General features: G+C 39.5%; 2 protein-coding genes and 3 long non-coding RNA genes across 22 annotated transcripts in view; 3 read left to right on the top strand and 2 right to left on the bottom strand.

The window, feature by feature from the left end:
- Positions 1-16,441, top strand: part of plekha7b (pleckstrin homology domain containing, family A member 7b) — a 112,927-nt gene extending 96,486 nt beyond the window's left edge. For 11 of the 13 annotated variants that reach the window (XM_077518313.1, XM_077518324.1, XM_077518309.1 and 8 more), the window contains 13 exons: positions 208-357; positions 589-690; positions 1,634-1,745; positions 1,916-2,127; positions 4,442-4,627; positions 4,752-4,860; positions 4,938-5,029; positions 5,150-5,368; positions 8,294-8,518; positions 8,881-9,014; positions 9,564-9,712; positions 14,623-14,781; positions 15,843-16,441. In XM_077518313.1, the coding sequence (XP_077374439.1) occupies positions 208-357; positions 589-690; positions 1,634-1,745; positions 1,916-2,127; positions 4,442-4,627; positions 4,752-4,860; positions 4,938-5,029; positions 5,150-5,368; positions 8,294-8,518; positions 8,881-9,014; positions 9,564-9,712; positions 14,623-14,768 (1,836 nt within the window). In that variant the 3' untranslated portion in view covers positions 14,769-14,781; positions 15,843-16,441. The remainder of the gene's footprint in view (positions 1-207; positions 358-588; positions 691-1,633; positions 1,746-1,915; positions 2,128-4,441; positions 4,628-4,751; positions 4,861-4,937; positions 5,030-5,149; positions 5,369-8,293; positions 8,519-8,880; positions 9,015-9,563; positions 9,713-14,622; positions 14,782-15,842) is intronic. The other 2 variants (XM_077518314.1, XM_077518322.1) reach the window with 1 other exon arrangement.
- A 5,645-nt stretch (positions 16,442-22,086) lies between these two features.
- On the top strand, positions 22,087-23,457 carry LOC144017146 (uncharacterized). The gene is made up of 3 exons (XR_013283115.1): positions 22,087-22,388; positions 22,830-23,060; positions 23,333-23,457. It is a non-coding gene; the product is annotated as an uncharacterized LOC144017146 (long non-coding RNA).
- A 477-nt stretch (positions 23,458-23,934) lies between these two features.
- LOC144017362 (uncharacterized) lies at positions 23,935-25,111 on the bottom strand. The gene is made up of 3 exons (XR_013283169.1): positions 24,702-25,111; positions 24,248-24,334; positions 23,935-24,166 (listed from the first exon to the last, which is right to left on the bottom strand). It is a non-coding gene; the product is annotated as an uncharacterized LOC144017362 (long non-coding RNA).
- An 8,133-nt stretch (positions 25,112-33,244) lies between these two features.
- sox6 (SRY-box transcription factor 6) lies at positions 33,245-232,443 on the top strand. Of its 6 annotated transcripts, XM_077518307.1 has the most exons (18): positions 33,245-33,458; positions 56,448-56,519; positions 69,081-69,131; positions 70,184-70,264; positions 93,320-93,560; positions 96,527-96,737; positions 121,205-121,294; positions 140,313-140,485; positions 142,369-142,437; positions 160,629-160,752; positions 169,279-169,358; positions 184,278-184,427; positions 186,613-186,793; positions 192,412-192,599; positions 208,955-209,060; positions 224,220-224,393; positions 225,363-225,579; positions 226,953-232,443. In XM_077518307.1, the coding sequence occupies exons 5-18, from the start codon at positions 93,327-93,329 to the stop codon at positions 227,257-227,259; spliced, it is 2,304 nt and encodes a 767-aa protein (XP_077374433.1). In that variant the 5' UTR covers positions 33,245-33,458; positions 56,448-56,519; positions 69,081-69,131; positions 70,184-70,264; positions 93,320-93,326; the 3' UTR covers positions 227,260-232,443. The 6 variants fall into 6 exon arrangements, with proteins under 6 accessions (XP_077374433.1, XP_077374429.1, XP_077374431.1 ...); XM_077518303.1 differs by lacking the exon at positions 70,184-70,264; XM_077518305.1 differs by lacking the exon at positions 70,184-70,264 and having other exon boundaries at positions 160,632-160,752.
- On the bottom strand, positions 220,743-221,827 carry LOC144017062 (uncharacterized). The gene is made up of 3 exons (XR_013283083.1): positions 221,454-221,827; positions 221,001-221,087; positions 220,743-220,921 (listed from the first exon to the last, which is right to left on the bottom strand). It is a non-coding gene; the product is annotated as an uncharacterized LOC144017062 (long non-coding RNA).
- Positions 232,444-288,358: the final 55,915 nt, after the last annotated feature.

Genomic DNA, 288,358 nt, shown 5'->3' on the forward strand with positions numbered 1-288,358 from the left:
GTTCTACATAATACTGTATGCTTATTTTGTTAGCAATGAGTCCAAGCAATTTGAAATCATCAGACTTCACTTTCAGATACTGCGTCACAAGATATGGCCTCCCATTTGGAAGGGCACCAAAAAGTGGTGGCTATGTTCGGCTACCCGTCACAACTTCCCAAACAAAAAAGAATCCTTAATTCAAAGTGTGTTCATGTGTCTCTCCAGGACAAGCTGGAGTCAGTGTTGGATGTGTCCCACCAGCAGATGGAGCAGTACAGAGATCAGCCATCCCACATGGAGAAAATTGCCTACCAACAAAAATTACTGCAGGAAGATGTGGTGCACATCAGGGCGGAAATATCCCAAGTGTCCACAGTAGGTTATACGTTTGTCTCACAAGTCCAACTGAATGAAAGGAAATGATTAAAAATGGTGCAGTGAATCTTCGTCTAGACCTGGTTGCACCAAAATGTACTTTACCTCCTGCACACTAGATCAAAATGTACATTTTGTCAATTTCATACCTATTTTTTTTCTCAATGTCAGTGTCTGGTGTTAAAAAAAAGGGAGAGAGACTATAGACTTGAGACGTGTTGTGCTGTGCAGGAAATGGAGAATGCTTGGAAAGAATACATCAGGCTGGAGAAAGATGTCGACTGGCTCAAAGCGGCTTTGCAAGGACATATGACTCGTACTGATCTTTCTCAGGTATGTAGACTCTCTAGTTCGGACGCATGAGGGAGAATTAAGTCAGAAATCTTTACCGAAATCTTTAAATCTTTACGTCCGTAACTCATATTGAGTTATTTATTATTATTTATTATTTAAAAAAATAAAAAAATAAAAAAATAAAATAAAATAAAATATATATATATATATATATATATATATATATATATATATATATATATATATATATATATATATATATATCAAAGTAACATCCCAACATCCCTCACGGGTTGTCGAGATTTCCACCCGACAGCAACGATATTCTCCACAAACTGGAAACATAAATATATATATATATATATATATATATATATATATATATATATATATATATATATATATATATATATATATATATATATATATATATATATATATATATATATATATATGTTTCCAGTATATATATATATATATATATATTTATGTTTCCAGTTTGTGGAGAATATCGTTGCTGTCGGGTGGAAATCTCGACAACCCGTGAGGGATGTTGGGATGTTACTTTGACGCATTATCGACCAATCCAAAGTTTTGAATAGCTTGAATTATGAATTATGAATTATCTTTTCTTATACTGCGGGAGCCAAGTGGCATTATGTTGTCTCAAGATTCAAATTCAATGTTTTTTTGTTTTGTTTTGTTTTTCCCAGAAAAGAGAAAATAGCAAGGTTAGATGCATTTCAGTATACCTTTTTGTTTTGTTTAAAAAAAATGTTTTAATACTGTGGTGCACAAGAAATTGAAAGTTACAATTTTTTCTCGCCTATTTAACTGTTGACTCAGATTATTGTTTTATTTATTGCATCGCTCATGCCTTTTTTTATGACACTGCAACTGAGATTTATTTTATTTTTTTTATCTGGACGTGTCACCCATTTGCCAGTAAGGTGGATGTAAATGTTTGTTTGTGTGTGAGCAGCAAGAGAAAGTGCAGATGAGGAAGGAGCTTTGGAGGGTTGAGGATGTTATTGCAGGCCTCAGCAGCAGTAAAGACAACTACAAAGTCACTATCTCCTCTGTCATCAACCCAAGTGAGACACAAAAAAGGCTTTCACACGTGTACACAATATAAATATTCCGTGTCCCCACAAAGCATCTAATTTTGGTATCAGTGTAAATGCCTTAAATGCACCCAGTGGGGGAAGAAAAAACAAAAAACAAAACAAAAAAACACACTGTGATGTACCTAAATCCTCTCCAGAGAGGAAATTTGTGCCTTCCATGTCGGCGTCATCAGTGCCTTCGATGTCTGGAAGCCCGCCTGCTATGGAGATGAGATTGTCCCAGCAGCAGCAGCAGCAGCACAGCCCCCACCTCAGTCCTAGTAGCCACAATGCAACAAACCTCACTCTGTCCTCCAGTCACAGCCAACCTCCACTCCACTCCACAAGCAACACTGCTGGCCAAACATGGGTGAGTGACACAGAAAGATGTATGGAAAGCCGTTTGAGGATTCAATCGATATCCTTCATATCCAGCCTAAGGTCCATGGACTAGTATAATTTTTGTCCTCACTAGAAGAATGACTTGGTCTTCCCATTAGAAATTTTGGCAAATGTTGTGGGTGAAAAACCTATTCCCCCCCCAGCCCTACTTACAAGTTAACTACTAGGGGTGTGAATTGCCTAGTACCTGACGATTCGATTCGTATCACGATTCACAGGTCACGATTCGAGTCGATACCGATTAATCCCGATACGAATTTCTAAATCGATTGTTGAGATTTTTTTTCATTCAAATTTAGAAAATACTAATCAGTAAGCTTGTAGAGTGTAAGATTTATATGAAAATGTATTATTTATTTATCTGAAATTTCAGTCTTATAGAGGTTGTAATCTGTTTCATGTTTGAACAGCATTAAAATAAAATATTAAGGCTTAATGTTCCGTTCATATAACATTCTTCCATGCTCAAGGTGTGAATCCTAAAAAAAAAAAAAAAAAAAAAAAAAAAAATCGATTCTGCCGATTATTGAATCGATTCGAGAATCGCGCGATGTAGTATCGCGATATATCGGCGAATCGATTTTTTTTTTTAACACCCCTATTAACTACTGTGCTGCACTAGTAACTAGTGTTGTTCCTTTACCGTTTTTTGGCTCCCGATACCGATACCCAGCTTTGCAGTATCGGCCGATACCGATACCATACCGATACTTAAGTTTTTTTTTTCCTCAACATGAAAAAGCTGTCCTGCCATTGGTTCAGAGCATTCAAAGGGCCAACAGGATATCTTAAATCGGCATGCAGTGAACATGTCACATACCAGTGAATGTCGTGCACCAGCAAGACACAAGATGCTGCATCCAAAATCCTATATTCGCGTTGGAATTAATGGTATCGGCATGTTACTTGTGAGTAGTCACCGATACCGCTAACACTGTTTTAATGCAGTATCGGTATTGGAACAACACTACTAGTAACACTGCTAAGCACCAACCAGTGGGCATGTTTCACACACTAGTAGCCTCCTGGATCCTACTTGTGGCACCACACTATCATCATTATGGAGAGCTGTGTGAGCATATATTCCATATAATAGATATCCTGCTTTAGGTCGTGTACTTGTACACTCCTTCTCAAAGACAATGCAGTGCACTTGTGGAATAACTAGAGCACACAGGTGGAAGGACAGAGCTGTAATAGAAAAGTGACAACCCCCTTTAAAAGGTTTAAGTGCATAACATTAATAGATTAAACTAGGGGTGTCAGGCGATTACATTTTTTAATCCTAATTAATCGCATATGACTTCAATAGTTAACTCATGATTAATCGCAAATTTTAAATCTGTTCTAAATGTACAATAAAATGTACAATAATGTTCCTCCCTAAGTTTTCATACTCTTGCTAACATAAAAGTGGGAAACATGTTAAACTAATATAAATATGGCTCTATCTTTTAGTCTTTGATGCAGTAAGTACAGTAACATAATTAATCAAATTGAGTTAAAATTATAAAACTGTACTGTAAAAAGATGTGTGATATTGATTTGTGTTGAGATAATTTTTCTGCCACTAGAAGGAAAAATTGCATTTGTAAGATGTTGGTTGGTGGTTGGTGGTCAGTGCATTTCTCATTTCATATTAAGAACTACTGTATCTAATCTTTAACATGAAGTAACTTGTGAAATTCTGCACATTTTTCAAATTGTAAAATACAACTTGACCCTAGTCTCCACAATATATGCATTATTATTTAATGTATTACTGCTAAATTTTGACATGGACGTGTCTGCTGCGTTGCGACTGAAATTCCCCCAGTACAGGCTTTCCAACTAAGGGACGGTCATTAATCGTGCGTTTAAAAAAATAGTGGGGTTAAAGGAACTTTATTAAATTAACTCAAAATGAATGCACTAATTTTGGCACCCCTAGTTTAAACTTTAAGTATAATACAAACTATCATTCTAAAGTACTCAAAAATAATTCCACTTACATTACCTCTAAAAATAAAATTCTTATTATTTTTTTTTTTTTTTTGGGGGGAAAAAAGTGACTATGTAACTTCTACAACAACTTCTACTTCCCAACATACCTCGACACCGTGACTATTTTCCTATTAACCAAGGCTTCTGGTGCCATCTTGTGGCATCTTAGGGTTACAGAAAGATAAGACCACAAAAACACATAACTGATGATTGGGTCCACAAAATCAAATGTGCTGAAATGAATTATCAAATAGAGAATCCCGAATACAGCTTGAAGTAACCAGATGGCGTTTGTGCAGGCTGAGGAAGACGTGCCTCCCAGACCGCCTCTACCTCAAGTTTACAGTCCCGATGAGAACCCACCGGCCGTGCCCCCGCTGCCCAGGGAGACCACCGTCATCAGACACACCTCAGTGCGCGGGCTCAAACGACAGTCTGATGAACGAAAGAGGGACCGAGGGATAGGCCAAAATGGAGATGTGAAGGTATGGTTGGCTTACGTTTAGGTTTAGTAAACTTCAATCAACTGGGAGTGCTAAATAAACAGCACGCTATCCTTCCTTCTTGTAATGTAATTTACTGCATATAACGGCTCTGTGGTTGCGACAGGTGGAGCTCAGGCCTTTCCTGAGCGATCCTGAGCTTGTGGGTGTGGGAGACGGTTCTAGCGTCACATCTTCAGGATACAACGGAGGTTATCAGACTTTACCTGGCAGAGGTAGCGTCATGTAGCACGTCGCACATCTACTAAGACCCAAGCTATAATGTTTGAAAGACTTTTCTTTTTCTTGGCAGGAGTGGCCGGCTCCTCGCTCAGACTGAATCACTCCTCAAGCATCTCGTCTTACGTGACCCTACGGAGAGCGACGTCAGCTCCCGGCGTGAAGGCGAGACTCCTTAAACAACTTATGGATTATCCCAGTCACACTTATCAAAATCATTAATGACCACTTCCTCTCTCTTCCCTGCCCTACGCACATTTTGCTTTGCTTTCACTGTCATCCCAGGAGCGATCAAAAAGTGCCTTGGAGCGCCTCTATTCTGCGGAGGCGGCGCCTCAGCGCGGGAGGATGAGCGCCGACGAGCAGCTGGAGAGGATGAAGAGGCACCAGAAGGCTCTGGTGCGACAGCGCAAGCGCACCTTGAGCCACGGGGACCGCCACGCCTCCGTCTCGTCGCGCTCGTCCTCCTCGTCCTCGCGCCCTTTCTCGGACGACTTGGGATCTGTATGTTTCTAATATAGAACATCACCTGCACGTCACACTCTCACGCATGGCACCGGGCAAACGAGAGTGGCCATCGAACGTTCGTCTGGCATGGAAAACATTAGCCGTGCATGCTAAACTACGTTTTAATGCATGTTTGCAAAACACACATGTACGTTTATTTTTGCTTCACTGACTTTTAAGATCAAAAGTTGAAATCAAATTTCATACTAAAGGTAAATAATGTTTGATTTCTCATTTTGAAGTTGCCAATGATGCCAATGATTTTACATTAACTGGAATCATCCATTCATTAGATTAACACTTCCCTCCCAAAACACGGCTGTTGTCTTTCTAACTCAGCTTGTCCTTGTGTTCCGTTCCTTCATCTAACAAATTTAAAAATCTGCACAGTCAGCTGTCATAGAAAAACATTCAGCTACAGTGTAGTATGAAAATGCAGGGTGATTTGACTATTAATCCAATACCGCAAAAATGTGAAAATCTCTCATTGTCTGAAATTTTAGAATTGCGACAAAATGGTGGCACTTTTCTTTTGAAGCTCCACAACTTACACTGTCAACCAAAGCAATACAGTTACTACAAAATCTGCAAAAAATGCTGAACTGTTCACTGTACAGTACACCAGTTTTGTGTTGCAGCACTTTCTCATCTCTCTCTCTCTCTCTCTCTCTCTCTCTCTCTCTCTCTCTCTCTCTCTCTCTCTCTCTCTCTGTCTGTCTGTCTGTCTGTCTGTCTGTCTGTCTGTCTGTCTGTCTGTCTGTCTGTCTCTCTCTCTCTCTCTCTCTCTCTCTCTCTCTCTCTCTCTCTCTCTCTCTCTCTCTCTCAATCAGCCGTCCATTTTGCTGCTTTTTGCTGCCAATGTTGCCTTCTGAAAGTCATTTCTTCTTTCATCAATCACTTCTTTTGGTTGTGTTCAACCTGGCAGGAAGAAGCCCCCTCATTCTTTCTTGTTTATTTTATTTGTACTGCAATTGTGACTTTTTAGTATGGAAACATATGTTACCAAATGACTATTCTGTGTTCTGACTTAAGTACAAATTTGGTTATGTCATAGGAATGGAATTTTGTCATCAACTAAGCTCCCACTGTATGTTCCAAGACTCCCAATTGTTTAGCATTTTGAAACTATTTTACCCAAAGCAATTAAAAGTTTGGTTAATGCTCCCCAAATGGCACCGAAGCAATTTTGATTATGTTATATCTGCCTGTGCACAATAAGCTGTAGAACCAATCCATCCACCAATTCTCGATACTGCTTATCCTCACAAGGGTTGCAGGCATGCTGGGGCCTACCCAGTTGAATTTGGTTGAGTTTGCCCTTAACTGGTCACCAGCCAACCACAGCTTGAGAACCTCTTGTTTATAAAACTGTCATCTGTCAACTGCACGTTTTAATTAACAATCAGATTGGCACAAATCTTTGCTGTCAATAGAAAATACTAAACTAACATAATGTGGATGCTTTCATAGGCTATCATCTAGATGCTATGTGCGTGTCTATGTGTGTGTGAGAGAGAGACAATCTGAGCGATGCATATCTCCATGTATTTTCCACGTAACACCATCATAACAATTGTAATTGCTGATTTTTACTACAATAAATCTCATCTTTGAAAGATGACCAGTTAGCGTTTCGTAGCACAATAATAACTTCCCATCAACTACATGTGCTACATCACAACATCATGAGATCCAATACAAGAGCTGCATCCAAAATGCATGCCTTTATAAGATAATGCAGTTTTGTATTGGATCTTACAAGCCTGTGCAGGTGTACGTAATGAAGTGTCTCATGAGTGATTTTGTATAGAAAATAACTGGAAATAAAACATTGATAGCATTTTCTCAGTGTTTTCATTCAAATTCTTGGATGTTTTCAAATGAATAAACAAGTATGAACTCATACTGGCATGTTTTCTTTTTGGTTTGTAGTTTTGTTTGGTGAAAGTGTCATCTTGTGTGTGCTAATGTGTGTCTGTTGCACTTTACCTTGTGTGTTGCTTATTAGCAACATTAGCACGTAGCATGTTTACTGTGTATGTTAGCATGCATGCTTATAGTATGTTTTCTTTGTTTCGCCGCTTTCCCCCTACTTGACCTTAATAGGCTACTAATACTACATGTTACCAGTAAAGCAAAACTGCAGACATCTGTAATTTGCCAGTGCTAACGAGGAGATCAAATGTAAACGCTTAAGCTTTTTGAGCATTTGATATCCATCTTAAGGTCAATGTACTAGTATGCTCCTTATGCTCACTCGTAAGAATTCACCGCATTTGTAAAATGGTCGTCTTACTAGTGATTTTTTATTTATTTTATTTTTTTCCTGATGTATGGCACAACTGCGTACTAGTACACCCTTATCCTCACCAATACGACAACTTCACGTTACTAGTGAGGCACAACTGCGATCTACCTGACATATTTGTGCTACTAGTATAAGAAAGAATACTGAGCATTTTGCTGATATCCAGTTTAAGATCCATGAATGGGTACACACCTTGTCCTCACTAGTAGAACAACGGTCTTACTGGTAATGTGTTTTCAACTGCTGTATAAAATTATTTTTGAATACTAATAGGACATGTTAATAATGAGGCAAAACTGCACGTGGGAATTTTGGGACTAGAAGGGTCCAGGAGATTACTAGTATGTGGTGCTTGTCTACTCGTTGGGTCAAGAGTTAACTTAATACCTACTTATGACATTTTTAAAACTACTGGGTTAGAAATAATGTATTTTTTCTAATATGGGTTATTTTTATTTTTAACTAAGCAGCTTTAAAGATGAAGTGCAGACAAAAGCGTGCTAGTACATGGACCTAAAAGTACAGTAGATTATATGAAATAATTGCTCAAACGTATTTCCATAGTCTTTGACTTTCTGCCTGTCACTGATAACCTGCGTGTGTCTTTGGTGCAGTGGAGGAGAGAGCAGGAGTTTGACCTGCAGCTGCTGGAGAGGGCCGTGCAGGGCGAGGAGGCTCAGGCGGTGAGGAGCGTCCAGGGGGAGGAGAGGCCCCCCGAGCACAAAGAGAGACCCCGATCGCACTCCGACGACTGGCTGAGCTTCAGCTCGGCGGGCGGGACTCCTCAGACGCACGACGGCCTGGAAACATCGGATTATGATGCCGATTTAATCAAAGAGGTACAGCAAGTGGCCTTTTCTTCATGCAGATACAGAAAGTGTCATCCCACACAGGTATGGCTGGCTAATTACGTTAATCTATTACAATCCTCAAATGGGGGTCGGCCTCCGTGAGTGTTTGGGACACATGTGACACAAGGGAATCTTTTCATTTTCCTTTTTTTTTTTTTTTTTTTACCGTATAGCCTACTAGAATAAAGTGTAATTGCACATCCATTCTCGTAGGTGGCAGTGGCGCTTCTCGTCAGAGAGAGTGAGCTCAAATGTGGCAGGCATTTCATATTTAGATTACTATCTTCTCGTAGAATTTTGACCCTGTGTACACTTCTTCTTGAAGAAATTCCCCTGATTTCTTTACATAGCTGTCAAAGCCGCAGAAGGTGTTGATTCCAGAGCGATATGTGGATTTAGAGCCAGAGGAGCCTCTGAGTCCTCAGGAGATGGAAGACCGTCACCGGAAGGTGGAACGGATCAAGAGCATACTGGCAAAGTCCAGGTTAGTTATAGAAATACATATAGAAAAAAAATGAAAACGTTTTTCTGAATGTATGGCAAGTGGGCTCCCTCTTGTGGTATGCGAAAAAATTAATGAATTAAATGTTCAAAGTAACTGTCCATAAAACATTATAATGGCTTAAGTTTACAGTACATTTGTTAAGTGTCACAATGCGGAGCCACGCCTCAAATTAGAAAATGTTTAACTTGGAGGTGGCATCACGGTGACATTAGACAGCACATCCAATAGGAGAGAGGTTGGCTGAGTGATTTCAGAATGCAAACAGCAACAGACCAAGCATGATTTGAAAAAACAACAACAACAACAACAAAAACATTATTTACATAGAATGTTACTTTTTTTTTTTTTTTTTTTTTTTTTTACAATGCTTTCATTATTCTATATTTAAGCACAGTGTTAATATAACTATTCATAATGTTACAGCGGCTTACAATAATATTAAACATACTATATTTTTACATTTTACAAATTTTTTTTTTTAACTATACAGTTTCGGCATCATTTTAATTTCCTGTGTGCATGTTACAGTGTTCAGAAGCTGGCACCAGCATTATGTGCGGAGAAGTCTGAAGTGAGCCTTCTGGGTCTGGACTCGGTTCTACAGGAGCAGGAGAGGATCATCACTATGTCCTACATGCTGGCCTCAGAGGCCTCACTCAAGAGCAAACGGGTCACAGGTAAATCCAGTCTTGTGTAAAGTACCTGAATGCCATACTTGGCAAATTCATTAAAGTCACCTTGAAGAGTATTAGTTGATTGAAAACTTTAAAATGTCTGACATTTTCTGTAGTTAGTTATCAAAAATAATTCCCTGATATTAAAAGAACTTAAGTATCAAAAGTAAGATTAATTTAAAAAAAAAAAAAAAAAAAAGCCTTTACAATTTTTACTGTTGTAATTTATTTTGATTTTATAGTAGTTAAAGGGCGGCACGGTGGTCGAGTGGTTAGCACGTCCGCCTCCCAGTTCTGAGGACTCCAGTTCGAGTCCAGGCTCCGGCCTTCCTGGGTGGAGTTTGCATGTTCTCCCCGTGCCCGCGTGGGTCTTCTCCGGGTACTCCGGGCTCCTCCCACATTCCAAAGACATGCACGGCAAGTGAATTGGGCGCTCCGAATTGTCCCTAGGTGTGTGTGTGTGAGCGTGGATGGTTGTTCGTCTCTGTGTGCCCTGCGATTGGCTGGCAACCAGTTCAGGGTGTCCTCCGCCTACTGCCCAGAGCTAGCTGAGATAGGCGCCAGCACCCCCCGCGACCCTTGTGAGGAATAAGCGGTCAAGAAAATGGATGGATGGATAGTGGATAGATCTCGTGTGTTGGCTAATTTAGCTACAAAGCTTGCTAGCGTACATTAGCCTGACCATTACATTTATTATAGAAAACTATAGGGAGATAGTTACTTGTATGATAAAATATTGTAATCCATCCATCCATCCATTTTCTTGACCGCTTATTCCTCACAAGGGTCGCGGGGGCTGCTGGCGCCTATCTCAGCTGGCTCTGGGCAGTAGGCGGGGGACACCCTGGACTGGTTGCCAACCAATCGCAGGGCACACAGAGACGAACAACCATCCACACTCACACGCACACCTAGGGACAATTCGGAGCGCCCAATTAACCTGCCATGCATGTCTTTGGAATGTGGGAGGAGACCGGAGTACCCGGAGAAGACCCACGCGGGCACGGGGAGAACATGCAAACTCCACCCAGGAAGGTCCGAGCCTGGACTCGAACCGGAGACCTCAGAACTGGGAAGCGGACGTGCTAACCACTCGACTACCGTGCCGCCCATAAAATATTGTAAACCTGAAAATTTGTTCTTGGACTGTTAAATTAACAGTCCTAGGGCCAAGGCTAAAATTAGGCTTTTCTGCCATCTAGGGCCATAGGGCAGCCAATTGGCTGGATTAGCTTTCGCTAATATCCTAGCCCAGGTGTTAAAGGGATACTTGACACAGGGTTAGGGCTATAGTTACAATTTATAGCAGTGAAAAGTTATTTTGTCCAGAATGAATTTGATAACTTCATTTTTTTTTCATGTACAATTAATACCTTTAAAAACTTTTTTTTTCCCACTTGCTCTCGACTGAAGATGACATCACCTGTGCTGAGGAAGTAGGTAACGAGACCAATCATGGCTCACCTGTTTTCTGGGTTTGGTCAGTAAACTGAACCCTGATTGGTCGTTACCTACTTCCGACAGCAAGTGTAAAAATTACTTTTTAAAGTTATTAATTGTATATGAAAAATAATGAAGTTACAACATTAATTTCACACAAAATATTAACTTTTTACTGCTGAAAATGGCTCAATGAGTCAAGTATCCCTTTAAAGACATTTCAACACACTAGTTTGTTTTTGTTTTTTTTTTCACCAATATTTTCCGCTTTTACTGAAAATGAAAATTGGCTCCAAATAAAGGACTGTCTCAGAAAATTAGAATATTGTGATAAAGTAATGCATATAATAATGTAATGCAATTAAATAAGCAAAAATGCCATACATTCTGGATTCATTACAAATCAACTGAAATATTGCAAGTCTTTTATTATTTTAATATTGCTGATTATGGCTTACAGCTGAAACAAAACTCAAATATCCTATCTCAAAATATTAGAATATTTCCTCAGACCAAGTAAAAAAAAAAGCCATAATCAGCAATATTAAAAAAAAATAAAAGGCTTACAATATTTCAGTTGATATGTCATGAATCCAGAATGTATGGCATTTTTGCTTATTTAATTGCATTACAGAAAATAATGGACTTCATCACAATATTCTAATTTTCTGAAACAGTCCTGTAAATATAAATAAGAAGTGGAGTACAGACAAGTGAAAGTTCTACTCAAGTAAAGTGTAGATCTCTCATTTTACTGGAATATATTATGAGATGTTAAAATGCTGTATTTAATATAAGGTGTGCAAAATTAGCTTTTTTTTTTTTTTTTTAAGAAAATGGTCTCGACGGTTTGAAAATGATGAAGGCGGAGAAGAAGAGGGCGTAAGGTGTCGATTCGAGCAGGGCTCTTCATTGCTTAATAACTTGACATTATTCCGTGTCAGGAGCTCACATGGTGTCTAATTGCAGTCCGTGTGGAATGTTTGAAACGGGGGAGGACTCGCTGGATGAGGCCATTTTGTGTGCTGATCAATGACCCAGTCAAACCGCTGCATAGCATTAGCGCTTCTTTGAAGGCACGGCACCTCTCTGAAGCCGCATGAAAGACACATTTCATCTTTCTCCTGCTCTACAGCAGCCAGGCGGCGGGAGTTGCCGCTGCACATGCGCGCACACACCTGTCACACACGGCAGCACTCAAGCTGTCGAGCGGTTTGGAGGCTTCATCAGCACGCTGAGGCATAGTCAACAATTATAACATTATTTCCAGCGTGGAGCAATGTCAGAGAATATAACTGTGTGGTGGCATGTTGTCAGAGAGGGGAAAGAAACTAATAACGCCCTTTCACAGCCCTCAATTCAAATCAGTCTCATCTTCTTTTTCCATACTATTATGCATGACAGCGGTCCTCAACAGGGCTATATGCAACATAGTAACTGAAATATTAATATAGTCACATTTTATAAGGCAAAGAAACACATTTGGGAAGTCAAAATGTGGCTATATCCCGAACCATGTGATTCCTCTCAGCCAATCAGCAACATGAATACTTCCGGTGAACATGTTAATGCACAATAGAGTGGAGGAAAAGCATTTCTTTTCACTGGCATGATATTATCATAAATTATGGTCATGATTAGAACGTAAAAATCTAAAAGAAAAACTCAAGTTTTAATGATTTATTGTACAGTAGAAACAATTTTGAGTTAAGCATTAGATCATATATGGTAGACAGTCACAATTAAGCAGTACAACTAAGACAGTACAACTATTTTAATGTAATATGTCAGATTTTTTTTTGTTTGTTTCAAAATCAATTCTGATATGTATTCGTTCCTGTGTATGCACTTCGGTTTGGGCATTATCAAAACTAATTTCCTGTACCTCTGTAAGGGAACAAGAGGTCTAAAATGCACATCAGCAGACAGAAAAAAAAGTCTACACACCCCTGTTCAACTTCAAATGTCATTTCAAAACTTGTTCTATCATTAATATGACCTGTATCATGTACAATTCAAAATCTTTTAGATTTAGATAAATAAATTAACTGAAGTAATAGGGTTGCGCAAATGTGCACACCCCTGATCATCATTCCCTCCAGCTTGACTAGGCCCTAGTGAAGTTTGGTGGTGGCAGCATAATGGAACTTTTTCAGGAAAATAAATAAATAAATAAATAAATAAATAAATACATAAATAGGGCGGCACGGTGTCGAGTGGTTAGCACGTCCGCCTCCCAGTTCTGAGGACTCGGGTTCGAGTCCCGGCTCCTGCCTTCCTGGGTGGAGTTTGCATGTTCTCCCCGTACCTGCGTGGGTCTTCTCCGGGTACTCTGGTCTCCTCCCACATTCCAAAGACATGCATGGCAGCTTCTTTGGGCGCTCCGAATTGTCCCAAGGTGGGCTTTTGAGTGTGGATGGTTGTTCGTCTCTGTGTACCCTGCGATTGGCTGGCAACCGGTCCAGGGTGTCCCCCCCCTACTGCCCAGAGCCAGCTGAGATGGGCTCCAGCACCCCCCGCGACCCTTGTGAGGAATAAGCGGTAAAGAAAATGGATGGGTGGAATAAATAAATAAATAAATAAAAATAACGATGATTGAGTTGAACATGTTATAGGCCACAGTAATGGAAAAAAAGTTTTGAAATGATTTATTTTACTGTAGCTTTTATACCACAAAACCTGGCATTTTAGCAGTATAGACTTTTTTTTTTTTTTTTTTTAATTCCATTTGTACTATAATAACCCCGATTGTAAATTACATGAAAAACATAATTTCAAAATGTACACCTTTTTTAAAATGATGGTCACTTATATATATATATATATATATATATATATATATATTTCATTTATTGAACATATAAACAGATGAACAGCAGAGATAAGAAAAAAAAAACAACAATCAAAAGAGAAGAAAATCCCAATAAAATAATCATTCAATCAATCATAACTTACATGTTCAAAAGGGAGTAGGAAGAAGTTAGAAACTTATCTAGTCCTACCCCTTTTACTAAATATATTTAAACTTATTTCATTATTAATACAATTCTAATTTACTATTATAAAAATGAAATATATAAACCAAGTTATATATATACACAAGTGCACTTAAACATATTCACATTTGCCAAAAACATATACATAAATTTCCTAAACATATACCATAATACCTATCTAAATCATTTACACATACTCACATGTACAATTTTCATGTTCTGGTCTGACATAGGTAATTTTTTTTAACTTTACTTTTAAAAAAAATTTTAAACTCCAACAGTGAGTCACAACATTTCACCTGTACTCTTACATTAATAGTTTTGATCTATTTACATTGCTCTTGTTTGGTTGGTATATCATTTCTAAAAGTGGATGACACCTTGTTTTCACTACTACTGTAAATGCTGGTGTACAGTTGTATAGCCGCCCATATCATTCCTCCTTGTCTGTTTCCCTTCTATGTCTCTCGTCTTTAGTTCCATCACAGGCTAACAGCCCCGTCCCACCTCCTCCGCCTCCCCCTCCACCTCTTCCTCCTCCCCCTCCTCCTCTCCCTCCTGTATCTGTGGCGCCTTCCTCCTCCTCTCCTCTAAGCAACGGGATTCACTACACGTTTGTGTGATACAAGAAGAAAAGTAAGGCCGAACTGCATGTTTTCTTGCATGCAAACAGTGCACTGGATGTGGAAGTCTGCATGCGCTAACTGTACTGTACAGTATGTATCTGCTCCCAGGATAATCCACATTTGCAGTGATAATTGTGTGCAAATTGTGCTTTGGCTCAAACATTTGTTGAACGGCTGGCAAAAGCAGGTGTATGTAATTAACAGAAGAGTCGCTGAGCAATTTAACACCTCTCGTGTTCACTATTTGAAACAGCTGCGTTCCATTTAGCTCCTGCATTGGCGGGAAAACAATGGAATTACATACAGCATTGGTCGTGATTGACACATATGGAACAGTGCTATCTACAAGTTATTATTTCTAAATTGCAGTTCATCGTTTTCCTTCAGGCCATCGCGCCTTTTTTAAAATGGGTTTTATTCCCAATCGATTATCAGCTGCTGATTTATTCAGCCAATTTTACCTTTTTAAAATGGGTAAAAATAAGCCAATTTTTTTAATTAAACACATAAAAAATTTACAACAGAAGACACAAACAATGATACAACGGCGTATTATGGCCACGTACAAATATTTTTCTTTTTTAGGGGGCGGGGGCAATATGACGAGAAAAAAGTGGCAAATTTGCCACTTTATAAACTGGCAACTATGATATTGTTAATCTCTGCTAAAGCAATTAATATCTCCTTATTTGAAAACCCGACCGAAAAGTACATTTTAAGGAGTGCGTCCTCCGTAGACATTTTGCAAACTGTGAGTCGCATATGTCGTTTCCTTTCTGCCGACACAAACTGCCGCGTGGCGAGAAAAAAAAAGTGGAAAATTTGTCAGTTTATAAAGTAGCAAATTTGCCAGTTTATAAAGAGAAAAAAAGTGGCAAATTTGCCACGAGACAATGATGCAGAACTAACCATGTGGTAAACAGCCACACCTCTTAATGGCACACATCTGCACATGAATATGACTGGAATTTTATATAAATAAATAAATAAATAAATAAATAAATAAATAAATAAACAAACAACTTTTATCTTTCATTTCTATGGTTAATGTACTGTTTTTGTCTTTTTCAGCTCAAGCAATTTCTGGACACTGAGGTCCTCTATGACAAGGGCAACAAACTTCAGGATTCTTCAAGAGAAGAAGCTTTGAAATGATCCTGGATATATTTGCATAGATCACTAGATGGAATGTAGAACATATTTAACCTTCTCATACAGCACCAACAACCTCTGATTGGATTAGAAGTTTCAAATAGAAATCTGCGGCACTGAACTCTTGAAAAATATATTTTCTATATATGCTATTGCACTTTGAGCTGTACACTGTAAAAAGGACTGAAATATTTTGTAGTTGGCTATGAATTAACCTTTTTTGTTTACCCATGTACTATAATGTCAACATCAATAGGGACTGAATCTGTCATGATTGTAGATTTGTATCACAAAGAAATATTTTTATTTTTATTTATTTATTTATTTTTATTTTTTTTTGTGGGGGGGGGGGGGGTGATTTTCAAACAGTATCATGTACATATCTACCACATAACACTGTATTCTTCTCTTCGCTTTTATTTTTGCCTACATCCAGATGGAATAACATTTCACGTATTTTGAGTGGGACTGTGAAGGTCACACAAAAATGTGAATATTAAAGCTATTCACACAAACTTTATTACTGTATGTGTTTGCAGTTTGAATGGACAGAATGGAACATGGAATGACAAAGGTGTTCAGTCATGAGCGACTAATGTGTACAGTATGGCATGACATATATGTGTTGACATAATATCAAAGGTTAAGACCCGACTTGGAAATGAAAATTACTGACTTAGGGTTGGTGAGTGTCATCTGAGCTTCGTGATAAATTTTTTTTGAATTGTCAATGTAATTTATTATGAAACAAAACAACACTGCCTGGCAACACAGGCTATTTTTCTTATGAGATGTGATTACAATATATATATATATATATATATATATATATATATATAATATTTTCATTAATATTTAATATTATATTATATATATATATAATAATATATATAATATCTGTAAATTATTCACTACACTTGAATATACAAATAACACCTTTGCAGCTTTTTTTCCACAACAGCGCCCTCTACTGTCTCACTTGTCACATTCACAATCAAAAGTGATCTTAATTCTACAGTAATTTGAATGGAATGCTGGATTCATCATTTTGGAGGACATACTGTACTTTGTGATCCAACAGCTTCTCAGCCATTCAACATTAACACAGGCTTTGCCATTGTTTATTTATTTTATAAACACTAATTAGCATAGCTTTTGTAGCGTCTGACTGTCATCACAAGATAAATGCATGTCAATGTGGTTTGGCTTGAAAGTAAATTTAACAATTTTAGGGGAGGGTTGGAGAGGGGAAAAAACACACTTGTACTTTAAAAGCATGAACATTAATGATGGTCACTGAATACTACACTGAACAAAAATAAACGCAGCACTTTTGCTTTTGCTCCCATTTTTGGTGAGTTGGACTCAAAAATGTCAAATGTTTTTCTACATACACAGTAGGCCATTTCCCTCAGACATTATTCACAAATCTGCCCAAATCAGTTAAGGCACACCTGTGCAATAGTCATGCTTTCTCATCAGAATCTTGATAAGCCACACCTGTGAGGTGGGATGGATTAACTTGACAAAGGAGAAATGCTCACGCCCACAGATTTGTGAACAATATTTGAAGGAAACATTCTTTTGTGTTTTAGATCTTTCAGGGCTGTTCACAAAAAAAATGGGAGCAAAAACAAAAGTGCTGTGTTATATATTTTTGTTCAGTAGAAAATTATTTATTTAGCTAGTTAAATAAAACCAACCACTTCCAATTAATAGATTCTAACACTTAAATTAAATTAGCCTTTTTTGCTCATGCTTTCACTCGTCCAAAACAAACAAACAAACAAACAAACAAACAAACAAACAAAAACCATACAAAGTGTACCATCATTATGACCCCCACATATTTGCTTTCATTCTCCACATTGATAGTTCTGACCTGTTCACCTGCATGTTTTCATTTGGAGGGGGAACCAAACAACTCAAAGCCTTACTTCCATTCCTTGCATACATTTTCCATCCACACTAATATGTAGAAGTATAGAATGCACATATTTAAATCTATGTAAATTATAACTGCATATCATGATGAGTGTTTAAACAAAGTAACAGTGTACAAATATGTACAGTGGCACCTTAGCAGGGTCAGATGAGTCAAGTTGTAAATATCTGTGTAGCGCGGGCCCATCGGGAGTTTGCCTGTTTGGTGTCAGGGGCATCTTGAGATCTGGCGACGACGATGTAAAAGCACAGAAAAGTGATCATCATCATCAGGAGTGGATTTTGATTTTCTTTTCGTTTTTTTTTTTTTTTTTGCACAGAAGAATGGCATTTCCATTCATCCATCCATCCATCCATTTTCTTGACCACTTATTCCTCACAAGGGTCGCGGGGGGTGCTGCCGCCTATCTCAGCGGGCTCTGGGCAGTAGGCAGGGGACACCGTGGACTGGTTGCCAGCCAATCGCAGGGCACACAGAGACGAACAACCATCCACACTCACAAGCACACATAGGGACAATTCGGAGCGCCCAATTAACCTGCCATGAGTGTCTTTGGAATGTGGGAGGAGACCGGAGTACCCGGAGAAGACCCACGCGGGCACGGGGAGAACATGCAAACTCCACCCAGGAAGGCCGGAGCCTGGACTCGAACCGGAGTCCTCAGAACTGGGAGGCGGACGTGCTTACCACTCGACCACCGTGCCGCACATTTCCATTCATTTAAATTGTAAATGTCTTGTTACGAGCAGTATGGAATGAAGCTTGGAAGTCAAAGCACTCGGTTTTAGTTATCCTTCTATGCACGCGCGCACACAGTTCTCCGCCCTTCCCACTTTTATCTTTAATTGGCGACTCATGACATAGTGTGGTCTGCAGCGTGGTACGCTTTGAAAGCACCTGAGAGGGAGGATGCACCTCCCTCTGCTCCACAGTGGGTGCATGCTGCCACATCCTCCCTCTCTCCCTCCCTGCCTGCCCGGGTCTCTCCTGCAGGATAGAGGCCCCACAGCGCCCACCGGCCCTGGTGGCAAGAAGACCCCGAGCAGCCTCAGTTCTGCTTATTCGGCAATAAAAAAAAATAAAAAAAAGTGGGATGTTTTTCCCCTCCTTGTGCAGAAATTCATTCAAGGCCTCCCACGAGCTTTGTGGCATCTCCATGTATTGACGTTTGGCCGCTGGTTCATATAACATTTGTTATTCCGTGCTCTGGACTTCAAAGGGAATGGAAGAGGGGCCCATTATGCTAATTGGGTCATGTTCTGTTAAACACAATCAAGGCCTCCCACCGTAATGCCTGACTAAATACTTTCTGGCTTCAGAAATGCTCTCCCATGAAACTAAGACACATGACACTCCCTTTCCCTGACAAGCTCTTTCTTTTAACGCGGGACTCACGTTTTTTTTTTGTAGGAATGGAAATGAAGGTAATAAATAAATAACAAAGCATAGCAGAAGCGACTAATATGAGTGTTTATAGAGCACTTGACATTCAGCTGAAAGCTTTTTATTCTTTCCTACGGAGGCCATATTGAGGATTTTGCTCTCGCCGTGCAAATTGTTCACTGCTTTTGTATTAAAGTGGCGCTTTTCCCCACAGAGAAAAAGAAGCGTTTCTTCCCAGTGATCACTTTTCCCTCGACATAAATACTATTGTTACTTGCTGTCGATGTGTGGGGATTAAGAAACACGGTCAGTGCTTCCTTTGAACCTCATTGTAGTCCAATTGTACAAACACAAAACCAAGGAGGCCAATGCAATAGGTGCTTTGATTTCGAAACTATATTATGCTGTTTTATCATTTCCAAGCTTCACATACTGTACATTTTTTAATATGTAAGAAACAGAATAGTGATTTGCTGAATAATTGAACAGCTTGGAACCACTGAATATTCTTACTGCCTGCTATAAAAAGAATAGAGGAGAGCTGGATTGTAGTTGAGCTTTTTTTGTGAGAAATATAACAATATCATTCTTAAAACATCCTATTATAGGCATATCACCCTTGTGGAATAATACAACAATATTAAATATGAAATCAGGCACTAAAGCGGCAATCCCTCAAACATACATCATTATGCGTGTATTGAAAAGGTGCTGTGTTACATTAAACAATGAATTCATCTCACGCTCCTTTAAACGGCAGCCTTTTACAATACCTACAGTCAACAGGGCTTTTACCACATAAAAGCAATTGCTTTGTAAATGAAGCAAATGCCCCAGAGCCCCCTCTTTAATCAGCTGCGCACACACAAGCTGAGCCAAGTGAAATTTACTTCATTTAAGCGACTCCCTTGAAAAGACAATAAATGCAGCTCCGGATCTACAGCGCGGCATCAAGGCAACACATCAGGCTTTGTTACCTCAGGAAAAATATTCTGGGAAAATCCCATTAAGCTATTTGAATACATCTTAACAGCTGCACGACAATTCAGTTTGTTCTTGACTATAATAGCAGACTGAATGTTGAAACTTGATTGTAATTTTGCTCTGATTTGCAAACAATTTTTATACAGAAAATGGTTTATATCACAATAAAAGGGTAATTTTGATGATGTGTGATGGATGGATGAAGATAATTGAGAAGTGAGTCACTACATTATGGTGATGCGTTGACACTATCCAATCTTTACAATTGATTATCCGATCAACTACACCATCGAATGACTAATGACTAATGCATTTGGTCATGAGTAGTTTAGAAACAGTAGAAGTGGCCGAATCTTTTCGTGCCAAGTCTAGTTTACCGTGTTTGATCAAAAGTAGTTTAGACTACCTAAAACCAGGTCTAAATTTTGGCACAGGTGGTGTAATGGGATTTTGGTGTATTTGATCGAAGCACATGTCTTTATGTACATTAATCGTACTTCATTCATAATTATGACAACAGAGATGCATCAAACCTTCTGAAGCACTGTAGAAATCAACTAATTGGTCAAATCATTATCATCTTAAAAATTATTTTCATAGCACCGCCCTGAGCATGTGGCACAACTGGGAGGTGGTGATAGTAAACTCCAGCCAGTCCTTCCACCATGCACATCTCTGTCTGCGGTGAATTTAAATGGAATGAGCTGGGAGCTGCTTTGATTGGCCGGGTGTCAGATGCGTTCCCTCCCACAACGGCACACAATAGAGTTAATTAACTCAGTCTTCTATCGGCATTAGTCTAGCTAGCAAAACACCAAAAGAAATTAAAACTCCTCCCATTCACACAGACTGCACTTTGTGCTCTACTTCCGTTGGCACGAAAACTGGGCCTGAAATGACTGCATGGATATTAAATGGTACTTCTTTTATATAGCGCTTTTCCACCTTGGCGTACATAGTGCCAGTGAAGCATCACGACAAAAATGTTTGTGTTTTTGTGGTCAACTTATTCAACTTAGTTGACTTTTTGACCAGGCCTGGTGCCTTTCAATTTGAATTCAATGACCACACTCTTAACTCAAAACACTTCCCCATTGAAATTAATGAGTTTGTGACCTTTTATTTATTTTTTTTTTAAAGTGGAAGTTTTAAAAATTTATTGAAAATAATATATGTGACCTGACTAGTCTAAACACGACATTCTGATTAATATTACATTTTTGGAATATGAGTTATGAAGAAAAATCCAGCTGTTTTTATCCATCTCAGGTGGCGGCCATTTTGCTACCTGCTGTCGACTGAGTTTGTGACCTTTTTTTTTTTTTTTTAAGTGGAAGTTAACCTTAAAAATTAATTGAAAATAATATATGTGACCTGACTAGTCTAAACACGACATTCTGATTAATATTACATTTTTGGAATATGAGTTATGAAGAAAAATCCAGCTGTTTTTATCCATCTCAGGTGGCGGCCATTTTGCTACCTGCTGTCGACTGAGTTTGTGACCTTTTTTTTTTTAAGTGGAAGTTAACCTTAAAAATGTATTGAAAAAAATATATGTGACCTGACTAGGCAAGGCAAGGCAAGGCAAGTTTATTTGTATAGCACATTTCATACACAAGGCAACTCAATGTGCTTTACACAAGGAAAGAACACATAAGCATCAAAAAACAGTAGTTAACATTCAGAGGGAGAAAAAATAATAATAATAAAAAAAAAACAAAAAAAAAAAAACACTTAATTACAGCTGTTTAAAAGTCCCTAATCAAAGGTATAAGAAAAAAAGCAAAGTTTTTAACCTGGATTTGAAAGCATTTACACTCGGGGCTGACTTCACTTCTGTTGGTAGCCTATAGGTCGCTTGCACATGTCGTCACTTCCGCCTCGGATTTCTCGTCGTCGCCATGCTGGGTGGCCTCCATTTACGTAGCGATTCGGTCTAACACGTATCTATCACGTTTGTTTTCTGCGTTTAAAATGGTACATTGTTGCTGCATCGTTGGCTGTTCGAACAAAGCCAAGGGGGAAAATGGTCGGTCTTTTTTCCGAATTCCGAAAATAATTAGGAACCAGGGCCTGGAGACAGAGGAGTGCGGACTCCGGAGGGAAGTCGTTACTTTGGGCTCGTGTGTGCAGCGATCACTTTGTGAGCGGTAAGCTTGTTTACCTTTATTTAATGCATGAGGATTAATAACGTTTCGACCGCCCATATATGGGCAAGTTGCTTATGTTTTGGATTCATGAGCAAGCAAGTTCGGTAGTACAAGCTGGCTAGCGGACGTTAGCCGAAAGCTAACATCGAACATTTTCACCCAAGTAGTGCCAGTGCAAAGTGTTTACTGATGAAATTGGATTGATTAGTCTTGGGCTTTTAATGCCGATAACATGTTTTTTGGTGGCAAAATGTAAACTTGGAAAAAAAAAGAGACAGAAGGGGCTGATGCAAGAAAACAGACCCCCGGGGGTGATGCAAGAAAACAGACCCCCGGTAGCCTACACATCATGCTAAAGAACTTATTCACGGCCACCCTACTGCGGTAAAATAACCAGTCTTTCCATATTTTATTTGTTTATAGATTTGTTTATTTTAACAGGTCGCCCTGCGCCCGTTTTTCTGTCCAATCATCCCGACTGGGCTCCAACATTAAAGTTGGGTCCCAAGTTACAACATCTATGTCTCAGCCCAGTCGGTGCCAAGATATGAACGTGCACAGGAGAGACAAGCAAAGAAAAGACGACTCGAAGTGGCAGAGATTGTTGCAGTTATGCAGCCAGATGGCTCCAGTAACCTGTACCCTCAAGTACTGCTGACATCATTGACTCTGGTATGCCACTCAGAATTCATTACATGATATATTGTATGCATGAGTGAATGTATGTGTTTGTTTGTGTGTGTACACGCACCTTATATTTTAGAGACATTTGGAAGTGTTTATAGAAATAAGTATTTGCCTGTAGCAATGTTCATACATTAAAAAATGCAACAAAATGTGTACATTTCTTTTACACCGACAAAAAAACTATACTACTTTACTATATTAAACCTATTACTGGTACCGTATTTTTTTGTGATTTTTTTCTTTATTTTTTTCTTTAGGGATCTCATGCCACACCGACTTGATTGCCAATGACATGATGGAAACGAAGGCGAGCATCAAAGCATTGGAGGAGGACAACATGCGACTGTTTGTTTGGCGCTAATAAAGGCAGCGTTTATACAAATTCTATTGTTGGGTTTGTTTACAAAGCTATACATAATACAAATGACAGGATTTGACTCAATGTGCAATATGGTCCCTCTTAAAGTAATGGCATAAATCTCTATTATTTCTAAAAGCACAAAAAATGAAGTGAATAATGATTAGATGTAGTAATTTCAGGGTTAAAAATTGAACTGTTAATTAATGTAGTTTATTTTAGCACAGGTGCCTACCATCCTGAGATGACGGTATGATGTAATGTTGATGGGGTACGCAATGACTTTCATTATGCTATGTACAGAGGAAAAAGTTGCTCTCTTTTAAATTTGTTTAATGAAAGACAAGTACCAGTACTGTGTTACAGTTTTCCCAATAATCCTTGTTTCACACGTCACAAAACCACTGTCCTTTTGGCGTCTAGATTGGCACACTTCAAGTGATATCATTTGATTTTACAATCTGCTGCAGCACAAAAAACTACTTTATTCCGAATCTTTGAAGTACATGAGCAAGTGGTAGGTGACAGCGGCTGAGCAGGAACACTGGAAGTCCACTGCTGATCTAGTAAATGCTCTCCCGAGCAGTTCAGGTAAGGAGGGGATTTGGGGAAAAAAAACTCTGGCTTTTCCAACTGGCCAAAACGAGCGATCTGGGTGGACTCGCTCAATCACACTTTGTCCACACCACAAAGTCGCAGAAGTCCGTCCAGTTAAACTCATCTGTGCCTGAATCTGAAAATATTACAAACATTGTAATGAAAATATGAAACATAGAATTAAATAAGAAACTACAAAAAGTAAAGCCATACATACCTGGTAATACTATTGGTGTTGTCGTGACAAGTGATGGGAATTGTTGCCATCTGGCACCAGACAGAAATTGGGTGTTGTGACAGCCTCCTTAACCGTGAGATCATAAGAAAAGCTGTCAGTATGCTCAGTAGTTACCATGAACACGTTTTATTGTACTGGAAACTGAAACTAAAAATACGTCCTCTGAGAGTGGTTAACCTTAACCATTTAGAATAAGTTGATTAAGTAACATGTAACTAGTGAAAGGGTAGCATTAAATTTAATTAAGCCACGGGGAGGCTGTGCAGTTACTTTTTATTCTTATACGCTCTGCCATATTTGCCTGTTATAAAATTATTAGAAAAACCACATCAGGTAAAGCCAGCTGTGCATGTAAACACAATGGTAACAGGAAGCCTGAGAACAAATCAACATTTTTGTGTGCAGAATTACCAACACCATGTGGTTTACTTACGTGCAACAGCAACCGTTTCTTCTGATGCGATGTTAAAGTTTACACTCTGTATCCACCCGCTTACAAAATAATTGTAAGCCTCCAGGGATTTGTTGGCGTGTTATGGAGCATGTTGTCAACACGAGGTAGGGAAAGATGTCCAGAGATGTCACATTTGGCCAGCAAGCTTTCTCCGTCAAAAAAAAAATCACCCTTGGTCAGGACGTAATTAGGATCAATCCCGCCACACAGAGACACCTTCTGCCTGTATCGTTGTTTTTGATCTTCCGGTAAATCGTGAAAATACTGCGAAAATGACATCAGGTTGATAAGCTCTACCGTGTAACTCGCGAGTGTACCTTGTGAACCGGCGGACACCCAATATGGCGCCCGAAGGAAAAACTCCCATGATGCATTACGATGTGCAAGCGACCTATTCCATCTATGTGCAGCATAATAGCTAAATGCAGCTTCACCATGTTTGCTTCGAACTCTGGGTTCCACTAGTTGGCCCAAGTCTGTGGATCTCAGAGCCCTGCTGGGTTTGTACTCAATCAGCATTTCTTGGATATATTCAGGACCCAAACCATTTAGTGATTTATAGACGAGTAGCAGAACTTTAAAATCGATTCTACAGCTGACAGGGAGCCAGTGTAAATCCTTAAGTACTGGAGTAATATGTTCTGATCTTTTTGTTTTGGTCAGAACTCGAGCTGCAGCGTTCTGAATGAGCTGCAATTGTCTCATGTTCTTTTGAGAGAGTCCAGTCAGAAGACCGTTACAGTAATCTAGTCTGCTGGAGATAAAAGCATGGATAAGCTTCTCTTGGTCTGCTTGAAGCATGCAGTCCTTCAGTCTGGATATGTTTTTCAGCTGGTAAAAGGCTGTTTTAGTGATAAATTTAATATGATTACTGAAGGTCAGATCTGAGTCTATTAATACACAAAGATTTCGAACTTGGTCTTTAGTTTCTAAAGACAGTGACTCAAGCTGTTTTTTTTAACAGCAATCCTCTTTTCTTTATTGCCGAAAACAATGAGCTCCGTTTTGTTTTCGTTCAGCTGAAGGAAATTTTGGTTCATCCAGTTGTTAACTTGCTCTAGAGAATGACACAATGTGTTAATAGAATTGCTGTCATTTGGGGACATCGATAAATACAGTTGTGTGTCATCTGCATAACTATGATAGTCAACATCGGTGTTCTGAAGCATTTGACCCAAAGGTAACATATACAGACTGAACAACAGGGGTCCAAGGACTGACCCTTGAGGGACCCCACATATCATGGCCTTTCGATCAGATTCAAAATTTCCAATAGTCACAAAGTAACTCCTTTCCTCCAAATAGGACCTGAACCATTTAAGGACTGTTCCATTTAATCCCACCCAAGTTTCCAGCCTGTCTAACAGTATATTATGATCAACCGTGTCAAATGTTGCACTGAGGTCCAACAAGACGAGCACCGATACCTTCCCTGCATCAGTGCTCAATCTTATATCGTTCAGTACTTTAATCAGAGCTGTTTCTGTACTGTGATGAGGTCGGAATCCTGACTGGAATTTAACCAAAAGTCCGTTTAAGCTCAAAAAATTGCTGAGTTGATTAAAAACGACTTTTTCAACTATTTTAGTTACGAAGGGAAGGTTTGCGATTGGTCTATAATTTGCTAGCAGGGAGACATCCAGTGTTCTCTTTTTTAGAATGGGCTTGACGGCGGCTACTTTCAGACATTTAGGAAGTTCACCTGATTGAAGTGAGCAATTAATTATTTGTTGTAAATCGATCTGAACAGATTTCACAATGGTTTTGAAAAAGCCAGATGGAATTGTGTCAAGACAGCTCGTGGAAGGTTTCAATTGCTGAACCAAGTCTACTACAGTATTTTTGATCCACTGAGTCAAATTCTGTCATGGTAATTAAATTATTTCTAGGTGATTTTAAGTGCAGCATCGTTTTGTTATTTTGCTGGTTTGTAACAATGTTTGACCTGATGGCTTGTACTTTTTCACTAAAGTAGCAGGCAAATTCATTGCATTTATCTGTTGAGTGGAGTTCTGGCGCTGTTCGATTTGGGGGATTTGTAAGTTTGTCAACCACGCCAAATAGAGTGCGTGTATTGTTGAGGTTCCTACTAATAATTTCAGAAAAGTGTTGTTGTCTAGCTATTACTAACTCTTGGTTAAAATGACAAAGACATTGTCTGTACAGGTCAAAATGAACTTGGAGTTTAGTTTTTCTCCACTTTCGCTCTGCTTTTCTGCATTTAGATTTCAAAGTCATTATGTTGGTAGTACACCTCCAAGGTGTTTTAGTTCGGGATGAAATGGTCTTAGTTTTAATAGGAGCAACAGCATCCAAAACATTTGAGATTTTTTAGGTGAATTCATCCAGAAGTTCATCAACGGTCTCTGCATTTACAGTTGGCGATGCAGCCATTAATTCCTAGTCTAAACATGACATTTCTGATTAATATTACATTTTTGGAATATGAGTTATGAAGCAAAATCCAGCTGTTTTTATCTATCTCAGGTGGCGGCCATTTTGCTACTTGCCGTCGACTGAAGATAACATCACAGTTGCTCAGGGCTCAGGCAACGGCCAATCACAGCTCACCTGTTTTCTGAAGATGCGCTGTGATTGGTTGTAACCTAAGCCCTGAGCAACAGTGATGTCATCTTCAGTCGACAGCAAGTGGCAAAATGGTCGCCCGCTGAGATGGATAAAAACGGCTGGATTTTGCTGTTTAACTCATATTCCACACAATTATTAACCAGAATACTATATTACGACTAGTATGCATAGAACATATTGCCTTTTTGGGGGGATGGGGGCTGTTGACCTCCCCTTTAAGAATTGTTCATTATTTGCTTTGTTAGAATTTGCTTTCGCCAACTAGTGCTTTTAACATGACAAAAAAAAAATAAAAATATGGGCGTCATGATGGCTAGTTAGTCGACGTATACATGAAACCACAGGGAAAAGAAACGGTCCACATGCAGTCATGAGTGCCGCCGCAGATGTTGATGCTTGCTCGGGGCTGTGTAAGGACGTCCCTAAAAACTATATGCCGTAATTAGAATTGGCATGTTGCACTTCTTATTGCAACACGACTAATCAGTGCTTCTCTGTTCACTTGAAAGGAAATATTAGATTCTGACTAAACTTTGATGAAGTTCAGAGTTACAAGTGAGGGATTTGGGTCAACTAATAAGAACAGAGCGTCCCACTTTGCAAGGCGGAAGATTTGCATGTATGCAGATGCCGTCTCGGTTAATTGCATAACTTTGCATTCTCTAGTGACAAGAGTCGTCGTGTTCCAGTCACAGATGGGCTCTTCGCATCATGTCGCTGCACGTGACCCCTGCTGACGGGTCAACGTGTGAATGATGTGCTTGGTGGTGCCTGAAGAAGGTCGTAGTAAACAAACATTTACACTTTTCACCCCATAAAGAATATCAAGGACAGCACTGTGAACTGCAGAACAACGAAGCCACAGCGTGCATTTATATTCAGAAACTACAAATCTCAAAAGACGACGCATCCCTTCATTTTCACATCACTTATCCCGCTCGGTGGCTTAGTGGTAAATGTGGAGCAGAGCAGCAAAAATGTTCCCTCCCGCCTCTTTAATTCTCCTTGTCAGCCGTGCACTACTACAGCAGTCAAATGAGCGCGCCGCTGATTAAATACAGCAATATACATTAAAAATGTCTGTAAAAAGCAATCCTGACGGGAGCAATGGCTGAATAGCCACCATCATAATAATCAGCGTCCAGCTAGAAGAGACAACGCCGCTGCTGCTGCTGCTGCTTCTCGGCTGCATTGGCAAGGAAAGCTGGGCGACACAACATTGCAATGAGCCTTGCAACCTACAAAGTCAAACACAATCCACGTCGTTTTCACTTCAAACAAAAAGTGAGTTATTTGCTCAAGCTACCACCAACATATCCTTTAGAAATATTACATCAAGTTAATACTCAATTCAACTTTTTTTTTTAATACAACTGCAGCTGTAACAAAATTTTATACAGTCTAAATCTCAAACTTAAAAGACAAAACACAATGATTAAAATGTTAAAATAAGAAACAAATTTATTTTAAATTTCAGTTATAACAAGTTCTTACATTAAAAAGTGTCAGATTTGAGTGAAACTTAATGACATAAAAACATAAGTAAAAACACAGCACTTTTTTGTTTTCATCACAATTCCCAAACATAAGGTTTAAAGACTGGTACTCTCCATCTACTCAAATAAAAGTATTTGTACTCATTCTTGGCCTGAGAAAAGTGGTATTGTGTATAATGTACATAACCGATATAAACAAAGAACACGGTCATAACTGTTAAGTTAACTGATTTAGTTTTTGCTCGTTCTCCTCATACGACACTACGCCGATGTTGTGTCACGTAGCATGTTGAAGCCACGCTAACTTCCTCCTTGATTTTGTTTTTGTTTTTAGACTGTATAATAAAAACACAAAGCAAAACTATAGCCACCACTTGAAAGCACCCAACAAACATCAGCATTAAATTGCATTGCTCATACTGTACCTGAGCAATTACATATTGGCATATGTCATAATATGTCCCAGTCTTATTCTATGGTTATCATCATACTTTTCCCTTTTCTGTTCAGCCACACAAGATATACTCAAAGCCAAAGAAAATGCTCACTGAGGCGAAATTATAACAACTTTCTGAGGTTGCTCGAATTCACAACTCTTGATTTGGTTGAAAATGAATCCAGACTGTATCAATTTTGTGTTATGTGACTTTAAGCGCTCCACTGTATCTCCATGATGAGTCCATTGAAGTCAATCCAGTTATATTAAATGTGTACCAATTGACAACTGAAGTTAGCTCAAGCCACTTTAACTCTTTTCCTGCTGGTAACGTTAATTGACATTAACGGAAATCCCAACGAGTACCGCCATTAACGTTTATTGACGTCAACTAGTTTTTCTTTTTGGGGGGGGGGCACCCACTAGCTATGGCCAGCAGATGGCAGAACTGTATCTCTTTTCAATGTTATCCCGTGGCTCAAATGTCATGACAACATGGCGCATCTTCGGAAATATAATGTTTTCAAGGATATCGTGAATGATCAAAGTGTTTAGCCCATTAAATATCATTCACAGAGCGTCACTAAACAAAAAAATATTAGTATCAAAGTCTCTGTTGTGCAGAAAATTTATCTTTTCACAAAAAGCTAATTTTCTCATTTTTTTTCTTGGTGCCACTCAAACTACCTATTTTCAAATGTTGATTACTAAAGAGCGGAATAAGGTAGAATCATACTTTTTTTTTCTAATGAGAGAATGGAATCAAATCTTTCATATGGTATCTACCATGATGATTCTAGCATGAAATTGTTTGGGCACCTGTTAAGTTTTAAGATTTTGACACATGTTTATGTAGTCATAGCACGCAATATTCTGTTTGCCTTGAAAGATGAGTGAAAATCCTCAAAATTGGCTAGCTCTGGGGGTTGTCTTTTTTGGATAACTTGTGGCAGTAAAAGAGTTAAAGACGGTGCAGGTCAAGTATCGTACTCCCGTTCAAGAAAACGGCCTCGACCCCACATGAGCAGGCACTTGGAGATGAAGGCCAGGAAAAAAATTTCCAAAACGGAAAAAAACCTCCAACGGAACCCTCTGGGGTGACCATTGGTCTCGTTTGAGATTGAAAGACAATTTTTTTTTTTTTAAAATCATTGTTTAGGTGGAAACTTAACTTCATCGCAAAGGATTGGAAACCATTTTGTTGAATACTATTAATTGTGTATGAAGCAGCTATTTGAAATATTCCTTTAAAAAAAAACAAAAAAACTTGCCTGCCGGAATGAAAAGCAGGGGACTGCTGCTCATCCTTACGCTCATTGAGCATGCAGAACAGGAGACGAACACATGTTAATTTATTGTAACAAAAATGTTGATTTTCATGCGCTCTCCTCTTCAAATATTTATGGGCTAGACTTGCATTTCAACATGCATCAAAGGCTTATAAAGATATGCAAATGTGTCTGCATTGCTGCCCCAACACCCCTTCCCCCCGACATGCCGGACTCTCTTTTCTCTGCACCACGTCTACAGCTGTCAATACAACGCCATTATGGTCCAATTATCTCACGGCTCAGCTTAAAACTTTGTTACAACCTAAATGTAACAACTTTTTTCACATCAAATTTCAAATTGAGCAAAAAGCAGCTGAATAACTTTTTTTAAGTTAGCTTTGTTTGCATACACTATTGCCTTGAGCTCATCTCTACCAACTTTTTTCTCTAAGAACTCAAAAAAATACTTTAAGTACAACCAGGAAGACCAAGTGCTCATCAAAAAACGAGGGTAAACGTTATATTATTATACATTATGCATAGTCTAAATATTAACACTGTTCTTACAGTATATAGGAAACAAAAAATACATATATATATTTTTTTTAAATGTACAAAAACGATTCAGTTAAAACGTATTGCATTCTAAAAGCTATTAAAATTTGTGTTTAAATGAATGCTTGAAATCAACCAGTCCATGCACTTTACTGGATTAAAAAAAGAAAAGAAAAAAAAAAGTTGAATCCACTGCACCATTAGGCAAATCTTGAACATTTAAGTTAAGTGATTCTTTTGGTATAATTTTGAAGTAGTCTCTTGATTTCCCCCAAGCATCAAAATCTGTATCTATCATGCATTCTCTAACTATGTGAGCACTTTGTGCTACCTAAATAAAACGTACTCACCAAGGCTGCAGGACATCTCAGTGCAATTCCAACAGTAACCAAAAGGTGGCGGATGAGGCACGTCAAACATGCATCTGAAGCCTGCGAGTCACATACAGTAAAGTTAGCGCTAAATAAATTGTATGGGAATCATTAAAGCATGAACTCGATTTTATATATGCATGTGGGTTATATTGCTACTAAAATTGACACCATAACATCATTTTATAATGGGACTCTTCAAGTTCATAACTGCTAAAAAAAAAAAAAGAAAAAAAAAAAGGTTGATTTCAAGACTTTTTTCTATTTTTATTTCTTTCATCCATATTAATATAACTTTTTGAGGTTACTTGGTTTGGATGTGGGGAGCTCGAGGTCACGTGTGAGGGGTTAACAGTTAGGGGACATCTGAGTTTTGGTGCGTCAAATTAGACAAGCGAGGGATTGTGATCATGTGGTGTACTTGAGTTATACATTCAACTCTCTCTTCACCTCTTCTATCAGCTCTATGTGACTCTACAGATAAGAATCGACTTTTATTCCTCTCCTGTTGGCTCATCAATGTGTAAGTAATAATTACATATTCATTTTGAGCGTTCTCATTAAGGTAGGTCCGGAAATTTATGCGCACCCTTAAAAAAATAAAAATAAAAAATAAAAATAAATTTCTGGTACTTTATAGAATTGAAAGTTTCTGGTACTTTATAGAATTGAACGCTTTTATAAATTCTGTCATAATCTAATCTGGAAAATGAAAGGTAACCTTAATTTAAAACAAAACAAAACAACAACAACAACAAAAAAGACTCTTAATTATATTTTATACTTGCTTTAGTCAATGTCTATACAAATGTGAAAACAATAAGAATTCATTTGGATCGTGATTATTGACATGTAGTAAAAAATTTAAAAGTGGAATTTACGATTTAATGATCCAAATAACGGCCTTGCTATACAACAATAATAATAATCCTCGTAGAATATCCGAAATTATTCAGATTTTATTGCCTCGTTTAGAACATTTTTGTGGTGTGAATTTTCCCGTTTATGAGCTATTTCTAAGACATGCTCTTGATGTTACTTATGCGATTAAGGAATGCAACTGAATAATACGAATTTTTAAACTATTGACTTAAGTATTTAAAATAAAGAAAACCCACGTCGGCATGACAAATATTTGAGCCGCATTTAGAAGCTCCGGACAATCATTTATCGTTGAGATATTCCCAACGGGGGGGGGCTTGTAATTTTGACGAAGTTCTGTAGAAAAAAAAAAAAGAAGCCTTTATTGTCACCGCATATAATACACACAACAAAATTGGGGTGCAACTCCAAGTTTTTGTTAGGTTTATGCATAGTGTTTTTGTCTTTCTTTTTAAAATATATATTTTTTTTGTGATTTAACACATATATCCTTTCTTTCCTCTTCTGTCCACTGCCAGCTTCATTTTAGTAGTCTTATTAAAGCGACTTACTCGTTCTCATCTGGGAGGAGGATGGAGGATGATAATGGAGGGAGAGAAGGAGGAGTGCGTGTGGGGGGGAAGTCCTCTCTCCCGCCAGATCAATGCCCTGGCCACTCATTTTGTGATGTCTCGCGTGGGGGGAAATGCTTTGAATACTTGCGACAGGGCAGCGAGCATTGATTGTCGAGATTGACAGCACCAGAGAGAGAGAGAGAGAGAGAGAGAGAGAGAGAGAGAGAGAGAGAGAGAGAGAGAGAGAGAGAGAGAGAGAGAGAGAGAGAGAGAGAGAGAGAGAGAGAGAGAGAGAGAGAGTTTGAAAAAGAGGGAGGGTGATAAAGAAGAGAGCAACAAAAGCTATACTTGTACTTTTGGACAGCGCAACTTCGGCGAGCGCATGCGGGACCTTCTCTGATTCTGATGCTGGCGCCGCGTTGACAAACAAACAAACGAACAAAAAACAACTGCAACAAAAAGAAGAAGAAGAAGCAGAAGAAGAAAGAAGACTTTTTATCTTAAACCATTCATTCACTTGTGTTTTTGTTACGACACGGAGAGGACACACGCGCCGCATTCTCCTCGACTTACGTCGCCAAGGTAAACAAAGTCTTTTACTTGCTACCGCCACATGTTGTCCACTTGTTTGTTTCCGCCAATCCGGTTTAAAATTAAGACGAAGCGTGTTTTAAAAATAAATAAGTTCACTAAACTGTCCTTTGCAACGTGTATTTAAAACAAACAACAAACAAAACCTTGACTCGCTTGCCACAACAATCGATGCGCGCACGAGTGATGGCTCAGATGCGTTTGCGTTCACTCCAATCTCCATAAACTAACCTCCAAACTTGACTCTCCTCACTCTTAATTCACTTTTAACCCGCTTCTGTGTCACGGTTTGTCTTTGAGTTGCCGAGCGTACACATTTCCACGCGGACACCGACTTGAAACTCCCAATCTGATAACTTGTTCGCCACGCGCGACGTTAATGACAGCGGTGTTTCCCACTTGACCCTGAATGTGTCGTGCCCGTAGTTAAGTTGCTTTTTGACACGTTCAGGTGTATCACGCAACTTTTCCGGTACCGCCTAATTCGCCATTCATTTAAGTTTATCGCGCGCGTGAGCCGCCACACACGCCGCTCCGCGCGTGCCTCATCGCACACGACTCTCTTTACCCCAAACTAAATTTCTTACTATCTTTGTTCCCCTCTTCTTCTCCTTAAATGACAGACAGCATCCCCGTTTAGCCTGGGAATGAACGCGCTCTCCCTTCACTTTCCCAGAGGTCGGGGGAATTGACCTGTTAAGAATGCACAAGTCATAAATTAAACGGAACAATCGCAGGACTTGCCCATTTTCAGAAGATGCACTTGCACGCAACTATCTCCATTTAAGAGCAAAAGCCGGAAACTCGGTGATCTGACGACTGTATGCTGAACTTTGGAAAGTGCAAATAAGCTGCTAAAATAAAAAACAAAAACAACAACAACAACAAAAAAAACGTGTAAATGTTTTCTTGCACTTTTAACGACTCCTCTCAAAAATTAAATCATTACATGTCACGTGAAAATAAATGTTTCAGAATGTAGTGTGCACAAAAGTGTATTTTGGAGCAGTAGAAACACAGATATTGTTTATTAGGATAAAATATAATTGTGTATGATTAATAATAAATTAAATATGCGAAATGTAATTGCACAAAATTAATTTGAGACCTTTATTGAGAGGCCTGCTACTTTTAAAAAAAAATAGTTTCAAACACAGGAGCACGTAATTAACCTTGAATTGTTTTACATTAAAACTTATTTATTTTTTACGACATGCTCCATGCAGGGAGCAATTCAGTGGAAACCTAAATATCCCGCGGCCCCATATAGATTTTTTTTTTTTTTTTTTTTAGTTCAAAACATAATCAATTTAATTTGCGCATAAACTTTATGCAATTGCAATTTCTTTGACAACACTTGCTAGTGCGCAGCCGTGAAGTTTCCACATAAGGTAAAGTGGTCGGGCGGACACCAAATGCACACGTCTAAATGGCACATGTATAATTAGACTGCCCATTCAGCACATTGTTGTGATGGCAGCGCAGGCTCGTGAGTGCACGCAGAGTGGACTAACTTCACGCACATTTTCTTCAATACTGATGCTTCATTCTGCTTGCGTTGATAATTGTTCATTTTTTGTGTGTGTGCAGCAAATGATGTCTCAAACGTGCGTTTCATTTGCGGCAATATTCGCTCGATTTATAGAGGAACAACATACTAAAGTCACTTGCCTTTACGTCACGTTTGTAATTTCAAATTGATTGTCGAGTGTGCTTGAGAGTCCGAGCAGCACTTGAACTCAGCATGTAAAATGAAGGAGATATTTACACATTTTAGGACTGACGGGCATGAGGGGTACCTGGCTCACTTGTCTAAACATATCCCGCATTCTCAGTCCAATGTATCGCTTTCACAAGAGGAACTTTTGCCCCGTACCATCATATATTGCTATAAAAAAAACATTATTAGGCACTGATCTTTCAGTATACAGTTGTTTAGTCTAAGTGCCACAAACTACATTTGCTTGAAGATCTACAGGTTTGATTCACTTAACAGAAGCTTTTTGAAGAAAAAGTATAGACGTGAGGAGGAGGAAGAGTGCGTTTTATCATATTGCTTGTACACATTTCTCTGAATAAGTACGCACAGCTTTTGGTGCTCGCTCCTCTCTCCGAGGAGCTCAAAATAATTTGTACACTAAAACAGTTGTGTGTTGTTGAATTTCACAGCTGTTACATTTTTGTAAACCACTCTAATAAACCATTGCAATTGCCAACTTTGAACAGCCGCTATGTGTAAATAATTTTTAAATGACATTACAGCACAGTGTGAAGTTATTACTATGACAAATATTTGTGCATCATCGTCAATATTTTGGCTTCGGTGATTGAATGTGACTATTACTCTAATTAAGGATTACCGTGCGAGTGTGCATATGAGTATAAACCAAGCTTGTGATTTGAATGTGAGATTTCACAATCATTCAAAGCAACATCCAAGTGACAGGACATGTGTGGTGAAGTGTGGCCACAGCACACTGGGTTGTGTGTGTGTGTGTGTGTGTGTGTGTGTGTGTGTGTGTGCGTGTGTGTGTGTGTGTGTGTGTGTGTGTGTGTGTGTGGGTGTGTGTGTGTGCGTGTGTGTGTGTGTGCGTGTCTTCGGTTCTCCTGTTCTTTGTGGTATGAGAGAGCAGGGTAAACAAGATGGCGAGGGGTAAACAACAGCAGGCCTGGTAAAGTTGGAGCAGAAGGCTAGCAGATAATAAATGTGGCGACACATGTTGTGACATCTGTCTTAAGTGTTAACCAATTTGCAGACACAATATTTCCGCAAGGATCCAAACTGACGTCAAACATGTAATCTGTCCCTTCCGGCGAGAAGTTTCTGACAAGTTAGTAGAGTCGCGATGCTCTCATATGGGAATATGTTAGGCTGTTTGTTTCTTCACAACATTGTGCTTGTGTGCTTTAATGAGGCAGCGAGCCGCAGTTGAAAACAGCGCCTACAGTATGTGTGCAAAATAATGAAGAACAGCAACCAGGTTATGGGTCTTCTCCATCATTGCTTATTAAACTTTTGACATCAAGTACCATCTAAAAAAATACTTGTCTTGACAGTAGTGTAGAAGGCCTTAAATTGTCATAAAAAAGGGACAGAGGTTTAAAAATAAATGGTACCTGTATTTTAAGTGAAATACAACCGAACCGTACTTACGCAATGTTTCTGCCTACCAATAGAGGGAGCCTGCACAACACTAGTGCTACACGTTCCCCACTTTGGGAACATGCTGTGAGTGAATAACACGGAATTGCCGACATTAAAGGATTAAAGATGAAAAAAGAAATATCTAAAATATGTGCGTCTTCACAGGAATCGTCTAATTGCGCGAGTAACTTAAGTGGCCCATTTTGGCCCGTATCATTCATTCTCCCACCCAATGTTTTTCTAAAAAAATAATTGGCCATTTTCCTTTAGTCCATAGCATAGTTGCACATAATTAATGTTGACTTCAAAATGCAACAGTCCAGCCTCTGTTGATTTTTGTGATTTTTTTTTCCATTTTACACCACACATTAATATGTAGAGTTAATTGGACAGGCCTTGGCGGGTGTGTATTTTTGACACAGGTCTTCGCTGGTAATCGGGTGCAGGAATTAGTCCGGGGTGATTGTTTCTTCTGAATCAGACGAGCACTTGTACAGTGGCTCAGTGAGGATGCTCGCCTTGATTGCCACATCAAAGAGAAACACGCAGCAGCCGGGCAGTAATTAAAATGTGTCGGATTTTGGAGTGCCTTAACACACGCGCGCACGCTCACGCGCACACACGATTTAGAATAATTTCTCGGACACTTACCCTAAGCCAGTGTTAACCTTAAACTACTTCCTCGGCCTTAAAATGTAGCTAAATATTGACATACTGAGGATGTAATTTTGTTCCCAGAAGGGAGGTGAGTCGCCGCAATGGCTGTGTAAACACTTACGTCCCCGCAACATGAACAATACACACCACACGCACCAAGGCTGAGAACTGTCAGGTTGTGTGAAAAGCGCGCAGGTGGTTGAAAGTGAATTTGAAACAAACACTCACGTCAGTCGGTGTTCATTGTGCAGACTTTTGCTTTATGAAATCCAAAGAAAACAAGTTACTCTTCTCCCCCTCTGGCAACCATTTGAAAGTTTTTGTGTAATTTGTACCCCAGACACACTCATGTTTTCACTACTTACTGACGCTAACCTTTACGAGCAATGTATGTGAGTGTTTTGACACTTGGAAAGGGTTGAACAATTAATCAAATTCAAATCGTAATGTAGAGGAATGCACTTTTCAAATGGCTAATGCTACAATTTGGAAAGAAAACAAATATATTTTGGTCGGTTGTTTGACTATTTTTTTATATAGGCATACATTTTGTAAATATTATTTATTTATGTATGTATGTATGTATGTATGTATGTATGTATTTATTTATTTATTTATTTATTTATTTATTAATGTCTAGATAGGTTCAATGCTCAAAGAGTGCAGTTCGCATGTTTCATGAATCAGGAAAAGTTGAAGTGATGAAGCCACGGATTTGTTTGCATTATTGTTGTAATCTGATTTATGACTTGCTGACTTATGTTTACGGCACACTTGTTTAGTAGAATTTTGTGAAACTGTTGTAGCGAACGCATAAAAGACTGCAAGTCAAAGTGTTTAGGGTCTATTTAAGGAAGATAAAAATGTGTAATTGGTAGTTCATTTGGCTTTGTTTTAGTGTATGTTTACCCTATAAGGCCAACATTTACAGTATTATAACAGATATGATATTGTCTGTTCTAATACAAATTAATTTATTGCCTGTGTTGCAAAAAATAATCAGAGATCTCAAAAAAACTTTACTATCACAATCGATTATTTTTCAAAATTATTTAGTATCTCAATAATAGACTTTGAGCCCTGTGGTAAAATGGCAGGATTATGCCACAAAGAAGCAGTGATCAATACTTTCCATGTCCTGCTGGAATCGCAGAAGCTCTGCAGACCCGCTCTTGTGTCCCGTGAGGGAACAAGGCAAAAGAGATTAGTGTAATGTTGGCAGTTGCAGCTCGCACAAAAGGCGTCACGGCAACCCTCGCGATCCCTCCTATTATACTCGGATCAGGTCTTCTCACAGTCGAGGCAGTGCCTTGGAAAAAAAGTGTTGAAGGACTCGCCACTCGAGTCCTTCACGTGAACCGGCGCGGGCAGCTGTTAGACAAGATATATCCCCTTAAAGCCTTCACCTTGTGTGAGATGGACGGTGCGTGCACATAGCACAGGCAAGCTTGCTCTCACAAGAATGTAACATTTGCTATGGAAATCAAGCAGTGACATATTACACTTACAACAACTACTTGATGCCAAACAGTTTGAAATTCAATCACGTTTGTTGCAAAATGAACACATTCCAGGATATATTTGGAAATAAAATGAACATATATACGACTTTGGTATGTCAAAATAACTTTCATTTACTGCTCTACATCATCACAAAGCAAAACATTTGAGTTAATCTTTATGATCACCGAGCTTAGATTTGCTGATATTAAACATTAGAGTTTTGTGTTAGTAATACAGCTTTTTCTCATGTACGTTTACAGCTCACAATACCATATTTAGCTTTCCAATGTTTGCAAGATGCAAAAGAGAATCATTGTACCTACCCTAACACAAGTATCCCCTGTCTGTGCGCTTACAAATGATGTATTTGGTGAAAGCTGACAGACGGCCGCGTATCTGCCAGCTTGATCTGACATGAGATGTAAAATATGCTCCACGGTTGTGACTTGGCCTGCCAATCTGGCCTCTTCTCTCCCAATTACAACCATAAAGATGCTGGAAGCCATTTTTATTGGCACGTGAACGTTTTCGCATTCAGCTCGACATCACAATGTGTTGAGTGGTGGTACTGTAAGTGGTGTTCACTTGTGCATATGCACACAGAGGTTGATTGTTGTCCTGTGAGTAATTTGAAGCTTCAATTTGAAGCATTAGGGTCATTGATGGATAATAAGGATTTTACCACATCCAGCACAGTTATTTTATTATAAAAACACTATAAATATTTATTTTTTTGTTATTATTTACTACTATCTGCATTTTTACTATTATTTACAATTTAAGACATCTATAATTTAGGTCATACATGAGGATAATAATTAACCATCTAAGCAAAATAAACTAGCTAGCTACACAAGTAAAATTCTAATTTAATTTATTACTTACAACTTAATCTTGAACTATCTGCTTCGAGTGTAATAGGGATGCTGGATATTTTCTGGATGGAAACAAATACCAGTGAAAAACTTTCATTGTGAAGCAGCTAATGTGACATGTAAAACAGGCGGGGGAAGTTATGGAAAAGACAGGACATACTGGGCTAGAAATTGAATTTGTGATTGTTATTCCAATGGAACGCGCTAATGCCAAATATAAATCAACGTGACAAAGAGCGAGGAGGTGGAAAGGGTCTTGTGGCTCAACTTCTGATGACGTTAACCGCAGTGTCTCCTTTTGCTGGGTTTTTTTTAAATTCTGATTCTGAAGTGTAACAAAGATATATGATATGTGAGAAAATGTATCTTCTCTTGCTTTCATTAAATGATTGAAGGCGTTGATGATAAAATGATGGCCCAAGAAATAAAGTGACCTCAGACCCTTGTGTACAAGTTTATAAACGCATTTTTTAGTCTTACCAATACATTAACTTATGACTTAGTCATTATTTTTGGAGTGGTTAAATTGTAGCAGTCTGGACGATGCAAATACTAAATTGTATTACATATATCTGCATAACTAAAAAATAGACTCATTTAAATGATATTCTTTGTAAAAAGAAACACATGACGCCTGTTCCACTGAAACGTGTGAATCACGAGTCAAAGGGAAAATGCTGTAGCCTACAGTGAATGTACATCATGTTTGGTACTGTAGTGTAAAGTAAACAACGGCCTTACGTTCTAAATAGCAGACTTTTACTCTTTCATTATGTATGGTTGTCACCTGATTCAACAGTGATAAGATGCCGTGACTTTCCATGTTCATGTATGACGCTCAGAACTTATCTGGCGACTTCATACAGTAGTTAGTAGTCGGCTGGGAGTGAAATGTCTGAAAACGCATGAACTTTTAATTACATGTAAAAATAACGTGAGTGAACAATTATCTGCTTTAAAAGCAAGTGGAAAAAAAAACACGCCTCGCCTAACAATGAACTTAAGAAAATATTGGATTGCTGCACGTTTATAAGCAAAGTGCAGCTGTGGTAAGGAAAACCCAGAGAGCCCGAAGAATAAAGCCAAGAAAGAAAGTTCTGCTATAATCACTTTCTTGAATGGGACTAAAAAAAGAGAAATCTGCTGAAATGATAGAGAAAGCTTGTGGTTTGGCCCTTGCTGTAAATTTCCCATGAGCCTCTTTGACAATCTGAGGGGATAGCCACTCTGGCACACGACACCAACCCGCATAGAGAACACACACACACCCACGCACACCCCATCAGAGTAAGCTTGTTGGAGGGGGAAGATGATTGGCAGATAAACGGAGGGGTCTTAGATGGGAGGGGGCTGTTGGATATGAGCAGCAATGTTAAACTGGATTTTCTCAAAAATCTTACTAACCTTAGCTGAGGCCAATAGAACAACAACGTTCTTAAAAAAAAATAAAATGCACGCATAACAGATATGATACACTAATTACAAAATGTTTGCAATTATTCAAAGTGGACCTTTTTTTTTTTTTAACCGACTGTTTGACAACCCTAACTGTGTGATGTACTTGCTGTGACCGTAGTGGTTCATTCACGCAAACGCTGTGCATTGTCTATCCAGCAACGTACGCAGACTATACATGAGCAAACAATGTATCAATGCAAAAGTTTGGTTTAAAACTTAAAATGTGCAAGAAAACACAAACACTTCCCCCAGTTCTGCCCTTTAAACATATATGTTTAACAAAAAGTATTGGGTATGTCTGTTGCTCTGTCATTGGCCTGTTGTGCGTTTTTCCGCAAATGTCATTCAAATAAGGTAGTTTGTGTGTATTTCTCGCTCGTGTTTGAAGCATGGAGGAAGTTACCATCTTTGGTTGAGGTAAAGATAATGAAAGAATATCAAATGTTGTACAGAAGCCAAAGTTGACCTTGAAAATGTGGAACCGATTCCAACAGAATGTATATGAAGGCGGAGTATAAGAATCACGGTTGGACTCTTCTAACACACATGGACGGAGCTGGTTGTGGTTGTGTGTCAACAGGGAGCAACGCTTTATGTTCTTGGTTAGGGGTGGAGCAGAGGATAGACCGGGGAGGTACAATGTTCCTCCTCATCCTCAAAAAAGCTAAATTTATTGGTTACCATCTGCAGGGTGGAGGAGTTTGGGTTATGGTCAGGCCAAAGAAAGGCTTCTAATTAAACAGTCATCATTATCAACTTGTGGCCAGTGATCATCATCTCCAACACTGGTTGTCCAAGATGAACATGGGATCGTTGAGGCTTCGCTTGAGGCCAATGGAGGCCTGAATTAGAATAGAAGAAACAGCGGAGAAAAGTGCTAGCAAGAATTTTTTTTCCCCAATCTTGGCAGGATAGGCTACACGAGGCTGTGCACCAAATCAGGTTTAAACAATTACCCGACATCAGAGAAACCAGCTAAGCCTCACCGCTGGCACCGGCTTTTGCCTGCTGTACTTGAGTCCAAAGCCTGGACTTGCGTTCGATAATTTCAATTAGCCTAAGAAGGTCTGCCTTCGGTATGACTGCCGCAAGAGAAGCGCTCCTTTCGAGTTTGACAACCCCTTAATATACTATTTCATGGTCTGATGTGTGAGTGACACAGAGGCGCTCTGAGAGAATGGGGGAAAAAGCTTATTAGGACCTAATTAGAAGCCTGTGATTAAGGGGAACGTGACTGTGATTAGGTGACCCGCAGATCATGTGGCATTGATGAATATTCAGAAGACTGGGTTTATTAGTCTGGCTGGGTTTCGTCAAGTGGGAGACACTAGACTAGACTAACCTTTTTGAAACTGAGAGCTACTTCTTAGCAGAGCTAATGTTTACATGTACTGTATATCTACAGTTTTTGATCACGATAACATCTCAGATCATTTGGGTCCCTGTAGACAAAAAAAGTCTTCTAAATTTGACACACGACAGAAGAGAAATGTTAACCCTGCCAAATTTATAGTGTTTAAAAAAATGCCAACTATATAGAATGAGGCTTCAATTATCATCTTAAACTATGGTTGCTGGAATATATCCCATCTGGTGATCATGGGGGCTTCTTAGGTCACTACAATGAGGCACTCTAAAGTGACCAAACCAACACGAGGTCACAGTCCATCAGACTAAATCCACCCGCCACTCACTCTTCCGTCTTTCTCTGTGGTGTGCATGCACTCACGACGGACAATGAGGCGCTCTTAAGCCACCATGCCAGCAGACTAACCATAGGGAAAATGTATTTTTGGGGTGTAGACATAGCTAGCTAGCTAGCTGCTCAACGCAATTGCGCCATATAACCATTGAATGGGGAAGCGGCCACTCCTGCCAGATGCCAAAGGGTGTCATTCGGCGGTGTTTTTAACCATATCCAAATGGATAAATAAATAAATAAATAAATAAATCAGTCAGGAAAAATGCCGTCTTTTCATGCTTTCAACAATTATCTTCAAATAAATATAACATATTTAGAAATAAATCCCTTAATTCACTTTGCAGGGCACATCTTGTATTTTTGATATAATCCCATCTTGTGATGTGTCTGCTATTTAATAAAAAAAAAAATATGATCTGTTATTAAGCTCTAACAATGTAAAGATTATCTGTAGATTTTCTTTCTAACACAGTAAACTGTAAACTTTTTTTTGTCACAGATGTGCCATTCAAAGTCTTTTATGGTAGTATGCGGAGAGCAGAATATTGTGAAATTTGACAATTTCACAACTGACTTCCTCCTTAAAATGACACTGGCTTACCTGCCCATTACTCCTTTTGATTTCTGCAGTACATGCCTCTGCGCTTCGAGAGGTATTCATAATAAGCTTAAACTCCACTGGCTGCTTTACTAAAAGGTGCTTATCTCTTGGCTATTCAGAAAAAAAAGGGGGAACGGGGGTAATATTTTTTCCAATTTCAACATTTTACCATTTGGCCACAGTTACAGTTACCCTCCCTTAAAAAAACATTAAGTGTGATGTAGAGTGGGCACACACTCACACATACAGCATTGTGTATGTTCACATTTACTGACACAAGTTGACATACTGCCTGCCCATGGCTGGAAAAATAAAATATTATTATTCCATTTAGGAATTGAAAAGAAGCAGCTGTGGAAAAGCTTTTGTTTCTGTAGCTCAGTAGAAATACGAAATGATTTAATGCCAATTTGTTGAAGTATTTTCTTTATGTTTTGGGTCATTAGTACCTTCCAGGACACTGCACTTTTTCGTGTACATATGTGACAACTAGTTTGCGGTGAGTCACTCTGGATGGGCATGATGTCAATTTGTCATGTCGAATAATGAGAAGCATGTGTTGAACAAGTGAAATGAACTGGACTTGATCTTTCATGTGACCCACCTGTCATGCTTTCAGCACTGTTAACACCACCCTCATGTTACTGCTGTCGGGTCAGCCACTTAGAAGAACCTCCATGTCCTGCTGCTGCTGCTCTACGCCACGCTCGACTCACTCTTTTGTATTGGGGAGCTCTGCAACACAGCAACAAACAAATCCAAGTGTGTATGTCAGAATTTCAGTGCTCAGTGTTTGACTGTAATACAAGCAAAATCTTTGTCTGTATCTTAATTAAAAGTGCGCTGTGAGCTTGTACAGATTCCCTCCTGCTGTCAGTCAGTTTCTTGTCCCATGCTGTAATAGGCTCACAGGACATGATGGGGCTATAATAACGGCTGGCCAATGCTTTTATAAACGCCCTCATTCCTCTCTGAATCCAACATGTACTCTGAAATATGGCATACATGGCACACGCTGTGATGTCAGTTGTTATTGCTGGACAACGTGAAGCAGTAAATTTGGGATTATTTTCCGCAATCTGCTGGACGGAGCGCATTATGTCACAAAGGCCACATTGTGGCTCTTTGGATGTAGAGCGGTGTTGTCTGCCTCCCTCCCCTTGTTCTGTTTCAGTCCAGACTATAGATTTGCTTTATGCCCATTTCCTTTCCTTGTGCTGGAATCAATGGACAATGGGCCTATAGCCGAACTCATATAATGGGAGAAAATGTTATGCACTGGAGGGTGCAGACTAATAGGGAAGAATGATATCCAGATAGAGTGTATTTTTGGACTGTATATTTTGTTCAACGGCTGTGTTAAATTCAAAATAATGACACTGAATATATTTCCTTACTTACTGTACGATGGTTAAGCCTCAGCCGATTGTTGAGGATCAAATAGAGAGCCTCCTGTTTTCTCCCTCTAATTAAATTTCCCTTTAGCATTTGCTGGTACGAACCTCTTACCTTGTTTGACTTATTTATTGCCTGACTCTAGAGGTAATTTGACCTTTTATTTCAAAGCCTCTTTTTTTAATCCAGAAAAGGAGTGTTAAACTCAATTAAGCAAGTGATCAGTGGCTCAAACACTACATTTGTTTTCTCTGAAGGCAACAGCCGAGCCGAGTTGTGCTCTCAGCCCCCTTGTCCCTCACTCTTGGCCCTGCCACCCCGGGGGCAACAAGGGGGAGAGGTGAATTAGGAGGAAGAGACGAGGAGAAGGGGCGGAGGAGACATGAGTGAAACGAGAAAGGGAGAAAGGGGAAACCAAAGTGCCCTACAGTTCCTGCCATGTCGCTGGAGATTTGTGTCCTCCTTCTAAATCATTGCCCTCTTTAGAAGATTCCGAAAGCAGAAATATTCTCAAAGTCCCCCTGAATGCACTCATTAGCATTTTTCAAACGCTGCTATTAATTGCAGTTTATTTATTTATTTATTTTTTAGAGCTATGACCTGTGCAAGTGTAAATAAGAAGACAAGAAAATAGGTTATAATGTTATTTGTGTAAATGGCTGTAGTGGGGCAAGTGGAGCTCAAGTGGAATAATTCCATCACGTGTGCTATTGTTGCACACTTTAATTTCCTTGACTCTTGATTTTTTGTGCGTCATTCATTTCATCCAATAATAACAACAAATTCCTTAGAAAAGATGCTGCACATCAACACGCAAAAACAGCGTAAACGGCATAATTTTCAGACACCACTGCTTGGTTGTAACCTGATCATTTATGGATCAATTGTTTCCTTTCTGGTTTAATTCACCATGTGATAGATTTTCAGTGCAGTGCTGTTGGAAAATATCCATACTAAGCTGCGCCTGAAATAGGGGATCATTTGAATACAGATGCTTGTGACTTCGGCCTCATCATTTCACTGGCACACACTTTGAGTGGCGGAACAATTGCAGATTGATTTTGTTGGTTCTGATGAAAATCGGGACATATTTGTACAAGGAAGCAATATGTGTATCTTAATGTTTATTGTTTACATGTCAATAGAATAAGCAACAGTTGTACTTGTCAGCAGTTGGTCTTGAATACAGTAAATAATTTTTAAAAAGATGGAATACATTTTTTGAGTTGAAATGGATAAGTTTGACAGGAATTGGCAGTTAGTGGGTTTGCGCAAATGCAAGTATTTCCTCACATATTAGTTGGGGACATTTTATATAATGGTGTCTGAAGAGGGATGTTAAGTAGCAAGATTTGAATATAGCCTCACTAATTCACTAATCCCCCCCACTGACCAGCGTGATTTTCACATATGGGCTTTCATAATAGTTTGGAAATATGAAAGTACGTGATAAATAGTCACAAAGAACACCTGTCCAGCTTCAACAAAATAGCAGCGCTAGCAATGCTAAGCTACCATTAGCACTGTAAACAAGCCACATTAGTTTGGTTGCTACATTGTTAGCATGATTTTGGAGTGCTACAATAGCATTTAATGTTATCTGTTCGAAGTTTTATTTTGTGGCATGTACAATCAATTAAAAATGAAAAAGAGGTGAGAAATGTACCAGTCAAGCAGAGCTGTGGCTAATTCCGTGTCACTTCTGAATCCTCTCTGAGGTCTGTTCACTTGACTTCTGTTCATGAGTCTTATGTTTAATTCTTGGCAAATTAGGAATGGGCATTTTTTTTCCCCTTCTTCTTCCGGATCTGGACATTCCATGGGTGAGCAGAAAATGATTGACACCTTGCCGGTTGCAACAATTCTCTCTCTGATTTGTTTATTTTTTTTCCCCGGGAACAGTGATTTCTTAAAAATCCTATTACATATATAAGATGACCAGAGATGGCAGATTTTTTTCACAAATAATTTTACTAATATAACACTGCTAGCCTAGGTCAGACTGGCAGTTTAAAACATTTTTTGGCTTTTTTGTTGTTGTTGTCCTTTCAGAGCAGCAGCTAATCTTTAGAGGAACTATGGTCTTTACAGTTACCAACATTGTGTTCAAATTTAATTCATTTTATTTACTTCCCAAGGATCAAGTTGGGAAAACAATAACGACAAAGTACACTGTATTTGCTTTTGCTTCTATTATATTGCAGTTACAGCCTGGTATCTGACGCTACACCTCTATGCATCTACATTTATTCCCGTCGCATTTAGGTGCATTTACAGTATACTGTATGTAGGTGCATATGTGCGTCTGTGTGCAGATTGATGCCCCCGCTGATTCTGCTTGTTGAGTTCTTTGTCCAGCACCACTCTGTGTGTCTGCCTCCTCTGGAGACTGACAGCTTTCTGTAGTGCGCCTCCACAAAGACCCAGGCTCTTTTGAGGTGTTAAAAACTGCCATTATGCATCTCCCTGGACAAAAAAAAATGCCAAGCCCATTTTAGTCCAGTAGCAACACAGGCGTACATTGTGGCCACGCTTCTCCAGCATTCATTTCACAGATTCTAAAACCAGTATGTGGTGAACAGGATTTGAGGGGCTAAAGTGCCCCGCGAGGGCCAGGCGATAAGATGGGAGAAACACTGGCACACAGTAAACTAGAAGATGGGCTCAAGAAAATAAACACATTACCTGGGTGAGAGAGGGAGACGTGTTATACTCCTTCACCCCACACAGACAAACACACACACACCACAATGATAAAAGAGAGAGCGGCAAAATAAAATATCCGTTTATAACTTGGAAGTCAAAAGAAGAGGCCTCATTGGTGTGCAAGAAGACAAGCCGTTTTCTGTGTTGTCTGTCTTTGTAGGCTTTGGAGTGAAGAATATGTGAGGGAATCAAAGAGAATTAGTAGGTTGCACAGCCGCTTGTTAGGAGCACTGGGACCAAAATATTCTTATTCTCTTCTTATTTGACTCATAGAAAAAATAAAATAAATAAAAGTATATTTGCAGAGCAGCAGATGAAAGCTTTGACCAGTCCAAGTGTTGTATCTTCATCAAAATGCTCCCTTGAAACAAAATGCTCCTGGGTGGATGTTCTTTCCCTTTTGCTTTACATTTGCACTTTAGCCAGAAATGCTAATCCCAATTGTACCCTCGACAAAGATAGTTTCACCAAAGTGTCATTCCGATAGACATTCCTGACACACTGGTGCAAGACGTTTTTGTGAGTGTCTCGTCTGTGGTGGCTCAGTGTTAGGATGAGTTCATTCACAGAGACAAAGATGAAAAGGGGATAAAAGAGAGGTTAGGAAGGCACTGACAGTTAATGCTGTGCTGGTGAATGAAGCAGTTGTTTGAATGAGACTGACCTGTTTGCAACACCGAATAACTCCTACCAAAATGGGGGCAGACTGCTAGAAATACTGATAACAAGTAGACAGAAGAAGACTTTGAAAAAAATATATGTATTATTTGACAATTTTTAAACGTACCCTTCAACTGGTTGGTTGCTTATAAACCACATAACAGCTATGTAGGTAGTAGCACCCTAATTAAATAGATGACTGCATTTAGATATAACGTAGCATGTTTGGGCACAAGATGGAATGCTTGATTGGGAAGACTATAACTATCAACAAGGATATACATACATATTAATATACTGGTAATATGTTTTGATTTATTTTCATTGTGCTAACAGTCTACAACAGGGGTGTCAAACTCATGTTAACTCAGGGGCCGCATGGAGGAAAATATTTTACCAAGTGAGCCGCATCGGTAAAATAACGGTATATAACTTAAAAACGATTGCCGTCAATTATACGCCGATTTTTGCTACTTGTGTGCCAGCCCTAAATTACGGAGCTCAACTGTCATCATATTGTTCCGAGAAATAACACAAATGCGAATGGCACGTGGGAGCACTTGCGCATGTATGAGTTAAAAAAAATCGATTCAGCAATATATCGCAATACTACAGCACGCAATTCTCGAATCGATTCAATAGGCAGCCGAATCGATTTTTTTAACATCCATTTTTGATGAAAAAATATTAAACAAAACGTCTAACTTTCACACCTTAAGCATGGAAGAATGTTATATTAATGGAACATTAAACCTAAATATTTTATTTCAATGCTGTTCAAACATGAAAAATGTTACAACCTGTTTGTTAAATACAGTGGCTCACAGTTATAAGACTGAAGTTTTAGATCAATAAATGATACATTTTCATACACATCTTCCAGTGTACATGTATAAGTTTACTGAATGGTATTTCTAAATTTGAGTAAAAAAAAAATCGCAACAATCGACGTGCAAATTCATATATATATATATATATATATATATATATATATATATATATATATATATATATATATATATATATATATATATATATATATGTATGTTAGGGATGTGCCAAAAAATCGTTTCATAGTTTCATAAAAGAATCGAGATTCTCATTATCAATCGAATCGAATCGATATTAATATCCAAAAATCAATTTTATTTAAATTAGAAATGAAGAAGAAGGGGAAAAGGTAGTTGTAGCCCACATGCTGTTTTTGTGGAAAAAGGCACCTACAATACAAAATTAATTAATGTTTAAAAAAAAAAAAAGACACTTTAATGTCTCTATTTGTCATTTTGTCTTGCAACGCAGACTGGAGTAGACAATGACAATTTTTTGCATATCTGTAAATTGAAGCAGAAATCATTTGTCAATCAAAGAATTTTGAATCGAAAATCGTAAATCGATTCTAAATCGAATTATATATATATATATATATATATATATATATATATATATATATATATATATATATATATATATATATATATATATATATATATATATATATAAAATTCCCATAATGCATTGCGTGGTGCAGTTAATGACATTATAAAGGACGTTAATCCTTGTCATATCTAATTGTATTTGTGTAATTTGTGTCACATTTAACACGTTTATGTTGGTCTATGATTTAAAAAAATAAAAAATAAATAAATAATAATAATAATAATAATAATAATAATAATAATAATAATAATAATAATAATAATAATAATAATTAAACCGTAACTTTAAGTTGTGTGTAAAATAATGACATTCAGGACGATTCCCCCGTACAAGCTTCAATGCTCATCTGAGGACTGCTTGTGAATATACAAATTTATTATGTTTTTATGGGCTCTTTGCACAGCTTGACTACTTCCTGAACTGAATACCATGTTTTTGTTTCCTGTCTTTCATGAGTGGACAAACTGATTAATCCAGGTGTGTCTGGCCAATGTTGTTGTAGTTACTGTGATCAGTTACACCTGGATTAATCATCTTGTCCACTCATGAAAGACAGGAAATGAAGGAGTGGCGTTGAGTTCGGGAAGTAGTGGATTTGTGCAAAGAGCCCATTGTGGACGGCTGATTAATTAGTCCGACTTTACAATTTTATTTATTTATTTTTTTACTTTACAAAATCATCTTGCGGGCCGGATCAAACCCCTTTGTGGGCCTGATCCGGCCCGCGGGCCGTATGTTTGACACCCCTGGTCTACAACAATTTACAGTAAGTTTATTACTGTATGTCTACATATAATACTGCCCCCGGTGGATAATGTTTAATGGCCTTATTACTGCATTTTATATACAATACAGAACTGTAGAATGCTATTTAATAGCATTGCCGTTCATTTCAATTGGAAAGAAGATTTGAGATAGGCCTTCTACTGTACTGTGCTGATTTTTTCCCCTTTGTGTTAAACTCACACGGTGGCTGAAAAACACACCGGGAAATCAAGCGTAGCCCACCCCAAACACACACTAAACTGCTATCTTTCACGAAGCCCTACAAGAGGCTTCGGTTCAAACAGCAATCCCGGGAGGCTAAGCGTTTGCTTGATGTCTACTTTAAAGATACATGAACATCTTCAACATGGGAGGTGCCAGTACAAAGGAACGGCCTTTGCCTATGTTTTTGAAACTCATTCAAGATATCCATCCATTATCTAAAACACTTATCACAGGCGTCTGTGAAGAGCTGGGTGAGAGGTAAGGTGCACACTGGAAAAATCCAAGCCAGCTAAGATGTATTAAAGTTGATGTGCATTCATACATTATCAATAGCGCTTGTCTTACTCCTCAAACAACCACAATCACAGCTATGAACAATTTAGAGCCTTCAAATAAACTAACGTGCATGCTTTTGGAATGCGGCAGGAATACCTGCAGAAAACCAAGCACAGGTGAACATACAAGTGCAGATGTTAAAAGTCCGATACAGTATCTAAATATTGAGCTCATTTGAGTCAAGATCAGTACTGGAATTTAGACCCAGTGTGTATACATTTTAGGGTCATTTTGGGTTGGGTTATTTGTCTGCGTGTATGCGTGCGTGTGATAAAGATCTGACCCATGATCACTTGTAGGTGACTGAGTCCTCTGTCCCTTCTGCTTTAATGACACAGCCTTCAGCCTGCTAGAAATATAAATTAGTGTAATAGCATAATTGCTTGGCATTTCATTAACATTTATGGAAAAACATGATTTAAAAATTACAGAAATTACAAAGATTACAGATTATTATGACCTGAATGATTGAGAATCAAAACAGCTATAACGGAACCCCCCCATGCCTTCACAATTATTATTTTATAATGCTTGTGACAATGACATGTTTTCTACATATGAATGAGTGTTTCCCAATCTTTACTAAAACAAAAGCACATATTTAATTTTATATTCATAAAAAATGTCATGGCACAAAAAGGTGGGCACAGGTTAATTGCCATTTGGCGGAAGAGCATTTCTGCGTATGACTATATGCCATAGACAGATGAAAAAAGAGTCATTAATTGGACAATTAGCTTAAATGAAATTGGACAGTTTCCTACTGTCATGACTCGAGTCATGCAGGAGTAATGTTTGGGTCTTGTCTCATGTCTGGGGTCACACCTGGGTTAAGTTTGAGTAGAGTTCATGACCGTGCGCCAGAGTTCACGACCCGTTACGTGTCTGTTTTGGTATTGATGTAACAGAATCCAGTTTCAACCAGTTTTAGGCTATATGATGTCTGGACTATATGATGTCAAGGATCTTTTATGCTATATGATGCTTGTTGATGTGAGGAACTATCTGTAATTACGGTGTCAACAGCCAATCAGAGAATTCCATGTCAGTACTAGTACTCACATGTCTTGCCACAACCAATGAGATTGATTGACTGTCTATGTAAGGGTCTGAGAATTGTGCGTGTTTTGCCGGATTATTGCTCAACTGTTCCTGTGTACGGCTCTCTTAGCTTCTGCCTCTCAATGTGAATAAATAGATAAAGACTTATTTGCATCTGCGTATGGGATCCTCCCTCTCAGCACACAACAACCGCAGCCATGGGCCGTCAATTGTGGTGGTGATGGTAGTGGTTTGTTTGTAATGGGAAGACTCTGTTGGGGTCCCAAGCATATTGGGGCCCCCTGTGAACTCCCCCGGTGACACATTGAAATAAATAAATAAATAAATAAATAAATAAATAAATAAATAACAGTTTTCCCAGCTAGTAAGAATTACATACTGTAATTCACAGCAGTTTTTTTGTGATTATATGTGTCATCGGGAAAAATATCTGTCAACCTTCCTCATGACAAGTAATTACGGGGCCCAGATTTTTGTGCTACGCCCCTGTCTACAGCACACTGTTCATGAATCAGTGATATTGTTATATATATAATAACTAGCGAAACATAATCTGCTTAGCGGCTGTTGGTTAATGTGGAATATAATGTGGAACCTCCAACTAACTAATGGAAAAAAATGGATATATTATTTTATTAGGGAAAGTGTTTTGACAATTGGTTTGGAAAAATGTGGTGAAACTAATAATTTGCCCTTCACTGCAATTGTTTTTAATAAGTCCCCAGTCCTCTAATTAGGACTGCTTTAATGTTTCCTGCCTGTCGGTCTAATTCACAGCAGGAAAAGAGCGGCTACATGCTGCTACAATAGGCCAGTTGACACAGACTCTTATTACTCTGCAGGGATTGCAGCATTTCATTATAACATCTTTTGGGCATACTCATTATTTGCAATTATAAATTCCTTTGTTGTTATCCTTCAGTCAAATAATTGACATAATTCATGAATAAGAAATACATTTACCCATTTATTATTTCTTCTATTGTTCTCAATTACCATCAGACAACGAGTTCACGGTTTGGTAAACTCTGTGTAATTATGAGAGCTTTACTGAGGCAAAACAGGAATTAGGCCTACAGTCAGAATTCTGACAAGGCTGGTGTATTGAATTACCATCCATGTTGTGCGAGCTTTCTCAAGCCAGAATGAATAACTGGAACACAAGTTACTCGTGTGTGAATACAGAGGTGGGTGGTTACAGCTGAAGCGCAGCTCCAAACAGTGAATTTGGTTGCGCTTGAAAGGCCGACGTGCTATTCATGCAACAGCTTCCTATTGAGCCAGGGTCAGTCCTGGCTCAACCTCTCCTCCATTGTCACCTTGAGGCTCAAGGCTACCACGTTCAGACCTGTCTGTAACTCTTTGCCTTTATCTTCATGCTTGTGTTTATCCTCCAGCTGCCCACACACACACTGATAGCAATGAGCTGGCCACATTTATCATATCTTTTCGTTGATGACCTATGGGCTGGACATGATGGGATACCGAAGTGCCGTAGTGCAAATTAGTGACAGATCAGTTAAGCGTGACCTTAAAAAAACACTTGCCCTTGCTTAATTGGCAGTGCTGATGCTGCCTAATTGCATAAATCAGCTGGTAATGAGATGGAGGTTTATTGTGGAAAAACAAGATAATGCGAGAAAATTAGCAGGAAATAGTTACGGAAATTTTACCTGGTTAGATGGTTGATCTGACTGATTCGTTTTTCTTCTTTTGGTCATCTGTCATCAAGAACGATGCAGACCTCTAGGCCACGTATAGGGTGTGCTGTAAAAACTCCAGGATTGGTTATCACTAGAGGTGGGCGGATCGATCCAAATAGCATTAGGCGTTTTTCCACCAACAAGCCCAGGAACTTTGAGTTCTGGGTAAAGTTCAGCAGGGAGTTTGGAATTGTGTTTCCACAGCGTCTTCGAGTTCTCGGTAATTAATTCAAATGAGTTTGATTGAGTCCAGCCGATGTAAAAACAACGCCCCCAAATTTGACCAATCAGCCGTGGCCATTGCAGCCCGCCCCCTCAAAGTTCCTGCCTGGCTCAGTAAGACCCTGCTGCCGAGATAGTACTTGGATGCCCCATGGGAAATTTAATTACCCTGGTAATTGTTGTTGGTAGAAAAACGCGAGAACTGAATTTTACCAAGGAAAACTGAAAAGTTCTCCAAAAACGCCCAATATTATCGATACCAAGTCTGTATTGATATCGGATCGATACAGACACCTAAATATCGATCTAGTAGTTTAGTTTCAGTTTGGCTCTTTTATGCACTGCTGTGGTTTGGTCAAACAGATGACGGGCATGTCACAGTAGTGTTTTGATCATGTGACATCACATGACTTAGTATCTCGTCTTTGTAGTAGATTGCATGAACACATAGACTATTTTACTTGAAAAATATTTTTTTTGGTATGTTGTTTTATGTTTTATATTTGTTGTTGCATGATAATCTTTAACATTTTGTTTATTTAGGTTGAAAAAGAAGTGATGAAGGCAGCATTTTTTGTAATTTTTTTGTATTTATAGTTTCTGAACAGTATATGATAAAGTATTTTTTTTTTTACATTTCTTTTCATATGATCACTTTGTGCACTTTAAGAATGTTAAATAAATATTTTGTCAAGGTTGGAATGTTTCTATGGGGGGAACATTGAAAAAGTATTTTCTATTTATCAATTAACTTTCTACAAATTTTATTCTTTTAAAAAGGAAACAACACAAAAACACTTGTGTGAATAAGCAATTCAATGATACAGCTACCTTTATTTTATTTTTTTTAATTATATCCTTTAATTTTCAAAAAATATCGATATTGATATCGGTATCGGCGATACTGGCCCGGTATTTACTTTGTATCGGATCGATCGCACACCCACTAATACCGTATTTTTCGGATTATATATCGCAGTTTTTTTCATAGTTTGGCCGGGGGCGCTTATACTCTGGTGCGACTTATGTGTGAAATTAACACATTATTATATCATTTCACGTTATTTTCACACTAAACCGCAAGAGAGGCGCTCTAGGCCTGTGTTCAACATTGTATCGTCTGCCTTCCGAGTTGGGGGAGTTGTTTAAAAGTGACACAGCGAGGATGAAGATTTCATTGGATTTAGTGATTTGGAGTGAAACTGATAGCTTGGTGAACTTGTTAGCATGTTCTTTATGCTAGAGTTATATGAATAACTTGTAGTGATGGGAACATAATTCACCCACGGAACGTTGGGATGAAGGGAGTGTTCCGGGTGGGAAGGTTTTGTTATGTGGAAAAGGGGAGTTAGCCTGTTAGCTTCTAGCTGAGTGGGGAGTTGCTGTTAAGACCTCAGAAGCTGATGTCAATAAAACGCCAGCCTTTGGCTACGTGCTTCAACACTCCGCCTCCGACTCCCGTCATTGCTCGCTACAAACTCTTAATATTTTACGTCGTTACTGACATTACCAGGCATGTCAGTCATGTAACGTTGGTATACCGTACACTTATTCAGCCTGTTGTTCTCTCTTTTATTTTTATTTTAAATTGCCTTTCGAGATGACATGGATGTTTTTGGTGTTGGATTTTACCAAATAAATTTCCCCCAAAAATGCGACTTATACTCCAGTGTGACTTATATATGTTTTTTCCTTCTTAATTATGCATTTTTTTGGCTGGTTCGATTTATTATCCGGAGTGATGTATAATCCGAAAAATACGGTAGTCACAAAAGACATATTTCAAACCCAAGCTACATTTTTTGTTACTTTGCTTGACTAGTGCAGATAGAACAGGGTGTTTTGCACCGTTGTGCAATAGAATGCAGCCGACTCCTGCCCAATCGAAGTGGCTCTCCCCATTCCCATTAAATTGACTCACTGGCGTCCGTGCATGAGATTGCCACATGCAAATTGTGGATACTGTAATATCGCTTGTGGCGTGGCCGCCTTTCAGCTCTCGATTGTATGAATTTCTCTTGTGACACAAGTCCTGGAACTTTTCTGACACACCACAGACACCATCACGGGGAACTTTTTAAATTGTGCACATAGAATAATTTTGTTGTCATGCTCTTCAACATATCTGTGTACGTTTGAACTGAGTACTGGTTGAGTCGCTTCAATATATACTGTAACTTACAGAGTTTGGCCCCTAAAACAATTGTCAGGAGATTCAAAGTAGATTTTACAAAGAGAACCACGAGCACGCTAATGCAAAGTGACTTTGAAACGAACAGTCACCATGGCCCTGATTCTCTTTCACTTGTTCTTTCTCTGTTTGTTCTGATGTCGGTAAACACTGTTATCAAAGGGCCATGTTGTTTCAAAACCACACACTATGTTCCTGTTGCATTCTTCAATCACATACTTTTCAACACCAGTTTCGAAATGTAATACTGACTGTACTGTCCACGTTTTGTGATGCCGTTTAATATCACAATTAATGAAGCCATCTCTTTTTTTTCTTTGTGCTTACATTTCAGGTCATTTACATGAATACGAAATCAACGTGCCAGTGAGTAGCTGGGAACTGGGGAGCGAGTCTTTCAGTTTTTGTAAGTATCAATTTGCCTCTTGAGCTGTTTCTGTTCCTGACACATGTCTCATAGTCTCCTGCTGTTTGTCACCCACACTGAACACCTGCAGCAAATGAGCTGGACAATTGAATCGTTACAATGCATGCACAATTGCACACTTTTATAGAAGCAAACTTCACCATTGGATCCTACAACCTTTTCAATGTGTATACTTAACTTTTTTTTTTTTGACTTTTCCATGTTCATTCATTTTTAAAACCTACAATTAATTTCAATCGCATCAAAGTAATTTTTATTTTTATTTTTTTTAAAGTATAATCATAGTTCTAGCAATTGTTAATTATATTACAGTGGTAACACCTTACAGGAATCTGACATGTTTTGCCGGCACCACTCTGCTACGGATACTCAAAGGAGGCAAACTCAGTAAACGTAGTTATAGGTGGTAGGCTCTCTCTGAGGCACTGTAGTGTGCATGCTTCAAAATGCACACCCTTTGAACTTGGGCCATTGCATTCTATTAGTTTTTTTTTTTTAAATGTTTATTTTGAATATATCAACATTATTTTAATACATAAATAAAATGACAATAATCAAGAAGAAAAGAAAATCAAAGAAAACATATGATAGTAAAGAAAACAATCGTATATTCGAAAAGGAGTGAGAAGAAGTAAAACTTATTTACTCCCACCCCTTCTCCTTAAGTAAATGACATAACTTCCGTCCTTCTACATACACATAATACATGTAAACACACACCCATAACCTAATTTACCACATAAACAGTTCCACCTTTAAATCTACTGCTTCAACCTATTTACATAATAAAACATCCAAAAAGAAAACCATAAAACTAACCAAAACAAAGAAGGAAATAGCAAACAAACAAACAGCAAATAAACAGCAAACAAACAAGCAAACCAACAAATAGTAACCTAAATAAATAAATAAAACAATTGTTCTAACACACAATGATGATCTTCTCTGGACCTGTTTACGTGAACCCAAAGCTGATATATTTGAATGGACTGAGAAAAAAAAACCAAAAAAAACAAAACAAAACACAGATACGTAGATAAATAATAATAAATAATAATTTTTGGACTGTTTATGTGAAATTAGATAATATCCCGTGGCACACCTGGTGCACAGCGCAAAAATGTGCCACTAGTTTCTAAATCACAAACTAACTAATGGCGAAACCCCATATACAATATACTATGTTGTTTTTTTAATTTAATGAATTAAATATGAAAAATATTTGGGGGTGGGGGCAACCACAAATAATATGTGGGGGTCCACTGTATATGACTCCTATCAACTCCCTTCATGTAATATGCAACAAAGCTGAGGATTTACAGCTCCCATTCCAGGCAACCTGGCATAGACCATGGGGAGGTATCATGTTACAAATTAAATAACTGCACTGTAAAACAAATGGTTATTTATTTCTCTTTTACACTTTACATCGGCTTCTCCGCTTCAAAGCGAAACATCAACCACTTGGCAAACATGGCCTTTCAATTGTTTTTAACTTTGACAACCTGTATTACCTCAAATGATACGCGAAAGCTAATTGTGCAAGCCATCATTATCGTACGAGCATGTGAAAGCCCCACCTGAACTTCATAAATCGTCCTCAACATGCACCTGATAAATAGGCCTCTGTTTTGCATGATGTACGATCTTATGATGAAGTCATTAAAATAAAATATGCTCTCAGCGGATTAGATGCGGTGTTGTCTGGCTTCTCTTTACAGTAGTGATTAAACATGGACGATATTGAGTCGCAGCAAAAGGATCTAACCTCTAGGTTTATTGTTATTATTTAAATGAATGATAAACATGATTTATTTGATGAATAAAAATCCAATATAGATTTGGCTGCTGTCCTGTATCTCAAGGTGTGATCCCTCCAAGTGTTAGACAGAGTTCACTTTAGTAGCACTATACAGCGAAAAACACGAGCAAAGAACACGCTATTAATCTTCTTGCTACCCCAGCTGTGGAAAGTAATGCATAACTAAAAGTCCCCTTAAATGAATTAATGACTTCAACCATGAACTTTTCTCCCAAAACACCATGAATCGTCTCTGACTGATAATGCACCGCGACCCTGGAGTGTGAAGTCCCTGTTGCTTTGAGAGTAGCCACTTAATTGATTTGCAAATTATTTAAAGTTTGTGGTGCCCAGGGGAGTACTCCTATCTAATGCTGGCCCATTTTGAGAGCCGTTACAGAATCGTGGCAAGAAGATAACCAATATGAGAGCGGCGACGGCTGGATAAACAAGCGATTGAATTGTCTTAAAGACCCATAAAGTAAATTCTAGACGTTGTATTTTATATACATTAAACATCTTTGCAGATAATTGATGAAAATGTGCAGACAAAGAACTATGTGGTGGAGATTTTGCGTAAACTGTTCATCATTTTCCTCATTTTGGGTGGGTGGGGGGCGTGGGGGCGTGGCTAAAACAGGGCCCAGAGTCCCCCTGCTCCTACTATACAAGAACATGGACGGGTTTGTTTGCATTAGCTAGCTAGCTATACATATGCTTTAAAAAGAAAAAATTCCCTTCATAGGTCACTGGTATGGTGGCTTAAGAGTGCCTCGTTGTCAGCCGTGAGTGCATGCACGTCATGGAGAGAAGGCAGAAGAGCGAGCTGGGAAAGAAAGTACAACTTGACAGCCAGTGGACACGGGTTTCACATTAGCGTGGCTTGAGAATGAGTGCCTCGTTGACTTGTCGGATTTGATTGACATTTGATAGTGAAGTGGGACATAATTTTTGCGCATTCAGTGGACACGCCCGCAATGTTTGAGAGTGGAGAGAATGAATTTTCACAATTTTAAGCCTCATTTTGTTCAGTTCAGCGCTTTCCTTTTTACGGCATTATCCTTTGTTACCAAATACAATGCAAGTAAAAATCGGATACTTCAGCTGCCATCTTGTACATCTACTCAACAGTATCATAAATTGAATAGGGTTGTTGACACAAGACCAGATTGTGTAATTGGATCATTGTTGAACAGATTAATGCGTCTACGGTTTTCATTCAAATGTCGCTGCGAAGAAATCTGTGCGTTAATATCAAGGAGGCTCTAATCTGGAGCCATTAGCAACCGCTGTCATTCAGACACACAGTGTCGGCCTGATTTAAATAAAATGAAATGAAGATAGTTGTTTCCGGTCCCTCGGCTTCACTCATTGCCATAAACATATGCTCTGTGCCCCGCTTCTTTCCATCTTATTTATGACTTTAATTTGTTGTGTGGGCTGCGCAAGAAATCAAATTTAATCCAATCCTCCCAGGGACGCTGTCATATAATAACATGGTAATTTCTGTGTATCCTTTTGAAAAATGAGGAAATTAATTCCTCCTGACATGTTCTAATTATTCCAGTGTGAATGGCGGATGGGCTCCCCTATTCCCTCCGTCCCTTCCCCCCAGACCCCCCCTAAGTGTCAGTTGCTGACGGGTGGCGAGGTGCTAATGCTGACCAGCAGCGCGTTTAATTTGAAACATGGGCAGACACCTTTCAACACACCTTGCTAATGTTGGAGTGGCTCACACAAATTAATTCACTACTCATCGGGCAGTGCTGACTGAGGTGTACGTGTCTATATCAAGATTGTGTGAGTGTTTCCAGGGATATCTGTAAGCGAGGTCAATTGAAGTCGACTGACAGCAACCGAGGTGTGCATAGGTTTAGTGTATGTACGTATATGTGCATCCAGTACTTGTGAAAATGTGCTTGACAAAGCATCGTTAGTCTCATGTGACTTTGTGATGAAGACTGTTTGGACACCTTTTTCCGAACTAACAGTACCTTTTCACACATGCAAAGCCTTTATTTAATTAAACTGTCATCAAGCAGTCTTTAACTTGTCATTTCATTTCAATATAAGGACAGTTGCGGCACAAACGTGCCCAATAATGACAAATTGGTGTGTCTTTTGCGCACTTAACTTTGATGCTCCCAATTAGAACAGGAATAAAATGACACGTATATTGTCGCTGTTGGGTGGAATCCTCGCATCTTCCTGGAATGACAACTTTTCAAGAAAAAAAATAAATACAAATACATAAATACCAAACAACACATTGTTAAAGTTGGTATAAAATTGGCTACCGTAGATTGCTGTCATATACGGTTGAGCACCAACATTAACAAAACACCTCCCCATATTAATTTTCAATTGGTATTTATTAATTTGACATTAAATTAGCTCAAATAAAAAGTCAAATTTATTATGCTGTTCCTACTTGAGAAAAAGCTTTACTTAACAAAAGCTTATACATTAAATTCACAAACTGTATTACAAAAGTAATTAAAAAAAAACAAACAAACAATGAAGTGCTGCCTATACAGTGCAAGCGGGAAAGTCACATTTACTTTAAGTTTGTGGCTGATGTGCAATCTTCTGCAATGAAGCATTGCACAATGTATCGAACCCTAAATAGTTGAACAATTTTGACCTGAAAAACAGACATCCAATCTTGAGACGACACAATGCTGCCAGGCCCCACAGAATCAAGAAGATGTGCAGTTATACGACATCTCGTGTCCAAACAAGTTAATAGATATGCTTTCAAGCTATTTTCAACAGATTAAATTGGGTAACAATTTGGTGGGCAAAACAGTTGTTACATTGGCCCGTCGTTGACGGATGCCCACCTTTTGGCGAGTGCTTCCACATTTTTGGATTGACAGACGCAAACCTGCTTCAGTTGGTGCTCAGTCCGTGTATTTTGTTGAGTATTTTGATGATAAATTTTATGTAAATGATGATGTGATGCCATTTTTTAAAATTCTGTCATGACAGAAAGGTATCATTTATCTTTGTTGAATTGAGGTTACAAGATAAATGGCTTAACAGAAGTAGGCATGTGGTTAGCATATCTGCCTCACAGTTCAGAGGTATGGTGGCCAGGCGTCTTGATTTAGACAGGACAGCCCTAATTTTCAGTGATGTGTCCTGTGTCCTGCGCATCCATTAGCAGGATGCTGGTTTGTCCTCCTTTTTAAGAAAATGAGCTCCGGTTTAATTTATGTGACCCAACATCTGAGTTAAAAATCTCATATATCATTGGTTCAATAAATGTAAACAAAGCTCCACGTGTGGCTATCTGACTACGTCATATCATCGCCGTCTTCTTTGACAGCAGCAAAAAGCAGCAAAAACGCAGCGCTAGAAAAAAAAATGCAAAAACGCCGGACATCCTTTAATATTGAATTGATGAAAGAGCGCAATTTCCTGTCCAAAAGCAGTCGCGACTCGTTTCACAGTTTCTGCACGCTTTGCCGGTGTGACGTGGATGTGAGCAGTCAGGGCAAAGCAGTCATAGAAAGTCAGGCGGGGACAGAAAGGGATAAAAGCAAGAGACGAGCAGTCGGTGCATCATCATTGAAGACATTTTTTTCCTTGTTATTTTCTTTTCAAAATCAGTTATGTTTTGTGGCACGTTGCACTTTTACAAAAGCATGTCACTGCTAAGTAGTTTAAACAGATGGTACTGTAAACTAAATAAATTGTCAAAAAGAAGGTTTACCATTTAGTTACACAAATATGATCTGTAAACCATGCAAAACTTTATTGTTGATGAAAATATACCGCAAGTCTGATGTACAGAGTTCCCTCCTTTCCCGCCGGTGTTAGGTTCCAAAAACTACCCGCAATAAATGAAATCCACGAAGTAGTTAGCTTTATGCTTTGTATTTATTATAAATGTTTTAAGGCTCTAAAACCCCTCACCATACAGTTTATACACTTTTCTCATTGAGGCATTGACATTCTCTCACAGTTCTCTCGTTTAAACATCCTCAGGGGTATATTCACGAAGAATGCGCTGTGTCCGGTGTGCGAAATATTGCACCACAACTGCACCCACAGTCTGCGCCCAGTTACCCACCTATTCACTAAGGATATTGCTCTAATCATATACCGGCGCAAACACGGCCACAAAACTGACAGCTTGGAGCAAATTTGCACCTGATTTACCACACATGGCAATGGATTTGCGCCAAGAACATGGTTGTTATAGTAACAGTTGTGAGAAAAATGACATTATCAGAAAGCGAGGTTGGACCGAGAGTAAGCGTTTAGAGTGCCATTTTAAGCTGTACAGAGCAGAGAGAACGACAACGATGTCATTCATTCATAAAGTACAAATTATTGGTGCGATCGTTTTAAAAAATATATATTTTCAGAGGTTGGCGTGGGCGTACAGTATACATCTGGCACGTAAATAATGATCGTAAAATGCCTCCCCGCCATTGCCGATCAGCCCGGCTTACGTTATGTGTCCTAAACCAACATAGAAAAAATGGCCCTCCCTCCCTCTTCTCTCTCTCTCTCTCCCTCTCCCTCTCCCTCTCACTCTCTCTCTCTCTCTCTCTCTCCCTCTCCCTCTCTCTCTCTCTCTCTCTCTCTCTCTCTCTCTCTCTCTCTCTCTCTCTCTCTCTCTCTCTCTCTCTCTCTCTCTCTGCCGTGCATGTTGTGCCGCAAATGGCATGCACTGCTGTCATGATCCCGGGATCGAGCTTGCGGCAGGTTTATACATGCTTTCCATAAACGCTATTTGCGTCACGCAAACTACATGTGGCTATTTGCGCTGGCGTTAGTGAATTAGACGCTGTATATCAATGAGTCTCATTTGCATTGGGATGGGCATATCTTGCGTCAAATGTATGCAAATTACCTAATTTACATACGTGCAAATAACACTGGTTCACCGTGGCGCAATCTGGTTGGCAGCGCACTTAGTGACGGATTTCCCCACCTGCGCATTTAGTGAATTAAGCGCTCCTGGATTGCTCCATTTTTACCGGTTAGTGCCGTGCAAAGGTGGCGCAAACCTAGTGAATAAGCCCCCAGAGGTGACTTGTGGGTTAGAATCCTGGCTTCCTCCCACATTCTTAAAACACACTTCTTGGGTTAACTGAAGACTATAAATTGACCTTAGGTGTAAATGTGCATGGTTATATATCCCCTACGATTGGCTGGCAACCAGTCAATGTGTAGCTCACCTCTCACCCCAAGTCAGGTGGGATAGACTCCAGTTCACACATGAACCTGGTGTGGATAAACAGTAAATTAAATGTATGGATAGAAGTAGTCCAGAGTACTGTATACAGTACATGCACGCCTCAGTACGAAGAAATATGTTTCCACTCTAATGATGTATAGTATCTAAGCAGCTGAGACAGGAGGAGAAAAAAAAATAAACAAAACTTAGTGAGCATTGGAGTCGCCTTGAAACCACAGAGCTGTAATTGATTTGGTGTGCATGTGTGTGCGTGTTGTCTCTGGGTCACAGAACAGAGGACTCATGGTCGTGGCGTCATGGTCGAGGAGAAGAGAGCACGGCTTTGTGAGCGGTGGGTGGGTCCCCCCATGAGTCAGAGACGGGAGAGGCGTCAACCTGGCCCCCACGGCCCGCTGGGACTTATGTCCCCCCGCCTCAACCCCCTTACACCCTGTAGGGTTAATCACTGTCACTTTGGATCCATGCGGAGGGAGCAAACGGTCTCTCCATCCGAGTGGAAGGACTGAGACACAGGGCAGCAGTTACAGCGCTCCTGTTGCCACCCTGTGAGTCTTATGAAAGTTTCTTCTCCTCGCTCTTTGAGTGGAGTCCTACTTGACTAGTTTGGAGAACTTTTCCAGACTTCTTCCTCTCAGCATCCTTCAATCTGGATGGTGATATCACGGTTAGGAGTGACACCATGGCAGGATCCGAGCAGCTAATTTCTGAAGCTCACAGCGCACCGCACACTACGTGAGCCTATTAATGACTGAAGACTGAGAGCGCCGTCTCATGCCAAGACCCGCATGGCTGCTGGTGATGCATTAAATCAGCAGTCAATTTGACTGGAAGTTTGAAATCTGGCCTAGGTTAAGGGGATGTGCTGAGGCCGTGTTAATAGCGAGCTTGTTGTCCATATGGTACTGCTTTAATAGAGCACATTTGTTGCAGATGGTGGGAGACTTGGTGAGGCAGAGGGAGCTTTTGGCAGGGGCTCATTCTTCGAAAGGGCCGCCGCGCTGCTCAAACCAACCCAGGCCAACTTAGTGATGTCGATCCTCCCTGCCCTTGAATTGCGGTTCTGCCTTAATTTAAAGCCATTCTTTTTTTCTCTCTCTCTCTCTCTCTCTCTCTCTCTCTTTCGAAGAGGAGCAGATAAATTGGCACTCACTCACATTTTCCTGAATTTGGAGTTCCAAACCGCACCTTTGCTTCCATACCCTAAGTTCAGTTGTTCCTGACCACAATGGGACTGCAGACAGACGACACAGCTGAGGAAACACAAGCAGTGAGAGTGAAAGACCAACGGGTAATGGAATGAAACCCAAGATATAGATAGGCATGCCTTAATCTGTTGAAGAATTGAGGCCACACACTTTGTTATCTAACAATAAGGCCTAAAATCGAATTGTAGTTTGTGTTCAAATCACATTGGATGTAGTCATTGTTTTTGTTGCCGGTGGTAGCTTTTGCTTTTTGCACTTAGAGAAGTGAGGAGACACGCTTGATCTGCTTTGCACTGTTTGACGGGTGTTTTCTCACGTTGTCACCGGCTTGGTGTGGTGATGGTATTATGTGCGCCGGGCCCAGCTGAGTGGAAAAAATGAGCGGAGCAGGAGTGACCCTGGCTATTGCTCTCCCGCCTCCCTAGACACCTTATTGTGAGAAAAGTCTCGGCTGAGCCCTCTGGGCCTTGCGGATCCAGTGCCTCACTAAGTGCTGGCCAGACTGAAAGGCACGGTGTCCTTTGGACCGGTTCATTCTTTCCATTGTCTCATGAGCCAAGACAGCAAGCCAAAATGCCAAATTACACACATATCACTACAACTCTTATGTCTAATGTCATTAGTTCTTGTGGTATTCCTGATGAGGTGATTGAGTTATTGGGACTGAAAATTATTGACTTTCAACACACTAGATGGAATTTTAATCGGTGGCTTTTGAGTTTAGACCCTGTAAAGTGAACCCAGATATTTGCTTCTAAATATATATGTTTTAAGATAATTGCTGAAAGCTTGCCAAGACTGAGAACTACGTAATGCTCAATTTTGCAGATAGCCTTAACCTGTTTTCCCACCAATTCAATTTTCAAAATTTTGGGGTGTCTGGCATGAGTCCTCCTTCCCACCTATATAAGAACTTGAACACATTTGTCCTCATTGGTAGTCATCCGGCACAATTGCGAGTTACTCAGGACTGATACACGCAAATATTAAAAAAAAAAATACAATAAATAAAAAAGATTGTTTACCTGTTATTGGCCCCATACAAGAAAGTTAAAAAAAAAGTCAAGCATTTAACGATTTTGATCACATTGAGTGAAAATCTCGCATGATTAAACGAGATCTGAAAAAGGAGAAACACAGGAACAACTGGGAAATGCATGGCGCAATATAGCAGAGGAGGGAGGATGGTGGTTTTTGGGAATATTTTGTTTTTTTACTTAGCTAACAAAAAAGACTGGAAAAAAAGTCCTGAAGACAACATGAAAGTAACTTTATAGTCTACTGAGCTTGAGATCAAATTAAGCTAATAGCTGGTGGTGAGACTGTAGTTGACTTGCGGGGGGGTCGTGGGGGGATGGGGGCTGGGGACCGGTGGGGCGCTGTGGGGGCCCGCTGGGCCTCGTTCTGCGGCCTTGGGCTCGGGGGTGTGGGCCGGGGCTGGGGCGGGGGTGTTCCGGGTGTCTGGGTCGGCTCGCCGACCGGTGTCCGCTCGGGTGGCTTGGGGGTGGCCTTGGTGCTGCCGCGGCCTGGGGATTCCGGGGGGGGGGGGGGGGGGGGGGTGCTCGCTTTGCTGGACCGCGGTTGACGGCTTCTTTCTTTGGTGGTGGTCCTTATGCATGCCAGATCCATCGCACCAGCATCTACTGAAACTCAAACAGAAGTTGCCTCTCCCTCCCACAGCCCCTTGAATCAGTGGGTGCTGGTGTCTGTGGATCTCACTTTGCTTTATCTATCCTTCCCTCCTTCCTCTCTTTAGTTTTTCCTCTGGTCACTTGAGATCTCAATTTATTGGAAGTTTGAGGTTTCTGGGGTTGGCATAAGACTCCGGTTTTGTAACCACGCAGGAGGGGTCTTGTTGGTGCTGGACTTCACTTTGATGGATTGGATGTACTGGCTTCTATTGATCTCACTCTGCCTTATCGATCCTTCCCTCCTTCCTCTCTTTAGTTTTTCCTCTGGGCTCTTGAGATCTCGCTAAATTTGCTGGAATTTAGAGGCTTCCGGGGTTGGCGTAAGACTTTGATTTTGTAATCATGGGGAAGGCAGGAAGTGTTTGGTCGGTGCTGGATGTCACTTTGATTTACCTTTCTTTTCTCTTTATTTCTTTTTTTTTTCTGACCTTTTCTCTGGTCTCCTGACCATTTAAATCTCACGACTCTGGCAAGATTCTGAAGTACCTGGTTAAGGCGAAGGGTAATGGGATATTTATAAGGTTTTAGGTGAATGAATGAGTATAAATTTATAAGTATTTGCACGCACGCACACGCACGCACGCAAACGCACGCAAACGCACACACGCAAACGCACGCACGCACGCAAACGCACGCACGCAAACGCACGCAAACGCACGCACACATACACACACACAAAAAAAAAAAAAAAAAAAAAAAAAAAAAAAAAGAGACTGTAGTTGACTTGTAGCTTGTCATCAAATCACTAAAGGATCAGTAGTTCAATTCCTGGCTTTGACTTTCCGCTTTCAAAGTGTTCGTGGGCAAGACACTGAATCAAATTACCTCCAGGTTAGCACTGTCAATGAAAAACTGTTCTAATTGCCTTACCGGATTAAATAAAGGATATTATTTTTGGTCATAAATATTGACCACCTTTAGTATTTAAGATTCTCATTTTGAACTACTGTATATTATTGGGACAAATTTGCTCTAGTCTCAACACACCTCAGACCACAGGATAATTTTATTGGATGATTTTTTTTTAAAACATAAAATAATCTGGCGTTTGTTGCCCATGGTCGGAAATGAGCAAAATCGGAACAAAAACTGTCTTTATGTGTGTACCAGGCTTTAGTTTTTATTAGTAGGTCCTAGCCCGATAGCTCATGAGCTAACTGGTGAGCTAGATGGTGGCTAATGTGTCCTTTTGCGGTGTGGATAACCTCGCGACGATCAGGTGGGATATATTTCAGCCACCGAAGGCTTTAAGTGGCTTATATTTTCGTTGGTCCAACTTAGAGATATCTATAAGCATAAGTAGTATCTATTTTTTTTTTTTAGCGTGGCATAGTTTTATTCAGTGGACGCATTCACAGCATTTGAGACAACATTCAAACTAGTAATTTAAATACGGCAGGATTGTTAGGCAAGCCAGCTTTCTTAATAAAGCATATTTAACACACAGGGTAAATCAATATGCTTCACATAATTAAAGGTGTATTCAAGGATCTTTTGTTGCTGCGTCTTCCGGGTGGGTCATCTTAACAATTGGTTCTCGATCCTGTCAATCAATCTGCCTGAATGACATCGTGCATGCTTGTCCCTCGCTGCGCATGCTCTCTTCGAGTGTTTGTAGCATGTAGTCGCTCAGCTTTGGATTCAGCCATTCATCATTGTAGCTCCCCCAACCACAACGCATACTTTGAAATAATCACCTCCCCGTTTGGCTTCAACTTTTTGAGAATATCTTTGAATACACCTTTAAAAATACAACATTTAAAAGCATTCACAAACAAAATAATTTAAGATTTTTAAAAGCAAAGTATATAAGTAAAATTGTTTTTGTTACCAACACTCTTCTCTATAGTGTGTAAAAATTAGAAGCCATACATATTTTCACTCTCACACGTGATATTCTGTATCATACTCTTTAGACAATGATGTATAAATTAGCTGTGTGATTTGAAATGTCCAAACTGGGATTTAGTCCTGCCTTGCCACTTGAAGTGCATGGAAGTCCTTTCTAACCAAGCTTAACACAATAAAAGTGTATATTCCGTGCACCAACACCAAACTGTGCTCAAAGTCATTTTTAGCTATGCATCTTGCGTACATTGTGGATAAGGCTTCTGAATGACCCCTACAAGCGGTGACATCATGACCACATCCTACTGCCTCATTGACGCTGCATGCCTCATCTCGGGTCCCTTGTGGCCAGGCTCCCAGAAGCCGCAGCACCCTCGCCACACATGTGCTGCAGCTGGACCACCGTTCGCTGCTCTGAACAAACCAGAGTCGCGCTGGGATCTGCGGTTAGAGTGCTGGATGTTCATGTATATATCCGTACACAGTTGTGGGAAAGGGCTGTATAGTGATCAGTAGTTTATGTGATGCAAACATATCATCAGGCTCTCTGCGCAAAACCGACGTTGTATGCAAATCTACTCCCCCGATGCAACAAGGTATAATTAATGATGTCAGTACGTAAAAACGAGCGCATAGATGCATAGCCATATTTCTGATTTAATTAAAGAGGAACATGCATACTCTGTGTTTTCTTCCCTCCATTTTAATTTTGATTTTCTGTTTCTTGATTATTACCATCGTTTCTTAGTGAAAATGGTTCTCTGTGATTTCTCCTGCCAGAACCCCACACGCTGACATGGAAGGCTTTCTTCGTAGCAGCTTTTTACTGAGGTTAGTTTCATTTCCGTTGTTGCCATTGAGGATCACAGGTCGGGCGAGGGTGGATGCGGGCTACCGGTCCAGGGGTTAAATTTCTCCACACATTGTTAGCTTCAGACTTTGTCCTGTGTGTGCGTGCCCGTGTATGTGTGTATATTTGAACTATGTGGATTCTAACATACAAGCCTTGTGTGATGAGTGTCTGTGTGGTTGAAGACAGGCATGCTCACCCCGTTAGCCTCCAGTCAGACTGAAAGCACACATCAGCATAAGGGTTAGATGTAGATGGGGTGTCCCCTTTCTTTCCCCTTCACGTCTTAAGGGATCAGCAGATCAGACTTTCTGGTCTTTACACCGCATGCTTGGGGCCGACCATTCTCCCCGTCTGCCGTTCCTCCGCCTCATCAGGGCCTCTGCGCTAGGGCCTGTCATCTTTGCCATGTACTGTACTTTCCTGTGGTGTTCTCTGTACCCGACCCACCATAAAGATTTACATTTTAATGCCTGTGATTCTAATTAAAAAAGTGTGCTGTCATTAGACACAGTGGAAGTAAATAAGAGAACGTTTTTACCATTGGCTTCTTTCCTAGTCAACCACCTTCTCCAGGCTCCAGTGTTGCTCCCTAATTAGGGTTGGCTCATTAGAAGCCACAGCAGCAGCATCTGCTTTTCAAAGCCTCTGTCAGCCAAACTTTACTAAAGCTAATGAATCCTCTTTGATTTCTGTTTCAAAAGGTCACTTATTTGATTAAATTAACAGCATTTTTTCCCCCTTGCGCTGAACAGTTGGGCCCATTTAAAAGGAACGAACAATTTGATACTATTACCCTCGCTGGTTATAACATCATCAAGAAATACAACCCAAACGACTTTCATGCAGTGAAATTATCTTTTTCATCAAGCCTATGCAATCATTTTGATCACAACAAATAATATGCTGTACCTAAGACAGAACCCAAATTGGGACCAAACATTGTCTGTACATTTTTAGGACTTTTTTTTTTTTTTTTGTGGTAAATGTATTGTCATACTCTTTAAAGTACAGATCATCTTTTATTTTCCAGGCACTGCTCACACATGATGCTACATTATTGAGAGGAGGCATGACTACACCCACTTCTATTTCTTTTAAGTAATGCTGAAAAGTGAGTAGCAGTGTTTATAAATACTGTAACTAATTGTGCAGTGAGGTGGAGAGCAGAGTGCTCTTGAAGAGACAATTGTAAAATTTAATAAGAATATATTGTAAATTGTGAAAAGAGGGGGAAAAATGACCTCTGTTTCCTTTTATCCCAAAGCTGTGAGAAGACACAGTCATTATTCAAAGTAAACACATTATTCTTGCACTAATCTACATCCCTCTGTCAGAATGTGTTCTAATTAAAGGAAAGGATAGCACGCACTCTGGTGGGAGATTGGCCAACAATCAGACCACGATTAAAGACGGCTTTTGCTTTAGGGTTAGCCCATTCATTTGGATTGCACTTGAATCCTCGACTGGGTTATGTGCTTTTGGTGTGGGTGTGATCGGCGTAAAGGATAGAGGTGGAGGGATGTGGCATTTAAGACATTCCTCAAGTGAAGAATCCCAGCATCTTTTCTCGAGCGGCCGAATTAGGTCAAATGAAGCTTTGTGGGTGCCCATCACTGCTGTGTACTTCATGTGATAACTGGAGACGTTTGTAGAAAGTTTTCATTTTGACTCAAAATGAATCACTTTGTGCTAAACCGCATGTGAAGCTATTGTGAAAAAAAAAAAAAAAAAAAAAAAAATTAAGCCGAGATGTAATGAAGGAAGCCAAACTTCCTATTAAGCCAGACTGATGAATCCGCTGTCACTCAGAATACATCTCCTAGTTCTCTAAAACAAAGTGACACAAGTCACAAGACTGTGATTCACTGCTAGAATTTTCTCGTAGAACCATTTTATGTACCATAGGTGTGAAAGACTAATTACATTAGTTGAGTGAAAACGAGACTGCGAAAGAAAGGGGAAGGAAGACAAACAGAGATATGAACAGAGAGAGAGAGAGGAAGGTAAGCAAAGAGAGCAAGCGAAGGAAAGAGATGTCTTCAGTGTCTGTCTACTCCCAGTGGGCTGGACCCCCTCAAATCCCCCCCTGCATTGCTGCCATTATTTGATGTAATGAAAGGAGAAAGTGTGTAACACTGAGATTGTTAATTAATTTAGTCTAACAAGATGAAGATAAATGAAACCCACTGAAGGTTGACTAGGCTAAGGGGCCCACTTAGCATTCCTCCTGCCCTCCAGCTCCGTCTCTCTTACTGGCTCACAATTGTGCGCTTTGCTCATAGTGAAGCTCTGCGCTTGTTACAACTCTCACTCCATAGGAAGTTTACATATTAGTGCATATAAAAAGTCTACACACCCCTGTCCAAATGCCAGCTTTTTGCAACATAAAAACACACCAAGATAAGATCATTTAAACCAACAAGATAATCTTGTTGCACAAATGCGCACACCATCTAATCACTCATGTGGCTGTGTTAAGAATGAACAAATCACATTCAAATTCATGTTATAAATAGGAGTCACGACGCACCACCCACCATTTAAAGTGGCTCATATTAACTCTAAATAAGTTCAGATGTTCTAGTAGGCATTACAGACATTTCTTTGCTTTCTAGCAGGTCTGATTTGTTTTTTGTTTTTTTGTTTTTTTACACTGACTGAAATCTAGAATGATTCATAATTCCCTCATCTTGACCCCAGCTACGGCTAGAGCAAATCGCCAAAGCATGCCAGCACCATGCTTCACTTTTGGTGATGAGCAGTGATGTGTTTGTGCCAAACACATCTTTTGGGATTATGACCCAATACTTCAACTTTGGGTTCATCAGACCATAGCACATTTTACCATATGCATTTGGAATATTTATTTATTTATTTATTTATTTATTTATTTATTTATTTATTATTTTCGTAGGGAAAATGTGTCAATTTTTCTACCTTATGTCATAGCCCAGACATAGAAGGGTTGTTGTCATGTGTTCTAAAAAACCTGTGCTTACCATAAATTCCTGCAACTTCCCTTAAGCAGTATTCTTCTCATATTGTCATCAGTTTTGGAGCGATGTCCTGTTTTTGGTAATCTCACAATTCTGCCATTTTTTCTCCACTTGATGATGACTGTCTTCATTGTTTTCAATGGTATACTTTATGCCTTGAAATATCTTTTGTACAATTGGCCTAACTGATACCATTAAACAATGAGACCCCTGTGATGCTCTACAGACCATTGTGTTAGAAAATACAACTCCAAAAATGTCAGGAAAAGCCCACTAGAACATCTGAACTTTATTTGGTGTTAATCAGAGGCATTTTAAATGCTGGCATGTGTTGCTGACTTCCATTTAACATGTGTTTGAATGTGATGGACTGGTATGTGTGAACATATAAACATATAGGGTGTGCACACCTGTGCAACCACATTATCTCCACATTATCTCAGTTTTTCTACCTCCCTCTCAGAAATATTTTCTTCAATTGAGTTGCAGATATTGAATAGGTTTTGCAATGATTTATCTTCTTCTCAATTTTTATATATCATAAACCTGACATTTGACCAGGGGTGTGAAGACTTTTCATATCTACACTGTGTACAGATATATAGCCATTCATTTTTGTCTTAATTCCCAAAGGAGTTTGGCCAGATTTACAATGGCGTATAGATTAGCAATTATCTAATGGAGTCATGTTGACATGTTCAATAAAACTCAGCTGACATGCCCGATTAGTGAATTAGTCATTTGACTTCTTCAGCGTATGTGCAGAATCATTTGTCAGATGTGACAATACGTGATTTTGTCAGGCACATCTATTCATATAGACAGCACTTTTATAATCATCTGTTCAAGGATACGCCAGTATACATGTTCCCACAAAATCGGGCTTCAAATGGCCATTCTTTCAAACAATGTGCCGCTCCACACATTTGAGCGCCAAAAAAATTGAAAGGTTGTTTTTCTGTGCAGCCAGACCGTTGACATTCATGAGAATATCTAAAGTCTATCAGGGTCTTTTTTCCTCAGTGGACCCTTTGTACAGGATCTTCATGACAGCACAGGCCAATCATTATCACTCCCATTCCTCATTCTCGTTGTTCTCAAGTCCTGAACAATGGCTTGTTGATTGTATGGAAAGCATCAATCAACTATGGCTTCTGTTTTGTCTGCAGGACGTCGTTTCAATGTGAAATAGTTGATAATGACCTCATTATTGTTATTCTTGTCGTTGGCCTCAGGAGAAACAAGCAGCACATCACTATTTACTAAAAGGTCGATCAGCTCATCACAAAGATTCCAAGCCAAGAGAATCATGGCTGATTAAATGTGAGCAAGTGCTCTTATTTGTTACTTAAATTCTAACACATTTTTTTGGACAACAATGTGGGATTTAGTCCATTTCGGCTCTTTAGTGAGTGCAAGGTGTTAATCAAGATCACTGGTGGATAGAGGAGCACAAAAGTCAACATGTCAACACTAGTCAGATTCCCATTCAACCCATTTTTATTCGAATTTTCAAGAAATGCGAAAATAAAACTGAATGAAAATGCTAGAAATTTGGAAAAGGGCCCAAAAATTGTAAAAAAAGAAAAAAAAAAGAAAAAAAAAAGTTTTTACGCTTGGAGGGTGGTGGATTTGGAAGCATATCGAAAAAAGAAACATGCAAATTGTGCCCATGTAAACAGGTTTTGTGAAGAAACACCGACAATAATGGATACATGTCGCATGTTTTGACCGGATATTATTTCACACGTACGTTTGTAGTCACAACGCAATGGCAGACGATAAAGTAAGGTATGTTTGGGGGAGACGACGAAACATAAATCTTTCTGGAATTAATTAAAGAAGCAAATAATGCAATTTTAGATGGAAAACAGCAAAGAAACGCTACGATTTATCAAGAATTACAAAAGCAAACTTATACGACGTCTTTGCACGGCACTGTCTCTTCATGTTCTTCTTCTTTTAAATTATTGGTGGGAATCACATCTCTATGGTGTATTCCTCGCAGCACAGGATATGTACAGTCTTAAATCATTGTTTTCTAAAAAAAAACAAAAACACTTTTTTTCTGGTGCACTGTGTCTTAAATAAATAATTTTCAGACCAGTTAAGATAAATTTGACAATTTTCCACGGCACACGTACCTGACAATTTCTCATGGCATATTGGTTGGGAATCACTGCACTGGAATAAAACCACAAATTCAGCCCATTTATCAAAAAATACACAAAAAACAACACCTTATAACAAACCTCTTTCACTGTAGCCGTCAAAGAGAGCAGTGGTCTAAAAACATAACTACATCTCATATTAATGCAATCCACAACAACTGGCAAGAGCTACGGTGTCTTTGCATTTCCACACACTCATTTCCAAACCTTGCTCTCAGAGTGGATCACAGCAATCTCAGTATGTGCAACATTGTTGGTTCCAACTCCAAAATGGTTCTCTTACTTTTACTCACCAATTTTCAGAAGTGCTCAGAGAAACTGAGCACAAAACCGCAAAGCAGATAGTGTTTTTTTTTTTTCTTTTCTTTTTTTTTTTTTTTTTCAATGTGTCACTGCAGTTTGTGTTGGGCTTTGGCGACATCATGGGCTTCGTTTTGAACTGCTATAAATCAGACTTGAACAGTATTGGAAAAGGACCTCCTACATAAATCGCTTTTTGTTGTTGTTGCTGAGTTATTGACTCAAGATCTTTGACTCAATAACAGTGCCATGGTGACATTTTTCAACCGCCACTGTTTTAACACAATCTTTTCAAAAACTGTTGGTGCAGCATTGTACAAAGCATGGTCATAATAACGTTTTGAAATGGTCTTTGCGTGAAAACAGCTTTCGCCAGCCCTACCAAACAATGAAGAGAGCTCTTTCTCTGAACGTGAACACTCCCCAGCTATAATGATCCATGACTAGCAAGGAACAGTATCTGTTTCTCTTTGAGTTTTATGTCCCTTATTACAGCTGCAATACGTCTGCTCACATTAAGCTAATTTATGGCGGAGGCCAGCGCAACAGCAGTATAGGTTAATGAATTTGGCATTACTAATTAAATGTTATTGAAGGATGAATATGAATCCTGTGCTCGGGCGGCAATAGCAGGGGAAGGCGGTGGAGAGGAGAATGGGACAGAGGACTTTTCTGCACTTTCACTTTGCTGCAGTCAGACAATGAGCAAATCCTGAGATGTGAAATAAACGTGGAGGTGATGTGGAGGACAGTGCCCTCAAATGCTCTCCTTATTAAATGCTGAAGCATATTTTTATATGATTAGATGTGTATTTGTATTTACATGAGAGTATTTGCAATAAATATAAGCAAGAATCACTTTACAGCTGAAGCGACCCATCAAGCAGGATCTGCTCAAGCAAAAAGGGATGAGGCAATTGGGCAATTATTGAATTCTGACGCAAACTCTCCACTCAGAGTGTTGAGGAAAAAATGATGTCTGCATTTAATTATTTCCTATAACCTGTAAAAGCAAATATATAAACAACATACTAAACATTAGCATGCCTACACAAATTCCTATCAAATTGTGTCTAACTTAACAACAGGATACAATTTTATGATTCAAAGAATCGAATATGGATGATTTTTAATCTGCATGGCATCTCCTTTTCAGGGGGTTAGTGCCTATATATTTTTTTAAATCATGAATTGCTAATGGCTCATAATAAATACAGTATGCACTTCCAAGCTGACTTTTCACACTTGGTGAAATATCAGATCTTCTTTGTGAGAGCTAAAGCATTCAATTTAGATTTCAATTATCATGTTAGTTTAGTGATTAGACTTTAGTCCTCCAGGAATCAGACCTCTCAGCTCCACTCTATTCCACTTCCCCTGCAATCACATCCCCTTGATGAATTGCGCATATAATTACGGAAGTTATTGAATATGCAGATCGCTGCTGACTCTTCACATGTGCTAAGTTCATATTGCATCAACTCTAACTATATCAAACAAGACGTTGTTTTTTTTTTTAAAAGTCCCAGTAATAATGAGATGGATGTTCACATATGAGCTCATACTACGTTTAGACTTACTGCTGTGACTGTTTTTGTGTACTTACTGCTGCCATTTTTAAATCTCTATTTCAGTGTAAAGAAATTTTATTGGGAGGCTTTAATTCATTTGAATATCTTAGTCTTTTGGTAAAAGGTGAACCAAACATCGTCATTGTCATAATTTATAGACCTCCAAAACAAAAAGGCAGATTCATGGAGGAATTTGAAGAAATGCTGTCAGTAATTTGTACCGACTATGACTATCTGGTCTTAACTGGAGACTTTAACATTCATGTTGACAACAACTTGGATAAAAATACCAAAGAATTTTGTAATATACTTGATACTTTTGGTCTCTCACAACATGTAAAAGGTCCAACACACAATCAAGGTCACATTCTTGATCTCGTCATCTCTAAAGGTGTTGACATTTTATCTGTTGAGGTGAAAGATCTGGCTATTTCAGATCATTCCTGTGTGTTTTTTGAATTACAAACATTCCCAGAAGTTCAAACAACTACTGTCTCTATTAAAAAAAGGTACATAAATGAGAATACAAGCAACATGTTTATGGAATTAATGGCTGCATCACCAACTGTAAATGCAGAGACCGTTGATGAACTTCTGGATGAATTCACCTCAAAAATCTCTAATGTTTTGGATGCTGTTGCTCCTATTAAAACTAAGATCATTTCATCCCGAACTAAAACACCTTGGAGGTGTGCTACCAACATAATGACTTTGAAATCTAAATGCAGAAAAGCCGAGCGAAAGTGGAGAAAAACTAAACTCCAAGTTCATTTCGACCTGTACAGACAATGTCTTTGTCATTTTAACCAAGAGTTAGTAATAGCTAGACAACAACACTTTTCTGAAATTATTAATAGGAACCTCAACAATACACGCACTCTATTTGCCGTAGTTGACAAACTCACAAATCCCCCAAATCAAACAGCGCCAGAACTCCTCTCAACAGATAAATGCAATGAATTTGCCTGCTACTTTAGTGAAAAATTACAAGCCATCAGGTCAAACATTGTTACAAACCAGCAAAATAACAAAATGATGCAGCACTTAAAATCACCTAGGAATAATTTAATTACCATGACAGAATTTGACTCAGTGGATCAAAATACTGTAGTAGACTTGGTTCAGCAATTGAAACCTTCCATGAGCTGTCTTGACTCAATACAATCTGGCTTTTTCAAAACCATTGTGAAATCTGTTCAGATCGATTTACAACAAATAATTAATTGCTCACTTCAATCAGGTGAGCTTCCTAAATTTCTGAAAGTAGCCACCGTCAAGCCCATTCTAAAAAAGAGAACACTGGATGTCTCCCTGCTAGCAAATTATAGACCAATCGCAAACCTTCCCTTCGTAACTAAAATAGTTGAAAAAGTGGTTTTTAATCAACTCAGCAATTTCTTGAGCTTAAACGGACTTTTGGATAAATTCCAGTCAGGTTTCCGACCTCATCACAGTACAGAAACAGCTCTGATTAAAGTACTGAACGATATAAGATTGAGCACTGATGCAGGGAAGGTATCGGTGCTCGTCTTGTTGGACCTCAGTGCAACATTTGACACGGTTGATCATAATATACTGTTAGACAGGCTGGAAACTTGGGTGGGATTAAATGGAACAGTCCTTAAATGGTTCAGGTCCTATTTGGAGGAAAGGAGTTACTTTGTGACTATTGGAAATTTTGAATCTGATCGAAAGGCCATGACATGTGGGGTCCCCCAAGGGTCAGTCCTTGGACCCCTGTTGTTCAGTCTGTATATGTTACCTTTGGGTCAAATGCTTCAGAACGCCGATATTGACTATCATAGTTATACAGATGACACACAATTGTATTTATCAATGTCCCCAAATGACAACAGTTCTATTAACGTATTGTGTCATTCTCTAGAGCAAGTTAACAACTGGATGAACCAAAATTTCCTTCAGCTAAACGAAAACAAAACGGAGCTCTTTGTTTTTGGCAATAAAGAAAAGCGGATTGCTGTTAAAAAAACAGCTTGAGTCACTGTCTTTAGAAACTAAAGACCAAGTTCGAAATCTTGGGGTACTAATAGACTCAGACCTGACCTTCAGCAATCATATTAAATTCATCACTAAAACAGCCTTTTACCAGCTGAAAAACATATCCAGACTGAAGGACTGCATGCTTCAAGCAGACCAAGAGAAGCTTATCCATGCTTTTATCTCCAGCAGACTAGATTACTGTAACGGTCTTCTGACTGGACTCTCTCAAAAGAACATGAGACAATTGCAGCTCATTCAGAACGCTGCAGCTCGCGTTCTGACCAAAACAAAGAGATCAGAACATATTACTCCAGTACTTAAGGATTTACACTGGCTCCCAGTCAGCTGTAGAATCGATTTTAAAGTTCTGCTACTCGTCTATAAATCACTAAATGGTTTGGGTCCTGAATATATCCAAGAAATGCTGATTGAGTACAAACCCAGCAGGGCTCTGAGATCTACAGACTTGGGCCAACTAGTGGAACCCAGAGTTCGAAGCAAACATGGTGAAGCTGCATTTAGCTATTATGCTGCACACAGTTGGAATAGGCTACCAACAGAAGTGAAGTCAGCCCCGAGTGTAAATGCTTTTAAATCCAGGTTAAAAACTTTGCTTTTTTCTTATACCTTTGATTAGGGACTTTTAAACAGCTTTAATTAAGTGTTTTTTTTATTATTATTATTTTAAACTTCCTTATGTTAAATGTTTTGAATAATGTTTTAAGATTGTTATTGTATGTTCTTTTTATTACATTTTGTAACCTATTTTCATTTATTTTTCTTCCTCTTAATGTTAACTACTGTTTCTTGATGCTTATGTGTTGTCTTTCCTTGTGTAAAGCACATTGAGTTGCCTTGTGTATGAAATGTGCTATACAAATAAACTTGCCTTGCCTTGCCTTACTCTTGGACAAGACTCAGGTTGAAGCAGATACTTGGCACCATGCAGCCAGGTGTGCCATTACAACCAGTCTGAGTGGCCGGCCAGCCTGTGTTCAAGGTGTTTATGAATCTGTCCAACATGAGGTATTTCTTCCATGTTGCAGTGTGTCGCTGCCATGGTCTTACACCCTTCCCTGTGATGCAATTCTCAGGAGCGGCTAGAGCAGCACTTTGTAGGCAGGCACACCCACCGGAGGGGTTATGGGAAATTCTGAATCTTCTGATAATTTCATGAATGCTTGCTGAAAATCTGATTCACGGGAGAAGACAATTGTACATTTTTTTTTTTTTTTTACCATTGACAATTGAAATTAAGGACATTTATTTGCTTCCATCTCTCCTAGAGTTTCCCAGGTTAGGTTTAATACACAATTGAGAATATGGGGAAACTGAGGAAACGGGGTCATGTATGTATTGAGGAAACTAGGAGTGTATTTCTAGCCTGTACTGCAGGAATGGAGCAGCCATTTAAAGCTGATAGGATAGGTTGATACTGGGTGACGGCCCACTTGATAGTAGTGGAGAGAGTTTTTGGACAAAGTCTGCGCAATACATTCCAGAACAGTAATTCCACACACGCACAAAAAAACAAAAAAAACAAAAAAAAGTGCAATGGTTGCTTGTTGTTGTTTTTTTTTTTGGTATATAAAAGTTTTTAAAAGACACTTAATAACCAAAATTGTGCCTGTGCGTCTAATTTGTAAATTGAAGCAAAGGATGGGGCCATGGATTACTGTTCAAATATGAAAAATCGTGATTTTTATTTTTAATATCCTCCTGACTACCTGGAAAAAAAAAACATTGTCCGATCATGTTTATTTTGATATTCTCCTATCTTTGTGAAGCAACTGGAATACTGCAAAAGAATTTTTGGAAAAAAAAACAAAAAAACAAAAACTTAAATGCTAGGCTCAAATACAGTTACAATAATTCAAACAATACTTTAATGTGTTCTTAAGAGTTTATAGAAAACATACTAACAACATTTAAAGCCTAAATTTAAACTTATGGTACTTTTCCTCTTCCCTAAAAAGTGCTTGCACTGAAGGAAGCCATTTTCTTTTATGATGCAATTAAAGGTAAAGCCCCATCCCTACGCATTTGGTATCATTGGAAAGCTCTGAATGTCCTCTATAGAGCACAAAAGAGTTAATTCAATCGTATGCACTGGGTGGGAGATATTCAGGTTTAAAAAGGTCCACTACAGAGGACACATTTTAATTGCTATTAGTCAGGAGGTTATTCCAAAACTCCCTCTTTAATTAAAGTAAATACATTTCAGTTGTTTTTTTAAGCCCAAACCATTGTTTGTGGATTTGTTAGATGCTCAAGAATCTGTGAAAGATGCAGCTGTTACCTAGACTTAAGTAGAAAGCAAATACAGAGAGACGCATGGTTCAGGCTTGTGTGTGTAGAAGCGGAGCAAAAACACAGTTGAACAACTTGAATCCTATCCCCTTGTCAAATATTTGTCTGGCCTTCACTCATTATTTGCCTTCTGTTTCGTTTGTTTATCTTCAAAAAGATTGATCAGGGCCTCTTTGCTATTTTGACCATGGCATTGGTAATTTTGGACAAACGAGTTATTAAAAAAAAGTTATTAATGAAATCAGTTTTAAAATAATTATTTTCAAGTGACTAAAATAAAATGGAAATACAATACGTCTTTGTCCAATAGCGTTGATTCACTGCTTGGGATGAAGGCTTGACAATAGTCCTCTTTGTGTAAACGAGGCCGCAGTTGAAATCAAGGAATATAGTTTGACATGACCAGATTATTTCCTGGTGGGCTCGGAGAGCGGAGCAAAGTGAAGCGAGCTGCAGCTCCTGCTCCCGTGCTGTGCTGTGCTGAGGCTGAGCATAATGATTGCGGTGGCAGGGAACCACAACAGAGGCGGCCGGGGCAAGAGGCTGCCCAGGAAACACAGGCTCATAGATCGTGACCAACCACACACAAACACTGCTGCAGCACACTTGTGGCTTTTTAAGAAAGTAATTGACTTAATTGTTTCAGTTCGAAGTCTGACCTTGTGATTTATGTCTCTACTGAAAATCAAGGTATTAGTCTAGTTAGGGGCGTCTCTTGGACACCTGGCAAAAAGGATCATAGAGGCTGCCCTAATTTGAGAAATAAATGGCACAATAAACTGCAGTTATTTTATTTATTTATTTATTAATTTTTTACCCAGCACGTCAAGTTTTTTTCTCCAAAGTTTACCCTCCAGAATCAGATTCCACTAATTAGCTGTCGACAGACTGTAGTAAGGATAGCATTTTGATTGCATTTGTTTTTTTTTTAAGTCTGTAATTATTCTATTTTAGTGTTTTACGTTCATACATATATGTTTATTTATATATATATATATATATATATATATATATATATATATATATATATATATATATATATATATATATATATATATATATATATATAAGAAAACAGGTATGTTATAGCTAATAAATTTGACGTGATAGAGACAAACAGAGATCAGAAATTGACATATAAAATGAGTAACAAATGACTAACACGAATTTAAGAATCACTGACGAGTTGGCATCGCTGTTCTCATGTAACAGATTCCCACTTCTAGCTATTCCCATTTTATTTTCATCCTCTTCTTGTTTATTTTCTTTTTGCATGCACTGAGTGATGTGCTTAATTTTGTAGCTGGTGTCTGGCATGCCAATTGGGAGTCCCATTAGGGAGATTCCCAAATTTTCATGTGTTTTTGTCGTGTCTACAGTTGTGTCATTGATATGGCCCAAATCAGCCATCTCTCGGGGAGTCGTACTATGTGGGGGATTCCTGACAAGTTGCCATTGGAGTGTCTGAAGCTGAGGCGTGCCAGTGTATGGTCATTGATAATGGACAATGTTTGTTGTCCATCTAAGAATAATGCCTGCATGGATTTGATGTCTCTGGAACATGCATGGATCAAATCAAGTCAGTGATTCCCAACTACGGTGCTGTTGTAGTCTCATTTCAATTAATGTGTCTGGAAAATGTTATTTTATTACAAATATATCTATTCATCTATCTGTGACAGTGACTTATAGAGAGAAGCAGAACAATTAAATGCTCTTCCATTAGATAACAGAAGGTGCAGTACATCTTTGTATTCAACTGTTGCTTCCTGAGCATATTTCAGCTTTGTATTCAACTAAACAGGTCCATGTTTCACACTGATTCATTTGTTATTCATACTTCTGTGATGTTTTTGTTTCGTTTGCTGTTGGACGTGATGTTTTTCGAATGTAAAAATGGGTGCGTTTGTGAAACACTGGTCTAAGCAGTCAGACGCAAGGTTAGTGGCAGACTGATGAGACATTTTGTGTTTCGGTCAGCGTCTGAGCCGCTACAGCGCCCGCTTCCCTGGAGTGCTCAGAACATTTTTCTTTTCAACCATGACTGTCAGCCCGTTGATTTTTACGAGCAGTATGTTTCACGTTCATTTACTCAACTTTTCTCTGTGCTGACCCGTGAATCTCAGCATTGCTAAAAAGCACATCATTCATGTCTTATGTGAACCAAATTTTGGAGCAATTACTAGGATCAGTGGGTCGGCCTAGTTTTTTATTTTTATTTTTTATCAGCTGTCAATCACTCGAGGTAACTTTAAACCGCCTTCAAACAGAGCTCCTTCTGGTCCTTCATATTTGCTCCGCTTCTTCCTGTCCAACCTGTCAAAATGCCACACACTGTTGACCATGCTTTCTATTCAGTGTGAGCAAATTAATTGGTTTCTCTGGCTTAAATCAGCAATCAATGTCAGTTTCCAAAAAATAATAAGGCTTAATCATAAATCTTTGAGGAGTGGCTCGCCTGACCCTTCTTCCTCATGGCTTTCTGGTGGAGCAAATGAATTACCCCTGTTTTGATTTTCCAATTGACGTGTCACATAAAACTCGGCTACTCCACCCTCAGCCCCTATTTCTTCTCAGACGCAGGCTCCAAAGCGGAAAAAGAAGAGAACAGACACTTTTGGTGCACTCTAGTCATTTATTTACAAATTGGTACTCTTAGAGGCATGTTGTCCTCCTGACCCACTGATACAAATACAGTAATCCCCCCCTCCATTGCCGAGGGGTTACGTTCCAGGCCACCCCTACTATAAGTGAAATCCGTAATAAATTTTTTTTTTTTTACATTTTTTTTATGGTATTTACAGAACTTGTATTTTTTTTAAGGTGTTCAAACACACTTTAAAAATAATACAAACACATTTAAACACATATTGAGAGAGAGCAAGAGTAATTGATAACCAAAATATTCTAACATTGTACTGAACCCGCTACATGTTTGCAGTAGCAAATCCCATTTTTCTAAACAAACAAATTTATAATCTCACAAAATGCATCAATAATGACCAATTATCTACATTACAAAATTCTAAAAAAAAACAAAAAAAACAGGATTGCAGGGGATGACATTCAATAATTTTTAACTTCTGGCTTCGTTCTTCTTCTTTCAAATTAAACTCGTACAAGTACACCACCATCTAGTGGATAAAAGTGGAATTACACCCAATATAAATAAGAGTTTGACCAAAATAATGTAACTGTATGTAATAAATAAATAAATAAATAAATAAATAAATTTAGCAATGGATTGAACAGAAATGGTGGTGTCTAGATGAACAAATGTAGACTTTGACCATTGGATTTAAAAACCCAATGCTTCAAGCCCTTATCCGTCACAACTTGACTGTAATAATGGAAGCAAAGAGACTTGCTTTTCCCTTCGCCTGGCCATGCAAATTTTCCAGTTTCTTAACCAAGACTGGAAAGGACTGGGGTACTGTGTGTTCACGCTCCAGATGTCTGCTCCATTGCCATTTCTACCAATCCCACTTACTGTGCCAATGATGACCTCATGGTGGTAAGACTAAAGACCGGGGCCCACAGTTCCCCTCCCATACTGTTCTTCCTTCAAAATAACCCATTGTCATTGCACATTTGTCTGTTTTAGTCACTCAAAGGGCCCACTTTCTGTTTCCTGACTTCACTCTCCTATTGGTGTTTTTGATGAACACTACTGTGCTTCTCTTTGCTAACATGGGACGATTCACTCCCCGCTCCTCAACTCACTTCTCTGGCAACTGTATGAGGCGTTACGCTGGATTTGCATTTGCAGCAAACTTTGCAGCGCACAGAAGAAGTTATCTTTATAAATGACAGAGTGGACATGGCTTGAATGGCGCTTTGTTTACGGTTGTACAAAAAGGGGGCCCCACTCTATATTTCATCTGTCACCGTTGCTTTTCTTTGCCTCAACAATGCTTGATTGTTGCCATGAAAATTTCACGTTCCACGAACAGGAGATTTCTGTATTATTATGCTGCTGCCAAATTCCGATCTCTGTTTTCCTTCTCCTGTTCACAAAGGGCTCATAACTTACTGTCAAGTGTGGAGAGCCACAAAGCTCCACTGTTGCTTGGCAAATAGGGTTGTGTTGGTGGACGGGCTGACTCGCTGTGAGGTTTGTTTAAGAGCAGCAGCAACACAAGACCCTTTGGGAACGCCAGGTTTATTGAAAAATTGGAAGGAAGAAAGACAGAGAATAAAAAAAGACAGCAAAAGCATCAAAAGCTTTTCTTGCCTGTCTTTAGTTTTACATCTACTCCAGCAGTATCTTAAGACCACTGTACATACTTTTTGTCGACCAGAGTTTCTGCAAGTCATTAAAAAGCATTAAAAGTGATTAAATGGATTTTGCTAAAATGAAGGCCTTAAAAACATTATTTGGCTAGTGGTGTCCAAACTACGGTTCGGGGGCCATTTGCGTCCATCTATTTTTAGCGGCCCTCAGCATATACAAAAAATTACTTTTGACACAGCCTGTTTTTCTAGTTATGCAAAGAAACTATTTAAATCTAAAACCAAAATATTTCTTTTTGTAATTTAATGAATTAAAAAGTCAGTGATTGCAGTTCCAGAAGCAAAACTCTTTTCCTCCATGTTCCGCTGTCTGTGTCAAGGTCTAATTTGTGAAAACATCACATTAATGATTAACTGAGATCCTCATGTGATTTAAAATTTGTCATTTTATTACCGACTACTCTTCCTTTGATTCTGAATGTGGAGATTGGTTCAGAGATGGGGCAGAACTATTCTTGTGGGATACAGGGGTGTGGGCCACCCCAAAATCAAGAAAAATTGCAAACTGTCCTGTTTAAAAATAACTAGCTAAACTATAGTACATTATTAATCGACTTATTAGTTTTAGCGTGTTTAATAAAAACAGACAATTTCAAAATGGCCCTAGCATCCTTCGATTATACTGTATGCGGCCCTCAAAGGAAAAAGTTTGGACACCCCTGGTCTAGACTGAGGCATTAAAATTTCAAATACAATTGATGTATGCAATACAATTGCTTGGAATTTGAAAATAAAAAAATGTACTGTTTCAGCCAACATCCAACATAAAACACTAATGCCACCTAGTGGCATACATTACCTCACTACAAATATCTGACTCAATTTTTCACACTCCTTTTAACTGTTTCGTATATATTTTTTTAATTTCAATAATTTTTTTTTATGAAACACTATAAAATTAATGAATCAATGAACTGAAAGATACAACCACATTATATTTAGTAAATATATTTGTCCACTTTTATGTTAACAAGAGTATAAAAAAAAAATAAAACATTGTTTCAGTGTGGGCGGCACGGTGATTGAGTGTTAGCACGTCCGCCTCCCAGTTCTGAGGACTCCGGTTCGAGTCCAGGCTCTGGCCTTCCTGGGTGGAGTTTCCATGTTCTCCCCGTGCCCGCGTGGGTCTTCTCCGGGTACTCCGGTCTCCTCCCACATTCCAAAGACATGCAAGGCAGGTTAATTGGGCGGTCCGAATTGTCCCTAGGTGTGCTTGTGAATGTGGACGGTTGTTCGTCTCTGTGTGCCCTGCGATTGGCTGGCAACCAGTCCAGGGTGTCCCCCGCCTACTGCCCAGAGCCAGCTGAGATAGGCGCCAGCACCCCCCGCGACCCTTGAGAGGAATAAGCGGTCAAGAAAATGGATGGATGTTTCAGTGTACATTTAGAACACATGTGCGATTAATTGTGACTTAAATGTGTAAATCGTGCGCTTTATTACGAAAAATTTGTACCGTAATCGCCTGTCTGACACGAGCCGACAAAAGTCGGCAGGAAACAGGATCCCAGAAATGTTGGCACAGAAAATACAATTTGGCAAATTATTACAGAAAAACACAAGAGTAAACAGTCACAAAAGGTGCTGGCAATCAGGATAAGGAGGAAAAACAAGAGAAAATACGTACACAAGGCACGGACAAAAGTCCTAACCAAAAACGTTTACAAAAGGCAAGGAAATAACGGATTAACAAAAAACTCTTGCAAAAACACGCAAGGACCACGACTATCATATAAACACGAATCACGACTACTATATATACAAACTGAAGGCAATGCGAGAATATTACATGTGAAAAAACCCGAACACTATCAAACAAGGACAATAACTATGACTATGCGTAAAGGTGATTTATCAAGCGGGACAGAGAATAACTTGACACACAGTAACGAGCAAGGAATAATCCAACAGGTGACAATTGTTCCTGAAGTCCTTTTAAAGTCCATTAATTAAAATGTGCCACAAGTGCGGCGCTGGTGAGGACGCCCCCTCACTCGCTTACTGGAAAAACACCTGACAAAACAGACTGAGAGCAGGATCTGTTGTGTGCTGAAGGGTTGGATCCCAAATGCGCAGACACAAATAAGGTTTTAACTATTTATTCACATAACTTGACTAAATGAAAAACAACGAGAATGTATCGAGAATCACTACACGCCGAGCCACCCTTGGGCAGCGGAGAAGCACAGCGAAAGTCCGCAATAATCCGACAAAACACACACAATTCTCAGACCCTTATATACACAGTCAATCAATCTCATTGGTTGTGACTAGACATGTGAGTACCAGTACTGACATGGAAATCTCTGATTGGCTGTTAACCCAGTAATTACAGATAATCCCTGACATCAATAAATATCATATAGCATAAAAGATTCTTCAGTAATGCGATTAAAGATTCCTAACATAACATAGTTCTTACAGAGAGTTCCAAACATCATATAACATCACACAGCCTAAAACTAGTTGAAATTAGATTAGCAGGTTATGAACTCAAACCTAACCCAGGCGTGACCCCAGACATGAGACAAGACCCAAACATACCTCCTGCATGACTCGTGTCATGGCAGGATCATGACACTGTCGGCCCTAATATATAAACAGTATATACATATATGTATATTTGTGCGCCTGCGCATATCAGTTACTTTTAAGTTGCATTAAAAATGTCATTAACTCTTTGACTGCCAAACGTTATCCAAAAAACAACCAACCAACCAATGCCAGCTGATTTCGAGCATTTTAACTCAAACAAAATATTGTGCGCTACGACTATATAAACATTAAAAAAGTATGTTTCGACCTTATTCTGTTCTTTAGTAATCACCATTTGAAAATAGGTCATTTGAGTGACATAAGTGAAAATAGGAAAAAAAATAGAGAAAATTAGTTTTTTGTGAAGATGTATTTTTTTGCACAACAGTGACTTTGACAGGAATATTTTTTTGTTTAGTGACACTGTGAATTAGATTTAAAGTGACAGAGACTTTGATCATTCACGTCATTGTTGAAAACGTACATCAGATTGGTCGTGTTTCATTGGAATTTGATTAAAAAGATATACAATGCAGCCATCTGCTGGCCATAGTTAGTGGCTGTTTTGGGATTTCACAACCCCAAAGACAAGCCAGCGCTGAACAAGACGTTGCGCTGCCCATTGCAAAAAAACAAAAACAAAAAAACTCAGTAAACGTCAATTAACGTTTATGGCGGCATTCATTAGGATTTTAACATACGTCATTAAACGTATTTGGCGGTCAAAGAGTTAAAAAGCATTAAATTAGACTTGTGGATTCCTGCAGACCCTATAAACATCATATAGTGTATAAGGTGAAATTGTATGTATCCTGAGGAACTGAGAGTTATGCCATCCAACTCTGAGAGAGTTTTCCCGGGATCAAGAAAGGGGCCACGGGCGGAGGGGAGGTATCGTGGAGGAGAGGGCGTGGAGGGATTTAGTGTGTGAGTGCTCATCGACCCTTCCTGAGGAGTCAGACAGGAACACTTAAGCACTCTCACACCTGCGTGTGCCTTTGCCTGGCGCGGCGCAAGGACACCAACCACACAGTCGCGGCAGCTGCATGAGTGTTTCAAGTGAGCGATGAGGCGCTTCCTCTCGCCGCATATTATTGCAAATAATTTACTCTGCAAAGTAATTATCAATACTCTGCTCGATATGTAAAGCGCACACTTCAGGTGGCTCGCTTAATTTGCTCTTTGGGCGCCTGTCGTTTGGGTTTTAGCAATGTGGTAACGGCGGCCATGTCTAATAGAGAAGGTATCAGGAGAGAGTGTGAAGTGGGGATGAAGTACAGATGTAATTGAGTTGACTTTTTGCAGGGGAAGGTCAAGAATAATGGAGGAACAATTTTATAAAATTAATTTGGACAACTCTCTAGCCACTTCACCGCAGCAGTTGGGAAAATCTGGATCTTCCTGACCATTTATTTGATTTGAATACCATTATCTTTAATTACATTGTCAGCTGGGGTTTAAGACATTCTAACAGACTTCGCAGAAAACTACAAAACATGTTCTATTTTTTTTTTTCTCAAAACTCTACTGTTAGAATTCCACAGCGCCTCAAAATGTGTGTGCGTCTGCCATTCGGCGAGTGAGTGTGTGCAGTTTAAAGCCTTTTATTACGAGTTGATTATGTACCCAGAATGCTGGCGGCTGCACAGCATGGCACAATCACAATGGAGGGTGATAATTTAATTGTGCTAAACGGTGGATTCCGTGTCAATGCTCCTCCAGCTGGGAGCTGTCAGGTAGTAATATCTCATTATGGCAGGTGAAGAACCCAGAGGAACCCTACCACGACACCTGTTAGAACAGGAGGAACCCCTGAAGGGAAACGAGCAGATGATTTTGCTCATCTCATGCACGCACACGCACGCACATACGCACGTCGTTAAATCCCCTAAGTAATCAGTTCACAAACTGTATTCCAAATGTTTATACAATTTTGCATTGTATTTTCTTTACATGGTAATTCAAGTAATTTAAACATTAAAATAACAGACCTTGTGGGCAATTAATGGCTTGATGACTAGACTGCAGCATTACACTATCATTGACTGATTTATAGACCACCTCGGTTAATTGGAAGTCTCCTTAAAGCCAGAAGGTTCACTTGATTTACTCACTGTGTTACAAGTATATTATTTGTTTACAAGTTGACTTTCTCTGCAAAACAAATCTTGTAAGCCATTTATTAGGTACAAGAGCTCAAACAACTTACGATTTCTTGTAGTCAACTATAATGTGTTAAAAGTTGAGTCAATGGTGATTAATTGATGACAAAATTGATTTTTGTTTTTCAGCACATTAAATTGTCTCCAACCTTGTCTGCACCACGAACCAGTTTCTCGTAAAGACATATTTTGACGGACAGGCATAGTAACAAATAAAAACAAATTATTAAAAATACAACTCAACATTATGCTGAGTAATGGTCTCATCTTGTGTTTCATAGCATCATGTGTTGTAAGATTGAACATCACAGCCAGCTCTCAAAAATTATTGACAGTCTTAGTCTTGGTTGAATAAAGTTATAATTCTTAACACAGTATCGACTCCACACATTTTTGCTTTGCGATTCCTGCCTTGTTCTTCACTTACTGAATAAATATTTAAGGTTAGCTGGAACAGTCGAACCTAGCAAGACTAACTGCTAATCACATCCATCCACAACTATCTTATTTTCATATTCTCACACCAATGCAGATGTTTGAAGACTGCTTTGTTGGTTGGACATTTTACTGCCAACAACGGGGCCAGTTAAAAGTCTACTGTAAATTTCCTGATGGTGAGATGAGATGGTAAAAACATGTGATGAGCAATTAGCCAACTAAAACCATAAAACATCGATACAGAGTAGTGAAGTCAAGATTTGTATCGTTATGCAAGCACCCCACAGGAAGCCAAAAGTTGGCTCCTATTATCTATCAGAATCTTATATCCTTTTCTGACATCTAAAATTCAAGTTTTAACTAGAGTTGATCAGATTAATCACATCTTAGAATTTTGAATAATCACAATGAATCGTCCATCCATCCATCCATTTTCTGAACCGTTTGCTCCTCACAAGGGTCGCGGGGGGCGCTGGAGCCTATCTCAGTTGGCTATGGGCAGTAGGCGGGGTACACCCTGAACCAGTTGCTCACAATTAATCGCTTAATTAAAAAGGCTTTTTTTAATCAACATTTTTTGCCCGCCAAATTCAGAGTACCTGTTGTGTGTTATTTTTATTTTTTTTTACATTTAATGTTATGAGGACATCTTCCAAATTTTTTATCCACTGCACAAGCTTTTCTTTTTCTAACCACTTAATTACTTGCATAATTTAAAATGGACATGAACAAATATTCTGAATGTCATAAACAAACTTTTATTAAATGCTTTATTTTATGTAGTTATGGCTACCTTTATCGGAAGCATCCACTGTCAGCTAAGGATCATCTGCGGTCAAAATTAATAGTGTGATTAATCTGTGTTAATACAATACGATATTTCTTCGTGATTGATTAATTAATTAGTTCCTTGCTTTCTCTGGTCGCCCCAAAACCAAGAGGTACAAGACGTTCGCAGTGGGATCGACGTGTGGTTTTATGGAATCTGACGATGAGTTACTTGCCACCAGCGTCAATAAATGATTATTAATGGTATGACCGGGCGGACACAGCAGGTGAAAGTCAGTCGGCCCCTTTCACCATGAAAAGGGAGAGCGGATAGCAGAGGACAGTTTGCTCCCAAGTCAAAAGTACGCATAGATGTGTGGTGCACAGCATCTACTCTAATACTTTCCAATTAAGCAGACATTGTTTTGCTTGACGCTGAAACATTATCACAGGGAACAATACATGAGTCAAATCATTCCAGGCTATATGAGCTTGTAGCCAGGGAACACAAGTCCTTCTCCTTTAATATTGTCAGCTAGAGTCCTTCCTGCTTCGAGTCGTCTTCAAGATCACTGGGGCTTTGTCTTGGAGAAAGTGGGCAAGAAGACAACATTTCATGCACTTATTGATTAGTTTGGCTTGTTAGCTGTCCATTGTTATGGTGTAATCAAGCATGATGGATGGCAGCCTGTCAAGGATTTATGAACTTCAAGCTCGCCATGTTTTTTTTCTGTTTACCATATAAAGGCATAGTTGGAGCTTGTTTTTAGGGGAGAAATTGACTAAGGCTAAGTCACTACAAAAGTTCCAGAATACACTCGATGAACAAACACAACTGTTTTGTTTGCATTTGAGGCCAAGCCTGTAAAAAGTGTGATTTCTTTGGGAGAAGATGATTCATTTATACATACTTACACCCACACTGAAATGAATAGAACTTCTTATTTTCTCCTCATAAATTGCTTTTATTGTGTCAGCGCTGATCTGCTGCTGAGAAAAGAAAGCTTTTAGATCAACTCGCTGTGTGATCCTCGCTCCAGTATGAGAAATAAAATGCCATACTTGCCGTTAGATATTTTCAAAGAATTATTTCCCCTTTCAGTTATATGAGGAGGTATTGTATGGAGCTTGTCAGGGGAGGGGGTGGGGCCGAGTCAGTTCTCGGTACTCTTTAGCTGCCTGAGCGCAGACCCTCCTTGCTCTGCTAATAAATTATTAACTCCTGCTGACAAATACTGTTATGGAGCCTGCCGCAGATCTGTTGCATTCTTTAACAAGATCGCTGTAGACACATGTTACAGGAGGATGGAGTCTCCATCGCTCTCCCTCCATCCCCTTGTCTTGCTCACGCCTCAGCAGTTTGACTGATGGCTGGAGACTCGAATAAAAGTGCCTGAGAGACTGAATATTTTAGTGGTAAAATAATGCCACTTGATTTAGTGTGTAATACAAAAGCAGTGCTTTGTTTCACTCTCACACTCCATTGAGGACAAGGCGTTTGTTGCACTCCCGGCTCCAGCTTTTTGGGTGCATTAATAAAAAATATGTCAGTATACTTGTGCTTGAACGTCCCCTAGTGCGCACGACTTCCCCTTCTAACTTCCATTTGTCAGCCCTTGATTACAATTGCTATGCGCAGTCAAAGCATAGCTCCAATTTGGGGATTTTCAATTAACACACAAGCCAGAAAACTATTTAATGGCTGGTTAAAACTGAAGGCCGAGTCCCGGTACACAAAGAACGCAATGCATCCAAGCACATTAATTGACAAAAGCATGAAGAGACAGACAGGTAGACATGCAGGCCAACAGACACACAGGCAGGTTTCAGGCAGCTACCTGACTTAGTGGGCCTGTTTGTTCAGCTGCCGAGACACATGACATGAACTTAGGCCACCTTTGTTTCCGCCCACTCCCTGCTCTGGCTGATCTGTCACAGTGCACCAGTATGTGCATGTGAATGTGCAACACTTCAAAAGACAAGTGAATGTTTGTCAGCCACCTACATTGACCATTTGAAGTACCGGTAGTTTAAAACACACCCAAGTGACTGTTTACAAAATAGGTGCTCAAAAGAATTTCGTTTTGTGTCTTTGATCAAAATGAAGCTTAGTGGAGGGATAAAAGTTCCCTAATTATGGAAAATAAAATAGGCAGTAAAGTTGATTTTTGAATGATCCCGAATTGCTAAAAGGAACAAGAGCCAAAAAAATAATAAAATAATAATAATTAGAATCTTAAAAAAAAAAAAAAAAAAAAATGTGAACGGTTAAACTAATTGTGTGTGTGTGTTTTTTTTTTTTTTTTTCCTGACTGATCGCCCCACTGTCTGGCTGACCCACTGCCTGAGTATCTTGAGGTTTGGCCCAGGCCCCACGCAGGCACAGTTCCAGCCTGAGATCAAGCCATCCATCTGCATTAAACAAAAGATTAGGGACCCTACAACCTGCTCCAGACACGCTCAGGCAGACAGGTTGAATGTTGTAGCACAGGTGCACGATTTGTACAGTGGTTTCAAACACTCAAAAGAAACTTCTACTACTTCCTTTCAGCCTTGTGCCTTGTGCGCCATCACTCATTTTTATTTCGTTAATATTAATAAAGTGTCCTTTTGTCGCTCTACAGCAGAGTCATGTCTTCCAAGCAAACCACGTCTCCTTTTGCCACTGTGGTTGATGGAGATGATGCCATGAGCCAGGATCACTTGTCTTGGGAAAAAGAGGAGACGGCTGACGCCCATTGCACACCGCAGCTGCCGCTGCACAATCTGCTCCGTGGAAAAGCCCATCCCGATGAAATTCAGCCGCTAAGCAGTGTACCTCCAGAGGGTGACTGGGACAACTTGGTGTCTGCCCAACAGCGCATGGTGAGACACATTGCAAAACATACAATCGTGCCTGCACTGAGGTTGACTAACAACGACCACAAGAACGAGTACAAGACTTGAAAGGAAAGAAGCAAACCAAGAGAAGACTGATAACTCTCAATTCTTTAGACTTCAGTTTTAGACTCAAACACTCCAGTATTACTATGCTCCCCTTGGTGTTGCAGATCCGGTCTCAGTAGGCACTCATTGTCCCTGGCTTGTACAAAGAAGCCACTATTCTATCCATAGCTCCAGCCCCTCGGAGTAATGAAACCTCTGAGGTCTGAGCAGCTCTGCCAAATACTAAAGCATCATCTATTCTCAGAGTAAACAGAGGAACGTTTCCCTAAACATTAGCAATGACACAAATCCCAACTGCATCATGGCCAGAAGACTTGGCCTTTTCTGCTTCCCCTGAGCTTGCATTCTTGTTCCTATAAAAGAGGCATGTCTCGTCCTTGGTAGCCGCATGTTGTTAGCCGGCTTGTTGTGTCGCTACTAAATCGGCAGCCCCTCTCCAGATGCTTTACGTTCTAAGTGCATAGCTACTTTGATGTTAGCGGAGTGAAGGGCAGAGCGAGCACTTGTGAGCTAGATGCACACAAGAGGCAGGTGGTTGTCTTTGACAGATGGCACAACAGTAAAGACACCCAGAGGGCCTCTGAAGTAGCTCTGCAGTTGGTCGCTGAGACCCTCAACAACACAGGATTGCAGCACAACACATATAATGTGCACACACATACACCTAGGCTCATGAAAAGGTTCAGTATGGAAATATCTGAGTGACGTGGGTGTAAGATAATGAAGAACAACTTCCTAAACATCATCAGTGGCATGTGAGTATCTGAAACTTAATAACCTTGGGTAGTCTGGATACTTGTTTATTATTATTGTTATTATTATTATTATTATTATTATTATTATTATTATTATTATTATTATTATTATTATTATTAAGGTTATTAGCATAGTAGCTAGGCATTTTGAATGGGAGATAGGGGCGGGATTAAATAACATTTCTTCTTCCCACTACCTTTCAGACATTTTTTCTCTCTCTCTTTCTCTCTCTTTTTTTTTTCTTGTCTTTGTGAAACCTGACACCGACTGTGTACTTTGTTATTGCCTGAAACAAAAATAAAAATTAAATGAACCTTTATGTAGGGTAACCAGATTTCCAAAAATAAAATTATTGCTAGTCAATCTGGTTGTATTAGTACTTTTGGTAATGCTAAATCTACCTTGATAAGTTATATCTTGGTTGACAGTTCAACAGCTGTAAATAAGCTAACTCACTCACCATTATCCAACCTTTCTTGCTCGGTCCCGGCAGCTATTGGAAGGTGTCCGTGCTGTTGGAAATATACCCCCAGAAAAGCTCAGCTTGCGTTGGGTATGACTAGCAACTGCAACATTAGGCTAGTATTATTACATTTCCCATGATTCTTAGACACTGAAACAGGAAGTAGTTCGAGTTCTGCGATGAAAATACACACCTGCTAGCGATTTAACAGTTACATTTCTTTTTAATTGTTTTATGATATGAACCGAAACTATCCCGGTTAAATCGAAATGTCTGGTGACCCTACGTTTATGTGGCAAGACAAGATGATAAAGCATCATATTAGTCTGGTTGTTCCTAAGGTAATACGAAAAAATATGACTGTTATAAAGGTCTGAATATTAAGAAATTGTCTGATTCAAACAGATAATGTTGCTGTCAAGTTATGCCTGTTTCATGAAAACAACTGAAGATGAATTGCAGAGAAGAGTGAACAAAAACAAGGTTATGCGAGAGAAAAGTATCAAAACGACGGTGTAGCATAATACAGAGGAGAAAATAGAAAGGCATAAGGCAAGAGGAATGAGAGTGTGCTGATTACCTGACTCCACTGCTGTGCCATGCGTCTGTGTAGGCTGTGCCCTGAACCCGTGCCAGCTGATTAACCCAGCACTCCTCCACTAGCCTCAAGCACTCTCCACTGTCTCTGCCACACTGCATAATCAACCAACACAAGATTGGGAGGTGCACAGCGGGTCGGTCAGTTGTGCCACCCTGGCGCTTGGTACCAGACCACCCGACACACCGCTGCAACTCTGCTTAGGGATGAGAAATTGGCTCTTCCCAGTGCCCACAGAAATTGACATCACACGGCTGTTAATTCAATCTCACATTGTCTGTCAGATTTTAAAAGCATATCCTCTCCTTACCATGAGGGCAAATGTTTAAATCACACCTAACTGTTCCCCTGTTAAAGGCAGAGGCTCCTTGCTGTTTAGCGACCTTCTGCTCCACAAACCATAATTAACACCACCTTCTGTCAGATGTAGCGCTCAGCCGCGGCCCGTGTGCCGACTGTAACCTCACATCTGCAGCGTATCGCCCCCCTCTCTCTTCCTCTCTCCCATTCGTGCTACATCCCATTCTTCCCGTCTCCCTTCATGTGCGCTCGTGCACAGGGAGCACTCAGCCAGCCGGCTAGAGACAAGACCCAAAGTTAAATACTAAACCATGCACAGGTGGGACTGAAAAAACAACAACAGCTTGAGACAGGACACAGATTTACGACGTCTCCAGGCACTCAGCTGAGAATTGGTCTGCACTAGAAAATGAACAAATTACACAGCAGTCACCTGAACACAAATGCACACTCAAGAGCAATTTGACGAATTACAGTTGGGAGGTTTCTCTGTCTCGTCTCGGCAGCTGAAGTCAAAGCGTATTATGAATGTAGCCTATGCAAGCGTACCTAATCATTTCATCTCAATTTTCCACATCAAATCCTATTTAGCAGTGCAACGAGTTCTATTGAAGACACAGACGATGCTATATGCAATCACGAAAGCAGCCATTTCACATGTCCAGATCACCATGTATAGCACTGAAGTTGTGTCAGAACGAAGGCTTAAAGAAAGAGCCCAGAAAGCACTCATCTCTTGTCATTGTGGCCCCTTTGTTTGTCATACAGGAATCTGACAGCAATAAAGTATGTTCCCTGTACTCCTTCCGCAACAATTCCACTTCCCCGCACAAGCCTGAGGAGGGGGCCCGGGAGCGAGGCGACCTGCTGAGCGCATCAGCGTTTGGAACTCCGGAGCGCCGTAAAGGAAGCCTGGCAGACGTGGTGGACACACTCAAGCAAAAGAAGCTGGAGGAGATGACAAAGACAGAGCAAGACGGTAGGGCCCATTTTTCTGTTTGTACTGGTGGCTGAAGAAAAACGCTCCCCAAGAGTAGGGGTGCAGCAATTAACCGGTTTTACGATTAACCATGGTTTTTAAACGTCAGGATTATCTAACTGCAGCTGTTCAACAACACCAGTTATTGACATTGTTTTGTTTCCACATGGTCCAGTTAGCGGACGCACAACAACACAGGGCTCTGCTTTGCTGGGTTCCGCGGCGACGGAATCTATAAGAATAACCGTAAAACCGCATTTTCCCCCCAAACTATAATCGTACACCAAAAACTGAAACCATTGCACCCCTACCCAGGAGGTGGCTTTCTTCTGACTTTCCTCATAACGCTCCCTGTGTCAAAGCAATATTGCTTTTTACTTGTTGTATTTTCTCCAAACAAACCTGTGCATGAATATCATTTTATTGCCAATGCAAAACCACGAGATAACACTACGAGGTTTCCTGTATCCTCTAAGACATATCCCCATGTTCGTGTCTCCCTACCACAGCCTGCAGTCTTTTAAGAGTACGGTGGTGAAAGAAACAAATATTTGAACAAGCTGCAGAAACACATCCCCCTTCTTAATTAGGGCTGTAGTAATGTAACTACATCCAGTCAAATGTTGAACCCCCTTGGGCATGCATGTGTCTCATTTAGTGTCTAGGGAGCTCTTAGCTTAAGCATTTCATCAGATGAATAAATTAGACCACTGTTACCCTAAAAATAATTTTCTCTACGTCTTTTAAGTGTCCGTTTGTTGGTCTTTTTATTACACCAGGCTGGACATATTGTTTCAGGAGAAAAGAATGTTCGTATATTTACAGTAGGCTATATCAGCCTTTGGATTCAATTTTGGAGATGTCACATTTGGCTGAGAAAGAAACAAAACACTCTTCTGCAACGCTTGGACTTCAGATGATGTTTCATACCGTACGTGTCTCATCAAGTTGATTTTCACTCTGAGCACTCTGTGGCAATGCCAGGCGTTATGGTAATGAATCCCAGCTGGTGAAGCCTGTTTGGTGCAGTAAATTTAAATGGTCAAGTGCATCTTGTAATCCAGGGCCGTATGTCATTGCAGGGAGGAGATGGTGTGCTGGAGTGCCATACAGCTGTTTTAATCTCCTGTTAATAATAGAGACTTGGTCTGCCTCATGCACTGTGTATCGCTGCCACCAAAATAAAGTCCCCTGTCAGAGGAAATTAGTTTCTAAGAAGGAGAAATGGCAAATGGCAAAAGAGGCACAAAGTTCAGAATATTGTTCCCATGCTGCAGGAACTGAGAGACACTCGGTTTTGGAGAGCACTTGAGGAAGCTCCAGTGGTGATGATCAGTGATTACTGTAAAAAGGAGGGAGAAGGACTTTCGAGGCAAAAGAAAAGGGAACCTCACCGAAAACTAGCAAAATCAAATTGGTACTTCTTTGTTTATGGAAAGAGATATAGCTGAAGACTGAAAAGGGCAGGATGGGGAGAACACAAGAAGGTTAGAGAAGCCATTTGTTGTCTTAATGACACCGCTAATGTGCTGCAAGCAACAGATGAGCTAAATATACCGCTTATCTAAGCATGACAACTGTTGTGTCCAATTCCACCGCTTTGGTGTCTGTGTGATCGGGATCACCGAGGTCCTCGGAGACTATACCATCTGCTACCATTCTTCTAGGGGCTTCCTTGCCTGGTCAGAACAGTTCATTGTCCTCACAGAGTTTGGATTAAGTGTGAAGTTAACATTCTCAGTGTCAAATTGTCTTTGCGTCATTTTTGTAAAATTATTTGATACTGCTTAGCCTCACAATGATTTTTAATCACTGAGCTGGATTAAAAACAACAGCCTTGGTGCTCAGTATTGTGCATAATATCACTCGGACATTCCTCTATCTTTACATTTATACCCTTTTACCCCCCGTATCCTTCCAACCTTCTTTTCCATTGTGGGTCCTTAAAGTGCTTTAAGTGCTTGTGACTGTGCTAATGAATGAAAATGTCCTCCAAGCAGTGCGCAATGCATTTAGCTGAATAGTCACCTTTGCTGTAAAAGCCCTATTAGGCGCAGTAGCCAGCAGGGCTAACGATTGTGCCGCATGTTTACTTACTAGCTATTGTAAATGCATTATTTATGGACAAGTCTCCAGACAGCACTCGTCAAGAGTTAAAAATGTCAGGATAAAGTATAAGGGGTTGGGGCGAGTGGGGTGAAGAAAAATAGATACCATTATAAAAAGTGAAGGTGACCGGGATTTGATTCACATGCAAGTAGAACACTTTTTCTATAATGTACTAATGTAAGTCTGAATCAATAATCTGCAAGTCAACACAGAAATACTTTGTGTGGGGAATCTTGGTGGGCGCAAAGACAAGGACTGGAAATGCCACTTTTAGTTTCCCGTCTTGACTCTAAGGGATTTTCTCTCACCCTCAGTTCTACTTGTTGAATCATTTGTAGTTCTAGGCATTTTAGCACTAAAATTGTTAAGTTTCCATTGAGTCATCCTATTCTTGAGTAACATTCAGAGAGGAGTCATGTGTATTAATTTTGAAGTGTTGGCCCTAAATTATGGTTTGCCAACAAGGAAGTAGTTTTAGCCAACCTGTTTGCAATCACTGACCAATTTATTGTTAAATGTATTTTTATTTTTCGATTCATATTATTATCAGCAACCAGCCAAACTGTAACTTGTTGTAAACTTACCAAGCTTATATGCAACATTTTTAACATGAACATCATGAAAATCAACTTACGTTTTATTGGTTTAGACACATGGATATGTCATATCCACTGCAACCATTTATGGGTCTGAAGGGGTCATTTGTGACCAGTGTTCAACAAGATATTTGGACACCAAAACAAATGTTTTAATTGTACTACTGCAATATAAGTGAACTCTTTCTTCTAAAATCTTTCGAACAACCTTGCTTAAGACCAGTGCAATGTCAATGTCTTGCACTAATGCAGTGACATCACTGTGTTATCTTTCTCCTGTATTAAATTAGGGCATTTTTAGTTATTATCAAATATCCAATTGATTTTTTTTATTTATTTAATAGATCACAGATTTTTTTTTTTGTAGTTAAAACAACCTACTTTACCCTTTGACCTACACCAATATGTCTAGATAACCCAAAAGTAGTACTATTTTTTCTTTTTAGTTTTATCTGTCTTCTCATTTATTTTCTCCTGCTTAAATTTCCATCACCCACACGTAAACTGACACTAAAAAATGTACTATTATATTGTCTATATTGTATCTTAGCTGGTGATTGTTGTATATATTTGCGAAATACCTGAAGGGTATGTTCTTAAACTTTTGTTTGATGTCTTTGCACAATGAACAGACAAATGTACAACAGTATTATGAAGGCTTGATACAGCAAGCAGCACACATTTCTCAATGTGTGGCTGTGGGGGTTGACACAACTCGACCCCCTCTTTTGCCATTGTCTGTCACGCCATGGTATTATCAGACAATTAATTTGCACATTTTTATTTTTTTTAATATGCATTCTCGAAGGCAGTGATCTCAGTTGCCTGGGGAAATGTAGCTTTCGCGGATGCTCATGAAATACTTGATGTTGAAAAAAAAGAGTGTTGCACCCACACTACTGAGTACTGTAAACTAGTAACACCGCTACTGCCCAAATATGATTTGTTACCTCCATTAGATGCAGTAATATGTGTTGTGAACGTGTCCACATTGGACCCATATCTGCCTTGATTCTACACTCTGCTATTTGTAACTCAACTGTAATCCCCTCGGTGCGATTGTGTATTATCACTGTATAATGACTGTGCACTAGGCTGAGTGATCATCATTGTGCGGTCATTATGCTCTATTACGACAGGCATGTAATGAGATTCGGGGCTGTGGGAAAGCTTGGGAAGAGAATAGTTTGGGCGCTGATTAGCGCTGATCAACTCTCGACTCTGTTGTAACACTTTCTCCATCAGTGTCGCGACCCCTGCTGAGTCCACACGCAGCCTCCCAGGAAATTGACTGCAGGTGCAACGTAACACCAGCAGGTTTATTTTTAGGGTAATTTTATTAGTTTGGAATGCTAATGAATTAAATCAAGAAAAATGAAGGCTTAATATAAAACTAAATCTGATATTCCGCAAAATGCAGTGTATATTTGATATGATAAAATACTCATTCCCTTGCCCCAGACAGACTGATGCACTTTCTCCCCTCCTCTCCTCCTTCCCTCCCTTCTCCCCTCTCATCTCATCCCAGCTGCCGTGTCATCTGCTTCTGCTTTATCCCACCTAATTAATAGGAATCTTTGTTATAATGATCTGAGCATGAGCCTCTGACTCCATGCATATGCAATGAGGGTTCGAGAATCCAGTTGCCTTGGTTGCAGATTTTGAGGCCTTCTTCAGCCACGTAGCTGTTTGTGTTTCCTCTGGGTGCAGCATCCCACTGCTTAGGCCGGGACCTTCCTGGCAGGACTCGAGCGCACGCTGGCCAAATACCAGTCAAGCATTTTCCCATCCCCTTTAATAATATGCTGCTCATTTTTTTCATCTAGATCTTTCAGCCATGGATCTTGATGCAAGTAATCTGTTTGATTAAATACTTGCTGCAGGTTTATGTCTGCTACAGCAGAGCGGCCTTATGTATTTTTTTTAATTATTTTATTTATTTATTTTTTTCTGTGCATATGTGTGTGTGTTCTCTCTTGGCCCGTGGCACGGTGTGACAGCCCAGCGGAGCAGCGCTCTGGTCTGTCACTTTTGTTTGAATAGGTAATGCAGATCTGTTCAGGCTGAAGAGACATGAGCTGGAATCGCTTGTTAGGACATATGATCAAAAGCCACACTCTGCTCTCTGCCAGTCAACCCTCTTGTCACCCTGTGAAGCAGACGTTAAATAGATTTTTCGGCTGTACGGCGCGGGCAGTCTGCCAGTCTGACATTTGAACTTGGAAAAAAAAAAGCACTGTAGCAAGCCCCTTACTCTCTACTTTATCTTATCTGATCTAAGCAGTCTTCTTCTAAAATTTTGCTCCTCGACAGTAGTCCCTTGAAACCACATTTTCTGTTTTGTTTTTTTTTATTTTAAGGAAAAGCAACACTCTATAATATTAAACTTGATAAAAATGTAAAATACATACAGTAAATAAAACAGAATGAGAATAAGAGTTTATGCTGCACTTCATTTCATTGTGCTGCTCCTTCTGGTGTGCCTGGTGAGCCACCAAGAGGCAGCAGAATACACTCATGCAGACACATGAAGAAAAAGAGTACTTTTTTGACTAAGACTTTTCGTGACTTAGATGTTGTTATATTAGTCTTTTTTATTGTTATTTTATTTATCTACATTGCACCACTGCTTGAGTTAAAATAACAAAATAACAATGCTAACTGTCAACATTAGCAATTTGCATTTTACCTGACCTGACGTCACAGTTTAAGCCTTGTGTTTAGAGTGCCAGCGAATTTTACCAGCCCCGGTTTTTGTCCCACTTTTACACAGGTCACATCCCAGTCAGCAAGGCAATTTCTTGGCACATGTGTACGTCAGACACAGTCTTGTTGAAATTGATTCATATGATAAACCAATTAAAAAGGAATTTAGCTGTAAATTCGTTCCTATGTATTTACTTCCAAGTTTGCGTCATAGCAGAAGTAGAACTACTTCCTGCTTCCATGTCTAAGAATCATGGGAAATGTAGTCGGATCAAATGCAAGCAGAGTGAGCTTAAAGACACATACTTTTGTGTTTTTTTGACTTTCAGTTTCAAAAACAAAGTTTTCCCTCAAAAAAGGTGCTTGCAATCAACAATCAATAGTTGCGTTAAGACAAACGAAAGCAAGTATTGTACACACTCTTGTTCGGCAATTGACTCGAGATGTGTTCAATGATTAACCACACAGACATCTCAAATATCCATAGAAATACTCATTCAGTGCACCAAAACATCAATGACTAATATGTGAGAACAGGGAGTATGTGGAAACATTTTATAATTTATTTGATACGCCAAAATCAGAACCTCAATAAGTCAACGGAAGTTGCAGATGATACAAATTTTTCGGGGGGAACTACATTGCCTCAACACTGGGATCAAACAAAAATAAAGTTGGATAATGATGAGTGCAATGCATTGTTTAGTGCTGCAGAACTGTCAATCAATATAACACTTAGCATTTAGCTAACTTAAATAACACAACCAGTCACCAGATTGACTAGCAATTAAATTTGGTCTAAGTAGTTGCTAGTGAGAAATTATTACATGCAGCATTTTATTTTCAGCAAAATTGTAGTGTCACAGTTTTTAATTTTGAAAATCTGGTCACCCGAATTTTACATTACAGTGTTCCCTCGTTTACTGCTGGGGTTAGGTTCCAAAAAATACCCGCAATAAATGAAATGCGCAAAGTAGTTAGCTTTATGTTTTACATTTATTATAAATGTTTTAAAGTTCTAAAATCGCTCACCACACAGTTTATACACTTTTCTCATCGAGGCATTTACATTTTCTCACATTTCTCTGTTGTTAAAAAATTCTCAATGTCGAAACCTTCAACATTTTATAAAATAGATACATTACTGTTAAAAAAAAATAAAAACTAAAAAAATGCATGCAAAATTGCACTAAAAAAGTGATGCCGCGAAAAATGAACCACATTATAGCGAGGGAACACTGTATATGTTAGCATTAAGCTAGCAGGGCAACTTTTTTTTTCTTTTAATACACAACACATAATTGTCATTGTTTAATGCATAGTTTGATAGTAAACTTTAACTCGGAGTGGCATTAAACGACTTGAAGTTTCCTTTTTGAACAGTTGTGATGGCTCATGTGTGGAAATTGGTGTCACTCGCAGTTATTTATTTTTGTTCACCATCTTTGTCAACCTCACTTAATCTAACCTTTGTCCATTTTTTCATCTGCCTCGCTCTCTGCTGACAAAGTTGCTCCTGTGCCAGGCAGAGATCAGAGCCCAGGGCTAAACGGAGGGTGCATGGTCTAAACAGAGTGCCCGGTCCCTTCCTGAATTATGTATTGACTATCTGTTCCAAAGCAGATCCCTCACACAACACACACAAACGCAGTCCCCGCAGGTTTCGCTTTACACAAGCGAAGATATAGATTCTGTTGCCCCTTTCTGCCGCTGTCTTCGTCATTCACATGACAAAACAAGCAGCTGCTTCTTCACTGTGCCATTCTTTGCATTCAAGATCACCTTCCCCAGTTCTCATATTCCGATTAGTCAACAGTAGCAACTGCTGGGGAGCATTCCAGGGGCCATCTTCCCGGGTTTCAGCTGTTCAGTGCATCCCCCTTGCACCCGCGCCGCACAAAACTCCCATTGTGATCCTGGCCATTCTGGCTGCACAGGAACCCCTTGATAGGAGGAAACGAGTGTTTCGTCCAGACAAATCACAGCCAGAGTTACAGAGAGGCTTGTTTGTCCTCTCACACACAACACACGCACACACACGTTCGAGTCCTAGGTAGACCTCGTCAATTGCTTATCAAGTCTACTTAATTATATCACTGCTCGGCCAGTGGGGCCGTGCGTTTTGTTCCACGAAGAAAAATAGCAGCAGTATCACTTTGACTGTTTTATTTGACACGGCAGCATTTGGAGACGTGCAATGATGGTGAAATGCTGACACATAAGAAGGCAGAGGCCATTAATGCTGCTATATTTGTCAGTAGGCTGTGAAACCTCGCTCTCCATTGAAGAAATAATAGCTTGCTTTAGCCAGTAAAATGGGGCATGACAGGGATGAGAAACAATCAAACTTCAAATTGTTTGAAAGAACAGGAGGAGGAGGTGAAAATTCGGGAGAACAGTGTTTACGTATGTATACGGTCTGTCGTGCCAGCTCAGGATCGCCGCCCTAGCTGTGGCATTCAGCTCTCCAACATTGTTCACATACAAAGGAGCCGGTGTCATCTGACCAGGGATCAAAATAGTTGACATGTAACCCACACCCTGGGCACACACGGCCTCTGCGACTCGCTAATGATTTCAGAGCACATCGCCGGCTTGTTCTGTAAGTCGCAGGTACGTCAGCCATGCGGCGCGCAGATCTGCCTTGACACCAGCAGACATGACAACCGGTGTACTTGCGGCCTATTAACATATTTGCATTGTTTTCCTCGCGTGTCAAATGCGACGAACAAAGAGACTCTTTAATCTGTTGGGTTGAAACAAGTGTTTCCTCCCACACGGCGCTTTTCTTTTCCTTCTCCTTGTTCGATAACATTACAAGTGCCAGGAGATGAATGAGATGAGCGTGTCACACCAAATGAATAGAAATGTGTTTTATCGCACTGTAAAGCCTGAGTGGCAATGACTATAATTATCTGACAAATGTCATCTCCCTTTCGATTGGATTCTATCATTTTTGTCTGCTCCAGTCCACTGCTTAAAAAGCTTTAATGCCACATTATCAAATGCATATCATCAACTTCCAGCGATGAGTAGAAGACTTTGCAACCATGGAAAAAGTCAAAGTGATATTGCTGACACAGCACTTTTCTTAATATTCCCAACTTATCATAAAATTGGATACTGCCTACGGTTAAGGAATATTTTACTTACTGTGCCATTTTCAGCAGTGAAAAGTGAACATGTTTTATGTAATTTGATAACGTCCTGGTTTTTCATGTACATTCAATACCTTTAAAAACACATTTTGCCACTTGCTGTAGAATGAAAATGACATAACAGTCGCGCAGAGCTCAGGTAATAGCCAATCACGGCTCCGCTGTTTTCTGGCTTAGGTCGTGTGACATTTGCAAGATGAGACATTATTGGTTGTTACCTGGTGATGCCATTTTCAATTGGCAGCAAGTGGCAAAATGTGTTTTTAAAAGTATTGATTGTACATGAAAAATAAGGTTATCAAATTATTTATAGACAAAATATTAACTTTTTACTGGTCAAAATGGCCAAATAAGTAAATTATCCCTTTAGAATCTGATTTGGCCCTTCTCATGTAGCTGTAGTTTTCAGTGTGATTATTTTCATACTAAAACTCCTTATTTACATATGCAAAACTGAAAGTAACAGGAGTGACTTTTTAGCATTCAATTAGCATTTACTGTACATGACAAATAGCTACTTAGTGTTTAAGCTATTAGCAAGTTGTCACTCAGCACATAACAGAGATTCAACTAATTGTATGTTAAAAAATAAAAATAAATAATTTAGGAAACTGCAATGAGCCAAGAATTTAACACCTACCAGATGAAATATAATCAACTCAGCTTCTTGGGGCCCATATGAATTTTTTTTTAGAGGGGGTAATATATTAGAGTAGCAGGATTGTGTAAAAACCTGGGGACACAAATAGTGTCGTTTCCCCCCCATTAAAATATGAACATAAAGTATAGTATAGGATAAGTAGTAGCATAAATATGTGAAAAATAGAAAAATTCTAAAGGATTTGATTAGGGATGGGCGAGGACTGATACCGGATGTGGGCATCGGGTCGATAGCTGACCAAATCTCAAGGGTATTCGCGACGACAACTGATACCAGAATTGTCCTCTTGTGGCCATTTTACGATCAGGAACAAGACATGAGAAATTAGAAGAAAATAAAATTGCCATTCATTTCATGCAATTTTAAGGAAAATGCTCCATTAGGATATATAGGTCATTCTTCAAAATGATTTGGCATCCTTTTCTTTTGTAAATTTTAACTTTCAAAAGTACTAGTGGTATTGGTACTTGGAATCGATATCAGTGACTAATCAATGCTCATACCGGTATCGGTCTGAAAAAAAAAAGTGGTATCGAATGTCTCTGATATTAATAATTCTACTTCATGCTTCAAGTCTAATTATTGCAAGCGGTGAAAGGCACTAAGCTGTTTTTCTAGTATTGAAGTGAAGGTGTACTTTAAATGAATATTTTAAATGGCATATATTAAACATGTTTATTAAACATATAACTCAATCAATGGATCGCATAGTTTGCTTAATTTTATTGTTCATTTCTAATTTATATTTCCCGGGTGTGTCAATGACACCAATAAGGTGAAATGGCCCTTTTGCTTAAAAATAGAAAAAAAAATAAAAATACGCTTGAGATGCATGCTTTTATCACCAATATTTATGTGGTCAGTTTTCCTGAGTGAGCTCACTCCGCCACGAGAAAACAAAGCGGTCTGCCTGTCTTCGACGGTCGGCATGGCTCAATCTCCTGCTGAAAGGCAACAGACCAATTAAAGAGGAAAATGCAGCTTCTATTGATGCAGCAACTTGAACAACAGCACATTGAGACAGTAACAGCAGGGAAGTGAATGTTTAATCTTTAATGTTACTTGATACTGTAGTATCTCACCCCTAAATAAAAGAAAATCTGGTGTGGAAAAAAAAATGTTTTTATAATATTACTTCGCAGAAGGTTTTAATGCTGACACTTTGTGTTTAAAATGTTGCTTGCGGTATGATAATACAAACACAGACTTTTATGCTCCTCTTATTGAACATTAATTTAAAAAATATTGACCTTTTGGTCTTACGCTAAAGTAAACAGAAAGTGTGTATCCTGAATTCTGGCATCTCTGTAAACAAACTAAGCTTGAGATTGAATAATTACCTTTTAACTACTTTTTAAAAGTGAAAATGAACTGTGGTAGAAATTCAATACGCTTTCGCCTTGACTTGAGTTGGTTTTCTAAAGTGAATTTTCATGTACTGTTAAATGCGAGAATGTTCCCACCCACACAGACTTTTCTAGTACTACAAGTGGTAGTCACTGGCTCCATGTTGTAAAGTAATTTGTTAGTTTCTTTTAATACGTGTGTTACGGTTCAATCTCGTCGTCCGGCGTTTATGAGGAAATAAAGTTTTGGTGTCCATACAAGATACTTGGCGTGACTGCAAATTCTAATGCATTCATGTGGATCCTATTAGACTCTTTTTGTCCTTGTAGAGTCAGGCAGCCATTAATTTACTAAATCGCACTGAACGGCCATGATCACAGCGCTTGACGCTCTCCCTCACACAGCTATTAACATAGATGAATAAATGGGAATGTTTTTCCAGCATTGATTAGTTGGCGAGTGTATATTTGACAGTTAAATTGCAGGGCACCAAAATAAATAAATAAATAAATAAAACATCTCTCCATTGCATGGCACCCGGTAATTAAATTTTTGTACCAAATTATATTAATTTATTGCAGTGTGTGGACCCAAATGATTACTGACATCAAATGGAAATTATAAATTTAAATCAAGTCCATGTTATGTTCATCTTGGAAAGTGATCACTGTAAGTAAGGTCGACCACTATTGAGTAACCAAGCACACATACAAACATGCAATCACACTTTATCAGGTATGAAAAAATCCAGTTAATCCATATTAGCACTGTAGAGATTTTTTATTTATTTATTTATTTTTTTTAGCATTATGCTTTATTTAATTGTAATTATTGATACACTTGTATGGAACTGACTTAACTTTTATAATTAGACATTCTTACATGTTATTGAAAAAAATATTATTTTTCTTTTCTTCCATGATTATGCTGATTAGGGCCAAAGTGAAGATTTTTAAGGTTGAAACAGATTTGGATATTTGGCAAAATAAAAGTCTGCTAACGATTAATAAGCTGATTACTTGAAAGATATAAAATGAACAAATTAACTGTTTCGGTCCCTTAACGCGTACAATAAAGTTATGAATTATAGGCAAATTTGACTGTTTTGCAATACTATGCAATTTAGTATTTTGTAAACAACAGAGAGAAAAATTGGCAAAAATCAGATTTTTTTTGCAGATGTTTTGCAGGATTATGGGGTATGCATCCATTTCTTACCTTTGTGTTATGGTGTAATGTGTTAATGCATACAATATATATATTCCTAAAGAGCTAATATTAGGTAATTACTAATCGACCGACGGCCGGGCCATAGTGTTGACTGCTGATGCTCACCGCATCCGAATAAAGACGCGAATGGAAGAAAAGTTGATTTGGCTCTTGCAGCATTTAATGGGCCTAGTTCTTAAAAGTGACCTTGTGGGGTGGAGAGCGGAGCAGCACAGCAGCAGCTCCTTCCAGCTGCACACATGGCATCCATCGGGGGCACAATCACGCACAGTCCCAACACCTCAGGCTCGGACATATGTTGAGTTTTATTTCATTCTTCTGACATTAATCCTATTCACCAGCTGTTCTGCCAGCTGCCACTCTACGGCTTAAGGGGAGATTGCAGTTTTGGGGGCTCTGAGTACTGGTTTATCTTGGCTCCTTGTAGCCTCCTCGCAAAGTTTTGATTGCATCTTTTTTTTTCCGTGCCCCCTTGCAAATTTCATGTTCCTTGAGTTGAAAACTTCCCTTCAATCTTTTTTTTATGGATTTGTTTGCATATGTCCAGAAGGCTTCATGCTGATGTACCTTTGAATCAGTGTTCACGCCTTGCCTGCTTATGACTCATTCTATACAGTAAAAACACAGATCAGAGACAAAACAGAGATCTCTTATTAATACATTATTACATAAGAACTTCAGCGCACATCATCAGCGGTTATCTAGGGAAATTGTGACATGCAATTAGATAGCTTCTTTAGAGTGTCATTGTCAGTCTCGAGTCACACATACACGTCACATTTAAAAAGGGCAAAATAGAAAGGATGGGGGTGATTTCTAATTATTTGTATTTTTTTTTTTAAACACAATCCAACTTGACTGCTAGAGTGTGGACGGGGGCTTTCGGCTGGTGTCGCCAATTTAGAGTGGCTTGTTGTAGGGCTGTGCAATTAATCAAAATTTAATTACGGCATAACCGTAAACAAAAATAAAAGATTATTAATACTATTTTTGAGTCGTTTAAATTAATATATTTGCACCTTTTTTTAAATTTTTAAAATGTCTAGTTTAATAAATCTTGTTTGGTCCAAAAGGAACTTGCAAAATTATAGTGTTTGAAAGAAGTTTGTCTTAATATTTTGTACATGATTAAACATTTTCTTCTTTTGTACCAACAACAAACAAATGATTGTCCTTACCGTGATTGCAATGATGACCAAATTAATCATGATTTTCTTTTTTTAAAAGCCTGATATGACAGCGAGTTTGTAGTCAGTGGCTTTAGAGTGCCTCGTTGTCACAACCCATTGGGCTATAACTATATGTGTACGTGGATATATTTTCAGGGCTCAAGGTCTGTAGTTATTTGTAAACACAAGGAAGATGGAGGACGAAATAGCATCCAATTCGTAGTAGTGGTATTTGTTTGACATTTGAGCAGCGTGTGGTGTCAGACGAGTCTGCTGACACACAACTTCTGAGAGCGGAGAAAAGGGCTTGATTTTTCAGTTAAACAGTTTTAAAGCGTCCTTCTAAATCAGGGGTGTCAAACATATGATCCCCAGGCTGAATCAGGCCCGCAAAGGGTTTTAATCTGGCGCGCGAGATGATTTTGTAAAGTAAAAAAAATAAATAAATAAAAAATAAATAAAAAATTGTAATGTCAGACTAATTAATCAGCCAGCCACAATCAAAACATATACATTTGTAATTTCACAAGCAGCCCTCAGATGAGCAATGCAACTTCCTGGATGTCATTATTTTACACACAACTTAAACTACGGTTTGTTTAATTATTATTATATATATTTTTTAATCATACACCAACATAAACGTGTTAAATACAACACAAATTCAGTTACTGGTAACAAATAGACATGACAAGGATTAACACCCTTATAATGTCATTAACTCATTTGCTCCCAAAAACGTATAAATACGTTCTATTTTAAATATTACCATGCGCTCAAAGACATATTTATATGTTTTAATGGAGGTTTTTTTTTTTTTATACTAGAGCATATAAGAGGCTTTGATGCAGCCTCTGAACTGAAGAGAATGCTTCAAGCAATTACAAAAACGGCCAGCAGGTGGCAGCAGAGTATGAGATCAACCTGGGCCATGTTGCAAAAAGCTCTTTTTCCCCACTGTTTTAAATAGATTTGTGAATCATGATGAAACTTTGCTATATTCTAATGCCAATTGCTGCAAAATGGAAACAGATAGAAATATCCTTTTTTTTTTCCTGATGAAAGAAGAGACGCTAATGTTTTGTTTTGGTAGGTTCCCTGTTTTGACAGTAATAGGATACAATATTCTGTGGGCCTTGCAAAATCAGTCAAAATCCAGTAAAACAGTGAAAAATGTGCTGTGAGTGGATGAGTTAACTGTGCCACGCAATGCATTCTGGGAGCAATATATATTGCAAAACAGTCCAGAACGTATACAGGCAAAATGCCGTGTTCCATTTGCATTTGTGTTATTTTTCGAAACTGTATGATGACAGTTGAGCTCCGTAATTTAGGACTGGCCCACAAATAATTAAAATCTGTGTATAAATGATGGCAATCGTTTTTAAGTTATATACCGTTATTTTCCTGATGCGGCCCACTTGGTCATATATTTTCCTCCATGCGGCATCTGAGCTAACATGGGTTTGACACCCCTGTTCTAAATATACATCTTTAATCATTCAAATTTAGCGGACTTGTTAACAAAACTCATTTCTATGATGTGTCAAATTTAGAAGAGATTTCCATTTTCACTTTACAGGTATTTTGAGGGAAGAAAAACGAGACAACGTGCCAATGCTCAGCACTCCTCAGAATGCAGCTCATACATCTTTTGCCGTCAAACTGTGTTTCTGGCCCTGGCCTCAGCCTGTACAGTTATGATTATTGACATATTGGGTCCGACATAAGTCACATTTATGTGCATTGTCTGGAAGCACACTCAAGTGTTCTCAATGTCATTTCTGCTGAGGTACGAGCGGGCGGGCTGCGAGCAAGGGCTGCAATGAATTGATCATTGCTCACTGCTCACTTTAATAATTCAAGCCTGATTGCCAGCGAGCGCCGCAGTAAAATGGATCGGGAGAAGTCATGCTGCTCGGCGCGGGAGGTGAAGCCTCCTGGGGATGCTTAATTCATATGTGCTTGATAGACACGTGTATTTAGAGGGGTCGGGCTGCTGTGTCTGTGTATACGGCCTCTGTGAATGGCCAGGTCACCGCTCCAGAATTAATACCTTGTTCACTTGAAGGCACGGGAGAGGGGGAGGTTACACTGAATATTGTACCATCAGAGGGAAGAAACAGCTTAAGTGAGCTAAAAATAGCAGACTGCTGAGGAAAAAGTGTTTTTGGTTTTGTTTTTTGTTTTTTACTAATGTTTGGTAATCAGCCTACACTCAAGTCATGCAAATTTAGGAGGTGACTATGAAGGTGGTGCTGATCGAAATTGGGATCATTCAGCCTTGACGGTGGTTTGTCCTACTGTGTAGCATTCTGGCGGGTCATTTGCACAGGCAATTGCTTGTGCCACCAAGACTTAAACTCTAATTGATAAAGTTCTGAAAATTATTTTAGCCTTAGTTCACATGCATAAATCACAACAACATGCTTAATCTATCATGATAATTTTGAGTGCTCCCCATACATTCTGACGAAATGGACTATTCCATGTGCAGACTAATTTAGACATATGTAAGAGGGTAGCAAGACAATCTTGTTGGTGCATTCTAATAGTAACAGTAAATTTTGTAGAGCACATTTTACTCTATGTATTCATATACTGTATATTCCGGCCCAGTCTAAATAGAGTAGACTTTACACTTGGTAGAGAAAATCATCTCTCATGGGATGAGGAACGGTCCCACAACCTACAGCTTGGGAGACAGCCTCTCTACCATTTGAGTTATGCCAAGCCTGCTGCTCATTAGCAATGCTGGTGTGTCCAAAAGGAGGCCAAGAATGGTTTTGGAGGTATGAGGATTCCACCTGACATGAGTGATATACTGACATAAGGTAGGAGTGGCATGGCTCAGCAGGTAGATTGTCTTCTAAACTGAATTTTCTGCAACCGTTCTTCAACCCTTGAGTAGTTATTATTATTTTTTTTTAACTCTCTTCCAAGAATAAAGTTGACTGTTTAGAATGGAACCAAATATAGTCTTTGTAAAGTGAAAATGCACTATATAAATACAGGATTTTTACCCATGAACTCCTTCTCAATCTACACCTCTCGGCTTCTGATCATTTGTGGTGGTGATTTTTTCCTAAACCCCCACCCCCCGCAGGCTGTATTTTGCCATTTTGTGTTTGTTTTGTCACCAGTGGGACATTTCTGTGGACAGACAGTTTTTTACCCCTCCAGCCAATCGCAGAGTGGGGGGTGGAGGTGGGTGTGTTGCAGATGGGGCCGGGCGAATTTGTCGGCTGCATGACGTCACTCTCGCGACAACTTGACAGCGCGCATGGATTTTTTTTTTCCACTCACTCACTCACTCACTCACTCACTCACTCACTCACTCACTCACTCACTCACTCACTCACTCACTCACACGTAAGCTTGAATGATAGTTTTAATGTTATAAGAATTCTGCCATTTGGGTAATACTGGTATGCTATGTGAGTCCACCGTCCTGTTGGAATTATTACACATGTAAGCTTGTGTGAGTGAGTGAGTGAAAAAAATAAAATAAAAAATCTGTGCGTGCTGACAAGTTGTCGCGGAAAGAAACAAGCACTTAGCCTAAACTTACACAGACAGGATTATCAGGACGACGAGCGAAAGCAAACCAAATGATCCAACAAGAGCTGAACAGAAACCAGGAACTAAATACAAGCAAATCAACGAGACAATGAGAAACACCTGGACACGACACAAGTGGCTGAGGGATCCAATTGGTAGACATAGGGGCTAACAAACAGGTGGACACAAAACTATAATAAGAAAGACGTGAACCACAAGAAAACAAGACATAACATAACATGAAGCAAAACCAAATACAAAACTAAACAAATACGGATCATGACAAGCATCAGTGAACTTGTGTGGCCCGATGCAATCGTGTGGTGGCCCCGGGCCGATAATGTCAGACCCTGGTCAATGCGTTGAGATGATTCACTTAATAATAATCCCAAAGAAGGATTTTAAGGACTATTTAGCATAAGAAGAACATTTTCTTTGTTTCCCACTTTAGTTAAAAAAAGAATATTCAAAACCTTTGCATTGTGGCCATGAAGGCGAAATATGCCCTTTGTATGTGAAGGTGTTATAGTGTATGAACAGTGAACAAATACATTACCAAGGAAAGAGCTATGATATGCAATTTAGAATATAAAATGAAAAAAAAACAGTGAGCTAGTAGTTGACAAACAGAGCCGCAGATCAAATAAAGCCGGGAAGAAAGTGGAATAGTGGCGTAAGAGAACCTGAGATGAGGCACATCCCGTTGGATGAGCCCACCTATTCATAGCAAGTGTTTACATGAGCCAACAGGATATTCGAAAGGTGGCGAACATTCGATGTTCACAGAGCGGAATAATGATTAGGCCTCGGTTAAGGTGCAGGTGCTCCACAATAGTCTGCCATGTCTCAAGGAGGCGGACCTTTTTACTTATGCATGCCAGAACAAGTAATTACATCTTTGGAAGCGCAAATTATTTAACTGCATCGAAAAGTCGTCTTGAAACGGTAGAGGTTATTAAAAGTGTTGAAAACGTGGAAAGGTAATTGCCTGAAAATGAGCGACAACGCACTGTTGTGCTCAGAATGTTTTTTTTCTTTCCCTCTTTAGCATTTGCATTGTGCGGCATCACCCGGGTGTGTAACCTATTGCGTTCCGATTGCTCCCTTGCAATTAGCGCCCTTTTTGTCTTCGCTTCAATAACACCATGATTATGGAGCGTTCAGGAGTATTTGTGGCACTAACAGCTGTTGTCTCGGGGACTACCGGCTGAATGACAAAAACATGTTTTCTCTCTGCATATCACTTCCCTGCCTGCCTCTTGTGATTATTATGTTTTATTTGCTGTGATGATGGGGTCTTGTTTTTAGTGTGTCTGTGATTAAGACATTCAAAGGACTCCTCAGAGCGTGCCAGTCATTTTCTTCTTCTCGACTTTTGATTTGTTTCCCATGCAGTGGAGAGGGATGTCAAATGACTGTAAATGTCAGCCTATCATTGTCTGACTGCCATTCACAGAAATGTGAGCTAGGATTCAATCTGTCAGTCATGTGAAATGCGCTTTTAAAGGTACCAACATCACACCATCTTATTTTGTATGGACACATTATGGAATACTACACCGATTTTTCCTATACATGAAAATGTCATAAATTACATAGACTGTACATTTTAAAGAAGATTCATAAAATAGTATTGATTGATACTCCTTAATACAGTACTTCCTCCTGAAGACCCCCATTAATCCTTTCTCGTCTTCTTACAGCTGATTTACTGTGAACATGTGCAAGACATAATCTCTGCCATTCATTCTGCTCTGTCTTCCTAAATCCTTCTTTCTCTTCACATCCTGACTCAAGAAGCTTTTCATAGTGTTTTATGTCTGAAAAGATAAAAAAAATAAAAAAAATGCATTCTTATATTGAGAAGCAAACTTAATTGATCAGTGCTTTTGGAAAACTTTGCAGGGGGGGAGTAAAGCCGCAGAAGTAAGCCATCAGTCACATCTCTTATTATCTTAGTACTGATACCACCAGTACCGTACTTTGATACATAAGATACCACCCCAGAAAAGACAGATAATTTGAAAGAAAGACCTTTTGATTGGAAAGTAATTTGTGAAAAAAAAACAAAAAAAAAACACTCACTCGTTTGAACTGATCAATATCCATTTTTGAAAAAATGTGAAATTTCCCAATTGTGATGTATGATATACTGTAGGGGTGTGAATTGCCTAGTACCTGACGATTCGATTCATATCACGATTCACAGGTCACGATTCGATTCGATACCGATTAATCCCGATACGAATTTATAAGTCGATTGTTGCGATTTTTTTTCATTCAAATTTAGAAAATACTAATCAGTAAGCTTGTAGAGTGTAAGATTTATATGAAAATGTATTATTTATTTATCTGAAATTTCAGTCTTATAGAGGTTGTAATTTGTTTCATGTTTGAACAGCATTGAAATAAAATATTAAGGCTTAATGTTCCATTCATATAACATTCTTCCATGCTTAAGGTGTGAATCCTAAAAAAAAAAAAAAAAAAAAAAAAATCGATTTTGCCGATTATTGAATCGATTCGAGAATCGCGCGATGTAGTATCGCGATATATCGCCGAATCGATTTTTTTTAACACCCCTAATATACTGTATGATTTAGGATAGTGGGGAATGAGAATATTGCAAATCAACACAATACAATACAATACTAAAACCAGTCATTATAGTTTAAACGATTATCTAGTTTGCCTGTTTGATACTAAAAGGCAGGAGAAAACTTTTCGAACTACAAAACTGCAAAAGATGTGTTGGAAATGTTTGTTGAACTGATTTCATCTTTTTTTAATTTCTTTTGGTAGCTAGCAAAATATATAATATGCTGAGCAAGATAGAGAAGAAAGAAAGTTTAGTCTTTTTTTCCTTTTCCATTTCTTTTCTCTGTGCTTATTCACAAAAAGAGAACACATATTTTCCTCCTCATATTCCGAGTTTTAACTTCTGTCATTTGTGGTCAGTCTGTGGTGACCAAATTAAAATTAGGTGCAGTGGCCATTTGTATGAATTTCCATCTCCTCCTAAATTTGCCACCCCAGAATACATATGTACTTGCCTGAGCCCGAACACACAGTGCCCGTGCTTTTCTTTCATTTAGCTGAAGCTAGCCGCCGCCTGTATTGAATGAGAAGAGACACTTAGAGACGCTTAGCATAGAACACGAGGCTGCAAATCCTTGGGAATATCCCCCACAGACTGTTATCCTTGACTTGTGGCTAATTTCTTTCTAGATAGTCCTCTCCTCTCTGCCAGTGGCTTTTTAGCTCAGCAAACACTCAAACACGAGTATCATCTTTCTCCCAGGAGGACGGTGCACACGGAGAGGCTCGGAATGTGGCGGCAGACAGTTGAGACTATTTCATCGCTGACAACATGCTGTAATCAAACACCCATTGGTGGCGTGTTGCAACAAATCGTTTTGTCAGGCCGTTTTCAAACATGGTGTTGTGTTGCGCCCAAAAAATCGAATCACTCGACACTTTTACTGATTTGTTCGTTTTGATATAAACTGGATTTCAAATTATGTGCAAAAATCCTGATTTTTTTTTATTGATTTGCAATTTTTTCTTTTTTTCTTTGATACTATTTGTGTTTTGTCGAATAACATGTGGACAGTAAAATATTAAATAAGGATGTTCATTGCCACTTTTTTTTTCAGACCGATAACATTATGAGTACTAAAAATCTTGAGTAGTTACTGATACCAAGGATTGATACCACTAGTACTTTTGATACATAAAATTCCTATTAAACCAATGACAGGTAATTTTAAAGAAAGATTATATATCCCAATATTGTGTTTTTCCTTACAATTGCATTCAATTAATGTCAATTTTCTAATATATTTTTCCTCAGAAAATTCATATTTTTATAGAATCCCCACCCATAGTATTAAAGCAGTGAAAAAAAAAATTGCGTTAACAGAGCAACGTTGACTGGCCAAAATCAAGTCCATTTAATGAAAAAATCTTATAAAATAATGGAAACACATTTTTAGAGATTTATTATTGTGTTGGTATGTGCACAAATGTTTGGCTATTTATAACAAGACCTCAGAACTTCATTATTTTGCAAAATGTTCATGAAGACCAGGTGATTTTTATGTGGACTGCAAAGGCACTTTATAGTGATAATGACTTAGAATGACATGTTTATTTACAAAATAACTGAGGATCCTTATACTGTAAAATGTAGTGAAGAGATGCAACTGTTGAGCTGTGTATTGTCATGCATACAACCTGGAAACATTCTTTCGTCTAGCTGTGTGTAAATGTTACTTCGTTATTTTGAATGGGAAGGGGGGGAACTGTATTTTCTATCTTCTCATCTTTTCGGTGTTAGGTGTCACCCACATCAATAAGATCACATGTCTACAGGAAAATGATAGTTATGACGGAAGATAAACATTAAATTTGGCCACTTGAGTGCCACTTGGAAACGGAAAAAGTCTCAGGAAAAAAAAAAAAAAGGTTAAGGCCGTTTTTGCAGCAGTACAGCACCAGCCCCAGAGGGGACAATGCGACCCAGACAGGCTTAGCAGTCTAAAAAGCATTCCCCCTCTCAATGGGAGCACGTCTTAGACACACACTCCTGTAGTTTTGTATGTTGCTATCTGTGTTCGCTGCAGAGCCGAGGAGGTCCGTGCCAGGCGAGGGTCCACAGGGAGCGCTGGAATCGCTGGGGCTGGAGGAAGTTGGTCCGGGTCCAGTGGGGTGATGTGGGCTTGGTGACAAGCCAAGCTGTCTAGTGCAGCGATGCTGGGAAAATGTAAATAAGCGCCTGATAAGGGCTATTGTTTTCATTCCATTCTCATCCCAGCTGAATGGCCTGCTCCGAGCTACAGAGTATTTTATCGAGAGAGGGGGAGGAAAAGCAACGGGAGGGTGAGGGGTGTGAGAGAGTTAGGAGCCCCCTTAAGAAAATAAAAATAAACACATAAGACTCTTCTCTTTTCGGAATGAATTTGCCACAATGCGATATCCTTGTATTGGAAGAGAACAAGAAGCAAACCTTTCTACTCCAAAAATGTACGCAAACATTTTGTTCGTTGAGTTCTTTAGCAATCAAATAGTGTTTGGACTGTCAGAAAGCATTTGTAATGATTATAATAGGATTCAGTGTCAAGGTAATAATTATTTTTGTCAATACCAACCACCGGCATTTATAATTGCTGCCGAGAAAACAGACAAGCATTTCAGAAAGAGTAATATCATACTTTTCATTAATTGAAATTCTTCTTCAAAAAATGCGTCTTTTTTTTCTTCCCGCGCACCTGCTTTAAATACTGCATTCACTTGGCGAGGTGTTTTGTTGACAGCGTCTAAACATTGAAAGGTGTTTGGGAGTTATTTTATTGACTAATCCAGGCCCATTATTCAGTTCTTCCAGGTGGAAGGCAGGGAGGACAGCGGTGCATTCCAGCTGTAGCCTCTCCTGTCGGAACGCTTGGCAGGTCGGGTCTGGAGAAGCGAGGGAGTGGCTGTTCTCCTGGGAGGGAGGGAGGTGGAAGGGAGGGCAAGGACTGGAGTAGAATGGAAGCTGGCACCACATTATCTCCAGAAGTTGGCACATTCCTTAATGATCAAGCACTGGAGCGGCATCTGCCATGAAAGCGTATGTATGAAAATGGGGAAAACAAGAGCATATGTGTGCCTCCTGACATACTGTATGTTCACTCGCTGTGCTTGTTTAATCCCCCTTTTAAAGAAGCCCTTTTCCATGCTTCGGGCTGCAATGTCATGCGCTGATGTTTCTCTGAGGACAATGATGTGAGGGGCTTTTGTTTTTCCTTGCAAACTTGGGGAGAGGCCCAGGGAGGAAGAGCCGAGCTATGATCTTTGTGCCACATGGGAAGTTAAAATACGCACAAAAACATGTAGCCTTTTTTACACTTTCCCTCGCCGGGTCAAGGGGACACGCTGTGAGCTGGGAATTGGAAAGTCAATAAAGCAGAAATAATGTTATAATGACCCTGAGCTGAAGATGTCCTGTCGACCTCATCACATTGGAGGAAGTGGACAATCAAACAAAATGGCCACTTGATCTCGCAGAAAGTCCTCCTTAAACAAGGCAACAACAACCACTGACCCCCCATTACTCCCCAGTCCCTCTGAAGTTAGTTTGTTGCCAGGGCTAGCAAATACTCTTTGCTTGGTAAGGGCGCAGCCAAGAGATGGAAACCAAAAAATAAAAGGAGAAAATGTGGGATAAAAGGAAACAGTTATTTGGTGCAGTGCGGTCAACACTGCTTTTGAATGTGATTGATACCAAAGTTGATGCAAGTGCTGGGATAGTTCACACATTCTGATTTTTATGCCAAATTGATTTGATTGCTACTGGAATGTTCTGGTTGTTTCGGAAGCCTTGTTGCTACTGATGTAGCCTGCTGGGATGAGAAGCATATATGTGTGTGTATACAGACAGAAAGACAGAAAATTGTGTGAAAACGATGCAGAAAAATAAATGTATTCAAGTTAGCGATTAGCAATGTAAGATGGCTGCCATGCATACAAGACCAAGATTCCTTGTGAGTAGAGCATGTCTAGAACACAAATGAATGTTCTGTTCAATGGAATACATTGAACAATATACAGTTATATGACCAAATATTCCAGTTAGAAAAGGGGTAACCCAACTGTCTTATTTGGGGTTTGAAAAAACGTAAATATGAGCATACTGGTTTTTGTTTGCATATTTACATAGTATTTCAAACCCCGAATATATTACATTAGGTAACCAATGTCAGAAAAAATATGTAGATGCAACCCAAACCACGGAATCACATAAAAAAAAAAAAAAAAAAAAAAAATATATATATCTCTTCAGCAGTTTCAAAGTTGAGGAGGTGCTTTGACTTGCCCTTTCTTTAGAGGGCATCACTGTGGGGGTTTGCCTCAGAGCGAATTTTTGCTTTGGCTTCCAACTGGACTCTTGGAATGGAGCACACAAATTCCATAAGAATCATTTGAATCAATTCTTCATACGCGTTGACGCAATCAAATCCTGGAAACAGTTTGCAGACATGGAGCGTCAAGGTGGAAGATGGTTGGTGTTTGATGGGAACAAGTTGACCTCTAAGCAGTGGCGGGATTGGCTAAGGTTTGGGTCATCCGGCCCGGTGTGTTCTTTATCAGCTACCCTGGCGACAGCATGGCAGATTGCTGCCGTTCCTCCTCTGATTCATTGTCTGCTGGACAAATGTTAATTGTTTTCATCATTGGCAGCCATGTGCACACACACCTACCTAGTTTCTGTTAAGGTTCCGGTGTGACCGAAAAGTGGATCCCAGAATCACAGAACACAGAGGAGTAAGCGAGAGGTTTTATTCACCAAAACACGTGAATATGAACATAAAGCGCTGGACACAGCAAGGAAAAAGGTTAACAGAAAGTGCTTGCAAATTGCAAGGAGGGAAATTAACACAACACAAAAAGACCCGAAGGCTACAAACCGCAAACACAAGAAAGCAACAACTTACTATAGCTATGAAACACGCCACATAAAAGTGGGAACAAAAAGACGTAGCAAAACTTCCGTAGATGAAAATCGAAAATCTTGGAACTATAATAATTAGCGAAGGCGAAAAACAGTAGAAACACTAGACGATGGCTGTGAGCAGACGGAGCAACGACCCGACAGTGGCTGCAAGGAGTCCCAGTCCTTATGAAGGCCTAATAGGTGATGCACTGCAGGTGTGGTGCAGGGGACACGCCCCTCTCATTAATCAGGCACTGTGAGACAAGGAAAACACACTGAGAGCCCAGCAACATGACAGTTTCAGACCTTGCCTTCCAGTTAATGGGTGCCATTACACTATCACTACAAAGTCTGCCTACTCCCTCAGCGCTTCTCTCACTTGCTTCTTACATTAACAGAAATATGTCATATTTTAATTTGTTTGTTTGTTTGTTTGTTTGTTTGTTTGTTTTCCAGATTCATCCTGCATGGAGAAACTACTTTCTAAAGACTGGAAAGAAAAGATGGAGAGGCTCAACACAAGCGATCTTCTAGCTGATGTAAAAGGTAACATACAGCATCAAGAATGGCACAAATACCACAACAGATTCGTCATTCCTACAGTATCAGTTTCTGCATTATATCAGAAACAAGCTTTTACTTTTACTGAAGACAAAGGCCTTTGGCTGCACTCTTCATTGAGATCCCCCCTCATTTATCTTTTGTTGGAATGTCCAACTTTCTCCATTCTTAGTCTCTGAACATCATAGTGTAGTCGTCACATTCCTGAGTTCTTCGGCATGCAGAGCATTATTGCCATCCTGGTGACCGTTGAACCTGGCGTGTGCTTGATGTAAACAGAGCAGGAATAGATGACATTAAAATCGGAGAGGAGCACAATTGTCTACTCACCGAGTCTGCATCGGAGTGGTACGTCTCCACTCTGACAGCAAACAGTACAGCAAAGCACAAATCAGTACTCCCCGAAAAAGGTTGTTTATGATAGGTTGAAGGTGGGCCGCGGATGGGCAGGGCTGGTTCTTAGTTCTTAGCACCGACTGTTACTGAGTACTCTGGAGTGTTTATACAGCACAGGAAAGCACAATACCAGCTGGCTGATAACACCGGGCTGTCACCGGCTCTTCATCTCCTCCTTCGTGATTCCTTTCAGCAAAACAAAAACAAAATCATCATCACGGCGGTATTATTCCATCTGTTGCAAAATAAAGATTTTTCTACAACTTACCTGAATCATGCATTGAGAAAAAGGACTTCTACTTGTGCCTGCTCTTGCTTCCTGTGCTGTCCGATGTGTACCAGAAACGTTTCATGACTTGTGTCACAAGACATAGCTTAGGTCCAAACTACCAACTTTTTCTATTGGAAGTAATCTTCCTGGAGTTTAAAGCACTTTCTCATCCTTTTCTGCCATATCATTATGCACTCCCAGAAGGATTCTTCTGGGATTGTTCGCAAGCTCCCTGAACTTTTGTTAGAATTTTAAAACAAAGATGTCTATTGTAAAAGAACATTTAAATCAAGAGTTGACTTTTTTTTTTTTCCCCATGCCAATGTAATAAGTTTTAGTGAACGTTATATGCACATATCAGTACATGCATCCATTATCCGGAGATAAAAACAAACAAACAAAAAAACAAAAACAACAAACGGTGTCCTAGTGGTTAGCACGTCTGCCTCCCAGTTCTGAGGACTCCGGTTCGAGTCCAGGCTCCGGCCTTCCTGGGTGGAGTTTGCATGTTCTCCCCGTGCCTGCGTGGGTCTTCTCCGGGTACTCCGGTCTCCTCCCACATTCCAAAGACATGCACGGCAGGTTAATTGGGTGCTCCGAATTGTCCCTAGGTGTGATTGTGCGCGTGGATGGTTGTTCATCTCTGTGTGCCCTGCGATTGGCTGGCAACCAGTCCAGGGTGTCCCCCGCCTACTGCCCAGAGCCAGCTGAGATAGCCGCCAGCACCCCCCGCGACCCTTGTGAGGAATAAGCGGTCAAGAAAATGGATGGATGGATGGACAAAAACAACAACAACAACAAAAAAAACATATTGGTCTATCTCTAGCCACAACTCCTGCAATTGCCGAAGATTCCCTTTATAGACATGCTGGTTGATCGTCCATCTGGCACTAGTAGTTTGGGTTAGGAATATATCTTTTGTGACACCAGTTCTGGACCCTTTCTGACATACACAGTAAATTCTGGAGAGTAGATAGGATCTAGTAAGTTTGACTCTATTTAGAATGGGACTAAACAGACTTAGATGTAGACTTATAGACTTGTATGTATGTATGTATGACGTGTAGACTTAGAGTAGGCTAATTTTTATACTTGGAAGAGAGTAAAATAAAGAATTGAAAAAAAAAAGTCACTCAAGGGTTGAGGAACTCAGAACGTTCAGTTTGGGAGACTGCCACACTATCACCTGAGATATGGGAGTAAATCGGCTGTCTCCCAAGCTGAAGGTTGCGAGTTTGTTCCTCATCCCTTGAGTGACTTTTATGTTTATCAATTCTTTAGTTTACTTTCTTCCAAGTGTAAATATTACTCTAAGACTGAGTCTATTTGGTCCCACTCTAAATAGAGTCAAATTTACAGAATTTACTGTGCACCTTTATAAAGTATTTCATGTGATTTGGCCTTTTCAAAATTGTTTTGCTGAAATAGAAGCAGTGCTTGATGAATGCCGAAAAGAAGATTACTTGATGGTCTATAAACAGCTTGAAAATAAACATTACAGCATGTGTCTGTTGACGCGTTATAGAAACGGTCTATGCACCTTCGTTCCTAATAGAAACGTTTCTGCTATCACAGTGGCAGACTTAGATTTTTAATTAGCGTGCCATTTCAGATGACTGTAGACATTTCAAAGGGCTGCTTTGTGCCCCCGCTTACAAATGTCTCGCTCTCTCTCCCTCTCCGCGTTTGAAGTCGGCCTGATGTAAATACGGGCAATTAAAAAGAAGTCCAGGGTTGGAGACTCACAAGGTCCGCCTATTTAAAACACAAACAAAGGTGCCTAGTAGAAAACACCTTCTGATTAAGATCTTAAGTGTTCCGGTGAATCAGATGCGGCATTCATTGTTTGGTTAAAAATCAACACAAAAGGCAAACATGCATGTAGTTTAGAGGTGAATAAAAGTGGGTGCGTAATAAAGACTGACAGTCCGTACTGGATATGTGGCCTTGTATCATCTGTGTTAATCGCTCACCATTTACTCCTCCAATTATAATGAGCTGACAACCTTTTGTCATTGCTCTGTCGTGTGACTGTTCTACAACTAAGAGGAAACGATTTCAATTGACAATATGTGAGACACAGGTTGACCCTTGGCACATTTATTATTATTATTGTGATTATTATTATTATTATTATTATTATTATTTATTTATTTATTTATTTATTTATTTATTTATTTATCCATGAACAGACACCTCTCCCTCGGTTTATGTTGGAACCTGCCTCAAATACCTTTTCCCCTCGAGTTGATCGCGCGCGTCCAGCAAACAAATAGTATGAAGCACATCACAGCTTGCCCTGCGATTGGTTGGCAACTAGTCCAGGGTGTCCCCTGCCTACTGCCCAGAGCCAGCTGAGATAGGCGCCAGCAGCCCCTTGTGAGGAATAAGCGGTCAAGAAAATGGATGGATGGACATCACAGCTACCCTGACAGGACATTTAGTGAAGCTAATTAATGCACAGTATGTTTTAAAAGGCGGTACACAAACACGCACAACAGTGTTTTAAGGGTTCATGCGTTGAGATCGCTAATTGTTGTTTGTGCTTAGTATCAACAGCAACAGCCGGCAAAAAGCAAAAGACGAATAAAAAATACGCCTTGTATTAGTGAGGGATTTCTTTTCAGCAGTCAATTCCTCAGCTACTATTTGTTTTCATACCTGAGCTTAGCTGTCAGTCTGCAAGCACGATGAAGAGGGAGATGAAATCTCCTGAACAAAACCACAGAGCAAAAGCGAAGGTCGGCTGGAAGGACTCCAAACCGCAGAAAGTACAAGATAAGAAAGAAGAATAGAAGAGCTGGATATTCAGTGGACATGTTTACTGTAGCTCATCTGCTTATCATAATACATCTTGAAGCCGAATACATACACCAGGACAATGCGATGCACTTTACTAAGGCCAATCAGATCATAGTGGGTGGCATTCACTACAACAACTTGTTCTCACAAGAAGTTGAACAGAATGTAAAGCACTGTAATATCGTCAATGGAGTTACTTCTCGAAAAGAGGTTTCTTTTCAGTTCATCACTGCAAAGGTTTGCAAGCGGACATATATGTCCTTCTGAGACTTGAACGGCAAATTTTCTTCAATAAAAATACTCATGTAGGCTACCTAAGTACTAAACTAGTCAGAATATTAGAATAGTACATCTGTAGGTTTACAGAAACTAATCAAATACTTTTTAGGATCTTTTTAAGTCCACTTTGATGACATTTAAGACATCTCATTTTTAACTATCATCAAACTGATTTATTTATTTATTTATTTATTTATTTATTTATTTTTTTACAATAACAATTTGGGGGGCCTATTCACTAAAGATTTGCGTCGCCTTTGCATGGCGCGCCTAATCACAAAACACGCACAGATGGGGAAATCCGTCACAAAGTGCGCAGCCAACCAGATTGCGCCATGGTGCGCCGGTGTTATTTGCGCGTATGTAAATTAGGTAATTTGCATACCTTTGACGCAAAATATGCCCACCCCAATGCAAATGAGACTCATTGATATGCAGCATCTAATTCACCAACGCCGGCGCAAATAGCCACACCGAGTTTGCGTGACGCAAATAACGTTTTTGGAAAGCATGTATTGACCTGACGCAACCTCGATCCCGGGATCATGACAGCAGTGCATGGCACGGTGTACGTCGCTGGCTGTTCACGCAGAGAGAGAGAGAGAGAGAGAGAGAGAGAGAGAGAGAGAGAGAGAGAGAGAGAGAGAGAGAGAGAGAGGGAGAGAGAGAGAGGGAGGGGGAGGGGGAAATTTTTCCATGTTTGTTTTAGGACACATAACGTCACCCGGGCTGATCGGCTATGGCGGGGAGGCATTTTACGATCATTTTTGCGTGCCAGATGCATACTGTATGATCACTCCAACCTCTGAAATTATATTTTTTTAAAACAACCGCACCGATAATTTGTACTTTATGAATGAATGACGTCGTCGTCGTCCTCTCTGCTCTGTACAGCTTAATGGCGCTATAAACGCTTACTCTCAGTCCAACCTCGCTTTCTGATAATGTCATCTTTCTCGCAACTGTTACTATAACAACCATGTTCTTGGCGCAAATCCATTGCCATGTGTGGTAAATCAGGTGCCAATTTTTCTCCAAGCTGTCAGTTTTGTGGGCGTGTTTGCGCCGGTATATGATTAGAGCAATATCCTTAGTGAATAGGTGGGTAACTGGGCGCAGACTGCGGGTGCAGTTGTGGTGCAATGTTTTGCGCTACGCAGCGCATTCTTAGTGAATATGTCCCTTCGTGTATTATTTAAAATTACAAAAGTAGATAATGGTACTTTCTTTACAAGATTTTCTGAAGAGAAACATCAATGCTGTTTATTGAGTCTGTGGTGTTTTTAAGATGTTTAAAACACAGGTCTCTAATGTCATTTTTCTGGCTAGTCAAGGCCTTAATTATGGAAAATATTTCATAAGGACACCCAGAAGAAAGACCTGAGGAGTTCAAACACAGAAGCCATTTAGACATGCTTGTATAGCCTATCATGATATCTTTCAGTGTTGCATTGAAACCAAACAACTCCTATGTAAAACTCATCAAAATTAAAGGTTTTATTTAATAAACTGGTGAGTGCCATGCATATTTTACTGCAAGTAGCTTGATCTCTTTTAGAGCCCATCAGGCGTCATCACATGCTCATCAGGTCCGCAGATTCTACGTTTCAGATGTTAGTCGACAGGATCTTGAGGTTAGCAGCAACAAAGATAAACCCTTTTTGAAGGGTTAGGGTTAGCTTAAGGGGTAGTTCAGAAACTGTAGTTCTAGTACACTGGTCTGTTATCAGTTTTTGACAAAGCACAATTACCATTTCAGTGTAATTGTAGAGTTATGTAAAAAATGTTGCCTTTTCTGTGAAGAAAAATATTTTATTGGAGTAATTTTGTTTTAAAATGATGTGAAAGACCTTTTAGAAAGACTTTTTCCAATATTTGTCCCCCACTAACCTCTTAATTGCTTAATTTATATTAAATTAGAAGGCATTCAATACAAATATTAATGCAGAAATGAAAACAAAAAACTAATTTTAATAAAGTCACAAAAAAATAGAGACATCTGCCTTTGCATTTGAACTCTTCACCTCTTATTCAACAGCATAGACAACTAAAATCGTATAAAAATCCATAAATTCAAAGTTAAACTATTGTAAAATCCAGTGAGTAATGATCTTAAAAAAAAAGATAACACAAATCAGTGGGGTATTAATTAAACAGGGGGCTAAATAAGAAATAAAAATAGGCTACAACATTTACAACATACATACATTATGCATATGCATACAACCAGTTACATACCAGTTACAACCACTGTTATTTAGAGTGATTTAAAAGTAGGGCTGTCAAAGTTAAAGCGTTAATAGATTAATTAATCACAGAAAAACGTTGCATTAATCACGCATTAACGCATATTAATCGCACTATTTTTTTCGACAGCACTTGAGCCTTGAACGTAACCGCGGATGGTTACATTGAAGGCTGCGCAGGTCAGTGATTAGGTCAATGCACGGCATTTCCTACGCCTCTTGTTCCAAGCGGGGTGACTCCAGTTGGTGTGCTCGGTGGTAAATTTTGCTTTTCAAAAAACACCCAGACGGTACTTTAGATAAAACAAAAGTAATTTGCGTTTAATTAATTGCTGAATTGCACCAATTGATATGATGCTGTTACGTTTTGAGCAATACACGCATGCATGCAATTGCGTACATGCATTTAATCAATGTTTGCAATTGACATTCAGATAATAAAATGCGTTTATGTCAAAATATTATGGTATTTTGTATTTATTTTATATTACGCAAATACGCAAGTAATTTAGCTGATTAATCGTGATTAATCAAAATTAAAAAGTGTGATTAATCAGATTACAAATTTTAATCGTTTGACAGCACTATTTAAAAGCAAAGTAAAAGTATTGAAATAAAAAAGTAGCTTACTGAAATTACTAAAAGAGTGTACAGTGTAAGAATAACATTTTGGAAAACGTGATTTTTAAAAATACTTTGAAAGACCTCAATCTTAAAAATGGGGTATAGGATAGGCAATAATAAGCCTGGTGCTTCTGCCTATTCTGTTTTTGCTTATTAATTGATTTGTTGGAAATAATGTTTGTTTTCTTTTCTGCACCATGTATGGAACCAAAATAAACCATTCATTCAAGTAAGGGAAAAGAGCCAGTTATTAACCTGGATTTAAAACATTTAAACTTTATTGGTATGTTTTGAATCTTTATTCATTCATATTTTTCACTCTGATAATAAAAGATACCAGAAAATCAGGGCACCTTGCTATACACAGCAACAGAGAAATAACTGCTTTTTAAGGATTATTTTTTTGTATTTTATTATTATTTTTATTATTATTATTATTATTATTATTATTATTATTATTATTATTATTATTATTATTATTTTAAATTTTATTTTATTTTTTTATTATTATTATTATTTTTACGTTAAGAATCAATCCAAGCATAGATTGGGTCTTTATTAATTAATTAATTAATTAATTAATTTATTTATTTATTTATTTATTTATTTATTTATTCTTTAAAGGCAGAATTGTGGAAAGCGATCAAATCAGATTGTATCAAGCACAGTGGTCAGTAGTGGGCAGACACAAACACACATGCACCAACAAACAACATGCACACAGTTGCACACAAATACAGTACAGTAATATGCAGTGTTATGGCAGATAAGGTTGCTCTGTGCCACATGCGTTGCTATGTGCAAGGGCTTTGAGCCTTGCGACTCAACGGGGCTGTTTACGTTTCCCTGCTAAGTGCCAGTTTCCAGGGGGGTGGCTGGAGGCAGAAAGAGAAAAAGCAAAATGCTCATGAATGTACTCAAAGTGAAGGAAAATATCTAGTTACTAAATTGGAACACAAGCTGTATTCATTCTCTCGGAATTTGCAAAAGTGGGAGGGGGGGTAAAAAAAAGCTTAACATTGTACACTGGCGTTGAAATGTGCAGCTCGAAATCTGAAGCACGAAAATTGGGGCTCTCGCACTGTCGCAATCAATTTGGGAATGGTGTCTACATGACAGTGGCCGGGCGCACACAGGCGGCCCTGTGGCGAGCTGATAAGTGCAAGCGCTTTAGGAGGAGAACACAGGGCAGGGCGAGGAGGTGGCTGAGACTGATTTGAGGCGAGCCCAACAATACCTGTGGTGCAAGGCTGTTAACACACACAGATTTGTTCAGACACCTGGATTAACATAAATAAAATTTGAATATAACAAAACGCAATATATTCTCGTATTTTACTGCAAATCAGTAAAGGAGATGTGATGAAAAGCTCTTTCCACAGCAAAGCAGACTGCCAAAACGACTACAATAAATCAACACTTCGCATATTACATTTGCACAAACAAACAAACAGCACAAAACAGTATCTGTCCACTCGCTCGGGTCCAAAATGCTTCCGTTAGCATTTTGTGCAAAACACCTGTCAAGTGTTTGCCCTGTGCACTCAGGTGAAATATGAGCCACAGTAAATCATTATTCCTCAGGCCACAGTCACCAGATGAATGTACTAGAGTGTTGAAGTGTGTGTTTTTCTCCTCTAATGAATTGTGGAATTTAACTTGTGGCAATGCAAGTCACAGAGTAAGTGTTTATGTTTGCTGGCGTGTGTTTTGAGATTTTCATTTTTGGGGATTTTTTTTTTTTTTTTTATTGTAAATACTGACTATATGATTAAGATTGACAATGTAGCCGCGAGGGGGCACAAGCCAGTGTCTTCTTGTGCCGGTCCCAAGCCCGGATAAATACAGAGGGTTGTGTCAGGAAGGGCATCCGACGTAAAACTTTGGCCAAAACAAACATGCGAATCAAATGACTTTGATACCGGATCGGTCGGGGCCCGGGTTAACAACGACCGCCATCGGTGCTGTTGACCTACAGGGTGCCGGTGGAAATTGGACTACTGTTGGTCGAAGAAGGAGAGGAGGAAGGTGTGTTCGTAAGAAGAAAGAGAAGAGAAACACCACTAGTCTAGGACTTAGAGTAGGGACTTTGAATGTTGGGAGTATGACAGGAAAAGGTAGAGAGCTGGTTGACATGCTGCAGAGGAGGAAGGTGGACATACTGTGTGTTCAGGAGACCAGGTGGAAAGGGAGCAAAGCTAGAAGTTTAGGAGCTGGTTTCAAATTGTTTTATCATGGGTTAAATAGGAAGAGAAATGGAGTAGGAATTATCGTGAAGGAGGAGTTTGTTAAGAACATCCTGGAGGTAAAAAGAGTGTCAGATAGGGTCATGAGCCTGAAGTTAGGAATCGAAGGTGTGATGATCAACGTTGTTAGTGGGTATGCACCACAGGTAGGATGTGAGCTGGAGGAGAAGGAGAACTTTTGGTTGGAACTTGATGAAATGATGCAGAGCATCCCTAGAAGTGAGAGAGTTGTCATTGGTGCAGACTTCAATGGACATGTTGGTGCAGGAAACAGAGGAGATGAGGAGGTGATGGGCAGGTTTGGTATCCAGGAGAGGAACGCAGAAGGACAGTTGGTGGTTGATTTTGCAAAAAGGATAGAAATGGCTGTTGTGAATACTTTCTTCCAGAAGAGGCAGGAACATAGGGTGACCTACAAGAGTGGAGGTAGAACTACACAGGTAGACTACATCTTGTGTAGACGGTGTAATTTGAAGGAGATCAGCGACTGCAAAGTAGTGGTAGGTGAGAGTGTAGCCAGACAGCATAGGATGGTTGTGTGTAGGATGACTCTGGTGGTGAGGAAGACAAAGAGGCCAAGGGCAGAGCCAAGGACGAAATAGTGGAGGCTGAAAAAGGAAGAGTGTTGTATGGCTTTCAGAAAGGAGTTGAGAAAGGCTCTGGGTGGTGAGGATGTGCTCCCAGATGATTGGACAACTACAGCAAATTTGATCAGGCAGACAGGTAGGACAGTCCTTGGTGTGTCATCTGGAAGGAAAGGAGATAAGGAGACTTGGTGGTGGAATGAGGAGGTGCAGAAGTGGATACAGAGAAAGAGGTTAGCTCAGAAGAAGTGGGACACTGAGAAGACTGAAGAAAGTAGAAAGGAGTACAGGGAAATACAGCGTAAGGTGAAAGTAGAAGTGGCAAAGGCCAAACAAGAGGCTTACGATGACTTGTATGCTAGGTTGGACAGTAAGGAGGGAGAGAATGATCTATACAGGTTGGCAAGGCAAAGAGATAGAGATGGGAAGGATGTGCAGCAGGTTAGGGTAATAAAGGATAGGGATGGAAGAGTGTTGACAGATGCCAGCGGTGTGATGGGAAGATGGAAAGAGTACTTTGAAGAGTTGATGAATGAGGAAAATGAGAGAGAACGAAGAGTAGAAGGGGCGACTGTTGTGGACCAGGAAGTAGCAAAGATTAGTAAGGATGAAGTGAGAAGGGCATTGAAGAGGATGAAGAGTGGAAAGGCACTCGGTCCTGATGATATACCTGTGGAGGTATGGAAGTGTCTAGGAGAGGTAGCAGTAGAATTTCTGACTGGGTTGTTCAACAGGATCTTAGATAGTGAGAAAATGCCTGAGGAATGGACGAGAAGTGTGCTGGTGCCCATTTTTAAGAACAAGGGACACGTGGAGAATTGTGGCAACTACAGAGGAATAAAGCTGATGAGCCACACAATGAAACTATGGGAAAGAGTAGTGGAAGCTAGACTGAGGGCAGATGTGAACATTTGTGAGCAGCAGTATGGTTTCATGCCAAAAAAAAAAAAAAAAGAGTACGACAGATGCAGTTTGCTTTGAGGATGTTGATTGAAAAGTATAGAGAAGGTCAGAAGGAGCTGCATTGTGTCTTTGTTGACCTGGAGAAAGCTTATGACAGGGTGCCCAGAGAGGAACTGTGGTTTTGTATGAGAAAGTCTGGAGTGGCGGAGAAGTATGTTCAAGTGGTGCAGGACATGTATGAGGACTGTAAGACAGTGGTGAGGTGTGCTGTAGGTGTGACGGAGGAGTTCAAGGTGGAGGTGGGACTACATCTACAGACTCGGGCCAACTAGTGGAACCCAGAGTTTGAAGCAAACATGGTGAAGCTGCATTTAGCTATTATGCTGCACTAGGGGTGTTAAAAAAAAAATCGATTCGGCGATATATCGCGATACTACATCGCGCGATTCTCGAATCGATTCAATAATAGGCAAAATCGATTTTTTATTTTTTTTATTTTTTTTTTTAGGATTCACACCTTAAGCATGGAAGAATGTTATATGAACGGAACATTAAGCCTTAATATTTTATTTTAATGCTGTTTAAACATGAAACAGATTACAACCTCTATAAGACTGAAATTTCAGATAAATAAATAATACATTTTCATATAAATCTTACACTCTACAAGCTTACTGATTAGTATTTTCTAAATTTGAATGAAAAAAAATCGCAACAATCGACTTATAAATTCGTATCGGGATTAATGGGTATCGAATCGAATCGTGACCTGTGAATCGTGATACGAATCGAATCGTCAGGTACGAGGCAATTCACACCCCTATGCTGCACACAGATGGAATAGGCTACCAACAGAAGTGAAGTCAGCCCCGAGTGTAAATGCTTTCAAATCCAGGTTAAAAACTTGGCTTTTTTCTTATACCTTTGATTAGGGACTTTTAAACAGCTTTAATTAAGTGTTTTTTTTTATTTTTTATTTTTTATATTAATTATATATATTAATATATTAATATTATTTTAAACTTCCTTATGTTAAATGTTTTAAAGTTTGTTGAATAATGTTTTAAGATTGTTATTGTATGTTTGTTTTTTTTGTTTTGTTTTTTTTTAGTAAATTTTTTAACCTATTTTTATTTTTTATTTTTTATTTTTTTTTCCTCTGAATGTTAACTACTGTTTTTTGATGCTTATGTGTTGTCTTTCCTTGTGTAAAGCACATTGAGTTGCCTTGTGTATGAAATGTGCTATACAAATAAACTTGCCTTGCCTTGCCTTGCCTTACATCAGGGATCAGCTCTGAGCCCCTTCTTGTTCGCAATGGTTATGGACAGGATGACAGATGAGGTTAGACAGGAATCCCCATGGACTATGATGTTTGCAGATGACATAGTGATCGGTAGTGAGAGCAGGGAACAGGTGGAGGAGAAGCTAGAAGCGTGGAGGTTTGCCCTGGAAAGGAGGGGAATGAAGGTTAGCCGTAGCAAGACGGAGTATCTGTGCGTGAATGAGAGGGACCCAAGTGGAAGAGTGAGGTTACAGGGAGAAGAAACCAAGAAGGTGGAGGAGTTTAAGTATTTAGGGTCAACAGTCCAGAGCAATGGAGAGTGTGGAATAGAAGTGAAGAAGCGTGTGCAGGCAGGCTGGAACAGGTGGAGAAAAGTGTCAGGTGTGATGTGTGATAGAAGAGTTTCAGCTAAAATGAAAGGAAAGGTTTATAAAACTGTGGTGAGACCAGCAATGTTGTTTGGTCTGGAGACAGTGCCACTGAGAAAAAGACAGGAGGCAGAGCTGGAGGTGGCAGAGATGAAGATGCTGAGATTCTCTTTGGGAGTGACCAGGTTGGATAGGATCAGGAATGAGTACATCAGAGGGACAGCACATGTTATAAGCTTTGGAGATAAAGTTAGAGAGGCCAGACTTAGATGGTTTGGACATGTCCAGAGGAGAGATAGTGACTATATTGGAAGAAGGATGCTGAGTTTTCAAATGCCAGGCAGAAGATCGAGAGGAAGACCAAAGAGGAGGTTTATGAATGTTTTAAAGAGGACATGAAGGTAGTTGGTGTGAGAGCAGAGGATGCAGAGGACAGAGTTAGATGGAGGCAACTGATTCGCTGTGGCAACCCCTGAAGGGAAAAGCCGAAAGAAGAAGATGATTAAGATTGACATTTGGCTTTATAGTTTTGTCTCATTTTTTTCGACAATGTGAGTTTCTTTGACTCTCTTTGGAGTTTCAAAAATATTTAAAATGGTTTTACTTTAATAGTTGAAACTGACTGTCAAACTAAGCATACAACAAAGAGAATTTCATCTTGCATATTTAAAACAACCGCATAGGTTAGACTTTCAGTGGCTCAATTAATGCCAACGCTAAATTCCATCTACGTTGCAGTGCTTATAACCCCCCATTGTAAAGCGTTTGGAGCATCATATGGTGTAGAAATCATTATGTAAGTTCACTTCATTTACCATTTAAGCAACAAATTGAACACTAATGAAGCAGCAACACATGTAGACAGACAATATAGCTACTAACATTCCTAAAATAGGAAGATTAGATTAGATTAATGGCATTTCCATCAATTTAAATGAGAAAAGATGATTTGAGATGCAATTGATTTGATTTATGGGTATAGTAACAAAGAATTACATGTGTTTCTCAAGGCATCAGTGTATTTATTTTGTGGTATCACACACGGAATGAAAATTTTACCATCAGACTGAAATCTTGAATGTGAAAACATTGTATTGTTAGTCGCATCATTCTCATCCTTGATCCTTGACTAATGGATATGATCGTACTCGTAATAATTAGCAGCACAACACCGTCTGTATTATTTTTTATTGGTTTAAACTCCCATACAGCACTAACACTGACACTGTTGACACTCTTCAACAGCAATGATCTGAAAGTTTTTGAAAAAGTCTCTTTTGTGCAGTCCAAAGTAATGTGCATCCATTCGTAATGAGCGCAACCAATGAATGCCCCGTGAAAAGAATGTGTTAACATTACCTTGATCACGGCCTCATAGTCATGAGCACTTTGTTCACAGCAGACCTTGAACACTGTTTATTTATTTTATATTTTAAGGGCACAAAGGTCAAAATCTTGTGAGAATAAGCAGTACAGAAAATGGATGGATGGACAGATGAATGCAAGGGTCAAAATCATCAAAAGTAAATAGATAGGAAGTATTTTTTGTCATGTAATATTCTTAGTTCAGTTTGGATCTAATGTCACAGTCTCATCGTTGTCACATTCCCCGATCATCCTAATTAATGAATACCGCAACAGCAGACACGTTTCTCTTTCTCTTGTGTTTGAATTTCAGGGCCACTGGCATTCACGCGGATTGATAAGTTTAGGTCGAGTAGCTATCTTGACTTAGATGAAGTGTGCTACCTTGTCCAGTGTCACGGACAGATGGTGAAGTGCTGGGGCTTTCATATTAACATAATTAAACTGAAGAGTGTGGCTTTCTCTATCATCAAAATATTAGTCTCCATCAGTGTACAACTGAGCCGCGCAAAATGAAGTGGGCTGTTATTAATAAACACTTCAAGTTCCAATCTAAAGATTTGAGAGCGTCTGCAGGGTCCCCTCAAATTGTTTTAATTTAATAAAATAACCCAAAATTATGATGTATGTGGTCATACACTCTTGACGTATGAAGCATGGTGCTATGATAGCTCTCAAGTGCGTACACTTTAGGAGTGTTTGAAACTGAGAGGGTCAGACTTTCTCAAACTAAATCTCAAAGTGTTCATATGGTAAAGAAGGAGTTTTGTATGAAACGATGTTGCGTGAATTTGTCCATTTCTTATCTGTGATCTGATCAATTGATACAATTGCGAGTCAGACTGAACCTACATCGGCTATAAGATGGTTTGAGTGTGGTCGAAGCAGTCGACTGTCATATCATTTAGTCACATTTTCATTTTCATAGGCTCGGGTTGGAGCATATGCACACATCCGCAAAGCTGTCTGATGAAGAGACAAAGACATTCCAGTCTTGTTGCACAAAAAAGAAACAGTTCAGATCTGGTCATAATGGCTCAGCTGGCCTAACCAAGGGAGAGGAAGAGAATAGGGCGCCTTGTGATTTTCACCCTCGGCCTCCCTCGCTTTTCTTCTTTTTTTTTTTTGTGCCTGCATCTTTTATCTGTGTTATTCACTCGGGACTCTTCAAAGTAACAAGCCTCCTTCTTTTCCCCTGTACTGGACTTGGAACCCAAATTAGAGACTGCTTGATTAGAGCAGAGTGGAGGGAGCCAAAGAGAGAGGGAGATGTGAGTATTGGACAGAACAAATCGCACCCCTACAAAGTGCCTTTTATCCAAAGCCCCAAGGCTCAAATACCCCCATTCCTCCCAGAGCAACCGTGGCTCGGCTTGTTTTCCTCTTATCATTTATTTAGTCACCCGTTGCTGTTTTCTGCCCTACATTGTGACGTTTAAAAGAAGCAGGAGTGTCAAAAGGTCAATGATGAGGAGACTGTGACTGAACACACAGACTTCTTTTTCTGTGTGTGTGTCAGTTCAGAATGTTTGAAGCAGGAGTCTGGGACTGCAGACAGCTGACGCCTGAGCACACCTTGACCGCTCCAACCAGGGATATTCCTTCTGTATTGTCCTGCTGTGGGTCACTCATCGAGGAGGAAGTTGTCACAGCACGTCATGTGATCTTTACCGCAATGTGAGGAGACATGTTAACGGGCAGACCCCAGTTCTGACACTGTTAAAAGCCATACAATATGCAAGAAACTGCCTCTTTTGTCGGAAGCCTGGTCAGACACAGACCACAATTTTCCTCTTCTGCACCACTCAATAAAACTTTTATCTGCATTTTAAAGCTTATCCATAATTTAGAGCAGTATGAAAGAAAGTTTTAGACCAACCAGTGAACAATAACATATGCTCTTGATTTACTTCTAAGCTGTCCAGGTATGCCTCACATGTTTTCATTCTTATGTTATTTTATTTCATATATGCAAGAGAAAAAAAAACAAAACAAAATGAGTAAACAGCAATCTGTCTGGGCTTCCCACAATTCAGCTCACCCATCTCAACAATGGGCCCTCTGTTTGTATTCTCTTAAGAGTCTGGACAGGACATTGAGTGGAAAGCGCCCAGCGGATCCTTTTGTGGGTCGTTGGCACCACATTAACACAGCCGCAAAAGTAGATATATACTGTACACTTGTGATTATTTTTGGCACTTTGAGCTCTTTGTCATCATTGTGGACATTCCTAAACTACTGACTCGATAGTGGTTTTCTTTCTCCCTTCCTTGGTGGAATACGCATTATAGTTCGGTAGTTCCTTCCACCTATAGCTGTTATTTATTGTAACAATGACTGATGCATGTTGCTGGTGACCTGTGATAGCACAGACACTAGCAAAGGTTAACACAATTGGTGGCGATTGCATCAATTTTACAGATAAGCCATTCACAACAAGTCTAGTCGGGGGAATAAGAAGTCAATTCAAGCCCCACGCCGGCCGAATGAATAGCTGCTTTTAGGTGTGTGTGTGTGTGTGTGTGTGTGTGTGGTTTTTTTTTTCATATGAAGTATAAATGGAGAATTGCAGCTCTCTTCCATTGCAGCAGGCAGCGAAGGAAGAGTTAGATGAAGTGAAGTTCATATGAGCCAGCCAGTAAATTGCCCTGAATGGCTTCTGGAGGTTGACAGGCCATATTAAGACAAACGGCTTTCCTCATCGGAGAGATAAAATAAATCAGGTGTTTAGTCAAATTAAAATAGTTTGAGTGGAGAGGGCCCTTGGGAGCTCTCGCAGAAACGCAAGACAGATGTGGCCAGAGACGAGAGGAAGACCCCCAGGAAAGAATTGGCTTATGCTGGCCCCAGGCCAGCTTTCACTACACGGTTTTGTTATATCACCATGGCTTCGTACCGCTCTCCCTCCTCTGTCACTTTCCCCTGTATTCGCCACAAACAGCTTGTCACACAGGAGTGCAGTCGGAGGAGAGTGAGTTACTGTCCAGCTTCTCACTGGCAATTATGTTGGCTGTGTAAGTCAATGGTGGGATCACTTAGCATTGATTAGTCGGCTGGAGAGAGCAGTAGACCGCAGAAAGAACTGAACGTATGCATGCAAACGTTGACTGTTTGTGGCTAGACTGCATATTTACCCCGTTTGTCAGTTGGATGGCTAGATGTGAAAGTCGATCAAATAACCGGGCACACCTAGAATTGCATATTCTAAATATGTAAAATGCAGTTTATTCTGCTGTTCTAGCAGTATATGCAACTAGGGATTCTGACAATCACAAGAAGGAGTCATGCCTTTTCGTCTAGCCTTTCAACTCTGCATTTCCTTGGCGTCTGGGTTATTTCAGCATACTGCGACAAATATTGCTGCCCCAAGTTTAAAACATACTAGGCCTGTCAAAGTGTTAATAGATTAATTAATCACAGAAAAATATCGTATTAATCACGTATTAACGCAGATTAATCGCACTATTTTTTTTTTTTTTTACCGCGCTTGAGCTTTGAACGTAACCGACCGCAGATGGTTACATTGAAGGCTGCGCAGGCCAGTGATTAGGTCAATGCACGGCATTTCCTACGCCTGTTGTTCCAAAATGAGCGGGGTGACTCCAGTTGGTGTGCTCAGTGGTAATTTTCACTTTAAAAAACACCCCGACGGGACTTTAGATAAAACAAAAGTAATTTGCGTTTAATTAATTCATAATTGCTGAATTGCACCCAATTGATATGATGTTGTTACGGTTTGAGCAATACACGCATGCATGCAATTGCATACATGCATTTAATCGATGTTTGCAAATGACATTCAGATAATAAAATGTGTTAATGTCAAAATATTGCTGTATTTTGTATTTATTTTATATTATGCAAATACGCAAGTAATTTGGCTGATTAATCGTGATTAATCAAAATTAAAAAGTGTGATTAATTAGATTAAAAATTTTAATCGTTTGACAGCACTAAAATATACACACCACACTCCTCTGATTTCGACTCCCAAGCACTCATGACGCGTCACATTTAACAAAACACAGCTTTTGCACGGTTGCTGGCTTCTTCAATATTATCAGTGATAGTTTTCTTTTTCCTTAACTGAGTAACATTTGTTTGGCTCTTCTACAAACACTTCAAATCATTCATTCATTCAGTTTGCGTTGTCAGTACTTTCTATTTTGAAAACCACAAGATCTACCTAAAGAGGAAAATCCTCTTAAATATGTCGGCCACAATTTTGACATCAGTTTCCTGTTAGGGTTAATGAACAAAAAAAAAACAAAAAAAGGAAAAAAAGGCCACAATTTTGACATCAGTTTCCTGTTAGGGTTAATGAACACACAATTTTACATCTAATCTATTTGGCATCTTAGTAAATGATAACAATCTTAGTAGATCACGAGCAACTTGAACATCGCACACAATCTGTTTGCGTGAACAAGCAATTTACTGTTTGGAATTTCAGTAAATCAGGCCCTTTATGTTCCTCACAACCAGCCTGACTTTTCCTTACTGGAGCTTCCATCTTAGGCAGCTCCCTGCAGCTCTTTGTCTACGCAAGGAACAATTGCTTCTCTTTCTTCTTCTAAAGGCTATGACTAGCAGCTCCAATCAAATGGCCCATTACAGACTGTGTGACCTTAACACTGCTGCAGTCAGGTTCTCTGCATGCAGTTTTCTTTGTGCTATATATTGTGTATGACACAATAGGCCAACATAATGATCGGTATGGTCAGCAGTCCTCACTGAGCTAAGGCACTTTGAAGACTTTCTTACAAAGCATTCAGCTGGCTTGTTGACTTGTTTTGTTGCAGCTACAAGCATTATTGCTTCTATATCTGAATAATGTGTGTTTCACCCAATGGGTGTCTTATTCTTTATCGGCACATGCTTTTCCGTCTTAACCATTTTTCTGCATCTTTCTCCCATCCTCCATTCTCCAACACCAAATTCCCTCACTCCATCCATTAACCTCTTCTGTTTTCCTTTAGTCCTCCTCCACATCCTTCAACCAATATTCTCACTATCTCTCTTCTGGAAGTGTCAAAACAGTCAAAGTCTGGTCTCTCTAATCCTGTATCCAAAACATCTGAATTTGGCTGTCCCCAGAGGTACATTTTGCCATCATTCGTAAGTGACCAGACCATACATTATTTCAAGATGGACCAAACTGTAATCGTCAGTCATCATTTTTATTTTATTTTTTTTATTATTTTTTTATCGCTAAGTTACAGTTCGTCGCCACTTAAATTACAGTTTGTCACCGCTATTTTAGGAGCGACAGATATTTATAGTGACATTTATACTGATGGATGAAAAGCCACTTCCGTTAATGCTTAGTCCGTCATTTATTTTTTTTTAGGTTTCTTGTCATTCGTCATTTATCAGCAAAACAGGCATCCATCAGTGAAGGACTGACAGACCATCTCTGGCTGTCCCTCTAATGAGCTCTCTTCTAATCCTATCCGAGCTGGTCACTTCCAAAGAGAACCTGAAAATCTTTATCTCCACCAGCTTCAGTTTGTCCTGCTGTTGTCTCTTCAGCTGTCTTCAGTCTAGCTGAGACTTCTATCACATAACACACCTGACACTTTCCTCCTTCCATTTCAGCCCTGACATGTGCATCTCTCTATCTCTCCTTCCTAGGTACTCCTGAGAGCCTGGCAGAGAAGGAACACCAGCTCTCCACAATGATCAGTCAGCTGATCAGCCTACGAGAGCAGCTCCTGGCTGCCCACGACGAACAGAAGAAACTGGCCGCCTCACAAATGGAGAAACAAAGGCAGCAAATGGAGTTGGCTCGTCAACAGCAGGAGCAGGTAAGTGCTCGAGACCCCTGACATCTCAAAACCCGCCACTCGTCCTCACCTTGGAATACTGCACTCACTCTTAGATCAGCGGTTCTTAACCTTGTTGGAAGTCCTGAAACTCATCCCCATGCAGCTTAAGGAAGTGTTCCTTTAGTTTTGCGAAATAGCTAAAGATAGTTGTGCTGGGCTAGAATTGCTCAAATTGGCATTGCAATTCATTCAGTTAGGCCGTTGACTCCCACCACTTAACTAAACTCCATATTTAGAGAGCACTTTAAAACGCTGTTTTCTTAAGATGGAACCGAAGGACAGCAGATACAATGGAAACAGCAGGGGCCCCAGAATTGAACCCTGTGGAACACCATGCATTCCATTATATAGTACACGTGAATTCATACCACTTTATTTTATTGCTCGACATAGTTAGTGTGTGTCTTCACCTCCGCTGAACCCCTGAGACTGACTCACCAAACCCATGGAGTTTGATCGAACCCATGTTAAGAACCACTGTCCTAGATAATCCATATCCTTTTTTGATAACGCACACTAAATATATTAGAACTTAAGTGCCACATAAAACACGCTTTCTTATTAAATGTCATGTCTGGTGTATAAATAAAATCTTACTCTATGCAAGCAAATGGGGATAATATAAAATTCAGCGGATGCTACTTTCTTTAAAGCTTTAGATATTTTAGTCATGCTCTCCCGCACACGTTTATGCTCTACAGCAGGAAAAACATTATTATGACTTGTACTAGGAAATGCAATGGGATGTGAGAATTAAATGTTATATAAACACGGACGTCCCCTAGATCTTATAAATTGACTCCTATTAGAACGAGGCCGGCATTAGATTTGCGGCACAAATCAGGCCAATGAGCCATATTGTACAAATCAGCAAATTAGCAGAGGCCATGAAGTGTGTTAATGTCTGGGAAGAAATAAGGACACAAACTATCCACACGGGCGACACTTTTATTATCAGCAGCCAACCTAATGGCTATGAGTCAATTATCAGCAAGGAGTTCACTCAGAGTTTTCTCAGCACACTCTCAGACCTTGCTGGGCTAAATGAAGAGATTGACCATATACCTTCAAGTGATGCATTTGCTTAAAGTACACTAATAATACATTAACTGTATTGATTTCTTTTTTCAATCCATGATGTTCATTTGCAAACTACATTCAACTCTGCGAGCTTTGTGCACATTGTGGCATTAAGGATGAGTCGCAGGAGATGTTTTTTTATTTGAAATTGGAGGAATATTAATGGAGTGGGGGAGAAGAGAGAGGGTGGGGGGGCGAGGGAGCCCGCTGAGAGCTACTGTAGAATGTCATCAAGCCATCAGCATACAACGCGGTAATTAGCTGTTGACACTCGTGAGGGAGCCAGCGCAAATTAATCCTGACACATTTGCAGACGGACGATAGCTTACAGTGAACACTTTGTAATTATATTTAAAAATGAAAATTAAATGACACTTAAAACTAGGTTGTCATGCTCAATCAAGTAGGCATGTAGGGAAGGGGACTGCTGGAATGAGAAGGATTACCGTGTGGCTGATTGTCACTCAGACATTGTGGGACCTTGGCTTGTCTGTCCTTTAAATTAGTTAGGATCCTTTGCCACAACTTTAATGAAGTCATTCACAATTCAGTTCACATTTATGATTACATATCTGTATTACAGCATCTATTTTTAAAGAAATGATTTAGTAAAAGTCAAAATGATTTACTTTCTGTATTTCTCACATTCTTATTTTTAAAATGCCATACATATCTCAACACTAATATATCTACAACAAACTCATGAACACACTTAGTTGTCTTTTAATTGTTTCGTTATGCAGTATTGTTCATTTCTCATCTCATTTCCCCTTTCCAAACAGATCGCCAGACAACAGCAGCAGCTTTTGCAGCAGCAGCACAAGATCAACCTTCTGCAGCAGCAGATACAGGTCAGTACATGTGTTCCTCTCCTGCATTGATGGAGCAGTAATAAAAACGACACTTCCTATGCAGTACTTTTTACCTTCTTCAAACAAACGAGTTCAACATTGCTACCACTTGCTTGACACCGTGCATAAACATCTGGTCAAATGTAAAGGTAACATGCTTAAATTGTGTGTTTTATATTTAGGTCGGCTACTGACTGATTTTAGTTGTCTTAAAATCTGCAGAAATATGTTTAAATATTTTTGTGTGTGTGGTTTTTGCCAATTTATTTTATCTATGTTTTTAAATGAATTTACACATTACAACATAAGACAAACAAATTCCAAAAGTTAAACAAATACTTAAGGACAACGTATTGTTAAACAGTCAAACATTCTGCCTGTAATTTTCATCTAGATTGTTGTAACTGCCAAGGATATTTTTTAATTAATCGGCTGATTAATTGGTTATCGAATTTTATTCTGCCAAATATTGGACTCAGCACCGGTCTCCAAAAATCTAAATGGGTTGAGCCCTAATTACATACATCTACACTTATTCACATTAACCATTGGGTGGGCTGAAGGGATTCGGGGTGCGATGAAATACAGGGGAGAATAATTAGCACATCTTAATTAACAGAAAGAAAGTAACAGGATCTAATGAGTAGATGGAGCCGAGCCTGGAGGTGGGCGACATGAAAGGGGCTGGTAAATGCCTCTGAAAGTCAGTCAGTCTCACAAGGCCAACATGGCACACTTTGGCAGAAACCAGGATTTATCGCCATTCTGCCACATGGTTTCTTTCTTTCTATTCCTTCATCCTCACACTTATCAGTTTGCTTTTGTGATACAGCCTGAACCGCTGCAGTGAAAGACCACCCAGGCAAGGCATTGCCGGGAGCGTACCGGGCGCTTCAGGGACGACCGCTTGATGTGGTCAAGGTTGCAAGCCTCCCTGGCTAAATGAGGCTAATGCAGAGCATGCAAAATATGTGCGCTTATTTCTCCACATTCGTGTGTCCCTTCAGTCATCACTCCAAATGTTTCTGCATTGCTGAAGTGAGTTGTCTAAATACTCATAAGTGGTATCTCGAAAATTCACCAGCCTTATGACAGTTATGATGAAACGTTTAAACACAGTCAAATACAAAAGAATTCAACTTCAAAGTTAAATTCAATCAAACTGTACTTGGGCAACAATTTTTCACCTACAACTAGAGGAGGAACAAGCAAACCAGCCGAGATTCAATTGAGAGACAGACTTGCTAACCAAATGTTTTTACAACCTAAAATATTTTGCATTGCATCCCACCAAGCAGAATAGAAACCCACTAACAATCTCGGAAACACTCTCAAGTGAAGTACCATACACATTGCGAGTATTGGTGTTAGTGCAGTCATGAAGGGCCCTCCACTTGAGAGGGCACATCTTTAATTCATCTCACTGTTAGTGGCCCCTACTTACTGTAGTCTAGTCATGTAGTTAAAAGGTAAATGACACCTGAAAATTCCACTTGATGCAGTTTTGAGAGCAAGGATGCCATCCTAAATGTTCATTTGCAAGCATTTGAACTGAAAGAGCAGTTTTGAGCCACAGGTTCTTTGACCGTCTCTCTCTCTCTCTCAAACCCTACATTCATTCACGATACAATACAAAAATATGGCATTTAATATTTATTTTCTCAGGTTAAAGCAGAGTGGGCTCTTTATAACAAAGTTCATCTGAACAACTCAAATGGTGACAGAGCAGACAAAACAGGAGATAAGAGAAGCATGCTATTTATTCTGTTTTAATCATTAGCATTTTTTAATAGACATTAACATATCATGCTATAAGACACAGATAATGACATTCAAAGCCCACACACCCCCAAAAAAATGTGGCAACATTTTTTTTTTTTTTTTTTACTTATTGTTTCTCTCTGTTAAACAAACACTAAATGACAAAGTAAAGTGGGCATGCATACTTATGCAGATTTTCACGATTCGCAAGCCAGTCCGCACTTTATCTCCCACAAATATTTTAATTGCAGAACAATAAAGTATTCGCCCTCAAATTCATATATTTCTTGTTGTTAGCTAGTGTTGTTCCAATACCGGTTTTTGGCCCCCCGATACCGATCCCGATACCAAGTTTTACAGTATACGCCGATACTAATACCATACTGATACCTACGTTTTTTGTTTTTTTTTTTCAACATGAAAAAGCTGTCCTGCCATTGGTTGAGAGCATTCAAGGGCGAATAGGATATCTTAGATCGGCATGCAGTGAACATGTCACATATCAGTGAATGTCGTGCATGAGCAAGACACAAGATGCTGCATCCAAAATCCTATATCGGAGTTGAAATTAATGGTATCAGCATGTTACTTGTGAGTACTCACCGATACCGATACCACTGTTTTAATGCAGTATCGGCGCCTCTGCCGATATCAGTAACGGTATCGGAACAACACTATTGTTAGCATTAAGTGACCAAAAAATGTTGTTGTTCTTAACTAAACAGTTCTCAGTTCTTTTCTGCATGGGCCTAAAAAATAAATAAATAAATAAATAAATAAATAAATAAATAAATAAATAAATAAATAAATAAACAAACACCCGACTGATTAATTGGCCGAAATTTTCTCTTTTAAAAACACCAAAAGTTAGAGGATTGTATCCAATTGTATTTTTTTACACATTAAAACATTACATCATAAGACAAATATAATGACATTCAAACATAATCACCCAAAAATATGATAAAAAAAAAATATTCTATTTTTTGCCAGTTTTTCTCTGTTGTAAAGTTAATCAAACACTAAAGGCCATACACAATGTATCTGCATACTTGTGGGTCTTTACCCACTAATTTTTTCCCCCCCAATGCTTTAAAAAATACTTTAAAGTATTTTTATTTTTTTAAGAAAATTATGTTAGTTTGTTTTTCCCTGTGGAAAATTTGCGGAGTTTACAAAATATGTTTTTTATTTATTTATTTGTTTTAACATTGCATTTGTAATGGCCATCAATTGATGGGCTGGTCCGGGCCTTGTCCCCTGCTAATATTTAAATTGTGAAACAGTGAAATATCCCCCTAATTCATATATTTTATTATTAATTATCCTTATTTATATTGTTGTTAGCATTAAGTGACTAAAACATATTAAATGTTTTTAAATTAATCGGCCAATTAAATGGTTCTCAAATTGTATTCTTTGGAATATCGGAATTAGCATCGGCCTAAAAAAAAATCTATCGATTGGGCCCTAGTTTGAATACATGATAACCAGGTAAACACGCTTGCATGGCAAAGCGATGAGTGTTGTTGAGGGATTAAGTTACTCTGCTGTTCGCTTGGAGAACATTCAACTTTATTGAAGACGTCACTGGCCATCAAAGTCCTTCTGTTTTGGCTTGAGGGAAGTAACTTAAAATAATGCATCATGCCGGAGGCATCATATTGATGAGGCCAGCCATCACATCAGCGGGAATCGTAAACTGTCCGGACAGTAAAACCGCGGGTGCTGCAACCTGAGACTGTTGTTGACAAGCTAGATTTGCTCTTTCAAGGTTTTCTTTCTTTCTTTCTTTCTTGATTTTTTATTTATTTTTTTATTTGTTATTTTTTTGCCTCATATGTGGATCGAAAGGAATCTGACAGAAGTGAGTTGCTTTTCGGTTTAGTTGAAGAGGTTGAGAACAAGGCTGCGTGCAGTTTAATCAAGTGGCTGCTCTCTTCATCCTTACTCACTGTTCTTACAAGAGCGAGGCGAGGATTTAGTCTTTGTCCTGCGGGATTACAATGTCACTTGTTTTAAAGATAGCAGATGTTTCGATTGCAATGTTGGAGGCTTATTGAAAATGTCAGCTCACAGCTTTGTGCGTTTCCCCCCTCAGTCATTCGATCCTTGTTTTTGGCATTAATTCAATCCTACGATGAGATTAGCTCTGAGTTGATTTAGTTTAGAGTTGTTCACAGAATTAGTTTTTTGCCAAATAAACATATATATTAGCAGAGGAAGGATTTGTCACAATTTTAACTGATGTTCTGCAAATATAACAATAATGAGCAAAGAACCTATTTTGTTTTCCATCCTTTTTATTTTACAATAACACACTGTTGCATGCTCATATGCGCATTTACATAGATGACAACACACGACACCACACACTGATGCAAACATCAAGAGAATAAATAGTAGCTCAAAGGTCAAGCTGAACTTTATCTTCACAAACAGACGGGAGAACGCACATGAAACAGTGCAAGTCTTTTAATCACAACAAAAAATACACAACGTCTCTTTTTAAGTGAAAATCGTAACATGACACCGTCGGTTTGAAATTAACGCGAGGCATTCTAGTGCCAACTGTGAGAAGTTCCACAACTGGACAGATAACGACTTTCTAAGAAGAGCAAAGTCAATTCATGTTGCAATATTTTCAGCTACAGCCCCCGCCCACCTCCTCCCTATAAAAAAAAAGAAAGAAAAAAAATACCTGCTCAACAACTTTCTGTTCTTCACATGTATCCACATTTTCAGTGCCCCATTAATTCCCGGAAAGTCACAGATTGTATGTATGTCGTGTTCATTAAAAAACAGCAATGATTAGAGGGGGGGGAAAAGACGGTTGCATTGATATCCAAGGCGCACAAACCATTTTAATCATGTTCTGATAAGCATTTTCTTTTTTAGAGGTAGTAAACAAAAGGGGACATTTACTTCCATCATAGGAAAAAGGTTAGTTATTGTAGATTACAAAACACATGCATACATAATTCATTCTTTACATTCTATTTCGCACCATCTTCAAAGAATTGTCATTTTCTTTTTTTTGCCTAATCATCCTGCGATTGGCTGGTAACCAGTTCAGGGTGGACCCCGACTACTGCCCATAGCCAGCTGAGATAGGCTCCAGCACCCCCTGCGACCCTTGTGAGGGGCAAGCGGTTCAGAAAATGGATGGATGGATGCCTAATCATCTCCTCATGATGCAAATGGTTCAATTTTTTGTGTTTGCTGAAAAATCTGAAAAATGGCTTAGGCAATTATTTTTAGAATGCGTCAATTTAATTATGTTATTACTTCATGTTTATATAAATGATCATTTTATAAAGTGATATAGTAAAAACACACATTACAATTTTCTTTGTGGGAGGCTGGAACAGATTAATGGTATTTCCATTCATTTAATGTGGATAATGATTTAATATGCAAGTGTTCAATAGACACCTTGGTTCTGTATATTAACAAAGGGACTTCCACTTGTGAAATATAGTTAGAATATGTGAATTCATATTGCACATATTTGTCCCACCACTTTCTTTTTTTGCTTGACATAATAAGTATGAGGCAGCACTGTGGACGAGTGGTTAGCACGTCTGCCTCCCAGTTATGAAAACTCTGGTTCGAGTCCAGGCTCCGGCCTTCCTGGGTGGAGTTTGCATGTTCTCCCCGTGGGTCTTCTCCGGGTACTCCGGTCTCCTCCCACATTCCAAAGACATGCATGGCAGGCTAATTGGGCGCTCCGGATTGTCCCTAGGTGTGCGTGTGAGTGTGGATGGTTGTTCGTCTCTGTCTGCCCTGCGATTGCCTGGCAACCAGTTCAGGGTGTACCCCACCTACTGCCCATAGCCAGCTGAGATTGACTCCAGCACCCCCCGCAACCCTTCTGAGGAATAAGCGGTCAAGAAAATGGATGGATGGATGGATGGATGGATGGATGGATGGATGGATGGATGGATAATTAGTATGAAGGGATTCCAATTTAAAAAATAAAAATCACGCGACATACCATCGCAACAGTCACAAGTCGACTACTGAGCGCACCAAATTCCCCGCAGCGCGGATAGGCCAACCAATGTAGCCTGATCACCTGCAGCCAATGATGGCCAAGTGGGGTGTATCATCACGAATCATTTGAATCAGGTGTGTATTTTGACCTCCATTGTAGCCCTGAGTCTTAAGAACCACAGGTAATGCTACATGAGTGTCGGGTTAATGTTCTCATATGCTTTTGTTTTCTTGCCAGCACAAATATTGTCTCAGTGTGAAACTTGGATGGGGTAAAAAAAATTTTTTAAAAAGGAGACAAAAAAAAAAAGAATGTGCAACTCCCCCACTTAGTGATAAATTGGTATTTTAAGAATCATACTAGAGAATAAAAACAGAGGGATGATGATGTGTTTTCTCCTGCGAGGAGGATTATGTGGAAGGAGTGGGGGTTCGGTGGGAGGGGGGCATTAACAACCCAGTCAGACACACTTGGCCTGCACCCACGGAGGCTCAGTCCAGCCTGTTCAGCCCCCATTTAAGGAGACTGTTAGCTGATGAAGATGTGTACATGCAAGAGTGAAGATAAAAGAAAACCATGACCTGACTCATTAGCCCCTGTGATTTAATATATTGACACTTGGATACAAACAATTCCCTTTAGTGGACTCCACTGGCAGGGGAGGGCTCCATTTAATTAGTTATGAAATGTGACTTCTTGTCTGGAGGCAGAAGAAATGCTGATGTTATATAGTCGTGTGCAAATTGAACAATAAAGCCATCCTCGCGCTGTTAAAACTTAATCATGCGGGGAAAAAAAAGAGAAAAAAAAGTGGACCAGATACAATCAGCAGTGTTCGCTAAGTGAGCGTTGGCAAACATGCAGAATAGTTAACACTAATTCGTGTGTCTTCTGGGAAACAAAAAGAGGCTATGCTTCACATTTGCCAGCATGAAATGTGAAAGTCGATAAATATGCATGATAAGGTGTGGCAATGAACACAAGCCATTGAACTCTCAACATAACTCAGCGCCGTGCTCCGCCTTCGCCCGTGTGTCAAGACGATAATTTGTTGGGAATTACACAATAAAAGGTTTGCTTTGTTGTGCGTTCAGGCACCTCAGCAGTTTTAGCAGCGGTCATTAAGAGGCTCCATCCCACAGGTGCTCCATGAATGTGTGTAGGTAATGTGCCAGATCACACTTGGCAGTCTATTTAACGTAGACTCAACTGAGGGGTTCTAAAGAAAAACTGGATACTGGATTGTCATTTGCCATAGCGGCAAATCACCTCTATCGAAAGCTACATGTTATCTTTTAAGGTCTCAGTCTAAACTTCCAAATTGCAGTCACTGTTTAGAAAAAAAAAAAAAAAAAAAAAATGAACGACTAAACAAATCACAAAATATAAAAAATGTCGCTAAAAATTATTGAAAAATCATCCTGTTGTCTCCGCTCTCAAACCCTAGCTGAGTCCACTTCATGTCTGGAAACCACTGAAAAGCATATGCTACAGTTTTTTTTTTTATCTAGGAACTTTCTCATGCCTACACATCCCTACATACTTGAGCCATGAAAATATATCTGTTGAAAACCGCTAGTGGCTGGAATGTAGCTAACTGAGTAGTGACAGGCTCTAGCCGCCAGCTACAACTCAAGCTAGCTTCCAGGCTCATCCATGGGGTCACCTCCTTGCTTTGGAATTTATAAAACGACACAGAGCTGTTTTGCAAATTGTGGCATTCAAGGAAGATGCATTTGTTGGTATGTAGCTATAGCTACCTAGCTAAGTCCACCGCTGTAGTGGTGAAATAGTATGACTAAGTAACTCACAAGAAGCCAAAAAAACAAAAAACTGAAACAGTGAAAAAACATTTAATGCTATATCACCACAATTCAGTAATTCACAGTATTTCCATATATTTACAGACAAAATCTATCTTTCATTTCAGAGAGTCTTAGTCTTGGTATTACAATGAGGCACCTGTTTTCTTAGACCTTGCATGCAGGAGTGGAGTGGCTTCAGTTGAGTGAGAACACATCTCGCAGTGTGATGCTGATCTGGCTTCTCTTACCATATGCATAAATAGTGTTTTTTCTACTAATGTTGTGCAAACTGTTTTGTCTTTGCCTTGGCTTTACATGCCCATCGTCTTTAGCGGTGGCCACACTCACAGCATTTCAGAAAGCATTGCATTAATAGGTTCCACTATGTGTGTGTGTGTGTGTGTGTGTGTGGGGGGGGGGGGGGGGGGGGGGGGGGGCTGCCGACAGCGTGAAGGGTGTGTGTGTTTTCTTAGGGCTGGGGGTGGCAAAGCAAAGCATTCAGCCCATCGCCAACGTAAGAAAGGAGCTTCTTGTTTTGGGGTGGAGGCGAGTCCAAGCATTCCCCGACGGAGAACACAGTGAATGAGCTGTTTTCTTGCAAAGTCGTCCATAGGAAAAGAATGGTGTGGATTAAGTTTGTTGGTCTTTATTACTAAATCAGTTGGGAATGACGCATAAACTAAATATTTTTTACTCTGGCACTACTGTTGTAGTCAAGACCACACCAACCGAGACCAATCATTATCGAGACTAGAATGTATCAAGAGTCAGACCAAGACAAGACCAACACTTTTGGAGGTTGAGACCGACACAGTAAATACACAACAACTGTGTTCAGTTATTCAATTATTAAGCACAAATAAACCACCTTAACATGAGGTTTAACTATATTATTAGCCAGCATACTATCCTAACTAAAACTCTAGCACAACACACCACCTATACAATAGTATGAGCTAGCCGAATAGCCTAAGTAACATGCTATCACAACACACTAGCTTCACAATAGTATTTTCTAACATAGTAGCCTAACCAGTGCTGCAAGTTGTACGATAATTACCATAGTTGTACGATAATTTGACCCTCTTTACGATGTACGATCAATAATCCTGAAAAATGGCAAATGTACAATATTTTGACCATTTCGTATTATTGCCGGGAAAACTGAAACTGCCAGAGTTTTTTTTTGCGATCCCTGAAGGTATCTGTTCTCATGTGACATAATACAAGCCAATCGCGCTTTTCTGAGCATGAGAAACGAGTGATGTCCATGCATTGATTAGCTGAATGTATGCATTGATTGGCTGAATGGTTTTTAGCTATAGTATTTATTATGTATGTTTTATTTTATGTATTGGTTTAATGCCTGATTTTTTTTTAACTTGCTCGTATGCCATTGACTTACCCTTCGGGGACAAATAAAGTGTTTTTGAATTGAATTGAATGGTAAGTGCCCGCCCCCAGGAGACGCTCTCCCAAACAGGAAATCACCCAAGACTCAAACCGCCTATCCAGTAATATAAACAGATCAGTGACGTTAACCCGCAACGAAGCCCTGAGTGCCTGTGAGCGCTTTTAAACACAAAAAGGACTATATTTGACTCTCGCCAATCAGTGTGTTTTGGTTATGACGGTTGTATGATAATTTTCATCAAATAAAAATCATTTTGAGTCTATGGTATGATAATCCTATATTTCCCACCTGGCAACGCTGAGCCTAACTAACACACTAGCACAAATGACAGCTCACTCGCACTTTACAAATAGCTATGAGTAATATAACTCACCTTTTACAATAAACATACAATAATTCACAGGTGTCCTGTGAAAAACACTTAGGCTATATCCATTTTTATTTATTTTTTAAATATTTTTTTAATGTTTTTGGTATGAAACTGGGTCCAAGCTTTTGTACTCGTTTCCACCAGGCAGTATGGTTGATATCAGCCAATTTTTTTGCCTTTCTATTGTAATTGATCTCAAAACAGCCTTTTGTTGTTAGCAATTATGTAGACTCTACTATAAGCTGACAAGTGAATAATCCATGACAAATGATTTCAAGAGCCTCCTGCAGCCTGACAATGATGGTCCATGCCATTTCACTCATTCCCGTCTTCACACAGTGCGGATGATGTATGTGTGATATAATGATTGCAAGCCTCAGACCCATTCGTGGGTTTGTTTGTCTGCTCGTTCGTTCTCGTCATTAGAAATGCTGTTTGAGGGAGTCCCTGTGGATATGTGTGTTCTGTGCAAACCTTTATTTTGTGGCGAGACCTTGAAGAGGTATTAATTCAGAGGATGGCAGATCCAAGATGCAAAAATAATATTTACTTTTAATGTTGCAATAGTATTTTAAGGTTGTAATGCTGGAAATGTGCGTGGGGAAAATGTGATTGTGTTTGGATGATGAAATGCGTTCGCTTCACAACATAAAAGACCTAAATTCAGACATAAATAATATTTTTTGGGGAAAAAAGTGAGTGCAGATATATGCAAAGTTATACAGAGAATTGTGATGAAGTAAGGTGGTATGATGTGGAAGAGTGGAAGGATTTAGGCTAGGGTGTGTAAGGCGGGTCAGTGGGTTGGTCTAGCCTGGTTTCAAGCTTCTGCCGAAGTAATGCAGACTTATTGAAATGGCTCTTTTCCAAGAAGGCTTGTTTGACTGTGTAAGGAATTAGTGGAACAAGAAGTCATCTATTGGTTGTTCCCTCTTGATGGCCTGACCTCATGACACTCAAATTCGCTTCTCTTTATCCTTAGCAGCACATATGCATATTGAACACAGCACTAACAGATGTGCAACATCACACTAAAACCTTGGAAAATACTGTTCAGTAAAAATGTTAGGGGGCTTTTTGAGCGCAGTTACAGCAGTGCCTTAAGTGCCCTAAGTTATCCTATGGGGTGGTACTACATCACTTTAATATATAGTTGAACAATTGGTGAGCCATCAACACATGTAGACAAACAATATAACAATAACCACAAGTATATCATCTTTATCCTATTACTGCATCTTATAGTTGTTGAGTGACACGTTTATTCTTCTTTTGTCTGCATGACCGTATGATACTGCCGCCAGTGCCCATGTCGTTTACACCAGAAGGAATTAATCATGAGGCACAACCAGTTTTATTCTGTACATTCAATGTAATGATGACCATATATTTTTATAAGGGATGTCAGGTGATTACTTTTTTAAAATTGTAATTAATCGCACGACTTCAATCGCAAATGTTATATCCATTCTAAATGTACAAAAAAAATGTACACTAAATTTTCATACTTTTGTTAATATAAAAGTGGAAAAAAAAATGTTAAATAGAAATATGGCTGTATCTTTTAGTTATATACCGGTAGTTATATAGTAATTTAATAATAAATAATAAAATTTTGTTAAAATTAAAAATATGTATTCAAGTGTGATATTGATTTGTGTTGAGGTCATTTTTCTGCCACTAGATGGCATAATTACAATTTTAAGACATGACAGCTCAATGCATTTTTCTTTTCATATTAAGAGCTATCTAATTTTTAACATGAATTAAGTAACTTGTGAAATTCAGCACATTTTTAAAATTGTAAAATACAACTTGACACCAGTCTCCACAAATATATGCATTACTATTAAATGCATTACTGCTAAATTTTGACGTGGACTTGTCTGCTGTATTGTGACTGACTGGAATGCCGCCATTACAGGCTTTCAAGTAAGAGGCGGTCATTAATTAAAATTAGTGGCATGAAAAGGAATTTTAAATTAGCTCATTTACATATATATATATATATATATATATATATATATATATATATGTGTTAGGGCTGTCAAAGTTAAAGCGTTAATAGATTAATTAATCACAGAAAAATGTCGCATTAATCACGTATTAACGCATATTAATCGCACTTTTTTTTTGGGACCGCACTTGAGCCTTGAACGTAACCGCGGATGGTTACATTGAAAACTGCGCAGGTCAGTGATTAGGTCAATGCACGGCATTTCCTACGCCTGTTGTTCCAAATTGAGCGGGGTGACTCCACTTGGTGTTATGGTAGTGATTCATTGCATGCGCTAACCTTGAGCGCCCTCTTGTGACTTGGGGAAGCAACTGTGAAGAGTGAAAATAAATGGCCGCGAGCACATTGCCACAGAGCCGTCTCAGTCGTGTTTATTAACATAGCCCGCACATACAGCTACCAACACAGTTGGTGTGCTCGCTTTAAAAAACACCCCTTAGGGACTGTAGATAAAACAAAAGTAATTTGCGTTTAATTAATTAATAATTGCTTAATTGCACCCAATTGATATGATGCTTTTACGTTTTGAGCAATACAAGCATGCATGCAATTGTATACATGCATTTAATCAATGTTTGCAAATGACATTCAGATAATAAAATGCGTTAATGTCAAAATATTGTGGTATTTTGTATTTATTTTATATTACGCAAATACGCAAGTAATTTAGCTGATTAATCGTGATTAATCAAAATTAAAAAGTGTCATTAATCAGATAAAAAAAATTAATCGTTTGACAGCACTAATATATATATATATATATATATATATATATATATATATATATATATATATATATATATATATATATATATATATATATATATATATATATATATAAAATTAGAGAGTGTGGTTTTCATTAAGAAAAAAACCCATACACATTACAAGGTTTTTCTTGCTTTCTTGGGGGTGGGTGGGTGAACCTCAAATGGGTTAAATGCATTTCCATTCATTTCAGTGGGGAAATCTGATTTGAGTTTGTGATCATGGTATGAATTAAAGTGTATCTCCTTATATGAATTTCCATTTCTTTCCTAGAAAATGGTCATAGACTTGTTTCTGCAGACCACTGTTGAATGTGACTGCCATGTGATGTCAGTGGATGATCAATTTTCAGCTGTCTACAGTCAACAACTGTACTTGATGAAGCTGTCCATTGTTTCAATTATGCTGTACGTTGTAGAGACGATTCCACCTCGCAGGCACAAGTGATTTTCAGCTTATTTTACTCCTGATTAGAGTCCACCAGAGGACTGCGTACACCGGCGGTGAGTGTTAAACTTCCAACTGTCCACTTTCTGCTGCTGCTGGGGTGAAAGCCAGACAGCTTCCCCGCGATCGCGCTCCATTTAAGTGGATCACCAAAAGGTGATTTCTTCTCACCCACGGTGTTCCATGTACAGCTCCCTGCCAAGCAGGGGGGAAGAAGTGTGATTCTTACAGCAACAGCTGGGTAAAATTACAGAAAATCCCTCCTGGAGAATATGTGAAGAAGAAAGTGAGAGCTGGGGATATGACTATATGGCTAATAAATTGTTGATGTATGTATTAAAATGAGAACTCAACGAAACATAACAACTCTCCTTCAAGATCTTTTTTGTTTGTGATCTTTTTTTAAAATGTTTCATATCTACATTTTGCCTGCAAGCCTCTCTCTCATTCATAACACACCTGCTTGTCTTTATTCTTAAGCCAGCATTTTTACCAAATCCTTGTAACATGCTACTTTCTAAAAAGTCTGCTAGAGGCAGATTAATTGTGAGCATCTGGGTGAGAGGTGTGCTTCAGGGTGTCAAGTAGCAATGAATCAGGATATTAGACGCAGAAAGTCCTTTCAAGCCAATAACCATGAAACACGGCGGTTAAAGAGGCAGGAGTTTTTCTTAGCGCTTCTTTATCTTGTCGACGCTCAATGATAGTGACAGTAAAAGCAAGAGCCTCTCCCTGTTCTCCCTGTTCTCATCATTTGCCGGTGCGTACGGAAGCAAACCTGAGCGCGGATCAGTGCGTGGATGTTCAAGGATGAAGGTATGGGGGGGGTCCTAAAGCTCTGTGGGTGTTTTGAAGAGGCTTTCTCAGCTGACAGTGAAGAACACAGGTGCTGACAGGAGGCCCAGGCCAGTGCTGTAATGCCAAATACATCTCCATTTGTATTCTGTGTGGAAGATGTATGCTTGGTTGTTGTGGTTCACTGTTGCTAAATATAGTGGTACCTAACTGACCTTATAGTGTAAGTTCAGTTACAGTGCTGATCACATTTTTTTCAACTCAAGTCTGTATCCCAGTCACTTTGGGCTCTTATAGCTTTAGACAGCGCATGTGTGCTTGAGCATAAAAACTGGTGCATCTTAGTTTTTAACGTGTTTGGAAGTTTGGCAGACTGCTCTGTGCCATGCTGGGCATTCCGAGGTTGTTTCCTTTGATACGTCCCCGGCGCATTTGGCAATTTGGTGGCGAGTAGACTAAACTTTACGCATGGTGGAACCACGTCTAAGAATTGCCGCAGGTAGTATGATGTGATTTTGGTTAATTTGATCTAAGTGCAGGCAGACAGATTCTGAGCTCCACGGATATGGGTGGCGGATATCATCATATTTCATTCATAAAGATGACAAATATGTGCACTAATGTAGCGTTTCGATTAAGCATGGGTTGATTGGTCATGCCTGTTCTGTGATGCAAAAGGGTGAGGGTGTGTTCCCAGGACGAACTCAATACCCATGTTAAAATAATGATATACTCTTACATTTTACCGTAGATTATTTTATGTCACAGTGGGACTATCCTTGTATACAGTGATGACACCGATATATGAGTGGAATTTTAGCTTTATGTTGTGAACAAAAATTTTAATTACAAGAAATGTTCAGATACACCGCCACTCGAGTGAGGTGCAAAAAAAAAAAAATCAGTTTCCAATGCACTTTTAGCTGTTTATTAAATGGGACAGACAGTCAAACATAAAATGAAAACTCGCACAAGGAGCATGGAGACCTTCACAGTGAGCTGGAGTCAGAACTCATGGCGTCACTCATGAGGCCACGCCCCATTCAAGACAGATACTCCAGTGTGTTATGTGGGGGTGTGCATGTGTGTATGATTTTCAACTTAATTACAATTAAGAATAAATTCACATCATTTCGTTACAATCCATGTTACTGTATTAGGGGGCGTTGTAGCATTTCAATTTATTTTAATCTGGAAAATTGACTTGATTGACAAAAAGGAAAGGAGGAAAGAAAAATAGTGAATGGACTGATGAGAAAGATGATCAATCATCTTGTATTCTTAACAACCTGGCTAACAACTGCAGAAGGTTTCAATATGTTTTTCGTTGCCGTACAACTGCAAGTGGGCTCTATTTATCAAACACTCAGTAGACTCTCCGCTCAAAGCCAAACAGCTTGCGTGCTGGTCTGTTACAGACTTCATCGGGTCATCTGAATTGATGATCTATGTTGCGAGGAGGCGAAAACCTCCGCTGGAGGGAGCAGGGCCTCAGCCAAGTCTGTCTGACTGATCACTACAGATGCTCCTCTTCAAGTATTCCGAGTCAGATCCTTAGTGCCGGGTCTTGAGGGACAAACAATAGCACCTGTTCCTCATAAGATTGCCCACTCATGGTTCTTTAATGAAGCCTGAGGGCAGATGGTGTGAAATTACATTATCCAGTTGTTAGCGGCGCTGTGACAAAGAAGCGATGGCGGCACAGTGACGCGTAGTATCTACAGTATGTACATGGAAAAGTGAACAATGACATCCAAGTGGTGTGTAATACAGGTTTTGTTTACAAACAAAAAAAGATTGTTTTTCTGAATAATTTTTATCTGTCATGAAAAAAAAAATCAGAAAAACAGAAAAAAAAAATACTCCGATAAACAGGGGGAAAGAATTATTCAGAAATCAGGGGGAAAAACACTATTCAAAAAACAGAAAAAAAAATGATTCCAAAAAACAGAAAAAAATAAATAAATAAAATAACAGAAGTCAGTGCTCTGTTTTTCGGAGTAATTATTTTTTTTTGGACCTCTGAACTCCAAGTGACTTGTTTCAGACCACTGACCTGTATATATGATTGTATAGCCGATAGCCCATACATGCTAGTGCAAGCCGTTGAAGTCACAGGGCGGCCATCTTGTTACTCCCACCTGGCAAGCAGACTACTGTATAAACTATACGGTATACGTAAAAATGAGACATATACAGAAAAAAAAAATTACTAAAAAAAAAAGCTCCCCAAAAAAATTAGTCAGAAAAAACACGAGTTTTTTTTTTTTTTTTTTTTTTTCAAGTGAATGCAATACGCTTCCGTAGGAAGTGCATCTTGAAATGATAAATGCATGTTAAGTTACAATTGTAATGTTGAGCCCTATTCTACATAGACAAACTCTTGATTTTTTTGCTGGCCGTGCTGTACTTCTTACTTGTTGCCGACTTTAAAAACACTCGGAATTATGCTAGAAACAGCCCTGCAACTTGCCGGCTCTTAATTGACAGCCCAACAAAGCTTCACTATTTGTTCCCACCTTGATTCGCCTCGCTCTGACGTTAGTTGCTGCTTGTTAAACTTTAATGCTTGAAGCTCATTACTGCAAATCACGTCCATTCAAACTCGATGCGTTTATTTTTCTCAACTAGTGCATATTTATACTCTCGGTTTTAGCTGGATAAATCCAGGATATTTTTCCACCATATTTTTAAATGTTAAAGGTAATAAAAGCTGATCTCTAGAAACAAATTATGTCATTTATAGTATTTACAGAAATGTAAAACTTTAAAGAATAATATTTCTTGTTTTTTTTGTCATTTTTTTTTTATTTAAGCTTTGGTACAAACAGAAATATAATAATGATGAATAACATTAAAAAGAAATAAATCCATCTTTTTTTTTCTTTTTTTTTCCCAAACACAGTAGCACGTAGTCACACTCATCTGAAGCCTGGAGTTTTCAGAAGCGGTTTTACTGTCCAAATAGCCAGACACAGAAAAGCTGTGTCCCCTTTGCTTGAGTCATGTTATGTTTTGACATTAATTATTGTGTTTTTCCATATGTTCCACACAAGTGAGGCCAAGATCCATTGCTCAACCTTTCAGTTTGGAAACACAGAGCAGCAAATCCCTATAAAGCAATTATTTGTCACCGTCTCCTTGATCATTTGTTTTTACTCGTGAGAAGCACAATGCAGAATTGCTATTACATGCAGTACATTTCTATAATTCTGGAATGGACCTTCTGGACTTTTCCCCCTTTTTGTTTTAGTTTTCAGTGTAGCTTGGCACCTCTAGTTGAATCAATGCTTATTTATTTATTTATTTATTTATTTATTTATTTTTATGTGTGTTCCAAATGTAAACAAAAGTATGATCATTACTCTTAATATGAAAAAGCTTGGCTCGTACCAGGCTTGATTTCATGCCCCAAGGCAGGAACAGTAATTGCACCCAGTCATTTTTTTTTTTTTTTTTTTTTTTATATTTTGGCTTGATTTTAAAGATGGTGGAATGGTGAAACATTCTGTAAAGTGGTTAATTTAGCGGATAACCTTTATTAACCCATTTCCCAGGCAGGTTCCCCCGAGGTGGCCTAGCCCGATGTTAGCTTAACCCTCTCGGGCCCATGCTCGTTGGGCTGCTCCCCGTCAAAGATCCTCATGAAGCGGGGAGTGACAGTAATATTGGACCTTGCCGCATGTGTGCAACCCTCCGCACAGCACTTTGGAGACATAAGCTGCTCACCCACTCTTGACACAAGTGGGAAGTTTGTGTTGATATTCCCTTAAGGGAAGGGAAGTCAGCAAATAACTGGCTGGTGAAGGTTTAATGGAAGACTGCGAGAAAAAGCCACAAAGTGACAGTCTCGTGTTGTTGCAAAAAAATGACTGTATCTTGAGATAAGAGTGGCTTGAATTCACTTACTCGACTCACTTCACAACAAAGCATTTGGGTAAGAGAATTTAACATTATATTTAAAACAACCACGTCTTAGCTATAATGCCAGCACGAAATAGAATAGAAACTAACTAACTTTGAAATAAAAAAAAAAACAACAAAAGCAAAACATTTTTCTGTTTCATATTGTTTTTTGTTACATTCCTATTACTCAAAGTCTTATATTCTTTATCCTCTGCGAAGAATGACTAATACTTGTGCCGTACTGATGAGTTGAAGGAGTTGAGACATCACAAAAAACAGTCATTTCTCAGAAAGAGCAGCACACAATGGCCATTCGATTGATACATGTGAGAAAAAGTTAGTTTTTTAAAAATTGTATTTAATTATATGATTACTCTGTGTTTTTATAAAAAAAAATTAATTATTAATTAATACACTTTTTTTTTTTCTTTTTAAAAATGTGAGTGTTTTAAGTTACGAGCTTGGTCACAGAACGAGTCAAATCCATGTCTCGTCCCACCCACAGAGACGACTTCATATGTGAGGTGTGTAGTGCACTGACCAATCCTCCTACCGACGAAAATCTGTTGTAACAGTCAGGGAACTTCGTACAACATTCGCAGTACTTCTCTGCAGAAGTCATAAAGAGACTCACAGTTATCCTGTGACTTCCACTCGCTGGCGCTGGAACAATAAGTGCCGTCTTTGATGTCTTCGAGCGAAACAGTGGTTTGGAGCCCGAGCGGGTGTAGATCTGCCAGGTTTTGTGTGAGGACACGAGGGTTCCCCATTGCCATAGAGCCCCCTGTCAGCACGCGTTAGGGAGACCTGTGATCTGGATTTCCCCCTCCCCACTCTGAGCGTAATCTGCGTTTCTGTGTACCGTGCTTTCGCTTAGGCCTCTCTCTGATCTCCGCTCTCTATCTGTTCAGCAGGTTCAGGGTCACATGCCTCCGCTCATGATCCCCATTTTTCCACACGACCAACGCACTCTGGCAGCAGCCGCCGCCGCCCAGCAAGGCTTTCTCTTCCCTCCGGGAATGTCTTATAAGCCAGGTATGCTTTGCAACTTAAGTCATTCATCCCCTCCTGTGATTTCTCCACACATGTGCAGTATCACCTTCATCTTCTGACATCTTCATTTTCTAACAATGCCTTTGAATGAGTAACAAAGAAATTTAGGTTGTATATTCAGTTAGGGATTTTCTGTACCATTTTTATTAGGGATGTAACGATATCCAAACATCATATTATAACGATATGACGCTCACAATACGATCATTATCACGATATTGTGGGGAGGTTGGCGATATTAAAAAAGGTCACAATATTGTAAAAAAAAAAAAGAGCTGATACTAAACACCATGTACATAACATCAATGTTATGTTATTATTATTATGTTTTATTATTATGTTATGTTGTTAATGCACGCACACATTGAGTTCCTCCATATATTGACTTGCTTCACAGGCATATTATGTTCCCCTTCATCTGACAAATAGTGTAGATTTTAAACATAGAGGGGCCAAAACATCCCTAATGAAAATTAAATTGCACTAAAAACCTAGCCACAAGAGGGTGCTAGAACTGCACAAATGGGAATCAACCTGACTTTTTTAACAGATGTCTTGCATTTAAATATCGTAAATATGACGACCGTGATGATATTGTGGAAGTTTTAATATCACGATATTACACTTATCATTCCATCCCTATTTTTTTATTAGACTGATACTAGTATGAGTATTCAACTCTTGAGTACTAACTCATACTGATACCAAGTACTGATACTACTACTACTACTTTTAACAACGACACCTATACATCCCTGTTGAACATTTTTCCTTTAAATTGTATGACATTAATAATAATTTTCTATTCTTATAATTTCTAGTGCCTGATCATAAAATGGCCACAAGCGGTATCGGCCGCTGTCGCAAGTACCGATACCTTAAAATACGGCTGGTATCAGCACCAATACCGGTATTATTATTATTATTATTATTATTATTATTATTAATAATAATAATAATAATAATCATATATATATATATATATATATATATATATATATGTATATATATGTATATATATATATATATATATATATATATTAGGGGTGTGAATTGCCTAGTACCTGACGATTCGATTCGTATCACGATTCACAGGTCACGATTCGATTCGATACCGATTAATCCCGATACGAATGGTCACGATTCGATACCGATTAATCCCGATACGAATTTATAAGTCGATTGTTGCGATTTTTTTCCATTCAAATTTAGAAAATACTATCAGTAAATTTGTACATGTACACTGTAAGATTTGTATGAATATATTTATCTAAAACTTGAGGCTTATAACCGTGAGCCACTGTACACAAACAGTTTGCAATCTGTTTCACATTTGAACAGCATTAAAATAAAAATATTAAGGCTTAATGTGCCGTTCATATAACATTCTTCCATGCTCAAGGTGGGAATCCTAAAAAAAAAAAAAAAAGAAAAAAAAAAATCGATTCTGCCCTTTTTGAATCGATTCGAGAATCGCGCGATGTAGTATCGCGATATATCGCCGAATCGATTTTTTTTAACACCCCTAATATATATATATATATATATATATATATATATGTATATGTATATATATGTATATATTAAGGGTGTCACGATTTCGATTTTTTATCGAAATCGATCGAAATTACGTCACGATTTCGAGCATCGAAATAGAAGAGAGGACACACGATTCGATGCCCCACCCCCCCGCGCCCGCCGCCACCGCCGCCACCGCCACCTCCCAGGAAAGCAAATGAGACGCAGCCATTCAGCTACTAGCTAACGGCACTTGTTAGCTGACTTCTCCTGCAGTCATGATGGCAAGCGCGGACAGACACAGCAATGGTGCTTCAAGCCGCTCCCGCTTCTCTCGTCACCAGTTTGGAAACATTTTGCGTTCCCGGTGAGTTATGTCGACAACGTTCACGTTGTCGATAAAAAGACCACAGTTGCAAGATATGCTATGTGCGCGTACTGTACTCGGCCACGGTGTTACGCCCGGCTCGTCAAGGGGAAGGGAAGTAACACAATAACAGAAAATATAGAGTAGATAAACACGGGTCGACTTTAACATCTGAGTAGTTTTAATTGAAATTTCAGGCAGGGGTTTGACAAGGGAGTGAAAGTGGAAGGTGAACAAATAATAACCGCATTTGACAGAACTGACAGAACGGAGGAGAAACAACAATAACCGTCGCGCTGGCACAGTCGTCCAATCGGAGTGTCGCGCTGGCACAGTCGTCCAATCGGAGTGTCGCGCTGGCACAGTCGTCCAATCGGAGTGTCGCGCTGGCACAGTCGTCCAATCGGAGTGTCGCGCTGGCACAGTCGTCCAATCGGAGTGTCGCGCTGGCACAGTCCTCCAATCAGAGTGTCGCGCTGGCGCATTCAAACTGAAGTACCATTATACGGGCACCAGCCGACACAAACACACACATACATACTAGGGGAGCGGAGCCGGCGGCGGGCCCGAGCCGCCAGCCGTAACAACGGGAAACACGACAAACATGACGGGACATTTACGCAGGCATCACAAAGATTTAGATTTATCAAATTCAACTAGAAGTGGGAAAACAACGGTCCAACCAACTATTTCATCCTCATTTACAGTGAAACTTCCACACACTTCAGCTCGCGCGAAACGCCAGATCCATAGGTCTATTTATAGCAGCAGACCTGCAGCCTTGGAAAACGCTGGATTCAAACATTTAATTAGTGTACTTGAACCACGCTACAGTATGCCCAGCAACTGTAAATGTTGGGATATAGTTTGTTCAGGCTGTATTTGTTCCATGACTTTGGATACAATATATTTTTTGTTGTTGTTGCACATTGCACATTATTTTAAGAGGAACGCACAGCACACTGTTGTAACCAAAAACAGTCAATAGATGGCAGGCACCCACTGTGACTTTTTGTTTTTGTTTTTTTATTTTTTATTTTACACTTCAGTAAGAACAAGACGGTTAACTTTATATTGTAAATAAATTCTTTGAATTTGATCATTCCTGCCTAATGTCAATTATCATATATTACATAAATTTACACAAAAATAATATGGAAATTGCATCACCTATATGTAGCCGATCTTTTGAAATAAGATTTACTGTACAATGAATAGAACCAATGATCATAGACTAGCCTTAGCCTACAGAAGCATATGCCTCTGTGTTATAAAGTGGGGGAGCGAAAAAAAAAAAAAAAAAAATCGAAAAAAAAATCGAATCGTGACCCCAAAATCGAAATTTAAATCGAATCGTGGAGTTGGCGAATCGTGACACCCCTAATATATATATATATATATATATGTATATGTATATATATATATATATATATATATATATATATATATATATATATATATATATATATATATATATATATATATATATATATATGTATATATATATATATATATATGTATATTAGTTGTCTCCATAAAAAAACAAAACAAAACAAAACAGGTATGGTCACTGGGAACGAGCCGGCCAACTGTGCCTGATGGCTTTTCCAATGAAACAAAAATAAGAACCATTTTACTGTTGCATGCGACTCCTGTATTTCTGTAATAAAAATTTATATGACAAGTATACATCAATATGATGTAAGAAACAGGTTTGAGAAATATGGCCATTAAAAAGGTCCATTGCCGTCAGAAGGTCAAAAGGGAAAAATAACAACCAAAATTGCATAACTTGGGGAAAATCAAATAAGCATGATCGTCATAAATGAATTTTTTTCTTACCCCCTGAGTCCATTTCATATAAAATTAGTCTGTGTATAAATGTTACCTGAACAATACAGTAGTTATTCTAAATAAAAGCCAGCGTAGCCTTGATAAAAATGTGATAGCCAGAACAAAGCGAGCCCTTGTGTATTGTAAAAGTGAAGCAGAACATGAAAGATGACCGAAATCAGCAAAGGGAAACCCAAGGAAGTCAGCAGGTTTGCAGCAGCAGTACATTAAAAAGGTGTGGAAGTGCAGTTAATGAATTAACTATAAAACCACAGGATGAAATGTCAGCTATTTTGGAACTATGGAGCCATGACAGCCTAAACAAAGTGCCTGAGGGGGGGAGTCTTTCGCAATAGGTTTGACATCGAATATGTTTTAGTTCAAAAAACAGAAGCTAATAGGGAATCATGGTCAGAGGTCGCCGTGTATACGCTTGCTACATAATGCATGAGTTGATGAAGAAAAAAGCTGGGGGGTCTGGAAATGACTGTTACAGGAGAGGTATTTCAAAACATCCATTATATCTCCACGACAAATACAATACACACAATGCAGCTGGAGAGGACAATGTTATCACCCCCACCTGCAGCGCTTGCAGGATGCTGCCGCACTCTTTTTCGTCCACGGAAGTGGCCGGGCATTTACTTCCAAGACGAAAGCACACTAATCTGATGTTATCATTATGAGACAGCTCCCAGGGACCACCGATTATGACCCCAACCCTGTTATGGTCACAAAGTCACTCAGGCACCGTGGTGGTAAGTCATCACCCCATCCACCGGCTGTGCTCAATGGCCTGCTATTGTACGCTAGACAAGCACAGCCTTTCAAGCAGCAGCTCATCTTTTAAACAATTAGGACTTTCCACCCCATCTACACTGTTTACCAAGATATCAAAGCATTCAGGCCTGTATACTGCTCTCATGTTACTGCATGATGGCACCGCTGTTTCCTTTTTCCTCTCACAGAACGTGGGCCAAGAAATAAAACAATCGTTTCTCAGATCAGGAAAAAAAAAAAAAAGATAAATAATAGGCTACTTTGTCTTCATTCATTTTGTAAAATGTTTTCCCCCATAAAAACAAAACAAAACAAAAACAAAATCAAAATGTCTAATATAGCCATTTAGGATGAGGTGTCTTCATTTATTTTGTAAAATGCTTTCCCCCATTAAATAAAAAAAAAAAAAAAAAATCAATTCAAAATGTCTAAAATAGCCGTTTAAGATTTAGGAACACAACTTTAAGTGTAATATGAGGCCGAAGCATTCTCATTTTGTACATGGTTCATCATGTGCAAAACAACAAGGTACTAAGGGCTTAAACTTCCTACAATCTAAACAGCTATGATTGACAATTTGAGTTAAAATGTTTTTCTTTTTTGATGGGCAAAAGTGTTTTTATAAAATAAATGGACTCAAAGTTCTATTTATCTTTTTTTTTTTTTTTTTTTTTTTTTAAATAATGAAAAGACCTCAAAGTGTAATTTAAGGTACATTCCCTGATCCTTTAATCATGGAGAGTGAATTGCAAAGTAGCCTTGTTCTAAAATATTGAAAACGAATTCAAGTAAGCCAGTTACCACTTACCAACTGTTAAACTCATTTACAGCTACCAGCCAAGCACCCGTGGGAATGCTAACAGCTAGCTGCATGCTAGTCAGCAGCCACTTACGTCGGAGACGTCTGCCGGGTCATGCAATGACGGCGTAATTAATTAGCGGTTAAATTAGCGATTGAATATGAGTTTGGGATAGAGTTGGTCGCAACTTAATGTCAATCAAAATACGAATGTCTCAAAGGGTAGTCAAGCTCACCATCATGCCACAGCGTGGGTCACTTTCAAAGTAAAATTCTACTAAGGCTATTTGCATTGCCATCAATGTAAATAAACTTTATTTTGAAGTTAGCTTGAGCGTCAGCAGTGCGTTACGTTGAGTATGTTTCAGCTTCCTTGACATGTCTCAATAGTGCCCACTGTGAATGTGCACTTTGTCCCTCCACCCCACAAACACAACACCCCACACCACCCTCCAACCCCACGGGTCAATGCTGATCTGTTGCACCACTATTATTTACTAGTCAAAAATACTGTTGCAGAGATATCAATATGGGGTTACAGATATCTACAGTGCAGTGATTTATGTAAGTCACCAGTGGAAATATTGATAATATCTGCAATTCTGTAAGAAAAAAAATCCCGTACACGTGAATGGTAAATGCAGGGACGGGCAAGGGCCGATACAGATATCGGTATCGAGCCGATATGGGCTTTAGTTCATTGGCTACTTGGTGTCAGTTTCGGTGACTACTCAAGAGTTGAGTACCTGTTGTAGGAATCAGTCTGAAAGAAAAAAACGATATTGAACATCCCAAAGTAAACGTGGTGTCATTTGTCCTTAGGTGAAAGGATGTTGCAGATATCTGTAGTTCAGTTGAGCCCAGATTCGAACACCTGACCTCAGACATGTGTTAACCACTAGTCCAGCGTGCCACTCAGTGGCTTTTCCATTCATAAGATTTATATGTTGCAGTGACCAGGTCAACGAGGGACAAGTCATGGTTAAAACCGGTTTAAAACATAATACCCATTTCACCAATGACACTGAGCTGGCACAACGCCCGTTCTGCTGAAGCCAAGTGCCTATATGCTGAATACAGCCAAGACCCACATCACCCCTCCCCAACGCTCATTTAGGACACGACTCTCCCTAGGTTTCACATGACATCTAAAGACACCCAGCCATTTATTATTCCCAAATATCCACGTCACAGGCAGCACAGAGAGAAAAGAGGGAAAGCGATACCGAAATGAAGGAGGTGTAGAAATAACCACAGCGCAATGCCGCTCGTCCAAGCCAGCACTATTTGAAACCACTACTGCCGTGTGATTTTATTTGCTCCTAAATGGGGATTGAATTTCCATGTCCCGTATCACATTGTGCTGTGCTGTACAAGATTGCAAAGTGAGGCAAGCGGGCGAGGGCAAAGTGAAAGAGAAGGTACACACATTTACCTTGTCTGTGGCCTAATGGCTCCATATGTTTGTGAGGAGAAGTGACAAGAAGAAGTGAGGTCTGAGGGGAGGCCGACTCTCCCGACTCCCCCTCCCAACTCGTGCTTCAAAGCAGCTGCCTGGCTACAAAAACTGTGCTGCTCCATCTCGAAAGGTTGTTCAGACCAAGTCAACAATTCGTTATAGCGCATAACAGCTAGACTGGATATGTGTTGGAGATAAAATATCAGAATATGTAATGCCTAATCATTAGGGCTGTCAGTATTGAGTATTTTTTTTAGAATTGATTATTCTATCGATTATTCCAAACAAACAAAATTCAATTTGCATTAAAGTTTATACAAAACCTTACTTTCCCTGATTACTGTTTATTAACCATTTTTGTTGTGTTTTTGGTATTGTTTAGTGATTTTAAAAAATGTGAAAATTGTGCAATTTCAGTTTCTGGTTTGGTTGTTGTTTTCCAAAGTAAAACCAGATGTTTGCAAATGTCTTGTTTTGATTCAACACAAAATATCTTAAAGGACTACAAAAATCGGAGAATGATTTCTATTGAAAGGCCAAAATCAGAGTATCTGAAGATAAGCAGTGGCTCTAAACAATTAATTGATTATTAAAATAGTCATTGATTAATTTGATAATTGATTAATTTTCAATTAATCAATTAATTCTTACGCAATTATTAGTTATAGAGAACATTTCAGATATCCAATATTAAATTCTTCTTCCTAGCCACTATTGTCATTTAATAATCAGTATGACATCACTTTTGTAGTCCAAGATGTCTTTTAATTCCCCTCAATTGAAGAGATAGACAAGAGACAGACTATTTAGAAATCCGTTTTAACTATATGAAATGATGTTGTAACAACAGAATTTACGATTACAGATAATCATATATCTGCAATTGAATTGTAGATACTGTGTAAATGAGGAATCCCATATACACAAATAGCAAAAGTTAAATGATGTTGCAGACATCTGGAATTCAGTTTTGACTACATCTGATGGGCTAAAATAACCCAATATAGGTTAAAAATCAACATTTTAAATAAGGATGTAAGTTAAATCCTGATTACAGATAATCATGTTGTTTTGACTAGTCACACTTAGGAGACTATTCACACAGTTATTCAAAATTTTATTAAGATGAGTCAAAAGTATGTTAAAAATCAATCAATACAGTGTTAAGACTGGAGTGTCATGTTTAGCCTTTAAAAGTGAAATCCATGAACTCATACAGCGGCCTGTTAAAGACTGACATTGAGCAGCTGATCACACTGATGTGTGGAATACAAATGTGCAGCTTTGTTTTAATCTTGTTATTTGGCTGACATTCTTGTTCGAACCAGTTCACACCTACACACAAAAATATTTTCACTCTGCTCCCTGTCAGAAACAATATTGTGCTGAACAATAGCCTGCCAAGCCTAAATCCGTCTGAACTGCCTCAGAGGATCCGCCGGGCCTATTGCATAAATGCTAATTGAATATCCGAGGAGCTCCTTAATTGTACTTCTGAACCCAGCAAGCGCGCACAAGCCTCGAAGAGTTCCTCAGTAGCGGACGGATGGCGTGTGACGTTTCCAAGTAATCCTGCTCCAATCAAACCAGTTGAACCTTTTGTTAATGGAGATGTTTGGGCTTGATTGTTGCAGTGCGCCACATCGTCACGTTCATGCACTGCAGGACGCGGGATCCGTGTTGGCGCTTGCCTGCGCGCTGTGGGCCAGCTCATTGTCTCAACCTGTATACATTGTTGTCTCTCCCTGACAGGTGATAACTACCCCGTGCAGTTCATTCCCTCCACAATGGCAGCTGCGGCGGCATCGGGACTCAGCCCCCTCCAGCTGCAGGTATGTACACTTCCACGACAAAGAATGATAGGGACACCCGCCAAGCCTTGGGCAGAAAGGATGGCTAAGCAGCTGTGTGCTAAGTAATGAGCTGCACACTAATAATCCTGGAGACCCCCCTGCCCCCCTCCCCCACTTACACACATGCTCATCATATTACATATGTAATTCATCACGTTTTATAGAGGCTTTATCCTGTCTGGCCTTCCCACACAGAGGAGGTATGAAGATAATAGTTATCAGAGGGAATGAGAATCACTTTGCCTGCTTTAATGGCCCACCAGCAAATGTATCAGCGGGCAATTGACAGTGTGATCAAGGAATCTTTCTTATGGCTTTTCATCTTGAAAACCCACTGACATAGTTCTTTTATCAGTTTCTCTTATCTGAGTAGGAGAAACAAAAGAAGATAGAAACAAAAATGTAAGCAGTCATATCAGGTTTTGTGTGCAAAAACAATGTTGGTAAAGGCTCCACGCCCTATAGACTGTTCCAGAATGTTTGTCACACAGTATTAAAAAAAAAAAGAGAGATGAACCTAGGTCAGGGCCTAACCTGAGGCCGTAATGTTTATGTCCCGTTATTGTTTTGCCCTGTTATTATGCAGGTCCAATCCCGGTGTCCCATTTTTGCCATCATGTATGTCAATCAGAGTTGTCATAGCGATTCAAACGAAATACCCATTAAAAGGGAATTTAAATGTTAAATCCCTTCCTATTTACCGTATTTTCCGCACTATAAGGTGCACCTAAGAGCCTTCAATTTTTTCAGAAGCTGACCATGCGCCTTATAATCCGGTGTGCCTTATATATGGAGCAATATTGAGCCACAACAGGTCTCGCTGTCAAGACGCTATCGGTGACCCTGCACAATCGGTGACGCACATGTGCAGAAGATCCCGCCATCTTGGATTGCTAGCTAATACTAATACTTTAACTCAGAGAAAATAATAAAACAGCTGTTTATTCATTTTGGGAGTAAATAGAGTTGTCAGAAAGCTGGTTTATAATCTATTAATAAAGTTTGACTGACCTATCTGACTGTTTTGTTGACATTCCCTTTAGTGCAGCTCTATCTAATGGATGCATAATGTAACCCCAGCCTCTACGAAAGCGCCTTATACAGTGGTACCTCTACTTACGAAATTAATTGGTTCCGGAAGAAAGTTCTTAAGTAGAAAATTTTGTAAGTAGAGACGCATTTTCCATGTAAATGCCCTAATCCGTTCCGAGCCTCCCAAAATTCAGACATAAATGTTTTATAAAGCATAAAAATGCATCAAAACATGTAACAAATACATGTTACAATTAGATTATTGCACAATAAATGAGAGTTCTGCGTAATGTAAAAAACAAAGAATAGAGTAAAGAATAAAAATGATGGTCATTTACCTTTTTAACTGCTGTCCTCATCGTTTTTTGCCCTCTTTGGTTCATGTTCTCTCTCAGAAGTGTTTTTTCTGCCTGGTGTTTTGCAAAGAACTGATCCAAGGATGTTTGTTTTTTGTTTGTTTTTTTTTGTTTTTTTTGTTTTTTTTTGTTTTTAAACAATGCTTCGTAAATGTCCAAGGCAAACATAATCTTAGTGAGCAAACACCCGACTGGTGAACACTTTTTCTGGCCGATTCTTTTAAACAAATTCTGAAACGTCATGGAAACATGCGGTATGGCGAGGCATCTTTCCCCCCCCCCCCCCCAAAAAAAAAGGCTCGTCTCGTCGTAATTAAAAACTTACTGTGCCTTCATCAATCACCAATTGTTTGAATTTTTGCACAAATTCGTTGGCCGTTAGTTCATACATTTACGAAAAACTATCGGAACACTTCATGGGCCGCGGGATGAATGATGAGGACGCTGTATAGACACCGATCTAGTATCTAGGCTCATAGATACCTATGGTAAAGGTTCCTCTTAGCCAATGGGATGCCAGAAACATGCACAAACACCGATCTAGTATACGCTCATACCTATGGTAGAGGTTCCTCTTAGCCAATGGGATGCCAGAACGATGCACAAACACCGATCTAGTATTTACGCTCATAGGTACCTATGGTAGGAAATAGCCATAGCCAAAAGTATTTTGCGTTCGGTAATGTATTTTTACCTTCGTATCTAGAAATTTCTTTCGTAACAAGAGGCAATATTTTCCCGTTGAGGCGTTTCGTAACTCGAAAATTTCGTATGAAGAGACGTTCGTAAGTAGAGGTTCCGCTGTATATGGAAAAAGTTTTAAAATATGTCATTCATTGAAGGTGCGCCTTATAATGTGGTGCGCCTTATATATGGAAAAAGTTTTAAAATATGTCATTCATTGAAGGTGCGCCTTATAATGCGATGCGTCTTATATATGGAAAAAGTTTTCAAATATGAAATTCGTTGAAGGTGCGCCTTATAGTGCGTAAAATATGGTACTTGCAAATTTGCGTTTATTTGCACCCCCGTCTAACCGTTAGCGGCACAGATTTACACATGTAAGTCAATCCATAGCAGGCAATGACAGGAATTAGAACTACTTCCTGCTTTCACAGCTAATAATCATGGGAAATGTGGTCTTACTATCCACTTTGGTCCCCAGTCGTCTGTCATCGCCAGCTGAGCTTTCTAGAGGTATATTTCCAATGTTACGATTCATGACAGGCACGAGATACATTCCAATAGATGTCGGGACAGAGCAAAAAAAGTTTGGTTGATTTGTTTAGCGCTGTTCAACATTCAACCAAGATAGCATTTACTATGAGCGATTGCCCCTTTCTCCCGTGCATGTCGGCCATCTTTCAGAATGCCCCCCGCCCCGTTGTTGAAGAATGAGTATCGATGACATTTAATTAAATAGTTCCCCAAGTTTTCATTTTGAAATTAATTGGCCTATGCTAATGCTAAAACACAATGGGAAATGCCATTGGCAGAGTAGCATTTGGCGGCGGAGCAACACATGTAGACAGACAATATAACATTACACACAGTCATGCATTATTTATCCTCTACTAAGAACAATTAATATTATAACTGAAGAGTTGTGATGATGCTGTTTCTCCGTTCACATATTTAGGTAGCATCTGTATTATACTGTCAATCTCGTGCCAATACTTGATGTTGTTGATGGTGTTTAAGTAGACAGTGTAAGGTCCAGCCACAGCAGTAAAAAGTTTTGAAAAGCTGTTTTGCGTGAGCTCAATGGTGTGTAAGAACTTAGAAGCATGTCAAGATTAAACAATAGACCCGAAGACAGTGGAGGATAGGAGGAGGAATGGGGGATTGGGGGGGGGGGTGTCTTTTACACATTGATATATGTGGCATTTGTCCTTCGGAGGCAACCACTGTCAGTGTTAACGAGCCTTGGCAAGTTCTAACAGTGCTTGCTTGCAGCTGGCTCTGAAGAGTCCTGTGTCATTACGCACCCATGAGAAGCGCCATCAGAGGCATGTAAGGTGTTCACCGCTGCTTTGCTTGTGTTTGAAGGCCCCAAGTGGATATGCGTCCTGGATATGCGGTAATGCTTTGGTTTTAAACGTGTATCGCAGGCCCGTTTGAGAGGATGGGTGGTTCAAACAGGCGTGCTCTTGTCTATTTATAGTATTGTGTGCATATCTGAAGGTTAGGTTGAAGAGGGGAGACAAGTCTCGAGTCATTAATTGTGACTATGTATCTAACCCTGGGAATGGGCGAAAGCATCGTCTCCACGACCGTGACTTAGCTGACCTTTCGCGGACATAGTAAACAAAAAAGAGGTGCATTTGAAGCCTGTCATATAGTCGACATGCTATTTACCCTGTACTGAGACTCCCCTTAAAACAGCAAGGCAAATAAAACATGCACTTTTTGACACGCCTGGGACCAACAGACCATGTGACTGCTAGGACTTCTTCTAGGAAAGCATAACAAGATAACTAGGATGAAAATGTAACCAGCAAACTATTATTCTTCAGAATGTACAGAGGTAAATTAAAATGTATTTACAATATTGAGATGAGTACTGAGTACCCGACTTACATAGTTCGGCCAATTTTTGCTTTAACTTAAGAGCAAAAAAAAAAAAAAAAGATACAAGTGCTGTATGGTGGGTGGCAAGAGTCAAGCTATTTATTGCTACTTCCATTGGTGTAGCTATGAAAGTAAACATGAAAGAGAATTACACATTTTTAAAACATATATAATCCATCCATTTTCTGAACCTGACACGACGAGGAGAGGTAGGACTCAGACGCAGGATAAAGGTAGGCCACAAAGGCAATAGGTTTATTTCCGGCCAACAGCTGTCTACTCTCAACTTGAGAGGAGAAAGGGGAATCAAAAAGTGGAGAACTAAAAACGCTCCACTGGGGAGGAAAAAACAGGCAAAAGGTACAGGGGACAACAAAAGGCGCTCCGCTAGGGAGGAAACAAGGCTCAAGGCACAAGGGGTAACTAAGGGCGCTCCGCTGTGGAAGATAAGGCACAAAAACAAGGCAAAACAACAAGGCAACGGGAACAAGGACTCGAGGACTGTGGGACACTTCCATGCACTGACTGTGACACTTCGGCAACGGAGGGGAGAATGCAGGTGGCTTTTATTGCTGTAGGTGATTGGTGGCAGGTGGTGATAATCAAGGGCGGGGACCGGTAATTATGGAGCGGCAGGAAGGGCAAGTGACCTGGGGTGAGATGAAAGTTAGGGTTTTCAAAGTAAAACAGGAAACATGGATAACAAAAACAAAAGCATGGGCCGTCACGCCGGTGGCGGCGTGACAGTACCCCCCCCCCCCCCCCCCCCCCCCCCCCCCCCCTCAATGGCCGGCTCATGACGGCCTTCCACATAAAAAGTCCAAACAAAACAAGGGCGGGCGGAAGGGGGCACGGAGGTGGGAACACGGCCCACCTATCCGTCCCAGGCAAGAGGCAGTTCAGGAGGGCGTCCCCGACGCAAGACGAGAGTCCCGTCGGGGCCGTTCAGGATGTTCCAGATAACAGACTTTATTTTAACGAAAGATCAGGTTCGGAAGGTACCTCGGGAATCTCGTGGACCGGTTTGACTTGGTAGACTTGGCAGACTTGGCGAGGCGTGGCAAACGTGGCAGACTTGGCGTGGCAGGCTTGGCAAACTTGACGAGGCGTGGCAGGCTTGGCAGGCGTGGCAGACTTGGCGTGGCAGGCTTGGCAGACTTGGCGAGGCGTGGCAGACTTGGCGTGGCAGGCTTGGCGGACTTGGCGAGTCGTGGCAGGCTTGGCGAGGCGTGGCAGGCTTGGCCGATCTGGCGTGGTGTGGTAGACTTTGGCGTGGACGGCTTAGGCGAGGACGGCTTCGGCGTGGACGGCTTTGGCGTGGACGGCTTTGGTTTTGACGGCGTGATGCAGTGACTTGGTGTCACGTGATGCAGAGACTTGGCGTGACGCGATGCAGAGACTTGGCGTGGCTTCGGGTCTCCGAGCTGCGTCCGGCGAGGTTCGGGGGCTTTCGGTGCCCGGCGAGGCTCAGGGGGAAGAAGCTGCAACACGCAAGGTTCAGGAGCGAGAGGCTCAAGGGTCACCAGGTTGACTGCGGCTGAGGATGCACTGGTCGCTGATTGGTCCAAGACGTGTTCCATACAGTCTTTTCCCCATTCCAGTACGTTCCCGGAGTTCCAGTCGATTCGGGGGTTGTGTTGACGTAGCCAAGGATGTCCCAGAACCAAAGTGGGAGACGAAGCTTGGATTACGTGGAAACGGAGATTTTCGATATGTTGTCCAATTCGTACTTCCAGGGGTTCGGTGATGTGGGTGAAGCTGAAGAGCTCCTTGCCATTCAGGGCTCTGGCCTGGATGATCCGGGGAAGGGGTTCGATGGTGGCTCGTACTTGCTTAACGAGGCCCCAGTCCATGAGGCTCTCGTCGGAACCGGAGTCGATGAGTGCTGGCATGTCAATGGTCATAGCATGGTGGCGTATCTGGGCTTGCGTGATTCTTTGTGTCTTAGCAGGTCGGGGTGACGGGAAACTCACCGGTGAACCTCTTTTCACGGTGCAAGTTCCCACCAGATGACCAAGTTCACCACAGTAGAAGCAGCGGCCTTCTTGGCGGCGACGCTGTCGCTCCTCGGTGGTTAACTGGGCCCGACCAAGCTGCATGGGTTCCTCCTCGACGTTACGCACTTCCCTTGGCGCTGGTCGGGGAGGCAAGATGAGCTGTGGCATTTCGATTTCCATTGGCGATGACAAGGGGGTTGGTTCCACCCTTCTATGGTGCCCGCTGGACTTGGTCAACTCCCGTCGGCGATGATCAGCACGAATCGCTAGGGAGATCAGAGCATCCAAGTCGGTTGGAAGGTCCACGGGAATCAGGAGTTCTTGTATGGCGGGTGAGAGTCCTTTCAGAAAGTGGTCCTGTAATGCTGTGGAGTTCCAGCCACTGTTTGTGGCCAAGGTGCGAAAGCGGATTGCGTAATCGCTGACGGGTTCTTTGCCTTGTTGGAGCCGGCTCAATGCTCGTGCCTTCTCTCGGTCATTGTTGTCGGGATCAAAGACCTGGCGCAAGGCGGCTTGAAAATCCTGTACATTTTGGCAGACCGAGGAGCCCCTGGCCCATTCCGCGGTTGCCCAGGTCTTGGCTCGTCCAGTCAGGTGGGACACCATGAAGGCTACCCGGGACCGAGCTGTGGAAAATGCCTGTGGTGAGTGTTCAAAATGGATGTCACACTCCGTGAGAAAAGTCTGACATTGTCCAGGTTCACCGGAGTATCGTTCTGGGGAGGCCAGTCTCAATCCTACCCCGGTGAATGACGTGGTCGGGACGGAGAGTTCGTGGACCTGGCTCGACAGCTCCTCCAGCTGCGAAATCACGGCTTGCTGAACCTTTTCCTGGTTGGCAAGCCGGACCTCAAGGCCCTGCAGCGCAGCCTCGACCTTTCCTGCTGGGTCCATGCTGGCCGAAGTGTACTGACACGACGAGGAGAGGTAGGACTCAGACGCAGGATAAAGGTAGGCCACAAAGGCAATAGGTTTATTTCCGGCCAACAGCTGTCTACTCTCAACTTGAGAGGAGAAAGGGGAATCAAAAAGTGGAGAACTAAAAACGCTCCACTGGGGAGGAAAAAACAGGCAAAAGGTACAGGGGACAACAAAAGGCGCTCCGCTAGGGAGGAAACAAGGCTCAAGGCACAAGGGGTAACTAAGGGCACTCCGCTGTGGAGGATAAGGCACAAAAACAAGGCAAAACAACAAGGCAACGGGAACAAGGACTCGAGGACTGTGGGACGCTTCCATGCACTGACTGTGACACTTCGGCAACGGAGGGGAGAATGCAGGTGGCTTTTATTGCTGTAGGTGATTGGTGGCAGGTGGTGATAATCAAGGGCGGGGACCGGTAATTATGGAGCGGCAGGAAGGGCAAGTGACCTGGGGTGAGATGAAAGTTAGGGTTTTCAAAGTAAAACAGGAAACATGGATAACAAAAACAAAAGCATGGGCCGTCACGCCGGTGGCGGCGTGACAGAACCGCTTGTTCCTCACAAGGGTCGCGGGGGTACTGAAGCCTATCCCAGCTGGCTATGGGCAGCAGGCGGGGTACACCCTGAACTGGTTGCCAGCCAATTGCAGGGCACACAGAGACGAACAACCATCCACACGCACAAGCACACCTAGGGACAATTCGGAGCGCCCAATTAACCTGCCTTGCATGTCTTTGGAATGTGGGAGGAAACCGGAGTACCCGGAGAAGACCCATGCAGGTACGGGGAGAATATGCAAACTTCACCCAGGAAGGCCGGAGCCTGAACCCGCGTCCTCAGTACTGGGAGGCGGACGTGCTAACCAATCAACCACCGTGCCACCCTTAAAACATGTAAATATATGTAATATATATGTAATATATGTAAATACATGTAAACGCCATAGACAAGCTCACGAGTAGCATCATGATGCAATGTTATACCACAGAGGGCATTTGCTATCTGCTACATACTGTATGTAGACAGACAATAAAGCAGTGTTAACAAGCATATATTCTCTATCCTCTTTGAAGAACAACTATTATTGCAGCTTACTGAGTCACTTCAATGTTTTCCAACTAGACAAGATCATTTGAGATACAAATGTTTTGATTCACTAATGTGGCCACGGAACAAATTAAACAGATCTCAAGGCATCACGGTATCATAGTGAAAAAAAATTTGCTATTTCATGAATCAGTTTGGCTGTGTTTTAAATATCTCTTTGGTTACTACAAGCTGTTTCTTTATAAGAAAAAAAATGCATAGAGCTAGCTAATGATAATGCCTCAGCATAAAAATCTTCCTCATTTGCATTTAGTGGATGAAAATTCCACTAGCCCCCAATCAAACATTCATGTCATCTGCATAGCAAGGTGTTATGTTCACCAATTTACTCCGGTTAGATTATTCAATATATGAACGGTTAAAAAAAAAAGAAAAGAAAAAAGAAAACAATCTTATTGGAATAATTAATCCCCACAATGCTGCCAAGGTAATGGGATCCAGTCAGGGAGGCAGGCCGCTCCGTCAGTCATAATGTTGCACATGCAAGCCCTTCACATTCTCCTCTGTCATAACATTGTGGAATTCAGCCCTCATCCAGAAAAACCCCAACAAGGTAACAAAGCCTTGCAGCTGATGGATGTAAATGAATCTTGCCGGATGTGTTTGACTGCCGGAGACTGTAATTTGCTTGTCAATACAGGGTGGTAGCGTCACTGCGCTGGCTGGCAGTCTGCAAGTGGCTTGTCAGCACACACGGCTGTACCACAGGGCAATTTCACTCAATGTGTTCCTGACAGATTGGCTCGCGTCCTCAACTCACAGGAGAGAAGGCGGGTAAACTATCCCAGCGCGACGTGCCCCTCTTCATTAGTGCCCAAACAGTGCGGCGATGAGGCCGGGATCAGCAGGAAACAATGGCTGCGCCTCCGCCTGTCCTTGCCTGATTGCAAGCGACACCTTTCACCTAACCCAGGAAATTGTGCTTAGATTGCGCCACAATGTGTCCCGACATCCTCTATATTCAGTTGAGTGAAGAAACCAGAAGAGAATTTTCCTAATTCTGCAAAAGACATATCTATTTGGGACATGAATTAATATGTGGCTTATACAAGGAATGGGTATACAAAGAGAATAATCACTCAATGCAAGCTTCCTCTATTTTGAAAGTGTGACATAATCACTATAATTAGTAGGGATGTCTCAATCACATTTTATTTTTTTAATTATTTTTTTAATTTTTATTTTGAGCATCTGCTGATACAGTCCCAATCTGATTCCTCTGCACGGGTTAAAAAAAAAAAAATATATATATATATATATATATATATATATATATATATATATATATATATATATATATATATATATATATATATATATAATATATATATAATATGAATTCATGGTTTATTTGCTTTACAACAAATCTGAATTTGTTTATAGTAGTAGTGATTAAAACAGTAATGTAAAAATAATAAATAAATGGGAAGAGTACCTTCAAAAAATAATCACGTATTAAATTGCTGTCACAATACTGAAGGAAAAAAAACGTTATTAGATTCTTTTTCAAAATTGTTCAGCCCCAGTTCAGACCCATTATTATGCAATCAGATTTGAACAACTAACAATTAGATTGATAGAACATAAAAACATCACACAGTAAAATCTTGACTCATTTATTCATTAGTCAGCTTCTTCCAGACAATGTGTTCCTTACACTAATGTCAAATTTGCTGGTTAACATTCACATTCACCTTACACATGGGCTCCAACTGCAAGAGATGAAAAGCAGCCTACATGCTCGGCCGCAAGCGGACCTGATCTCACACAGACAGATACAGTACATCTGAAGGATTCCTCATTGCTTTTCGATGACTCGTGTGATAAGGAACAACGCACGACGGTCTGGGGACAAACAGGAAGGAAGTAGGAGTAAAGAAAAGCGCACATTATCTTTTGTTTGGATGTAAATGCCTGTGTAGTGCAGATGTGAAGAAACAGATTCCATCATTAACAAGTGAGGCACTTTTGACTTTGAAAGAGGGTTGGGGAGAGAGGAGGGCAGGACACAGAGAAGCGACATACTGTAGCGAGCAGCTGTTTCCCTGTTTATGAGCAGAGGAGGCCAGTCTTTGAAGGTAACCCCGAGCAGTGCAGCAATGCTAGCTGGCTAATAGGGTGGCTAGGTGAGCAGCTGGATGGAGGGCTGTGGTGAACAGAGGGACAGATGGACAGATAGAGTGGATAATGCTGTGAGCAGCGCAGAATGGGAAAGCTGGCTCCGGGGCCTTGGGCTCTGGAGAGCCCACCACACACCCCATTTCAAGAGATGAGTTGTGGTTGTGTGCTTATTCAGAAAGAAAAACAACTCCAAATATACAGTGGTGCCTTGAGATACAAGTGAACGACCCTATGGCTTTTTCAAGATGTGAGCTGTAGTTTGGCTGATTTTCTGCTTTGGCATGCGAAGGCAAACTTTATTGCCACTTTCAGTTGACATTTACTATCAAACTAAAGTTAAATGAGAGAATATTACACGTGTATTTAAAAGAACCAAAGTTTCCTCAAAAAGGGCCCACTAGCTTCATTCGAATGTATATGGAAAATGCATTTGCCATGCTCACAGTTAGCATTGATAGTCACAATTTTAGAATCATTTAAAGCTCATTCACTGCCATTGCAGAGTATACTATATATTTTTCAATGGGGTGTGGTGGGAGTGGATTCTTGGGTATCCACTCTATTCTTTGTTTTAGTAGATTTGGTCTATATTAGTGCTGTCAAAGTTAAAGCATTAACTAATTAATAAAAAAATATATATATATTCCATTAATCATGTATTAATGCAGTTTAACCACACTATTATTTTTGATCCTTTAGCTGACTGCGGATGGTTACGTTAAAGGTAGCACAGGTTGTGTTTGAGCAATAAACATAACGACATGCATTGAAGTCAAGAATTTCATAAATATTTGCGTATGACATTTAGAATATTTGTTCATGTCAAACTATTGGGGTCATTTTTTTATTTTTATTTTAAATTCTGCAAGTAAGACCTCTTTAAAAAAATCTGTTGATTAAAAAAAGCATTTTTAATTCACTAATTAATTGTGATTAATCAAAATTCCAAGATGTGATTAATCTGAATAAAAATTTCCTGTGGATTTTGAAAAAATCAATCAATGTGCTCTAATGGCTGGTAGTGAATGAGTTTTTAAGGAACACATATATTAACACAAGCAGTTGTACATAATCTAACAATACTCACAGGCATATATTGTGTAACCTGTATGTATTTATAATACTATAAAATCGTTCTAAGTTACCGTGGTTGTGGAACGACTGTGTTTTTCTTCATTCGTACTATATTATACTGCCTCTGGTGGACAAGTTGGGCACAATGGAAGGAGCAAGCCAAGTCAAGTCAAGGCATCTATATTTATATAGCACTTTCAAACAGCCTTAGAGTGCAAGAAATTCAATTGCAACATAAAATACTGATGAAAAACTGCTTTTTAACAGTATTCAATTGTGTTATTCTAGATTTTTATCAAGTAAAATATTATTAACAGCAAAAACACACGATTTTGGCTTTCTCTTAAGGGCATTTGATCACCGAACAACTAAAATTCTTCTCTCAAGGCACCCGTGTATATTGTAGCTGGAAGAACAACTAGAACTGTCTAACGCAAGCAAGATGAGGGGGTTGGAGAGGAGCAGGTTGGGTGCCAGCAGATGAGACAGATGTTGGGCCATACTGGAAAGCATCGGCACAGTGCACCAGGACGCCTTCTTCCACTCTTGACATCTGGGTCTAGCCTGGGTCAGCCTGCCTGCTTGCCCTGGGCAATGAGCCTGTACAAGCCTTGTGGCAAACAGGGCTGGCGCTGTTCTGCCTTTTAAATGGTGAGGTGCACTGAAGCACAGTTAATGCCCTCATATCCAGCCCAGTGCTCAACGTCCAGGCCAGGCAGAGGTGAATGAGACACTCACACACACACTAACATACACAAGGCAGCAGTGTGTAATTATCATATGATGGTGAGCACTGGGTAATGCTCACGGCGTATCAAATGCTGTGGACGTTAATTGCCATGAGCAATTGTTATGGTTTCAAGGCAATGTGTTTGTGTTTTCTTTTCACGGTGTAACAGGACGCAGTGGTAAATGCGAAACGTAGAATCATCGTTGGCAGCGGCAAGTCTGACAAATATCTGCCACTGTGTTTTCCAGCACACGTTATTGCCACACTGAGCCACTGCCTTTCTTGAAGTAAAAACAACTGGCTCATTTGTGTTTCCACAGAAACTTTCTCTCTCTCTCTCTCTTTCATGGCATATGTCTACACAGGAAGCTATAATACAGTAGCAGTGGGGGGGAATTCAGACCTTTGTACGAAGTGAGTGGTTAATCATTTTGATATCTGAGCAAATCAACAAGACTACATGTTTTAATTACCATCATCTATTGAACATTAGTTTTGTCCAACATCACCAGCAAAGAGTGTAATTTAAGTTTAATGTCGTAGGCAGCAAAGAAAGGTGCACATCCTATTTAACCTCTGCTGCAACTGGAGGGCTTGTTTTTAATTAGAACAGGCTAACAGGCTGACCTTGTGCATGCCACACTCACTTTAAATCCATGCTCGCTTAGATCGGTTCCAGTCGATTGGGAGAGGGAATAGGAAGATTGGAAGGGGGACCTTAGATTGAATTTATGAGTTTCCTTGTGAGGAACAACTGAGGAGGTACCAAAGAAGACTGTCGACAAAACCCTAGCAGTATTTTGTCAGGCTGTACTAATGCTTGTTATTAATTCTGTAATGTAATAAAGTAGAGAAAAGACAATTGCAAGGTTCAGAGATTCACTCAAAAGTTCACCTTGTCCAAATATGATCCGAGTGTGATGGCTCAATAGTTTTAGCTTGACCCTCACTATCATGATTTTTTTTTTTACCCCCAACTGGCATGATCGTATGAAGAAAGAGCTACTACATGTAAATGGGGGGAAAAGGGTGGGGGTGTACAGCAGGCAGATGTCTTTTGCTTAGGGAGAACAGCCTTGGCAAGAAGAGATCAGCCATGTCCTTAACGGCCTTCAATAACAATGGTCATACATTAAACGCGAATGCTAACAAAAACCTCTACAGTGCTACATTTCTGTCATTGAGCAGTGAATGGCAGGCCAACACACCTTGCTTCGGTCTTGATTCTATTTATTGTTCTCTGGTACTTGGGAGGTGGCCTGTTCCTAGTTAAGAGGGTAAGCACTGCTTAATGGCACTGACCCGCTAATCAGCGCTGACGACGTCCATCACGGCAGCGTCTAATTTCAGTCAGGGTCTAATTATGCTCTTTTTCTGGGACAATAAAGTTCTTCCCACTCAAGGTCAGTGGCATGCCTGTGGACAGGTCTCTTCACAAACATCTGTCCAACAGATTTCACTCTTGCGTCTTTTATGTAGACTGAAGGGAGTGGATGGTCACTCCAACGTTGATAGCAATCATCTTTTAAGGGAACACCTTTACCATAAAACCAGTCCAAAGAGAAGAACCAGAGTTCAGGAAGACATAAGACTGATTGTAAAAGGAGAGAGGGGGGTCACTGCTATCATTTAGGGAACATAATCACTTTGTCATTTCCGCCTGCCATGTGCTGTTGCGTTGCCTGGAAGACTTGACCACTTGCACTGATGCCCATGTGCCACAGATAACAGTTGTTACAGGAGCATACATGTGCTTTAATAGCTGTAGATATGTAGATGGACATAAAACACTTGGTCCAGCTTTGGTCGCTATCTCTTGTACTTTATCTATGAGGTTGAACGTGAGGCTAGTGAGATCATATTGCTTCTTTTTTGCAGTCACACAAATGCAGTCTGTACATGACGAGAGGAATCAGGAAATGACACATAGGTTGCTGATTGGCCAGAGGAAGAGAAATTGGATTCCCCCCAGACAGCACCATCAGGCTAACAAAACATAAGACTTCCCTTGTCTCTGGATGGCAGACGTGTAGGAATTAAAGGCTGCATTGTGTCTCAAGAAGTAAAGTGGAAGGTTACATCAAGCGACACTGCTTCTTATTAATTCTATTTGCCAGACCTTTCACGATTTACCGCAGTACACAAAAGTGAACTTCAACACGTAATGGATTGTAAGTAGACGGATTTCTGGGCTATTTATGCTTCAAAACACAAGCACAAGCAAAATACTGTATCAAAAAATACATAATGACACAACTTAATGTTAAGAATTAAACTCATTATCCCCAAAAATATTTAAACCTCAGACCAGTCTAATCCGGTGTGGAAATATAAAATGATGCTTTAGACTCCAAAACAGGCTGAAGGGTTGTTAAGTCTTTGGCCGGTCACTTGAACCGCCCTCTTGTGTGGTAATGTCACTAACACTTGCATGTCGAACTGACGGAAAACGAACGGAAAAGGAAAATAACATCAGTGTTTTTCATGCATCTTTCTAAGCCTTCATAATGCTTGTGTTTAACTTAATCGTACGATAGCTATCCCACTGAGGCTTTGGGTTTCTCGTATTGTTTAATGGGACTCTCTCACATGCGTGGGGTTAAATATCATGCCAGAAATTTAAATTTGAGGCTGTATATATAACTGATTTAGAGCTATGAGAGATCTTTGCTAGCACACTTGCATCACACTGCAAACTTTTCTGTGTGATAAGTGGAAAATCGGGGCTCCAAGTATTCTGAAAGCCAGCCATCTCTATGCGGTTTTCAAGACTGCTGTCTCTCTCTGGGCTCCGCCTTTGAAACACAGTTAAGACCTTTGATGGAGGTTCTCTGCCAGCCTCATGGAAAGAGAGGAAAGACGCTAAAGAGAGAGAGAGGAGATGAAGGCAGAAACAGAAGCTCGGGAGAGGAAAAGACAGAATATAAAACTTTGAATGTTGGCTGTATCTGGATGTTAACATCTTGTGGCTTTCCCCGCCTCCTCGACAGCAACTGTACGCCGCCCAGCTTGCCAGCATGCAGGTCTCTCCTGGAGCCAAGATGCCTCCGCTCCCGCAGCCCCTCAATGCCAGTGGGCCCATTTCTCCTTCCTCTCTGAAAAATGACAAGAGTTCCTCCAGTCCAATCACTCAAGTCAAGGTACAACCCTCAACTCTTTCAGCCCAGGCCTTGAGTAGTACTTGACCCAACTTTTTGTTGTGCTAATAAACTGATAACTGTACTGAGACCTCTAACTGCTCATCAATCTGTGGGTCTTTAATAAGTCGTGCGTTTGTTTAACTCCACCCACTCTGTGGTACCTCAGATGCCACAATGGGATTACAACATAGTGGAACAGATGTTTTTTTTGTTTTTTTGTTTTTTTGCCCTGTGAACAATCAAAATCCGACTGTATTTTTTGCTGCTGTATGGCACGGTTCCACTAGACCTCCGTGGAGAGAAAAGGCCATATTCAGTACATCGTCCCCATTCACCACACTAATCAGAAACACACGGCCACTTGGAATGACTCAACTGAATAATATCACAATGGAGAAAGACCATAAATCATGTCTCGGAATAGCAGGACAGCGCTCGACGTTTGACTCATGTGCACGTAGCAACTGACTTTTGATCACGTATGCTGCATCATAAACATAAAATCAGACATGCTCCACTTATTGGAGAATGTAATAAGACAAAAATGGCAGGCATAACAATTAAAAATAATTGTATAAATGGAAATCAAATATATAGTGGCAACTGTCCATCTGTAGCCACAGTGGAAAAAATTGCCTTTCGTTTTGTTTGTGTACTTTCAGCTTCAGTGCATGACAAACTGTTATTGGCACAGCAATAACAAGGCCTTGGGGCAGCCTATGTGTGAGCCATATGTTTGGACAAGGAGGCACTTGGGCTTTAAATAAGGCTGCCAACAGCAGCGCCTCTTCATACACTAAAATATCGCTTATTGATACATACAGCCGTTTACTATAGATCATAGCCAGCACATGTTCAACATCATACTGTATTTACTGCAGTCTTGCAAATCTACTGTACTTTTTTTTCTAATGTGCATTCTAGTAATTACTTTGGTATTCTTAAATATCTTTAACTTCTTTTTACTCTTAACACATAGGTTTATATCAATAAATCAGTGACATTTTTCATACATGAAAATGCAACTCAAAGTGATGCGTAATTAAAATATCCATAGTACAATATGAAAATAAAACCCTCATCACCCTTCCCCCAACTTCCTGATAAGTACACCTAGACTCTATCACACACATACACACACACACCCCACCTGAGAAGTACATTATGTAAAAAAAACATGGCAGGGCACAGAGAAACAATGTGAGGAAAAGCACAAGGACTTTATCATGAAATGAGTTACACATTAAAAGACAGATTAATAGATTAAAAGCGTTATGGAGATCACTTAAAGGCCAAACTAAAAAGGTGTGTCTTGAGCATCCTCTTACAAATACAGTCTCCACGGAACTGATGCCCTCTGGCAGGCTATTCCATAGGTGAGGACCACAGTGGCTGAATGTAGACTGACAATGTGTTTTGGTTCTAGGGCCTCACCCTAGATATAGTGCCAGAGGACCTCGGGATCAGCGAGGGCAGATACAATAAAAGCAGGTCAGATAAATAAGGTGGCCCAAGACTGTTAAGGCATTTAAAAACTAATAAAAGCTCATTAAAAATGAAAGTATTGTACAATATACAACTTTAATTTGATGTAAATGGTGAGCTGTAAAATGTCAGAGAGCATACAGGTATATAAGATTGACATATTGCAGATGACTGCTGCTTATCTCCCATCACCCTCAGTTCAAGCACGTACAACACCAAAATCATTTACTCCTCCTCCGACATGATTTGACATTCGCTAAATGACATTCTATATTTTTGGCGTGAACATATCAAAGTATATAATAGCAAGTATTCCACGAAATGAGAAAACAAGCTAATTAAGCAGATAATGCGAGCTGACGTGGTGAATGGAACAGCTGTCTTTGATCACTGGCAGCGGCGTTATCTCGTCATTATTTATTCTTGCAACCAGACTGCACAGCCAGAGAGGAGGGAGAACAGATGAAGATGTACAGACAGACAGAATCTGCTTTAATTAGTGTGAACAAAGGCTCGGAGCAACTGTGACGAAGATCACAGTGGCATCACTTGGCAAAAGGGAGGATGATGAGGACGAATCGCATTACAGTACAATGCTGTGCTTGCTTTCGAACAAGGAGAAAAGTCCAAATTGGAGGTTGGGAGGGGGCCTGCTCACATGTGTTCTCGCTCATGCTTATTTGTATCTCCGCTACTGTAGGAAGAAGGAACACAGCCTCTCAACCTTTCGGCACGCCCGAAGACAACAGACATGGTTAAGTTACCGACTTCCCCGACGCAAAACCTGTTCCCCAGCTGCAAAAGCAACCCAAACAGTTTCGCTAACAAGGGCGGAATCCCAAGCCCGCTTGGAGGAGGCCTGGGTCGAGGATCCTCGTTAGGTAAGACCTAAAAAAAAAATATAAAAAAAAATAAAAAGGACCGTCATCATTTATGTGACTTTCTGAACGACTCTCAGTTTGGTGTTCAGATTCTCTGACAGAAACGAGGCCATCAGTGTTTTGAGTTTTTGTAAGCACAACATTACGTATATAGTAGGGATGTAACGATATCCAAACGTCACGATACGATAATGATCACAATACTGTGGGGAGGTTGGCGATATTAAAAAAGGTCACGATATTTAAAAAAAAATTAAATTAAATTAAAAAAAGGCTCATATTGTGCTTTTGTACATAACAGCAATGTTACGTTATTATTATGTTTTATTATTATTATGTTATGTTTGTAATACACGCACACATGGAGGTCCTGTATGGAGAGAAATTTGTGTCTTTATTTTCAATCAAACAAAAAAGGAATTTGCAATCAAAAAAAAAATTCAATCAAACAAAAAGGGGATTTGCAATCAAAAAAAAATTTCAATCAAACAAAAAGGGGATTTGCAACTTCAAATAAATTTTAATCAAACAAAAAAGGGTTTTCATATAAAATTAAAATTTGCAAACAAAAAAAAACATTTCAAACATGGATTATTTGTATTTTAATAAAATCTTTTGCAAACATTTTTTTCGTTTTGTTTGTGAATCTGTTTTTTGGTTGCGAATCTGTTTTTTGATTGAAACCTGTTTTTTGGTTGCGAATCTTTTTCTGTGTTGTGTGGGCGGGGTCCTCCGTTCAACCGATGATAGAAGCCTTGTCATTGGTCAGCTTGGAAGCCGCTGCGACAACTTTCATTGGTCAGATAGGAATGGGGGTGTGACAATGTTCGTCTGACTATTTCCTGGTTCATTTTGTCCAGTCGCCGCCAGCATCGAGGTAAATATACCCCCCCCCCCCCCCTCACTTCTAGTTTTCCGTTTTGTTTATCTGACATTTATCTAAAAGCAACCCTTGATCTATCGTTTATCCGGTGATTTGTTCTAATCATTACAATTAACGTAATCACTCACTCAGCATTGCTTAGCCATGTTAGCTAGCTAGGCAACTGATGGTCCGATACATGATACATACATACATACATTTGTTTCACATACAGGCAGGGCTGGGAATCGAATTTATTTACACTAGCTGCTTCCCCTAAATCTTGGATGTTTGAAGTAGAGATTAAATTCGTGATAATTCTGTGATTATTATTTATTGGTCCTGGTTGTTTACTGTACGAGTCAGGTTGAAAAAGAGGGGGAACTCATGCACCGTCAAAGCGGTGACATTGCTACTACTAGGATCCAGGCCACGTAAACGTTTGATTTTGGTTAGTCTAGTCATGAATCGTGATGTTTTGTTGGTACGAGAAACGGCCCAAATAAACGGCCTGCTGAGATAGCTGTTATTATGCTTATTCCTGATTATTTTATTACATTACATCATTACATTAATAAAATGCTAATTATTAATCACTTATGAGAAGTTCTGGTCATTGAAATAAGTAGCCTCTGCTACATTTATTATGTCTTGGGTGTTTGAAATACAGAGGAAGTGACAGATTACGTAATATAAATACATTTAGTTCCTGTGATTGTTTCATTGTAGTTTTCCTGTTTCAATAATGTTCAAAACATGTGTCAAACATAACTTTGTCAGATTTTTTTTTTTTACATGTTTGGTACTTAATTCAAGCACACTTTTCTTTACTTTTTAGATGCAGAAGATGAAGTTGGTGGTTGGTCACCTCTCTTCATGAGGTGATGCTGTGGATAACTGAGCAGGGCCACAAGCACCTGCTTATGTCAGACAGAGTGTGGGATCTGATTTTTGGTGCTGTCTCTTGAACTATTGACCTATTCTAGGCCAAATGCTCAAGTGAAATCCTTTTCATGCTAAACAACTTTATGATTGCTACTTGTGTTTAAATAGCTTAAGGAAATTAAATGCCAGTGTGTATCCTGACTTGTCACAAAGGGAATCATGTATTTGTTACCAATTAATCATTTATGTTACTAATGATTTTACTTAATTTTGTAACTCTAAGGTGCCAGCTGAAAATACCAGAAATCACATGTTCACTGTGGTCAACTGTTGAAAAACTGCACCTTCACGCTTAAGGGCTAACGAACAAGTGATATCCTGAAAAGTTCACAACCATGACGGAAAAAAGGTCAGAGCAAGAATCTTAATTACTTTATGACTGTCAGTTGACAGTCATAGAGGAAGCTCAGAACAAGGATCTCATTATTTTACAAGCTGTCAGATGACAGCCTGGTGCTTAGGACAAAGGCCTCATTACTTTGGTGTCTGCAAAAGGTTAGTTTTAGCAAAATTATTAGATCATACAATGTAAATGATAGGTCGCCTTATTTTTTATGTACGAATAAGTTCTTTTGATACCAGTAAAAACCTGTTACTACTTCTGGTCTCAAGAATGGGGGGGGAGACGTATAATCTGCGGGCCACTTTATAACAATTGGACACCAGTAGAAGTCACAAAACTAAGCTTGCACTACCCCCTAGTGGTCAAAAGCAGATACTATTAGCATTCAGTAAACTGCATCTCATAATAAGTGGGTTTGGCCGAGGCTTTCCCTTGCCATTAAGATCTAAGCGTGAAGTGGGCAGGCCGGTTTTATAGCCAATCAGGAAAAGAGGTTGTACCATGGATGAAGCTTTATAAACTGTTGCATTTCCTGAAATTGTCGGATTTCTTCCATTTGCGCAAATTGAATGGTCTCAGTGTGCTTTTGCCAATAAAGCCGCTTTTTGTTCAGCTTGACTTTGGATTCCCGCCTATTCTTTGTTCTGACTCGCATTTTCTTCCAACTCACAACGCAAAAGGGGACCTGGTGCACCAGCCTGCCAACAGGTGTTGGAACAGGTGACGCTGCGGCCAGCGTTCCGGCTCCGGCCTGACCCGAGAGCCGACAAGAGAGCAATTTAAAATATCAATAAACTTTGACCACAATTGTGAGGTACAAATGCCAGGTCACACATTATGTTACCCCCTGCACAAACACCATTACATTTCCAACTGCTCATATGAGTGATTACCATTCCTTTAAATCACATCTACTGACTGCTATCACCTTTGATGCCAGATTTGACACAGTGTAATTGAAAGGGCAAAAAAATAAAATAATAATCACATCCATTTCATTTTTTTGAGTAATTACAGGCTGTTCCTACCAAAATGTTTGTTTTAAGTTTAACAGTTCATTTTCTGAGCTTTCTTGATTTCTTGTTGGCAGGCCAATCATTTCTTGAGAAAAATGTCTGTATAAAATCTATAAAATGCTGAATAATTGACTGGTTGTTAGTTCATATGCATGCTTTTTTTTATGAAATAAAAGTCAAACTGTTTTACACAGGAATTTATTTTCATTTTTTACATAAATTTAAATGACCCTTTGGGCCGCGAGACACTAGCACTAGAAGCAACATTGAGAGTCTGCAAATAAATGACGCGACCAAAACTCAAGGACTCCTTGTTTGGATTGATTTGCCGTAAAGCAACAAGTCTTTCCTCAGGTAAACGACAGTGGATGTCAGGTATAACGATCCCGTGTTCACCGTGATGGTCCAAGGGTAGTGTCTCTTCAGCCTGCTGGATCTGTAATATCAAATACATTTATGAAAGCTACAGTAACTCCAAGAACTTTTACTCATATAAAGTTTTTTCCTCTGGTTATGTACGCTTTTACCAGCAATAAAACTGCCTTGGCCTGCTCCTCTTACAGTAAACATGCATCTCGCTATGTCTACATTTTCTACCCCTTGGTCTGCTCGCACTCTAAAATAAAAAATCTAGTCAGTGTAATTGCAAAAGTACACCTACAACTCAGATTCCCCTTCTGTTTCAATCTGACTCATACAGTAAACAACCAGGACCAATAAATAATATTCCTCTGTATTTCAAACACCCAAGACATAATAAATGTAGCAGAGGCTACTTATTTCAATGACCAGAACTTCTCATAAGTGATTAATAATTAGCATTTTATTAATGTAATGATGTAATGTAATAAAATAATCAGGAATAAGCATAATAACAGCTATCTCAGCAGGCCGTTTATTTGGGCCGTTTCTCGTACCAACAAAACATCACGATTCATGACTAGACTAGCCAAAATCAAACGTTTACGTGGCCTGGATCCTAGTAGTAGCAATGTCACCGCTTTGACGGTGCATGAGTTCCCCCTCTTTTTCAACCTGACTCGTACAGTAAACAACCAGGACCAATAAATAATAATCACAGAATTATCACGAATTTAATCTCTACTTCAAACATCCAAGATTTAGGGGAAGCAGCTAGTGTAAATAAATTCGATTCACAGCCCTGCCTGTATGTGAAACAAATGTATGTATGTATGTATCATGTATCGGACCATCAGTTACCTAGCTAGCTAACATGGCTAAGCAATGCTGAGTGAGTGATTACGTTAATTGTAATGATTAGAACAAATCACCGGATAAACGATAGATCAAGGGTTGCTTTTAGATAAATGTCAGATAAACAAAACGGAAAACTAGAAGTGAGGGGGGTATATTTACCTCGATGCTGGCGGCGACTGGACAAAATGAACCAGGAAATAGTCAGACGAACATTGTCACACCCCCATTCCTATCTGACCAATGAAAGTTGTCGCAGCGGCTTCCAAGCTGACCAATGACAAGGCTTCTATCATCGGTTGAACGGAGGACCCCGCCCACACAACACAGAAAAAGATTCGCAACCAAAAAACAGGTTTCAATCAAAAAACAGATTCGCAACCAAAAAACAGATTCGCAACCAAAAAACAGATTCGCAAACAAAACGAAAAAAATGTTTGCAAAAGATTTTATTAAAATACAAATCCATGTTTGAAATGTTTTTTTTTTGTTTGCAAATTTTTATTTTATATGAAAACCCTTTTTTGTTTGATTAACATTTATTTGAGGTTGCAAATCCCCTTTTTGTTTGATTGACATTTTTTTTTGATTGCAAATCCCCTTTTTGTTTGATTGAAATTTTTTTTTGATTGCAAATTCCTTTTTTGTTTGATTGAAAATAAAGACACAAATTTCTCTCCATAGTCCTCCACATATTGACTTGCTTCACAGGCATATTACATTCTCCTTCACCTGACAATTAGTATAGATTTTAAACACAGAAGGGCCAAAACATCCCTAATGAAAATTAAATTGCACTAAAAAACTAGCCACCAGAGGGTGCTAGAACTGCACAACTGCAAATCAACCTGAGTTTTTTTAACAGATGTGTTACATTTAATTATTGTGAACGTGACAACGACGATATTGTGGCAATTTTAATATCACGATATTGCGCTTATCGTTACATCCCTAGCATATAGCCCATTGCTATTCCAAATGTCATTGGAGCAGTTTTGCCAAATTGCCACTCGGCTACAATTTTTCTTGTCACCAATTTTACCAGTTTGAGAATCTTTATCGTCATCCAACTACTACAAGTTTCTCAAAATCAGAAATATTCTTGACAAACCACGCAGAAGAAGGCCTGCTACTACAAAGACTAATGAAAGCATTGAACTCCTAGAGCAGGCCTTTGCGCAAAGCCAGGAAAACTTGAACTTCGGACATCGCTGACTTAATGTGTTTGTATGCGCAGACATCCTGTCGAGCCTCAACTCGACGGCGCTGTTCGGGGACCAGGATACGGTGATGAAGGCCATCCAGGAGGCTCGTAAAATGAGGGAGCAGATCCAGAGGGAACAGCTGCAACATCACCAGCAGGGCATGGAGGCAAAGCTGTCTGCCCTCACCTCAGTCGGACTCAACAACTGCAGGGTTGACAAGGTAAGACACACCATTTAAAAGAGCTGATTGGCGAATGCATCTGAATATCAATGCTAGTCGTGCTATTTTTTGTGACTATAAGTATGTCACAAAAAAATTGTGTTGCTTTTTTTTTGGGGGGGGGTGATTAACAGAATTCAAATGTATTTCAATGGGGAATAGTAATTCTATCTTGAGTTAGGAACTTAGTCATGGAAGAAATTAAACTCCCAAGTCAAGGTCCTACTGTGTTTCCAATTAAGACCCGACTTAAAAAAACAACAACTGGTGTCCTATTTTAATCGCCAATTCTGTCACCGTCTGCACTTAGGGTGCTATTTCTGCTGTGTCTGTCACCCTCGCAACTTACATAGTGCAAACTCTGAAGTGGCCCTCAGCACAAACAATGTGTTGGTGCCAAAAACAAACACGACCGACATTTAACATAGATTTGACACGTCATAAAACAATTATTTATTTATTCCTTGTTGCTGCACAATATGTTTGTGCTGGCAGGCGAGACAAGGGTATAACATGTGCAGAGTGCACGAGAACAACACACCTGTTGAGAGTTTTTTGTGTCTGAGTGCTGTTATCAGGCTGTTCACAGGCGTCCCCAGGCCTGGGGACACAAGACTAAACTAAATAGCATATTCATGTGGTTATTCAGCAGTTTCATATTGCCCAATGATTTATAGTGGTCTCTTTAGATACGAGTAGTCTAATGTGTTTTTTTTTAACTTTGTTTTTTTTTTTTTTCCCTTTCGCTGACAGCTTGATATTTGAGTGCTGCATGGTGCCAGTGAAAAAGTAAAATCAATTCACAATAAGCAGCAGCAATGTGGCAGATAGTTAATGATTCTTCCAAAAAGCGGCTTAGTGCCACTTACAGTTGAAATTTACATGAAACACAGAGAATGACATGTTGTGTGTTCAAATAAATCAAACAAAATTGCCTTAAGAATGACGTGCAAGTTGATGTTAATGTATAGGCTAATGGAAAAGGGCAATGAAATGTTAAAGTTTAAATAATCAGAGCCATTTAAGCAATGGATATTAATATAAAAGGTGGAGCAGTGCAGAGAGACTGATAATGTAAAATTGTTTACCATCTATTAAAAATGGGTAATGTTATGCCATTTTACTGATCCACTTACAATAGCAGTAGAAGAAGTACTGTTTTTGTTTGTTTGTGTCTGCATGACTATCTTATATTGCCAATTAAGGCGGGCACACCAGCAGAAGTGCAGGACAATGACTTAATTGCAGCATTAAGTCATGGTACACAATTATTATTATTATTATTATTATTATTATTATTATTATTATTATTATTATTATTATTATTATTATTTTTACATTTTGTTTATGATTTTACTTTATATTATCGAACACTATTTTTTTCTGGAATATTTGTATAATATGAGGCAACCTTATTGAAGATGTATCCCAATTTTTCAAGATTTTTTGGGGGTTACATTTTTTTTTTTTCTTTTTTCCCCCCTCAATGAATTTATAATGAACATCTTATAGACACAGATTTTCTCGATTGTAATGGGCCTGATTTGAGAAAAGAGTTTTGAGTTACAAGTCTTGGTCATGGAAGGAATGAAGCTTGTATCTCAAGGAACTGCTGTATTGCTTTATTCAGGTCACTCGTACCTTGATACTGCTTTTTTCTTCAAGTACATGAAAGTAGTGTTGGAAATCAACTAGGATACTGTAGTGCCTTTAATAAGAGAGTAATCTTCAGAATAAATGAGACTTTCATCCATGTCCAAGGTGTGGGACTTGATGCTGTTTGGTGGTGTACACATGCGCATGTTGAGAGTGTTTGCTGATGTTGGTGTGAAGGCCGTGACAGGCCACGCCAGTGCCCGGTGTGGCCTAACACCACTCTGAAGTCTTTGCCCACTTTAAGCATACACGCAGCCCTCTGCGTCCCTCGACACATGCTGGGGCTGCTTTGTAGAGGGAGCGCACACTCCCTGGGATTCCCTTTAAAAATATCTTCAATCGATGAGTCAATCACGGAGGCGGTGGAGGGGGTGTGGGGCTTGTCCTGCTCTCTTTAGCTTGATGCCATGGTGCCAGTTGGCTGTGAGGAGAAGGCAGGAACTGGGAGCGAGGCTTATTAATATTTCACCAACTAACACTTTTAACCAACAGCCTCAACTAGGTCAATGTATATGTAAAAAAAAATAAAAAATAAAAAATAATTGGCAATGAATATCTATTTTGATTTCCCTCTCATTTGCTGTTTGGAGTGGATCGCTGTCTATTCAGGTGGCAGAAAGTGTGATTTTACAAAAAAAAAGTGTGCAACACCACCGAAAGGGGACAACAGAGGTGGTGAATACTCCAACTATAGACAAGCACATGTACTTATGGAATAAAAAGTCTTGGCTAAAAGTAGAAGTACCTGATTCAACTCTTTTAAAAAGTACTGACTGATATGTTTGTAAGTTTCAAAGACAACATGACAGGAACAAATACGAAGCTGAGATTTTAATTATTTCTAATAATTTTGATGTGACTGAAATGACTGAAAGCTAATCTAATAAAGGCACACTACTACTACTAAGTTCAAAATTAAAAATGACTTTTTACTTTTTTTTTAATTTAGAATAAAATAGAATGGAATTGGGCGGCAAGGTAGTCGAGTGGTTAGCACGTCCGCTTCCCAGTTCTGAGGTCTCCGGTTCGAGTCCAGGCTCGGACCTTCCTGGGTGGAGTTTGCATGTTCTCCCCGTGCCCGCGTGGGTCTTCTCCGGGTACTCCGGTCTCCTCCCACATTCCAAAGACATGCATGGCAGGTTAATTGAGTGCTCTGAATTGTCCCGAGGTGTGCTTGTGAGTGTGGATGGTTGTTCGTCTCTGTGTGCCCTGCGATTGGTTGCCAACCAGTCCAGGGTGTCCCCCGCCTACTGCCCAGAGCCAGCTGAGATAGGCGCCAGCAGCCCCCGTGACCCTTGTGAGGAATAAGCGGTCAAGAAAATGGATGGATGGATAGAATGGAATTCCCGCGACCCTTGTGAGGATTAAGCGGTCAAGAAAATGGATGGATGGATGGATAGAATGGAATTCAACAGGAACTATGAAAATCAGTAATTAATATCCAATTTATCCAATTATTATTTTCAGTTTTAATAAATGAACACAATGAAGACAATAATGTTGTTTTCTTTTTCAAACCCAGAGCTTGGCTCTGGCCTTTATGATATCAAAACCAGCTCTGTTAATGATGTGAAGTGATAAATCGGTAAATTGATAAAACTTGAAAAACTTGTAAATTGATTTTAAAAAAAAAAACATATGGGGGAGTAAAATGTAAATTGATTTGACAATTTTATTTATCAGCAATGTATCATCAGCAAGTTTTGTCAAGAAAGGAGTTATATGTACTGTATATCCTTGAATTCCATCTGCTTTCTTTAGGTCACATTATTTATCAGGAAGGACAAATGGCTTAAGGACAAACGGCTATATATATGAAGAATAGTCCAGGGCCTTTCTGATTGAAAGACACAATTCATGTTGTACAGATGGACATTTGACAAAAAATGTTAATACTTAGTATGTTTCAATGCCAGGGTTGTATTCGCAGAACAATGCAGTCACATCATGTGTAACAGCAAACTTAAGTTGAACAAACAGCATTTCTGCTGGTTGCGATCCACTGTCGCCGTTGCGAAAACATGACAAAACATCTTGTTGTGTTTAAAAGGGAGCAGATTAATATCATTTCCATTTATTTAAATGTTGAAAGATGATTTTATATATGACTGTTTTGAGCTACGGGACAAATTCAACTCAGCACCAATCGTCACCGTATTAAACGTTTGGTTAAAACGTATTTTCCTTGAAACAGTGTTCCACGGTTCTTTCAAAGAAAAAAAAAACATATTACATAAGTGAGCAATTTATTTCTGTTCATTACATCACTCTTGTGTCTCTCAATGACACCTAACACCAGACTGTTTTGTGTTTGGTCAGACAAATTGTGCTGGAAATAATGTCACCCCGTATTTTTAGTGACGCCGGCCCATTTAGAAAGCGTTGATGTGAGAGTGGCACTTATCAAGACTGCTCACAGATTGGGGCCATCGCTGTCAACCTTTTGCTGTTGTAAAGAACGCTGATTCAGCATTTTGCTGACATAACCAACAGAATGGCAAAGTTTGAACTTTCCCAAGTTGCGCAATATTTGTATTTCAAGGAAGAGCCTCACCTGGCTTACTGTAAATATGATGTTCTCTGTCACAGTCTCTTGTTTGTGTTTGTCTGTGTTTGTGAAAAAAAAATACAGATTTTTTTTTCTCCAATTAATATCACTAGGGGCCAGTTATGTGGATTTTTGGTATTCGGGAGCCAGCCCAGCCACCCTCCCCTACAAATAGTGGCGGTCCATTTAATCCACATAATCGATTAGAATTGAACAAATAGCGGGGATCCACTTTATAATCTAAACAACAAAAACACAGATCATGACAGAGAGTTTACAAGAAGATTGCGGAACGGTAACATAAATGGGATTAAGGAGAGGTTAAGATCATCCAGTGCAGCTGTTAGAGTGGCATATTAAATATTGATTTATCCCACTGTAATGGCCGAGCTGAAGGGTGGACTAAGTGCTGCTTACAGATGGATCAATTCATATTTTCATACAAAGTGTGTCCAATCAGGACAATGCCTTCCTCCCTAACCTTTATGTGTACAACTCGGTCGTTCCTGGCCACCGACCTAGAAGAACACCGCAGATCTGACTGTATGCACGCCCTTAACCGGAAGCCATGTAAAATATTCATACTCGACGGGAGGCTTGTCTTTTTATTTGTCTGTTTTTACTATATCCCCTCAGTACAATAAAACCTTTTACAACCCTCCCGCAATTTATCTTTTTGAAATATTAATCCAAAGGTATTATTGTCTGCTGAGGGCAATTACTTTGTTCCATTATTTACTCTTCTTTACTCTTCTTCACCCAGAGGAAGCTTTTACCTCGAATGCGCACCACTACGCCTAGAGTCAAATACGCTGGATCTCAAACCATTTGTAACCATTTGAATTGTTTCCCTCTATTATGCGCTGCAGCTATAAACAGACATGCTGTATTTGCGCGTCATGGGTGAATGACAAAACAAGCATGTATGGTTTTACTCTTATAGTGACATACAGGCTCAGTTTTACATCATGATGTCAATATGATAAATATAACTGGCCTAAGCCTTTTCAATGCACTTTTCTTAGTTTAACAGAAAATACATTGTGCAAAAACAAAAGCTGTACCGGTAAAATACTGATTTTTTGGGGTCTGATTACCTAAACAATACTAATTGTGTTATTTGTTTCATTTCTATTGCTTCTTAGTGCATTATACATGTGAATATAATTTATCAAAAGGTGAAAAGACTGATTTGTGCGGCAAACACAGTGTTTTTCACCATTTCAGTTTTTCTGATTTTTTGGGGGGGATTCACTAAAACATCACATTTTGGCGTCCCGCACAAGCCCCCACCAACCTCACTACAGTCATAACTTGAACTGCCCAATCATGCAGTTAGCTTGAGAGCTAACTGGTGGTGCTCCCTAAACCTAAAAATGCAACTTTTCTTTGGATACTCCTTTGGTTTGGCTGCTTTCGAGTGCCTTGTTGTCAGTTATGAGTGTGTGAACACCGCAGAGAGAAAGACAAACGAGCAAGGAAAGGAAAAGAAAGTCAGATGTGACAGCCAGTGTGAGGATCGAGACTTTGGATGCGCTTTAGAGTGCACCGTTGTTGCTGTGTGAAAAAGCCCCGCAAGGACCCAGTGAGATATATTCCTGCCACTGGAGGCTTTATTAAGAGGATACATATTTTTGGGCATAAGGAAGTTACTCCCCACAGTAGCATCCATTTTGTCACGGACACGCCCACAAGTTAGACAATGGAGGCAACAAATTTAGGGGCATATTCACTAAAGGTTTGCGTCGCCTTTGCACGGCGCTAACCGATAATAATGGAGCAATGCAGGAGCGTCTAATTCACTAAACGCGCAGATGTGAAAATCCGTCAATAAGTGCGCTGTCAACCAGATTGTGCCACGGTGTGCTGGTGTTATTTGCGCGTATGTAAATTAGGTGATTTGCATACATTTGACGCAAAATATACTCACCCCAATGCAAATGAGACTCATTGATATACAATGTCCAATTCACTACCGCCAGCGCAAATAGCCACATGTAGTTTGCGTGATGCAAATAACGTTTTTGGAAAGCATGTATTAACCTGCTGCAACCTCGATCCCAGGATCATGACAGCAGTGCATGCCATTGGCGGCACAACATGCACGGCTGATCACGCAGAGAGAGAGAGAGAGAGAGAGAGAGAGAGAGAGAGAGAGAGAGAGAGAGAGAGAGAGAGAGAGAGAGAGAGAGGGGATTCTGTGTTGGTTTAAGACACAACGTAACCTGGGCTGATCGGCAATGGCGGGGAGGCATTTTGCGATGATTTTTACGTGCCAGATGCATACTGTACGCGCACGCCAACCTAGATATTAGAAAGATATTAGAGCACTATCCTTTGTGAATCGGTGGGTAACTGGGCGCAGACTGCAGGTGCAGTTTTGGTGCAATATTTTGCGCTATTACCGGACGCAGCACATTATTTGTGAATATACCTCTTATTGTTTTAGGATTTTGAAGCCTCGTTTTATAAACTTTACTTTTTTTCATAATTCAATTTTGGTATGGTTGTTAACACTACTTTTCTCTGGGGTGTGCCAAATTTAGAAGATATTTGTTTTCACTTTACGGTGACTTTAACACTTTTCATTTTAAACAGCTGTGTGGCAAAGTAGAATAGACGCTGAGTCATTTTTATAACATGAAAGGTGTTCAGTAGAAGAACACTTAACAAACTAACAGTATAAACGTTAACATTTGTTAGCATTTGCGTTTGTGATGACCCAGGAGTTCTTGTGCGATAAAATGTATTCCTGTGCTGACATGTTCTTCGCTGGAATCAAAAGGTGAAAGGGCAGTATTAACCTATTGAAGTGGCCTTTCTGCCCTCGAGCACCTCCTCTCCTCGGTATTGATGACTACAATTGTCCATTTCCCCTATCTAAATCTCAACCTGTAAATATTCAGATGGAGCTTACACTTCTCTTAACCTATTGGTTGTAATGGTTACACAGGTCCCGTCTGGCTGCACGCGTGTGCGTGCACGTGCGCTCGCGATGCCAGGGCTCTATTGAGGCAAAGCCCTCACAAAGACTTTGAATATAATCTTGTCTGGTCGGCCGCCCTGGAAGCAATTTTCTACTCCTTTTCGACCGCTGTCTTGGAAATTGCAAAGCAAAGCGTTTTAGCTGCAGTGTAAATCCTTGGCATACAAGGCTTTGCCCATCCAAATTCGATTACCCCCGGCTCCCTGACTATGACTACGGCCAGCAAGTGCCATTGTGACAGTTCCTTACATTAACGCGTTGTCCAATTGTTTCCCAAAAGAATACAAATAAATGTGATTGTGCCAGCAGGCGTCGAGTATTTAGCTTCTTCTCATCTGGTACCAACAAATCATGAAGGCCACATCTTGGTTGGGTAATTTGGCAGGACCGGCACCACAATTTTTTCAACTGTTATTTTACATGGTGAATTATGACCGGCTGTTTGACCAAGACAAAGAATGTTAAATTGTGCTGACAAAAGATTTGGCCACAAACCATTATTTATAGTCTATGGTTGTTGGTTGCAGTTTGAATTCAATTGCAGTTTGAATACAATGGCTTAATTGTCCAATCATGTTTTATTCAGTGGTGAAAAGACTTTTTAGGTATGCTCAACAAAATGCTCCAAGACTATGACAATGATATTTTATGATGAACACAGACGACATTGTCGCATTCTCAAATAGTGGCCTTGTATTTATTTCTTTTGACTCACTTTGTCTCTTTTTCTTCTTCATCTACTTTATCGGATGTATGTATTCTTTTTAAATAGTGCCAACTAGTGTACAGACTGAGACAGCACATAACTGAAATGCCTTGTGCATCAGGCTGATTGTAGGAAAAATGTGTGGCAGGATCGTTAGAAAAGTGCATTGTTTTTTAAAATGTCAAGTTGTTTTATGTTTTCAGTCAAGGGACGGAATGTAAATTAGCTGTATGCAAACATTTCCAAATTTACTACGCAGGTATTGTGCATTGTCCCTTTCAGAAGAACAATAAAATGAAATAAAAAAAAATACTACTCTAAAAAGAATGATACACAAATTAAAAATACATACAAATATGACATAAAATAAAAAATAACTAAAAATAATAATACAATAATAACAAATATATAATAAATAAATTATATTAATTAAAACACATTTTCAGTACAATTGCAAGACATAATGGCCCTGTCAGGTAAAGGTACTTAGTATCGGCAAGTACTCAAATGTGAGCTGAAACAAAGTAGTATCAGTGCAAATCACAATTTTGCTCTAATGAGCATTATTGCCTTGACTAAAGAGTGGTAAGTTTATCATATCCTGATAAATTTATTATGGAGTAATTTTCAAAATGCAATCTCAACAATAAATAAATAGCATAAAAATCATTACATTTGCATTCAGGACCCTTTCGTGGCATTATTTTTTTTCAGACTAAAAGTTTGACTTTTCTTTCACACAATTAGCAAAATAATTCATCCTGAAAAATGGTTCTATATTCTTTTATTAAAAGCAAACAATAAATGCCAAATTGGCAGCAAGCCCAGAAAAGGTTTAGTTCCCCTTCTCTTACACATTTTAGGCCCCTTAATTTAATCCAAAAGCCTTTCTGCTTTCAACAAATGATGTGATGCCCTCGCAGTGTAAATGCAAGACGAATATTCTGCCATGTCTCCTCTATGTGATGTTGAAAATGACTAGCATGGAACCAGATGCTAAGCTATTGTGGCTGCTACTGTTGATTCTGCTGCTGCCTGCATTAGCCCTAACAAAGGCAGAGCTGCGGGTTAAAAAAAGAGAGCAACAGTCGGCATGAAAGGAACTGCGGGTTTTCTGCATGGCTGGATATGCTTAATGTTGAAATGGCTCAAAACTCACAAAAACTACTGGAAAGCTGCAGGATTATAAATAACATGGCAACTGGTTGGGATAAAAATACAAACCAGATGAGCGCTGAGAAGCCTTTGTCTCCATCCGACTGTTGAGACGTCTTTTGAGGGCAGCAGACCACACTGATGACTGAAACGTGATCCACCCGACTCCATATTGTGGTCACCAAGTCTTCAACTTGCCTCACACCAGGTGTGCCGCACTACCAGAGCCACTTCAGCACATTATCAAACTTAAGTGGCTGTTTCGGGTTCTGCAGCTGTTAAAGGTCACATATATGTAAATGTGATTGTGTTATTTTCCCATGAAAGAAAACATTGCTAAAGTTGTAGCCATATTTTCCAAATTATGGATAATCCAGCTGTCTGAGTTCACATTAAATTCATTGTGTAAACTCTACCTTCTTATATGACCAAAAGTAACAGAAACCGAGTGCATCTGAGCAGTTTGGTTGAGAAAGCAAATTGCAAAACCAGCTTCATATAATTAACTTCATTTTTGTTTTGTCCAGCACTTGCACAAACTTAACAGTACACGTTTCAAGTGCCCAATCAAAGTTAGTTGACTACTAGATACACTGTCCTGACTTGCCAATGTATTTCTTCTAGGCCAACCTGCAGTTAGGTGTGTTTGATTTTTCAAGAGATGGATTAGCTTGGTTTCTCTTACACAGTTTAAGCCCCCTTTTTTTTTGTAAATGCAGATGAGTATAACGTTTTCATCGCTGCACATATAGAAAGACTAAAATAGTGTGAGAAAAGGACACTTGCGATTAGCTGTTTGAATGAACAATTAAGAGAAAATAAGGGAGAATAGTGTTTGCTGGCATCTTCACAAAATAACCGATAAAAACAGATTTTGAAACGCCTCGGTAAGTGATTCTCAAAAATTGCTACCCAAAGAATAACTGAACTAAATGTTCAACCTGTGCATTACATGACAGCAATTTTATTCTTTTTTTTCTTATTTTAATTCAGTCCAAAAGATATTAACCACAGTATAAATGTTCAAAACTGTAGATATATTTAACAGTGGTTTAAACTTGTTTTTAATTCAGCTGCAATTCAGTATTTAACTTTTTAGAACAATACATATTTATTTAATATTTTAGAAAAAAAAATCTAATTTATTTTTAATTTTATTGTATTTATTTTTGGCCAATCTCTAAATCTATTTACAATACAATACATTTTAATTGACTTTTTATCAGAGTTGAGTAGATTAGCCAAAAATTGCACTGTTGATCAAGAATAATGGGACTCAAGTAAAAGTAAAAAATAGTCCTCCAGATAATTACTTGAGTAAGAGTAATAAATGCGTTTTGAAGAAACTGGTGAGTAACTTGACTCAAATAAATAAAATATATTAGATAATATTATGTGCAAATTGTTGTGTACAATTCTTCCCTAAATGAATGAATAAATGTAGAGCATTAGTACTTAGCTCTGCTCATTATTTATGTAGGTCTTTTTCCACCTACATTTAAGCGGTAATGTTCAGACTGTGCATAATGTTACAGTAATTTATGATAATATTATTAAATATATGCATTTTAAGGAATAAAAGCCTACTTTGTTGATGAACACTTGGGCTTCTGTATTTCATTGTTGGTCATTATGGTGATACCTTGAGAGCAAAGTATTTAGAGGTGAGAGTTGTGAAAAGTTTTAGAAACATTAATCAATATGCATTGAGATTATGAACGAACGAACCCCTTGCTGATCTACACCATAGTGTAGCCTACTCGTGTTTGTTTTCCTTTTATCTGTAGTTGAACAATCTCGAGCCATATGGCTCTGCCTATAGCCTGGAGCTATTTACAAAGGGTCTGAAGGAGTGTCAGTATTGGCAGCGCGTTGCTTAAATATAGGGCAGGAGTACGCACAATGCACAGGGCCGTCCGCCACCCGCCTTTGCCCAGAATACACCCTGTGGGCAGAGCAGCACATGTTGTGCGGTCTGCCAGATGAAAGCTCTCGTTACAGCACTGACAAGCGCTCCTTATGGCATCCTTGCGCCCGACAACTTCTATCCCTCTTCATCTCGATTCCTCTGTGACGCACGTCTTGTGCTCTGCAACCAACCAATATTTTCAAAACAAGCAGATGATAATGTGCTATTGTGCAGCAATGTTGCGCAGCGGCTGTAAACGGAGTTGCGCCGGGGTGGAGCCTGACACGCTGAAGTCATTTAAGGGAGAAACTGGTGGCGTGCCAGCGGTCGTGGTCTATATTGTGAGAGCGCGATGAAAGCGTTCGCTTTTAGCTTTTGTTTCCCTTCTTTTTAACGTCAGCTCCTCTCATCATTTGCGCCTTCGCTTGAGTTGATCTACCTTTTTGTTGTTGTTATTTTTAACCCAAAAATCACACATCCGAGATGTCTTTTGCATCAGCAAAATACTGCCGTGCTGTTCTCCTTCTTCTCCCTGGCAAGACAGACTGCTGTGCTTCCCTCAATACTGCGTGTCCTTTGCTACTCCTCTGTATCAGAGTGATCAGTAAAAATTTAATGACACTATAAAATAATAAAAGTGCCATTAATTTATCACAGCACTTGATGCGTGGGCAATAAAGAAGCATTAGTTCAGTGAATATTTTCAAGGTTTAAAACAAAACCCTGATGCTGTGCAGACATAAATTACCACACGTATAACCAATAATTATATTATGCACAGTATATAAAATTTTATGGAAATTTGTGCTTCCATATTGCACTGGCAGCATGATGATAAATCGCATATCAAGCACGGGAAGAGTAGGAAAGTTACGCTGGCTAGACCTTCACATGAAGTATAAAAATGTTGGCTGCCATAAAGCATGTTTTGTGTCGGCTGCGTGAGACAAAAAAAGTGCTGATGTATAATCTAATCATGGGACTCAGCTGGTTGTTAAAGTCCCTGTAAAGTGAAAATACTGTAAATGTCTTTTAAATTTAACAAACAAACAAAAAAAAAAAGTGTTGTTAACAAAAAAAATTCAAGTACACATTAAATTCTGTAAGGAGTAAATTTGACTCTATTTAGAGAAGGACCAAATAGACTGAGGGGCATATTCACTAAGAATGCGCTGCGTCCAGTAATAGCATGAAATATTGTACCACAACTGCACCCGCAGTCTGCGCCCAGTTACCCACCTATTCACTAAGGGTATTGCTCTAATCATATACCGGCGCAAACACGCCCACAAAACTGACAGCTTGGAGCAAATTTGCACCTGATTTACCACACATGGCAATGGATTTGCGCCAAGAACATGGTTGTTATAGTAACAGTTGCGAGAAAGATGACATTATCAGAAAGCGAGGTTGGACCGAGAGTAAGCGTTTAGAGCGCCATTAAGCAGAGAGGATGACAACGACGTCATTCATTCATAAAGTACAAATTATTGGTGCGATCGTGTTTCAGAAATATATTTTCAGAGGTTGGCGTGGCCGTACAGTATGCATCTGGCACGTAAAAATGATCGTAAAATGCCTCCCCGCTATTGCCGATCAGCCCGGGTTACGCGATGTGTCTTAAACTAACACGGAAATATTTCCCCCTCGCTCTCTTTTTCTCTCTCTCTCTTTCTCTCCTCTCTGCGTGATCAGCCGCGCATGTTGTGCAGCAAATGGCATGCACTGCCGGAGATCGAGGTGCGTCAGGTTATTACATGCTTTCCAAAAACGTTATTTGCGTCACACAAACGAGGTGTTGCTATTTGCGCTGGCGTGAGTGAATTAGACGCTGCATATCAATGAGTCTCATTTGCATTGGGGTGGGCATATTTTGCGTCAAATGTATGCAAATTACCTCATTTACATACGCGCAAATAACACTGACGCAATCTATTCGGCAGAGCACTTAGTGACGGATTTCCCCATCTGTGCGTGTTTAGTGAATTAGGCGCTCCCTAAATGCTCCATTTTTGCCGGTTAGCGCGGTGCAAAGGCAACGCAAACCTTTAGTGAATAGGCCCCTCAGTTTTAGAGTAGGCTAAGATTTACACTTAGGAAGAGAGTAAAATAAAACATTGAAAAAACAAAACAATAAAAGTCACTCAAGGGTTGAGGAACGAATTCACGACCTTAAGCTTGGGAGACTGCTACACTACCACCTGAGATATGCCCCTCCTACTCTTTGCTTTTCTCCAAGAGATCAAAGACATGGTTTTTGGTCTCTTGGAGTTCAGAAGATTCCATGGAATCATGGAATTGGCTGCATCTGACACGAGCAATATACTAACCAAAATTTGGAGCTGCGTGCCTCAGGGAGTACGTCCGCTGTCTCCCAAGCTGAAGTTCGTAAGTTTGTTGCTACACCATTGGGTCACTTTTATTTTCATTTTTTTCCTATTCTTTATTTTACTCTCTTCCCAGTGTAAATATTACTCTAAAACTGAGTCCCACTCTAAACAGAGTCAAATTTACTCAACAGAATTTACTGTGTATATAAAATGAGGGTTGAAAATTAGTGTTGTTCCGATACCGATACTGGTATCGGCAGAGGCGCTACTACTGCATTAAAACAGTGGTATCGGTATCGGTGAGTACTCACAAGTAACATGCCGATACCATTAATTCCAACTCTAATATAGGATTTTGGATGAAGCATCTTGTGTCTTGCTCGTGCACAACATTCACTGACATGTGACATGCTCACTGCATGCCGATCCAAGATAACCTATTGGCCCTTGAATGCTCTGAACCAATGGCAGGACAGCTTTTTCATGTTGAGAAAAAAACCTTAGGTATCGGTACGGTATCGGCCGATACTGCAAATCTGGGTATCGGGATCGGGATACCTCAATAATTAAATACTACATAGTTTTCTGTCTTTGCATGTTTATCTTCAAACATGTATAATGTATTTAGAAACAAATCTCTCAATTTGCCGTCTGTGGTCTTTAATGAAACTTCCTGATGGACGGTCCCTGTTCTCACTGAGCTCCCCCGGTCCAACGCGATGCTTAATGATCATGAGTTTATAAAAGGATTTGATTGATGGGAAGGGACCAACCAAGCACACGGGAGGAACGACATGATGACTTTATTACAGAGACACAGCACCCGTGAACGCCGACTGTCCAAGTCACATTTGAAGCAGACCATTGCCCGCCCAGCTAATCAAACATCAGTCACTTTGTCAGTGGGCCGCTCGCTTCTTTCATTAAAGAGTAATCATATAGCCGGCTGATGAATACGATTGGATTCTGCATGCATGTGCTGCTGTAAACAGGGTAACATACTTAATCTTTTCATTACAAAGTGTTCATATGTTATCATTTAAAAACACTTTTGTAAGCAAAGAGCCACAAGTGCACAATCACTCAGGATGCCGCAAATGTTGGTAAATAGATAAAAGATAAATCATGGATTAAAATCTTCTATAGTGGTGCATTGAGATACCGATTTAATTTCATCTCAAATTATCTTTCCTCATTGATGTGAATGGAAATGCAGTTAATCCTTTCCAGCATCCCCAAAAAAAAAAACGTTTTGTTTTTTTTTGGTAAATGTTTTTAATAGGAAAAAACAGCTCTTATACATTATTTGCTTCAATTCAGTAGACACTGTGCTGTTCCTTTTTCTGTGAACACCTCGTCCACCTGTCAGTAGAGTACAAATACATGGAGAGTCTCATCACTAAGCTGTAGTTATATTACTTTAGTTGTTGTCAGTCAGGACAAAGAATATATGTCTGTACTGCGTGCTGTTATTGGGACCCAACCGATTAATCGGACTGTTGATTTAATTGACTATTAGCTTTTAAAAGGTGGATTTTTGCCATTCAAATGACAAAAATTGGCCGATTTTTGGACATTTTTCTCTTACGTACAAAGAGTGCATCATGTATATAGTAAAGTATCTAATTAAACAGACGATTAATCAGTTATCAGAGTTTTATTTCGATAAATATCGGAATCGGCATCAGCCACAAAAAAATCCATATAAGTTGGGCCCTAATTGGTTTATAATTGTTGTTTCAACTTTTGCGTTCAAATATTGTTGCTTAAGGGGTTATAGAACCGCAACACTGATGCTGTGTGCTCGTTTTGCAATTTGTGTCAGCATTAAGCTAGCAGAAGTCAAAATTGTGTGATAGTTTTAAATACACATATGATTCTCTTTTATGTTGACCTTGACAGTGAAATTCAACTGGGAGTAACAAACGGTTTGAAGCCTCTTTTTTTTTTTTTTATGTTTCACTCTGCCAAATTGTAGTTTGTTGTTCATTGCCACCATACAGGCATGACTGAATGAGCAAGCAAAATGGTGTAATGCGTTACAGAGAAGGAGTTTAAAGACTCATGTGTGCGTGAGTGTCCAGCAGGGGAGGTGTAAACATTGTCGGGACTCTACCTGAATATCAGTTGTGACACAAGGTGCAGAGGTCACCGTGACAACACATTGTTGGCAGACGCAGTAAAACAATGCCGTTATTTGGACTGGCGGCGACATGCCTGCCTTTCAGTGTGATCCAAACTAAAGCTGGATGGAAGGGAAGACGAGAGGATTCTTTGTATCATGCGGAGTCAAACTGTCCATCTTCTAGTTAAGTCTTTGGAGAACGAGACAGTCTCTTGCTAAAACCCTGTCTATTCACTGAGGAAGTAGGTCATTCAACAATGGAGCCGGCGGCAGTCGGCACTCTCCCCCTTGCATAATACATTAAGTGTTATGTGCATCAACTATTCAAAGGCTGTTATTTTATTCTGGAAATGCACATGGACATGACATTTAATATTGTCACGGCGTGTTGAATGACGGGGTTTCATTGTGCGTCAAGTACAACACCGTGCTAAGTTTAATCGGAACTCAAGAGGCGACACGGCAAAGGGGAAAATGCTGAATTAATGATGGCGGCGGAGCTCTGTGTGCTGTCGAGCAGGAGACGGCTTGTAAGGAGACGATGACGGGAGAAAATCTCAGCGCTGCAAAGGGCGCCACGACTCCGTGGGTGCTCAGATCACGAAATAAATCTATTTCCAATAACCCCTGGCCTTTTGTGCCTCACTGCCCAACCGATGACACACCACAAGCTCTGGTTAAAGGGGAAGTCAACAACCTGTCCCAACACCCTCTGAGCCATGAGCAACTGTCATCTTCAGTTGACAGCAAGTGACAAAATGGCCACCCCTTAAAATGGATTAATGGATGGATATTCCACAAATGTAATATTAATCATAATGTCATGTTTAGACTAGTGAGCTCGCATATAACATTATTGTTAAGAAATGTTGAAGGTTGACTTCCACTTTAAGAGTCTTTGCACTTGTGTGATTCCTGAATATATGTTCTTCATTTGCAGGAACGGGCCCATTTTGAAGGACTCGGGCACCACCTCAGCAAGCTGGGTGAGGACGGGAAGATTGGTCACAGAGTCATTGACCTCACCAGGCCTGAGGATCTTGATGGTAAGAACATATTTTTATTTTTGGTATGACCTAACACAATAGTTTGTTTGAACCCAACCAAACGTGTCAAATGATGTAGAAATGAGTGCTTGGTAGACATGTGTGGGGGGGCTGGGCTGACTGCAGCTCCAAAGGAGTGCAGGTTTTCACAGGTAGGTGAACTGGAGGACAAGAGCACCTTGGGACAAAGCTGGCTTTTCTCCAAGCTTGGACTCCCGCTGCTGTTGTGCTTGTTCTTGGTCATAGGAGAGTAAATTTTGCTTGCACCATAGTGACAAAGCGTCACCTCTCTTTGTGGCTCAGGCTTCTTCACAGGAGCAAGCGGTACGCACACAGCGCCAGTGTTTGTCCAGCATAAATATTTGTGGCTGTTTCCATGGCACTTGAGAGCTAGTGCAAAGAAGAAAATGGTTGTGACTCATCTTTGATACTTCAGCGTGTCTCAGGAAAGGAGGAGCGATATTTCTCAGGACAATGTAATTCAACATCTTCAAGAGGCATCACACACCGCATCGGATAATTACATCAGCAGCTACAAGATAGTTCATGAAAATGAAATTTAGTGGGACTATTGAGTATTTTTTTTTTTTTTTTTTTTTTAGAATCCAGCATTAATTGGTAAAAATGTATATCCAGTCTGCGTGTTGACTGCGAGAGAGTAAATTGTGTCTGCATGACTACTGTAGTGTATGAATGTTATTACGTGTTTAGTTTGTTACCGTTGGTGTCACGTGAGGTGTGGAATTAGGACCCAAATGTGGATGAGACATCGGAGATAGATTCAGAACACATGGAAAACAGCTTGCATTTAAGAGTCGGGATGGGAAACTTTGACGTGCTGACTGGAACTTCAGCTAAGGAACCTCGATGTACTGACAAAATGGCCATTCAGTAACAATCGCTAGGGAAATACACAATTCTAGATGACAGAATAAATGCCTATATGACAAAATTGTGACTAGACAAAACTAGGAGTGACTAATATAGCCACATAGCAACTGCATATCAACTGACCGCATTGTCACATTAGCATCATAAGGCACATAGTAACTGCATAATTAACTGCAACATGTAACACTTGCTAGGGCAATGCACAATTCTATATGACAGAATAAAGGCCTATATGATAAAATAAGGGTGACTAGAATGACTAATATAGGCACATAGCAACTGATCACGTTATCTCATTATCATCATAGAGCACATAAAGTTGTGCACTAAAGAGATTGAAAGGAATTGTGATATGTTCGAACAAGTAGCTATTTTGTGTGGAGTGATCCAAACTTTGGACATTTTCTGTCTTTTCCGCATTTAGACTTTTGTTCCAACTAAAATTTGAGAGGTGTCGGTTAATTTATGTTGTACGTGTGAGACACAGAGGGAAATCATCCTCACAAAAGTACGGCTCGCGCTTCTCGTGCTCATTCTCCCAGTGGGAGTCTTCCCTCTGGAGCGATACTGGAGTCAGGCAGGGCTGAAAAGGAGCACACACCAGGACACTTGTGCCCTTTTAATTCCTTTACGGGGCCAAGGGAAAGGCTCAGGAGCCAGACGCCTCCCGTCAGCGTTCCCACTGGGCTATGGATTATAGGAGCAGGCCGGGGTCAAAGGAGAGGAGAGGTCCCGTTCCCAGAGGGAGAAGGCTGGGAGCCGGGCTAGAAGGCATGACTCAAAATACACCATCAACACTGTGAATACGGTGGAAGCGCAAAACACACATTGTTGATTGATGGGGATCATGATTTTATGATGTGAACCACAAAGTGTTAACTCTACTCACAACATTTTTACTCCTAAAACCCCGTCTTGTAAAGATCTTGAACCGATCGTTCCCTGGCTTGATATATACAAGCAACAGCTAAATGCAGTTGCATGTGCTCTTTAATTATTGACAAAGCTATGATTAAGTTATTTTCTGGTCAAAAGTCATCCAGATGTGAGGGGAGAAGAGGGTGACAGTTTTTAGCTGTTGTTTCAACAGATCACGGACAGAAGAGGGGATTTATGGAGAGCACACTCGTTCCTCAGTAGTAGACTTTCATGAGCAGGAAAATTACACGGGTTACCTCCCAGTCGTTGCATCGGGTGTGAAAGCCCCTTAGTGTGATGCGGGACCCCTCCAGAAGCGAGAGGCCGCACTGAGCGGGCTCTGTGTGCAAGCGCGGCTCTGTCATCACAACGCTCAACAGAAGGCTTTAAGTTGCTTAAGCTAATATTTGCACAGCGCGGAGCAACGGCACAGACTGGAAAGTCATGGCCGAGGCATGGAAAAGGGATAGGATTCCCTTCGTTTTACAAAGCCACGAGTCATGCGCGTGATCTCACCACTCGTTTATTTGCTCTAATGAAAACTTTTGGGGCATCGATGACTTGCTGAACCCGTGCGTGTGTCATCATTTAGTTGAAGGCGCTAAACTGAAGGAACGTAAAAGTCTAGTACAATGATGTGAACATGCCTCGCAAAAAGGTCCTTAATCATAGCTTTATCATGGGATAGGAAGAAAAGAAGACACGATTGCGTTATTGTTGCCGATGATTGGTGTTGTCTGTGTACAGCTTGGAGCCTTTCCAAATGTAATTATTTGAAGACGATTTGTTGTTGTTTTTCTTTCACTCAGTGAGGCCGTGGGATTTGAGCTCCGGTTTTTATTGCACAGAAAGGCTTAGTCGGCATGAGCATACTAATCATTCATCACAGCGCAAATTGCCCAGTTCGTCCATAGAACTAACAGGCAGAATTGATTGGTGGTTAATTGTGTCTGAAAGCAATTGAGACATAAGCTATAAATAAAATTAGGGCCCTAGGGATGTGTGGATTTTTAGAGGCCCATGCCAAATCTGATATTTGGCAGAATACAATTCTGATGACGGATTAATTAGCTGATTAATTAAATAAAATATATAATGAATAAAGTAACTAATTTTCTTGTATCTTAAATTGACAGTGTGTATTGTTTAGCGCCAACTTGTGGTAAGCTAATAGATCATTCATTTAAAGCCCCACTATTATATTATACTATACTATACTATACTATACTATACTATACTATACTATACTATACTATACTATAATTGGTAGTAATTTAGAAAGAAAGAAAGAAAGAAAGAAAGAAAGAAAGAAAGAAAGAAAGAAAGAAAGAAAGAAAGAAAGAAAGAAAGAAAGAAAGAAAGAAAATCAGTTAAATCTTTTGCCTATTTGTGTTGATTTGTGTTACATTGGCTGGCCGATTAATCGGTTGGGCCATAAATAAAGTGTCAATAGCGAACAATGACTTGATCATTGCGTTTCTCTTAACAGTGCTACCTTTACTTACAATCTTCATTCATTCCATGAATAAGCTCGTAACTCATTTAATTTGTATAATATAGAAATTGTTTCCATTTAAATGAATTAAATTCTAATAAGTTCATATAAGACCCCAAAACACGATTTGTATTGTAAAATGTATTGTACACTGCAAAAAAACTAACAGAATTTGACTGTTTTTTTACTCTGTAATTGAAAAATACCATTTAATTTACAAAAAAAAACTCTGATTTTACATGTCAAATGTAAAGTAACATGTAATCACTGTAACTCTAAAAACACACAATATTATCTGTTGTTTTACAAAAACCTCCATTAGAAATACATACCGTATATTGATTGTTAAAATACGTTCACAAATGTATTGTAATTTCACACATATTTTTCTGTTATTTAATGGAATGAAATGTAAAATTCAACTTTAAAACCCTAAAAAAAGAAAAAAAACCATATATATTTATTGAGAAATTAACAGTAAAAAAAAAAAAACAACCAAAAAAAACCAACACAATTTTACCATGATTTCTTTGTGAATTGCCATTTATTTAGAAGTGAAAATAACTACAATTTCTGTCATGTAATAGATGGTGGCATTTATTGTATTAACATTTATTTTGGAAGGACATGAAAGGAAATGAGATACAGTGGTACCTCTACTTACGAATGTCTCTTCATACGAAATTTTCGAGTTACGAAACGCCTCAACGGGAAAATATTGTCTCTTTTTACGAAAAAAATTTCAAGATACGAAAGGTAAAAATACAGTACCGAACGCAACATACTTTCAGCTATGACTATTACCTACCATAGGTATCTATGAGCCTAGATAATAGATCGGTGTCTATACAGCGTCCTCATCATTCATCCCTCGGGCCATGAGGTGTTCCGATAGTTTTTCGGAAATGTACAAACTAACGGCCGACGAATTTGTGCAAAAATTCAAACAATTGGTGATTGATGAAGGCACAGTAAGTTTTTAATTGCGAACGGGACGGGCCTTTTTTGGAAAAAGGTGCCTCGCCATACCTGAAGTTTCATTTTCGACATTTTCGAAGGATTGTTTAAGAAAAAAAAAAAAGAAAAAAAGCAAACATCCTTGGATCAGTTCTTTACAAAACACCAGGCAAAAAAAACATTTCTGAGAGAGAACATGAACCAAATAAGGCAAAAAACGATGAGGACAGCAGTTAAAAAGGTAAATGACCATCATTTTTATTCTTTACTCTATTCTTTGTTTTTTACATTACGCACAACTCTCATTTATTGTGCAATAATCTAATTGTAACGTATATGTTACATGTTTTGATGCATTTTTATGCGTTATAAAACATTTATGTCTGAATCTTGGGAGGCTTGGAACGGATTAGGGCATTTACATGGAAAATGAACTTTCTTCCAGAATCAATTAATTTCGTAAGTAGAGGTACCACTGTATATAAATATAAACTCGTGATCAAATGTAACAGTTTTTTTTAATGGTTTTAAATTGGTTTTTAAAGTTGAATCAAGCCAAAAGTCTCAAACGTTTTTGCGACACAAAGCAAAAAAAATAAATAAAAAAATGACCGAGTGATTACTCGTAATTAAAACAAACTCTAAAAGTTGGTGCACTCGAAAGTCAAAGTACTACTGTGGTTACGCAAGACGTTTCATCAAACATCCATAACCAAGTAATTGTGTGTGTGTGTGTGTGTGTGGGGGGGGTTGTCAGTCAGCATGCTTTCGTGCAAAGCTGGATGTTATGAAAGAAAAGACGGCAATACAATAGACAGAACAAAAGCACAAGTGACATGTTGATGCATGTTGGCTGTGCGTTTGCACGTGTTATTGAAGTAAGTGAGGGCACACACACACACAGGCACACCCCTTTTTAATGAAGAAAAAAAGGGGGGATTGACATGTTAAATGGGGTTTAGCTCTCTTGTAATTTGTGTCACTTTAATTAGCATGCTTTGAGCTCTGGCTCCAGCAGCCTGCACCCCGATTGTCATGTCCTGTTTGCCCATACACATTAATCCAACATGATCCCGCTCCGAGGGAGAGGCTTCATTGTCGCCGCTAAACGCCCGCAGTCAGAGGTGTTAGCAGCCATCCCAACAGGTTTGCCCGATCGCGCCGTCATTCTCCCGAGCCAATTCTATTAGTCGGGCCTCGCTGTCAGCCACGACGTCGATTGTTGGCGTAACGTCTTTCCACGTCACTTGAGAAGAAGTTCTCTTTTGACTTCTCCATGCACAGCAAATGAAGGAGAAGGCTGCCTGCCTTTTTTTCCCCCCACACGGCGAGCGTGCGCGCCCGAAGGCAGCCCGAGGAGCAGACGTGCGAAGAGGTGGGGACGACTGGAGCAATGCTACCCTCTGGCTGGGTGCGTGGTCAAGTCTGAGCCTGCAGTCCGTGGGCTCTATTTCTTTCACTTTTCATTTTTATTCTCCTCCTTCCCCTCGTAAACATAAAGCCATTTTCCCTCACTGTAATTCATGCCGTTCTTCTGCAAGGTTTACAGGAGAGACAAATTAAAAAGGGACTGTAATATCCCTCTGTCGCACGTGAGCCACGGGCCTCATGAATCACAATAAATTCTATTAAGCAGCACTCCCGCTTTGTTATCCCCCACACCACAACATCACTAAAGTATCACCCCGCCTCTGTCACCGCTAGCTAAACATCTGTGTTTATTTACACAATCACGCATCCACCTAACTGCTCCAAAGACAAAGTGAGCTTTAACGCAATCGGCAAAATGTCAGAGCTGTGTCGTGACCTTCAAGCGGAAAGATTGCAACAATATTGCAGAAAATTGCTTGTTGAGGATGGAAAGGATTTGATGAGACAGGACGCTAATGCGCAGGTTGTGTCTGATACACTCACATATCACCTGACAATGCACTCGTGTTTGAATAGCCGTTCCACTATCTGCTGTTGGAAGTCATTTTCTCTGAAATTAGAAACATGAGCATTTCCTATTGTGTGTAAATGTCAAAAGGCTACTATGCTACAGTAGCTAATGCTATTGATGAGCCTTATGTCAAGATCGCCTGTTAATGTGAAACTACTGAATACCGTCATTTATGTGACACGATTTTCTACATGCTAGAACCAAGTGTTGATGTTTTATGAGCCTCTCTGTTTTAAACACATTCCCCACATATGGGAGATTTTCTCATGATCCAATGTTTGCTGACACCACCCTGGAAGTTGGAGGAAAATATGAACAGTTCAAAATAGCAGACAATGTAAGCACAATACATTCAGGATTTTGCTAGAATGTGAAAACATGTCAGGAAAAGCCAACAAGAACAGCTGAACTTTATTTGGATTAATGAGAGGCACTTTAAGTATTTTTATTATTTAAATATTTTAGTTTTTAATGTGAAGACTATTCCATCCATCCATCCATCCATCCATCCATCCATCCACTCGGGCAAAAGAAAACAGGAAAAACCTTATGAAACAGAACTTGAACTGGGGATAACTCCAGGCACTTTTAAATGGTGGCAATTGTGCTGAGCCACATTTAACATGAGTTGGGATGTGATTGGGTATTTCTGAACATAGCAAAATCCCAATTATCAGCAGTTGTGCACACTTACGCAACCTCCAAATTTCACTTGTTCATTTCTTTTATTGTATTTGGAGACATTTAATACATTTTTAATTTTTTTGTCTAATAACAGTGCAGCACGGTGGACGAGTGATTAGCACGTCCGCCTCCCAGTTCTGAGGTCTCAGGTTCGAGTCCAGGCTCTGGCCTTCCTGGGTGGAGTTTGCATGTTCTCCCCGTGCCCGCGTGGGTTTTCTCCGGGTACTCCGGTCTCATCCCACATTCCAAAGACATGCATGGCAGGTTAATTGGGCGCTCTGAATTGTCCCTAGGTGTGCTTGCGAGTGTGGCTGGTTGTTCGTCTCTGTGTGCCCTGCGATTGGCTGGCAACCAGTCCAGGGTGTCCCCCGCCTACTGCCCAGAGCCAGCTGAGATAGATTATTATTATTATTATTTCCTGAACCGCTTACTCCTCACAAGGGTCGCGAGGGATGCTGAAGCCTATCTCAGCCGGGCAGTAGGCGGGGTACACCCTGAAATGGTCGCCAGACAATTATTATTATTATTATTATTATTATTATTATTATTATTATTATTATTATTATTATTATTATTATTATTATTTATTAATTAATTACTTAATTAATTAATTGATTAATTTATTAATTTATTAATTAATTTATTATTATTTAATTTATTATTATTTAATTTATACCATATTTGTTTAATTTATTTCTATTATTAGATTTTTATTAAATTAATATAATATAATTTTGTTATACATCCATCCATCCATTTTCTTGACCGCTTATTCCTCACAAGGGCCGCAGGGGGTGCTGGAGCCTATCTCAGCTGGATCTGGGCAGTAGGCAGGGTACATCCAGGACTGGTTGCCAGCCAATCGCAGGGCAAATTTTGTTATACATATACGGTATATAAATTAATAGTGGAAAATGTTTTTAAATGATTAATCGCTCCCAAAAAACTTTAATTTGAACAGCGGTGTGTAGACTTTTTATATCAATTGTATATAGCGAAGAAGGTGTAATTTGGAACACAGCATAGTTCAATCCAGTCAATTTCAGTAACAAATGAGAATCCAGGAATGGACTGTGACCAACTTAGCGAGTTAGGCCGTCGGTGTAAAAGTATGTCTTTATTTGACTGCATTTGCATGACAGCGATAAGAGGTGTGCGGAAAAAAAGAGGAAATAAAACGCCCGATGTGACTTCCCTCCAGTGGAGCAAGTCACGTGGCCGCTTTGCCGGTTAACTGCGGATGTGGCACGAGCTGATGGAAGGCGGTTGTTTTGTCCCTCCCCATAAGCGTCTCACCTCTGCCCATATGCATGCACACCAGTATATAAATTGCTGAATCAGTGTCAGTGATAGAGTAATGGGCCGGGAGGCATCGTAAATTACGGCGAGCGCTCCCTGGGTGCAGACACTGGCTGTCTTGTCTGAGTGAGCGGCGCGCTCCTGAGCTAATGAATACCTTCATCTGGCCCCGGCAGTCAGCAGATTGCCCCGAGTTGATGGATACTGTCAGCCCTCCGCCACTCCACATTTCATTGCACAATAAACATGCTTGTCAAAAGCAAACAAAGTGAAATCAATTCATCCTGTACAGTGAGCGCATGCTAAATGAAATTAACCAACTGTGGGCTGCCGCTGACAACCGCGCTAGTGTATTATTTCCGCCTGCAGCCTTCTGGAGGCTAAAGACGGATGAAACGCAACACTTCCATGTTGTGCTTTGCTATTTTTGGACGTGCTGCTATGTGTGTTATAGGGCACCAAAGTATCGTCAGGAATGGTTAACAACAACAAAAAAACGTAAAATACCACCATTAGGTCTGAATATATTCCGTACAATTATGGGTCTTATCAGTTCATCGGTGCCGTTTACATGTTTTATGTTTTTTGTCTTTTTTCTAAATCTGACACGACATAAAATATTGATGCCAGAAGTCATTGTGAAAATATGAAATATACAACAAATAAATGAGCGAACTTTTGGCCTTCCCATGACCTGCAGACGATATGAATGATGCAATTTCTTGTGGACTACGCGACTTGCGGAATATTCTGAATTTTTCAGAGAGTTAGCAGGACTGAATGAAAACCCAGTAACATGAGCACGGATGGGCGAGTATTAACACACAGCCATATTTCAAATTATCAGTAGTCATGATGGTGGTCGATACCAGTGTTTTGCTGTTTTGCAATCAGAACGTAGAAATTAGAAGAATATAAAATTGCCATTAATATTATGCAATTTTAAGCAAAAATATTTAAATATTTAATATTTAAATTTTATTTATTAAATATTTGCATCATGCATTTAGGACAACTTGCTAATTTTTATTTTATTTTTTTTATCATACATTTCTGCATTTTTTTCCCCCCTGAGGTCCTGTTTGTGCTTCTAAAAACAGAATTATGACTCACAGTTAAATGTAAATGTCTGTGCAGTGTCACTATATATATGTATATATATATATATATATATATATGTATATATATGTATATGTATGTATATATATATATATATATATATATATATATATATATATATATATATATATATATATATATATATATATATATATATGTATGTATATATATATATATGTATGTATATATATAGGGTTGTCAAAATTTCAAAATTAGTGCGTTAATCTTGAGTTAATTGAAAGTTCCTTTAATCAAACTAATTTTTAAACGCACGATTAATGACCGCCCATTACTTGGAAAGCCTGTACTGGGGGAATTACAGTTCAAAAAAATTTAGTAGTAATACATTTTAATAATAATGCATATATTTGTGGAGATTGGGATGAGTTTGTATTTTGCAATTTTAAATATGTGCAGAATTTCATAAGATTAGATAGCTCTTATGAAAAGAAAAATGCACTGAGCTGTCACCAGCTTACAAAAGCAATTATGGCATCTATAGGTCGCTTGCACGTGTCGTCACTTCCGCCTCGGATTTCTCGTAGTCGCCATGCTGGGTGGCCTCCATTTACGTAGCGATTCGGTCTAACACGTATCTATCACGTTTGTTGTCTGCGTTTAAAATGGTACATTGTTGCTGCATCGTTGGCTGTTCGAACAAAGCCCAGGGGGAAAATGGTCGGCCTTTCTGCCGAATTCCGAAAATAATTAGGAACCAGGGCCTGGAGACAGAGGAGTGCGGACTCCGGAGGGAAGTCGTTACTTTGGGCTCGTGTGTGCAGCGATCACTTTGTGAGCGGTAAGATTATTTACCTTTATTTAATGTAATGCATGAGGATTAATAACGTTTCGACCGCGCATATATGGGCAAGTTGCTTATGTTTTGGATTCATGAGCAAGTAAGTTCGGTAATACAAGCTGGCTAGCGGACGTTAGCCGAAAGCTAACATCGAACATTTTCACCCAAGTAGTGCCAGTGCAAAGTGTTTACTGCTGAAATTGGATTGATTAGTCTTGGGCTCTTAATGCCGATAACATGTTTTTTGGTGGCAAAATGTAAACTTGGAAAAAAGAGACAGAAGGGGGTGATGCAAGTAAACAGACCCCCGGTAGCCTACACATCATGCTAAAGAACTTATTCACGGCCACCCTACTGCGGCAAAATAACCAGTCTTTCCATATTTTATTTGTTTATATATTTGTTTATTTTAACAGGTCGCCCTGCGCCCGTTTTTCTGTCCAATCATCCCGACTGAGCTCCAACATTAAAGTTGGGTCCCAAGTTACAACATCTATGTCTCAGCCCAGTCGGTGCCAAGATATGAACGTGCACAGGAGAGACAAGCAAAGAAAAGGCGACTTGAAGTGGCAGAGATTGTTGCAGTTATGCAGCCAGATGGCTCCAGTAACCTGTACCCTCAAGTACTGCTGACATCATTGACTCTGGTATGCCACTCAGAATTCATTACATGATATATTGTATGCATGAGTGAATGTATGTGTTTGTTTGTGTGTGTACATGCACCTTATATTTTAGAGACATTTGGAAGTGTTTATAGAAATAAGTATTTGCCTGTAGCAATGTTCATACATTAAAAAATGCAACAAAATGTGTACATTTCTTTTACACTGACAAAAAAACTATACTACTGTACTATATTAAACCTATTACTGGTACCGTATTTTTTTGTGATCTTTTTTTTATTATTATTTCTTTAGGGATCTCATGCCACACCGACTTGATTGCCAATGACATGATGGAAACGAAGGCGAGCATCAAAGCATTGGAGGAGGACAACATGCGACTGTTTGTTTGGCGCTAATAAAGGCAGCGTTTATACAAATTCTATTGTTGGGTTTGTTTACAAAGCTATACATAATACAAATGACAGGATTTGACTCAATGTGCAATATGGTCCCTCTTAAAGTAATGGCATAAATCTCTATTATTTCTAAAAGCACAAAAAATGAAGTGAATAATGATTAGATGTAGTAATTTCAGGGATAAAATTGAACTGTTAATTAATGTATTTATTTTAGCACAGGTGCCTACCATCCTGATGACGGTATGATGTAATGTTGATGGGGTACGCAATGACTTTCATTATACTATGTACAGAGGAAAAAGTTGCTCTCTTTTAAATTTGTTTAATGTAAGACAAGTACCAGTACTGTGTTTCAGTTTTCCCAATAATCCTTGTTTCACACTTGTCACAAAACCACTGTCCTTTTGGCAGTCTAGATTGGCACACTTCAAGTGATATCATTTGATTTTACAATCTGCTGCAGCACAAAAAACTACTTTATTCCGCATCTTTGAAGTACATGAGCAAGTGGTAGGTGACAGCGGCTGAGCAGAAACACTGGAAGTCCACTGCTGATCTAGTAAATGCTCTCCCGAGCAGTTCAGGTAAGGAGGGGATTTTGGAAAAAACAAACAAACTGGCTTTTCCAGCTGGCCAAAACGAGCGATCTGGGTGGACTCGCTCAATCACACTTTGTCCACACCACAAAGCCGCAGAAGTCCCGTCCAGTTAAACTCATCTGTGCCTGAATCTGAAAATATTACAAACATTGTAATGAAAATATGAAACCTAGCATTAAATAAACTACAAAAAAGTAAAGCCATACATACCTGGTAATAATATTGGTGTTGTCGTGACAAGTGATGGGAATTGTTGCCATCCGGCACCAGACAGAAATTGGGTGTTGTGACAGCCTCCTTAACCGTGAGATCATAAGAAAAGCTGTCAGTATGCTCAGTAGTTACCATGAACACGTTTTATTGTACTGGAAACTGAAACTAAAAATACGTCCTCTGAGAGTGGTTAACCTTAACCATTTAGAATAAGTTGATTAAGTAACATGTAACTAGTGAAAGGGTAGCATTAAATTTAATTAAGCCACGGGGAGGCTGTGCATAGTTACTTTTTATTCTTATACGCTCTGCCATATTTGCCTGTTATAAAATTATTAGAAAAACCACATCAGGTAAACCCAGCTGTGCATGTAAACACAATAACAGGAAGCCTGAGAACAAATCAACATTTTTGTGTGCAGAATTACCAACACCATGTGGTTTACTTACGTGCAACAGCAACAGTTTCTTCTGATGCGATGTTAAAGTTTACACTCTGTATCCACCCGCTTACAAAATAATTGTAAGCCTCCAGGGATTTGTTGGCGTGTTATGGAGCATGTTGTCAACACGAGGTAGTGAAAGATGTCCAGAGATGTCACATTTGGCCAGCAAGCTTTCTCCATCAAAAAAAAAATCACCCTTGGTCAGGACGTAATTAGGATCAATCCCGCCACACAGAGACACCTTCTGCCTGTATCGTTGTTTTTGATCTTCCGGTAAATCGTGAAAATACTGCGAAAATGACATCAGGTTGATAAGCTCTACCGTGTAACTCGCGAGTGTACCTTGTGAACCGGCGGACACCCAATATGGCGCCCGAAGAAAAAATTCCCATGATGCATTACGATGTGCAAGCGACCTATTGGCAGAAAATTAACCTCAACAAAAATCAAAATAACACTTACAGTAAAGTACGTGTTTTTAATTTTTACATAATTTTAAGAATTATGAAATATGCTGCATCAATGACTAAAAGATGCAGGAATATTTCTTTTCGTTTAACATTTTTTCCCACTTTTATGTTAACAAAAGTATGAAAACCTATGACACAGTGTACATTTTATTGTACATTTAGAACAGATATAAAATGTGTGATTAATCGTGAGTTAACTCTTAAAGTCGTGCGATTAATTACGATTAAAAATTTTAATCGCCTGACACCCCTAATATATATATATATATATATATATATATATATACGTATGTGTATATATATATATATATATATGTATGTGTATATATATATATATATATGTATGTGTGTATATATATATATATATATATATATGTATGTGTGTATATATATATATATATTTATTTATATATATATATATATATATATATATATATATATATATATATATATATATATATATATATATATATATATATATGTGTGTATGTATATATATATATATATATATATATATATATATATATATATATATGTATGTATGTATGTATGTATGTATGTATGTATGCATGCAGCAGAAAGTTTCTCACACGCATTTAAGAGCATGGAGCCGGTCAGGGTTGAAATAGAACAGGGCGGCGTCTTGAGTGATTAGAGAAGAGCGAGCGCGAACGAACGTCTCCGCACAGCCTCCATTACTCATTAAGAATGTGATTTTGTTTATCATTTGAAATCATAATAGAAATCAAAGGCCAGGTAATGCGTGCTAGGCTGCTGGTGCGATGGTCTAATGAGAAGGCTTCACATGTGGATGATGAAATATGCATGAGTCATCCCAAGCTTTCTTTTGCAGACTTGAGATCATTAAAGATGTATCGTAGCATATGGAAGGCTTTTTTTGTCTTTTTTTTTCCAGCCTTGTTTATCAACATGTTTTTGTTTGTTGAAATATTCATCGTGCTTTTATTTAATTCTTTCACATCTTACTTATAAGAGGAAGCAAATGTGCATGCAAACAGAAATCATTATCAGTTTGATGTACAGTTTAATACGGAGAGAAACTCTGCTCTGCTGAGAGTCGATGCCCTTATTGAGAAAGCAATCATCTCATCTCATCACCGATGTGTGAAGAACACTTTTCTTTTCCAAAACTTCTGCGCTTTGCTCCCCTTTTCCCAAACTGCCTCAAGCCCTCTGTTGTGTATTTGTTTTGGCGCGCATGCACATTTTATGAATGCCAAGCTGAAATGTAAGCAACTGACGAGAGAAGTGAACCCCTGCGCACAAAACGTGCAAATATCACTTGCAATCATTATAGTAATATGTCCAGATGCACGTTTGTTTTTATATTTACTTTGTATTATGACCCAAACTTGCCAAAATGCAGTAAAACATGTATTGCCCTGAAATCAGCATTTAAAGAGGGAGTTTATCATTTGTTATATTTGTTAAAATAGTCATGACTTGACAGTAGTAAATGATAAATACATATGATCTGTGTGAGAAAAAAAAGTCATCACTAGACCATTTGTCCCTCAAATTTGATAAACAAGAAACCAGAGTGTCCGATAAAATACCAACGAAAAAAAAACAGGTGTATGAAATAATCAAATAAATCTGAAAACTATTTTGGGTCCTGATCCGATACATGATCAAGATTTTTCAACTAATTAGCGATCAGCGAGTTTAAAAAAAAAAAAAAAAAAAGATAACCAATCACAGATTCAATCAGTATATATATATATATATATTTATATATATATATATATATATATATATATATATATATATATATATATATATATATATATATATATATATATATATATATATATACACACACACACACACACACACACATTTAAATAACTCGTATTTACTCTACAGTGGACCGCCACCATTCGCAGTTCGCACGTTTTCATCTATCGGGCAAATTAAGACATTACAGGCGATCACTGATATTGCATAAAATGCAAACTATTGGGTGATCCCAATGCAGCCGATCAGATCGGTGTCAAGTTTACTGTACAGCCTGAGGTTTGAATTCACAGTGTATCATTGCAAGTAAAATATATAGTCGAAAAATGTTAGCAACAAAAAAGTACTCTCATCACTATGTTGGCATTCCTATTTGTAAGTAACAATTCCAAATAGGATTGTTTCATATCATTTCTCTGGTGTAGCCTTCTTTTAGCTAATAAAAACATCTTGCCTCTCTCGTTCTTCTTGTCCCAATTCCGACAACTAGTTTCATCAAGGCACTGCTAATAAACCACGACTATATTATCTTTGTCCAACAGGAGGCGCTGGGTCAGCCGAGGCAAGAGTCTTCAGGGAGTCGAGAGGGAGGAACAGCAACGAGCCGCACATTAAGAGGCCGATGAATGCGTTTATGGTGTGGGCCAAAGATGAGCGGCGCAAGATCCTCCAGGCCTTCCCGGACATGCATAACTCCAATATAAGCAAGATTCTAGGTACGTGCTTACAAGTTACTGCACCCAAAACAATAAGACACCAAAGAAGCAACTACACAAGTTCAGAAGCAATACGTTGTCTAGCATGAGTGTTTGTCACACAAAAAAAGACAAAGGCTTAATGTGTGTGGTCCCCTCAATAGTGTAGTCCATCCATCCTAGTTGTGAAAATTGCTATAGTGGAGGCCTTCACACAGATCAAATATTCTCTGAACACTGGCTTGTTGTTCCTTACTGTCTGACACCAGAGAATGTCTCTTGTCTCACTCAAGTGTTAAAGCCACTCAGACAGTGTGGAATGGAAAACACTTTCTTGCGCTTTCAAACTGCAAATAAAGGCGGTGGGAATACAGTAAGCTGGAACGTCTGAGGTGAAACAATACATTCCACTGGTCAACCTGAAATTTGGAATCATGCGTCCATGACGTAAATTGGGGTCAGCACATGTAACAGCCAATCAAAGATGTGCATGCATTTTCGCAATAAAAAAAAAAAAGAAAAGTTACATTGGGGAAATGCACAGGTGCAGGTGTTTTTTTGTTTTTGTTTTGGTTTAATAATAAAAAATAAAAAAGTACAGTACACTACATTGTACGCGGCGTCTCAAAACCCAATACAGGAATAGAAAACAAATTATTTTATGCAATGGGTGTCAAATTCAATTTCATAGGCAGCCAAAACTTGAAGTGCACTTTAGGTGGTAGGCCAAACAGGATAAACATTTCATGAACAGACTAAAACTAAAAATTAATATGAATCGAAGCAGACAGATTACATTATTATTTCAAAATAAATCAACTTGGACTTGAAATAATTTAAAATATGTTGTTCTGCATGAAAATATCTTCTGTCAGTTTCCAAATAGTGTGAAATATATGATATATTCAATGTGATCCTTGTCAATCAAGTAAGTGAATCTTAAAATACTTTCCTGTATTGTATAATGTAACGTCATTTTTTTCTATGCAGGCTCCCGTTGGAAGTCCATGTCCAACCAGGACAAGCAGCCATACTATGAAGAACAAGCCCGCCTGAGTAAGCTCCACTTAGAGAAGTACCCCAACTACAAGTACAAGCCCCGGCCGAAGAGGACTTGCATCATCGACGGCAAGAAGCTGCGCATTGGCGAATACAAGCAGATGATGCGCTCACGGCGACAAGAGATGAGGCAGTTCTTCACTGTTGGGTAAGGATAACAACGGTTTAAAAAAAAAAATGTTTTGAAGAAAACAGGTCATAAATCAACGTGTTGTCTAAATCCTGTAAAAAACACTTATGTCCATTATTTATTTATTTATTTATTTATTTTTTTTATATCATCATTCAGTTTCATTCCATAAACATAAAGATATTTAAAAATAAAAAAATAAAAAAGACAAAAATGGACTTGCTTCTAAGTGTTTTTCACAGGACAGCGACAAAAAATTATTTTAGTCCACGGATAACCAACTCTTTACAGATATTCAGGCGCCTGAAAAAAATTCTAGCATATTGCTGAATAAACCATTAACAATTAAATAAAGAGGGTTATATTTTTCTTGAATATTAATTTAAATTAGTAATAATCTAATTACAGTAACAGGGTTGCAAATCAGTGCTCAACAAGACTTTGCTAAAGAGTACATGCTAGCTGATTTAGCGGCTATGCTAACTGGTCAAGAACAAATTCAACTATGTAAAGAAAAAAAAAAAAAATTAATTTATTTTCCTGATCATAATAACAGTACTGTGTTGTTTTGAGCGACACACTCCCATTACGGCTGAAAAATATTAAAAATAGAAGAAATTACTTACCTTATTTCTAGCTAACCCAAGAAGCAATTAGCTTGATATCATTTATGCTGAGTCATGTAACTCACTTTTGTGTTGAGAGACACAACTTCAGAGCATATTTTCTGCTATAAAACACTCTTATAAAACAAAATGTGTTTTCCGAAAATGTCCTCAATTTCTAGAATGACTCATATAACAATAAATGCTGTTTATGATGTAGCACTATCTCCCACAAGCGCGTGTTGACTTAACCTTACTGCATACGTGCGTTTAAATCAATAGCAGTGGTTTAATCATTTTCGACAATAGCAGCCTGCAAATGGGGCATGAAGTGCAGAGCTTATTACAGGATTTGAAGTTGTAAGTATAGACTTCCAGAAGCCTGCAGGCGGGCAGCACTTGAATGTAGTGAGTGTGGCGTGCACCGACACTCTTCTCCAGGTGTTCCCATGTCAGTCATGCTCTTAAGCGGCCTGGCCGTCAGTCATTCTGGGGAATAGGAGACGAGTCAATATCACCATTAGGCGCCTCTGGGACTTCTCCGTTTCCATATACTTTTGTTAACATAAAAATGGGAAAAAATGTTAAACTAATAGAAATATGGCTGCATCTTTTGGTCATTGATTGGTGGTTTTCTGCCACTAGATGGCATAATTGCATCCGTAAGACTTTGATGACAGCGCAGTGCTTTCTAATCTTTAGCATGGCGTAACTTGTGAAATTCTGCACATTTTTTAAGTTGTAAAAAATATATATAAATACATACTGTCCCCATTCATTATCCAGGCAACCACCACAGATTCCCATCACCACAAGCGCCAGTATGGTCTACCCTGGGGCCATCGCCATGGCAACGACGACGCCCTCGCCACAAATGACCTCGGAGTGCTCGAGCGCGTCGGCGAGTCCCGAGCCGACCATCCCCGTCATTCAGAGCACCTTCAACATGAAGCTGGAGGCCAACAACATAGCCAACAACAGCGAGCCGGTCAACGGCGAGGACGACATGGACATGTACGAAGACTTCGAGGACGAGCCCAAATCAGACTACAGTAGCGAAAATGACACGCAAGAGCCGGTCAGCGCCAACTAATGGATGCCCAGCGGCAAGTGTTAAGGCAGCGCCACCGAGGTTTGAAAATGTTGACAAGGAGGACGAAAACATGATGCAAGCCAGCATGCACATGTGGCTTTGGTAAATCAAAAAAAAAAAAAGCTATTTGGTCTCAAGCGTTTCTTCATGAGTGTGTGTAGCTATACTTTTTTTTTTAAAACGTCTTTTTCTCATGTCATTGTGATCATGGACATGGAAAACAAAATGGCTGTTACATATAGAACTTGAAATCAAACATTTGCTCACTCTTACGGTTATTGACCTTTTTTCTGAACCATTTCTGGACATGACAGACATGTCTCACTCAGGTATTGTTTGCCAGCCAACAGCTTGTGAATGTGTCTGATCATCATGGCGACGTCACCAGTACGAAAGGTCACATGATTCCAAAATCTACCAGTGTCGGTACATTAAATGCTATTAAACTCCCGATGTAGTGCATCGGTGCCATACAAGTCATTTCTAAGGTTAAATCGGTGACGTGTCAGGAATCGGAGACCAGTTTCCTCTAATCATGAACCGAACCTTAGCCCAATCGACTCAAAGCAGTACCGCATCTCTGCTCGCTCTTCCCCAGTTCTACGCGCCATTCCCAGTCAGCAATTTGTTAATCTGAGTGATTGTAATCAGGCCAGAATGCTCCAGGGCCAACAGCCCACCAATCCGCCGGATTGGAAGAGCAGCGGAAGGCAGCTTTGGAGGCATTACAATCTCAAATTGTGTAACCACACAACATTCTCTTAAACCTTTTAGCCCCATTTGGACGGCAAGTTTAAAGTCTTAGCTCTTCAACTTTTTTTTTTAAAATTCTTTTTCGACATTGTAAATCTTAAAATGGACACTAAGAAGTCTTAAAGCGGAGCACAGTAATTGGGTCGATGCAATGACTTGATTACTGGCGCAGTCTTAAGACGTGAGGACATTTGTACAATAGACAACCAAAAACATTGGTTAAGTGCACTTATTCTCATTGTGTCCCCTTGTACACCACATCTCAACAGGGACCTTCCTTTGTCAATGCTAGGGGTGTCCAAACTTTTATTTGTTTTTTTCCCCAAGGGCTTCATACAGAACACACTTTGACATTCTTAACTGTTAAACACACTGTGTTTATGTGCTAACACTGAGAACTTTGTAATCCTCCATTTCAGAGCAATAGCGTAAAACTAATTTCTACCATTTCATTTTTCTTGTGCCCTGCGATTGGCTGGCAACCAGTCCAGGGTGTACCCCGCCTACTGCCCAGAGCCGGCTGAGATAGGTTACAGCACCCCCCGCCACCCTTATGAGGAATGAGCGGTCAAGAAAATGGATGGATGGATGGATGGATGGATGGATGGATGAATGGCATTTTTCTTGTCTTTTTGGTGGGCGTGGCTAAAATGGTGCCAAGTGGCGAACTTCTTCCCTGGCAGGAGTTACCACTCCCCCACTACATAAGAACTCAAGCGACGTCATTTTCATTCGCGGTTATCCAGGCATGCAGCTCATTAGCTAGCTATGCTAGCTAGCTATACCCCAAAAATACATCTGTTTCTGGTCGAAATGTTAAAATAAAAAAGTCCAACTTGAATGCTACCGTATGGGCTAGCATGCCTGTTTTAGAGCGCCTCATTGTCGCACCCACCAAGTGAGTGATAGTCCAGCCACCAGACGGTTTAAGCATAATTTCAACTCCATTTTTCAGGTCATACTAGAGGTATTTGATTAACAGATTTGAGCAGGGCATGATTTTGGCACATTCACATCTGAAGCCACTTTATACACATTTTTTTTTTTTTATCATTCACAAGAATGTTACCATTTTAAACTCATTCCCTGCTATCAACGAATGTACTCGTCAGACCACTTTTTACAATGTGGGTGGTAGATAATTGGCTGCTTGTTTATGTATTTAATGACGCACCATTGGCAGCGGATGCCAGCGTTACTAAAGAATGGAAAATGGGAGAATCAAGCTTTTTTCTTGGTGAAAGAAGGGATAATATTATTTTCATTTTCATTATTTTCAAAATGCTCCAAAACAGCTGAATATATGTATTTTCAAATCCGGAAAAGCTTTATTTTGGCCAAGCCAAATGTACTTTTCACTTTTAAAATGGCTCCCCGCCCACAGTTTGGACACCCCTAGTCAAAAAGCTGACAAATGACCCCCTTGGCTCGATAAAGCTCCTTGAGCAGTCAAAGCCTCCATTTTGAGACCTAGATCCTCTTTATAGGGCACAAGGTTTAAGTGGCTCCCCCCTCCCCGACGCCCTGCCTTGACCCCTGCCCAGAGTAGCCTGAGCCCACAGGGGGCGCCATCTGGCTCAGAGAGAACACACGAGGCCAACAATAGGTGCATGTCCCTCCATCAAAGTGCTGGAAGCGAGGCCTCGACAGGGCTCGCGCGGCGGCCCCGTCGCCGGGCGCTGGCGAGCAGATGGAACAAGTACATCAAGCTGTGGGGGATTATTAAAATGACTGACGACTGGATATCATGTGAAATGCGCCATTATTAATGCATGACTTGGGTCATTCCCCCCGCTTGCCCTTGAATCCGTCCGTTTTCGATCCCGCCGGCCGATCACTGGATCTCCGCTGCATTTGTATCACTTGGTCCCATTTTTTTGGGACGCGTCCGTCTTGTGTGTCGCATGAATGATTTCTATTTATTGTCCTTCTGTTCGGAACTTATTAAGCTACAACACACACTTTAGAGAGAGAGTGGATCTCCTGACAACTTGTGTTCCTCCTGTCTGCTGGTGTTTGGACTGATTTGGATGTGATTGTAAATATCGTCCATATGACCATGCCTCGCGCGTTCAGTGGGGGCTACCTACAAAGGACTGAAACTTGACTCTGCTCATGTGGCGAAAAGACAAAAAACAACTCACAGGAAAAAAAACAAAAAAAAAACAATAAGACAAACTCATAAAGGGGACGCTGTTTCCGAAGTGTTTGAAGCACTGGATATAAATTGTATTTTTGATCAATTTTGATTAATGTGAATCTGTTTGAGGACTTAAAAAAAAAAAAAAAAAAAAAAAAAAAAAAACACACCATGAATTAACTAAAGTCCCCAGATGGACTCAAGTGGGTTTGCTCTCACCGTTGCCAGATCTTTTTTAATTTTTTTTTGTGTCTGTTCAGTTTATTTATGCAAAGACACGTGATGGTTGAACACTTTGCTGAGGAGAAACTTAAAAAATTGACAGCAGGCTTCCGTTAGCCAGGAAACACCCGAGTGTTGCGTATGAATCTATTGTTGTATTTATTACTAGCTACCAGAATTGTCAGTAAAACAACAAAAGGACAATCAGAGAACCAGAATGAGGGGGAAAAAATGCTTGAGGAATTGGGAGTTTGAAAATTCACCATCTCATTTAGATTTTATTGTACATATATAAGAAATCTATTTTTATTTGATTATTTAGTAAATAAGTTATGTATGTGGCTAATCTATTTGATTTCTGTCATCTTTCTATGTTTGAAAAATGTCATTGTACCTTGAGAAGATGCTGAATTAGACTCATCCAGCTGAGTTATGATAATCAACCCTGGAATAAGTCAAATCAATCAATCACAACAAGCTACACTGGAGCCTTGAGATATGATTTTAATTCATTCCATAATTCAAAACACTCATATCTCAAATCATCTTATACTACTGAAATATATGGAAATGCCATTAATCCGTTCCAAACCAATAAAAGGGTTGTAATGTGTTTTTTAATCAGAAAAATAGTACTCTATATTATTGTACTTTATAAAAATACATCGTAATAGCATACTTAAATAGGATAATTATGATAATTTTGGAGTATATAACTATCACTTTCAGGGTTATAACATCGCGACTACAGATGCCTGTCAAATTCGGTGACCAGATTTTCAAAATTAAAAACAATACAATCTCACTAGGAAATATTTATAACAAATGTAATCGCTAGTCATTCTGGTGGCAGAAAAGCTCAACTTTCACTGGGTTTAACAGTGAACACAACATTCGGTAACCATTAGTAGGACTACATTTCCCATGATTCTTGTGTGACGAAAACACACCTGTTAGTGATTAGATGTACTTGTATTAGCTATATGAAACGTTATAACTGTGTGATTGAGATATACATGGTCCAGTGACTGGACTAAAAAAAATCGGGATGCCGTGACGGAACCTATTTGTAGAAAGTGCGACAAAACAATGGGGCTGGCGAAATCCGAACGTCAGTGTGCTAGCAAGCTAGCAAAAGGCAAAATTGTGTGGTTGTTTAGATACACCAATTCTCTCTGTTTTATTTAGTTTGACAGTAACCTCCAACCGAGAGAGGCATTAAACAGCTTGAAGCCTCTATTTGATGAATATTGATGAACTATATCTGAATATTGATGAACTATATCTGCAATTGTTGCTAACAAGTAAAAAAAAAAAAAAAACCAGCTGAATGAAAACTTGTATCTCAAGGCACCATTGTATTTGCACTTCAAGTAGAGTAAAAGTAGGGTATTGATTTCAACAAGAAGCACTTGCTATAAAAGAATTTGATCATAATCCCGATCCAACCAAACAGCACTAAATGGTGATGCATCGACATCACGAACAAGTGTGAGTGTTTTCAACACGTTTGCTGTCATTTCAAAAGTGGGAATGTGCATATATTTATTAGTGGCAAAATGCTGTTCTCTTCTTGCCAGTTTTTCTGCTCAAACTTGTAATTTTCTTATCCATCCGTATTTTTCTCTTAATCATCCATGCAAATGGCTTGAATGAACAGCTAAGGACAAAAAGCGCATATGCTGGTTCAGTCCTCTTACTGTAATATGATTTTTTTTCTTCTTCTTCTGTTGGAGTAATGAATATCGTGGGAATGTGTGTGTTTAATTTACTCAGCACAATTCACTGACATGCTGGACGGACTTACTAGCTGCTGTTCAGAAGGGCAACATCATGTTTGGTGTTGTTCCATCGAGGCACTTTTACTTTCTAGTTGTTTCTCCATCACCCGAGCCTTGATTTTTATTAAATGGCTGGCAATCTGCGTAAATATATAAATATACTTCCCCCCCCCCAGGTACCTACAGTAGGCAAATGTAAAAGTATTGTTTGGGTGTTATTAGAGAGAAAATGAATTACATAGCGTCTGTTGCTGCTTAAAAAATAAATAAAAAATATGTATGTCTGAATATGTAAATAGTTTATCAAAATATCTTGTACAGTCCAATGTAAAGTTTTTAATTCAACTTAATAATGTTGCCATCAATGTGTTCACATTCTTTATACATGACAAAAAGATTATTTGCTCGGTGATATTGCTCAAAAGAACAAAAATGTTTTCTGTTGTTTGTTTTGCTTCGTAGTGTCCACCAGCAGGTCTTTGGTTTCCATGTGCAGTATTGACGTGTGCTAAACATAAGGTGAATCATTTGACTGTGTGTGTGCGACTGTTGCACAATCTCCCTGGCTTTTGTAGTATTACTATATCAAGTCAAAAGAAACCAAGACATCAATCAAGAAATGATATATTTGGGTGCATCATGGAAATGTGCACACTGTGTAAAAATAAAGAACTAAATGATCCAGGCAAGAATTGGTTGAGCTATATTTGATGGTGTAATAGCATTTCTGTATGTCAGTCCATTGTAATCCTATGACAGGAGGCTGGCTAGCGGCCTGTTTACGACGCTCATTTACCTCAAGAAGTTCCTCCCTTTGTGTAAAAGAGAACAAAATTGTGTTGCAGAGAGCTTCTCACATCACTCCATCTTTTGTACTGCTGTTGACACTTACACATTAAAGAGGCATTTTGTTTAAACACTGGACTACCTCACTGTCTTCTTTACTGCATTTATTTCCACTTGTCGGTGTAGATTCGCACACATCCAGGCAATGTTAAATAGCAAAAGTTGAATTAAGGGAATTGGACAGTTCTTGTTTATTGCAGATGATTGACAAAGGAATAAATAAAGGGACTCCAAATCTTGATTCAACCTTTGCTCTTTAGTTTCACTTGGCTCAGCATATTTTGTAAAAAGTACAACCTAGATGATTAATTGGTCGGCTTATAGTAGATCTTTTGGAATGGAAGAAGGATACCTGAGTACCTGGAGAAGACCCACGCGAGCACGGGGAGAACATGCAAACTCCACCCAGAAAGGTCAAGCCTGGACTCGAACACGCAAACACCGTGCCGCCCTATATATAGTATATATATATATATATATATATATATATATATATATATATATATATATATATATATATATATATATATATATATATATATATATATATATATATGTATATATATATATATATATATATATATGTATATATATATATATATATATATATATATATATATATATATATATATATATATATATATATATATATATATATATATATATATATATGTGTGTGTATATATATATGTATATATATATATATATGTATATATATATGTATATATGTATATATATATGAATATATATATATGTATATATATATATATATATATATATATACATATATATATATATATATATATATATATATATATACATATATATATATATATATATATATATATATATATATATATATATATATATATACATATATATATATATATATATATATATATATATACATATATATATATATATATATATATATATATATATATATATATATATATATATATATATATATATATATATATATATATATATATAGGGCGGCACGGTGTTTGCGTGTTCGAGTCCAGGCTCTGACCTTTCTGGGTGGAGTTTGCATGTTCTCCCCGTGCTCGCGTGGGTCTTCTCCAGGTACTCCGGTCTCCTCCCACATTCCAAAGACATGCATGGCAGTTTAATTGGGCACTCTGAATTGTCCCTAGGTGCGCTTGTGAGTGTGGAAGTTTGTTCGTCTCTGTGTGCCCTGCGATTGGCTGGCAACCAGTTCAGGGTGTCCCACGCCTACTGCCCAAAAGCCAGCTGAGATAGGCGCCAGCTCCCCCCGCGACCCTTGTGAGGAATAAGTGGTCAAGAAAATGGATGGATGGATGAATGGATGTGTATATATATATATATATATATATATATATATATATATATATATATATATATATATATATATATATATATATATATATATATATATATATATTATATATATATATGTGTTTGCTAATTTTTTTTTTCTTTTTACATCAAGGCAACTGGAATTTTTCAGCTTACTGAATTTGTTCTTGTTTTACGAAAACGTGAAAAATTGGGCAATTATGCTGTTTAGCAGAAGATATGTATTTTATTACTACCCACTACTGCAAACATGTTGGTTGAGGTCAACTTGAGACTTGTGTGTCCATCATCATCTCCGCTTGGCGTGCAGCCACGTCTCCCTCATTAACATCCAAACTATTGTGGGCGGTCCATCCAGTCGGCTTTTTCACATGGTGACCATCTTGATGCGAGTGGTGCCTCATTTCAAATAAACATTAATTTTCGACTTCTCAGCATACACAAAGGTAGATCTGAATAACCGCTGTCATGAGTGGACTGCTGCAAATAACGGCCAGCATCGGTGACATCGCTGAATAACAGCTGGATTGTTCTGAGCATGAAAAATCTCTACATAAAAAACCTGTCAGAGCTGTACAGTCGTTATTAATACAACTGTGTTGTTGAGAAGCCGCAGGATTACAATTTCACAAGTCTCATAAGCAAACAGTGAGGCGCGGAATGAGAGGAGGCATATTTTACGCGCTCGATGCTACAGCGCTCGCACCCCGCAAATTTGTCAGGCAGCCCCATTCCCAGAGAACAGCTGCAATTTATCAGATTTTCTCATTAGGCTTGACTCATTACCTCATTGTACAGACTTTGGCAGTGGCATTACACGGCCTCCAAAAACAGCTGACTTGTTACGAGATGTCGGGATTCCTCAGGCACAACAATACATTTTGCTTGATTCACGCTTGCGCCTCCATGTTCAGTCTGTGGACGTGAAATGACACAAGTTCATCCCAAGTCTCCTCCACATGTACACAAACTGAGTGTGTAAGAACAGCACAGCCCCTTAGTGATGTTTTAATCCTTGGAGGTGAAGGACTTAAGGAATCTTGCTCATTTCACAGATGGTTTCAAATAGATTAGTGTGGAGCAGCAGCAGCAGCAGCAGCAGCAGCAACAGCAGCAGCTCCCCGAGAAGAGCTGACCCACCAGGCTCCCTGCGCAGCTGCCAAAAGCCGGCGCCTGATGCTCACAAGTGCCTTCCAAAAGTCCGACAAGGTTAAACTCAAACTTAAGCGTCCTCAAACGCCACGCTGATTGCAAGATTGACTTCCAAGTCTGACACAGTTTCAAGATTGATTGTGACCGCTTTGACTATTAAAGATGGATTTAAAGTAGTGCTGTCAAACGATTAAAATTTTTAATCTGATTAATCACACTTTTTAATTTTGATTAATCACGATTAATCAGCTAAATTACTTACGTAATATAAAATACAAAACACCGTAATATTTTGACATTAACGCATTGTATTATTTCAGTCATTTGCAAACATTGATTAAATGCATGTACGCAATTGCATGCACGTGCGTATTGCTCAAAACTTAACAGCATCATATCAATTGGGTGCAATTTAGCAATTATATTGCAAAGAACGTGCTAAATACTGATGAAAACTTGGTAACAGCAACATATCAACTGGGTGCAATTCAACAATTATGAATTAATTAACTGCAAATTACTTTTGTTTTATCTAAAGTCCCATCGGGGTCTTTTTAAAGCGCAATTTACCACCGAGCACACCAACTGGAGTCACCCCGTTCATCTTGGAACAACAGGCGTAGGAAATGCCGTGCATTGACCTAATCACTGACCTGCGCAGCCTTCAATGTAACCATCCGCGGTTACGTTCAAGGCTCAACTGCGGTCCAAAAAAATAGTGTGATTAATCTGCGTTAATACGTGATTAATGCGACAATATTCTGTGATTAATTAATCTATTAACGCTTTAACTTTGACAGCCCTAATTTAAAGTGAAAGTGTAAATGCTAAATTCCCATTTAGTGCATACATCTGATTTGATTGGTCAAAAGTTGTTATAGTTAAACTAATATTGAGGAAACCTGGATAAGCTTAAAGGTGACTTCATATCCTCTCAACCATATAGTGAAAGCAGCATACAACTGTGCTTGTTCAAAGACTACTTCTCTGTAGCGTTGAACATTTGTGAAAAAAATATTCTGTGGCTATATCACTTATATTACCCATTCATTTTTCATGAAACAATTACTTGTCAGAAGTGTATCGTTGCCGCCTTGGAGGTGGTAATGGGCTCTTTGCACAGCTTGACTACTTCTTGAACTTAAAACCACTCCTTGGTTTCCTGTCTTTCATGATTGGACAAACTGATTAATCCAGGTGTGTCTGGCCATTGCCGTTGTTGTGACTGAGATCAGGCACACCTGGATTAATCATCTTGTCCACTCATGAAAGACAGGAAATGAAGAAGTGGTAATGAGTTCAGGAAGTAATGGATTTGTGCAAAGAGCCCATTACCAATTTAGGAGTGACACGCTTAGCTAACCAATGTTTTTTCTAGCTAACTAGTTAGCTAGCTAGCAGGTGTGGCGTAAGTAGCACCGAGCTAGCTTTAACCTCTGACTGTCTCAACCGTTCAATTATTGAGAAAAAATAAAAATAAAAAATAAAATTCTGTGATTCTCAGTGTTGCTATTCAATGTATTTTGATTTGACTAATTCTGACAGCTTACTTTGAGAATACAAGGTCAATTTGAACTCAATTAATTGTTTATTCCTATTTCTCTGAGCTTTTCTTTTATACATATATAAGTCAAGCCCTTTTATCTTAACAAACCATAGATTGTGCTCTATCTGACTACCATATTGTCTTCTCATATCCCTGGAAGACCGCCCCGGTTAACCATTCTCTCATTTAATCAAACAGGAACTTCATCATCAACCACAAACAGACTCAATTGTATTAAGCAAATCAGCAAAAGTTGAGAGACACCTCTGAGTGGAAACTGGGCCAACACAAATTCGAATGAACCACTACACTCAACTCAACTCAATTTTATCTCACAAGCACTTTAAAAACATACAAAGTGCTTTACATGCAGTAAAAATCAGTCATGCAGTAAAGATAGGTAAAAAAAATAAAATAATAATTAATACTTATCATTAGTCGGTAAGTAAATAAAATAATTCAATTTCTAAATTGGTAATGGGCTCTTTGCACAAATCCATTACTTCCTGAACTCATTACCACTCCTTCATTTCCGTCTTTCATGAGTGGACGGACGGGTGTTAATCATTTACATGCTTACTTAGAAGAGAACTGCCAACGTCTCGTGATGTCATGCATACTTATAGCTTAAATTAGTGTAACTTTTGGCGAAGACTTTTGTCTTTGACCCTTTATTTTACCTTTGCATTGAATGAACATGCCATTATTTATCAAACATCACGTTAGATTGAAAACATTCATTTGGGAATCAAAATCACAATAAGTTGAAAATGTGTTAATCTTAGAGCCATATTCTGACATATGTGAATAGTCGTATCTATAGAAGTGGACAATTTAGTCTCGATCCAAATGGGTTTGTTTGGCACTACTGGTGTCGTTTTAGTTTATGGTTTGTTTGTTTTTCCCCAAAATGCATGGCCCTGGGAAATATCGCTTCACCGCTTCCTGTACTGTGCCAAAAACAATGCACTCCAGCACAAAGACTTTCACTTGGCTCCAGAGCCACAATAACATGTTGTTTTATGCTCTTCGCCAATAGACACTGGACACAATGCATCCGAGAGACATTTCAAGTAACCGAATAAAGGAGTGAATCAGACTCTGCGTGCTATTTTGAAAAAGGCCAAGCCTGCTGCTAGAACTGGACTCGGTCCGAAAAGGCCTGACACAATCCTGGCGAGGCTGAAAAGATCCGACTTGGACTTCATGACAATGGCCCAGCGGGAAAAACTCGACATGCTTTTGTTTAACTTGTCATTCTTTGGGGCATGGCTGTGACCATAACCTAGCGACCATCTGAATGTTATTTGTGCCTTTTTGACCCATATTTGGGACAGCTTTCACAAAGCGCTAAAACAATGCAAAGGAGGGACAGGCCAGTCCAAGCCGGCCAAAACGTTTTGGACCGCCTTCCTTTTGACTCGGATGACTCCAACATGATGACGTCATGGCTCAAAACAGGAATACAAATCATCAGCATTATTATCATTATTATTATTATTACTTCTACATGCTATTCATCAAATGCAGTGAACCACCACAAATGCCTTAAAACACTGCCACTCCCGGAATTTTCCTTTTTCGCTGCATGATCCCCCCCCTTACAGAGCGAATAATCTCCATTGTCTCCATTGAGCTGCAAACTGTTTTGCATTTTGCAAACGATTGTGTTAGCTCTTTGACCCCAGAGCATTGCAAATTGTTTTGCAAACGATTGTGTTTGAGGGTGGAGGGAGGGGCCAGTAGGTACTCACCAACATCCTGTTTTGTCTTTTGAGCCAAGAAACATTTTGAATTTGCCGTAAAAAAATTATTTTTATTACAATAGCCTGTCATTTTATGAAGAGCGTAGTTGCATCTGAAATATTTCTATTGAAAATCTTTCGTGAATGGGAATTTGATTGCAGTCTACACACCAATAATAAAAATCTACCCTGGAAATATCACATATTCCTAGAACAGAAGAATGAAATTACCACCCAAACATTTCAATTTCAGTTTTGAAAAAACAACACAGAATGAGAAGGTATAACTTCGAAAATGTTTTTATTTCACATGAAGATGTGCAGTCTGACTACATACGAACAAAGCGCTACATATAAATTGGAGAAATGTAGCATACAATTGTCCCATCTAGCAGTTTCCACATTCCCAAGGTGAAGCTTTCCTGCATTTGCCACAGGTAAATTTGCGGCAGTGTACACAACGTTGAGTACTTTTGTTTTTATTGCAGAGTATGCCCACCTGGCACTGAGTCTTTTTGTGCTGAGAAACTCTCATCTCACGAAGTAGTTGTTTGCGCTCTTCCTCCTGTGTCTTTTGCTGCATGTGCCTGTTTTTGAGCTCCTCTGAAAGCTCCAGCATGAACAATCGGCGACTTTCTTTTGATTCTTTACATGCTGTGTACAAAACATGTGCATTTGTGGCAGCCATGTCAAGCAGGTTGTAAAACACAGCCATGGGCCATCTTCTTGTTCCTGCACGCACAGAGTAATTTCGAAGTTTCTGATCCATGATGTCAACACCACATTTGAGATGGTTGTAATCAATGACAGTATTTGGTTTTTGTTTTCGGGTGTCCACAATTTCCACTTTCTGATGCATGGTGCTCAAAAGACACACAGATTTATTTTTTTTCGTCGCATACACAGTCAGCAAGGCTCTTCCAGATGTGAACACCTGTGTGGAGTGCAACTGGCGCCCCGAGGTTTGCTTTGCAGATGCTGGTAGCTCCCGACGATTTTTGTTGATGGTGCCAAGCAGAGTTGTATTTCGTTGAAGGAGCCTGTTAGCCAATGACAGGGAGGTGAAGAAATTGTCCATAGTAACAGTTCTTCCCTGGTCCATAAATGGTTCCTTCAATTTCAGAACAATATTCTCTGACAGCCTCTCTCCCGTTCGACGAAGGGGGAGGGTAGGGGAGGGGCTCGTAGGTGCTGAACTCGTTGAAAGGGTACTTATGATTACAAAGGAAGGCAGTTGATGTACAGTTGCGGGGGATAAAGTGCTTAACACCTTGAAAGGGTGCTTAAGAATACAAAGGAAGGCAGTTGGAGATGTAAAGTTGTGGGGGATAGGGTTGGGGGGGAACGGAGTGGAGAAAAAATTCTGCAGTTTGGGAGAATCAGAAGGATTTGATAACTTTCCAAATGGTTGTGAAATGTTTATCAAGCTAAACACGTATATTGTGTCTTTGGCGTTTGACGATATGCAAACGTGCTTGCCGTGGTGATGATCGAGGAAATCTATCAAAGTGATCTTGCGTGCACAGTTGTTAGCAACACTGGCTTGCTAAATGAACTTTTGAAAATCCACATGGGACAATATTTCAGAAAATGTAATTTTGCAAACTGTCTCACATCATTGCACCTCGTCAGAGCGCTCTTCCCCCAAAGCATTTGACTACATTTCTGTGGGGAAGAATAAATGTTCAACGTGTGTCTCTGCTAGCATTTTTTTTTTTTTTGAAAAATTAAAAAAAGAAAGAAAGGCTTCTTTAGATACGTGTTATCCTCCCCAAGCTATCACTCAGCTCTCTCATGCATGTGTGAATTACACACCTTTATGAATATGTAAATGTTGAGAATGCCTCATTAAATCGTAATTCATGCATTTGTCACATGCCCAATACTTAAACAGTATAGTCTGATGAATTATCATTTTGAAAAAAAAAATATTCATCATCATGTTTTGAAAGGTTTTTTGATCATTTTGTATAGTTGAGTGAATATGATTTGCGTGTCTTTTTATGTTGATATTGCTGCAGCTGTCTAATAACCAGATCTATGAATTTCCACGCCGAATAAGCAAAGAGTACTAATGTTAAGACATCCTTTTACATGGAGATTTGTTTTCATATTCAAATGCAATATTTGTATTTGAAAGTTTCTTGTCTAGTGAGCAGTTTGTGTAACATTAAGGCAAATTAGCGTCTTAGTGTTACGTATAACATCAAATCATCTTGTAAAAGCAAACAAGAGTATGAAGCAATCAATGTGGACAGCTTACATATGTATGATTACATATTGGTTGGGTAGTCCCTCAACACTATTTCTTACATATTTTCAGGATTGTGGTTATGGTCTTACAGGACTGTCTCAGAAAATTAGAATATTGTGATAAAGTCCATTATTTTCTGTGTTGCAATTAAATAAGCAAAAATGCCATACATTCTGTATTCATTACAAATCAACTGAAATATTGCAAGCCTTTTATTGTTTTAATATTGCTGATTGTGGCATTTTTATAACTTGGTCTGAGGAAATATTCTAATATTTTGAGATAGGATATTTTGAGTTTTCTTAAGCTGTAAGCCATAATCAGAAATATTAAAATAATAAAAGGCTTGCAATATTTCAGTTGATTTGTAATGAATCCCTAAATGTATGGCATTTTTGCTTATTTAATTGCATTACAGAAAATAATGGACTTTATCACACAATATTCTAATTGTCTGAGACAGTCCTGTATTTTTTATTTTATTTTTTATTTTTTAAATTTATTTCACTAACTTGAAAGAGGACAGACATGTTGCAAGATGTGAAACAACGGCTCTGTTGTCATCATTAAAATTGTGCAAAAAAATTGTAGGCATGCATGGTCTGGCAGTCATTGAAGATTCAAATTAATCTGGTATTTGTTCACCAATTAACTTCTAAATAATTTGGCCGAAACAAACAAAGACTTTCTTTATGGAAACTATATTATATCAATACAGTGCAACGAAGCCTACGAGGCTTGTTATTCTGCTTGCCGACCACTATTTTCTCAAAATTCAAATCATATTTTCCCTCTATTGAACGATAATATTGCATGACTCCTTCTTGTGAATGGCTCCAAGTCACCTCTTAGATCATTCGTAGAAGTTTGCCTTGCTGAAGAGGTGATATGCCATACTATTTTTGTTTTTGTCATTTCAGAAAAAAAAAAAAAATGCCTGCGCTTAAGTTGGCATGGTATTTTAAAACTGCTTTTCAGACGTGCAAAGACGCAAAATCATTCACTGAAATTTAGGTAGCTATGAGCGTATACTAGATCGGTGTTTGTGCATGTTTCTGGCATCCCATTGAACCTCACCATAGGTATCTATGAGCGTATACTAGATCGGTGTCTATACAGCGTCCTCATCATTCATCCCGCGGCCCATGAGGTGTTCCGATAGTTTTTCGTAAATGTATGAACTAACGGCCAACGAATTTTTGCAAAAATTAAAACAATTGGTGATTGATGAAGGCACAGTAAGTTTTTAATTGCGACGAGACGGGCCGGAAGTTCCATGAAGTTTCAGAATTAGTTTAAAAGAATCGCCCAGAAAAAGTGTTCACCAGTCGGGCGTTTGCAAACATCCATGGATCAGTTCTTTACAAAACACCAGGCAAAAAAAAAACACTTCTGAGAGAGGAGAACATGAACCAAAGAGGGCAAAAAAACGATGAGGACAGCAGTTAAAAAGGTAAATGACCATCATTTTTATTCTCTATTCTTTGTTTTTTACATTATGCACAACTCTCATTTATTGTGCAATAATCAAATTTTAACATGTATTTGTTACATGTTTTGATGCATTTTTATACTTTATAAAACATTTATGTCTGAATTTTGGGAGGCTTGGAACGGATTAGGGCATTTACATGGAAAATGCGTCTCTACTTACAAAATTTTCTACTTAAGAACTTTCTTCCAGAACCAATTAATTTCGTAAGTAGAGGTACCACTGTACATCATATCCTGCACACAATGTGCCACGATATATCCACTTCAGTTTGAAGTATGTCTACTCTTTAAATTAGTCCTCTAATTGAACTACAACCACAATCTGGAAAAAGTGGATGTAAATACAGTGTATAGTGTACAAAATATCAAAGTGCATTGGGCAGTACGCATTGCTTGACCATGAGTTGAACATAAAGGCATATACATACAAAAGGAAATTGATTTTTCTTTGAGGACTGCAGTCAATTACCTTAAGGAAGCAGCGACTTTGTCCCCACCTCCCCTTGATGCATATAGACCTGTATGTGAATGGGAAAGGGGGCTCACTAGTAAATATATGGCGGGGAAAAAAAAAAGTCAAACGTCAATTTGATAATCAGCAAATACCATGAAACCATACAGATAATAATAATAATCATGTGTATGAACTATTCATACAATAATACAGTAATTCCAATCTAAACCTGTTAAGGACATTCATATAAGACCATATGCATGATTCTGGTAGGAGAACACAAGTGTTGCCTTCCTTATAATTCTTGGGATTTGTGCACTCTGCTGGGACGTCTGTTGGCTCCGCAGACACGCTGATGCTGATGAAAAAGCAACACAAGATTAAAAGGTGCTTTCCAAGGGACTCCATATTGTCTGCCCTGCTCAATTTTGCATATTACAACTCATATTACATCAAACCTGTCAAGCTCATGGCCTGTAATAATCACAACCCAAACATATAGATGTACTGTACGGATTATGAAATATTCATTTGAAAAATCCTTGAGGAATGATGGTGATGTGAAAATCACATTTTCTATTTTTAATGATTAGTTTAAGAAAACTGAAAAGAAATAGAGCTTGGGCGAGGGTCATATTTTGGCTACGAATAAATTTGCTTGTTTAGACCTTTGTAATGATAAAAGTTGAAAAACATGTTCTATTTCTAAATCTTCGCTCATTCCTGCTATCTCAAAAAATAAATAAATAAATAAAAAGATTGACACCATGATGAAGTGATGTTAATTGGACATACTTTGAAATTCCCCATTTTGCTCCTCTCCTCGGCCTATCCGAGCTGGTGGCTTATTAAATCATTTGCTGCTCTTGGGTGATCTTCTTTTGAATCTTGACTTGACCCTGCGGGCACAATTTATTTTTATTTAAAAAAGATATATTCCCAGCAAATGTTGCATTAGTTCAAGAGAATTAGGCTTCATTATACAGGCAGACACTTCAAACATTTTGTAAGAGTTTTCTGCGAGATGAGGCATCAAAGGCGATGTTCATCCTGATGACTCCAGCACTGGCACATGTCCACACAGCACATTCAAGTTGGCATGATCGCTTTTAAGTGCTACTGTTGACTTCAGAGCTGCTCGGTTTGGGTCCCTGAACTATGACCAGGCTTTTATTTCCACAGGTGTGTAAGTGGGAAGGACGATTGGTGCTTTAGCTACGATGGATATAAAAGGTCTACGCAACTGTGTTCAGATGTTTTGGGGTTTTTTTGTGGAAAAAAAATGAGACAAAAAAAAATTATTTTCAGTGGCCTGTAATTGTACTACTTAATTTTCAATGTTTTTGAGAAGGGAAGTAAAAAAGAACAACTTAATGTGATTACAAAAGTGTGCATACCGTCTAAACTGGGATGGGTGTACCGTTCAAAATTTAAATTGGAATTAGCACACGGCTAAACACATCTGCTTAACAAATGAACTTCAACTGATTTTCCTAGTATCGCTCAAAAGCTGACACCTATTTGGAACGGTACACAATTCCCCAGTTCCAGCTGATGAACTCTCAAAGCTATGATGCCAGTATCCATTTCAGGATCAACACTGTTATGTTCACACCCGTCACCATGGGCGGGCCATAGGGGTCCGTGCCCGCCCACCAAGATGATTGTGCCCGCCCATTTGAGGCATGGATCTCTAAAATGGTTCTCCTTTTTTTAAATTATATTTTTTCATTCATTTGGTTTAGCACTCTTATATCCGAGTGTCAGTAAACGCAACACAGGTCTCGCGGTGTTGGAGGTATGTTACGTTTGTGTTTGCTGCTTCAGTTCATTGCTTCTAATGCTCGCCACTCGCCTAATTGTTCTTGTTTTTGGCGTCGGCTACGGCCAACGGTGGCCGTTTGTACAAGTAACGTTTTCCGGCGGCATTCTTGCAAGATGTCACAATATGAAGAAATAGTGGTATGGATTTGCTTGATTGATAGCCAGTCTTATCTGCAACAGCCATCACAGTCTAATGCTAGATATGCCTTACGCTGACTTATACGCATACGCGACAAATATGTCAAATGTTGGCGTGCAATGCAAGAGTCATGTACATTTTGTACAAATGGAAGCTGCAAGTTTCTGAGGACGCTGGCTCACAAGACAAGTGAGGAGGGACATACTACAAACTACTTTCGTGTCGGCAACTAAAGAGTCACTTGGAAAAAAAAAAAAAAAAAACTATGGGACCCACACATCGTTTTGGCATCAACAATGAGGTAGGATTTTGCTTTCCTTTTTTTCCTTTTTAATTCTGCTGGAGACACCGTTCAAACAGGTGGCTCGTTCGAAGCATCCGCCCTATTTGATGTGGCAATTGTATTTGCCATTACATCGGCAAAAATAGTAAGATTGACTTTGAATGGGATAATATAATCAAAGGTAATAATAATTCCTTATTAATCCAATGAGATGTGGCTTGATGATACATCTCCAAGGAGAAACAGAAGGAGGTATCTTTACAAATAGCTTCACTTTGCCTCATCCAATATGGCTGCGGTGTCAACGTACTCACGACGCCACTGCAGTCTACTTTATGTGTGTGTACTGTAACCCCGGGTTTTCACCGGATGCGGTTGCGGTGCGGTTGCGGTGCGGTCCGGCGACGCAAGCAATTAGATTCCATTCATTCGAATGCTGCAGTTTACACCGTTTGCTGGTGCGTTGCGAGTCGACTGCGGAAGGCCTGCGGCGTGCCGCAAGCCTTCCGCAAGGATAGACCTATTTTCTATTTTTGCCGGACGCCGCAGCGGTAGGCCTCCGGCAAATGGCAAGCTAGCACAAAACACATCGAGCGGGACAGGAAGACCGAGGCAGTTTCAAGATAAATTTCCGGTTACCTTATATATATATAGGTAAAATGCGGCAAATGTCAAAAACTGATTTATGGCCCCCATAAAACCATGATTTATGGCACCCCCCTCATAAAACCATTCATAACCCTAACCCTTTGAAGTAAGCCCCGCCCCTTCCGCCTTCTTAGCCAATCAGAAGCCGTTATTTTGAATTAAGCCCCACCCACTTCCCGCCTTCTTAACCAATCAGAGGCCGGAAGCCAGCTCCTGTCAAAATTGATTGATGACATCCTGCACCCCCCCACCCCCCCCACCCCCCTCATCGTCCTAGCCAATCAGAAGCCGGAAGACGGGTCCTGTCAAAATTGATTGATGACATCCTGCACCCCCCTTCCCCACCCCCCTCATCGTCCTAGCCAATCAGAAGCCGGAAGACGGCTCCTGTCAAAATTGATTGATGACATCCTGCAACCCACAACAAGCACATGTTATCCGGTCCCCCCACCCCTTCCCCCTCACAGCCCTAGCCAATCAGAAGCCGGAAGACGGCTCCTGTCAAAATTGATTGATGACCTTCTGCACCCCACATCAAACACATGTTATCCGGTCCCCCCACCCCTTCCCCCTCACAGCCCTAGCCAATCAGAAGCCGGAAGACGGCTCCTGTCAAAATTGATTGATGACCTTCTGCACCCCACATCAAACACATGTTATCCGGTTCCCCCCACCCTTCTGCACCCCTTCAACAAACATATGTTTCCGGTCACCCCCAACACCCTCATCAATTGTATACGTGCTTCCGATGACCCCCACCACCACCAACAGCTTTGAAGTCGGGAGGAAGCGCTCTCCCCACTTTTGCAAGACCCCCATAAATCGTCAACCTCTTGTTAAAAAACTTTTTTTTCATCTTGCAGGAAGGATCCTACCACAACTACCTTTGAAGTAGCGCCCTTGTATTCATGAAATTTTTCACACGAATACTGATAAAGCCCGCCACTTTGAAGTAGAACGGGTACCAACCGTGGGAACCCCCGACCCCCCTTATCACCATGTTGGGCGGCAGGAAGCCCCCACCACCGGCGCCTCTATCGGGTATGTGCGTGCGTGAATGTAAAATAGTACGAGGCTCTCTTAATCGAGTTAAAGTGTTGTGAATATTAAAAAAATGTTAACCATTTGCTTCTTGTTTTTTAAAATAAATAAATAAAAGAAACTTACCGGTGTTTACGGGTACGAAGTTGCGTCTCCTTCGAGGGGTTTTTTCTTTTTTTAAAAATAAAATAAAAAAATAAAGAGGATCGGTTTCTAACTGAAGGAGTTGGAAATACAGACGAAAAAATAGATTATTCGTGCGTAAAGGGCGGTTATTTAACCCATTTCAGAACCGCGTCCTTCTTTTTCTTAGACTAAAAACTTGTGTGTGACTATGAGCTAAACTGAGGATGGCGGAGAGGTCTGAGTGTTACACGCCGCGGTAAACGGCGCCGTCTAAAGGTCAAAGGATGTTACTGCATATGATTAAGAGAGGGAGGTAGGTATTAGAATGTGATAAGTTTGTCTGTATTTTTAATTTTAAATAGAGTGAGGCATGAAATTAATCGGTTGATGTTTTGTGCGTTGTATTTGATAGCAATGTAATAAAGACATTTCGGTAGGATGAACACAATAAAGTTAGTCTACAAAAGTAAATTAGGGTATTAAAATGTTGATAATGAATGTAAAACCTAAAAATTTGATTCAAAGGTATTCAATTTGTAAATTATACATTTTGGATGACGGAACAATGTATGGCATTAGAGTAGCGAAAATTTGTTTACCTTTTTTTTTGTGTGTTTAAAAAAGATAATAATTGTACTAGTTTAAAAAAATACTGATTTCTGGAGAGAATATGTAATCACAAACTCAGGTAGGAACTGCATGTGGACATTATTGGTCAGACGTCTGCTTCTTTTTAAAACTAAGAGAATTGAAAGTATGAAACTTTGAGTTTCTTGATACGTTAATAGATTTATACTCTACTTAACCCTTAATCTTTAATCTTAAAGCCGATCTTTGCAACAATTTAACCAAAATCAGCTTCTTATTAGTAGATTAACACCTTAGTCTCTTACAAAGGGTATTCCTGTAAGCCCTTGGCTAATAGTTTTTTTTAGAAAGGATCCACGGTTTGAATTTATGACACCATAGATGTATTTGTACATGAAGAAGGGTGTGTACACTTTTATTTTAGGGCTGTAGCAATTCAAAATGGAATTTTCCACATTTACCAGATTTAAAGACATACTTATATGTTATCCTAAATGTGATTCACTGTGCAAAATAATAATACTAATGACGCTAAATCACGAAAATACAAATAATTCCTATAAAACAAAAGAGGAACCTCACGACGAGGCGTTGCCCAAGTTCGAGTTGTAAACCTGCTCTGGGCATATACATTTTCTACAAATGTACCACTGAGAATATTTGCAAGCTTGTAAATAAAATACTAAAGGGTTACCAACATGAAAAATTACATTTTTTGAGCTTTTAGCTGTGTTAAAATGCTCTTACTTCACCAAATACATGACCGAATTGGAGTTTTCCTCCATTCGCCCCTCTCTGAGAAATTCTGCTCTACAAAACACCAGCCCCAACCTGAGAAAACAAGCAGCTGGCGGTCTTTGACATCATAAGGTTACCCTCTCTCACATTTTTGTCGTACGTCTAGCTATGTATTTTATGTTTTTGAGCTGTTGTATATAAGATTGTGTTGTACATAAGAATTTCACACTCTCTTACGTTTTTGATGCGTTATAAAACTAATAAATGTACTGATTTTTTTTAAAAAAGGATTAGGCTTAGAGAAGGTGTTGGTGGCACTCTCATGAGCTGAGTGCGCAAGTTGTTTTAGCCCCTCTGCAGATGCGTAGACGTATAAAATGTTATTTTTCTGTTTCTAGTTTTGTTACCGCTAGTGCTATAATTTGTGTGTATGCGATTTTTATCGGATGTCTCTATGTATTTTTGTTGTTGTTTAAGTTTATGAGGTTTGTATATACGAATGAGCTGTGTGGAAATGGGTTTTATCCTCTTATCGTTTTTGTAATATTTAAAAAAAAAACTAATAAATGTACTGTTTTTTTGTTTTTCTTAAACTGATTTATGAAAAGGACTTGTAATCGCAAACTCTTTTTTTTAAAAGCAGTAACTGATTTAGGAGGCGGAGGGGGAATGTATTGTGGGGATCATACTTTTTGAAATCTTTAAGCTGTTGATTGTAAGAGTCTTCAACTTGATGTTAGCCTTTTTATCTGAATATGTATGAATGAAATATCTTCTAATTATTAGCTCAGATTCTTTCAATGGATAGCCCTGTAAGGCTTAGGATTGTAGTTTTTTAAAAAGTATCTGGGTATGAAATATGTTTTTATTCTGTTAGGAATATGGCGCGTACGTGAAGAAGGATGATGTAGTTTTATTTTTGCTTTGTTTCCGTTTTAGTTTTTATCTGATTATGTATGAATGAAATATCTTCTAATTATTAGCTCGGATTCTTTCAATGGATAGCCCTGTAAGGCTTAGGATTGTAGTTTTTTAGAAAGTATTCGGGGTATGAAATATGTTTTTATTATGTTCGGGAAATGGTGCGTACGTGAAGAAGGATGATGTAGTTTTATTTTTGCTTTGTTTCCGTTTTAGTTTTTTAGATGGGTGAAGGCATCGTTTTAAGGTGCCAGGTGTATTTTGTGCGAATAATATAGGGATACTTACTTTTTATTTCTATGTGTACTTGTATAAACGGTTATTTTTCTGTTTCTAGTTTTGTTACCGCTAGTGCTATAATTTGTGTCTATACGATTTTTATCGGATGTCTCTATGTATTTTTGTTGTTGTTTAAGTTTATGAGGTTTGTATATACGAATGCGCTGTGTGAAAAAGGGTTTTACGATCTAACGGTCTTGTAATATTAAAAAAAACTAATAAATATACTGTTTTTGAAATCTTTAAGCTGTTGTTTGTAAGAGTCTTCTGTCTTGATGTTAGCCTTTTTATTTGATGATGTGTGAATGAAATTTCTAATTATTACCATGGCTTCTTTTCAATGGATACCCCTGTAAGGCTTAGGATTGTAGTTTTTTAGAAAGTATTCGGGTATGAAATATGTTTTTATTATGTTCGGGACATGGTGCGTACGTGAAGAAGGGTGATGTAGTTTTATTTTTGTTTTGTTTCCGTTTTAGTTTTTTAGGGGGATGCAGGCATCGTTTTAAGGTGCCAGGTGTATTTTGCGCAAATAATGTATGGATACTTACTTTTTATTTTTGTTACCGATAGTGCTTTGTTTCGTGAAACCCTTATGTTTTGTTTTGTTTCTTGTTTTTCTAACATACCCTTCGAGGATAAATAAAACGTCTTTAGACTTATCGCTAGCGAAGATGTAGCACGTTTAACACTCTAAATAGTTTTATCGCTGTACGACGTATTCGAACTAAGAGATCCCAAGTCTTTGTGAGTTTTTTTTTCTTTTAAATACTTAGAAATACCCATTGTTAAATTAGCCTATAAGATATTATTGAATATGATAGTCTGTAAGATTAGCTATACTAAATCACCCCTGGGTTTAAAACACAAAACTACGAGATTTAATCAGAGCGTAACAATCTACCGCGACCATCTTTTTTAATCTTAAAACCGCTCTTTGCAGCAATTTACCTAAACATATAGTGAACAAACGTGTATCTTGTATGACTAAGAGACATTTAACTTTTGATTGAACGTTTTATTTTTTTTTCCTTACGAATCGCGCTTACTTTCCGATGGTATGCGTAGGTAAACAATTTTTACACGCATATTTACACATCGGGACTCTTTAATTTACCTACTACGTGTGGGTTTTGTTTTTGTTTTTTTGTTTTTTTGTTTTTTTTTTTGTTTTGTTTTTTTTTCAGGAATTTGGGAGAACACGCAAAGTCTACCCAACAAGGCCTGCGGCAGGACTCGATCTCACAACCCTTTATGCTAAGAAGCCAGCTAACGTACCGCCTTGATTGTGAAATAACAGCTACTATATTACTTAATTTGAATGAATAATATTATTTAAGACGTCTACCCATCTAACGCTTTAAAAATAGCGACATAATTCAGATAAAAATATTATTCGTACTATATTGGTTTTTTTTTTACAATAGTTTCTGAGTTCTCACAATAGGTGTTCGATGATACTATTTTATAGTTTTATGTTTTTCTTACCGGTATGATTAACTTGTATTACATTTATGACGTTTCGTTATCATCTTAAAACACATCTTTGCATCGTTTTAAGGTGGCCGGTGTATTTTGTACAAATAATATATGGATACTTATTGATTTCTGATCAATTTTTACTCGTACATTTACCTACTGAGGCAGGACTCGATCTGGGATCTAGGTGAGGGGCCAGACTAAGAACGGCTCAGAAGACCCTTATGATGACAAATATCTTTGGAGAAGCGTTTCCCTCGCCCGGACGCGGGTCACCGGGGCCCCCCTCTGGAGCCAGGCCTGGAGGCGGGGCTCGCTGGCGAGCGCCTGGTGGCCGGGCCTGCACCCATGGGGCCCGGCCGGGCATAGCCCGAAGAGGCAACGTGGGTCCCCCTTCCCACGGGCTCACCACCGGTGGGAGGGGCCAAAGGGGTCGGGTGCAGTGTAGGCTGGGTGGCAGCCAAGGGAGGAGACCTTGGCGGACCGACCCCCGGCTACAGAAACTGGCTCTTGGGACATGGAATGTCACCTCTCTGGCAGGGAAGGAGCCCGAGCTGGTGTGCGAGGCCGAGAAGTTCCGACTAGACATAGTCGGACTCGCCTCCACACACAGCTTGGGCTCTGGTACCAGTCCTCTTGAGAGGGGTTGGACTCTCTTCCACTCTGGAGTTCCCCATGGTGTGAGGCGCAGAGCAGGTGTGGGCATACTTATTGCCCCCCGGCTCGGCGCCTGTACGTTGGGGTTTACCCCGGTGGACGAGAGGGTAGCCTCCCTCCGCCTTCGGGTGGGGGGACGGGTCCTGACTGTTGTTTGTGCATATGCACCAAACAGCAGCTCAGAGTACCCACCCTTTTTGGAGTCCTTGGAGGGTGTGCTGGAGAGCGCTCCCTCTGGGGACTCCCTCGTCCTGCTGGGGGACTTCAACGCTCACGTGGGGAATGACAGTGAGACCTGGGGGGGCGTGATAGGGAGGAACGGCCCCCCTGATCGGAACCCGAGCGGTGTTCTGTTATTGGACTTCTGTGCTCGTCACGGTTTGTCCATAACGAACACCATGTTCAAGCATAAGGGTGTCCATATGTGCACTTGGCACCAGGACACCCTAGGCCGCAGTTCGATGATCGACTTTGTAGTCGTGTCATCGGATTTGCGGCCGCATGTTTTGGACACTCGGGTGAAGAAAGGGGCGGAGCTGTCAACTGATCACCACCTGGTGGTGTGTTGGCTCCGATGGTGGGGGAAGATGCCAGTCCGACCTGGCAGACCCAAACGTATTGTGAGGGTTTGCTGGGAACGTCTGGCGTAATCCCCTGTCAGAAAGAGTTTCAATGCCCACCTCCGGCAGGGCTTCTCCCTTGTTTCGGGGGAGGCGGGGGACATTGAGTCCGAATGGGCCATGTTCCGCGCCTCCATTGTTGAGGCGGCCGATCGGAGCTGTGGCCGTAAGGTGGTCGGTGCCTGTCGTGGCGGCAATCCTCGAACCCGCTGGTGGACACCAGCGGTAAGAGATGCCGTCAAGCTGAAGAAGGAGTCCTATCGGGCCTTTTTGGCCTGTCGGACTCCGGAGGCAGCTGACGGGTACCGGATGGCCAAGCGGAACGCGGCTTCGGCGGTTGCTGAGGCAAAAACTCGGACATGGGAGGAATTCGGTGAGGCCATGGAAAACGACTTCCGGACGGCTTCGAGGAAATTCTGGTCCACCATCCGGCGTCTCAGGAGGGGAAAGCAGTGCACCGTTAACACTGTGTATAGTGGCAATGGGGTGCTGCTGACCTCGACTCGGGACGTCGTGAAGCGGTGGGGGGAATACTTCGAAGACCTCCTCAATTCCACCAACACGTCTCCTCTTGAGGAAGCAGAGTCTGGGGACTCTGGGGTGGGCTCTCCTATCTCTGGGGTCGAAGTCACTGAGGTGGTTGGAAAGCTCCTCGGTGGCAGGGCCCCGGGGGTGGATGAGATCCGCCCGGAGTTCCTAAAGACTCTGGATGTTGTGGGGCTGTCGTGGTTGACACGCCTCTACAACATCGCGTGGACATCGGGGACAGTGCCTCTGGATTGGCAGACCGGGGTGGTGGTCCCCCTTTTTAAGAAGGGGGACCGGAGGGTGTGTTCCAACTACAGAGGGATCACACTCCTCAGCCTTCCTGGTAAGGTCTATTCAGGGGTGCTGGAGAGGAGGGTCCGTCGGGAGGTCGAATCTCGGATTCAGGAGGAGCAGTGTGGTTTTCGTCCTGGCCGTGGAACAGTGGACCAGCTCTACACCCTCCGCAGGATCCTCGAGGGTGCGTGGGAGTTCGCTCAACCAGTCCACATGTGTTTTGTGGATTTGGAGAAGGCGTTCGACCGTGTCCCTCGGGGAGTTCTGTGGGGGGTGCTTCGGGAGTACGGGGTGCCGGGCCCCTTGATACGGGCTGTTCGGTCCCTGTACGACCGTTGCCAGAGTTTGGTCCGCATTGCCGGCAGTAAGTCGGATTCGTTTCCGGTGAGGGTTGGACTCCGCCAAGGTTGCCCTTTGTCACCGATTCTGTTCATAACTTTTATGGACAGAATTTCTAGGCGCAGCCGAGGCGTGGAGGGGTTCCGGTTTGGTGGCCTCAACATTGCATCTCTGCTCTTTGCAGATGATGTGGTGCTGTTGGCTTCATCAGGCCGGGGCCTTCAGCTCTCACTGGAGCGGTTCGCAGCCGAGTGTGAAGCGGCTGGGATGAGGATCAGCACCTCCAAATCCGAGACCATGGTCCTCAGTCGGAAAAGGGTGGAGTGTCGTCTTTAGGTCGGGGATGAGATCCTGCCCCAAGTGGAGGAGTTCAAGTATCTTGGGGTCTTGTTCACGAGTGAGGGTAGGATGGAGCGGGAGATCGACAGGCGGATCGGTGCAGCGTCTGCAGTGATGCGGACTCTGTATCGGTCCGTCGTGGTGAAGAAAGAGCTGAGCCAAAAGGCAAAGCTCTCGATTTACCGGTCGATCTACGTTCCAACCCTCACCTATGGTCACGAGCTGTGGGTCGTGACCGAAAGAACGAGATCCCGGATACAAGCGGCCGAAATGAGTTTCCTCCGCAGGGTGTCCGGGCTCTCCCTTAGAGATAGGGTGAGAAGCTCGGTCATCTGGGAGGGACTCAGAGTCGAGCCGCTGCTCCTCCGCGTTGAGAGGAGCCAGCTGAGGTGGCTCGGGCATCTGGTTCGGATGCCTCCTGGACGCCTCCCTGGGGAGGTGTTCCGGGCATGTCCCACTGGCGGGAGACCCCGGGGACGACCCAGGACACGCTGGAGAGACTATGTCTCTCGGTTGGCCTGGGAACGCCTCGGGATCCCGCCGGAGGAGCTGGTTGAAGTGGCTGGGGAGAGGGAAGTCTGGGTTTCCCTCCTGAAGCTGCTGCCCCCGCGACCCGACCCCAGATAAGCGGAAGAAGATGGATGGATGGATGGACATTTACCTACTTTTGCTTTTAGGCGTATGTTAGTTACTTGTATATGAGTGTGTATTCTAACTTTCCCATTCACTTCTTGGTTCCGTTCCATCACCCTTGCGAGACCGGACTCGTCTACTTAATATCACTAAAGTCTGTTCAAAAATCATTGGATACCCTGTCAGAGCCTTATCTTCCTTTTGTGACCGAATCCTGCTCGATCCCTCTCACTCACTTCATCGAATGTTTGAGTGGCTTCCATCATCTCAGCAGGCTGAGACGCCCCACTCTGACGAAGACAGCGGCGGAGAAGGAGGAGGAGGACTACATTTGTCCCCAGATCACTAAAATCTCTTGAACAGCGACCCCCCATCCCTGGGCCAAATTGCGACAGACTGACTGACACGTAGCACTTTAGTGTGAAGCACGGAGCACTTTCTTTTGTTTTTTTTTATTGTTATTTATTATTTTTCGTATTTTTTTATTTTTTATTTTTTATTTTTTTATTTTTAATGTTCATTGGTTTCATGTTTTGTTTTTTTAACTTCCCCCTCGACGACAAATAAAAGCGTTTTTGAATTGAATTGAATATTTAATTACTTGTGGTATTTTATTCATTTTTAAGTTATCTGGTTTACTTGGTATCATTTTAAGCTGTATGATGTATTTTATGTTAATATATGGATACTTATGTACACATCTACTTCTTATTCATTTCAGATCCGTTTTTAGTCGTATATTTACCTACTTTTGATATTAAGTTTACGATGGCTTAGACTGTTTGAATGCGCTGTATAAAATAAAATCGAGTTGAGTTAGTTAGGTACTGTTTTTTTTGTTTTTTTGTTTGTTTTTTTATAAAGTCAAATTATTACCTTTATGAAACTTTGTAGTTCTCCTTACGCTTTACTATGAAATGTTTCAAAATACTCGGTCCCTCCAAAACAAAGCAAAACAAATCGTGTTTACACATTTTTACGGATTTTAAAAAATTCTAGGCGTGACTTTGCCGAGTATTAAATCCCCGCTTGTATTTTTATTGAATGCGTACGTATACCGTTAAAATTTGTATTTCATATTTACCTACTCGATTCCTGTATTGACTAATTATTCGTGAGGCTAACGTTTTACAATTTAAAGTTATTCCGAGAGTTTACTCTCTAGCGACGTCTTTATTTTATTTTATTTTTTATTTTTTTATTTTTTTTTATAAGAGCTCAGAATTGTTCATTCGGTAGTCTTACCGATTCAACGTCTTGTCATCATTGCTCTTTTTTTTTTTTTTTTTTTTTTGTGTGTGTATGTGTGCGTGCGTTTGCGTGCGTGCGCGTGCGTGCGTGCAAATACGTATAAATTTATACTCATTCATTCACCTAAAGCCTTATAAATATCCCATTACCCTTCAGGCCTTAACCAGGTACTTCAGCGACGTCTTTAAACGTCGGCTTAGACCCCTTGTGTCTTTACTGATGAATATTATCGTTAAATGTTTTATCCCGGATTAAAACAGGGGGGACTTATTCAAAGATGTTTTATTTTACGGTAAATGTTTTTATAATAGTCGCATATTGATTTTAGTGTGCGAAGGAATCAAGGAGACTCTCTGACTTTCATTTTTTTAAAAAATATGTTGTTTTAGCGCCACCAACCTTTTTTTTTTTTTTTTGGGTAAAAATCCACGCCCCCTGTGGGGGTCTCGTGCTAATAAAGACCGCTCGGCCGTCATCTAACACTCCCCCTTCGAGAAAAAAAAAAATCTAACATTGCGAACGTTTAATAATCTTTGAGGAGATTTAGCAGTGCCACCACCTCCGGGGGATCGAGTTAGAACGATCTGGACATCCCCACGACTCTCCAGAAGTATGCAGATTTTCAGCGAGCCGCCAAATCTTACAACATCTAGTCCTGAGCGTTCGGACGTCGAAGAGGATGAGGCAAACATAACCTTTATCGGCGGACCCTACCGGAGTTCCAGCCCCGTGACCGCTTGCAACTTATCCTCAACATCGTCTACTGACTTCGGGTCTACGGCATCCATCCCGGTAAACTACTTTTGACGAATCGATGTAGCCTACTAACATCGATAATAATAATAATAATAATAAAAAAGGAGGGTTACCTACGTTTATATTTACAGATGATAGACCCTATTGCTGAGGAAGAGGAGAACAACCCTCCGCCCGGGTCTCCTCAACCCGACGATCGCCCGACTGAGGACGGTACGGAAAGTAACGTTTCCTCTCTTGAGACCTTCGTGGATGACGTCGACTCGCTAACCAGTCTACCGAAGGCTTCTGAGAGGGAGGGTGAATTGGTTTGGAACTACTCGCCGGATGTCTGGGTAATAAATGCAAGATATAATTGTATTAAGCAGACTGTTAGCTATATGTTGATGAGCGCTATCCATAAATATAGGAGAGAGAATTGCTCCGGATGTGATTTCAAATTACCGAGTCAATTAAGACATCCCTGCTTATTTTATGATCGGGAACCGTATTATCTTGCTAGGAATTTTGAAGGTATCATGAAACTACTGTGTAACGGACGTTTTCTGTCGACGATTCACCGTATCTTAACCATAACCCATCGTGAGACGACTACCGAGGAAGTCCAACGCATCGTAGAATTTGTGCTACACGACTACGTTCATGAGCGTATGGTGTTAGACAGAATTAAGATCGTTCTCGATAACTGTTGGGACGGAGGACTGAGCCATGAACAGCTAGATCTGATCGCAGATTGGTACCTGTGAGGTGGGGGAATCTTTTTCGAAAGCTTGCATAATTGGATAGAAATTGTAGAGAAAACCATTTCACACACATCCGTTGAGAACAAAACTGTTGGAAAATGATTTTGATGAATGGAATAGTAAGATCTTTATCATCCAAGTTATTTGAAGAACCGTGTAAACATGTCTAACACGATGGAATATGTATTGAATAATTGGTGTAACCATGATATTAAAGCGGGACATTTGATGACCGTCATGATATTGTTTATTGACTGTGCTAAATATTGTTACGACAACGACGAGTCTTTTAATCTAAAAAATGAAATGAAAAACTTCCAAACTGTTATTGAAAGCAAGGTGCGTCCCTATGTTTTATTTGATGTGCTTTACAATGTATCACCTTTTTAGAATCATGTCTTTTGCGCACGCACGCAAACGCACGCACACATACACACACACAAAAAAAAAAAAAAAAAAAAAGAGCAATGATGACAAGACGTTGAATCGGTAAGACTACCGAATGAACAATTCTGAGCTCTTATAAAAAAAAATAAAAAAATAAAAAATAAAATAAAATAAAGACGTCGCTAGAGAGTAAACTCTCGGAATAACTTTAAATTGTAAAACGTTAGCCTCACGAATAATTAGTCAATACAGGAATCGAGTAGGTAAATATGAAATACAAATTTTAACGGTATACGTACGCATTCAATAAAAATACAAGCGGGGGTTTAATACTCGGCAAAGTCACGCCTAGAATTTTTTAAAATCCGTAAAAATGTGTAAACACGTTTTGTTTTGCTTTGTTTTGGAGGGACCGAGTATTTTGAAACATTTCATAGTAAAGCGTAAGGAGAACTAAAAAGTTTCATAAAGGTAATAATTTGACTTTATAAAAAAACAAACAAAAAAACAAAAAAAACAGTACCTAACTAACTCAACTCGATTTTATTTTATACAGCGCATTCAAACAGTCTAAGCCATCGTAAACTTAATATCAAAAGTAGGTAAATATACGACTAAAAACGGATCTGAAATGAATAAGAAGTAGATGTGTACATAAGTATCCATATATTAACATAAAATACATCATACAGCTTAAAATGATACCAAGTAAACCAGATAACTTAAAAATGAATAAAATACCACAAGTAATTAAATATTCAATTCAATTCAAAAACGCTTTTATTTGTCGTCGAGGGGGAAGTTAAAAAAACAAAACATGAAACCAATGAACATTTAAAAAAAAAAAAATAAAAAATAAAAAATAAAAAAATACGAAAAATAATAACAATAAAAAAAAAAAAAAGAAAGTGCTCCGTGCTTCACACTAAAGTGCTACGTGTCAGTCAGTCTGTCGCAATTTGGCCCAGGGATGGGGGGTCGCTGTTCAAGAGATATTAGTGATCTGGGGACAAATGTAGTCCTCCTCCTCCTTCTCCGCCGCTGTCTTCGTCAGAGTGGGGCGTCTCAACCTGCTGAGATGATGGAAGCCATTCAAACATTCGATGAAGTGAGTGAGAGGGATCGAGCAGGATTCGGTCACAAAAGGAAGATAAGGCTCTGACAGGGTATCCAATGATTTTTGAACAGACTTTAGTGATATTAAGTAGACGAGTCCGGTCTTGCAGGGGTGATGGAATGGAACCAAGAAGTGAATGGGAAAGTTAGAATACGCACTCATATACAAGTAACTAACATACGCCTAAAAGCAAAAGTAGGTAAATGTACGAGTAAAAATTGATCAGAAATCAATAAGTATCCATATATTATTTGTACAAAATACACCGGCCACCTTAAAACGATGCAATGATGTGTTTTAAGATGATAGCGAAACGTCATAAATGTAATACAAGTTAATCATACCGGTAAGAAAAACATAAAACTATAATATAGTATCATCGAACACCTATTGTGAGAACTCAGAAACTATTGTAAAAAAAAAAAATATAGTACGAATAATATTTTTATCTGAATTATGTCGCTATTTTTAAAGCGTTAGATGGGTAGACGTCTTAAATAATATTATTCATTCAAATTAAGTAATATAGTAGCTGTTATTTCACAATCAGGGCGGTACGTTAGCTGGCTTCTTAGCATAAAGGGTTGTGAGATCGAGTCCTGCCGCAGGCCTTGTTGGGTAGACTTTGCGTGTTCTCCCAAATTCCTGGAAAAAAAAAAAAAAAAAAAAAAAAAAACCCACACGTAGTAGGTAAATTAAAGAGTCCCGATGTGTAAATATGCGTGTAAAAATTGTTTACCTACGCGTACCATCGGAAAGTAAGCGCGATTCGTAAGGAAAAACAAATAAAACGTTCAATCAAAAGTTAAATGTCTCTTAGTCATACAAGATACACGTTTGTTCACTATATGTTTAGGTAAATTGCTGCAAAGAGCGGTTTTAAGATTAAAAAAGATGGTCGCGGTAGATTGTTACGCTCTGATTAAATCTCGTAGTTTTGTGTTTTAAACCCAGGGGTGATTTAGTATAGCTAATCTTACAGACTATCATATTCAATAATATCTTATAGGCTAATTTAACAATGGGTATTTCTAAGTATTTAAAAGAAAAAAAAACTCACAAAGACTTGGGATCTCTTAGTTCGAATACGTCGTGCAGCGATAAAACTATTTAGAGTGTTAAACGTGCTACATCTTCGCTAGCGATAAGTCTAAAGACGTTTTATTTATCCTCGAAGGGTATGTTAGAAAAACAAGAAACAAAACAAAACATAAGGGTTTCACGAAACAAAGCACTATCGGTAACAAAAATAAAAAGTAAGTATCCATACATTATTTGCGCAAAATACACCTGGCACCTTAAAACGATGCCTGCATCCCCCTAAAAAACTAAAACGGAAACAAAACAAAAATAAAACTACATCACCCTTCTTCACGTACGCACCATGTCCCGAACATAATAAAAACATATTTCATACCCGAATACTTTCTAAAAAACTACAATCCTAAGCCTTACAGGGGTATCCATTGAAAAGTAGCCATGGTAATAATTAGAAGATATTTCATTCACACATCATCAAATAAAAAGGCTAACATCAAGACAGAAGACTCTTACAAACAACAGCTTAAAGATTTCAAAAACAGTGTATTTATTAGTTTTTTTTTAATATTACAAGACCGTTAGATCGTAAAACCCTTTTTCACACAGCGCATTCGTATATACAAACCTCATAAACTTAAACAACAACAAAAATACATAGAGACATCCGATAAAAATCGTATAGACACAAATTATAGCACTAGCGGTAACAAAACTAGAAACAGAAAAATAACCGTTTATACAAGTACACATAGAAATAAAAAGTAAGTATCCCTATATTATTCGCACAAAATACACCTGGCACCTTAAAACGATGCCTTCACCCATCTAAAAAACTAAAACGGAAACAAAGCAAAAATAAAACTACATCATCCTTCTTCACGTACGCACCATTTCCCGAACATAATAAAAACATATTTCATACCCCGAATACTTTCTAAAAAACTACAATCCTAAGCCTTACAGGGCTATCCATTGAAATAATCCGAGCTAATAATTAGAAGATATTTCATTCATACATAATCAGATAAAAACTAAAACGGAAACAAAGCAAAAATAAAACTACATCATCCTTCTTCACGTACGCGCCATATTCCTAACAGAATAAAAACATATTTCATACCCAGATACTTTCTAAAAAACTACAATCCTAAGCCTTACAGGGCTATCCATTGAAAGAATCCGAGCTAATAATTAGAAGATATTTCATTCATACATATTCAGATAAAAAGGCTAACATCAAGATAGAAGACTCTTACAATCAACAGCTTAAAGATTTCAAAAAGTATGATCCCCACAATACATTCCCCCTCCGCCTCCTAAATCAGTTACTGCTTTTAAAAAAAAAGAGTTTGCGATTACAAGTCCTTTTCATAAATCAGTTTAAGAAAAACAAAAAAACAGTACATTTATTATTATTTTTTTTAAATATTACAAAAACGATAAGAGGATAAAACCCATTTCCACACAGCTCATTCGTATATACAAACCTCATAAACTTAAACAACAACAAAAATACATAGAGACATCCGATAAAAATCGCATAGACACAAATTATAGCACTAGCGGTAACAAAACTAGAAACAGAAAAATAACATTTTATACGTCTACGCATCTGCAGAGGGGCTAAAACAACTTGCGCACTCAGCTCATGAGAGTGCCACCAACACCTTCTCTAAGCCTAATCCTTTTTAAAAAGAAATCAGTACATTTATTAGTTTTATAACGCATCAAAAACGTAAGAGAGTGTGAAATTCTTATGTACAACACAATCTTATATACAACAGCTCAAAAACATAAAATACATAACTAGACGTACGACAAAAATGTGAGAGAGGGTAACCTTATGATGTCAAAGACCGCCAGCTGCTTGTTTTCTCAGGTTGGGGCTGGTGTTTTGTAGAGCAGAATTTCTCAGAGAGGGGCGAATGGAGGAAAACTCCAATTCGGTCATGTATTTGGTGAAGTAAGAGCATTTTAACACAGCTAAAAGCTCAAAAAAATGTAATTTTTCATGTTGGTAACCCTTTAGTATTTTATTTACAAGCTTGCAAATATTCTCAGTGGTACATTTGTAGAAAATGTATATGCCCAGAGCAGGTTTACAACTCGAACTTGGGCAACGCCTCGTCGTGAGGTTCCTCTTTTGTTTTATAGGAATTATTTGTATTTTCGTGATTTAGCGTCATTAGTATTATTATTTTGCACAGTGAATCACATTTAGGATAACATATAAGTATGTCTTTAAATCTGGTAAATGTGGAAAATTCCATTTTGAATTGCTACAGCCCTAAAATAAAAGTGTACACACCCTTCTTCATGTACAAATACATCTATGGTGTCATAAATTCAAGCCGTGGATCCTTTCTAAAAAAACTATTAGCCAAGGGCTTACAGGAATACCCTTTGTAAGAGACTAAGGTGTTAATCTACTAATAAGAAGCTGATTTTGGTTAAATTGTTGCAAAGATCGGCTTAAAGATTAAGGGTTAAGTAGAGTATAAATCTATTAACGTATCAAGAAACTCAAAGTTTCATACTTTCAATTCTCTTAGTTTTAAAAAGAAGCAGACGTCTGACCAATAATGTCCACATGCAGTTCCTGCCTGAGTTTGTGATTACATATTCTCTCCAGAAATCAGTATTTTTTAAACTAGTACAATTATTATCTTTTTTAAACACACACACACACAAAAAAAAAAAAAAAGGTAAACAAATTTTCGCTACTCTAATGCCATACATTGTTCCGTCATCCAAAATGTATAATTTACAAATTGAATACCTTTGAATCAAATTTTTAGGTTTTACATTCATTATCAACATTTTAATACCCTAATTTACTTTTGTAGACAAAATTATACTAACTTTATTGTGTTCATCCTACCGAGATTTCTTTATTACATTGCTATCAAATACAACGCACAAAACATCAACCGATTAATTTCACGCCTCACTCTAATTAAAATAAAAATAAAAGTGTACACACCCTTCTTCATGTACAAATACATCTATGGTGTCATAAATTCAAACCGTGGATCCTTTCTAAAAAACTATTAGCCAAGGGCTTACAGGAATACCCTTTGTAAGAGACTAAGGTGTTAATCTACTAATAAGAAGCTGATTTTGGTTAAATTGTTGCAAAGATCGGCTTTAAGATTAAAGATTAAGGGTTAAGTAGAGTATAAATCTATTAACGTATCAAGAAACTCAAAGTTTCATACTTTCAATTCTCTTAGTTTTAAAAAGAAGCAGACGTCTGACCAATAATGTCCACATGCAGTTCCTACCTGAGTTTGTGATTACATATTCTCTCCAGAAATCAGTATTTTTTTAAACTAGTACAATTATTATCTTTTTTAAACACACAAAAAAAAAAGGTAAACAAATTTTCGCTACTCTAATGCCATACATTGTTCCGTCATCCAAAATGTATAATTTACAAATTGAATACCTTTGAATCAAATTTTTAGGTTTTACATTCATTATCAACATTTTAATACCCTAATTTACTTTTGTAGACTAACTTTATTGTGTTCATCCTACCGAAATGTCTTTATTACATTGCTATCAAATACAACGCACAAAACATCAACCGATTAATTTCATGCCTCACTCTATTTAAAATTAAAAATACAGACAAACTTATCACATTCTAATACCTACCTCCCTCTTAATCATATGCAGTAACATCCTTTGACCTTTAGACGGCGCCGTTTACCGCGGCGTGTAACACTCAGACCTCTCCGCCATCCTCAGTTTAGCTCATAGTCACACACAAGTTTTTAGTCTAAGAAAAAGAAGGACGCGGTTCTGAAATGGGTTAAATAACCACCCTTTACGCACGAATAATCTATTTTTTCGTCTGTATTTCCAACTCCTTCAGTTAGAAACCGATCCTCTTTATTTTTTTATTTTATTTTTTAAAAAAGAAAAAACCCCTCGAAGGAGACGCAACTTCGTACCCGTAAACACCGGTAAGTTTCTTTTATTTATTTATTTTAAAAAACAAGAAGCAAATGGTTAACATTTTTTTAATATTCACAACACTTTAACTCGATTAAGAGAGCCTCGTACTATTTTACATTCACGCACGCACATACCCGATAGAGGCGCCGGTGGTGGGGGCTTCCTGCCGCCCAACATGGTGATAAGGGGGGTCGGGGGTTCCCACGGTTGGTACCCGTTCTACTTCAAAGTGGCGGGCTTTTATATTCAGTATTCGTGTGAAAAATTTCATGAATACAAGGGCGCTACTTCAAAGGTAGTTGTGGTAGGATCCTTCCTGCAAGATGAAAAAAAAGTTTTTTAACAAGAGGTTGACGATTTATGGGGGTCTTGCAAAAGTGGGGAGAGCGCTTCCTCCCCGACTTCAAAGCTGTTGGTGGTGGTGGGGGTCATCGGAAGCACGTATACAATTGATGAGGGTGTTGGGGGTGACCGGAAACATATGTTTGTTGAAGGGGTGCAGAAGGGTGGGGGGAACCGGATAACATGTGTTTGATGTGGGGTGCAGAAGGTCATCAATCAATTTTGACAGGAGCCGTCTTCCGGCTTCTGATTGGCTAGGGCTGTGAGGGGGAAGGGGTGGGGGGACCGGATAACATGTGTTTGATGTGGGGTGCAGAATGTCATCAATCAATTTTGACAGGAGCCGTCTTCCGGCTTCCGATTGGCTAGGGCTGTGAGGGGGAAGGGGTGGGGGGACCGGATAACATGTGCTGTGTTGGCTAGGACGATGAGGGGGGTGGTGGGGGGGGGGGGGGGGTGCAGGATGTCATCAATCAATTTTGACAGGAGCTGGCTTCCGGCCTCTGATTGGTTAAGAAGGCGGAAAGTGGGTGGGGCTTAATTCAAAATAACGGCTTCTGATTGGTTAAGAAGGCGGAAGGGGCGGGGCTTACTTCAAAGGGTTAGGGTTATGAATGGTTTTATGAGGGGGGTGCCATAAATCATGGTTTTATGGGGGCCATAAATCAGTTTTTGACATTTGCCGCATTTTACCTATATGTTACCTTTCAAAATAAAACACTCGCCAGCTCCTATTTCGCAAGTTTTTCAGCAAAACGTGACGTGGGCGTCGCCGGGCCATGTGCAAGGAGCACACGGTTTAGACACCAGCGAACATGGACGAGGAGAGGTTTATATTGGAGGTGGAAAACCACAAAATAATATATGACACGCCACATCCTTTTTATAAGGACTGTAATGTATTGTGAGTTTGATGTTCGCGATTGCTTGTTGTGCCCGTCTCGCTTGCCGTACTGAGCGGCAGCCGGACGCGGAAGACAGAAATAAAGAGTGGACCCGCACTGACCCGACTCTCGTTATTAATATACTTTACAAGGACAACCAAAAAAAGGATGCTGCATGGAATCTCATAGCAGAAGAAGAAGAAAAGGTTAAATCAAAAGAAGTCCACCTCTCTTTCTGCTTCTCTGTTGAGCAGACTTTCTGTATGTTTGTCGTTGTGAAATGCCACATGATCGCGCGCGCGCGGTCCCGCGAGACACGTTGGGAAGTGGGCGGCGACGGAGCTGCCGGACCGCAGCTGTGCGGAGCTGGTGTGGATTGACAAAAAAATTGACACGTCCGGAGCACGCAGTCAAGACGCACCGCACCGCAACCGCACCGCAACCGCATCCGGTGAAAACCCGGGGTAAATGCGGTCTATGATAATACTGTCAGCGGGCGCCATTCAATGGACAGATGCACGACAGTGCTACATAAATGTATCCAAATATATTGGGCAAGTTAATGCTGTCAGTATGGTATTCATAATAATTGGGCCCGCCCATGCATTTCATGTGCCCCCCTTAAGCCTGGGCTCTGGTGACGGGTCTGGTTATGTTTATACAAAAATAAATAAATAAATGATGGAGGGAGTTAGCACGTCCGCTTCCCAGTTCTGAGGTCTCCGGTTCGAGTCCAGGCTCGGACCTTCCTGGGTGGAGTTTGCATGTTCTCCCCGTGCCCGCGTGGGTCTTCTCCGGGTACTCCGGTCTCCTCCCACATTCCAAAGACATGCATGGCAGGTTAATTGGGCGCTCCGAATTGTCCCTAGGTGTGGTTGTGAGTGTGGATGGTTGTTCGTCTCTGTGTGCCCTGCGATTGGTTGGCAACCAGTCCAGGGTGTCCCCCGCCTACTGCCCAGAGCCAGCTGAGATAGGCGCCAGCACCACCCGCGACCCTTGTGAGGAATAAGCGGTCAAGAAAATGGATGGATGGATGGATGGATGATGGATGGAATCATGAACATCTCAAAAAAAATTTTTTTAAATAAAATAAATAAATAAATAAAAGGATCCAATAGACCAGGGGTCGGCAACCCAAAATGTTGAAAGAGCCGTATTGGACCAAAAAAACAAAAAACAAATATGTCCGAAGCTGCAAACAATTAAAAGCCTTATATAAGCCTTATAATGAAGGCAACACATGCTCGATGTATCTACAGTAGCTATATTAGCCTACTATCAAAATGACTAAGTTAACTAAGTTAAGAAATCAGATTGTTGATGTCGTTTTTGTTTTGAGGATTCGAAAAAACAACAAAATGGAACGTGCATAACGAGCCCCTTATCTGGGCAACAGAGTGCAATAAAACGCAGCCTGCATTTATAAAAATAAAACATCAGCCTTTTGAAAAGTTAAAATATATAAAATCAAATTAATACAGTTCAAGTTTGATGTCTGTGCAAATGCCAAACAAGTCAGTGCAGGGGTAAAACGAAGCAGCATCCTCTTTTTTTTTGACACGCAATCCTCGGACGGGAGCAACAAAACAATAAGTGTCCGTTCGGCACAAGCAGTGCAAAACCTCACGCCTGGACATCGGACTTTGTTGTGTAGCAGGAGATTGGAATGTTCGCTGTCAACTTCATCAAGCAATGCACGGAACTGACGGCCGTTCAATGCTTTTGCAATTATCTTATCTTGTTCACCATCTCCCTCACAAGGTTCATCACCGCCATACACTTCCTCATTGGCGATGAATGTAAATGATTCGGTCCAAATCCTCTGTTCTCCTCAGTTTTGTTTTTTTTGTGTTTTTTTTTAAATCCCTTTGGGATCCATGTCCCATCACACAGCCGCCGGTTTGTTTACAACAGCCACCTGCCTGGCATCCCGCCCTGCTGATAGAAACGTGTGTCGCATGCTGTGACGTAAATTTTCGTTGACATAAATGTTGAAATGTAATATTTATTCTACACATTTTTACAGCATTGGAAAACGTTAATAATGTTTGTGTCATGTCTATTAAAACAAAAACAAATATTTCTCTTCCCCATCTTTTTCCATTTTCAAACATTTTTGAAAAATCTCCAGGGAGCCACTACGGCGGCTTTAGAGCCGCATGCGGCTCTAAAGCCGCGGGTTGCCGACCCCCGCATTAGACAATCAGGCGCATTTCTTTGGCACCAATGGTGGGACGAGACGGGCGTGGATGTCCTCCAGTCAGTTAGGAGCAGTTGAGGATTCTCATCAAAGCACCAGCGCACACTTGATAAACACACACTTACGCAGTGGCAATACAATTTGATGGCCAGAAAATGCCATGGGCCATAACAACCTCCTAGAACATCTGGAAGCAAGTGTGTGCTGAATACGGTAAATAAAAATTGGACTGCCATTTGAACACAGCCAATTCACCAATTATAAGAGGATGTGCACACTGACCAAATGAGCTCAATTGTATATTGCGTCAAAAAAAAAAAAAAAAAAAAAAAATATATATATATATATATATATATATATATATATATATATATATATATATATATATATTTGATATCCACTCAGGAAAAATTAGAATTGCATACCAATAAACAGGACACAATAAAGTTTGTTGACAATGGCTGTAAACCCGGATTTCCATTAAAGTGCGAAAGAAATTCCACATGGATCAATCAATGTTTGATTTTGACTTACGGAATGTATCACAATTGTGCTTCATTTGTTGTTGTTTTCAAAGTGTTCCAAATGAATTGAATTGAAAAGAATTGTGTACAACGGCCTGAGTACCTTGCTCAGGCACAATGTGTCATATCTCTGCATTTAGTAATTGGATTAGTCAATTAGAGTCAACTGAGAACACCTCCTGGCTCCCCAAACAGATCATTACAGTTCTAAGTCTCGGACTTCCAGACTCATGATCTTTATTATTCTCTTTTAATTAGTTGGCATATTCAAGCATGCGTTGAGCCAGTGTAATTGTATAACTCATGAGAGGTTAGAACTGTTCGTAGGGCTTCACCGATGCCTATGGCGTGGCCGGTGAAGTAAGAATTCATCACAGCATCAATTATTACAGCAAGGTGATTAGTGTGGCTTTTGTCTGCCGTTCCCACAGAGCTACAACACAAGCAGCTCAATTATCTTCACCCAGAGGTGGCCAAAGCCTTTTGATTTGCCCTCCTTTAGAAATGTCTACTGCAATTCTGATATATCTCATTAAAGTACCACTGCCTACATATGTACTGGTGCCCAATCTTAAGCACTGGAAGAGATCACAAGAATGTCCAGAGCAGTCAGCCCCTCCACCTTACAGTATGTAGCATCATATTTCAAACATAAAAACAGGATTGCATCTACCACCAGGCAGCCCTCAGATCATTCAAATATTCAAGCCCAATTGAAGGCCACTTTTCTGAGCCATTATACTGTATTTTGATTATTCTACAAACATTCTGAAAAATTGATATACCAACACCAGTAAATTTGACTAACAGCTCAGTATAAATATGTTGGCGTCATTGCTAGCAGACAATCAATGCAACTTTTCGGTTTGGAAAATACATTTAGTACAATTGTTCTTAACAAAAAAACACCCTGCTTCAATCTTTTTTATGTCATAATAACGTGGCACAAAATGGTCATAAATGACACAAGTCAGATATTATATGTGTATAATGTGTGTCTTTGTTTTGGTATGACTAACCCAAAAACAAACAAACAAACAAACAAACAAAAGCTGTATGTATTTTATTATGTATTTATGTGTCCACATGTCTTCAAATGAACATTTTGATTGGAGCCTGGCCTGATTATCCCATCATTTTTAGTAGCATAATCAAAAGCAAAGTAAATGAAGAATATATAGTTAACCTAAATAAGGTTTTATAATTGAGTAGGGTAAGTGTACAGTAGTTGAAAATCAAGCTTTAGCAGGAAATGCAAACACTACAAACACAAAGTCAAAGAAGAGGAGACTTTTTTTTTTCTTTTTTTTTTTAGATTAAATCAGAAGGACGATCTTACTTTATCTCAGCCAACTTCTTGTATGCCTGCTGCCAATTTGGGTGTGAGCCAACATCCACAAAAAGGACAAAGGCATGCAGGTGCTTACAAAATAAAATACATGGAACTTTTGTAAATGAATTACATGTACACCAAACCTATGTCTGTCTGGAAGAATATTATCGGACGTTTTAAAATTTCAGAGAAATTGGTGAAAGTGATATTTAAATTGAGAGTACGCATCTGCTGCACACCTACACCTCAGTTAGTGCTCGCTGCACACACTAACAATAGCAGCGCCACTGCCACTTAGTGTAGTGGATGTGCAATTGCATTTATTCTAGTCCAGGAATAATAAAAAAAAAAAAAAAAGTGTATTTGAGAAGGACTGGTCTGTTTTCATTTGTATGACCAAATTATTACATTCCCCTGGTAAAACGATATACCAGTCCCAACTGGAGAACTTGGAACTAAAAAAGGTGACGAGTGATATTTACAAGTGGGCTGAGCATAGGTGGCTTGTGTGAATGTGTGTGTGTTTGAGAGTGGAGGTACGAGCACAGAGTGACAATCTATTAAGGTGTTCTCCTTCACTTTGCATTAGAGTGCGCAATATCTGTCGTGAGGCGGGATTTCGGGCAATGCTGGTAAAGGCTCGAATGACGGATCACTTACCTTAAGAAATGAAAGTGGGTGGCAAAAAAGATGCGAGGCGGACAGGGCTTCAGCAGTACAGAGAGAAACCTGGAGAAAGAGAAACAGTCATTGAGGAAATCCATTACCAGTGGAGGAGCCAACAAGCATGAAAGGAGCTGTCTTGTTATATTGGCTGTTTGATAAAGCAGGCCTTTAGCTGGAAAGCCACTCGGAGTCTCCACTAGTGACACCAGAAAGGCCAAAGAGAGAGACTCTTATGGAAGACACAAAATGTTGAGTCACTCAAGTCAACCCTCAGCCTACATTCACTGGATGGAAAAATCACAAAAATAACTACATGGCTGCATAATCATCAGTCGAGCAAAAGCATTCCAATTCAAAGTACCGTAATTTCCAGACTATAAAGCGCACCTGATTATAAGCCGCACCCAGTACATTTTTAAAACAATTTGTACATACATAAGCCGCACCTGACTATAAGCCACATGTGTCCACATTGAAACGTGAGATATTCACAAAGAAAGACGGTACACAGAAAGAGTTTTCAAAGGTTTAATAATATACCTTATCCCGGGTTTACACCGGATGCGGTTGCGGTGCGGTTGCGGTGCGGTGCGTCTTGACTGCGTGCTCCGGACGCGTCAATTTTTTGGTCAATCCACACCGGCTCCGCACAGCTGCGGTCCGGCAGCTCCGTCGCCGCCCACTTCCCAACGTGACTCGCGGGACCGCGCGTGCGCGATCATGTGGCATTTCACAACGACAAACATACAGAAAGTCTGTGCTCAACAGAGAAGCAGAAAGAGAGGTGGACTTCTTTTGATTTAACCTTTTCTTCTTCTTCTTCTTCTTCTTCTGCTATGAGATTCCATGCAGCATCCTTTTTTTGGTTGTCCTTATAAAAAGGATGTGCCGTGTCATATATTATTTTGTGGTTTTCCACCTCCAATATAAACCTCTCCTCGTCCATGTTCGCTGGTGTCTAAACCTTGAATGAGCACATGGCCCGGCGACGCCCACGTCACGTTTTGCTGAAAAGCTTGCGAAATAGGAGCTGGCGAGTGTTTTATTCTGAAAGGTAACGGGAAATTTATTTTGAAACTGCGTCGGTCTTCCTGTCCCGCTCGATGTGTTTTGTGCTAGCTTGCCATTTGCCGGAGGCCTACCGCTGCGGCGTCCGGCAAAAATAGAAAATAGGTCTATCCTTGCGGAAGGCCTGCGGCACGCCGCAGCTGAGACGCAGTCGACACGCAACACACCCGCAAGCGGTGTAAACTGCACCATTCGAATGAATGGAATCTAATTGCTTGCGTCGCCGGAACGCACCGCAACCACACCGCAACCGCACCGCAACCGCATCCGGTGTAAACCCGGGGTTAGCTTTTCTTTATAAAAAACGCGGCAGTAACACAGCAGCAATACGGTAGTAACTAACAGGGCTGGTTAAAAATAACATACCGGTAAAAGTCACTCAAACTGAGACTTTTTGTATTTTAAATGATAAGGGTCTGTTCGTGCTAATTTGATTCATGCACAAAGCGCGAAGTTACATTAAACTTGAGTCTTCCTCAACACATATATTCCACCTGTATATTCCACCTTTTCTGTTCGAGCACTCCTGGCGGCCGTTAGGAAAAAAATGCGTAAATTAGCTGCATCATTGTATAAGCCTGCAGAGTTGAAAGCGTGTGACAAAAGTCATGGCTTATAGTCCGGAAATTATGTTTTTTTTTCCTGTAAAAATAAATGGCTGTCTAATCTAATTTTGTTATTTCTTAATATACAATACCTAAGTTATACTGCATATGCAATGATAGCATTTTATTATACTACAGTGGTGCTTTCAGAAACCATCGTTCTCTATTGGAATTCATGGAAATGCCAAAAAAGAAAATGTAATGTAATGTATTTTTGAAAGCAGCACTATTGTACTTTATAAAAACATACACGCATGCTAATAATATAATTAAATAGAATGTAAAGAAGTGAACTGTGCTACTTGTCATTATCTACTGTAACCTTGGCGTTCTCCTCCGGTGTTGATTTTGCAAGATTGTTGTTGGCAATGTCTCTTATGGACCAAGGTGGGCATCAATCACATCACATCAATTCAACCTGCAGACTATGACCACTGACCCCATAGCCATCGGGGATCTCTTAATCCGCCGGTGGATCCCACCCAGTAGATTTGCCTTTTAATGTGCTGTGATCACCCCCCACCCCCCTTGCTGCAAAGCCTCCCTTTTTTATCTTCTTCCCGCTGTGTAGTTGAAACTCCAATGAAGCCATGACAAGTCTCAAATCCCCAACATCAGGACTACAAGTAAAGAAGCTCCACCAATGCTACAGTGAACTTCAATTCATACAAGGCACTACAGTATTATGAGTCAAACTGTAAATCAATGGTGACAGTAATAACTGAATTAAAAGTAACTCATTTCCATTTAATCTGACTAAATCATGAACAACAATCAAGGTTTGAATTGCTACAAGATATTCAATTTCTGGGCATCCAATTCCTATGCAATATGTACGAAGAAACATACAAAATGAGAAACATTTGTGGACTTGTCTGATGAATCCACATTTACAACCAGAAAGTATAGTCTTTAAACACTAACCTGGCAGAGAGGAATATCTAAACCTCTTTCTGGAAAATCCTACAAATCTAAGCAAGAAGAGCTTTGGGAAAGAGTCGAAATCTCCTACTTTTAAAGCTGGCATTATCTTATCCATTTGAAACGAGCATTGTCAAAATGAATAATGAGTAATGTTATGTGGTGTACTGTGTACCACTGCACCGCACCTGAATAACAGCTTTCGGGAAAACAGCATCGTTTGGTTGTCGTATTGTTGAGCGTCAGACATGCTTGACAGCAGCTCGCAAAAACTTTTCCACGCTGTCATGGAAGGAACACAGTCAGCATCCTGGAGGAAATGACACCAGAAGGTTCCGACAGAGCTCAATCTGCTTATAATGAACTTGTGGTAGGCCTGTATTTCTCAATAGCTTCTAAATAAACGAAAAGGAAATATTTTAGAAATATAATACTGTATATTTAAATCTTCTTGGGCCGATCTATGGCATAATGAAACCATTGTATATAGGAATAGCGTCATGGTTTTTATAAGGTGCTCTATAAAATGCATGCACATAATTTTTTTTGACAGCTCCTGCTGGATGTAAAAATCTCACACGAGCTGTTTTTACAGTTGGACACCATACTTTCGTCAAACAGTTGCCATCTGGTATCGTGGTCAAAGTTGTGAAATGATGTTGGAAATAGACATTGTTGTAATTATGAAATAAAAGCTGAAAACAAAACAGAAAAATAGTTTGTTCAGTTAAATTAAAATGACATATCTACACATATTAACCTTGTAACCATATATGCCAAGTCAATAAATATGTTTTGTTTTGTTTTTTTTAAACAATACTTGATTAAAAACTCATACCCAGCCTGAAAAAAAGTGGTAAAAGACATTACTGCAAACATTGCCTTTGCCATAAGAAAAATTAAGAAATCGGAACAAATCAAAAGTCGACCAGTGCTCCGCAACAGTTTGTCTTCAACCTTGGCGGTTCCATCAAAAAGATGTTTTTTATGCACTACAAATTTGACAACAGGACATAGAGTGAGATTAAAATTAACTCAGTAGTGTCATGTCTGGGGTCACGCCAGGGTTAATTTTGAGTTCATGACCTGTTAAGTTGGGTTCATGACCGTGAGGTCCAGTATCTGTTATGTATTGATGTAACAAGTGCCTGTTTTGATGTAACTAGCATCTAGTTTCAACTGGTTTTAGGCTATGTGATGTTATGTGATGTCAAGGGCTATGTGATGTCAAGAATCTTTAATCTGTTTCCTGGTCCACAGCCAATCAGATAATTCCATGTCAGTCCTGTTACCCACATGTCTAGCCACAACCAATCAGATCGATTCCTTGTCTATATAAGCCTCCTGAGACGCGTGTGGCTTTGTCGGATTATTACTTCTGTTACCACTGTCTCTCTGTGCAACTCCCTTTGTTTCTCGTCTAGTCAAGTTTGTTCCATGCCTCTCGATGTGAATAAATAGTTAAAATCTTATTCATGTCTGCACTTTGGGATCCAACCTCCAGCACATGACAAGTAGTCTAGGGGGAAAAAAATGACCAACATGGAAAAAATGTTCCCCAAATCCAAATGTTTGCCAGCACCATCCATACCATATGTGAGGGTTCAGCTAGTACAGATTCCAAATGATAAAACAGCACACACATCCCAGAAGAGCTTGATTGGTAACAAATCATAGCATATTGTCCCCAAGCACGTCACGGTTAAATTGAAGAACCGACAAGCAACATTTATTTTCTTGTGTGTCTGCTTCAGGATTTAATTAGCTGGCTTTTTTCTAACCTGTGAACCCGGAGCCTCGCCCCTGCTGTAAGACACAGAATTCATTAAGCCGTTCTCTGCCCTCAGATTTTCACAGCCCGGCTTTGAACATCTGCACCCTGTCATGTATCATCCCATTCATTTCTACTTAATTTGATCCTAGTAAGTGCCTACACGAGGAGCCAGATGTTTCAGTTTCGACGGTGACTGCATGGGAAAAGTTTTGTTTCAGGCGAGTTGTGCTCCCGGCCTGGTGGGCAGGGAAGCGCATCCAACGCCAGCAGTCTGCTCGCATTCATCCATTAATATGTAGAATAGTTTTGTGATTTCTTATTTTTCAACATATTAGTTTTTACTTGTCAGTGCACACAGAAATCCATCAACATTTGACAACACCCCGAGGGGAAAAACCAGAGAACTTGCTTTCCATTTTCATTAATTCCAAAAGACCTGTTTACAAGAAAATCATCAAAACATATTTGGATCAGCTAGGCCAAGAAAGAAAAGAAAAAAAAAGGATTACATTTTAAAATCATCTAGGATTGAAACGAATAAAATGGCCAGTCTTTCTCAAAGTGAGTGAGATGACAATCAGACAACATGGTCTGATTATGTCGTGGATGGAGACCCTTGTAAAAAGTGACTCCTAATCAGCAACATATGGCAGCCGCTGGCCCTCATTCTCATCTTGTCATGTTCAAGTGTCTCCAAGACGTGGCTCCTGACATGCTGGGGATCTCGCCACAGCTTGCCACGCGCTGATGAGAGACGTGCTGGAAGAGCAGAAGGGTCCCCACAAGCCATATGACCTGTTGGAGTGGGACACTTTAGTGCACAGGGAGCATCACACTATATCACATGGGTGGCCTCAATATTGTGTAAGTTATAGCTTCCCTTTCTCTTTTCTTACCTCGCTCCTTCTCAACATCAAGGCTATTATCATGGATGTAGCCATTTTTAGGTGTGCTATTGTGTTATGTAGCTAAGACTCTTTCTACTTTGATGCTCATAACCCTATTTTGGTAGACTGGTGCCCACGCGCTGATAGGCCGTGGGGTGAACCCCCAAAAAGTGCCTAGAAAATGAGTTTCGCTCCACTGTCTGGGCACTACTTGTTCAATGCATTTTTTGATAGATAATACCCTTCTGAACTTTGGGTTAAAAGTTCACCCAATGTTTTCCTGCCCCAATTTTGTCACAAGCCAGAAATGCATATATAGGTAAATAACAAAAAACGAAAATCTTGTGCTGCAGTTTTTGGTTGTAAAACGTCTTACATTAAATTTGGCAACAGAAAATCATTCCCAGATGTTATAAATACATGTACCTAACATCAGAAACAAGTATTGGTGGTTTGGTGCAATCATGTGAATTTAGATCATTAAATATATTAAATTTGTGCCAAAAAAACAAACCAAAAATGCTTCAACTGGAAGTGACACCAGCACACGAATGTTACGTTTAGCTATTTTTATGTTTCATATATGAAAACAATTCACAACCTACTACATAATGAAAGGTACACAAGAAGCAGCATACATCGGCCAAAAACACTACCATGCACCACAAACCTGGAACAAGGCAAAATGGACTCGATGAAAATAGATGCATTCAGAGCCCAGATTATTATAACATATAGAATATTTATTAAAGTATCAGATTATGTCATCACAGCATGTCAGTTATACCCCCCCCCCCCCCCCCCCCCACCCACAAAAAATATTAATAAAAATAAAATGTGCATTCACAATAAAACCATGGAACTTCATTGGAACAGCTTTTTTTGGGCATTTTTTTGTGGAAAAATGGAATACAGACATTTTTATTTTTGCTTGAAAAGTGTTAAAATGGAGAGTTAATATCTTGATAATGAAACAAACAAAATGGCAGATTTTACATAGATTTTACAGCCCTGCACTGTAAAGTGTCCTCGTATGCCCTGTGATTCTCCAACCTGATGTTGTACCAGCTATGTGTTAGTGTCACTTTCTTGGCTTACGTCAGTAGACTCAGTAGTTGATGTATCTGATGAGTGAGGTACCCTGTCTAAAAGTTTGTCAGTTGTTGATAATGTCTCTACAAAAACCATTTCAGAGGTGTTGCTCGAAAGGGGTGTGAAAAACCAGCTGGGGGAAATCACGCCTGAATCTTCGTTTCAGTATATCCTGCCTGAAATAGAAAATGAAAGGGAAAGATGAGCACAAGATACACATATTCACATCACACTACGGATGGTCTATTATGGAAAAAAAATAATCATCACAATTATTTTGGTAATAATTGAAATCAAGATTATTCAAAACAATTATATTTTGTTCAAATCAAGAAAATAATTAATCATTTGAAAATAAGACAATTACAATCATATGAAACTATAATTATGCAAGTTGCTTTTGGAGCCAACAAAATTCATAATATATAATTATTATTATTATTATTATTATTATTATTATTATTATTATTATTATTATTATTATTATTTTAGCAAAAATTTGACGTTGGGGTGCAGTAAGCTAGTTTTGACATGGGTGTGTGGTAAAATAACTCGTGTGGGCGTGCCACAACTCAAAATTAGTATTATTAGTGCTGCAGCTATCGAATATTTTGGTATTTGGATATCCTACTGAAAATTCTAGTGAATAATCGTATATTTGGATAGAAATAAAAATATACCTATAGGCCTATATACTTTCTTGGTCAAAGAACAATTATAAATACAGAAGACAAAAAAACACATTTGCATGTAATAATTAACAACCAACTGGTTTTCATTTTAAGAGAATTTTATTTATTTATTTTTTTTCATCATCTCATCTGCCTGCAGCAACCCGCCTTTACACAAAAAAGAATTAAGTGTTATTGTCACATCACCTCTTTACAGTATATGCACATCACAGATTTAAGTAAAGTAAAGTGTTTGTTGAGGTTGGTGAGAGAGAGTTTGGGGGAAAGGGAGGGTGTAGCTGTGACTCTCTATTATGACTCTGATGGGCACAGGTAACCCGAGTTTGGTGACCACTGTTGGATTCACTCGATAAATCATTCAGTAGCTCGCGTTTTTACTAAACTATAGCCTTAAAACTTAACCTAGCAACAAATTATTTTCAACCCTATACTAAATATCGGTCACATTAATAACAGAAATGGGCACGCGTGTGTGTAGCACATACCTGCCGACAATGTTTCTGCTTTGACGAGATGATCCCTCTTCCGTGTGCCTTCCGATCCCAGACGAGTATACTTTGAAATTTATTTTTACAAATGATGCAGATGGCTGGAAGGACGGGGCCAGCTGAAGCGATGGGCAAACCTGAACGGGAACGAAGTTTTTTCCCCACTTTCTTTTTAACATTTTTTCTCCTTTCGCTCTTCTTCGCTCTCCGACGTTGTGGTCGGCATTTTTGATATGCGGTTGCTATGGTGAGGAGAAAGCAGCAGCTACCTGATTGGCTCATGTGACCTAAATCACACCACTACCGACCTAATGGCACTACGCCCACACCAGAGATCACTGTGCCTCATCGCAAAATAGTGCCGGGGTTTCACCACCGAAAACACAAAATTGGCAGGTTTTCAGAGGGTGAACTCCACGGATTCTTACTTACTACTAATAAATCTATTTTATGAAGTAAAGATTATTTAGTGCCCCTGGTAGTGGAACGAAACTGAACGAAAACGTGTGTGACCTGACGGCCTATGAACGTAAAAATCGGGCACAACTTCATTCAAGTCTAGCCTAGTGTTTGGGGCCATGTTGCACCTCTCTTGAGCGTTCCGTCCTCCGACGCACCTGACTATTTGGTCATACAAATTAGACAAAGGTGACAAGGGTGCATTTTTGTGCCGATTTGGTAGATGTGCTAAGCCTCCCTGCTCTAGATATCTAATTTGGTAACAAAACGTAGACTATATTTTAGACTAAAATCAGGTCTAAATGGTAGTACCACATTCATTCATTCAAAGGATTTGACCCGGTAATAGGGTCCATTGGGTTGTCATGGTTTGGGCTGGGTTTTTTTTTTTTGTTTTTTTTTTTTTTTGCTTTTGTCGGGGTTCTAGTTTTGAGTGGGTTTTGTTTAAGTTTGTCAGCATGTTCCTTTAATGCTGCATTCGAGGATGGTCGGAAGTCGGAAATATTCAAGTTGAAACTTCCCAGTTCCGACCTCATAGCGATCGAAGTGAAAGTAAACAACCAAAATCGCGGTTAGTGATAAATTGTTTTTTATTTTGGTCCTCAAAACTCAATTTGACCTCCAGAAAACTTACCTTTTTGCAATTTTGTTTCATTTATTGTTTTAATCTTATTTCTTAAACATTCCATACAGTTAAGTAGTTTACCGTATAATTTCATGCAGGGATATAGCGGCAATAATGTCACGTACCTTGTGTTACATGAAGTTATGGTGAATATTTCTGAATGAAGAAAGCTATCTGGTTTTATACTCGAGTAAATTGTGTTTTACCATTCAGAGTGACGTCACATTGTAGTCCGCCGGTGAAGTCGGGGCCCTTGTTTTTTTCGGACTTTACCAGTGCAATTTCCGAGTTCAAGGGGGCGTTCCGGGACGCACTTCCTGGTTTGAATTCGGATAATTCCAACTTCCGACCATCCTGGAATGCAGCATAAGTTTCCGTTATGATCTGTTATGTTCTGCTTTCCTTGTGTGTCTCCCAATGTATTGTCAAGCATTGTCCTGCCCACCTGTGTTTGCCTGACTTCCTCGTGTGTCAACCTATCCGAACCCTCTGCCACTTGTGTCTTACCCAGCTGTGTCTTGTTGTGTCAATTAGTGTGTGTGTATTTAGTCTCTTGTCTCCTGTCTGTCTCCTGTCTGTTTTGTCATTTTCCTCCCGTCATGCTGCCAGTTCTGTTCCACGCCTTGTCTCGTTTTACCCCGTTGGACTTTGTTGTTTTGGCTTCTTAGTTTGTAGCTCCTTTTTGCCTCCACATTTTTGTTTATTAAACATTTTTTTGACCGCATTCTTTGCCTCCTCGCCCTGCTTCCCTGCATTTGGGTCCACCACCACAAAAATCTTCATGTGTGTGGGAAAGCTGACGTTGCCCGGAGTTATTTTGCGGACTGTGATGTGAACAGAATTTTGCCAATCAAAGAAGTGCCCTAACTGGCGAACAAGTAGCGGTTTTAATAAAATAAAGGGTGTCCTACCTGCTTTTGTTTTTTTGCATTGAAGCGAGTTCCCCACGGTATGAATAGTTTTTCCAAAGTGTCTTTTTCTACCCACGTTATCATTTTACAATGCTGCCCACTCAGCATTTCTGCAAATGTCATTCCTTTTCTCTGTTCTGTTTCGTAATTTTTGGACAGATGTGAAGCCATCATTTGGCAACCTAGGCTTTGCACTTTTTGTAAGCATACCGTTCCCTTGTCCATGCACATTGGAGCAGGTTTTCAAAAAGAGAAAGTTAGTCAAGGAAATTCTATATATAGAAATACTATACTTTGGAGTAGTGTGACAGACTAAAAGCATCTCTGGGAAATTAAAAAAAACAAAAAACAAAAAACAAAAATAAAACTTCTAACCAGGTGACAATCTTCACAACGCTGCCCCAATGGTGAGCCCTGGGCTTATGAAAACTGAAAAGACTAACTAAGCTTCCAAATGATGATCTCACGTCTGTCTGAATGATGCCAGAAAGCAAATGGGGAAAAAAGAACAAATATAGTGACTTTTGAGACACCTAGTATATAATGAGGAGTTTGTTTTTTGATCTGCTTTATGTTAAAATGCATTGAAATAACATCTATTGTGAATTGTCACTAAATAAATAAAATTGACTATACCAATTACCAAATACACATAAAGGACCTTTTTTTAAAAACTTATTATTTTCATTGTTCAGTACTGGATGGCAACTCCTACTTCCTTGACAGTAATGTGATTCTGATGCTGAAGGTAAACAGGAAAGAGCCAAGTTGCTGAGCGCCAAATCAGGTCAATGTGATCAACGTCTTTGATTAGAAGGCCTATGCCAGTCAGGGCCATGGAGGTCAAAGGTGTCCTCTTGCAGAGGATTATTATTACACAATCTGGCAGGATTGAGGAATCGCTGGATCTGGAGTTAAAGGGAGTCACCCTTCTGTTTTAAGAGGCATCTGCTCTCATTTAGCCTCGGGACACATCAGGGCACAACAGGGCAAGGCAAAATCACTTGTCAGCACTATGCCGCTGGCAGATCAATTCATTTAGCCAAATGTCTGACGCTAGTCAGCACCATCTTGTTGATTTGCATCCACAAGTTATTCAAGGGATAATAATTCATTAATTCATTGCATTCAAAGCACTGTCCTTGATTCTTGTGCAATTAATTTTAGAGTGTAGACAATATTTGAAAATGTGCCCCCTCCCCCAAAGACAGTATTCACTCAATTTTCTTTAACAGGATGCCTTGTTAAAAGAAAAAAAAATGGAAGGAGTGAATACAAAGGCAGTTCTAAACTACACATTCAAATGCGTAAAAAGTAGTAGCATACTGTAAATTGGTGCACAAAACACAAGCATGTCAGGATTACACCGGGTCTTTTACTGCTCTCTACTTCAACAAGAGGAGGACTAATAGTTTTTTTTTTTTTTTTTTTAATTATATGCAGAACAAAAATAGTCATCAATAAAAATTTAAATTTTGAGTGAAATGATTTCTTTTCTTTTGTGTGTGTGAAAAAATGCACAAAATGAATTCTTGCCCTTAATGTTGGTTTGCTGTTTTGCAGTTTTGTGCCATCCTTGAAGGGTAATGCTTTGCACTAGAAAAAAAAAATACAGATGGTGGTTATTTCGTTGTTTGCTGTGCAAACCCTTTGTTTTAGGTTATGATGTATAATCAAAAATTAAATATATTATGAGCACATATTTTTCATGCATGCATGCATTTTGTCCACAATTTCAAATAGTATTTTTGTCACACATCTGGTTACGAGTAGCATTGCAGAAAAATTGTGGCCCCCCCTCCAGAACTTAAGTTGCCCATCCCTGACCTACATTTATTTTCAAAGGCATATTATCTGTAAAAAAAAAAAAAAAAAATCAGGGCACTTTTATTATTATTATTAGTAGTAGTATTTTCTTTTAGTTATGTTTAATCCCAAAGAACATCCACCTTCAGTGTGCTTTTAGAAAGACAGGATGACAGCGATTCTTCACCTGCCGTTTTTCTACCACTATGTGATGTGACTGTGACGAAGATGGAAAGATGCATAAGCAAACGCTGATTGATAGGTCCAATGCTCCCTCTTTTTTTTTATTTATTTATTTATTTTTGTCTGCTCGCAAAGCTGTTTGTACTGAGTCCCAGACCGGTGCTGCCACTGACTGCTCTCGTGCACTGTTGTCATTCAAAGTGACTCTGCAGCTTAGTGTATGTGTCAGCTGACTGCTCCCTTATTGTTTTACATGCTCCCGCAGTACGCCAGCGCCGGAGTGAGTGCAGGCCCCTCAGGCAAACATGTCAGCCAGCTTTGTTCTACAGGATGCTGGGGCTCCCTGCGCTGCTGCTGCTTGGTTCCTCTGCTAACAGGGGGAAGTCAAGGAGATTAAATGGAACTTTGGGAATCTCGTACTTCCTAATGCTTTGTGACAACCGCACTCTGCCGAAGACTGTAGGCGTCACTACACAAAGGAGCGGAGGCAAAACAAATACAGTGTTGCCTTCAGATACAAGTTTCATTCGTTCTTCAACATTACTTGTAACTAAAAACTATTTTCCCATAGAAATGCCATTAATCTGTTCCAACCTTCCCCCCCAAAATAAATCCAATTGTTGTATTGTGTACAGTACAATAATGCCATAATTAAATATGATTAAAGTCCACAAGTTTAAGACAGACACATGGCTGTAGGCGACAGTTCATTAAGGTGTTATTAATCCCACTGGAGTTCTAGGCAGCTCCTACCTGGATTCAGCAGCCAATCATCAATGATTCGAGGAGTTGCTGGTGACTGGATTAGAATTTATTTAAAAGGAAGGTTACAATATGTTAAAATGGGGCAGCACATATCTGGACAACTTGGCATTGCTTGTGGTGTTCCCCAGGGGTCCGTATTAGGGCCAATATTATTTAATATGTATATTAATGACATTTTTAATGTGTCTCAGACACTAAAACTTGTACTTTTCGCGGATGACACTAATATATTTTATAGTAGTAATAATTATAATGAGCTTGTTAGTACTGTGAATAATGAACTTGATAAAATAAAAACGTGGATAGATATGAATAAATTATCGTTAAATGTAGAAAAAACTAAAACAATTATCTTTAGTAATTCTAGAATAAATTTTGAATCTCAGATAACTATAGATGGTATCCTAATTGATTATGTAAGTGAGATTAAATTTTTAGGTGTTATAATTGATAATAAATTGTCTTGGAAAGCCCATATCAGACACACACAAAATAAAGTCTCTAAATGCCTCTCAATTATGAATAAAGTAAAGTTATGTCTTGATAAGGATTCTCTCCGTACATTATATTGTACGCTGGTCCTCCCTTACTTCACATATTGTGTTGAAGTGTGGGGTAACACCTACCAGTGTACAATAGAGTCCATCCATCCATCCATTTTCTTGACCGCTTATTCCTCACAAGGGTCGCGGGGGCTGCTGGCGCCTATCTCAGCTGGCTCTGGGCAGTAGGCAGGGGACACCCTGGACTGGTTGCCAACCAATCGCAGGTACAATAGAGTCATTAATCATATTACAAAAACGTGCTTTGCGGATTATACATAAAGTTGGATTTCTTGAACATACACATAATCTTTTTGCTCAGTCAAAATTATTAAAATTTAAAGATCTAGTTAAATTTAATACTTTGATAATCTTATATAAAGCATTTAATAATTTATTGCCAATTAATCTACAACAGTTATTTAAACTTAAAGAGTTAGTTCATAATTTGAGAGGATATGGAGAATTTATAATACCTAAATTTAGAATAAATTGTAAACGTTTTTGTGTGTCAGTATGTGGTGTGAAATATTGGAATAGTCTGGGTACTCAACATAAGCAATCCCAAAATATTTTCAGATTTAAAATGTTATATAAAAATATGGTTTGGTCACAATATGTCAGAGGACCTTGAATTTATAAATACTTGGTGTAAATGTGTCCTTGCTCCTACTACTGCTGTTATTGTCTACTACTAATGTTGATATGTATGTTATGTATTATTCTTGGAATATATAATGTATCACCATTGTTGGTATGAACCATAAGAATGTGATATCTGTTACCTATGATAATATCACTATTATTAGCACTTAATAATTTAGTTAATGGTATGCCATTATATTGTCTATATATTGCCAAAAAATATTTTAAGATAGAAGTACTGTAAATTGCAGGAAGTACTGTATATTTGTATTTTTATGGATTAGAGACGGGGGTGGGATCAAATAAGTTTTCTTCTTCCCACTCCCTTTAAGGCAGAATCAAATTTTCCTCTTTTTTTTTCTTTCTTATTTATTTTTTCTCTGTTCATATTATGAAACTACAGTATAACTTGTTGCTGCTGTGTTCAACTGTAATACTATTGCCTGAAATAAATGAAAATGATGATGATGATGATGATGATGATGATGATGATGATCATATTGCAGTGGGCCATGCACTGCTTAAAATTCAAGTAATATTCACTGAGAAGTTTTGACTCCTCTCTCAGCTCATTAGTACTGCACTAATATTACTTCTATGCAGAGGATAAAGAATATCTGACTGTGTGAGTAATGATATATGGTCTATTTTCATGTAGTGGCTGCCGTTTGTGTTGGATCCTTTGCTGGAAGGGTGAATCATTGCAACATTGATGCTAGTTAGCATTAGCATTACGTGAATGAATTGCCAGGTATATGATTGTTTTAAACACAAAAAGAATAGTTTAATTCTTTTTTCTTTTATATGCATCCACCAGCACGGTAGTCGAGTGGTTAGCACGTCCGCTTCCCAGTTCTGAGGTCTCTGGTTCGAGTCCAGGCTCGGACCTTCCTGGGTGGAGTTTGCATGTTCTCCCCGTGCCTGCGTGGGTCTTCTCCGGGTACTCCGGTCTCCTCCCACTTTCCAAAGACATGCATGGCAGGTTAATTGGGCGCTCCGAATTGTCCCTAGGGTGTGTGTGTGAGTGTGGATGGTTGTTCGTCTCTGTGTGCCCTGCGATTGGTTGGCAACCAGTCCAGGGTGTCCCCCGCCTACTGCCCAGAGCCAGCTGAGATAGGCGCCAGCAGCCCCCGCGACCCTTGTGAGGAATAAGCGGTCAAGAAAATGGATGGATGGATGGATGCATCCACCAGCCGACTACAGGTATATAATGGGACGTGTGTGTGAATGGGTGAAGCAATTTGAGCAACATGGCGTGGAAAGCGCTACATAACCTCAGTCCATTTACCGTTTATGTTTACTTTGACAATGAACTTCAACTCAGTGGCATTCAACAGCTTAGGGCCTATTTTTCCATTAATTGTTCACTAATTACTGCTTACTGTCTGTGTAAAGCGTGTTGAGTTGACTTCATTGCTACCATATAGTGTTCGTCTGCGCTCGCAAGTCAAGGCAGAGGTTGAGTTCTGAGTTTGACAAAGGTGTGTATTTTCAATTAATGAACAGATAAGACATTCTTAAAATAGAGCATGCGATGCAATGGGCAGCGCCAGTAAATTGTCTAAATTAGCGGCATTAAAATACCATTAAAAATAGTGGAGCAATATTGTTTTTGTATAGTACATGTTTTTTAAAAACATGGCCTGTAATGGTATATTAATGAAGCACTTGATACTGCTGTATGAATTATTAAATACACAACTGAGCTTCCAAATCCGTCCAAGTCCAATCGCAAAGGATTTCTGTCATCAGGGGGGTGACTCCCAGGAGAGGAGGTCCAGAGGCCAGCTTTGTTCCAGGCTGTAGATTTTTAGTCAGCAAGCCTTTATGTATCAAAGGATTCAGCAAATGAAGGTGTTCTAAACTGGATTATAAAATGTCAGAATGAATCATTTGTCACTTTGCAATCTGAAAACGAAATAAAATCGCCTAAAACTCTGACAACTACAAAACTTTTTTTGGACAACAGCTTGATGAAGATGTGCAGAGCATGTGGGGATATTGTTGTGGACACAGAGCGAGAGAAAGATGACAGTAAAGAGAGGGAAAAAGAAACAGTCATTATTATTTCATACAAATGCCTTTTCTTTGCTTGAAAAATTTAAGCTGCAGTGGCAGCACCAACGATGCAGATGTCAAAAGAAAGCCCGGGGACCACAGATGATTTAAGTGGGAGAGGAGAGCATATGCAAAAACCACATGTGTACCAGCCATCAGCAAACAGTGAATATGTGGTAGACTTGGCAGAACATTGGCATTTTTTGGAGACTGGCCAGTGTGTTAAATTAAGAGAAGGCCCGACTTTACTACTCCTCTCTGCTACTAAAAGCAACTTCACAATACACCTTTAGCTCCTTTACAGACTCACATGATCGAGTTCAATTTTAAATTTGTTCAGTGACCACGCGTGTCATCATCTTTTCCTCACTGAAATGAATGGAAATTACATTAAACTTTTCCAGCTCACTATATAACACCAACAATTTTTAAAATCCTGTTTAAATAAGATAAACGTACAGGAATGTACTTTACAAAACCACAGATGAATAAAGTAATTAAACATGATGTAACTAATTTGACAGTTTGTGCATCATAATTTCACATATTGTTCATGGTGTTGGCCATCAGGGGGCAATATAATGGATGCATACATTTCTGTATGAAGACCTTGCAGAATGTCAGACAGTGTTGTTAGCATTGGAGTTGAATTCATTGCAATTCCCTTCTAAATACTGCTAGATTTTCTGTTTAGCTGCATGCCACTACACAATCAATAGCTTTGTGTGGATTTTTATTCATTTGTCAGCTTCCTAGAACATTTCTAGTTGAGTACAAAAATGTACTGCTTTGTAAAAACTGTAAAAATTCAGTTGTATTTAACTTTAAAGTACAATACTTAACATTTACATTAAATATTTAAGAACAAGAAGATATGTGGCGTCATCGAGGTGGATATGTTGAGGAACCAAAAATCTGTTTAATTACAAAACAAAAGAAAAAAAACATAGCACAAAGAAATAAAATTAAATAAAGTTAAAAAAAAAAAACACTCAAAGAGACAAACAGAAGCAGAAGCAGGGAACGAAAGACAAGCACACTAACGAGACAATGAGAAACACCTGGACAAGACACAACAAGTGGCTGAGGGAGCTGATTGGTCTACACAAAGGATTGGGGCTGACGGGAACAGCTGGGCACAAAACGACAATGAACAAGGCTAGACATAAAGGCGTATCATGAAACACCAAGTACAAATCTAAATAAAAACCCAGATCATGGCAAGCGGTTCAGAACATGGATGATTTCATAAACATATATATATTTAAGAACAATTTCCATTTAACTTTTATGTGTGATAGAGTAATTTAACTGTAAATGATAGATTTATGTTCCTATAAATGCATTGTTGATGTTAAAACTGTACATAATGTTACAGAAGCTTGCAATCATATACATACTTTTTGTGAATAAAACCCCTGCTTTGTTTTTGATATTTTGATCAACTGTATTTTAATGCTGGCCAATAGTACTTAATGTAAACATTTTAAGAAACACTTTAAACATGAAATGTATTTACTATTGTGGTATTGCTGTCTTGCTTTTTTTTCTTTTTGATCTTGATGCACAATGAGTTTATGCTTGCCATGTGAACTGAGCTTTACAAATAAATTGATGGGCAATCACCAAATGAGCTCATATTGCTGTATTGCCATCCTTGCTTAGGAATAAACAAGAAATAAATGTCCTCCTTGCCTGTGTAGGTTTCTAACAGCGGTGGTGCCTTTGATGTGTGGTCCTTGATCTCTTGGGCTCATTGGGCTCATGGTGTCACTTCCCCCCTGTGATGTGCTGGATTAATTAGGAGTAACGGCTATTTATCCCTTAAAAATCATAATACTAATTTCCCCAATTCGGTGCGTTGTCTCTGTGGGTGGCAGCAGTGGATGTGACCTCGATTAAAAAAAAAAATGTTTAGCCCTGACATCATCTGATGAGCTACAACCACACAATTATAGCAACAATGTCGCTTTTTGTCTTCAATTCCTCCACTGCATATATTTATTCAAGTGTATTTCGCAGCAGAAAAAAAAGTAATTGTGAAACAAAATTTGTCTTTGTGATTTTTTTTTAATATCTATCAAATGTGAGTACCCACCTGATTGGACCTATTTTGTACGAGCAAGTAAATACAGAGTCAGGTGGAACAAGGAGCGCCTGCGAGCGAGGACCTGCCAAATCTTACTTTTTTTTCCTTTTTTTTTTTTAATCCTTTGTGTCTAAAGCAAAGATAGTGTACATTGTCCATTCCTGTGTCCAATTCTGCAGCGTGAGGCCCCCGGTTCCCTGTGCTGAATGCCGTCCACTCTTGTGCTGTGGTCTGAATGCTATCTCAGAGCGGCAGTGACCGGAATGCTGCCTATTCCCACACCCAAACGCCACCAGGGGATAAGGTAAGCACAATTGACAGAAAGTGTATTCTTTTCCATAGATGCCCCCCCAGCCCACCTTGCATGTTACTTACTGTCTCCAGCAGCTTATCAAAGAACAAATGCCTTCGAGGCACACCAAACAAAACGCCCGGATGCATCCGTGCCTGTTTTGTGACATGAAGTAATCTGACTTTTCCATCAGTAACTGAAGACATCCCAACCTGATGTTGCTGCTGACTTGATCTGAAATGAAAAGTTTTTCAATATTCGAATCTGAATGCAGGTTATGCAACAAATTAAACAAATTGTTGCTTTAAAACAATAAATAAATATAGAGAAGTAGAATTTCCCAACGAGTTTTAAGGATTTAAGGATTTCATCTGCCACTGTTTTATTTCAGCCAGATTGCACACACGCTTCACATAGCAGAGTGCTTGGTCCCATAGTAGAGTACCACCTTCTGGCTGTCTGTGGTACTGGAATACACAACTCACAGAGCTTCCCCTTTCCATGTCAGGGACACAGAAAAAGTGTGAGTCAATCGTACCAATCCTGCATCGTTTTTGTTTTTGTTCCACACATATAAGAATTCAACAAACAAGAAGAGTCCAGTAGACTCCATTCAACCTTTTCACGTTACTTGACCAACACACAGAGAAAAAGGGGGGTGAATTTAGTAAGCACATTATTATTATTTTTAATTGATACTGAATATAATTAAAAAATGACACCGCTTGGCTAATGATATCACGTCTTAGCAACTGTTTTCTTGTCCTGCTGTCTTGAGTGTGACAT

Source organism: Festucalex cinctus, chromosome 4 (genome assembly GCF_051991245.1).
Source record: "Festucalex cinctus isolate MCC-2025b chromosome 4, RoL_Fcin_1.0, whole genome shotgun sequence".
NCBI classification, from domain to species: Eukaryota; Metazoa; Chordata; class Actinopteri; order Syngnathiformes; family Syngnathidae; genus Festucalex; species Festucalex cinctus.

Coding starts and splice junctions, on each gene's coding strand:
- sox6 (XM_077518303.1), top strand. CDS start 69,097: ATGGAAGGCTTTCTTCGTAGCAGCTTTTTACTGAG. Junction 96,738..121,204: donor GACAAAGACAGAGCAAGACG/GTAGGGCCCATT, acceptor TTTGTTTTCCAG/ATTCATCCTGCATGGAGAAA. Junction 121,295..140,312: donor TCTTCTAGCTGATGTAAAAG/GTAACATACAGC, acceptor TCTCCTTCCTAG/GTACTCCTGAGAGCCTGGCA.